This window comes from Chaetodon auriga, chromosome 12, assembly GCF_051107435.1.
Source record: "Chaetodon auriga isolate fChaAug3 chromosome 12, fChaAug3.hap1, whole genome shotgun sequence".
Classification (NCBI taxonomy): domain Eukaryota; kingdom Metazoa; phylum Chordata; class Actinopteri; order Chaetodontiformes; family Chaetodontidae; genus Chaetodon; species Chaetodon auriga.
Window position 1 is genome coordinate 14,005,742 of NC_135085.1, and position 288,358 is coordinate 14,294,099.

Below are 288,358 nucleotides of genomic sequence, written 5' to 3' on the forward strand. Positions count from 1 at the left end.
TTTGTACTTGTTTTAAAGAATCTTTCAACGTGATAAAATTAAATTCAAGGAAACTTAATTAATCATTGTGGTCTTTGTTCTCTTGGCATAGTATAATTGAAACTGTCCTAGTTTCATAGCTCTCCGATAATGGAAATTAGAAGGGTGGGCAGAAAGCTCAGCTGCAGGACCCAATCCGAGGCTGAATATCACATGCGGTGATGTTCCGAGGTTCCAAGTGTAAACTCTCTGTAATGACTGTGTCATTATGGAGCGTCCGGTGATTCATTCATCTCCATCCATAGTCCGAGGAGAAGGCCGCAGAAAGACAGATATTATCTTATGATGAGTTATGTTGCCTCTCTGTGCCAACAATATAACCCTTGCTCTTTGTGCTTTCTCTTAAAGCTGGCAAGTGATAATCCATTCATGACGCTCCCATCAGCACCACTGCATTCTTAATACACACAATAGTGTACATTATGACGACACCTTAAAGCAGCTCTAATAAATATTTTCATATTAACAAAGCATTAAATGACAATGCGTAATGTGAAAGGTGTTGTTCCTAGTGACGAATGCTCTGAAAATTTTCATCCAACTGTGCAGTTTCTCTCAGATCCTGGGGGTGTTTTTTAGCTCATTGTTTTGGTTTTACCACCCGCAATTTGTTTTGATTCAGTCTGATGGCTCTCATGCATATTGTTTCCAGATGCAGCAGGAGGATTTTTCTCAGCAAAAATGCTCTGATTAGCTCATGCTACTCTCTCAAACATTAAGCAGCAGACAGACAAGGAGCTAGTCATATAGTGTAGCATTTAGCTGCTACAAGACATGGAGACAGCAAAACAGAGCAAAGAGGGTGAAGATTGGACTTAAACAAAACTCAAATGAATGTTAATGTTGCCAACAAATTAGCCATATCAACTTCATGAAGTGAAACTATGTCAATATTGTGATTACAGCTTGTTACACTGCCCCCAGTGGTCAAATTGATCAATGCAGGTTTAAATGATTATGACTGGGGACTGCCATTAGAAAAGATCTATCTATCAACACAGGTAAACAACAATGTTTTCCAAAATGTCCAAGTTTTTTATATCCAGCCTTTCAGCTGCTATACAGATTCAGTGCTCCATCTTAGTTTTCATGATAGACCGTCCTTGGTTTCCATATCACTTACTGCCCTCCTCTGTGCTAAGTGCTATGGTATGGCGCTCAGCATCCTATAGATATTGAGGAATAAGAGTGATGGACCACAAATGTATACTTGTCCAACATGTCAAAGAGTACAGTTAAAGTTCAAGTAACATTTGTTCTGTGCAAACAACCACACATGCCCCTCAGCTTCAGCTCCAGTTTCACTTGAACAGATCCCACCATCCAGAAACTCGAAACCTAACTAATATATTTAGCGGCAAAGAGCCGCTGTCAGCGTAACGTATTGCCAACCTTGACACCTGGGGTCCTGGGTAATGGTCATGGTGGTAGACACCGATGTGTGTGTTCTGTCCCTGTTTGTATGCACACAAAACAGAGCATTCATTCTTTGCATGCTTTAAAGTGGTCATAAGGCAGTCTGAGGGGGTGAGTTCTCAATTGTGAAGCTTGTGTTTTTTTTCCTGTCGGCTTGAAGGAGTTAGCTTGCAATGTGTCTTCACAGCATGCTCAGTGGTGGCCTGGTCTCACACAAATAACCCCTGAGGCATTTTAGAGAGAATAGTGCGTAAATGTGAAATCAGAACAAGACTTTCTGGCGTTTCACTGTCAATCATCCAACGAACAGTAAATGTTCAAATTGACTCTTGAGATTGTTATCAGCATTTTCAAGAACACATGCCCCCAGAATGTTTTAATCCAAGTCTTCTTGTGAACAGTTTAGACTTCTAAAAGATGTATTTTGTCAAATATAACCTCTCAAGGAACCCAGTGGTTCCTTCTATCTTAAGCTGACTCGAAGTTTTTCTTGGCTTCGATCTCACTCCATTGAATCCAACCTTTATCCACTTACGCTGGTGTTTAAGGCCCTAGTCTCTCTGCTAAAGAGATTAATTTCAACCTCCTCTGCTACTGTAACCAAACACATATAGGGGAAAAAGAAACAGTAATAAAAAAAAAAGTGTTGAGATGAGGAAGAAGCAAGGTAAGAGGCATGTTAAGGTAGAGAGTGATTCGCCCAGGGGGAAAAAGTAGTAAATGCTGCTCATTATCTCTCTCCTCCTTCTCCCTCTTCCTTTTTGTTCAATCACTTGAGGAGAGGAGGAGAGGAGACACTCCCAAACTAACTGCCCATTGGCCCATAGGCATTTTGGGAGAGATTTTCACAATTGAAGTGGGAGGGAGAGAGCAAAAGTCAGTGGCAGCGTAGAGGTCTTTGAATCTTTGGCCCGGGCCCGTCAACAGGTGGCACAGGGAGAAGCTTGGTGACGTTCAGTCCTTCAGAGAAAAGAGAGCAAGAAGAGAGTGGAGGAGGAGAAAGTTAAAGAAAACCCTCAAGGGTAAGACAACTCTTCAATTTTGTCTTTTTCCTCAGTGATTTAGACAGGGAACTTTGTATTTGTGCCATGCTCAATATGTCTTTTTTTAATTTGAAGGATTTAGTTTAATGGCCATCATTAGTCCAATTAGCCGGAGGCGTGTGGCAATTTCAGAAGTTTTATTGGTGAGTTTTGTTCAGCTTAGTCTGGGTAATTTATTTCATGACATTTCTAAACAGGTAGGAGACAAAATGGAAGTAATATTTGCCGACTATAAAGAGGGAAAAATAAGTTGAGGACAGTTATTTAAGGTGTTAATTCCGTTGCACTCAGAGAGCTCTTTTGTTTACTTCTACAAGATCCCATGGGGACCAATTACATGGTTTGTCTCTTGGTCCATCCATCTTTTTCACATGACAAACTCTATCTCGGCTCTTTCTCAGTTTGCCTTTCTCTCCAGACTCTCTTTCTTTCTCTCCATCCATCTAAACTTCCCTCAGTTTAACTTGACACCTGGAATTTATCAAGTGTCCCAGGACTGAAGCTGTGCTTATGTTCGTTTGGGTTTGCATGGCAGCAGGTCGTCTGAAAGACAGTGGTGGAGATGTTGGTCAGTGATAAGTATTGAGATGTAATGAGGTTAAACACACTGAATGAAGTTATATGAACGTTCTTACTCTTACTTCGTATATTTACTCAAGTATTAAGTATAAATTTTAGGTACTTATTTTTACTCTGAGTATTTCTATTGTATGCTACTTTATACTTCTGTTCTACTTGTCAGCAGCAAATATTGTCCTATTTCACTTCACTATATGAATTAAACAGGTATAGTTAGTTACCTGTTACTTTACAGATTGAGATTTTACCAGCAATTTTATAAAGTTTGATGCATTCTTATAAACTACCAACAGTGTTAAGCAGTTTAAATTGGCTCCACCTTGACCTCCTTTAATCATTCAATGAATCAGTTAATAATATAATAATATAACTCTGATGGGGACCATTCTGCATTCCTGAACATTTTGAATGCACAGCTTTTACATTTAATTGCATATTTTTAGAGTGTGATATTGCTACTTTTACCTATGATCCGAATACTGCACCAATAATATTATTTTTGTAATTTAATTAGAAAAACACAATTTTTTTTAAAGGTTTTCATTTCAGATTTGCATCACTTTAAAGCTAATCTGACAATACTGCATAAATCAACACACTTATTTTCCTTCTAGAGCAGCTGCGACAGCCTTTAATTTCTTCCAAAATGTATTTGAGGTATTATTTACAATTTGTATATCAGTTACTATCCACATTGTATTGTAGATAATGTAATATTGTCTGTCGACAAAGCTGCCAACACTAATTTTCCCTCATGATAACTACATAAATATTTCTAATAACTATGTGCTGGCGTGATAGATATTCTCACAGGGCTGTCGATCCAGTAGATTTACCTTTAATGCTACCGTGCTGGCTCACGCAATACACAGAAGTCCTCGCGAAATGAGCTACAGATGTGGGCCCTCAGCCATACAAAAAGAGAGAGAGAGAGAGGGAGACAGAAAGAGGGAGACAGAGAGAGAGAACCCAGATTGGGTGGCTTATAAAATGTGTTCAGATTGCATAATGTGAGTCCTTTCATGGAGACCTTACAACTCCAGTTGAGTTTTTTCATTTACTTTCACTGATTGAAAATGACCCCTGAGCACAGGAAAGCAACTCCAAACACATTTTATTATTTCAAAAACCTATCTCTGTCTACAACTTAGGCTGTTTTAATAATGCTCGGGTTGTGTTCTTTTCAGTTGGTTAGGTTTTCATCTGACAACTCCACTAAGGGAACGGAGGCTTTATGGCTCCGATGAAGCAAGCTCCTTATCGAGGTCTACTTGTGGTCTGTATGGCAGCAGGAGGCAGACAGAATCATGAAGATATGAGCTCTGCTTACAGACGATAATTGCTTTCAGCTTTGTTTTATTCATTTTAGTCACCCTGTTCTGTCTGCAAGCTGCTGCAAAGGAAGGAAAAGAGGAAGTGAAAAGACCATGCATGAGTTTACAGCCGCACATAAAGGCACAATATTCATGCTCCTGTTTTCAAAAACTCCCTTCTTGTCATCCTCAGGCTTGTAGATTTGGCCCAATGAGATTTGTCTCAGGCTAAAACTTGACGAAACAGACGGCCTTTTGCCTGAGTCTTAATGGTCCTCTAGAGAGGAAAGGGCAACTGTGCACAGACTGACCAAGTCTCTTTCTTCTGCCTATCTCTCTGTGTCCAGTGCAAGTTTTTTTTCAGCTGTTCCGTCTTTGTTTCACTGGTGGTCTCCCCCTCCCTCTCTGGGTTAATCCAAGTGTTTAGTGCATCCGCTGTTTCCAAAGCTCTGGGAGCATACAGAGATTTTCAGAATCACACACAAACACACAAGCATCCCTACAGCTTGTCAAGAAGCTTTCAGTGAAAGGTAACTGTGGATCCAGGCAGCATTGTCTCTAGCTGATTAAATGCTGCTGTTTCCTTTGGAGGGAATCCCCCTCGTCTCTGTGAGCTCTAAATGACAAGTTTCACACGCATACTGTACTCGCATGGGTAGATTCCCATGCGCTTCTTTCTCCCATACAAAAGGTGAACACACATCACCAAGTAGTCCACAAACATTTTACAAGCCCATTGACATAGCTCTGCTTTGACTTGGAGAAGTTACTGTCAGGAAGGAATTTTTAACTGTGTTTATGGACATGTTGAATTTTACTTGAGAGGGTCTGAAAGCCAGGCTGAAATGCTATCTGGACGGGGCATGTGCTGAGTGAGAGGATCCACAGGGCTGAAACCATTCAGTTTCCTGCCTCATCCTGAAGTCTTACGCATTTTGACTAATGACAGTCAACTGCCTTTAGATTATGAATGTGCTGGACAGGGAGGCCAAACCAGTTATGTTACTGGTCCACTAGAGAACGTCCAGGAAATCCCTTCTGCTTTCTCAAAAATCTAGCAAATACTGTCTGTGCTGCTTTTCATCATGATGACCGTTAAATGCTGCATACATCCAGTATTTCATTCAGAGGTACCAAATCTTTCCTGTCATCATCCAACCAACATCTGCTCCATTCATCTTTTAACTATTGCAATATATCAAAGAAATCTATATAATGCATATCATACTAGAGGATATAAGTCATTCTATCTATCTATCTATCTATCTATCTATCTATCTATCTATCTGTCAGCCATTAATCTATTAACACATTCATCTATCCTTCCTCTAATCCATCCATCCATCCATCCATCCATCCAATAATTAAGTCCAAAATGTTGCTGCCCCACTTCCCTCTCTATTCCACATTTCCTCTTTCCATTAATCCCTCCATCTGTCTTTCTTTCCCTCACTGGGACATTCTTTGCAGTCAGTAGTGGCTCTCTGCTATGCTTGGAAGGTCACAGTGCTATCACCTCCGAATGAAATAAGAAAAGGGCCTGAAAACTGAGAGCATCAAATAAAACCTTGACAAGGAGCTATAAACATGCTTGTTAAGCATTTCTGCGCACCAGTGCTCAGAGCCATTACGCACGGCTATAGTATACTGTCTGTAATGTGGCTAACTGCTAGGCTGTCACTGATTCAAACACACTCCCTCCATCATTCCCTCTATCACCTATTCACTCTTTTTCACTCACTTAATCTCTCTTCAGTTTTTTCATCTCTTTTTCCCTCACTTTCCAGTCTCTCTCCATCTCCTTCTCTAAACGTCTCTTTAACCCCATCTCTGGTCTTGGCCACTGATAAAACACCAATGAAGGATTTGACCACCACATAGGGTCAAAAAAGCAATTTCCCAGTGATGTCATAGCTTGAATTTCTTGCACTCGACGATTCTCCAACCTCAAGCTTTTGACCAGCAGCAATCAAAGAGACAGCTAAAATAACCAAACAAGGTCAGCCGTATTGAGTTTGGACTAGTTAGAAACAGGTCATGGTAATTACACGCCTATTCCTTTTGGACAGCAGAACTTTAAGTCACAGAACTGCTTCAGTTACATCCTGTATAAATCATCAGTGGGAAGATTCATAAACCAAAGTTTATTTTACTGAAAACAAGTAAAGCTACTTTCCACCATAGCTACTGCTAATATAAAACCTTTACACAGCACTCAAGAGGTCAGGAATTCTCCCCGCTCCGAGTCTCTGTTAATCTGATAATGGTATCATGATGGTGGTGGACGGAGGATTGGCAGGTTTTACGTCCACTTGTTGACATTTTAATGTTCTGGCCAATACTCGCACAGTGTCCAGTGGGATTTGTAAGATCTGCTTTTCTCTCTGCACATTTTCTTCTTTTCCATCTGTTTTTAGTCATCGATGCTCAACGAGCAAATGTTCATCAAAATAAATTCACAAAATCACAAAAATACGAGTATTTACTCATTTTCTATAGTTACCACTGAAACATTCTTTGCCCAAAATAAGAAAAGTCTCAATATGCTGCTCATAAAGTCTGTGATAACACCTTCCTGCCTCTCTCTCCTGTTCCTGTCTTCTACGGTTACCTTGTTTGCAGTATTGTAACAGCTCGGGGGTTTTGCAGTGCATGCATATTCCATTGAATAACCCTGTATCATTTCAAATAAGTCCAACAGATTTATTTAAGCATGTATGCTACTGTGTCTATACTGCCATGCAGTTTTCCAGTTGTCAAGCATCACAGCGGGGCCCACAGCACATTATTACAGAGCTTTAAGCCACTCTATTAGAGGGTTTGTGTTTCCATAGACCACACAAGCTCAGCGCTGTTAGATCAGACGTTCCTTCTGCCGCAATTCAAACTTTTACACCAGAAGTTAAATTCAGACCAAAGTCCAAAAAAAGACCAACTGAAGGTTAAAACAGGCCTCCTATTTTCAAAGCATGTAATTTGGCTACCCGGGGAAGCCGCTGCGAGGTTTTAAGTTCACATGACATCACTGTCATTAGGCACAATGACATCATCACCGAGGACAAGTTTCTGCGCTCTCTGAAGCTCTGAAACGCCTGACTGAGCACAATTTATGGTTTAGAGCAAAAAGATGTCTGGCAAAGTGATGACTGCTCACTTTCTGCTGCTATAGGCTACTGAGAAATGAGAGCCTAGCACACACACACACACACACACACACACACACACACACACACACACACACACACACACACACCACAGTGACATAATGGTTCAGGTTTCCTGAGATTAAATATACAGCAGCGTGCCCCACTGAATGTAATGTAACTTACACACTGTCCGGAGAGTGTTTCTGTCCTCAGTTCCCTGTGAACCACTGAAAGTACGAACGTGACCCCTTCGACCTGGAGACTCAGGTCCAGTCAGCCGTGACAACAAACATCTACAGTTTCAGTAGTCTGTCACACATAGTTCATGCCAAAGATGCAATCTCTACAAAGTGTTGTAACTCCCACTAAAATAACAGATGGAATATAGATTTCATCTCCACATGAAGCATTGTGTCAGCCACTGTGAGATGCTTGGAAGTGAATTTGAAGTGGCCAACAGTCAGCAGTGAGGAGTCTTGCTCTTATTGATGTTTCTGTTGTGTAAGGTAAAAACAACTTTCTTCAAATGAATAATCATACCTTTTGGGAAACCTTTTATTGTTGTTGCTGAGCTTAGCTTACCTTCTACCACACTGTTTTTCTCTCCTGAAGATAAATTATTACTTTAGAGGGGAAATCATCCTGAGAGTGAGACAAGAGGAGGATTAGCTGATCTTAGCATTAAGACTGTAAACAAGGGGAAACAGCTTATCAGGCTTTCTCAAAAGTTAAAACATACACCGATTAGTCTCTTCAAAGCTCAATAATTAACATGTTGTATCTCATTTTTTAAATCTGCACTCACTCTTTGCAGAGACTTTACATGCTGTAACTATTTCATGGCAAACAGGGACAATGATGACAGGAAACGCTGCTGCATCCTGTCTTTATGCTAAGCTAAGCTAATTGCCTCTTCTCTTCCTACTCTCGGAGAGCTAATGAACAAGTGCTTTAATTAAAATGTTGAACTATTCTTTTAATGATACTCCATAGCACGCTGGCACTGCAATGGGTATAATAACAGTAACTACTTTTGTGTGTTTGTTTTCCTTCCTGGAACAATAACTGCTGTTCAAACCACAAATTAACCTTCCTTTCTTTTTACTATTTAATGGAAACAATTCATTCAAGGTTTTTAGTTTAGTTTTTAGTCCCTACTTTATTTTAATTATCATTGTTTTAAAAGGATCACCTTCCAGTCACTGCATGCTCATGGATGCTGTTCAAATTAAAAACACTCAAGAAAAACTAGCTTATTACATTCTGATGAATGCCCAAATCAGCTTAACATCAGCAATCAACATTTTGTGTGTTCTGTGCGAGCTTGATGTCTGTCTTGTTTCAGAAAAATATTCAGGTTCAGAAAAATTAACAATGATCTGCTCTTATCTTGTCCTCTAGCCATGACCACCAGACTCCTGTGGAGGGCCCTGTGTCTGCAGGCCCTGCTCTGCACCATGTCACCTTTCAGCTCCGCCGACAACCGCCCAGACCCCTCAGCCCCAGAGCAGGGAGTCACCTTCAGCCACGTCTATAAAATCGACATCCCGGGGAGCTCCAGTTGTAAACTCGAGCGCCTGCCAACCCAGGACAAAACAGGTCATAAACAAAATATGAGTGAGAGAGAATGCAACTGAGAATAATAACAGACAAGAGAAGGGGAATGATGTGTGCGCTCAGGAAATTGGATAAAAATCTGTAAATAACAAAACTGAAAGAAACTGTTTCTGTAAGACAAAAGAATGAGATTTCTTTCACATGTTCAACACAAAGACATAATTATATTGCATGTGTGTCACTGTGAAGGTTATGATGTAGTTTGGTAATGAATATTCTTGCACTGTTACATATTTTACCTCACATGAGCTGCATGTGCACATTACTGTGAAGGCTACGGTTCATCCCTTCTTGGTATCTGTTCGGCCTCTTCATTTTATTTAGATTTTTCACCAGAGAATGCATATTTTACTACACTGTGTCATCGAGTGTGAGCAGTGTGACCCATTACAGTACATGTAGAAAATAAGAAGTTGAGTTTTTGTCATATTTTATAGGTCTGCAGACAGAGACCACTACAGAAGGAGAGAATGACATCACCTTCAGACACAACATCAAGCTGCAGACACCCAAGTGTGACTGCGAGGAGTCGGAAAGCTTCAAGTCCCTCTTGTACAGAGTCAATGGGCTGGAGGAAGAAGTCAACTACCTAAAGACTCAGTGTACTCAGGGATGCTGTGGAAGAGGTGGTGCTGCAGGTAAGCTGGCTCACAACTGAATAGGGAGGCTGAGTCAACTCTTGACGCACAATAGGGAAAAACAAGTGGAAAAAAGAGATTGCTATAGGGAGGAAGCTGCAAACAATTCTATTTTACATCCTGGAAATTGCATATAGGGTATTATACAGTATGCATATGTAAAAGGAATATAATCAATAAAGAATAAGTGAAGGGGTTTGCAGGTAATAATCCTGGAAACTGCAGTTCTATCCTGTACCTGAGTGATTTACCTAACAACAATACAGTAACTCCTTTTCAACCTCCTTTCTCAAGGAGTGGACACAAGCTGTAGTGGCCATGGTACCTACCAACACGACACCTGCAGCTGCCTCTGTAACCCAGGATGGGAAGGCCCAGATTGTTCAGTGTCCTCCTGCCCTGACGAGTGCAATGACAACGGCCGTTGTGTGGATGGAAAGTGTGTGTGCCATCAGGGCTACACGGGACACGACTGCAGCCAGCTGACGTGTCCAGACAACTGCAATGACAAGGGACACTGCGTGGATGGAAAATGCGTGTGTTTCCCGCACTTCACCGGCGAGGATTGCAGCATCCAGAAGTGTCCCAATGACTGCATTGGTAACGGCCGGTGTGTGGATGGCAAGTGTATCTGTGATGAAGGCTTCTATGGAGAAGACTGTTCATTAGGTAAGCTTATAACACAAACTCCAGTCCAGTACACCAGTACATCTCCTGTCTGTTAACAGTTATCTTAATTTTCTCTGTGCTGTTTATTGACCACAGGTATTTCGTTGTCATCATTGTACATAATTTCATTGAATAAATACTTATTAAAGTGAGAAATATAAGCTTGGCGCTTGCTAACTGATTATTTATTTCAGTTTGCAAGCTTGTCAGCTCGGTTGCTAATGAGATGTACTCAGAAACTTAGCTACCTGGCTAAAAGTAGCAGTACAACAGTGTAGAAATACTCCTCCTGTCCTGCAATCAAAATCTTACTGAAGTAAAAGTACTATGTATTAAAGTATTAGCATCGATATATACCTAAAGTACTAAAAGTAAAAGTGTCCATTAGCAGGATGACCCATTTCAGAGTAATATTGAATTATGGATGCCTGAATGTCTAACATTACATGGCTGCACTGTTGCAGCTGGTAATAATGGAGCTAATTTTAATTACTTTGTCTACTGGTGGGTAGCTGAATTAACAAGAATGCATCACAATTTATCTTAATTATATTTTGTGTTGATCAGAATCTGCAAAGCAACTAGTGATTAAAGCTGCCAGATAAATGTAGCTGAGTAAAAAGTACATTAGCCACCAAATGTAGTGGAAGAGAATTATAAAATAGTGGAAATACCCAGTTAAAGTACAAGCACAGCAGTAAGTAATTTTACTCAGTTACAGTCCACCAGTGAAAAGTTCACACTGTTTATTTAAAAGCATTTCATGTTGACTCCTGTCTCATAATTGTCAGTAAAGCTCTTATGGAACAGTTTGGAGGGTTAAATAGAAATGAACGCAACACAATGTATAAGCTACAGCAGCGTCCTCCATTTGGGACACTTAGTCAGACACCCTGTTATTGGTTGCTATTCTGTTGGTGCTATTGGGGCATATTTACAGGTCCAAACTCACCAGTGTTAAACAGAAAATTTTCATGCTGATTCACTTCGTCCCTGCGTGTGAATCAAACTGCAGCAAATGCCATTGATATAAATGGATTTGACCATGAAATGTTTGCAGTTTTATATGTTGGTGTGACTGGGTTTAGTAACATAACAATTTTGGTGAGAAATTCATAAAGAAAATTGTTAACCAGCATTTTTTCCAGTCTATTTGATCCTTGTTTTGTTGCTGTGGGCAGTTCTCATCCTAGCTACAAGCAACAACATCTATCATGTACAGATTAATGGTGTCTGAGTAAGCGTATTCCATCATGATCTTTTTATGGACACATCTGGGGTACAGCATAATAACTCTTTATGACCCGGTCTTGCATGTAGTCCGATCTGTGTTTCTCGTGAGAATTAACATTCACATTTCACCTTTTTATTTAGTCACCTCTGGCTCTGCTGACATTAAGCTGTGTATATTAACTGCTATCTCATGGAAAACACAGATGCTACAAGGAGCTCTGGGACCATTAGAATATAACACGTATCCCTAAAGCCCCAGTCACCTTCATACAAATTTCCTTCCTATATCATTTAGTAAACAAAATTACGAAGTACCTGAATGAATTCTTTGGACTTGCAGCAGTCCATTCTTGCTTCTACCAGTTTACATGTTATGATCTGTTTGATTTACGATTCAGCATCCTTGGCTCATGGACTTATTATCAAATGCCCTTTTTCAAAGCAGATGTTTGATAGTAGGAAAAACACAAATGTTACTAATAATACATCAAGCATGGCTCCACTGTGTGCCCCAGTAAACAATGACACGGTGACATATCAAAATCGAAAGATGAAAGACAGGTGGATCGAATCCAGTAATAAATTTTCATTCTTTCAAATCCCTTTTGAAATTCAACTAGGTTTAACTTTCAGCATTTGCAAGTAACTGAAGTTAAGAATAACTACAACACCAAGAGCTGCAGAAACACTTCAGTTCTGAATAGTTGTATTAACGCTGACAGCCTGTACACAGAGCTCGAAAAGGAGAAAACGACATGAGATATTAAATGCTGATTAAATCCTTCTGACACATTGAATTGCAGACTGTAGCCTACTTATTTTTATGCCTTGTTTTTAATTAGCTAGTTTGCTCATTAAGAACTTCTGGTTGAGCTCAGACACCTGGTTATAGAGCGCAGTCAACAGTCAGAAGTTAGCCAGCAGGAATTAACGGTAATTAGCAACAGCTGATATAAACATGCCACTGATTTTTAAACTGTGAAAGTTACGGTTACTGCTGGCAAAAATCAGGCCTGCTGCACTATCCAGCTTAAACGTTTTTTTACTTTGCACAAGAACAAGGAGCATCCAAGCTTAGAGGGTATTTTGGTTTTTGAAACCAGCTATTGGAACCGTACTGCACCAATAACACAGCTGCTGCTTTCTCCGCCATGCCAACAAACTTATTTTTGGAGCCTTTTGATGCTGTTGAATTTTCTCAGAGAAGTACAACCCCCTCAAAGAGCTGTCTTTTCTGCCAAATCTAAATCCTAGTTATTAGCAATAAATGGTCAGTTCATTGATGTGTCTCTGACTGAGCCTAAAGTTAAGGCAGTTATCATGATGGCCATAGTGACCCACTATTATGGAATTCAAAGCATCCCTCCAACAGTTATTTCAGATGTAGCAGCTGATGGGGCCCTTTCAGTGGACTGACCCCATGACCACCAGCAGCTATGCCCTGTAGACAGGATCAGGTCACATACTGTAATACCACAGGAATATAAGAACACCCATCAGTCTTCTGGTGCTCCATCTAGCTTTAACCCCCTGGGAGAATCATCACCTTCCCTGCTAAATGCACTGCTCACCAAACCACTACTACCGTATTGCCTCAGGTGCAGAGTACAAAATTGCATGTTATGGCAGTTTAAGGTCTGGCAAGGAGAAAGGTGAGCAGCAGCAGCAGCCAGGCATGGACAGTTTAATTCACTGGGTTCACACTGTGACAGTCATTTCCAAGGAGATTTTGAAGATTTTGCCGCAGGTGACGGCCACAAAATGTGGCTTTGTCAACGTGCTCGTCTCTTGGACGTGGTCATCTGTTCTGCAGAAGAAACTTGTTCTATATATGGCAACAACAATCTTTACTTGTCTGCAGTGTTTCATCCCGTAGAGAGAACATACTTTAACACAGGGGATTTTAACATTTATGACGAGTGGATCCACCAAAAGAAGCCCCACAATCACTTTAAGATCCTGACCCACAGTTTTAGAAACAGGAATAAGAGCACGAAATGCTTCAGTCTTCACAGCAGCAGGTCAATGCTGTCAAGGCTTTGACGGCGATTTAGCTTCTTCAAACTGCGTCTTGCTCTGCAGAGAAGGCAGAGAATAGCTAGAGACAAGATCTGCGGCTTCGTGTGTAGGTGCTGTTGAATGGATTCCAACATCAATAATGGCACCATGTCAGAGGAAAAGTCAGGGAGGAAGGGAAAGTGGGAGGTAAGAAGAAAAAATACATTGTGTTGATTTTAAGTGTTAGTAATGGTAGTGGTAATAAGCACCGGGAGAGGAAGAGCACAGAAGCAAAACAGTGGAGACCGTCCTTTGCTTTATGTGGCTACTTGCCATTTCAGCACCTGGTTGATGGATGTCAATCTGCTCAGTGGGTGATGATGGGAACATGACTGTTGAAGTATGGCTGTAGATGTACTGTACATCCACTATAGTACAGTTATATTGATGTTGCCATGCGGTTTAGAGAATCAGTGGTGCTTTCACAACGAAAATATTTTTATAGCCTGAACTCTTGTCGATCCTTCAGATTATAGCAAAAAAGTTTAGCAGCCACATCTAACAGGGTGATCTCAATATAATGCGAGTGAGATATTAAAAGTGAACACAGTGACTTCTTTATAGCTGTATCAACACGATGCAGACGGTTTGGATTTACTGTTCTTATCGTGGCTTCTTTCAGTGTCTCAAGGAAAGTTTTCTTTCATTTATAGGCGCATTTAAAGATATTATGTTCGACATAATGTAACTTTGAATTCTGTCCTCAACTCAAAACCACATTTGGCTGCTTTTTTTGAAAGTGAAAGTGAATTTGACTGAGAGACTTCATTCATATGTCTAATTCTGAAATATTTATAAACAGATGGGAAACTTACGAAACATAATCGGACACAGAGGAACAACAGCAAAATAAGCTGATTGAATTCCCATCTCACTTGTCCTGAACAACATTGACACTGATACTTCCTTGCCGCTCACCCGCTGCAGATTTATAGTCTTTTAAAGAAGCCCAAACATGTTCGTATTTCAGTCATATTTTCCTTCTCCAAATTGCATTTCAGTCGTTTCCAAACAGAGAAGAAACAAATCACTATTAGTTTCCACTTTTTCCAATCTTAATATGTTAATGTATTCACCCCAGCTGTTCTGAATATTATTCGAGGGTAAAGATTGTTGACAGTCGTGCTTAGAGTAGCAACAGGGGGATATTAACTGCTCCTGGATGGAAAAGGATTGCTACGTTTGAGAAAAAAAAAAAAACATTAAGCTTCCTGACTGTGCCTTGTGGAACAGTGTCTGAACCTGATGTGAATTCCTTCCTTGCCAAAGTTATGGCCGACTCCTTCGCCACTCTAACTCCTCCACTTTTTCCTCCTGAAATATGCTTACTTTTGCGTGTGCTGTGCTTCTCTAAACGTACCACCAGCTTCCATTTATTTCCCTCTATCGTGCCCACAGAACGTTCTTATTTGTGGAAAGCCTCACTCCCCAACACTGCTGACTTGCTGTCTTCTGTCTTTTGGCTGCTGTTTTGTTATTGTACTCCCCCATAGTCATACCTTTTTATTTGCCCCTGCCATATTTTTCCATCATCTCCATTGAAGCCCTTGTATAACCACTGAAAAGCAATATTTTTTTTCCCCCCCAATTTCCCTCTCAGGTCTAGGAAGAAACCTCAGTGTTCAAAAGTTATGCCTTGCTTTTGCCTGGCTCATGATCCTCTCACACGATGTAATAGAGACGGACAGGTAGGAGAGAAGAAAGGGCAATAAAAGCAGGAACAGGTTATTAAACAATAACATCATAACAGTACAGTGCTGGTGTATGTTTTTCTCACCTTCCAGGCAGCCGTGGGTTTCTGTCTGTTTATCTAGTACACTGTAAAGTTCAGAGACTTGAAACCTGCATGAGTTAAGGAATCCGTCACAGTGAACGCCAAGTCTGTTTTTATTGTTTTTGAGTTTAATTTATTTGGAAAAAGAGAGTTTTGAAAGTATGCGTGCTGGACTACGTTAAGCAGCAGCATATGTATTTATATTTGTTGTTAAGGGCTTTTAGTAAATGTACTAAGTGGGGATAAAAGACATGAAGACTGACAGGGAGAAAATGACTGAAATGAGGGTTTAAATTAGTCATGGAAGCAATTAAAGTCATAGAATATTGTATTAAATTTAAGCCTCGATTAAACGTTGTCTCTCTGTCTCTTTCTTTCCCAGTTTACGGCCCTCAGGGTCTGCGGTTGGTCCAGGTCACCGACGTCTCTCTCCTGGTTGACTGGGAGTCCGTTCGCGGGGCAGAGTACTACATTTTGACATATCATCCCAGAGATGATGAGAGCATGATGCAGCAAGTAGGCTTGTTGTTTTTTTTTTTTTCTTTTTGGTCATATTAGCAGGTATGTCAAATAAAGGAGGAACATATTTTTAAAACACCTTTGTTTCCACTCACTGTATCCTAGGTTCGGGTTCGCAACACGGAGAATTCCTACCTCATCACAGGACTTTCTCCTGGGGTCACCTACATTGTGCAGGTGTATGCCGTCATCAGAAAAATCCAAAGTGAGGCAGACAAGATCGAAGCTACCACAGGTGAGTACAGACCACTGTGATCACGACTGAGGCCTTTTAATATGTGCTTCTTTTGACTAAATGAACATGACGCAGCATAAGATCCATTACTGGTAAAGCGGAATGGGGCCTGGATGCAGCCTGTTGCCTTTAAATGTGTCGGTTGTTTAGGGCAAAGGCAGATGTGACCTATTAAAGACTCATGTGGTCGGAAGACCAGGTATAGCCTGCAGGTCTGAGGGATTTAGTTAGATTTTCTGAGGATTAAATGGTCAAATTTGAGGTCAAATGAAAGTACATGTGTGATGAGGCATGAAAACACTAATACCAAGCTCTTAAATGTGTACAGGAAGGAGACGTTAGATATTAAGAGCCCAGATTTTACCACCAGAGGATAGTCGAGTTTGAGGCGATGGGTTCCCGCTACGTTTCAGATATTGCAGATTTAAGACTTTTCCATTACGTCTTACTATGTGGGAGTCACATGTTTATTGTATATATCCATGCATGACTGAACAGTCTGTTCTACTTATGCTAAATTACTTGCTGTTACTTGTTTAAGATGAGTTTTTCCTGTACTTAAATTGACTTTATATGTCTTTTATGCATATGCTATGCTAAAAAGCAATGAACAAGCTGAGGTCTGTGATTACTAAGTGTTTCATATGCCCTGGTTTGTTAACCATTAAATTTAAAGGCAATTGCAAGGAAATGGCTCCACGGATGTGTTTAATGGAAATCGGACTTGCTCACAGATGTGGTACAGACAGATGTGAAGAGAAAGAGATTACTAGACAGGATCGGTGGGCGTGAGTGAGACAGACAGAGATTGAGTTCGATTCTAATGTGTGGTTAGCCTGGCTGGCCACGGAAAACCTCACAGAGCATGGCATTCCCATATGGGCATGAGAAAACACGCCATCATCTGGCTTATGGTTGTGTGAGGAGTACACAGCATCAGGCAGACATTTCACTGGTTACATAGTTTTCAACTTCAAAAGATGATCTACTTCAAAAGAGGGATTAAGTGAATGTTTTTCTTTTTCCCATAGAAAAACACAGTAACTGGCATAAAAAAATGCTAACCCTTTTCATTTGGTACCATTTGTTTTGTTTGATGGTTTTGTTCTGTCTTTTTCCAGCATATGCTGCAAGTCTTGACATCCCTCAGATGGTACCTATCTGTACATGCAGATAGGTACATATATTTCATTTGTTTATGAGGTGTTATATGTGTGAAAAAGCTTTGAATCCCTCTAATCTTTGCCAATTACCCGTGTATACTAGTACCTTTGACTCACGGTATCATAGTAATAGGTTAAGCCAGAGGTAATGTGTGTTATGACAATTAATCTTAAAATATGTGCATATTTTTGACGCCTGTAGTGCCATAAGACAAAAACACTGAAGAAAAACAGTAATCTAAGTGCATTTTCTACTCTGTGTATGCTGTTATCTTGCAGTTTTGTTCAAGACTTTTATTACATCAGAGTGTTTTTTAATGAATATAATACTTGCAACCTGTGCTGGCATGTATTTACACAGTTATAATGATACTAAAGATGGCTGCTGTAGCACAAGAAGATAAGAACGACATAATACAGCACTATTTAAAGTTTGCTAACATAAGACACTACAAGTTGCTGGTCGTACCAGAAGTTTGCATCGAATGTATGGAATTGAGCGAGGGCGCGTTTTATTACTTATGAATCGAACTTTTCATTGTGAGACAAAGAATGAGTTCTTTCTTTTCTCAAAAGTTACATAAGGAGATTTCAGTGAAGATTTTATCTACACTGTGCGCGAGGACAAGGAGTAACTTGTTGATGTTTTGATATTTTTTCAATGGCCAAAAGGGAAATTCCTGTATGGCCCACTTCCCGGGAAGGTCGCGTTTCAGGGTGGAAGGGATTCATCGTCTAGCCCAAGGACAGCGGAGCAGAACACGGCAGATGCTTGTGATTAAAGGGGCTTTAAAGCAGGGTTTCCAGTTTAAGGGTCATGTCTGTACGCCCAGTTCCACCTTGTCGTCCAACACTTGTCTCCCTCCCAGATGTCTCAGCCATTGATGATATCCGAGTTCTTGGCCAGACAGAAGTCACTATCCAGGTGGACTGGCAGAACCCACCAGCTGAGGTGGATCACTTCAGGCTCACACACACTGACCCGTCAGGACTGGAGGGAGAGCAGAACGTACAGATGAGCCAGGAGGCGCGCACCAAACACACGATTGTGGGTAAGTGTTGTAACAGGCAGAACACAAATACAGATGATAGAAGATAACATTTCGTGTAATAGTGCAGAGAAATGTCTGCTTGAGACGCATCACTGTAAGTTATGGTCCCAGTGTGGACAGTTATGATCAGGTTAACCAAAAAGTGAATTTCCTCCTCAGATTGCTACATTTAGATCTGACAAGATGAAAGTATCCAATAATTTGCAAGGAAGAAAAGCCAGAAAAAATAATCATGTGGTATAATGATGAGTTATACAGTTCATCACATCTGTCCCATTATAGAGTTTTAAAAATGTGTCTTTCTGCAGGTCTGTTTCCAGGAACAGAGTACCAGATCTCAGTGCAGGCCGTCAAAGGAACCACTGAGGGAAAATCTTCCTTTGTCACTGGTGTCACAGGTCAGTGTCAACGCATCAGCATCCACCATCCGTGTTAGATCATGTGTTACTCAGTGACCAGTGCTTTAGGAAATTCTCTATATTATCACTAACCACAAAATGGGCCCAGTTTTTCTCAAATGAACTACTACTGGATGGAAATCTCGTGTTTGTGCTGCCACTGACTGTGTCTGAATTGGGTAACACTTAAAATGATAGATAGGCCACTTGTGGAAGTGAAACACATTGAAGAAACAGCAAAGGAATCCATATTCCACTTTGTTTTGAATTGGGTGCGGCATCAAAGACAGCTCTTAGCTCTTGACAGTCCACCCATAATTCACCAGTGGTCAGAGTCTAATAGGAAAAACACATAATCTGTCATACACAATACTGATGAGCTGTGTGATACAACCTGGTATTACAATCCACACACAGCCAATGGTAATAGCATAATGAATACAGCCAGCAAGGAGCACAATTATGGGTTAATGATGGAGGTCTGGAATTTACAGCCTAATAATCTGGACTGGCCCTAATGGCTGTGGTGAGCTTGGTCACCAAAGGGGAAACACGATATGAACGGTGTAACGACCACAAGATGCTCCCTGATGGTTGGGGTGATTTGCAGAGTCCATCTGGTAATGTCAGATTTTAGCAGTGTGGCACTGAGTTCGACACATTTGGTCTCGCTGTGTTCTGGACTGGTTTTAGGACGTGAGGAGGAATTCATTTTGCAGTTTCACTTTCACAGCTGGCCCTGACATTGAGCTTCTTTGAAGTTATTATTTAAGTGACTGACAAATAGCCCACAATGGCTCGACAGGTCTTCAGTTACAGCCATTATTCTGCTCATTTGTGCTTTGTTATTTTCTACTTTTCTGTCTTTCTTCGTTTCCCTTCCTTTCTTTCCTCCTTCACCTTTGCTCTTATCCCCCCTAAGAGCGTATTTGGTTCAAAAGCAGTCTCCAGGTTGATGGCTCTTCGGTTTTTAGACCCTGAGGCAGCCAATTTAATGGTTTTTACTCATCGGTGTTAGCTCGGTACTTTCAAGACTCACCTCTCTTCTTTTGCAGCTAGTCAGGTGCTCAAGGGCCCTGTCACTGCTAATCTTTTTTTCTGTGTGTGAGTGTGCCACATACTTATGTAGTGCATGTGTGTGTGCCCGTGTGTGCATGTGTGTGTGAATGTGCTAATCTACACCAGGCAGACAGTGGCTTGTCTCCACTCCAGCAGCTACAATCCTTCATTTTAGGTGTTTCACAGAAAAGGCTTAGAGGTGATTGAGGAGGATAGTCCTCAGCTCTGCTTGCCAGCAAGACTGTGCTGGTTTCATGAAGGCTGGCATTCAGCAACATAGAGCACACTCACCTATTATCTCACCAAACATGCGGTTTGCACTGGGGCCAGCAGTGGTTATACGCAGTGAGAGATAAAAGGAACATAAAGAGGAAATGTAGAAAATACACAACAAAAGAGCAACAGCAATAAAGAAAAAGAAGACAGTAAGTTCTGTGGTTACAGTAAGAAATGAAGGTTAAAAAAAAAAATGAGCAGGAATAATAGGAGGATATGAAGATATTTCAAGGGATATCAAGGCCAAGAATAAGCAGAATTTTAAAGTAATGGGTCACAAAGAGGCAATTTCAGTGACATTATGTAGCAGTACTTAATGCATTACTGTGTAGCTGCTGTTATGGTATGAAACTGAGCTTTTGCCCAGAGAGGCTGTAGCTGACTGTCTCCATCATAGAAGCGGTTATATTTCCTCCTCATTTATAACCATCTGTCTTCCTTTCTCTTTCTCACTTTTCTCTTTCTCAAGTTCACAACATGTATTTTTTAATCAGATTTTGCTGTGGTGCCTCACTCTCTTTCAGTCTTTCTTCACTGGCCATCACTAAAAAAAAAAAAAAATGCAGAATGAATGAATTAATGAGCCATTGTGGGAATTTGTTTATGTATCTACAAGATGAAAGAAGTAGGGAAAACATGTTTTTTAAAAAGCTTTTAAAAAAAAAAGATTTCTGTGAATTTTGCTGAAATGTGAGGACAAAATGCTGGATTTATTTATTGAATGACACTGTGCTTAATATTTATGACTGGACCTCCACATGTGCATCCACAGGGGCTGTATAAATCATCCTCTCTCAGCCTGTGGTATGTGTTGCAGCACATAACAATCTATATGTGTGTGTGTGTGTGTGTGTGTGTGTGTGTGTGTGTGTGTGTGTTTGCGTGCCTGCACGTGTGATTCTGCGGGTGGCTGGATGGCGTGCTTTAACAGCCAATCCGTTCCAGAGGGAAATGATTCAAATGAAATGAAATGATGACAGCTAACATTTAGGAAAACACCAGAACCAAAGTGATCTCGACTCGGAGCAGACGTTTCATAGTCACTAACCTGCCAAAAGATTATAAGGCGTATAAGCATAGCACACCACGGCTGCTGCTGCTGCTGAATCAGATTCAATAAAGTCGCCACCAAGGCCTGTATAACCAAAAGCAGATGGACTTGGCTTTGGTGGAGGAGCTGAATGTTTAGTCTTTATGTTATCTGGACACACTATAGCACCTCATGAGGCCCTCTGGGAGCACCCTGTCTGCACAGACTTGTCCATCAGTGTTTCCTGAACCAGCTCAGTACAGTAGATGCCAAAAAAAATGACAAGTGAAAATATGCAAAGGGATATTTTATATAGATAATGGTAAGTATTGTAACCCCTCCTTGTTTTTTCATTATACTGGTGTGGTGAGAGACCACACTGGTCTGTTCGTGTCTGTGTGAACATAAATGTAAACGCATGTGTCTGCAGCAAGGCTAAGAAACTGCCTGCACCTTCCAGTGGTTTTGGAATTTAGAGGAAGATCTGCCATTTGAGCCCATAGTTATGGATACATACTGTAATACAGCACCGCCTCCTCACGAGTCATCAGTTACAGTTTACGATAGGCCGTACTGAGGACAGGCTTTTCTTTGTGTATGTATAACATCTAACTGTGTACATGTTAGGTCTGGATCACACAACAGGAAATTGGATTGAAACTTGATTTAAAATGTTTAAAATCAATTCTAACATTTACTGGAAGCCAGTGTAATGACCTCAGGTGACAGGTGTTATATGGTCATATTTCAGTCATTTCAGTCGATTGAGATGCTTTTTGTATATTCCAGTGAGCAGTGTGTAAATATAGTCACGCCGAATGGAGTTTTTCAGCACCTTCTTCGGATATTAAGCTCCTTACCTTTGCAATATTTCTCAAATGGTAAAATCCATTTTTAACTATGCTGTTAATGTGGCTCTGGAAAGTGAAAAAATCTAATGGTGTGTCTGTCAAAACTGTGAGATTTGTACGCCTGCTAGTGCAGTGACAGAAATGATAATGAGAGGATGATTAACGATGGCAAAAGGGGCCTTTCGTATCATCCACACTGTATGTTACGTCTACTTCTAGATGTAGCAAAATAATCAGTTCTGTCATAAAGAATTATGAGCTCCTTACAGTACAGATAGATCGTTGGACAAACATGAAAAAAAAACCTGTCGTACCCAGGGGACTCTACAACAAAACACATGTCACACCTGACATTCTGTAGTCTCTGAAACAATGGCACGTATTGACACATATTTTCCCCCTGCTCCATCTGCAGACGCGCTGCATGGCTTCCGCTGCAGCAAGGCTGTGAAGCTGTGAGGCTGTAAATGATGAAAGACGGCCTGTTACTGTGCGTCTTGTGGTCGATGCCTCTGCTGAACATGCCACCCATAATGGATAAGCTGTTTTCCAAATGGCCAGAGCCACAGCTCGTGTTCTGCAGCCCGGTAGCCACTGTTGCTATGCAGCTAGTGGGGTAGAACGTCTGGAGAAGCTCAATCCATCATGGGCTGTAACTTCAGAGCAAACGCAAGGCACAGTCAGAAAGTAGTAGTACTTGGGAAAAAAAAGATCTAATAACATCTAGAATATGTCAGACAGCCAAGACAGCGGAGGATAAGAGTAAAAAAGAACTGCAGAGGGTAACAAAATAGCACCAAAGAGAAGAAAACCTTGGCTTTGAAGGAGAACAAGCTTTATTTACGTAATTACAACCAAATAACAATTTAAGATAATTCCTAGTGAGGGATGAAAAGCAGCAGTGGCCTCCACTTCAAACTGTCAAATGGTTTTAACTTTTAATGTCTGGGCTGCCTGACTGTAGTAAATCAATTCAAAACCCATTAATCATCTGACTGTTTAAAGTGTGTGATGTTTGATTTAAAAAAGCAGCGTGCCTTCCAAACGTTTAGATGGCTACGGACATGCTGAGTCATTTGTGAGGATGCATATTCTTGTTAATGTGTGTTTTCCTACATAATCAGTGGATGTACACTGTGCTCCTTTAATAGAAATCACTTCAGGTACTTAGACTACTCAATGACCCCTCGCTTTCAGGCCTTGGAGGAAACACTCAATCCTAATAAAATGGAGCTATTATAAATTCCTACTGTGGTTTAGCTCCTGACAGACTGTCAAGCAGCGCAGCCACAAGGACGGACAAGTGACAACAGGAGGAAGAGAAGGGAGACAAAGAGGGCTTATGGAGTTAGACAGTTGCATGGCTCCTTTTTTCTCCTGGACGCATCATCAATCAGTTTTCATGATGCAGACTGTGCACTGACACAAGTCTGACCTCGGCTGAGCCGCTGCCACAGAGGAATAATCCTAAATGATGATTGCTTTTACATTTCCCTTCACTTCCTCTGTGTCTCTCTTACTATGCCTCGGTGACTCTTACTTTCTGTCTCCCTCTCTCTCTTTGCCGCTCTCTCTCTCTCTCTCCTCGCTTTCATCAAGATTCCCTCGACAGAGACTAACACCCGTCCACACACATGCACCACCAACTGCTCCGCCTGCGTCTTCCATATGTCTCCTCTGATTCCTCACAGGCCGGCTGACTTTACAAACAGAGGCTCTGTGTTCTGCCGTGTCTTCCTCCCACTGCAGCTCATCCTGTGGCGCTCAGTCAACGGGGCCGCGGGTTACGTTATGTGCTGTGACTTTCTTTTGAAGCTCCTCCCTTGAGTACAGATTCTCCTTTGGTGCATAATGTCATCTTCAGGGGCCATACAGAACCAAATACGGATAACAAGCGCGTGTACATTTATTTTGGAAAAGTTTTGGATGCCACATACGCTCTCTGTCAGCTGACGGAGAAAGAAAAATAATAAGTGACATTTCTTCAAGGTGCTCTTTTCTGCAGCAGACTACAGCTCCTGCCTCCTGCTGCTGCTGCTTCTGCTGCTTTTTACTCACCTCGCTGACCCACCCGCTGTATCTATGTTCACCCTTTCTGGTGCAGTTTAAGTAGAACGCATCCCTGTTTTGTTGAGGCGATCTTCCCAAAAACAACAACAGCATCAGTCATTTCAGCAAAAACACCAAAGTGACATATGTTTGCACTCAAGTGACAGGGAGCAAAGGAGCAAGTCAGGTCATGTTATTATGAAGCAAAGTCCACAGAGGGAGGAGGTCAGCAGTCCCTGAACTCAACCGCTAACTTGTTTCACTTTTTCATATTATTTACTCATTTATCATATCTTGCTTTTTTGCTCGGGCTTCTTACTATTGCACTATTCCCTTTGCTGCTGTAACAGCAAATTTCCCTGCTGTGGGATTAATAAAGGATTATTTTATCTCTTATCGTAACAAAGCGTCTGATAGATCGGTTAGTAGACTGCTGTTCATTTCCTGTTAACGACTAACGGTCAATATTGTTTTGGTTTTTGTTTTAAAGCATCGCCACGATCATCAATCTTAACCAACATGTTTATTATTGTTACCATGAGGACGAAAGTTTCCTAACCTTAACAAAGTAGACATTTTAACCCAAGCCATGTGGTTCGCCAACCTTAACTAAGTACTTTTTTAACCCAAACCATTTTCTTTCCCTCAAACTTGCCAAGTCCTTTTTATGCCTAAACCAAACCTGAACCATAGCGCCGTCACATCACAAAACTGATGTAACTTTCCACAGTGATTTGTAATGACTTTGAAGAGCACAGACGAAGGAGGTCGTCCTGCCGATAGGGACGCGTCACCAGATAAATTTACATGAGCGGTTCTACAGAGCACAGGCAAATGATCAATTTAGTTGTTGTAGTTGCTGTAATTTGGAGGTCTTGTTTGTTTTGTTATGGGGTTTGATTGAAACCTCTCTCAATCTGTTACATGTGGATGTGATGTTAAGGACAGGTTTGGGGGGAGGTCTAGTGATTGACACGGGAGACAGCAGTTCACATATTGTCTCCTGTCAACAGTCAAGATTTGTGCTTTTAACCGTTACAATGATAACTTCCCACACTTAACCTGGTAGAGTTTCCTAAACTTATCCAAACCTTAAGAGAGGCTGGATCATTTTTGTCACACTGGCCGTTATGGAAGGCACTGATGGACAACCTTTGTCATTTATGAGGATTTGTTGGATCTTTAGTAAGTTGCCATTTCATCCCTCTCCTTCCTCCCAGCCTGTGCTACTTTCTCCCACTTTACCTGTCAGTCCTGCTGCTGACAGGTACAGTTGGCAGTTGTATGGATTTTTCCATTTATTACCCAAGCCTCCCCCTGTTCTATGTTGTTTTTCAGTGTGCAGTTAGATTATGCTTCTTGCTCAACTGAGTTTCTACAGCCAGTGTGGATGGACCAGAAGGAGCAGTGAACCAGAGGAGAACAAGCACTCCTCATTTTTTTATTTGTTTCCTTTTTTTTACCTCTTCCTCTTCAGACATTGACGCTCCGGGTAACCTGATCACTACTGAAGTAACAGAGGACACTGCAACAGTTTCATGGGATCGAGTCCAGGCGGAAATAGACGGCTACATGTTGAGCTACACCTCCGCCGAGGGCTCCAGCGCCGAGATCCCCGTAGGACGTGACATCTCCTCATACAGGCTGGTTGGCTTGAGGCCTGGAGTTATCTACACTGTCTACATCTGGGCGTTCAAGGGGGACAGAGTCAGCAGGAAGAGCTCAACTGAAGCTGAAACAGGTAAACTTTGAACTCTGGTTCATTATAGGGGTGATTGATGTATTTGATCTTTTGTGTGTTCGAGCTTCACAGATGACCTTTATATAAATGCTGGAAATATAAGTAGATGCAATGTGAAAACAAACGTTTTTATCCTTTTTGTGGGCCGAGCATCCACACAGTAACCTGTGATTCTCAGGTATCTCAAGTGCTCTGGGGCACTGTGCTTCTTTCCTTTCTTTCTTCTTTATAGTTTGTGAACAGAGGGAAAGATATTTGAAGTGTCTCTTTTCTTAAGCTGCTTTGTGAAAGACGCTCTTACCTCAAATAGCCCTTATGTACAACGCACCAATCATTTCCTTTTGATCTTCTGTGTGCTGGGTTTTCTGCACAATTTCCTTGTCTTTTTTGTAGTGGCAAGAAGTAAAAAGCATCACAGTAGACATTTTGCACTTAGCACACTAACCCCTCTTTACCTAACTGCCAAGAGGGAAACTTGAACTCTCACTGAAAAAGGCTATTTAACATAATTGGGCTGGACACCTCATTTAAAGGTAGTTTAGTTTAGCCCCGGGCTGAGTGTCTGAAAGAAGTTTGAGAAGAGACAATTTTGCTTAGTCAATAAAGCCAGCTATTTTGTTTCTCCTCTGTTCTCCTGTCTCTTAATCTTTGCCGTTATGAAGTTTAGCAGCTGTGGCTGTCCGCTTGCTTTTATGTCTCTGAAGAAAGGCAGCAGAAGAACGCTTTCGAGTGCTGCCTGGCATATATCCAAATCTCTCTAAGAAATTCAGCTGAGTACGGGGACCAAAAACATTTAGGACTCTTAAGCCCTCCGCAGTAAAAGAAAAGACAGTTCACACATTCGTATTGTTGCGACTGTTCAGTGCCAGCAGTGTAAATGTTTGATGTGGTCAGAAATACAGTATGAGAGCAGCAAATGGAAATCCACACAACCCCATTCACACTGTTATTAGTTTATTATGAATAATTTGTTGAATTTATCATTTTCAACTATGCAGGTCTGCAGGTGTATGATATATTGTGACATGTGTGTGCGTGTGTGTGTGTGTGTGTGTGTGTGTGTGTGTGTGTGTGTAAGCAGAAAGACCTTTGTTTTGCTTTTAGTCAGATGACTAAAAACTGTTTTGAGTTGCTCAATATACCTGATTTTTCCATTTTTTTTCTGTTTTTATACATATTTTTTGTTTTCATTCAGGCTCAGCTTTCAGATTTTTCCTGGTGCCTTTTGATGAGGGAAGCAGACATGTTAGCTCCGTTAACTTCACTCATACATCAACCAGCGGGAGTGCACAGTGATGCAAATATCTGAAGTGGCTTGAAACTCACTTTGCTAACTGGTGATGTTAGCAATTGCGATCTCAGTTAATTATCACATAAACAAGATGGGGAAGCAATTACTATTACTTTGTCATGGTGAAGGAGAGATGAGAGTGTATACATATTGAATGGTTTCATCTCAGTGCTAAAATCAAAACCTTTTTGTGTTTTTTTACTTGTTTTTGGAGAATGGAAACATTCAGAGTGATGTAGAACAGCAAAGAGACAAGATATATATGGGATTCATGCAGAACCCAAACCAGTGATACTGCATCACACCACATCGGTGGTTCAGATTTCTCTTAACAATAACAGTATTCTGTCTCCATCTGTTGTTTGCTATGGTAGTTTGCATGTTCTTTAATTAACATAGCTCATAATATGCTCAAAGTACAAAACAGTGTGATATGATGTCAAACTTGGATTGAAAACCTAACCCAAAACTGAATAAGATGTGGCACAGCATTCTTCTGGGTAATAATTAAATCATCAATCTACAGTTATTCATCATTTCTAAAGAGTTTAAAAGCACCAAAACAAAAAAAAACAATAATCAAATCTCTCCAAACTTGATCCAAGTTTGACATTTCTATCCTCTTACACAGTGAAAGAGGTTATGTGTAAGAGGTAACTATATTATACTGATTTGGGTGAGCTGTGTGTAGTTGTTGTGTTTGCACTGGATGTAGTCATGTCTTTCAGTAGTCTGTACTAACCTGAACTCCCCATGCAGAGCTGGATGCTCCTACTAATATCTTGGCCCGAGATGAAACAGAGTCCAGCTTCAGGGTGTCCTGGGATCGCACCCGGGCAGACATTGATGGCTACATCCTAACCTACAGCTCCTCTGAGGGCTCGAGTGAGGAAATCCCAATTGGGTCTGACACTTCTTCATACGTGCTGACTGGCCTGAGGCCTGGGGTCGTCTACACTGTCTACATCTGGGCCATCAAGGGGAGCAAAGCGAGCAGGAAGATCTCAACACAAGCTGAGACAGGTCTCAAATCTACAACTTTCTCTTCCAAGCCAAAGTTCTTAATTATCTTACCAGCTACTGAGAGATTTTAATGTTAAATGCTCATCTACATGCACACATGTAACCAGTCTATGAAAAAAACACAATTCTATACATAGATCCTACTGAGTTCTTGGCCAAAGGTGAAACGTAGTGAAAGGTGAAAGGTTTGGTTCAGTGTGTCATAAGGCCAGTTCTTTGGATAAGTTGGATGTACTGTCGTTTGTAGTTTGCATCAGTAGTGTATTAATATCCTCTACTAACGTCTCCCTCTAGAACTGGATGCTCCTGCTAACCTCTCAGCTCGAGATGTGACAGAGTCCAGCTTCAGTGTGTCGTGGGATCCAGCTCAGGCCGAAATAGATGGTTACACCCTAACCTACAGCTCCTCTGAGGGCTCTAGTGGGGAGATCCCAGTGGGGCCTTACAGCACCTCTTACATGCTGACTAGTCTAAGGCCTGGGGTCCTCTACACTGTCTACATCTGGGCCATGAAAGGAAGCAAAGCCAGCAAGAAGATTTCAACACAAGCTGAGACAGGTCTCAAATTCACCATTTTCTGTCAAACCCGTTTACCTGACCAATTAAAGACAATGCCTCAATTGAAAAAAAACTCACCTCACATAATCTTTTGTGGGGCCATGTTCATGTTTAATACATCCTATCTTCATCTTAGTTATTTTGACAGAAACACTCCATTGCAAAACCCAAAAGAAAAATGTGCTTCTCACATGGTAGACTAATCAGAGTCTGCTTGTTTATTTAGGGAGTTTTCCAATGTGTTCATCCATCAGTTCATCCATGTACTTGCCAACTTCTTATGCGGGTCACGGTGCGCAAAGCAGCCCAGACATCTTTTTCCCTTATAACTTGCTCCAGCTCTTCCTGAGCAATCCCATGCCAGCTCAGAGGTGCAGTCTGTCCAGTATGTCCTGTGATTACCCTGCAGTTTCCCCTCACTCAGTCATATATGGAGCATAAGGAATCAGTCAGGCCCATTCTTTCCAAGTGACCAAAACACCTCTACCTGCTACTCTGGAAAAGCGGCAGTGCTATTCATAGTTCCTCTCAGATCAATAGAGTTGTTCACTCTGTCATGCAGACTGAGGTCAGACAACGTGTTGGGGGACCTCATCTCAGCTTCTTGTATCCAACAATGTGATCATTTCAGTCACATGCACTGCACTACCCAGTGTTTGTGACCACAGATAAATGGACTGAAGATTGAGACTCAGGAAAGTCATTTCTTTTGGCTCAGCTGCCTCTTCTCTAGCATGGTCTGATATAATGTCTGCCTCGCTACACCCAATCCCCTTAATGTTTTGTCATTCTCCTTCGCTGTAACTCATGTGTAAAATCCCAATTTACCCTGATCCTTGGAGCAGCTGCCTACTTACCTGAATAGGACAAGACACCTTTTACCACAAGAGGACAATGGAAGGTCTTGAAGGACTCCTTTCTCAGTTTGACAGCCTTCTTCACTCCTGCTGCCTACTACCGGTTTCTTGAGGTGTCCCAATCACAAGCACTCTTCACCCTCTAACCACAGGCCCTTGCAGCTGCTTCCGTGATTGACATTTTGAACAGTCCATTGTGTGCAGTACCTATGAATGGATACCAGGCATTTCCACCAAGCCCAGAAGGCCAAATGCTATGACCAGTCTTTTCCTCCCTGCAACATGCAGGTCCACAAGGCTCCAGGGAAAAGAGACTGAATGAGTTAGATAATTAGATGAAGTATTAGATTAGGCTCTGTCTCTCCCAAAGTGATGCACATTCAACGAGACACTTTTTGTTGGTCTGTGTCACACTCCCAAAGTGTGCTCAATCCATATCATTTGCTTACGAGATTCACCCAGCTGCAGACCTGCCTCCTGGAGTGGGCTCTCATGTCCTTATTCCAGGCGAAGTTCTCTCAGTTGTTGCTTGAACTATGACTCCATATGCATAACTGGGTGCTCCGAATAATCTCTTGGCCGATCTTCAGTGTGTTGTGAGACACACATCTAAAATCAGTGGACATACATTTAGCTAAAGCTCTGATGAAGAGTCGATGAAGTACAGAGACACCTCTGGGATCCCATGCTGTCTCTTCCAAGCTTATTTCCTTGGTCCTTGTGTTATTATATCATCTATTTTTGAGCAGTGACCGACGACAAACTAGCAGGAAGATTTAAACTTATATCACATCTCAAATATAGAGTTGGTGTCTTTTTTTCATGATGCAATGTTTGAATATTTTTTTCCTTTTTGCAGCATATTACTAATAGTTTGAGTAAATGCATGCCGAAAGAATTCATTTGTTCACCTTCGGGTGAAAAATGAAACAAAAAATCTTGTAGATTGCACCAGTAGTTCTTGAAGTTTGCATCAGTAGTATATTAACCACAACCACTAACATCTCCCTCTAGAACTGGATGCTCCTGCTAACCTCTTAGCCCGAGATGAAACAGAGTCCAGCTTCAGCGTGTCCTGGGATCCAGTCCAGGCAGACATTGATGGCTACATCCTAACCTACAGCTCTTCTGAGGGCTCAAGTGAGGAAATCCCAGTTGGGTCTGACAGCACATCTTACATGCTGACTGGCCTGAGGCCTGGGGTCCTCTACACTGTCTACATCTGGGCCATCAGAGGGTACAAAGCCACCAGGAAGATTTCAACAACAGCTGAGACAGGTTAATACGCTACAAATGGGCAGGGTTTACCAAAAAAGCTCGCCTTTCTCTTGAAATGGCAATTCGTTGTTTAACATCTAAGAACGGACATATTTTCAGTCTAGATTTCTCTTTTCACAGATATTGATACACACAAGCAAAGCAGCAGCTCACATATGGTAACATTCACCGATCGTTAATTCAATTTTTAAATCCACATTAGGCTTAAATACACTAAAACAAAAATGGATGAAATCTAGAAATCAGGATTTTTTTCTGTAGCAGACCTGGAAATTGGATGAGGACCACCAATATGGACTGCATATCAAACAAAAGGAAGAAAGACAGATTCTAGATTTTTTTTTATATTCTTGTGATCTGTGATCACAGCACAAAGCTGTCTTTCATTTCCAGGTTCTTCGCATATACAAATTCAAACAGGTAACTGCTCTGTTACTGTTAAAAACAAAGGTCTTAGTCTGAGATTGCTGATTGGAATTTCCACTCAGTCAGGGTCTGCTACATGTGGCCCTAGTTTGGGGGGAATATTGGTTCTACAGAAGCAGTAACTTGAAGCAATATTTCCATGTATATAGAGGCAGGGAAGTTGCTGCCAATAACTACAGTAACTTCATTCCTGTAGAGTTGAAATGTCATGATTTTGATTTATGCAGAAAAGCAGCTCTGAATTGCGTTGTGGATTCCTGCAGTTATGGGTGTATTTTACTCCTTAATGATGTTTTATGTGATAATGCTGGATACGCTGGTAATCACAGGGATCAAAGGTTAAGTCTGAGAATTCAGGGAATACATCTGGGTTGTTTCTTTGGGAATCTGTGGTGCTTGCATCATATGTGAGACCCTTCAGACTGTAATTGTGCCTTTTTAATATATCGGTATAACCTTTAAAACTGCTGATAGTCTCAAAAACAGAAGCAATAATCTACCACATTTTGTGAACTAGGAAATTGCTTTATTTATTCATTTACTAATAATGATACTTTTGATTTATGCACACACAAAACAGCAATCCATCAACTCTTATGCCATATGACCTTTGATTTATTAAACTTTAAATTTAGTGCAAAGTCTAAATTTGTTCACTCTGAACTTCAAAACTACCAGCAAGCACCAAAATTTGTGCTCTGGCAGGAAATGTCTCCCACAGGCCAGGCCAGGTCACCGGGTATGTCTCTTAACGGGGTAAAAATAGCAGCAGCAGCACATGGCGAACGGGTTACAACAGGGGTATCTTTGTGTGAGCCAGATGATCTGTAAAATCACCACGAACCTCAAAGTGAAAGCTGGACCTTTTTCAATTAGGCAGCAAATGGCCGAGTTTTGGATTATAAACTTGTCTTGTCGTAACTCATTAGAAGCCATCAGTGGCTGCAGACCACTGCGGTGCTGCGTCCAGATAAGAAAGCCATTGTGTCAGAAGATATCATCTGGGATACATAAAAGCTTGTGTTATTACATTTGTGACTTTATTGAACCTAGTAACAAGCACCATTAATGTCAGTTTAAACTGTCTCCAGTCAGCATCACTGCATTTCACAGACTAATCATACCAATTGTGCTACTAAATTTGTCCTACTGTTTTTCCCATTACAATTTAATTACCAGGAGAGCAGAGGTTTTTTTTTTCAGTGATAGTAAAACTGACAATTAAATGATTCTTGAATATAAACAGAAGGCGTAGTTTTCATAAGTACCAAGCTGAAAGTATGTCTCTTGACTTGAATAAATAATAGATTGTTTGGGCTGATTTTGTACGTCATGGTGACATGCGCTTCCTCTAATTTCTTGAGCCACGGGAGGTTAAGGCTCCTACTGTTACAGCAGGCGTCTTCGTGTCAGACAAATTCTTTCAGCGCCTGCTTCAGGTCAAAGCTCCAAAGCATTTAAATAAGGCGGAGGATAAGTGCCGGTTTATCTGCAGAGGCAATTTGTAACTCTGCAGGTGGATGGTAGTCATCTCTGGTGTTGTGCTTCAGGTGGAGAGAGGCTGCAGTGTCTGATACATTAATGCTGCACTTGTCATTGAGGGAGATAGAGGGAAGAAAGGAAGAAAATTGTGTGTTTGGCGAACACTTAATTCACATGCGAGCATGAGAAAGGGTTTGCACTGTAAAAACTGAAGGATAAAATGTACAGACATTAAAGAGAAAATTAAAATGATCATTTACTAAAAACATTATACCATCTGTGTAATCAAAGACAACCTCATCTTCTTTTGAAGTCACTCACAGGTGATTATCTCCCCCAGTTTTAGTGAATTTACTCAAGTGAAAGCAGCACTAAAATCTCTGCTGACCCAAGACCTGAGTTTATAAAATGTGTTAATGCACTTACAGTAGACACCCCCTTGTTCTTGCGCTGTAATCCCCTCTGATATACACTCGCATCTGCAGACATTGATGGCCCTACGGACCTGAAGGCGACAGATGTGACGCTGGACTCTGCTGTTTTGTCCTGGATTCCTCCTCTCGCTGACATTGAGGGGTACATCCTCACCTACAGAGATGAGGACGGCAACGTGGAGGTACTAAGCCATGGCAACGTGATGGCCCAAAAATCTCCAGTAACACTTGCTTTGTCCAGGCAGTTTTCCTACAATGCTGTATAATAATACCACAACTGAGGTATTAAAATCTTTGTCTCACAGTTTGTAAATACAGATATAAGCACATTAGGGTATATTTACGTTTCTTTCGTATACAACTGTTGCATTAAATTTCAAAGAACAAACCATCAAAAGGAAAACTGAGTCAGAGAGTGTTAGAGGACGCAAAAGCCTTTTATTCTGCAGAGGGTGAAAGCAGAGCTGCAGTTATTTTGAGCATCCTGTGACCAAATGTTGAACTATGCAATGCTGTATTTTAAGTCCTATTATTGTCTTTACAAGCAGGCAAATGCTATATGGAAAACAGTTTCCTTACTGTTTGAACACACTTACTGTGGCTGGGGCCGCAGTAAGTGTGTGTTTAATTGAAGCTTTGTAGAACACTGACCTCTTGTGGTCAAAAATAAAACAAATCCACTAAAAGCAATTTTAAGTGCATGGATGCAGTGACTCATCTTTTCCTTGAGACCTTTTTAAGATTTCAGAAGAATTGAAGAGCCCGTTTAATGCCTGTCTCTTATTGATGCTCAAGATAGTCCCATTACTCACACAGTGAAACTGATCTGAAGACCACATTATATACATAACACTTTATGGGACGGCTACACTACTTTCTAATTGTAATGTTCAGTGAGATTAACTGTAATTGCTGTTTATTGTGGTCAGACAGTTGAAAAGCAGCTTGGAGCCGGCGAGAGTCGTTTCTCTGTATCCAGTTTGGAGATGGGGAAGAGATACATCGTCACCATCATTGCTTACAGGGGGAACAAGAGGAGCAAGGTGGTGCAGACCGTCTTCAAAACAGGTCTGTCTGCTGAGTCGCTTCTGTCCTCTGCAGGTCCACAGATGAAGCATATGATGCCATTTCTTCATATGGTCTTTTCTTTGCGACGTATCACATCATGAGTGTGAAATAACCATTAATAATATCATCACATCCTCTAGTTGGTCTGCTGTACCCCTTCCCAATGGACTGTCTTCAGATCATGAAGAATGGCAATAAGAAGAGCGGCATCTACACCATCTACATCAACAACAACCGCTCCAAACCAATCGAGGTTTACTGCGACATGGACACTGACGGAGGCGGCTGGCTGGTATGAATTATTGATACCTTTCAGATCAAAATATGGATCTTTCGATAAGGTTTCAGGATATTGATGATAATTTATATTTTTGTTTACAGTAATGTTTATTATGTGGACAAAATTTTAAAAAGTAAACATTAAAGGAACCCCACATGCTGTTGAGTTGCCTTATGGGTAATGCAGGACCCAAATCAAGATATCTTGGCTCCAGATACTTCTATTTTGGCCAGCCTTTTTTAAAATTTCCTTCATGGAAATGCTGTAATAATTTGCCCCTTTAATGATAGCAGTTGACAGTTTTATTGCTGCTGGAATGTCAGTGCTGGGAATGACAACCAACAACCCAAAGCAAACTGTTTGAAACATTTGCATAACAGCTGTCAGTGAAACTCCTGCGCTCGCTGCTTCCAGGTGCTCCAGCGACGTAACATCGGCAAGCTGGACTTTATGAAACGTTGGAGACAGTACATAGCAGGTTTTGGCGACATGACAGACGAATTCTGGATCGGTGAGCACGCCAATGTTCTGTCTGTTTTCTGCAGACATTGATGCATGCACGTTTGAACAGTAATGAGTATTTCTTCTTGCTTTCACGTTCTCTCCCTCAGGTCTGGATAAGATATACGAGCTCACCAACACTCCGACTCAGTATGAGCTGAGGTTTGATTTGGGCCTTGGCTCGGACAGAGTCTACGCTGTGTATGACAACTTTAAGATCGGCTCGGTCAAGCAGAAGTTCAAACTCACTATTGGCAAATACAGCGGGACAGCAGGTGGGCCTTTTGCTTCTAAACTCTTCTCCAAACTAAAAGCAATATAAAGATCTGACACTGAGAAGACAACATGAGCAGCTTTCAGAGCTTGCATTTTCTCTCTGACACTTGGCTCAAATAGAAGGAGTTGTAGAGACGGGGAGAGGGCACTGAGACAGACAGGGGTGGGAATACAGGGGTTTCAAGCAATAGGCACCCCGACCCATCATTCTGTGGGGTGCTGAGAAAGCAAATACACACCAACAGTAGGTGGGATATTTGTTTGAGAAACTTCTGTTCAGTGAGTTATAGACAGACGCTGTGTAGGGAAGACTGTATCTGACGAAGGCAGGGTTTTAGTGGGCTTTGAAGCCAGACAGATACACAGCAAGTGGGACACTGTGTCTACACAGACTGCAGTGTGCCGAAACAACATATACTGTATCGCTCTATATTTGGCATTTTATTAAATTTCTTCCATCGGGGAGCACATGAAAGAGAAAGGAGTGAGCAGCATAAAGTCTGTGTGGATATATTATGGATAGAGGAAGGTTGGACTGTATACAGCTTGTCCTTATTTTTACAAATTTTTTTTTGCAGTTTCTAAATTTTTAATTGATTAGTCAATAAGCCACTTTTATTGATACAGCCCATTACAATATGCCTCAGGGGGTTTTACAATCTATACAGCATACAGCACCCTCTGTCTTTACACCCCTGAAAAGGAAAAACTCCCCCAAAAAGCCTTTTAACAGGGAGAAAAAGGAAAGAACCTCGGCAGAGGAGGGATCCCTCCCCCAGGAAGGACAGACATATGAATGATGGCATGTTACAGATCAGCAAACAATCTCAACATACATGACAAAAACACATATTGGTCATTATTGTTGATGATCCCCAGGTGATGCTATGACCTACCACCAAGGCCGGCCCTGGACTACTGTTGACTCAGACAATGACATCGCCCTCAGTAACTGTGCCCTGACCCACCGCGGCGCCTGGTGGTACAAAAACTGTCACCTGGCCAACCTCAACGGAAACTGGGGAGACAGCAGGCACAGTATGGTGAGTGGGCGGGAGGCGGTTCTGCACTGGATCATATATACAAAATGTTCTGGGATTATTCTGAATCTGCCAATGTGGGTTTAAAAATGTCTTTAAAAGAACAGAAAGTTAAAAAATCTGCATAATTCTGCATACATGCACAAAACTGATTACAAACCTATGTGTTTTAAAGCATGCTGTTCATTAAACTCCAATCAAACATTAAGGGTTTTGAGGGTTTAGCATCAAGGACAAAGCACTGAAGTCTTGTGCTGCAATGTGCCTTCACACCAACAGGTGGCACTGACAGTACTATGTGATGGCAGACGTACCCTGACCTAAGAAGTAACTTTAAAATGAGGCTGTCAAACATCTTGCCCTCACTTCATCCTTCACAGTAAATGATTTTATTCTCCAACTTTGTGTGAAGTTCTAGCATTCAGATCTGCTAAATGAAGTTAGACTACACTTTCTGTCCAAATATTGATCTTTCATACCCTACGTGATCCCAAACCCTCTTTTATTTTCTGTGTTTGCCATCTTGAATCTTCAGCTCAAAATGTCAGTGTTGTTCTTCATTAAGTCAGCGGTTATTGGAGGATTCAACGCTCAGCTTCAGTTACAAAGTTCGGAAGAGTGTTGCTGTGTTTTCACTTTTCTTTTTAGAACAATTACAGTCTGTAGCTTCGCGATGACCGCTCACAACAAAACCCGCTTCTCCTATCACGATTTGACCATGCACAAAAAAAAAAAAAAAAAAAAAAGGTGCTGACCAGGAGGCTGTTCCCTGGTCAGCAATCAAAGACAGCTTCACTCCAGCCCACTTCAAGTTGTTTTGTTTTGGATTGTTGAGGTGAAGCAGAAATGGCCTGAATCCATCAGCAGTGATAAGAAAACACATTTCTCACACCAGCTATAAACCATAAGTGTTTTTTTTTTTTTTACCAGGCTGAGAGAGTAACAACAACAGTTATTATGTCTAAGGGAGACTGATACTGAAGGAAATGCCAGGGGAGATCTCTGCTCTTGTCAAGATTTCACCCATAATTTTGCTGCTGCAGATGTCTCCCGCAATGTTTGTTGGCGAGATGCAATAACAGTCAAAACAAGTTTGTGCTCACATGAAATGAAGCTGGAGGCTGGTATTTATTAGTGTTTGTCATTCTGCCTGTCTGTCATGCCCGAAGACTCCATCCCTCTCCTCTCTGTCTCTCACCCCTTGTCTTGCCCTCTCCCGTCTCCCTCATCACTCCCATCATCTCCTTCTAACCGTATGTTGCGTTTTCCCCTTTTCTCTTTTCTCCCCTTCTTAATCTTAATTTTTCTGGCTCAATCTGCTGTCCTGCTGTCAGGGAGTGAACTGGAAACCGTGGAAGGGCCACCTGACGTCCCTCGACTTCACTGAGATGAAGATCCGGCCCGTGGGAATCATGTCCATGAGGAAGAGGCGATCGTTGACGGCCAGGCAGAAGAGCAGAACCACAAACCTCCAGCAGAAGTAATGGAGCAGCTCCAACTGAAACCCCAACAGCCGTCAGTCCCATTTACCTGCCATCACACTAGATTGCATATGTACATACATGTGTCTCTGTGCTTTGACCACGCGAGGCTTCCCACTGGTCTACATGCTTGTACGTGTCTCAGCTTTTGGACAATATGTACACTTTTGGGGCAAAGCTCATATGCAATAGTAACTTATTATCTGTTTGTGCACAGTGGGATTCATCAGAAATTGGGAGTTTTGGTGTGATAGTGGGGGAGCGGTGAATAGAAAACTGTGTTGGAGTTGTTTTGAAGTGAACTGAAGTTTACTCTATCAGTTATAATGCAATTGTAATTTTAACAACACATGTTTCACTGATTCTGGTAACCTCAATTATAAATCAGGAAACAGTAGATGTAAATTGGGAACCAAGAAATCCAATTTTTCTCCTATTACTGCATTCATTTTAACTTTTTTTTTCAAACCTCAGGGCAGCAGCCGAGGTTATTTGTATTATATTTGTTTATTTTATGTCCTATGAAGAATTTGAGTAGCAGCCTTTTTGTGTATAGTAGTACTGTCATACTAACATAAATGTTAAAAAAGGAGCTTGTGTCTTGTGTCTTTTGTTTTCAGTTCAAGTGTAGACAATTTGTTAGCGCCCTGAGTTTATTGACTATGAAGCTGAAGCTGTGTCACATTAAGTTGCCGCTGTGCTGCCAACTCTGTCACATCACATTAGTTTGTGTAGGACAAGCCAGAGAATAACGACATATTGCTCCTGCTTTACATTCACACAATACAGACAGCGCATATCAATCAATGTGATGCGCCCATATCAAACGCCGATCAGAATGAGGTTTGTTTGCCTCATCCTCACGAACTTGATGACCAAACTCTTGTTTTCAATCTCAAAAGCTGACAAAGGTTATTAATACTGCTTTGACTTTGACTTTATTACATAGTTACATTTTTTTATTACAAACTCTGTTACTTTATGTGACAAGGACAGAGCACATCAATCAACCTTCCTGCTAATCTGCCAGAATTGATTTGCAGCCCCTGCTCCTCATAAATTTTGCATTCACTGAAAAGTCTTTTTAAGCCTTCATGGCCCATAAGGTTTTATATTCCAACAGGGCCTCAATCAGGGTTTTCAAGGTCAGAAATGAGAGAATTAAAATCCTGTGTATGGCTATTTTTTAACTAATTGTATCATGCATGTGTCAAAACAGTATTAGCTTCTCATTCATATTCATGCAGTACATTCACTCAATGAATAAATAAAAGCAGTTTACAATGGGAATACCAGCGGAGGTTTTATATATTTTAACTACAACCAAGATGCTATGACTGCATCACCGTATTGATCCTTCGAGAATTAACACATGCCCAGCTATACTAGCAGCTTTCTAGCACACTTTCAATGTGACTGTAGACTGAGGGAGCCACACATGAGCTTCAGCTGAGCTTTAGAGACAGGAGGAACAACTACAGCCACCAATAGCTGTTTCAATGGACACATCGGCCTGTCAGTGTTCTTCTAAGATAGGTTCAAATACGCAAATGCTATGATTACAGATGACTATATCTTGGACTTATTAGCTGAAAAATACAATGGGGCCACAGCATAAAGTGCTGCCCCAGTCCAAGTTCAATGAAAACTGCTAATAATATCACAAAAAACTGACAATTTTCTCTAATGGTCTCAAAGGCATCCTCCAAAAAATGCAATTTACTATATATTTATCAACATAACTATCTATGTTTATATTAATGAAATCTAAATTTTGGCCATATATAGTCCTATTTAAGGTATATATACCTATACTTTGACTATATATATTTATATTGAGGCCATTTACTATATCTATGACTTCAAACTGTGTGTAGTATTGCTTTTATCACTGAAGTCCTTGACTGTTTGATTTGAGATGCCGGAGCAGTAAATATCTCCATGAAGCGGCAAGTGGAAGACGAGCACTTTGCCTGCTGTTTGAAAGGAGAAAACATCTTTCTGAGGATTATTGTCATGTGTTAGTCTTTTTTTTTTTTTTATAGGACAAGCATAAAAAAATGTAACCACCATTGACCAATTATCACTGTAATGATAGGAATTATTAATAAACCTGACCAACAGAGGGCAGCAACAGTGACTGTTCTTACCTGTAAGGCACACTTGTATTGTCTTGGATAGACTGTGATTTCCTCCTCATCTTTGAAGTTATCCCAACTCCCAAAACGACGCGTCACGTCAACTGCTCTTCACACATACGAAGGGCTAGGTGTGAGGCTTAAGATGTAACTTCAGCTGGTGCAACCCTTCAAATGTTAGCAGCACATAAACTCCATCATAAGTTAGAAATTATGTTCCAACTAGGCCACTTTTGAAGCTACACATAGCTGGTGCAACCCAGTGTTGAATGCTTTTTCCACCACTGGCTGACAGTCTTAAAGAGATTTTTTTCTGTCTGGAGCTGCAGTGTTCCCACAGTACAACACTTTCATCATACTGAATTGAGCAACTATACTTGCAGGGACTGATGACTTCCGTCTGATCTCGTACGAGTTTCCCAATTCTGTATCTCATAATCTGTAGATGGCAACAGCTCACTGGCTGTCGGGGCAGGAACCATTTTTACACGGCTGCTGAAAGCAGGCAGGCATGGAGGGGACATAAACAGCACATTGCACCATTTAAACACAAAATGCAGATATTAGATATGATCTATTCAAACAACAGTGCACCCCTTCAGGAATGGCATTCCTTCTTCAAAGGCTAAATGAAGAAATGAAAAGAAAATGCTGTTGAGCGTTTATTCATCAAAATCCAAAAAAAAAAGAGCTGCTGCCTCAAATTTGGCAGCAAATACTTCTAGCATAGCATTCGTTTTTCAACTTCGAAATGAAATGTCTAACAAAAGCTCATTGATGCGAAAGGCCTTTTCAGCCACAGTGATTGCAAATTACTTTAAGGAGATTGGTTCCTGCCATTGCTCTGAGAGGCAAGTGGTTTGCTCAGTGCCAGGATAAACAGAGGCTTGCCCCCTCTCTCTCTGTTCCTCTCTGTCTCTCCTGTGTGTGGTTGTACACAGTACAGTATATAAGCTTGCAGACATACACATTTGTCTGCCTGTGCCACTCGGGCTGACTCTCACGCCTTGGGCTCAGTGTGATGTATTTTTTCCATGAAGGAACTCGGTAATGTTGTAACAAGGGAGTGTTTGTTTTAAGGGAAGGAGGGCGAACAGTTCTTGGAAAGAGAGAAGTATTGACCAGACAGAAGAGAAGAGAAGAGAAGAGAAGAGAAGAGAAGAGAAGAGAAGAGAAGAGAGATTTGCAGAAGAAGACCACCACTGACTCGCTCTGAGATCGTGATGCAAATTCAGGCTTTTTAGTGTACATTAAGAAGTGTGTGCTCACTGAAACACTGTGCCTAGTGGTCTGTGTGGGTATTGCAGGAAGTCTGTGGATGATTTTTGAAATAAATATGTGTAAATATTGACCTTTATTTGATAGTAGACAGGAAATGACAGGGGATAGAGAGGGGCTATGACAAGCAGGAAAGGTCCCCAGCTGCAATCAAACTGGGGAAATTGCAGTTAACCATTCAGCTACCAGTCCTGTGCATATATATGTGTATATATACAGTATATATATATACTTTTAAAGAGTAGTTTACATGATACTAAATAACATCTGTTAACACAAAGTCAAGAACTACAGCTGGCTGGCCTACTTTATGTTTCATACATATGCGACAGGCTAAGTGACTTGAATCATGTCGAGGTTTCCCTCAGGGGAGGGGCGCCTGGAGCCATGTCTCAGTCCAAGGATCCGAGGACTCGGTGATTTTTGTTTGCAATTCATCACACCTTGGTTAAGCACACCGGTGATAAAAAAAAACGATTTGTCAGAGAGTTGGATACACCTCTTGATCGAATGTAACACCTTTTTTCCACATTCACAAGTCACGGTGAAAAGGCGACAAGCTGTGAAAGATCATTCTCAAAGACACCTCGGGCTTTAACGAATGAAATAAACAAACATGTTTACATACCGAGATTTAAGTTATGCTAATACTTTGACAACACCAAACATATCGGGCAGGTTGAGAATCAGCAGACAGAAAGTGCATGTCTGAGCCTTAATATTGTCAAAGATGAATTGCTCCTCAAGCCAAACTGATTACTTGGATCAAAGATTTCTCCGCTACGGCCATCAAACCGATGATGAAAATTACATCTTCATAAGGATCACTGGAGGCAGAAGTGCTCATTAATTGCATTGGTTCAACAGCCTTCAGTTTTATTTATTTACACCATAAGAAACCTTCCTCCATTTCCCTTTTTATCTTCTTATTTCCCCTCCTCATTCCAGTGAAAGTGGATGTTAGTGTACATGGAAATGTTATAGTTTGGAAGCTGGCATTGCAGACATGATGCCGCACATGAATGCACCACAAACAGATGCAGCTCTTTGTTTTTCTTTTTCCCTCATATTTCATTGTCGCAGTTCCTGTGGTCTCAGCAATCATAGTGTGTGAACAGTCTGCAAGAGTGACACACAGCTTTATTCCCATTGGGGTGGATGTATTCTCAAATGCACTGGCTGTATAAATATTGAATTATTGTGAGGATACTGTCTGAGTCTTTGTCGCCACGTTGAAGAGCCCTGTGCAATATGTGACATGTTCGCACATAAAGATAATGACTTAATGTTAAAACGAAAAGGCCCCGTTAACTTCAGTTTACATTAGAAATGGAAAGATGAGAGTTGACAAAATGAAAAAAAAAAAAAAGCTTTATTTCTCTCCCTGTCATCTTCCACATCATACTGTCCTTTATCATTGTATCTCTATAGGCCTACTGTATGTCAGGATAAATTATGCATGCAGCACTAACAACAAAGCCCAGCCAGGCATATAATTAAAAAAAAAAAAAAACCCTCACCTCAGCGTTTTTTCAACTGTGGAACAACAAAAATGCATCTTAAATAAACAGGGCCATGCATAATTGAATGGGATCAAAATGAGGTGCTATCATATAGAAAACTATCCCGGATGGCAGATTTGCTCTTCAAACAGATGACATATCCCCCAAAGACAGTTCCCTCTGATCACAGTCGAAGGGAAAACGGAAAACATGTATTTTTCATTACATACTTTTTGACGCCTGCAACTGATTCACAAAATGAAATACAGCGATCCGTTCAAAGTGAGGGGTCAGCATCACAAATTCTACCAAACAGGTGTCAAGAGGGAAAGAGTTGAAGGCGTGAATGTGTGAACAGAAAACAAAGTGATCTCATTAATGCAACTAGCCCATCAGCATCATATATATTTATAGCACAGGGATGTAAAAACACCCACAATACTCCATGATGGATCGGAAAACTCATGGTCAGGTGGTGACTGAATGAAGCTGGGAGGCAACAGATATGTAATGAATTAAAAAATGATTTGCAGTTGTGTCTGACTGACTGAACGTGTTTAGTAGAAATTGAAAACCGTCATTTTCCCGCCTGTCTTCATTTGTTCTTGTAATTAAATATGAATCAGTTGACAGAGGACACTGAAATTCTGAAAGACAAAGAGTTTCCACTTTGCTCTGAAATCAGTAATCACATGATGTGTTATTTTCAACCATCCCACAGCACCAAAGGTCAATGATCAGTCTGCCTTTAAATGTTTCCACCTGCTGTGACTCCCCACCTCCACATCTCAAATTAGAAAAGTCAAATTAATCTTGCAATTCTCTTCTCAAAACTCAAGTTAGATGAGAAGATGCCACTGTCTCTACAGTAAATATGCAGCTTGAGACAGAAGCTAGTGAGCTTTGGTTAGCACAAAGACTGGAAACAAGGGGTGCACAGCTGGCCTGGCTTTGTCTGAGGGTAACAAATCATGTGTCAGACGACTTCCTGGAGTCTATGTGAAGAAATAACATAAAAGCCCAGTAACATGACAATTTTCCATTTTTTAAACTTTTTTTGTACTGATTAAAATGGCCGCGGAAGATACTCAGATCTGTACATAAGTAAAAGTAGCAATACCAGAATGTAGAAATACTTTAAAAGTCCTGCACTCAAAATCTTACTTAACTAAAAGTAAAAGTAAAGCACTGGCACCAAAATGCTGTATTAGAAGTGCCAGGAGTAGAAGTACTCACAATGGGGAATGTATATTATCACTTTCACTATTCTCATCTCTATTTTTATGCTGCTAAGAAAGCCTGTCAGTCTGTAATATGAACAGACTGAGAGTCTCTCTCACACAAATATAAACCACAACGACATGTTCAACCAACCTCAGTGATGTTACTTCTTGGTCAGCAGCTCTTAAAGTGATCTTTCATTGCTACCGAGGCTTTTATTTTGAAGGGGAAGCTTTAAAATTAAGCCCAACAAGTACAATTTCGCTCTTTGAACATGAAGCAGAGGAGACAAACCCCAGTTTCCACCTGGGAATGTATCTGTCTGAGCAGTAATGAAATGAGTGGGGCCTGTTTTCCCAGCAGCACTTGAGCAAGAAGATCAACTTAGCGCCAGTGCGGGCTGATGCATAAAGATGATGATACTGCTGAGACACTTCTGTTTAATTGGGCTTTGAGATGTCATACGCTTAAAAAAAAAGAAAAAGAAAAAGAAAAAAAAAGGCTTCAGGCACTTGAAGCCAAAATCATTTGCTTATTTTGGGGTATATGTTTAAGAAATATGTTGAGTTGAATCAAGTTCAAAACTTTAAACCAAATGGTTTCGATTGCATAACTTTGTAACTGTAAATGAATGTAGAAGCTTATGTATTAGCAAAATTATTGTTGGAAACAAGCGCGGCAATGTGTTAATTAAACCTTTAAGAATTATCCTTATAATGAGAGGGAAGACTAAACTCCTACTCACTGTAAAAATAACCTTTATGAGCAGCTTTTAACTGATCACATGATTAAATACGAGTACATTCAGAGCTGGAATAATCAATCAAAGAGAAGGATCAGTCACACTTTGTCGTTCTTTGCTTTGAACATCTATACGTTTTACTCAGTGATTATGTTTTTCTGCAAAAGTGATTTGGATTTCTGTTAATATCTCCAGAAACAATTAACATGTGAAACAACTCAACAACAGTCTTATCTGTTATAATATATTGGGATCAGACAACAGGAAATTGACTGAAATGGAAACAGAAAGTAAATCAAACTGGAGCAAGAAAGAAATGCACAAGGATGATGGAAAGTGACTGCAAACATAATCAGTGTCAGCTTAATTTGTGTTGTTTGCACATCTGATAAGTGCATAAAAAAGTAGCTAGTCAAATGGAAATAGTAGGTTAAAACTATCCCACTCTGAATTACACACATCTCTTCAGCTGGTGTGCTCATTTTGATAGATTTCATTATGTATAATCACTCAAAAACATGTCTCAGAAGGTGTGAGCCCAACATCACTGACTTCAATATGGCTGTTGTCTAGTGTCAATTAAAAGATCTGCCAATCAGTTTGGGAAGATTACAATTTCATTTTTTTCAGGTTTTCTTACATTTGGAGTATAGTTTTGACCTTTGGTCCACTTGACCTGAACGCTGCGACACTCTCAAGAACCAAACCTGGGAGACGTGCCTCTCCTGTGGCCTGCACTGCATCATATTAAACAAACAAAGTAAGAGCAGGAGAGAAGTCAAAGTGAAAGAAGTCCTAGTGTTCTTTCTGCATCCTGTGAGTTCAACTTTCTGGATGTCAGTGGCTCCCCAATTTAGAAAGTGAGAGTCAATCACCAGCCTCGATTGCAGGCTGAATGTGAAGAGCAGGCAGCATCGCAGCCGTCTGAACGCTGGGCAGACCTTAAATTGGCTCTCTCTCCCAAATACAGACGCAATGAATTTCACATGGGAGCTCGAAGAACAAAGTGCTCTCAATAACACTGTACTTTTCTCTCTCTCTCTCTCTCTCACACACACACACACACACACGCACACACACACTCAAACACACACACACACTCTTACCCACTCACACAAACACATTTTGCAGATATGTGCTGTATATGCCTCTGTCTGGCATATTTCTTCCTTTATGTACCACGCACTAAAAAGCTCATACAAAACGCTGTAAACATCGTCCACATACAAAGAAAATGACAAGAATCTGTACACTGCTTACATGTTTCAATCAAATATGTGCCCATTACAATGTGAATTCCTTCCAACAATGTCTCAGTCTCCTTTGAGTCCAAGCCGGTTTGAGTTTTACACTTGAGACGCTTCATCAGCTCCACTGCACCAACTGACCCGGGATCAGCAATCTCAAACTAAAAATGGCCTCCTACACCATGGCCAGGGCGACCCTGTCGGGTGTCATCGGCCCCGTCTTGACGGAGATCCACAGGTCTTCGGTGTTGTTGGCCGAGTTCTTCTTCTTCTTTGTTTCTGACCTTGCCGTTGCCATGGCGTCTCTGCCGCAGCAGCAACAGCAGCTGTTGGCATGGCGACAGCAGCAGCAGTGGCAACACACCACCAAAGTGGTGAGGAGCACCAGCAAGGGAAGAGTCAGGAGGACCACCAGGCAGACCGTGTTGTAGACCCCCTGGTTGTGTTTGTCTGTGGCGAAGCTCCAAAGCTGGTTGAAAAAATCCTGGATGCTGACTGCTTTCCCGTCCATGGCGTTCAGAGACGGAGCTCCTTTAAACGAGTCTGTGTGGCAGTTGTAAAGATTTAATAAATCCTTCAGAGGCCTCTGAAGTGTGTAAGTTAGTAAATGTGCATTTTGGGGTGCGGGGAAATAATGGTGTTAATATAACATAAAAGTCCTCTTGTGTAATCTGGTCCCAGCTTTAAAGTGGTAAAACATGAAGTTTTACTCTTAATGTTCAGCAAAACATCAAACATCCACCAATCCCACAGCTGTCAGGTCAGATGTTTCTACTTTCAGTGATCAGCTTGGACAGCTGCCATGAAACACAGCAACTATCTATGAGGCTCGAGCACGAGCTCAGGCTGTGATGTTTATGGCAAATGGAAACACTGGAAACATGGAGGTCGACTTCATCTATGCCTCCTTCCTTTACAGTGCCCTGTGAGGCGGTCACAAAGCCAAAGCATTCCTTAAACACATCCGACAGACCGACAGCTCATTTGTTTACAGCAAAGTCGTCTTTGAAATCGCCCACTTGTGATGATTCTGATCTTGGAGGAAGAAGCCAAAATTCGCACTTCACCCAAGTTGGTTTAAGCTGCTTGGCATTCCAGCAGCTGTTTTCTTGCTCTTTGTCTTCTCTTGTCCTCTTGAACTTTCAGTTTAGTTTAATCCAGTTGTGGAGAGGTGGTTCAATCTGGGTGTGTCTGTGGAAAAAAAAAAAAAGGGAGAAGGTGAACACAGAGAGAAATTTTGTTTTCAGCCGACAGCTCGTCCTCCTCCTCCCCTTCTTCCCTCCTCTGCCTCCAATCCATCTTTCTGTCTCTGTCTTTTACGTCTCTACTCCTGCTCCCCCCACCCCACCCCACCCCACCCCATCCTGTCAGTGTCAGCTTCAGATTTTCAGCTTTCCCCTCATTAATACTGCAGAAGAGTCATTCAGGATTCAGGGCAGATCCATCGAAGAGTCCCACTGAGGAAGAAAGGGGCAAAGAGAGAGAGAAGGAAAGAAAGGACCAAATGGAGGGAGACTGTGTCTGAGGGAAGGCCAGGCAGAGACAGGGGTAACCAATCTTTGTAAGAGTCCCACTGAGAGAGAGGGTGAGACAGAGCATCGGGGAAAAAAGAGAGAGACAGAGAAAGGAGGCTAGAGAGAGACCTGCTGCAGGAGATTCATCTGAATGTACCCGGCTAATCGTTCCCATTGGAGAGGAAGACGCAAGCTGAGGTGCTTCAACTGGTGACGCAGGTCCGCTAAAGAAAGTCTCAGATATAAAAAGTCATATTGTTCACGTTTTCTCTGAGAATATACAGCAGACTGTTTTATTAAGTCTGAGGCCTTGAGGCACCGTCTTTATCTAGATGGTGTTAAACAACTACAGTTTTTCAAGTGTAGTTTGACTCAAGTACGTCCCTTAGATTCTCTATTAGCTCACGGCTACAGAGCTTCTTTGTATTCGATATGCAGGTGGGAGAAAAGATTTTCATCTCAAATTTGGCTGCTTCTTAGGCAAAGAGAGAGAGAGAGAGAGAGAGAGAGAGAGAGAGAGAGAGAGACAGAGAGAGAGAGAGAGAGAGAGAGAGAGAGAGGAAGATGCACCTGCAAATGGAGAGCAAATAGATTTTGCGTGGCTGTCGCTGTGCGCTGTGTCTCATGTGTGAAATTGGTTTACCAGCAGACAGCCTGCTAACTTCCCTCCTGTTCATTTGCTCAACAGGAAGCCGAGCACTTAAAGCCAAGTAGCCTGAGTCACCTGAAACGTCAAAGTTTGAGTTCAGAAATGACAGTCTCGTCTGTGAAAACACAACACATCTAAACTAGATCACCACATTTGAGGCTCTTTCACTTATTTTTAGATTCAAATGAAAAACAAGGGCACATGTGCATTGCTGGCCTTATTTTATTGCCTTATGTTTGTGTTTGGATTGTAGGTGAAATCAAGGTCAATTCAATCTTTTTTAATCTGTACGTCATATGCAAAATTCTGTTCATTTTTTTTTTCCCTATTTTTGACCTTTGTCCCTTTTTCAGTCCTCAGTTGAAGAAGAACAAGAAAAGATCGTTGTGTCCCGATTCCTTACCGGATGTTCACTGTATATATGTATCGTTAGGTCTATAGTATACTGTTAGTTCACAAGAAACTGACATACTTCATTGTTTTATGCTTTAACAGGAAATGATGCAATGCGTGCACCGTGCAAAGGCAATGAAACTGCAACTTTAGAATGACAGTGCCAGTTAGACTAATATACAGACAAAATGTTTTAATAAAAATCCACCAGTGGTTTTTGGTTTTTGATGTGTGAGCTGTTTCACCACCATCCACATTCAAACTTTTTGTATCTGTGAGAAACTCCTCCATTTGCTTTGTTTGTTTGCATTGTTGGAGAGCAGTCAACAGCTGTACTTTATGTCCTGACTGCTTTGAGTGTGAACACAATTAGTATGTAAGTATGGATCTGGATTCACAACTACTCTTTGGTTGAACGGCTCACAACCATTTGACATGGTGATCAGTGACCGTAAAGATCTCTTCATTTTAAGGCAAAAAGGTTAAGAACCACTGATGTAAAATACATAAATACATACATTCCCACCAGCATTTATTCCGCATTTTCTATGTGTGTATCGATAAAGTCTAAACGTGACAATCTCCGAATGGACACAGACTTAATGAATAAATCATGACGTCCATAAAGCGTGTGATTTTAACTTCACTTTAGCTTCAGCTGCACTGAAGAGACAAAAAAAAATGGCGAAAGAGAAGATGAAAACATCAGATATGTGTGGAGCATTCGCTTGTCACACCCTCTTCTTCTACAATGGCCTAATCGCACCCTAATGGAAGAATTAGTGCCACAGACTGTTTATCTTGATGCACCCAAATCCTTATGGGCGCATGTCAGCAGTGGATGGAAACGTTCATTCATTCACATTTTCTTTTCCATTAAAATTTATGCCATATTTTGATGGAAACTACAAAAACTATCAACTACAGTGAAGACAGTGCGCGCTGCCGGGAGCCACGAACCACTGCTACATTATTCTTGATTATTTTCTTTGCTGTTGGTACATGTTGTTGTGATGAGCTTGGCTGAGCAGCTGCACCTCTGTGTACACTCTGATCTCCCTCACATTATGAAAACACTGTCAACACGACAAGCCAGAGTCACTGAACAATAAGTCTGCAGCAGAGACACAAAGGCCAGGAGCAGCACAGAGGTGTGATGTAGCTATATAAAAGAGATGACTAACAATGTGTCAGTGGTAAAGTCATTAAGTGGAATGTGTAAGTCATGATTATTATGGTTTCTGGCCATGAAGCGTAAAATCACTGTCTAAACATGGGTGCAAATGTAGAAAAGGATCTTTAATCATAGCTGTTACACCCTTATTTTGTCAAGCTGAAATTATTATTTATTATACGAGAATATTCTCCAGCTCAGGTAGTTTCACAGCTGGTTGTTAACTGAGGGTATTCACACTGTAAATACTGAGGACGCATGTCTGGGCTGAGGTTACTTCATGACTTATCAAAAGTACAGAAGAGAAGAGGTCATTTATAAAGAAAAAACAGCCATGTTTACATAAAAGAAGGAAATATTTGCCTGGTTCATATCATCTCATTCTAAAAGCCTGACCGCCTCACTTTCTCATGACATCGTGCTCTCCTGGAGCCATTCATATCCAGGAAAAGGCCATTTCTCTGGCACACAAAGCCAGGAAGGGGCTGAGAAAAATGTTATGATTGCACTCAGTTAGCCCCTGCTGCTTTTTAAGGAACATGTGCGACCTAAAAGACAAAGTTGTGACAGAAGGCAAGGCAGGAATCTTTAATGACTCGCCCCGAGCACACCATCAGAGCAGATCCCTCATCAGTCAGTATTAATACACAGCTCTTGGACACTTAAGTCAACCACCAACAAATGATTAAAGCCATACTCCTTTGCTTTTTCTGCAGAAATCATGAGCGTGCAGCTGTTTCACATGGTTAGCTACAGGCCTGTTGGTGGTCAGACGTACAGTTCTCCACAGAGAGCAGGAGCAAGTGCACAAGCCCAGACAGTTCAGACTTGTGTCAACGCAGTCCTGACAAGGTGGAGAGCATTCTTACAGTAAGAGCAGGAGGAGGAAAGTCGTCATGATGAAGCTTAAACCATTACCACAGAGCAACAGAGTCATCTATACCTGTGGCTCACACAGCAAATGAAGAGATGATACAAAAGTTTGTTTTTTCCTTTCAAAGGATTTACCTTAAAAAGTCAAGAAATTAACTACAGGAGCATGTTACAGTGCCGCTCAAAGGCAGAAGGAAACTTAACCGCCTGTCATTGTAACTTGCCAGACATCCTGTCAAATCAAACCGCAGCCAAAACATTTCTCTAAAAGCCGTTTTTACAGCGGCACGACAAAAAGCCCCAACACCTTGTATAAACCACTCAGAACACTTTCAAAGTATTTCAAGTTGCTGGCACTCAAGATCTGTTTGAAAGCGGCACCTTACCCCGCAGGCACTTGTGAAGCGGCAGGTCAGCTCTCCCCTCCTGTCTAATCCAGTCAGCTGCTCAAACTTCTGTTGATTCTGTTTTGGCATCTGGCTTCTGCTCTGCTCTGGTCCCCCTCACCCAGACATCTTGACAAGTCTTCACTTTCTGTTCCTGTTTCCCTCGCTGCCCTTGTTTCCCTTCCTCCTCCCCCTCCTCCTCCTCCTCCATCGCCTCCTCCCCTCTCTCTCTGAGTGTGTGTTTTGGTCACAGCGTCACTGCACCCTGCCCACTCTGTGTAAGAATGGGCCCTCTGTCTGTGCTTGTGTGTTTCCTGCATGGTGAACTGGATTCTTGTGGTTGCTTTACTTTACTCACAGAAGGACTGAATGATGTCAGGCAGAGAGGTGAAGTTAAGTAAACTGAGTTTGAAATCATAAGGAGCCTTTATTAAATGTGTCTGGGGAAAAATATTAAAAGAAAGGCTGCCCCGCATGCGCTGATCTGCAAACCTTGCAACACCAGCCTTAAGGTGCAGGCGAGGTTGCAGCCTTTTGCATAATAACACTGAATTACAAACAAACAAGCTCCACACATCTCACAGTCCTAAAACAGCAATAAAAAGAGGAAATGAAAAGTATGTGTGTTGTCAGAAGCACCAGGTGAGAGAGTCAGATGTGAAGTCAGATCGAAAAGAGTGAGGTCATGTGAAGTGCGCACACACACGCACACACAATGCCTGTGGCGCTGTGGTCAATGCCCTTTCAGTTCAGTCATGCAAAAGAGGATTTTTATTCAAGTAAGAAAAAAAAGCCTCTCCACTCCTCAAAGGGGGAATTTATGACCTGATGTGCATTGACTCGTATATTGCATATGTACTCGCAAACAATGTGATGTGAATGTACAGTGAATGCATAATGCATGAACTCCAGTTGTTAATGTGGACCTGCATTGTCAGGTCACATGACCACGATGAATTTTCTTTAAAAAAAAAATGTTTTAGTGAAACTCTTTCACTTTTGTCAGTCTCCAAATTCAGCTATTCAAGAATTTAGAAAAAAATGAACAAGGAATTTCACTTTCGACACCCTCTGAAGTAGCCAGTGGCAGGGAAATCATCAAAAAGTCAAATAAGAACATCGAGTCCTGCATCTGAAATATGATGAGACTACCACTTATATTACAGTGATGTGCTGCAGCTACTATAGATGGAAGGATGAACATGCAGTGTGCTCCTCTGTAGCTACGGGGCATGGTTACATGAAAATTGATGAGACAAGCCTCACCATGTCTGCAGGTGTGTCTGAGCCATCTTAGACAAATAGCAACCAACCGCCCACTCTCACACACACACACACACACACACACACGGCCAACACAGAGGGTGCTGTCTGACTGGCAGGGCGTGCAGCGCTGCACACTGCAGCTATATCCCAGCTGCTGTTGAGGCACTACAGTGTCCAGTCACCTCGAGCGAGTGTTGATTAATGACCTGAGTGTAGCAGCACTTTCCTTGATGGAAATCCTTCTTTACAGTAGTTTATATGAAAATGATTTCACTATATATTCCACTTGCTGTTGTTGATTGCTGCTGCAGATGTACCTGCGTGTAAAAGCCTTCTTTCCGGCGCATAAATCTGCAGTATGTTGGATCTTGTGCAACAACGTGCCTTCTAGGGTCTTCTGTAATTCAAAAACACGAGGCTGCAGAGGCTGCCTCAGCGCATATGAGCAGTACGTTGCTGGATAAATGCATGCTGAGGGAAACTGTGTTACTTTTTGTTCCATGATGGAGACTTTATTTTGTTCCTATATTACAAGGAACCTATTGTACCTTTCCTTTCCACTGAGGATACCTTATGTTACACTTACACTGCAGTGACCCTCGCATACGTCCCATTTCCTCCTTGGAAACCTTACTCCCAATTTATACTTCATTGACCCTGCACTATAATGGCTGTAGCTCCCATCTGGTTTATAGAAAGCTTATTCTCAGCCAAGCTCACCTATAAGGGAAAGCCCGAACAATATATCCCTTTATGCAACTGAGGTCGGTAGCTTAAGAAATTGCAGGAAAGACCACTGATCTCACACTGGATCACTGATCGTACAGTCGTGATAGCAAAGAAGTGACTCTGATATTAGCAGTAGCTTTAAGGAAAGCCTCGTGGAATCACTTGACTGTGCAAAAAGGGTATTACAAATCACTACGACCTACTGATTCTGCCAACGCACAGTGAAATATGAGTGAGCATGAACCCAACACTGTGCACTCTGTGAGTTCTTGAATGTGAGCGCTAATGAAAAGTGACTAAAGGGTTGCTGTAGTGGAATCTGACAAGTGTCCAGAAATAGTCTGCTAATAAAACCAGTCCCCCCCCCCCCCCCCCCCCCCCAGAGGCAAGCCTTAGCTGTGATTCAGTGCTGTAAAATGTTTGAGCCCAGAAAACAGGCACAGAGCAAGACAGAGAAAGACATGATTAGTCTATATAAGGCATTGCCTCTTGCTCCCAGGAAAAGCCATTATTGAAGAGCTATTGGTTGGCATGTAAACCAAAAGCTTTTACTGGGGTACCTAATTGCACATTCCAGCTATGAGATCAGTCTGCGCTATTTTAACACTTAATTACGTAATAATTTCAGCATAGTTATCATATGACGCAGGCTGTCTTCTGGGACGCGCTGTTAAACATTTCTGTCTTGGCTTGTGAGAGCAGAGTCTATTCTGCTGCATAAATAAATAAAGGCTGACACTGTCCGCTTGCAGTAAGGGAAGTATTTTCCAAAGTGCTGAATTTAATCAGCGGGGACTTTCTAAGTTCCTCTTTGCGCCAAAATATATTAAGATATGACATCATGGGAATAAAAAGTCACTCAAGTGAGCCAGCGCTTCGGGAAGCCATAGTATTGGAGGTTAAACATTGTGACATTTTGGCAAATACGCCTCTTGGTTTCTTGCCAAAAGTCAAGTGAGAAGAGTGACATGTGACTGGAGCAAAGTCCCGCCCCACCCCGCTAGCGTGGCCGACACAACACAACGATGGAAAATTTACTTAAAAATATACGTTTGATAAAAGATGAAGTATGTGGAACCACGCAGCAGTGACCGAGGCGATCCACAGAACGGTCTGCCTTGGTTAATCAACGCTTTTGTGGAATCGCGGTGACTGAATTTCCAGCTAAGCTAAGCTATTTTAGCCTGGCAGTCGGTGTGTGACGGCTGACATGGTTCTGTCAAGAGTGCGTGTGTTGTTTACCCCTTGCTCATGTGTCACCTGTTCGATTTCACGTGCCAAACAAGAAATCATAATGTTTACAGCCAACTTGTCGGGAACCTGGCTAGCTTTGCCACGGCCTGACATTTAAGTATGAGAGTGGTATCAATTTTTCATCTGACTCTCAGCAAGAAAGCAAATAAGCATATTTGCTAAAATGTCAAACTTCTGCTTTAAGAGAAATAGATAAATAGTCAGTGTCAGTGCCAACAGGATATGAACAGTTGAGTGTGAAGGCAGATTAATGCTACTTTATAATTGGTGTGTCATTATCTCTTACAGTCAGACGTTGACTGGTGTTTTCCTGCAAACTGAAAAAAAAAAAAGTCAGTGGTATGACCAATAAGCACAAAAAATGAACTTCCCTGTTTTTGTTGTGTTTAAAATGACAAGACTTGCATGCAGTGTCACAGCCACTTAAGTAAAACTGATAGCAGAAATGATTCAGACTGACGCAGAGTCTTAACCTCTAATTTGTAGCTAAAGGAACATGTTGACACAGCAAATGAGTTCAATTAGAAGTTTTCACCCTGCAGTGGGGGGAAAAAATGAAAGAACTTTTCTTTTAAAACCCCGTTCAGCCTCAATTTATATCAGCATGACAGTAACTGAGTCTTTTGCTTGCATTAATCGCCTCACTGTGTCACATTTTCTCATCTCATTATTATCTCAATATCCAGTCCGCCTCCCAGGTAATCTCTGTTAATAAATGTCACCTGTTAACAAGACAGACGGGAGCCGAAACCTGACTAAGAGAAATGTGTTTTTACTCACTGCGTCGAGCAGAAACAGTGAAACAAACGTGATGATTTTCTGCTTGTGTTTACGTGGCTGCTTTTTAAATGTTTTCTGACAGCTCTGAAAAGGCTTTCTCAGCCCTGAGGAAGAAACTCCTCAGCCCAAACTCTGACTTTAACTTGAATGCGACACCTGTGATTATGCACACGTGTGTGTAACCACGACTTTCTTTCAGAGCTGCAGTTTGTGTAATGATGAGATAAACCTTTTCTTTTCTTTCAGTTGAGGGGGTTTCCAGTCGGTTACTGGTCCTTAACTACAAACACAAATCAAGTTGACAGTTACTCGCATGCCATTACGGCTCGATTTCCTTTCAGTTCAACCTAATTCAAACTGTGCCTGTGTGTGTGTGCATTGAATTGAGTACACTGAAGCAAATGCAATCTTACTTTCTCACAAACACACACACAGCCCTTGCATTGTGCCAAAAAAAAATCCTGATCGAGAGTCTTGGTGAGTCTTGTAACGTCCTGTAGGTGATGTGATAAAGTACAGAACAAACTCTTTGCTGAGCTCACCCCTCAGGTCGCTGCAGCCCTGAGGGACACTTTCATATGTGTGTCAGCTCTCATATCTGAGTGGCTGCTGAGCACTCCTGTGTAGTTCAACTGATGCAAGCGGGGGGCATTAAGAGCGCTGCTGGCACACTGCAAAAATCAAACTCGATTTTCAATTTGGCCTTGAATCATGAATAGAAAATGGAAAAGCAGGACAAACAGACTGGAGAGAAACTCTGACAACAAAGTGCAGAAAGTGAGCACAGTCAAAGCATGACTAAACACAGATGATGGCTGTAAAAAGAGGAGAGCCAGGGGTACTTGTACCCCACAGGGTAGTTATATCCCAGAGGCAGCTTCTGCAGTAAACAGGGAGTATGAAGATAGAGCGTACTCACATGGTGGCCATTTTTCTCCGAGGTTGCAAATCATATAAATGTAATGAATCTGGCAAACTGTTATGTTTTCACTGCTTCCCGATAGTGAAAATCTGGACACAGGGTGATGTTTCAATGTAAAAAAATGTCTTTGATAACTCATCTGCCACCGTTAGACAACAGCTAATGCCAAACCTCTTCTCAGCAAACATTAGTGTTTGATAGTGTTAGCTGGGATGTAGCGAAGCAGCCGTGTCTTGCCAGCCTCTAGCCTTGTCAAGCTAAAACATTTATGAGGTCATGTGAAGAGACAGCAGGACAATCAACGTTACATTTCAAGTTTGATTACATCCAGTGTGTTTTACCTCCAGGCTTCAATAGATGTGTCCAAGATATGAGCTGACATTTCAGAATGAATTCACGCCTTTCACGTCTTATCGTGTAACACTATCTGATGGTACTGTTAGCAAGGAAGTGATTGAAAGGTAATGTTAGCAGCTGTCTAACGGTAGCTCATGACTTATCAGACACATTGTTTTACCTTGATATTTGGCCCGATGTCCCTCCAAATTTCCACTATCCATCGTCTTTTCAGTTGCTGATCAATCTCCCAATTGATCGCCAGCAGTGAAACGATAACAGTTCATCAGATTCATTCACATAAGCCTGTTGATAACAGCATCTGAGCTTCCCACCATGCGACATCAGAGGAAATTGGCTGCCATGTGAATGTGGTCTACTGTCTCAGCTGATTTGATAATATATAACCATATATCTTTGCTTCGGAGTAGAATGAGCACACAAATAGGATTACAGATGTGTTATTGTCACAATAACTTACCAACGATTGGTAGTGCTGACTGCACACAACACACCTCAGTTCTCCTCCAACCTGAGTCAGCTGCAAGTCGATTAAAGCAGCATGAAGTTAGAAGTTTGAACAAAGACAACAATAAGCTAAGGTACTGTGCAAAAACAGTTTAATACAGCAGCCCCCAAAAATCTAAGAGTGTTTGATAGAGAGTGGGGGTATGCTGGACAAGGGAGGTTTGGAGCCACTGTTGTAAATCATATATCAAATTTAGCAAGACACCTGATGTAAGGAGAGGAGAGGATGTTAACAGTGTTTAACAGAATGAATAAAACCGTCTCCAGAACAAAAGATGAGCGGTTAAGCTCATTAAGAACCAGAACTCTTCCTCTCTTCATCATCATTTGGCCTCGGCTCACTCTTGGTTAACTCGTCCCCTGGAGTCCAGCTGTCAGTCTGTCTGGTTTTCTACCTGCGACCGCACCGTCTCACACATGCCAACTCACATCTACATTTACAGGACGGCCCATTTAAGAGGCAGAAGCACGAGGACGATGCATTTCCTGGCTGTGTTATCGGTTGGCTTTGAGGGCGGATAAAACCTGAGCAGCTGCAGGAAAACTTAATTAGAGAGGAATTAAAGCTAAAATATATCTGAGCGTAGGACATAATCGGTCAGTCAGTATTAGTCAAAATAATTAAAAAAAACAGTCTCATTTAGCAGTATTAAGGCTTCAGAGCCTCCATTCATGTAATTCTTCATTAAGTACCAGAGCTCAAGAGTGCTGAAAGCCTCAACGAATGGTGAGATAGATCATTCCAATAATAGACATTTTCCTCATTTTCAGTGGCGATCATTTAATTACAACAAACAAAAACACAGCTTAGCTTAGTTTAGTGAGTATATCAAGTCTTACCTCACATTCAACTCCGCTGAGGTTGTCAACAGTCAAGTGTTCATGCCTCTGTGATCTATGAGGCCCTCTTACAGGCTCCCCCCACCCCAATTCATGGAGCTTTGAGCATCAGTTAATGGCTGATGAAAATCAAGCTGTTCACCGCCCGGTTTCCCAATTAGGCCCCGGTGTTTACAGCGCTATCACAGAGAGACTCTAACTGGGAGATCTGGGTTGCGCCTCCCTCTTATTCAGATGCCTGCCAGGGCCTGTTAACTTTCTGGGTTCAGTGAGATGTAAAGAGACTCTACGAGCGCATGGGAGACTGGGGATGGCTCACAACGCCGCTTTTCATCAGCTTCACGCCGTCACCAGCTCTGTGCTCAATCCTGCAGAGAGACGGTGGAGGCATGACCGGATGGATGGGGTGAGGAGAGGAGGAGAAAGAGTTGACGGAGAGCAGGAAAAGAGGAGGCAGAGGAGGAGGAGAAATTGATGCCTCAGGTTCCCTTGACCATGCAATATTCAATATTCATGCTGTTCAGCTGTGTTTTGCTGCACAAAAATCACATTTTATGACATTTGTGCAGCATTTTCGATCTTTTCATTACTGTGTAAGCAGAGGGGAAACATGAATAATGAAATAAGATCTACGAATGTTGCATTTATAGCCGCTGGAGTTGTCTGGGCTCTTATTGAGCCTTTGAGCCATCAAATGGAAATGGATAAACTAATATTTTTCATGAGTTTATAGTTATGAGTGTACCTTGGTCACAATAGGAAAATGGAGGACTGTTTTGTGCCTAATTTGCTCATAACAAATGCTGCAATTAGGGATATTCCATGTGTAAATTTTGCAGCTTTGCAGACTCACTTGAAGTCCTCCTGAAAGTTCACATCAGAGCCCTCGAGCACTTGTGCAGAGGCAATTCTGCTGATTTTGCAGAGAAACCATAAGCCCTCGTGGACTTAACTCGAATGCACCAAAAAAATCCATGAAGCACTCAAAGGAGACACTGGGATTTAGCAGAGTTACAGAGCTGGCTTACTGGAGTCAACACATCATCTTATGTTTGGGACACTGACGGGATGGACAGCCATCGTATCCTCAGTCTGCTCTGGAGTCATTAGAGAGGCTCTAACACTTTTTACCTGACAAACAGTACTCGGTCACAGCCATTGCTCTTGCTCTTGTTTGGATAATTTAATGTCTAATTTTCATGCGTTCTTATAAAAAGTGACTACATTGCTGCTGTGGTACAATAGTCAGAGGTGAGCCTGCAGGCTGATATACTGCAGGCAGTCCAGTGTCTGTATATTAAACACGACTGAATCTCAGTCTAACCTCAGCTTAAATAAACTTCAACACCTTCCTCAAACTTAAGCCAAGACTTTCACACGGTGCACAGAAAACTCAGTGTCATGCTGTTGCAACTGTTCTTGATCTTGCACTTCAGTCACTGTCAGCTGTGGTTAATTGGCAGACGACAGTTCCCCTTTGAATAATCATTTAAACACTTGTAGAAATAAGGAAGTAACATAATGTATTTTGTAACAGCCTAAAGTTAGTTTAAAAATACACTGAAATGCAAATTGTGACTCAAATGAACACAAACTCAGCTCTAAATTCTCCATTTCACAACCTGCACGTCTGTTTACTTCCTGTCAACTCGACAGTGGCGTTACCTTTGCCTTTGGCCTCAGTGATCATCTCAGTGATGCGCTTTGTCGTCCCTGAGTTTCAGGTTTAATTTGCATTCTTTAATTATTGTGTATGAGCCACATAGTGTGGGCCTAAACTGGTTCTTTATGTTAAATGGGCACTTTATGTTTTGGTTAATTTCAAACTATCAGGGGAAAATACGACCTGTAAATCCAAACTAAACTGTCACTAAACTATCACCGCTTTTATTTATAGCGTTGACTGGGGTCAGTTATTTAAAGAAAAGCTATAGTGATAAATGAATAAGCCTGAATTGAAGTCAAGCAGTTCTCTGTCAGCAGGTTGTTGCAGTTTTACTTTCATTAGATAAGTCTTTGTTGCAGCTGTCTTAAATTAAGAAGCCCCAGTCACAAGACACAGCATCAGGCGGCGTGCCATAACTCTACTACTCGAGTAACTCTGCAAGGAACAAACAAACAAACAAACAATGATGCATAATACACACAACAATGTACCATACAAATGAATGACATAAAATAAATGCATAAACTAATATAACCTAATTAATGAAAATCCATGTGTCAGTGGTTTGTGGTATGACATGTTGTTGTTAAAGCCAAATCAGCTTCTCCTAATTTGTTTCGAGATGAGATGACACGACTTACCCTGGAAAGCTGAAGGCATTTTTTCTTCAGGCGGGTTCAGCTGACTGTGTGGTCTGTGGGTTTGTTTGGAAATTGCGTTCTTCCGGCTGTCTCAGATCTAACTACTGGCAGCTGTACGGTGGAGTATCACTGCAGCCGGCTGCATGCTCAGTCACCACAGATACGCATAAAATACACAACGGTCTGAACAGAAATAATCTAAACTGTTGCGGCTTCGACACAGTCTGCTGCATCAACATCATGTTGTTTGAGTTCAGGATGGAGGAGGATTTCAATTTACTCCATCTGCTGGTTGCAATAAAAGACAATCTTACCAAACAGCACTCCATCTAATACAGATGAGGTTGAACGGCACTTTTTACCCACAGGCCAAATTCTGAGATATATTTAATGTCAGAAGTACAAACATGGCCTCTGATGCACCGTATCAACCCAGCTGACTGCGACAGGGCCATCAACACAGCGGGGTCTGTAGTCTGTTTAATTAATCATACTTTATAATCACGTTGCATCTTTTCATTGTGAAAGACGTCCTCATCAATTTGACCAGTTTTGAATTCAAACCGCTGCTCCCTATGGAGCTCTGTCATTGATTAAAGGACACTGTGCACTTGTGGCAGAACGTGGAGTAAATAATTAAAAAGTTTGATAAAATTACAGGAGAAGAGAGACGAAAACCCATCGTCCTCTGATGATTCTGGGAAAGCAGGGACAAGCTGCTGTAAGACGGGTCGCTTGAGATACAGTAGTTTCGAGTCAATAACTGCTCAAACTCTACATAACCCACAAGAGCCGAAGTAGAAATAGTGCAAACAGAACTTCCACATGACTGACTGTCAAACTGTGAGCATTGTTTTCATGACACAGCAGCTCAGGTGGAAGGTTTTGTTCAGATAAAGGCTGAACATGAGCTTATCTCCCTGACCTTTACTTCACTGTTAATCCTGTGTTGCTCATTTATTTGTGTCTGACTTTAATATATTCACAAACTTCATGCAGGCTCATTATTTACCAAGTTGTTTCTGCTGACCAGACAGTTGAATGGATAATTAATGGATAATTAGAACATGCAGTAATTAAACAATGAATCTTAAAAGTGCTGAAGTGAGAGTTTGCGAGTATCTGTTATTACGATAAAATCGTTACCTGCTACAGTGTGTGTGTGTGTGTGTGTGTGTAGACGTGCATGCATATTTTTTTTGTGTGAGTAAAGATGCTCAAACTAGAAGTTCACAACAGTAAAGCAAAGCCTTCAATGTTATGTTTTTCTGTTTTTAATGAGATCAGACACGGAGTTTTGAAGTGGTTTTGAAAAAGATGCCTCTACGCAAGCAACAAGACCATCTGCGAGAAGATCAGCTGCTTCTGTACAGTTATTCTTTGTGCACGTCCCCGGGTTGGATTCCCCTGAAAAATCAGACAAAATGATTTACGGCATGCGGACAGAAAGAGCCTTTGTTTACATTTTCCCAGGCAAAGTTTTGCAGGATGTTAGCCAGTTAAAACGAAGCAGGAGGGGATTTTTATTTGGAGAATTTTATTTTTGGCATTATATTTTGTGGTCTTGGCTGATACAGGGGCAGGATCAGCGAAGAGAAAAAGAATTTGCTAAAAAGCTAAAAGAGACAGCGATAGAACACGGGTGAAAACACAGGTCGACTGCGGTCAGTCATTCAACAGATGGAGGGAATTGTGGGATTTGAAAGGATTCAGAATCGATCCTGAATTGGCCCTCGTCTTCTCCTCCAAGACAGATATGTAACATGGGAGCTGAACTTTAGCTCCCTCAGCAAAATTACTATTACAGAGCAACCGAATCTGTTAGTTGGCTTTCAAACATCCTTGGTGCTGTTTGCTGCTGTTGCAGTACCGCGTTTATCCACAGGGGCCGCCAGAATCAACAAAAAGAAGAAAGTTCTTTGTAGTTGCAGAGGCTGTAAACAGGCAGCGTGGCTCTGCCCTGAAGAAACAAACTGATTCTCACCGTTAACACGTGTTACCTTGCAGACAGGTGCAGCAGCCACAAGGTGTTTTTACACTTTGCTTTCTGTGAAATGGGATGCTGTAACATGATAGGGTGGTTTACAGGTGCTGGTAGGTGGATTTAGCAACCTTTCGACAGAAACAGGCTAGCTGTTCCTCCCTTTTTCCAGTCCTTGTGCTCGGCTACGCTAAACGGCTGCAGGCGGTAGCTTCACATTTCACAGACAGACGGGGCGTAATGATCTTTCTCAGTAAGAAAGTAAATAAGAGTAAATGTGAGAATACTTCTTTAAATAGAAACAAAGTCAGTTGATGTTATTTTCATGAACTTCTGCCTGTTCTGAATTATCTAACTAATTGACTTCTGGACAATCACCCTTTTGAAGATGATAAATTATTTATATAGACTGAATTTTTCGGCAGTGTGTTGTACTGCATGTCTCGGGTGTGTATGGCGTCCATGCAGGTCTGCTACGTCTCTGCGTGAGAGCATAAATTAGAGGTCCTGAAGCCAAACCACAGTGGCAGACCTTTATGACGGCACCTTTCACTGTTCACTTGTAACTGCTGCTGGCCTCACTTCGCTTTTTAATGGCCTCCAATTAGAGGTGAAGACACTTTGAAAAGTTTATGACATGGAGTCAGTCGGCCTGCGGTACTTCATTATTTTATAGGAGTAAAAGGCGGGGTAGTTACAGCACCCACGGCTCGACTTTTTACACAAAACTCGACTCCAAAAATGAGCAAACTGAACTAAAGGTTTGTTCATGCAAAGCTGTGCACGGAGGTGAACTACCTTTTACTTCACGTGAAACAGCATGTAATCAACACACACAGCAAACGCAAAGAAAATACAGCAAATCAGACTATTTGAATGTTTTATTAATATGTAGAAAATGTATTAAAAAAGGAACTATATAGTACATGTTTAAGTCAAACTAGAGCTAAATTTGACAGTAATATCCAAGGTTATCCAACAATAAATCCTTAGTTTCAGCATATATGAGCTTTTCAAACAGTCAAGATCACATTTTGTCAACATTTCCATTTCCATGGTAAGACTTCAAATCAATGCAGTTAGAGTATCTGGCTTATATAACAAATACCACCAGACATGGTGGCTGTATCCGCTTGAAAATAAACCAATGAAATAAAGCATTTTGTTGTCGGTACCGTAGAGGACCTTGTGTCATTGTTAACTGTAATTCTTTACAGAGTAAATGGAAAATAAATAGCAGTGAAATAAATAAGGGGGAGAAACAAACGGTGATGCAGCGCGAGTGAATTCCAGTGACTGAGACTGAGCTTTCAGCTAAATAATGGAGGAGATGCTCTTTTCAAACCTGATGTTATGCAGTAGATTGAAGAGTCGACATTTTACATGCTGAAAAACATACAGTACAAAGAAAATGTCAATTTAATAACCCCCCTCTCCCCCAAGGATAAAAAAGTACTTGATCAGTTGTCTTGCGACGAGGAAAACAGACTTGTTGATGGTACTTGATGTTGGAGGGAGTGACGTCAAATTATTCAGAATATCAAGAAAATAACATCTCTTTGTAATTTCAGTCGATCGACCAATTTCAAATGATCTGTTTTCCTCAAAGTGCTCGATGAAGAATAATATTACTTAGCATTTAATTACACTAATGGATGTAAAGTTTGTTCAAAGCAGTAGATTCACTTCTTAAACAAATGGAAAAAAAAAATGTAACAGACAGCTTTTGTACAGCAGGACAACTCGACAATTTACTTTTTTATGTTTTTCTTACTGATTTTTTCTCAGGAAAAAAAAAAAAAACTTGACAAAGGATGGATGGAAAAATAGTTAAAATATGAAAAATGAGCTTAAATATATACCAGTTTTCACCTTGAAAGATTTAAGAGCACCTCATCGTTTGCCATGAGAGGAGTCAATCCCCCACGGGACAAATAACATTCTGTTCCTTTTCTGCAAAGCTTCGTGACCTTTGTTCCTTGTACAAAAATGCACTGAGGCTAACTTCATCTAAGTAGTTAATGAAATAAGTACACAGAGAATTCCCTATTCTACTATAAGTCACTGTGGGAGGATGGACTGCATGAGAGGCTCTGACACTGGAACATAAATCAGAGCTGGGAAAGGTCACGTGTTGAAACGGTTTGTTATAAACTACCTCTCAGGTTATGTTGGTTTCATCTGTTTCCACAGAGGCCTGATGATGTTCAGTCACAAACATCTTCGACCACACAAACCATTTCAAGAGCTCCTCTTACCCAGATCAGCAAAAAACGCGTGTCACTACGAAATCAAATGAAAACACATTCTTATGACATTTGTTATTTACTATCAGGCTCTTGATCGCAATTCAGTCGACATGCAGTAGGTTCCATCTGTCCCGTAACACAACAGTGGTTAAAAATACAGTGGATAAAGGAGAAATGCTTCCCAGGGCTTTCTGAATTAGTTTGCATCTAAAGGGGGAACACATCAAAAGTCACATTATCTTCAACTCTATATCTACATGAGTATAGTATTAGTAGTTTATAGAGGGGAGAGTCACCATTGTTTTCAAGACTAAAAAGGACAAAAAATACACATGAAAAATATACACAGTCACATGACACAAGCCAGATGTGCTGGCTTGCTAAGTTGAAGAAACTGACAGAAGCAGATTACAATGAGATTTCCAGCTGTTAATATTTGGATTATTGAAAACAAACGAGACCAAATGTTGCTTGCAGCGATGGTGACAAGGATTGTATTGGACGATAAATTTCGTTTTTATTGATAGTACGAAGCCAGGGAGGAGATTTAGCCAGTTGTGTGTGGTTTTGCCTTCAAACACAGCAGAGATAATGTTCCTGCAACAGAGGAGGCAGGAACCTAAAACAAAACCGTTCCCGGAAAACTGCAGTCAACTAAACGCGTTGGCACCGAGCGCGTTGTGCAACAGTGTGAACACTGAATAGAACAAAATGCTCGGTGGGCACGCTGCAGATTACGCCCGCCCTACTAAAACAATACATTCTCTGCCATGTTTGCTGATTTTGTTGTTTCATGGGGGAGCTTAAATAGCAAAGCAAGTAAAAGAAGGGCACAGAAGAAAGACTTGGCTCCACTCCACATTGTGTTCTGCTTTCTCTGTAAAGTTCATTTCAGCTAGCAGTGGTGGAGAGGCCAGGCTAAAATCTGCAGCATGCCCACCCTGACTTCCTTTTGCATAGAATTTAGCGTTCACATTGCATAAAATAATGCCAGGGGACACGATTAGCATAAAAGTCCCTGAAAAGTGAGAATCTATTAATGTAGGAAAAAGCTGCTTCAGTGACTTTGGTGACAGACCTGACTGGCATCTTTCCAAACAGCAGGCCGAGTCTTTATTTATGCAGATCTTTGGTTAAATGTTACATCTAGCAGCACCATCTCTGCAAGCAATTGCAGCATCTACAACAGGGGGTGAGACAGATATTAAGAGTTTGCTTGAAAATAAAGTCCAGGAAAATTTATCTTAAATGCCCATGAGCTAAAAAAAAATTTAAAAAAAAACAATCTGAATGGATGAAACAATAGCTTTGCTGTGTTCCCACTCGTAGTGCAAAAACTGTCTCAGTGTGACGACCGATAATCAGAAAGTTTTAAGGTTGGTGATTTTCAGTTTGCTTTAATTCGAAGGATACTGTAATTAACAGTAACACAATGAGAGAGAAATAAAATAAGCAAACCAGGTGGCGATGAAGCTGCTGCTGGTGCACTGCTTTGTAAAGGATGACTCTGGATGTTCAGTTTCTGATGTTCACTTTGTCTCCAGAGTTCGTCATCGTGTTTTATGATTAAACCAAGGCATCAAATCATATTAAATAGATGGACTTTTGTCATAGTATCAGTTATAAAAATATATATATCTTACAGTTAAGGGGTTTAAGGGCATATACAGTATATTTTTCGTTAAAAGTGTTATTATTTCGGAACGGTTAAAAGAACGCTAGCTCTCACGCTCTGGAGGGCATTTCTGAGCACATTTCCTCGCATCCCAGGGAAAGGCAAATCACACACTTAAAGAAAAAAGAAGCTTCTCCGTTTGCCTTTCCGCTTTTTTTTTTTTGTTTTTTTTTTTACAGCAAATAGAACCATTGTCATTCAAAGTACTTAATAAATTACATACAGTGTCCTCTATCGTCTGGGTAGAAGTACAGCAGGGAGAGACAGCTAAAGCTGGGCAGGAGCAGAGATAAACAGAGTTTGGACGTTGTTTCAGCCTCTCTGCTATTTCTTGATCTCAACCACGGTCGTAACAGTTTCTGACTGTAGGTAGTATATTAATAATAATGTGTTTTATTATTTTACAACTGAATATTAATAAAATATTAGTAGCTTGTTGACATATCCCCCCTTTTTTTTTTCTTTGCAGCCTCAAAAAAAAGGCATTAAAGAGCACATCAGTGAGGCACACAGACAGCAGAAACTCACCGCTAAACATCATCTGAACTCCATTTATCCATGACTCTGGGCAGGGTGGAGGCGGTTTGTTTATACAGGGGCAGACCGCCTCCTCTTGCTGCTGATGCTACGGAAGTTGAACGGCCTCATCTTCATCTCCACGAAAGGGATGGAGAACTCGTGGCCTTTCCAGTGGTACCAGTTAATACCCTGCGAGAGTGAAAGCATTATCTCAGAGGCTGCTTGAATCAGCGGGGCTTTTTAGGCAAGACAGTTTGAGAAAATGACAGAAAATGGAAAAGGAGAGGCTGAAGAGGGAAGTGTTGTGTTTTGAGTAAAGTGCATTCAAAGCAGGAGGGCAAAAATCCTGATTTAAGAGCGAGCACAATTATGAATTTAGTGCAATTACAGTCTCACTCTAGCCCTGCTAATCCCCGCCACCGCCAAAACCCTCCCATTTGCAGCTTTACTCTGAACGGCAATTTCTCTCTGCGTGCCTTTATGCTCGTCCATCTCCGCTCCCACCGGGTCTCATTTCATGTCATCAAGCAACAAAGAGAAAGGTACAGAGCTCATCGAGAGAAGCAGCGACACTCCGAAGCCTAATCACAGCTTCACTCAACACCTCGCTCTCCTTCTTGAGCCATTTCAGCATCCAGCTGAGGGAGAGGAGGGAGCACATCACGCGCTCGTCACAAGTCCTCAGTGCTCACATGTAGGCAGAAAAACCAACACGTGCACGCTTGCTTCATGTTATGAATAAACTCTGGCCTCCTCCCTCCATGTATTGCTGTAAATTGAAGCGTTTGGATAAATTAAAATTTAAGAGTCTCATTCCCCGCAGCTGATACAACCACTTTTGACCAATCAATATTAAGATGCATCATCTCTCCAAGTTTCATTAAAATTCAACAAGTGGTGCAGCAGCCCCTTTTTTTTTTTTTGACCTTTCATTACAGCTCCTCCATCAAGCCAATCAGTGTAATAAGTATGGAGATGAATGTCTGCAGCAAGTTTCATGTAATTTATAAATTACAAGCTTTCCAAAAAATGAGAAATTGTAACCTTTAATCACATGATTAGGACAGTTTATGGGATTTTTGTGAATGCCAAAACGCGCCGCACTGAGATAAAGGGTCAGCGCACCAAATCCCCTCAAAAAATCTCAGTTTTGAGTCGACCCCTGAGTTTCCTGCTGGCACCCGGATACTGTGGAGGTTAACTGCAATGTTTATTTCAGGAAACTCTCTGGATAATTCACAGAAATTGGTGTCAGCAATTTTCATTGGCACTACTTTCCACCTATGAAGTAGTTCCACTGAAAGACACTTTACATGTATTTTTTGGATCATGTGAACACCACAGACGACCGCCACTGTGTCAGGATGGAGGTTGAAATCTCAATTTCTCAATTATCTCACAACCTGCACAAATTAAACCAAACATAAACTCTCCTGTTCCTCCCACTCTCTGTGCATTGCTTGCAGGGTTTCTGTGCTGAAACACTTCCTGTTTTCAGATTTCCCGTGCGGTAATGTGATTAAGAACACATTAATTAAGGAGCAACTAAGAAATAAAGTTCTTAAAGACAGACTTTGACCCGGAGATCTTCTCTGAGAACAGACCACAAGTTTAGGTAATAAAACTCTCCCAGCTTCAGGCCCTTATCATGTCTGTTGATATCATGCTTTAGTGCTGCTGTGCATTCCCCAACAAATTCTAATTTAATTAGCACAAATGATTTGACACACAGGAAGTCTGGAGCATTTGGGCCCCCTTGAGTTCTGGGGTCCTGGGGCTGTTGTCTTTCTGTTAATCCATCCTTGTCTTGTATCCTTCCCAGAAACAGCACCACAATAAGTCTTCTTTTGTGACTGAAGCAACCATTAATTTCTTCCTAACTTACACAAAAGATGTTTGGCTTTACGGTAAGTCGATGATCTATTCTGTTTGTCACGTTCACTCTCTGATCAAGCCAGCATATCTACTTGATGACTCACCTGACTGTGTCTGGACTCGCCATATTTGCCGTTCAGGTTGGCCCTGTGGCAGTTCTTGTACCACCAGGCTCCTTTGTAAGACAAGGCACAGTTAGTGACAGCGATGTCATTGTCTCTGTCTTTTGTAGAGAAGGGCCGGCCCTGGTGGTAGCTCAGAGAGTCACCTGGGATCAGAGAGAGAGAGAGAGAGAGAGAGAGAGAGAGAGAGAGAGAGAGAGAGAGAGAGAGATGAAGAACCTTAAATAATCAGCGCATGCCGGGTGATGTTAGCATATGGCTGCAGTGAATAACGGCGTGATGAGGGCCCATAAACGACCAGGCAGTCAGAAGGGAGATGGAGAGACATGACAGGGAGGGAGAGGAAAGAAGTCCTGCTGCAGGCTCTCTGAATTTATTTAGGCAGAGAGAATTATAATTATAAACATGAGGGGATGATGGGTAATTCTGGCATATGGTCATGTTGACAGACTGAGAGATGCATGGAGAGCGAGGACAGGAGTGGAAATGTGGAGGAGTGCTGAGGCGGGCTTCAGACATTAGGGAGAAGAAAAGATGGAGGGGAAAAGAGGCAGGAGGAAAAATGGCAGATGGCACAGCACACGCTCATATTACAGGAGAAGAAGATTCATGTAGCAAAAAGCTTTCAATGATGATGTCCTCACTGACCATTTCTATTCAGCATGAGGCTGGCATCCACAGAACCATGTCAAATGTTAAAGTAGTGTGTTCAATTAAAAAAATAGCAACATTTTATACTAAGGTGAACATATTCAACATTAACTAGTTGCTTATTAGCATGCATATTAGCAGCATATTGGCTCTTTATTAGTCATTATAAAGCATGACCATATTCTACAACTATTAGGCCATTAACTCAGAGTTCTCCCTCAATAACCTCCTTATTACTGCTTATTGATAGGAACTAACTTTATATAAAGTGCTACCAAAAATATATTCCTAAAGCATTCAGCCACGTACCAGCGGTGCCATTGTACTCTCCTATCCTGAGCTTGTAGAGGTTTCTCGCATCTCCAATGGAGAATTTGTCATAATTGGCGTAGACCGACTCCTGTCCGTCTTTCATGTCGATTCTCAGCTCGTAACGGCCCTGAGCGGCGATCCTCTGGATGTTGTCTAGACCTGTGGAGAAACAACACTGTACTGGCCGTACTGCAGAGTGTGTTTGAGACAAACCAAATCTCAACAGCTACTCCTGCTGTTTGAAAACAGCTTTCATCTGCCAAGTCCACCAGCTCTCACCCATTTAATAACCAATGAAAGATCTGGTTTGTTATACTGGCGTTAGAGCCGCAAAACCAGATTTAGAAGTAATCCCGCTCACATTGATATGGAGGTAATTACACTCATACTGATAATGGACGTCATTACACTCATATTGTGATTGGATTTCTATGGAGCCTCAATGCAATCCAGTAACAATGGACTTCAAAGAAATGCCAAAACATAAAGAGTGTGTCAGATTTAAAGGGATGTATTAGCAGAATATGGCAGAAATTGAACAGAATATTCATAAGTATGTTCTTTTTTTCCACCACCGCAGAATGAAACCTTTATATAGACAGAGGGAGTGGGTCCTCTTCCACAGAGTCCACCATGTTTCTACTGCAGCCCAGAATGGACAAACCAAACACTGGCTCTGGAGAGCTCCTTTTGCATTTTTTGGTGAGTTTTTCAGCCTGTGTAGGTTCTCCTTCATGCAAGGGGAAGGGAGAGGATGATGGGTATTCAGTTGGTTGAGAAAAACTGAATTCAAATAGAACTTTTGTTTTGAAGAAAACTCCACAGCGCTCCACGTTTCAAACCCCAAACTACAAAAATCACAAATGTTCCTCAAAGGGTTTTACAACATACAAAACCATCTGTCCTTAAAGCCTTGATTCTAATGAGGAAAAAACTCTCTGCATCTTTGCGACTCCTGCATCTTTGTAGGTGAAAGGAAAAGAGTGAAGAACAAAAGGTCTTTGTCAGCTGGTCATATGGATGCGGATGATTGACGCTGTCGAGAGCAGTAGACACTGTCGCCAACGGCCCTCCCGCAAATGCCACCTGTCGCAACTTTCTGAGATAGGTGGCTTTGCTCTCTATCTCCAAGGTAGCAGATACAAGGCTCGTTTGAAACCAGACAGGCGATAAGGCCCCACACCGACCTGAGAGATTGGAACTGCCTTCGCTATCAGATTACAACAAGCAGAGAGTCCCCTTCCCTGCTTAACCTCCAACGGAAGCATCACATGCACACTTTTTTTTTTTTTGAACCTGGAGAAATTTTGAAAAAAAAGAAAAAAAAAAGAAAAAAAAAAGAAAAAAATCCTCAAGCCTGCGCTGATAAGGAGGAGGAAGTAGAAACCCGGGAGAGCGTGGAAACTAAGTCTGCTGTAATACATCAATGGAAAGCAGATACAATCTATGTTACAACCCAAAGGCACTTAGGTTGACAGGGGAAAAGCAATTGTTGTAATAAAATTGTATTTAACACTCAGTCATCTCTAATTTCCATTGTATAATATCAGTGTTTTATCAGCAATTAATCTTGCACCCATAATTTTTTGCAGTTTTTTCCTCCAACAGTTTTATGGGATCAGACTGCTCTATTCCAAACTGGAGCGATTAAAAATGCATTTTGACACACTATTGCACTCTTGTCCTATTAAACTACCAATATTACCATCTCGTCACATTTTATTACCAGCCCTTCTCTCACACTTACACAGAAACAAGGGGGGGTGGGATTAAAAAAAGAGAGGGAATGGGATAATGATCACATATCGCACGCAGACACCCTGGTTTCTCTCTGTTAGTACATCATCAAACTGACACTGTGTTCGGCATGAAAACGGGCTGAGGTCAGTGAGTAGGGGGAATAGATTGCTCCAGAGAAGCAATAAAAATGGCCGTTTTCAAACTGTAACATAATAATGAAAGCTTAATTTCCATATTCTTTACTGCTGGCCAGTTAAGTGGCTCTTCTTTTCAGTCTGAGTGGATTTAATATCGATGTCTATGGTTCCATAGTGTTCAATATATTGCTGTTCTGTGTGTAGAGGCGATGATTAGCTAAATGGTCGCTATAATGACTCTCCAAGGCTATGATAGCAACCTAATGTGTAGAAAGAAGAGTGAAGGTCAAATGGTCTGTATGACAATACCATTGACATAGAATTTCTGCAGAACCAACCTACAAGGACAGCAACCTGACGGCACAGAGGATCTAAACAATCAGCACAGCTTCAAGGCGTCACACATTCAGTGTCTGACCAAATGTGAAATATGGTCACAGTCTCCTCTTCTGTTCCTCAGCGATGGTGTTGAATAATGGCCAGAGAGGTGTTTTTGCTGAATGTTATGATGTCACAGTGAATTTGACCTTAATGTCATCACTTTATCGTTTTATCCTGAAAGACATTTGTGTGAAATTAGAATGAATTCTGGAGTTACAGCCAAAAATGTCTTCTGTGAAGTCAGAGTGACCTTTGACCACCAAAATCTAATCAGTTCACCCTTGAGATTGAAATTTGACAAAATTCCTGAGATGTCGCGTTCATGAGAATGGAGTGTATGTATGATTATCATCCCGAAAACATAAAGAATAAAAACAACAGCATTTAAAACATCAGAGATTTGGAGCAAAATCTGTTAATTTCAATGGAATCAAGCTGATCAGTGGATGGAAAAGCAAATCCACACTGTGCTTTATGCACAGTTCCACTTCGGCTTACTCTGACATGCCAGTTTTCACCCTTTATCACATTACAAAAGAACCAGGATTATCGACCATAAGAAGCACTATGCATCGTAGTTACTGCAGTCGGGCCGCTCATCTGGCTTCTTATCAACACAGTCAGCAGTTTCGGGTTTCTGGTATTCTTCATGCTGGCTCACTGTCACACTGTCCTGACTAACTGGGGCACTTGAAAAGAACAGAACCATTGTTGATGTTATTAGTAACACCTGTGCTTTCCCTACTTTTTGTAAAAAAGCCTGTAGTCCCCCGCTCAAAACCACAAGATCAACGGAGAAGTCGGTATCATACGGGAGGTTTGATATTTCGTGCCAGCTACTGTGCTCCCTGCTGGCATGTTATCTGTAATCTGGCATCACCGGGAGAGGCTTTCACCGGAGCAAAGAGCAGCTCTTGATGCCTCACACCCTGAGGTTACATTAAGCTGCTTTTATGCACTGAGAGGACAGAGTACAGTACAGGATAGAAGAAAGACGAGGGGGAAAGTGCATCCGAGGAAGCACTAAAAAAGTACAGCAAGGCCCAGGAGATGGAGGTGCCCTGGACTGGTATACATCTAGCAGTGGTGAGAGGGCAGATTATTGCTGATTCAGCTCAAGTGGAAACGGGTCAGATGAAATGTTGCACTCACTGAACCAGATACGCTTTGCCGTCTTTGGCTGATATTGTGCGGATAGAGCCGTAATAGATCTGCCAGATAAGAGGCAGGATGCTGCTGTATGATGCCTTCAGGTCTCTGTCAGAAACAGCTAAAACACTCCTGTCACTTTACAGCTCACTATCTATACTTCATACTGTGTAGAGAGCACACAGGATGGATTCGGCTGCGGTATAGTGCGTGCAGTGTCATCTTACGGAGATATATCTGTCCTGTGCTTCAGTGGGTAATTTTCTCCTCTGCTGTTGAAATAGAAAACCCGATAAATTGCTAATTTATACCAGCAGACGGCAATCCAACTTTTTCTGTTGTGATTAGATGTTAAAAGCCACCTTTGAACACCCTCCCGCTGGTGCTGCACAAAAGCAACAGGAGCAGCTGACATTATTATTCAATTCAACTCCAAAACACCACAAACCACAGCTTTAAAAATAATCGGTGAAGCAACAGATCTGATCGTCTCAACAAGAATCGCAGGCTTTTATACCACATTCCATTATATTGTCAGCTCTCGTTTACGAGGGTTTTGATCTACAGTCGCTTTATGCTTTCACCTATTACGGTGTGCTTAGTCACTAATGGACTACAGCGTGCCACAGCTATCTTGTATTATGATCCAATATGTGTCAGCTGCAAAGTAACAGCCCTCCCTCTGTTATAATGTGGCGATAATGCTGTGCCATAAAATTTCCCCCCAGTGTTACTTAATTTCTCTAATCAAAAAGTTCAAAAACATTTTTCTCAAGGTCCTGATTCACTTAATGAAATATTCATGTAATATTTTCCTTTAATCATCTGCACCAAAACAATAACAGAAAAACTGGCCCATGAAGAAACATGAATCATTTGCACATTTTCTAATGAATATAATTATTGCTTCATAATGAGATTTTTTTTTTCTCGTTTTTTTTTTTGTGGGGGGGGGGGGGATATTCAGCAGTCCATCAAAACAGTGAGGATGTTCTGTTGTTTTGTCTTTGAATCAGAGCGACGCTAAAAACAATTACAGAGTCATTTCAGGGAGAGATGATCTTTCAGAGAATGCAGTAATGAATCGGATAGACTTTGTGATGTCAAGTGCTGAAAGATGAGATGAGCAGGGAAAAAAAAATCTTCATGCAGAGTGAAAAATCTTACAAGGAAGGCTGCACTGCCTGCACAAGATACTGGAAACGCCCCCCCCCCCCCCCTCCATAGAACAGATGGATCAATTGAAACCAAGTGAAAGCTATGACCCTTTATTGAGTCTACCTATTAAATCCACTTGACTCATGGAGACGGCGTGTTAATAAAGTGGATAATGCAGCCTTCAAAAAACTGGAACACAGATTAAAAAACGTATGTGGCAGGTTGTGGTTGATATGAGCCAATAAAATGCAGCTGAAATATGGCAGGGTGACATGAGGATGAAATAAGCTAAACCTAACCTTACCTCTAATGCAACCACTGGTCAATCAGCGTCATTTTCGGTTTATCAAGAGCTAAAATTTAAATGTAGAATGACTTTGGCCCAGGTGGTTCAGTTTTTTTCTTATCCTGTATGCTTCAAATAGAGAAGCCGCTGTTACGCCAGCCATCAAAAACTGGACACTGTGCTTCTCTGTCTGCCATGTAACAAAGAGAAAGTGGTGGACTTGGGTAAATCCTTGGACTTGAAACTACACTTCACACATTTCTCTCTAGATTAAGTATCTCAGAGTCTTACCAAGCCAGAATTCATCCTCCAGGTTTCCAAAGCCGACCCGATAGTCACTCCATTTCCTGGAGAAGTCTGTCAGGCCGTTCTGACGACGCTGAAATACCTGAACACCGAGACAAGATCAGAAACATAGTTAGCTAACAAAAAAAAGTTAGCTGTTCAGACTAAAACAGTGGACAAACTCTGTGTTGTGATCAGGAGGAGTTTCTAATAAAATCCAGTTTCCACTCCTGTAAATTGACACAGTTTCTTACATTTGCACATTTGACAAATGTGCGACAAAAAGAAGGTGTTATCTTCGCAGTAACTCACAATCCAGCCTCCTTCATCAGTGGTCATGTCACAGTACACCTGCACACCCTGGCTGGGGTCTCTGTTGATGTAAATGGTGTAGACGCCGCTCAGCGTCTCTCCATTCAGCAGGTGTTGGGCACAATTCTGAGGTGTTGCAAACAGACGACTCCCTGGAGAGAAGCAGGAGGCATGAGGAGGAAGTCGCTTATTTTTGTCCATCTTCTGACTCAAATTATACGGCATTTGGCAACATTCAGGATTTTCATCCAAAGATGCAGTCTTTGATAGTCAGCTCTACGAAGAGTTTTAGCCCTTCTTCTTTTTTTTCACGCTCGACAGCTTTGCTGTTTTGATTCATTCTCACTGTGTTTATCAGCCTTGTTTTCAGTCACTGCCGGCAGCTGTTTTAAGTGACAAAATTTGGTAAAGCGACTGCACCAAACAGCTGACAGGGTGTTAGCTGGTGACCAAAGTGGAGCATTTAAGTGTTAATCAGCAGATGTTTCTGTCAAGGGCAGGTGGAGACCAAAACAGAGCTAAGCGTAGAGTGGGTATTGACCTTACACTCATCAACTGGCCAGAAACATGAATGCTAATGAGTGCTAATGCTGCTCCATGTCTGTTGGATGTGTTGCTTTATCGGCTTTATAAGTGACACTATTCTAATGGTGTTTGCACAGCTTGTTCTGCTGCCCCCAAGCGGCCAAAATATCACTTAAATGAAGGTAATGACAACCTTGTTTAAGTGACATATCCGGCAACCAATTACACACTGAGCACATTAAAGATTAGAGAGCACTGTTCAGCTGTAGGACTGCAGACAGCCACCCTGCTGGTGCAGCCTAATGGGAAGTCTCCTTCACTATGCTACAGGGAAGAGAGATAAAAATTGTGCCTGACTTTGGGGACCCATTATTGTGCACCTTTAGTTATGGTGACTGTAATGTGAAATGCAGTGCTAAAGGGAAAAAAAAAAAAAAAACATCTGTGGGGCCAAGAAAACTCACCCTGTTAGAATCTCTTGCAAAGCTTAAATTGGAGAACAGAAATAAATTGCGTGTGTGTGTGTGTGTGCCCATGTATTACTCACGTTGTGGGGACAAAAATCTGTTTACACAGTCACATGTGGGGACTCACCTTACTTATGGGGACAAAATACAGGTCCCCACAAATTAGGTCTGTGTAATGTCCCCACAAGTGATGAAAACACCATATGTGTGTGTGTGTGTGTGTGTGTGTGTGTGCGTGTGTATGTGTGTGTGTGTGTGTGTGCGTGTGAACTGTACCTGTAGTGAAGGTAGTGGAGACTACAGCACTGGTGTCAAGTCCTCTTGCAGCCTGGAGCTTGACAGTGTACTCTGTGGTCTCAGCCAGTCCCTCCAGTCGAATCCACGTGTCCTCTGAATCAAGGATCAGCTCCTAGTAGACAAACAAGCACACACACACACACACACACACACACACACACACACACACACACAGCCAAATTCATTCACATACAATTAAAAGATATTAGATGAAGAAATTGCCTTCTATAAAAGTAATCATTTGATCTCTATTCAGTATAAACCTCAGGGTAAAAATAAATTCTATTAGAATCCCAATAAGTCACTGATAAAATACTGAATTGAGCTTGTGAGTTTTACAAAGACCTACAGTACGGCAACAAAGAAACCTTCGAGCTATTTCTGTTCAGGAAACACACGACAGCTTGCTTTGTGTTCCAGGAGCAGAATATTCTCAATCTGGCAATGCAAATATGTGTGGTTAATTTAGAAGGAATGAAATAAAGATATTAGATTGATTTAAATGCTGTATTAGCCAAGTATAAATTGGCTGTTCACATGTGATGCATTTAAATCAGCCAGTTAAGTAGGAAAAGAACAGTTCATTTGGATTTCTTTCCACATCAATCTGTTATTGGAAAGCATAAAGACAAACTGTTGTAACTGATGTTCTTTTTACGCTCTTTTCTACAACAATGGTGTCTTGTAATCCCATGTGGGATGGGCTAGATGCTCAGCATGACACAGAAATAAAAATGAACTAAGCAGTAAAAGTTACTCTTCCACTGACTTCAGGACAGCTCCGGCTGCCTGTGTTTTCACATGTGAAAAGTGACGCTGAAAAGAGAAAATGGAAAAATGAAAAGCAAGAAAAGAGGAGGGCGGACGGCTGGGGGGAGAAGGGGGGCAAGTAGACAGAGAACGAGATAAAAGACTTATCGGACAGCCAAGCTGAGGAGCCGCTAAGCAATCAGGAAACAAACATTTCTATTTTTGGTGAAGAAGTCATGATGGCACAGTACAGTAACTTCCCTTTGTTTCTGATAAATCCTCTTCCACTGAGCTCATCTTAAGGATCCAAGACTTTGAGAAAATACTTTCTATGACAGCCGCTTCTCAGATGAGAAATGATCTGGGCTCAGCTGATGTACAAAAACGTCAACTCGTCTATGCATGTATTTGTGTGTGTGTCTGTGTGAGTTTGCGAGTTACAGTGTGCCCTGGATACACATTAAATATGAACAAGCAAAAATGAAATATTCAGCCAGTTTGGGAAAAAAATCAGAAATTTCCAGGCAATGTGTCCGTGTGAATTATGCAGGAAAGCAGCTGGTAAATGGTGCCTCTGTCTCTGAGGATCTGACATTTTCCCACCAGGTTTTCAGGGTCAAGATAAGATTTTTATTGTAAGCGATAACAGCCCCGTCTTATCAAGGATAATAAATACCTTCATACACTCGCTATCGATCGTGTGGTTCAGTGGTCGAATGTATGCGTATTTGCCCTCGTCTGTGCGTGTGCATGGGGAGATCTTTGTCGCTCCAGGCACAAATATAATCAACAGTGATGCATTCATTTATGAACTGTTAAGTAAATGTTAATCAGATAGGAAATTAATCTCATGACAGCATTGTGTGAATTACAAAAATCCATTATCTCGGTAAGAAGGGGAGCAGGCTGAACAGCTGTACGTCTCTTCAACATGTGGTTAGATTACAGCCGAGGTAACGCTGCGGCATGTTTTCAGTCGAGCCAGACTTGAAGTGGAGAGAGTTGGAAGAAAATTTCACAAGGACCACTTCAGTTTTCTGCTGCAGTGATCGTTTTTTGCTCTGAGCTCGAGTGGAATGACTCATTTGTTGTTGGACGATATGAATTCAAAATGATGCACTTGTGGAGGAAGCTCACCGTGATGAACAAGGATTTGAATAAAATCTAAAAGAACACGATCAAAGGTGGTGAGAGGAACAAGAAATGAAAGGGATTTTCAAATCTTCCAGCTGGGTTCGCGAGATCTTCCAGCTTTTTTCTTTTCTTTCAAAGACAACTGCTGTTGAACGCATCAATTTAATAGGAAATTACTGTATGCAACTAACAACAAAGAACCTATAAGCTGTGAACTGAAATCAAAGTCACTGTGGAGTCCAAAAAATCCTGAAACTAATTGTTAGAAGGATACTTTGTAAAAATTCGAAATACGTTCCTTTTCCTCTCAGCCCCTGCAGGAGCGTGTCAGCGTTCAGTTCAGCTTACCAGCTGTGGGACGACTATGTCTGCACTATTTAAGGTGCAGCAGCTGAGCAGGTAATTCACTAACTAGCCTGCAAAGTGACGTCAGTAGTGCACATTTACCTGCTGGACGTTTGTTTGTGTGGTGGCTCATTGAGCAACTCACAGCACATCTCAAGACATGTGTCCTTGTTTCTAAGTTTATTTCTAAGTGTGGGTGAGCGTTCATAGTCTGTGGCTCTTGTGTTGTGTGGAAGCTTGCTGTGCAGTCAGTATGACCATCTGTGACAGAACAGTAAAGAACAATGTGATTGGTTGTATGAAAACAAACTCTCCATCAGCGGCATTCTGATTAAAACTGGGAGCGCCATAATGAAGCCAAACAGTATTAAATATGAATTTCTCCCTTTTGGGTACTGATTTGTATGCTGTATGTTTATGTATTAGGCAGATATGTACGCTGTAGGAGAAAAAAGCTTTAATTTCAGTTTGACTTAACGTGCAAATTTATGCAGTCTTGGAAATGGCATACAGAATGTTAATTTAATATCATTCATATGTAAAAGCCATAATATTTCAGTAAAAACAATGTTTCTTTAGAGACAAACCGTTGTTTTGGAGTGAGGATGGAAAGGCAGAGCGTGGGATAAACAGTATCTCCAATCATTCCAAGAATAATGTTGATAGAAGTCTGTTTGCATTGAAACAAGTGGAATCTCCAAAGGAGGATAATGTGGATTGTTAGTGTTGCATTCTTTGTGCATGAGTGACACCTGATGGTCAACCACACAGCAGTACCCCACATTCAAGGTCAGTGTGTGTGTGTGTGTGTGTGAGCGAGAGAGAGGATCATTATTTCATCAGTATGGATGTGTGTGTTTTGACTGTTTATGAGATCAGGCCACTACGGTCGGCATTTGAAGGGGACAGCCCGCGTGCATCTGGTCGCATGTGTGTGTTTGTGTGTAAGACACCTAATTGCCAATAAAAGGGAGTCTTTTACAGAGCATCCTGGGGAATGGTTCTAGTCAATTCGTTAACAGGCGTGGTGCGTTCCACACAGCTCCGACTAATGTGCTTTATTACCGTTACTCGGCCACATCAAAAAGTTTAATCAAAATAAACAATGTCTCTACTGAGACACATTAAAGTAATATCTCTATTAGACAGGCAATTTCACTGCGTACTTCCCTTGTGGACGTATCAGTCTGCGAGTGTGTGCGTGTGTGCCCCCAAATGCTCGCACGCACCACATCGAGGGACTACGTGATTGAAAGATAAAAATTTGAATTTTGAAGTGCTTGCCATGAAATTGTGACTGTGCATTAATTATTTTCTCCTGAACATTGTTCAATTCTGGTGTGATAAGTTGATTCAATTGGGAACATCCTCTACTCTCTAAATCCAAGAAGCAGTTTCACTGTGTTCTACAGTATCTGCAGAATTACGTTTCTATTTTCAGGCGTGTGGATTCACAAAAATCTACCCGTATATGCTTACAGCTGGAGCATGGATTTCCAGACCCACTCGATGTGGAAGCATATTTTAGCTGCAGATAAAATGTCAACATACACATAACTGCAGTATGCAGTATATCAACAGTGTGTGTGTGTGTGTGTGTGTGTGTGTGTGTGTGAGAGGCAGAGCTGAGGCACGAGAGATCAGCTATGTGCGCTACACACTTTTCGGCTGCCGTCGGTTGACTTGTAGGTGAGCATGTAGTTGTCAATTTCTGCGATTGGCGGTTGCCAGGAGATGAGAGCGCTGCGGTGATTCACTTCACTGGCTGTCAGGTTCAGGGGCGCGTCCATGGCTGCCAGAAAGAAGGAAGAGATTTTTTACTCAAGTCAGTGCAAAACGAGGAGCGTAAACACAAATAATGACTGAGGTGTTGATTTATCCCCCTGCTTTCGCAAAACAGGGTCATTTTCATTTTCGCTCATTGTGTTTCATCCTTTCACAGGCGGAGCGAGGGCACACCTGGTGTTGAAAGTAAGAAAATTGCTGAAGGATTACCATTAGCAGCTCAGTGAGTTATTCTACATGTGAATATGTCACGTATCACTGCTTTGCTTGAGCGACTTGCACAGAACAGCCCGGTGTTCCTCTGAACACTGCAAAAAATCTCACATAATAACACAAAAAATTCTGTTTGCATTATAGCACTTTAAAGGGTGAAGATAGATTATACAGATAGTGTTTTGTTAATATGCTTTCACAGTGTATGCAGACGATTTCACAGTATCAAGTCCCAGTGGCTGAATTTATAGCTAATAGCTATCAGGAATTGCAGAAATTGTGAAAGTGCACAATCAGAACGCAGTCCACAGAGTAATTTATGTTTCTGCATCGCTCACATTCGGTCATATCAGTTAAAGCAGCTGTGTGGAATGCAGGGCTTCATGGTCCTGACCTGTGGAAACAGGCCAAGTGCACTCTGTGCTGCTCTGCTGAGACTATACTGGCTGTATAAAGGCAAAACACCTACTGATGCTTAACAAAATGTGCTGTAATGTCTTCTTTGAGAAAAGCTTAATATATCACCAAGGACACAAGCTCACGAATTATTCTCATTCCTGCCATCTGGAAAGCACTAAGCCAGTTTAGTACATACATACCATAACAATGATTTGGATGCATTATGCACAACACATTTAGAAAATGTGTACGTTCACGAAATGTATAAGTTGTATTAATAATTTATATTGTTTCTACTTTTTATTCATTTTTTAAGTCCATTGTTGTATTTTATTGTTTTATTTATTGTCTCCAAGCTAAAAACTTCAAGGACACAAGTATTTTATGGAAAAAATGATTAAAAAAACTGCAGGCATCCTGCAGACGTCTGATCATCTTACAGTTAATGAAGACAAAGTGTGACTCACTCACTATCATGAGAAAAGAACCAGGCAATAACATTAGCAGCAGCAAAACAATCAGAGCTTGAAAATAGAAATGAACAACCTGGAAGTTAGACCCAAAATTGATCCACATATAATCTGCAGGGTGGTTAATTTATTAGTCTGTCTTTGCAAACTCACAGAATCAACACACACCTGAATGGAGCTGACTGGCTGGACTTCAGCACAGCATTTGACCAGCCTGCTCTGCTGCCGTGGCCTGATTTTCTCTCTCTGGACAAATCCAGCAAAGCAGCAACGACCCAACCCCTTAACAAAACCTAAAAATCAGTTCAAGTCTATGACAAAGAGGGACGAGCTTTACTTGGGTTTGGCTACACAGACAATGTGTATTGGCAGTCTTGTCCTTTAATTTGTGAGAAGCAGTGACATGCTGGATAATCTGGTCCTCAATAAAGCGAATCAAAGCAATCAAAAGAAAAGACAGGAAAGACAAAACACAGGTCGATCGTAAATCATGAAAACATAACTGCAGATTAACCTCATTCTTGTACGTATACTGTAAATGTATTCCACGAGGTGGGTAAAATCTTCAAGTCAGTAATCCTAAATCCCCACAGGACTGAGTGAGACACTTTTCCATGTTTAGTCACACTGTATCACAGCCCGAAAAGCATTCAAGCCCTTGATCGGTGAGCCCACCCAAGTTTTACTGCACATTACATCACACCATCCAAGTATATTCTTGGTCCCTGCACAGCTTTAAACAAGGACTGATTATAGTGCCTTTGTTGATACTTAAAGCACATCACAAGGAGACTCACCTCAATTTCCCCACCTTACATCACCCTTTTTGAGTCAATATCTGATCTTCCGACATGCTAGCAGAAGCATTGACACGCTGTAACCTCATTTTACTGTGTGATAGAAAATAGATGACCTTCTATTCGGGAAAACTCTGTTTCCTGGCGTTACATCATGACTCTGGGGCACGTCGTCAGCCAGTCTCCCCAACAAGGGAGGCAGGGGTGATGCGCTTTGTGTGCTGTGCAATCCGACGTCACTGCTGTGAATATGAGACAAAGATATCTATGATATCACATGACTGTCTCTTTTCTGTGATTCCCTTTGTTTGACTCCAGCTGGCCTTTTTCCTTCCATTCTTCCCTCTATAGTAAAACAAACACGGGCTTCTATAAACAGCCTGAACTTTTAACTTCTCCCAAGGCTAAACATGTAAACCAAAAGTGAACCCAGGCCTTCATGGAACTGTGTACACACAAGGAGAACCTGCAGCATCAACTCGACACACTCTCTTCCCGTCTAAATCCTGGTGCGTGTGTGTGCATACATGGAAAGATCAATGACAGCTCTGTAATTAACAGCATAAGCCCGCCTTGATAACCTCCTGGAAGACGCCTTCTCTCTGAGACAGTGATAGGCAGATTCACATTGTGTGACATGGGGACTGAGAGAGAGACAGAGAGGGGAAAAGAGGGAACAAAGAATGGTTCAGAGGGAGAGGCTGAGTAGTGCGGTTTGAGATAAACACAGCACATTGCAGATTGTGCCAAAGTCCGTGCTGACGTGCCAATCTCCTCCTCTCCCGCACCTTCTTGTCTTTATTGACTTCTTCATCTCATTTCTGCTTTTCCTCCTGCTCCTTTGTCGGTTTCCTCCTATTCCCACATCAACCTGGGGTCCTCCTCTCCTTCAGTCTCCTTCTTATCTCCATTTGAGCTTCTGTTTCTCTCTCATGCTTCCCATCCTTTGTCCACCACCTCCTTTCCTCCTTATCTGACAGGCTGCCATTCTAACTCAGTGTGCCAGAGAGTGATCAGAATTTATCTTTTGTTCTTGTCCTCCCCTCGGCTTGATGAACACTGCAGCTGCATCATGTGCGTGTGGGGGATAGATGAGAGAAGGAAGAGGCTGGATGGGAGTTTTCAATTCATAGAAATGGAGGGCCGGCAACCACCCTCATTTTGTTGGTCTTTATTCATTCTTTCTCTTCATTTCTCTAATTAAATCCATCTCCTTATCCTTTTTTTTCCCTCTCTCACTGTCTCCCTCCAATTAAACCTTCGCATGGAGCGTGTCCATGCAGGTGAGCAGGTGCCACCGGAGTTCCTGGCAGCTCTGAAGCTCTATCTTCAGACGCGGAGGCTTGCACAATGGGATTGAGATGAATAGGTTTGGCTACATCTAATGTCTCATTAACACACGGTGTAAACAATGCAAGAGGAAAGAAACAAACACACACACTGAGAAGCAGATGGGAAGGGCAGCATGGGCAGCACTAATTTGTTGTCGGAAGACAAGAGGGAGGTAGTTATTCTTTTGGAGTGGATACCACATCTCTGTGCCGATTTGCAAGTGAATGACTGAGCCTGGATAACGTATAGGTAATTCTTCTGTTTTCATGAATTCAAATTCAAATCCAAAGTAATGCTTCTCGGATAGATCTCGCAGATGGAATTATGAAGCAAACACCTGTTATTACAATCTACGTCGAGGTGAAATTCAAATAGCGAGAAGCTTCTAATTCATATTTTCTGGTTTCATGGTGGCGCACGCTACTTTTGCATTAATTCAACAGGATACCGAGCGTTTGAACAAGAACCTGCACTAGCTTTCCTGCTGAAGTCTCCTTCTTATCAAACATGAACACATGTCTCATGCTGCACCTTAGTTTGTTGAATGAGCAACCAAACAAACATTCACCCTGGAAGAGTTTGCAAGCTGAAGAGCTAATTATCTGTTCAGCTGCAGCACATTAAACAGCATGTAAACTGCAACCTGCAGACGTCACCTCAGCAGGGTTAGATGTTTGTGTGGTCCTTACTCTTCAATACAACTAACAGCACGCTGTCTGTTCATGATACGTAGGCTGCAGCGCAAGTTAGTTTACTTTGTCTCTCATTCCCTACGGTTTAACGCCGGCACTCTGGCAGCCTGCCAGCTGCTGTCAATCAAACCCTTCCAGCTGGGTGAGAGGAAAAGGAGCATTTCCGATATTTCCCCAGAGACCCTTTTTGACGATGAAATTGTTTGTGACTAGACAAAAGGATGACTGGATGTAATTTCAGTTGGACTTTAAGAATGCCCAAGAGCCTTTAGAGCAAAAGGAATCAGACAAACCATCATCAGTGCTGCTTACAAAGCTCCAAAGTTCTGCATCTGAATTTGCATTGGAGGGCATTTCATCCCACCATGGATCTGCTTCAGACAGCACAGTTTGTTGAAGTTTTCCTGCTGAGTATGGGCCTAATTTCTGTCTAGGGAGCTTTTAGATGACAAGACCTCTTCAACCACTTTCTAGCTGTGGCCCCCTGTTGTTAGACTGTAAGTTAGGCTCAAGAACAATGGCCATGCCTCTTCATCATCCAATTTCCTGCGCCGACCCCCATACACCTTCCTCTCCTGCCTCAGTTCTAACATTTTTACACCCCACCCCTTTTTCTGTTTCCACTCCTCCTTTTTTCGTATTACAGGATCCACAGGGGGGACAATGAAGGTACGACCTTCACTCCAGACATTGCCCCTACCCACTCGCTGAGGTTGCTCTCATGAAACCTTCCAGTCAACACCCATCATCGCTATCATTCAACCCAAGTCATCTCAAGTTGTTTTCAAAGTTGTAAAAGTCTATCCTAAACTTCTTTCTAAAGGTTAAATTCATTATTTGTTCCAAAGGTTACAGCCCAGCCTAATTTCCTTTTTAAATAAATAAATAAAAACAGCATACAAAGCGTATAAAATATATTCAGTATCCGAGAATTAATATTTTGGAGTTGCAGGATTTCTAAACATCCTACCATAAAATAATTAACAGCACACATTTTATGAGGACACAAGTCCTTAAAAATACATTAAAGTGTCAAAGATGCCTCAATTGCCTGAAGAATGAAGATTATGTTTCTGTAATAGCAGCACTCCCAGCACTTGGTGAACAACCATCAGCCAGAGCTCAGTGAAGCTGCCCGCAGCAAGGATCTCTGCTGCTTCAAAAACTTGCCAAGCACTTCTCAGCAACTGGGTTCAGACACATCTGAGGGAAAAAAGTCCCGGTGCTGCAGCCTACAGGCTTACAGAGACACCCACAGCAAAATCCCTTATTTTCCACCCCTATAGCTTAAATATCAGCCTTTGGGGAGCTGTCTTACTCTGTGTTGAACTTTTGAGGCATGGAGGCCAGACAACAAAACAACTCTCAGCTGTGGTTAAGAGGCTTGGGAATCAACAAAGAAACTCCACCCCCCGAAAAAAAAAAAAAAAAATCGGAATGGCTGAGGCAGTCTTGGCCACATTTTGATATGAGCCAGACTCATCCCCCTTTTCTCCTCTCCTGTCTGTGCTGTGTTCAGCATGCATGTGCACAAACCATCATTCCTAAACAGGAGTAAAATTCAAACCCTGACAGCAGGAACCTTCACTGACCCTTCACCTCTTGTACAACACCTGGAGCACAAAAACTGGCAACAACTCCTTTCCAGATGTCATCTGTTAGAACCCACTACAAAAAAAAAAAAAAAAGAATAAAATAAAGCAACAATAAATAAAAAATGCTGTAACACAAATGCAGAGATAGAAAATTGCACACAAATACAAATGGAGACATTTTCCAGTGATAACACTCAATTATCATGACACGGGTGGAAAACTTGGCTTACTGCCTTAGAAGAAAGTTGTGCTGGAGACAAGCAGGGTGGGTAAGATTGGCTATCTTGTTCAATGTTTTGTTGATTTAGGCTCACTTGCGCTCCAGAGCATCAGCCAGTTATTTCCAACCTCAATCTCAACAACACCAGGCTACTGGGAGAGCTGAAAAGCTCATTCAGCACTCTTAACATTCAGATGGCATATTCCATGTTCAAACCACAGACGTTAAATGGAATTACACAAGCGTATGATCGTTTTGTGCAACGCTGTGTTTTCCACTATAAGACACAGCATGCCACTTTTAAATCTGTCTTAAAACCCATCTTTTTCACAAGTCCCCTTAATTATTGATATGACTATATGACTGCCTTAATTTGGTCTGTTGGTCTGTATCTTTTCATTTTAAATATTATATCGCATTTGAAATTTCTCTGCAAGGCATTTTATTCAATACTTGTTGTTTAGAACTGAGCTTTATAAATACTGTAAATACTGTGCATGAATGTATCCATGAGCACTAACTAAGTAGACTGACAGAGGAGAAAACTGAGACTTAAAACAGTGAGAGGCTGACAGCGGCAGACAGAAACAGAGCAGCAGACGTGTGGACACTCATTGCCAGAGCAGCTGACCGAATCAATCAATGGTCTCATCCTCACTCACAGCTCGTTTACAATGTGACATTTTCCAGTAGAGCAGAACAGCCCGAGAAAACAAGCCGTGTGAGCGGAGCCGAAGCAGGCTTTAAGATTTCAATTAGGAAGTTTAATTAACAACACGAGATGATCCCTCTGAAGTTTGGGTTGACGGAGGCGCCCCCCGGTCTGACATGTCATCATTAGTCCTGCGGGGGTGAAGTGAAGACTTTATTGGTGTGACTCTCTTTGTGCACGTGTACGTACACGGGCACACATAATAAACAGCTGTGTGGATACTGCCTACGTGTATATGTACATATGGGAGACCAGCACTTTTGAAATACAAATTACTGTCCAAAAAGTCCAAATCAAATAAATTTGATCATTGAAGGTGTTCTATAATGAAATTAGGTAAAGCTTTAAAGGGCAATGCCACAGCATTCAACTATAAAATATGAACGTTATCCTTTTAAAAGGCCCTTTAAATACATGGTAGAGCACATGAGATCTCAGTGCTGATCAATAGCTGCATCACAGGTTCAGCTCTGTTAATATGTGTACAACACTTGTTCATGTTTGTTCTGCAATTGCAGGACAGATATTCCAATGATATAACTGTAGACGTACCTGCAGAGGAGGAATTTGATCATTGCAACATTAAATTTAGTCTATTCCACTCAGATGAAGAGAGCAACAAAGACAAGCACCCAACTGCTTGATTCAATAAGACATGCTATTCAAAACAAAGTGCTTTTCCTCTCTGCTCTCTCCATGATGTGCCTTCATCACAGCAATTTCCCAAATTCTTTCTTTTATATCAGAGAGTCTAACCAGGGTAGATTTTTTTCTTTCCTCTGGAGAAGCTGAGGTACATGGCGTACTAGGCAGAGCATCTGTTTCCAAATTAGAATCACCTTAAACTGCCAAGAACATTTGTTTATGTCTGAGTTACTATGCATGTACTGCGCTGACATGGTTGTAGGTGCACCTAATTTTCCTGAGCCCCATTTACGTTTTGAAGTCTCTGCAGCCCAGAGTTTGTTTCTGTTCTGAGCAGTTCGTCTCTGCTGCAGTGCAGGACAGGTAGCTCTGGTTCTCCTTGGGGGATTATGAACTCCTCTGCTGACTGAAAAGTTTTTTTGTTTTTTTTCCCTCTGCAAGAACTCCAGAAAAAAAAAAAACAAAGTTTACAGAGCTGCAACTCAGCTAAACTGGAACAATTCCTTCACCCCTAACTTTCCTCTCAACGTAGCAGACGAAGGTGAATATAATCAGAGAGGTGGGTCATCTTGAGGTGAAGCAAGCAAAAGCTTAACAGAGAGTTCACAAGTTTAAGTCTCATGACAGCTTGTGTCTTTGACCATATCAAAGTCTCCCCAAAGATATTGACCCCTGTGACATATGTGACTGCATAATGAGTGTGACACAGAGAGAAAGGATCATGATGGGTACAACCACAAGACCAGAAATTAGACCCGCCCAATGGAACAAGCAGTAAGGCCCTCAGACAAACTAACAAGTACTACTAATCCAAAGCTAAAGGACAATGGCAGGAGAATTCCTAATTAACACAAATATATACACATATATATATATATATGTTTTTGGTGTGGTGGTGTGAATGAAACTGAACACCAGGGGGAAACCCCCCTGCTGTGGGGGGGCCAGTGCTTCCCACTGAGTCACCATGTATCGACACCAGCAGAATAAAATGAACACGTACGTGTTTGGAGGTTGGTGATGACGGTGCCGCTGGTGAGGGGTCCTTTGGTGGCGTAGAGGGCTACAGAGTAGCTGGTGCTTGGTTTAAGGTTGGACAGCTGATGCTCCTGCTTGTTGCCTTCCACAAGGAAAGTATCAGCTGTCACTGGAAAACAGAAGTAAAACACACACATATTTACTGTTTACTGACATCTACAGCATGTCGTACTTTTTTGTTTGTAATTTTGTCTAAACAGAATGCATTACATTGTATCTCTTAAAAGGATTTCTCCCCTAATGGTGCTTTTGGGCACAACTCTGAAAAAAATGAGCCACATTACAAATGTCTTTTGCTCTAAAATATGACTGAGTACTCCGTAATATACCTGAAATACAAGGCTGAGAGAACATTCTTCAACACTGATCTTATCCAAATGCATATTCCGAGAGTCATTAGAAGGTATTTTCATGAGTAATACATCTGTCTAACCAATTTAAACAGGGAGAATTCGAATAAATTACAATTCAATTATCAATCTGCACATTCAGTCATAAGAAACTGCCTCTGAATGGACTGTGAAAAATTACTGATGAAAAAAAGAATAGCGTAACATGAGCACAAGACTTCAAATTGACTAGAAAAGACATTTAACATCACTGCTGTAGTGTCAAAGACTCACTGATCTTGCTGGGGTAGAGTTTTAATTTACTGTAATAATGATGAAAGCTGCATCATATGTTAACTTATCAGTGAGTGATGCTAGTGAGGATACAGACACACCATATATTTCCCATGTTACACTATTAATCTATTTTATACATCGTTTGACTGACTGACACCACGATGGATTGGATTTTATATGAGTATGTGTGGTTGCCAATAAAAATCTATTCTGTAATGCAGGACAATCCTCAAATAAATATATTAAACATATTTATTGACCTTGATTTAATACACTGACACTCAAGGGAATTTGTCCACAACGTACATTGCACTGCTCTAAACCCTGGCGAGGGCTGGTTTCCAAATATGTGTCCGGAATGAGATGCCGTCTCTGTAACCGAGATGATCTGGCTGCCGTCCAGTCAGTCAGGGTGTAATTTACACATTGACTCCAAGAGCTGAGTAATACAGATTCCTCTGGATAACTCAAGGCATGGCTTAGTCAGTGAGGTCATGTGCAAATGAGAGAAATATGCTTCCCATGACATTTTTTCCAGCCAGTTTATAAAAACCAGGGGAGAAAATAATGGTTGAGATCAAGTGTTAAACATTTGACTGGTGAATTTAAAATATGTGCTATGCAGAGGCTAATGACTGCCGACACTTGGTGATGTTTGTTTGTTTGAAAAATATGATGCCTCTGAAACTTCTCAGACTTTCATATTCCATCACTCTAGCTGTGTATGTCGAGTAGCTTTCTATCCGTGGCTGGTCCACTGACTGTAACTTGGCCGTCATCCACTTGGTTCAGGGAGCAAGTTATAAATTGTCTCTCAGAGGAGCAATATGGTTATCTTTTACCTATCTGGATATGGCTTGTCAGACAGCAAAGCAGTGGGCTGCGGTAGAAACATATGCTGTGAAAAAACTGCAGTGTTTGTGGCTGCACTGTTTCAAGGCTTACTGGTTCAACCAAGCATAATGAACTGCTCTGAAAGCAAGACAAATGGATCCATATTGCCTCGAAGGATCACAATGAAAGCCTGTCACAACTCCGCACGCTGCACCTGAATGGCCTCAAACAAATCTACTCATTATGCTTACACTCCACAGTCGGATCTTGCTTGAGTCAGCACTATGATGTAAAGATTTCAATCATTTCATTATGCAGAGTGGTTAAGAGGTTTTGTCAATAACACAGTGATAAGTAACCATTCACTTGAAGAGTGGCTTTTATAACCAAGGTTACATGAAACATAAACATGACACATACAGATAAAACCACTGATAAAAAGATGATGCCTGATGCTCAGGGTATTGTCAAATTAATTGGCAGCCAATGTAAGGAGGACACTATAGTGGCGGTGGTGTGTGAGGGACAGGGTATAACCTGACTTCTCATGCTTGCAGGAGTCATCTGACATTCCAGAAAAAGAAGCATCGCAGACAAAAGGGCATTGAGGATTTTATTCAAATGGCTTAATTAGTCTAACTCTTGTCCTTTGGCAGTAGCTAATTGATCCATCCATTCGTTGTTTGATAAACAGAAAATTAACGACACCCTGTAGATGACAATTTCAACAGCTCACCTTGGTTGTGTGTGAGAGTCAGCACGTAGTTGTCGACGCTGGAGAGAGGAGGATTCCACCTCAGCAGGGCTCCTTGTGGAGTGATGTTGAGAGCTGTCAACTCAGCCGGCATGTCCATTGCTAGGATTACAACAACAGAAATGTAAGCCCAAAGTATTGACGACAGCAACAACAATAACAGGCTCATTTCAAGAGATCTGTTTCCAGGACAGCGACATCTAGCTAATAACAATAACAATAATAATAATACTTTATTTTCATAAGACTTTTCTTAACGATGTTACAAAGTGCTTTAAAAAATAAAACCAGATAAGGCAGATAAAATGGTGAAAAGGTCAAGGAGATGAATGCAGGGAAATAAAGACATTAAAATGGGAAAAAAAAAAAAAGTAAATAAGATCAAATAAATAGGATTTAAAAACAGCATAAATAAAAATATATCAAACGTTTCCAAAAGCTTTCACAAAAAGAAAAGGTTCAAGGTCAGATTTAAAAGAGTGTATGAGTTCAGAAGGCAGAGAGTTCCATAATGTGGCGGCTCTGATAGCAAAGGCCCGGTCATCCCCTGTCACAAACCGTGACCTGGGAGTAACCAGCATGTCTCCATCCACAGATCTTAATGGTTAAGAGTGCACATACCAGGTCGGCAGTTCAGAGATGTTTTTAGGAGCAACTCCATTTAAGGCCTTTACAAGTAAGCAATACATTTTTAAAATCAATTTGAAATCTAACAGGGAACCAATGTAGGGAGGCAGGCACAGGGGAAATGTGACCAGGCCTCTTTGTTCCAGTAATCAGTCGAGCAGCAGCGTTCTGTATCAAGAGGGGACGGTGGAGGAAGCCCTGGCTGATACCTGAGTAAAGTGCACTGCAGCAAGCTAGCGGAGAACAGTAATTGATAAAAAATGACCAAATTTGATAGATTAACTTGAGCTGGAAGAAACACGACTGAACAGCACTTGATCATCAAAACAGCTTAGCATTAAATGTAACCACTAGATTCCAAGCAGCCTGCGTAATATCATTTGAGAAACCACCAAGATTAGCAGCAAAGGAGCTGATGGAATATGACTCAACATGTTGGCGAAATGAGCACCAATATATTAGCATAAATGTCAGTTTTGTCAAAGACTATCAAAGGTTTAGTTTGTCTTTTGCTCAATTTACAATGATAAAACAGGGAAAAGCAGCAATTCCTAACAATTATCAAAACAGCTGGCAGTTTTTGTGTTGATGGATGAATTGACTGATAGACTAATTGTTTCAGGTGTGCTAATAAAAACTGTGAAGGTTCACCGCATAACAAAGTTCTTAACTTGCCCTTAGCTGCTGGCTGCTCCAGGGTTTCTCATTCAATTAGTTCCCAGCAGAAGGAAAACATTAAAAAAAAAACAAAAAAACAGTTTCGGGAAAACACAATGTGTCCAAACAGCTTTTTCTCTCATTTCCCATGTATTTTGAAAATTACACGAATTTTTTACACAAACTAGGGAGCTGTGCGATAGTTGCTTTCCCATGCAGAGAGCTTGTCATATTGTACGCAGTGAATTGTGGTACAATCACAAAGAGACGTAAACTATCAATTACGCTAAACAATTTTGAATGGAGAGCTGTTAGATGGAAAACCATTATTCAACCCAGAACTGAGTCACAAATTGTAGAAACGCAGACACAGGAGGGCTTTGCATTCATGCTGATGAATAATGCCACTCTTTGCCATTTTGATCACTGTTTCTTCAATTCTAACACACATCAAAGAGAAATTATGCAGTAAAAAAAAGGCTGCAGAAAGTCTCAGATATTCTCCTGAGCCTACTGTTTCCCCACCCTCTTCCTAATTTCATTCTCAGACTGCTGGACATGCCAAAATTGAGTTTGAATTTAATTATACCTTTAACCTCAGTGTTTCAACCCCAATTTCTCCTCAGGCGTGTTATTTTGGCACAGCAGAGAGTGTGGCAGGAGAACACAGAACGCCGCATGTGCTCCAATGCTCTGCCCAGATGAGGTAATTAATATTGCCCTGCCCTCATCAGAATAAAAAAAGAATTGAGCTCATTAGCACACCGAAGTGAGTTTGAGTCTTTCTTATCGCTACGAGAGATGAACAAACCTGATTAAAATCGTTACTTTAATTGCAATAATGTTTAAGTGAATTTAATGGAGGCTTGCCAAGTCAATTAGATTGGCAATGGAGATGGAGTAGAGGTGGCCAAAAAAGAAAAAAATAAACAGGTCATCCTTCCTTCATCGGGCCCAGCGATAATCCAATCAACACTCTCCATCTCCTGATTGCACCGGTGAATCACGGGCTTGAGCCAACTACGTCATGCTCGCACTTGGATCTTTATCTGAAAGTCAAGCTCCAGTGCTTAAGATCATGTTTGGATTCAGGACAAGAGAACAGGTTTGAGGGAAAAAAGGGACAAAGGCTGCTCTGGGACTTTAGTACGGGGCTGTGGTGCAGGCACAACGCATGGCATAATTAATCCTTGAGTGTCAGCTTCATAAAAGCACTGCAGTCACATGCTATATCGCCAAAATCTACCCAGGAGTACAGGAAAGCCGGGACATTCAGATCATGATCATGTGCTTTTTTGGCCACCTCTTGCAGTAAAAACCTGCTTCCACTGAACAGTAACAGACTGCAACACTGAGTCAATAACACAACAGAGTATGTGCAAACACTGGTATGATCCTTCCACAATGTTATAAGAGCTGTAAGACAAGGAAGGAAAATGGATTCATAGCTCTGTAGCGCTTCTAAAGCTAATTACAGTGTTTACCAAGGCTGTCTTTGAGGAGTCAAATGGGCCAAGTGGTACTTCTCTATGGGTCACTGCCCAAGAAGGGCAATAGACAATATTGTGAAAACTGTACACCTGGTGAGCTCTACAAATACTCTAAAAATGATACAAAAATTGATATTAGACTAGAACTTTGTGTGCTTTTTAACTGCTCTAAACAGAAGAGATTTTTGGCTGATCATCAAACCATATGGATCAAAAATAGACCCCTTTGTAGCACCAGGGTTTAACTGTGCCACTGACAAAGACTTGAATCAGTATTTTGTTTGAAGTGAACTTCAAAGAACTTCATCTTTATCTAGAAAACAAGATCATTTACTGTAGCATTTAGAGATGGCTTCATTACTGCAGTACTTAAAATAACATTTATTCAAATGATTACATCAAAAGTGGAATAATATCTGGTAAGTCACGTCTGACAAATGAAGCTCAAGGTATCAGACATCACCTCACTGATCATGTTGAGAGCTCGGAGTCTCATCTTTGGTAGCTGAGCTAACATTAGCTAACGTGAGCTTCACAGACTGACAGAGCGGCTCAGCTTTGATAAGATCCTGATTATAAGATCCTGATAAAAGTGATTAAGATCGATGTGATCATCTTAAAAGTATAACTGAGTGATTCAGTGCAGAGCTGCTGGTGAGTACTGCACTGCGAACTCGCTAAAACATATTAAGCTGGATTTTGATAAGCACAGTCAGCTACCACAACATTGTTTATTGACTGACAGACTCCATATCAAAGAGACGAAAACGTTCTAACTTTTTAGAAATCAAAAAGATACAGAGTGGTTTTCCCTCTCCGGCAAAACATTTTTGGCCGAGTGAACAGGCACCGGTTTGAAATCTATGTTCACTGGGCAACATCCAGCAGTTTATTTTGCACAAAATAAATGTTGATACAGTTTATAAGCCTGGTAACAGCTTTGATTCTGCCCTTGATTTTATGGAAGAAAACTGGGCACAGGAGGGTTGCACCGACGGAATATTTTACGGTTTAAGGGGAACACACTTGCAAACCTGTCTGTACTTAAATAAGTTTTTTTTCAGGTCAATGTGTTTCATTTTATTGTTGTGCTATTAAATGTCTGAATCAGACGTCAGACAAATGTCAGGAAAAATGTTTCAAACTGACTATTTATGATTTGCTGAATACGGTATTTTTAGGGATACCCCAGCTGTGATGGTCGGCCATGAAGGCAATTTGCTTTGTGCTGTCTCTGTGGCCATTATGTAGACCAGACTGCAGCAGACACACAGGGCCACTTTATTCTCCTGTCTATTTCTGCATCCCCTCCCATTACAGTGGAAGCTGCAAAAACAACAGGTTGTGTGCGTGGTTTCAAATTTAACCCTATAATTACAGGAGCAGCGCTGAAGACATTTTACGTGCTGCATCAGGTGCTTTCATGCTGCATGCGAGCTGTGCTGCCATAAAGCTACAGGGATACTTGTCAATGCTAATTTGACATTGTGAATGTGTGAGATTAAAATCAGTTTCTCTGAGTGTGCACTCTGGAGCCACAACTGTTGAGGAACTACTTGTTAACTATCACATAATTGGCAGTTAGTGGCAGATTTGCCCTTTACCTGTTAGAAACCACTTTCTGTGCCGTTCCTTTGTACATGTTACTGAAAAATAATAGAGCACTTGGTTGAAATGATCAGTGATGCCCCTTTTATGGATCATAATGGAAGTGGTCTCTTGTAGCACTCACTGTGAGCAGACATGTCGCATCGAGACTCTCACTCGCGTAGAAGGGCCAAAACAGTGCTCTCCTGAAAACTGCAGGCTGCTGCACGACAAAGACAAGTAAGCCTAACAAACCTTGCTGTGTTTTGACAAGCAGAAAAAGCTTTTCGGAGACAAAAACCATGCACTCTCTTTCTTATTTTCATATCTGTATGTATTATATATCTGTTGACGCTTAAATTATTCTCCTCTCTTACTCTCAGTCTCTATTTTACGTCTATTCTTTTGCCAGCTCCTCTGCCTGTTATGCCCTTTACCCATATGTTCCTTTCTATTTTATACTTCCTCTGTGTTGGCTCCCCTCAAATAATCTTTTTGTAATTCAACTTAAATTGAAATTCTGTGAGGTATTTTAACAAAGCATACATTTAAAATAGAAATGTACCCTCCCTCATCTATCTTCTCTTGAGATAGCTGGTAGGAAAAAAAATAGACAAGTAAGGAGGGACTTTAATGGTCTGTCTCGTTACAGTTTTGGGAAGAGCGATACTTCACTCGGGGCCCTGACACTTTCCCAATGAGCGCCCTCCATTAAACAGGCCTTCACATAGTCCATTTAGTGTCGACCCTCCCGAATTCATCTTAGATTAGCACTACCTGCTGTGTAGGCAAAATTAAATATGGCTCCCTGCTTTTTCATCCCCTCTGACAATAATTGATTAGGGAAGTGAAGAAGTAGCAATTGCGGCGCTATTCAAGTCATTACATACTTGGCCAGGCAATGCTGGATTACTCTTTGAAATCCCCTGTTTATGTATCGTTGTTGAAAGCGGTATTAAAATGTCCCTGGTTGGGCATTGTGCGGTGAGGAAAACGTTATTTACCATTTCTAACAAGCTTGACTTTGGAGTTATGTTCTTTTCAGGCTATTACAGCCCCAGCAGCTCTACTCATTGTAAGTACGCTGGGACTGTTAAAAATGGGGCTGATAGTAAAGAATTGGAGGGGAAGAGCAAGACAGAGATGAGAAGGAGAGCGAAAATGAGAGAAAGAGACTCTTTTAGCTGCTTTTTTTTTCCTCACTGGATTCTTGAACCTGGCCTCTCCTTGTGAATCAGGTCTCATTGGCATGCAAACACACCTTCTGCTCTCCTCGTCTCTCTCCTATCCTGTGCTCTCTTTAGCTCTCTCGCTTTTTCCTCTCTCTCTCTCTCTCTCTCTCACACACACACACACACACACACACGCACATACACACACACACACACACAAACTGCAGATTATGCATACAGCACTGGGGGAGTGTGTTAATCTTAGGTTAGTGGAATTCTTTCACAGTGAAGAACAGTGTCCCATATTTACATATGTGTGTGTGTCTGTGAGTGTGTGTGCGAGTGAGGATTTTGCTCATGATTTAGTGCTAAGTTATGAGTCTGAAAGCACGAACTTGAGAGCTCCCACCTAAAATGATGAACCGGGAAGAAACGGGAGGAGAGAGACACCGAGAGAGGAGATTAAAGAAAGAAGGGATGAGGTAGAGAGGAAATAGAAGGAGGATAGAGGAGAGAAGGATACTGAGAGAGAAGGAATGGGAGGGGCAGGGAGAGGTGTAACAATACAGAAGGATAGAGGTGAAGCAAAGAGAGTGGGGGGAGCAGAAAGATAGAGGAGAGTAAGATGGAGTTGGGAGTAGGTTACCAATTACTGGGTCACAGAGTGGACAGCTTCATATGTTGCACCCGCAAAGATTGAACCTCCTGCAATGTCATCTGTACCCTTTCACTTCTGTGTGTGTGTGTGTGTGTGTGTGTGTGTGCGCGCGTGCAAGTCTGCCACTCTTCTTAGCACACGTCTCCCAGCGTGCAGCTGTTATTGTTGTGGTAACAATTGTTCTGAAATCTAGCGGAGAAAGCCGAGTCTTCGATCATTTCAAATGGTAAACATTTTGTGTCCCTGCCGCCCACGCACAGCGGGACGCTTATCAAAGAGTCGTAGTCAAAGGAGTGTGAGGAACGTGGCTCTAATGCGGTGCGATCTCCTGTTGTACAAGAGTAGAACATTAGAAAAGCGGATCCAAAGTGGATCACAGCATTAAGCCAAGGAACATACTCTCAGCTGCCAACAACAATACAACAGTTCTGTAAAAAATCCTACGTTCACGAGAGTATAATATTTTAATGAGGTGCTGATTCAATTTTATGATCACAAATCATTGAAGACTGTGGTTTGTGATGCTGTTGAATTGTGTTGCTTACTGTTTCTATTATTTCATCCAACACATTATTATGAATGAGGGTAGGCTACATAACAGAAAGAGCTCTCTGTATAATGCAATACACTGCACATACAATGGGTGCATTTGCCTTGAAGTGGACGTGGTTATAATAAGCGATTAAACCAAGAAAACCTAGAGGAGGCAGCTTCCCCGATCCAATGATCACAGCATGTTCTCCTCTAACCTGCTTCAGTCTGTGGCTGACAACGGTCCCAAGAAGAGATCTGAGACAGCATTTTGTTTTCTGTCTCTGCACCATGTCAACGTAGCCTGGGCCAGACCTCTAAAACTGTCCCCCACATCTATGATTTGTTTGGCAAGTCTTTCATTCACGATGAATAGCAACAGCAAACCCAGCATCATAAATGTTAACTGCTCGTAGAAGCGACGACTGAAGCTTCCACATTGACGTCAGTGGATGCACAGTCGCTTGGTACTGATTGGTTAGAGCAACACAAAATAAAATAATCACCCAGCTGATTATCAGGCGAGTGCAGGTGCAGTTTGTTTGGCTCTGCTCTCTTCTCTTCCATTGTACATGCTCCTAATAAAGTTCCCCTATCAGCTCCTACCTGTGAAGACGGAGGTGCTGACCACTTTGCTCTCCTGACTCCCTCTGACAGCGTTGAGGCTGATCTCGTATTCTGTAGCAGGAAACAAGCTGGACAAGGTGTAGTTGGTCACATCGCTGTCAATCACCACGCTGTCCACTCGACCTGCAGGAAGACATCAGACAGAAACCGACATCAGAACTGCTGCCGCCACTCTGATCTTACATTTCTCCATGTACATGGACCACTGCCTGGATAACTGGTGTGCATTTTGCATCACAGGGTAAATATTTAATCAATCCAGAATTTTTAATTAAAACTCCATTAAAATTTCACTGATAAAATGCTACAATTAATTAGGTAAAGTGGGGTATGTAACAAGGTTCCCTGCTAGAAAATATCTTACATCAGAGAGGCCTGCAACAAGAAATGCCATGTTCATTTAACTGTAACATGAAAATGCAGTGTGTTGGCACGTCTGCTAATATCAGAAATACCACGTTATTATAATGCAATAAATAATCTTAGAGTATGTAAAGAACATGCTACCTCTGGCTGACTGGTAAGACAGCTTATAGTATTCAAATGGAGCCAGCGGTCTGATCCAAGAGATAGTCACTGCGTCTTCAGTCACATCTGATACTGTCATCTCTTTTGGTGGGTCCATGCCTAGAAGGGAGATGATGGGTGGGGATCAAAGATGGTCCACAATGGAAAATATGGGAGACTTCAAACGACGTCAACAAGGACAGTCTTGCTTTCCAGAGTTTATTCTGATCCCAGCAGTGCAATAGGAGCACACTGTGATGTGTATTATGGAGCAAGTTCGTCAATCTAAATAAGAATCTAAAAAAATGAGTGTCCTTGAAAACCCAAGTGGTTCTGCAATCCTCGCTTTGTCCATTTTTAATCTCCTCTTCATTACATTAACATAAACAGAACTGTCCTTGCTCTCTGGAAGAACAAGCATTTTTAATGCAAATTTGTAAAATAAATAAACCACCGAAAGATATTCCAGGAGAAATCTAGCTCCATCCAGCTGAAAGACACAATGGCTGACATTAGTATTGAGACTGAGTAGAGCCTACTCAGAGGAGATCCCCCCCCCGTTTGACAATTTGTTTTGTGTCTCCTAAGACTATCGAGCTGTGGAAAAGGTTATGGCAAAAACAATGTGAGCACACAATTAAACTGATGACATGTCCTTAGCTGCTAGAGAAAGGAAAAAAAGGCTGAAGAAAGTTAGAGAGGGGGAAAGAAAAAGACAAAAAAGAGGAGGAGGAGATTAAGAGATCACTTCCATCTCTTGGTGAGGACAGGGGGCGAAATGGGCAGCGCTTGTAAACCAACTGCTCCCCTCCCGATTTCTTGCTTTGAAAAGAATAATGGCTACTAGTCATGAACAGAGGGGGGCAATTTATAACTCCTGGCCTTGAACTCATTTAAATTCCACTTGTATGACACACAGTAGCAGCATTTATATAAATTGTGACTATTCATGCATGCATATCCTACTAATTATATTTACTTTGGCAAAGGTGGCACGAGAAAATAATGGCTGAAAATTTGTATTTCCTCATGAAGTTCTTTGAGGGCCTGAACGGGAACAGTTGCAGAACGTTCATCACACATATCTACTGCTATTGACTTTATCCCTCTGGAAGATCACAATTCAATGGGCACTGTGTAAGCTAATAAATGAAAGTGGCCCTCAGGCTGAGCCACATTAAAGCTTGAACTGAGTATTAGTCGGACAAACCAAATCACCTTCTGTAATTGTGGTTACACAATTAACACACAGCCACAAATGAATCAACCAGTCAAGTTTATATTTTTGTCACATGTAGTCAGAAAAGGTGAAAATCACAGTGAAATGTAATTCCATTCAATGGAAAGGCAATAAATATATGTGTGTCATTTTGTTTGCTTTGTGTTTTTTTTTTTTTGGCGGGGGGGGGGCAGCCTTATGTAGTGAAGTCACTGAATGAAGCAAATGTTACTGTAACACCACATCTAACACAAGGAAAGCCAGAGAGTGCAGCCTCTCATCTGCGCTCATATTCAAACATGCAAGATCAAAGCGGGGCACTAAAAATTACCACAGTCTAAAGACAGCTGCACGAAACACTGTACGTCTGTCTCAGAATCCCCGTCCAATTTCACCCTGGAAATCTGCTTATCTGTGTGTGGGTGAATGTAAAGACAGAGAGAGAGAGAGAGAGAGAGAGAGAGAGAGAGAGAGAGAGAGAGAGAGAGAGAGAGAGAGAGAGAGAGAGAGAGAGGCTGCCAAGGTATTATATAAAACTGGCACAGTAATCAGATGACAGCATGCAGGTGTCTCTGGCACTGATGCAAAGTTAATATCTCTATTATTCAATGCTGACTTTCATCTTTTCTCCATTTGTCTTCATTCCTCTCATATTCCCTCTTCTGATGATTTTCCTTTTGTCCCATTTCTAGAAAAAAAATAAACAGAGATCCTCTTTTTCTGTCTCACCCATTGTCTCTTTGTCAGGCAGGTTATTAGACTTACCCTCTCCTCATTCACTCCCTCCCCGGATGTGAATAGCACACTCGTAATCAAAAGACATGTGTCTGAGAGCTCCTTTTCACAGTAAGCCAATTACTGAAAAATTACACAGTAATACTGTGTAACATATTAACAAAGAAGGAAAAGGTGTGAAGGATCATTGCGGCACGGCTCGAAGAAAAACATTTTGAATCAAAAGAAACGGAGGGAAATGATAAATGGTGGAGAAGCGAGAGGTGTTAAAGGCAGGGAAGCCTAAAAGGAAAAGAGTCACTTCAAAAGGACGCAGAAAACAGAGTACGAAGCACAGCGCAGACTGCTCCTCTCACGCAAAACGTTACAGTAACAGTTTGAGTGCATCTGTCCTCCCCCTTTCTCTCTTTTCTCCTCTCTGTCCTTGTCTTTATTAGAGAAGCATTTGTCAGAGTTTCTCAGATATCCCCAGTAAATATGAATAACTATGAAATAACACCGGATCATCGCACACACTGGCCACTGACTCACATTTCATCTGTGTGACAAACCTCAGCCACCTAACACCACAGAAGAAGAATAAAACCAGCTCATGTTTTTGATGCCCTGGCAAAAGTCTGGCCAAAAAAAGAAAGAAAGAATACACATTTTTAAATACACGTTCTGGTGGTTCTTTATGCAAATTAAATGACTACGATACTTTTCCTATTTTTTTCCTAAATGGAATTAAGGGACTTTGTGGGACCACCTGTTTGAATAAACCATAAAAAGAGCAGTGAAGCCCTTTGATTCATGTGTGATCAACATGATTATAGCTGAAACATTTAGTCAATTAACTGGTTAGTCGATCGACTGAAAAAGAGCTAGCAATCCTTTCCATAAACGCTTATTGACATTCTCTTAAAGGTAAAAAGTCTACCCAGTTGCAGTTCCTAATTATGAGGATTTGCTCTTTTTTGTCTTAATGTGGTACTAAATTTAACATTTGGTAAAACAAACCAAGCAATTTAAACATGTCACCTTGTGCATCAGGAAGCTGTGATGAACATTTTTCGACCAACCAGCAGATTAAACGACAATGTAAATCACCGCTAGTAAAGAAAAATCCCTGCATAGTGCTCATGCATAGACAAACAATAATATGCATCATGTTTATGTATCCTCTTCTGTGCCGTCCCTGAGATGTCGAGCAGCTCACCTGTCGTGAGTGATGCTGTAATGGGATCGGAGGTAACATCCCCCTGTATTGTGATTAGACTGATGGTGTACGGAGTGGACGGCAGCAGCCCCTGGACCAGAGACCTCGTCTTGGAGCCGTCCAGCGTCACCTTAGAGGTGTCCGTCCCGTCGGCAGAGCTGTAGCTCAGGATGAAGAGGTCAGCAGGTGGTGCTGGGGCGCTCCAGGCCACCGACACCGAGTCTGACGTCACCTCTGACAAGTAGAGGTGGGTTACGGGCCTGATTCCTGGAGGAACGGGGGTGTAAAGGTCACTGGAGAGGTTTCAAGGACTGGTAAAACGCCTGCCACGAGCAGGAAACAGCAATGGCAAAAAAAAAGAAAACCCAGCTGCCATTGTTATGGAGATGACAGACAAGCAATTCAGTGATGGATGGAAGCAGTCCTCGATGGTGTAACAGATCGTTTATAATACAGCTGAGAGAATTAGCCTTGGGTGTAATCTTAATGGGGAAGGTGAGAGTCAGAGCAGACCACAATCATGTGAAAGTAATGATTTAATTGGTCATAAAAAAGACAAACTAATGAGATTATCCGCCATAAAGATGAAGATGTGATGGGACTGTTCACAATAAGAAAACGGAGAAATGATGATGATGGCAGATGCTGCTGTCAAAATGTATGATCTGGACGGGAGGTGATGTAATGAATATGAACCGGTGTAGCAGCTGACGCAGCAACAAATGCAAGACGATTTGAATTCAATTAGCCATGTGGATGTAAAAACAGAGGCAGGGACACTGATGTCTCCTTTTCTGATCTATCCAGATTCAAGGCATCCTGTGGTGTATTCATTGTAATCAATCACCACTTGAAACCTGCATTGTTTACACTGCCCTGCATTTATGATCTTCTCCTCTTTTATTGGTGCACGGCTACCTTTTATTTTCCTTCACCAACTGTCAATATGCATCATGACTCCATGATGATGGGCTTATCTCGATTTGGGCTTGAGGCCTTCAGATCTAGAAGAGAGAGCTGCATTACAACCCAGGGACACAGAGTTTAAAGAGGCATTCATTAGGCAAGAGCATTCAATTGAAAATATGCTATTGGTTGTGTTATGGAAAATATAGGGCCCATTATTTTTGAGGCTCGCCTTATAGGGGTTGAAAGTAAGAATATCTAGTGTCTCCCAAAAGTGTAATCACTACATAATGTTAATGGATGGGATGTGACAAAGAAGCCCTAAACTGTTTACAAGTATATATAGATAATAAAAATAAAAAAAGTACATTTCCGCTTATGGAAGGACTTTTTTCACTCTTGCTGCTGTTAGCATTATATATCTTAAAAAACCTTGGAAAAGTGAATAAATGAATGACTGAATAAATGAATAAATAATGAGAGGTTTGCAGATTACCACTTACAGGAGGTGGTAGAGTTCATATTCAGTGATAAAGAGACAAGCTGAAGGACAGACAGCGGTGCTCTGAAAGCAGTCGGGGATTTGTATTGGAGTGCAGTTCAAGATCAAACTTTGGATTAGCCACTAGACTTTTTTTTTTTCTCCTTACGATGACTTCACCTGATCGCAGGCAGGCAGATGTTGCCAATATGGCCAAGTGAACAGCGCATGAGAAGATGACAGGTAATTAATTATATTTTCCTCTGATTCCTCTTCATCTGTCATCTCACCCTTCTCTCGTGTCTCCTTCCCAGATGGTTAGAGCGGTGCTACTGAAGGAGCCACACACAACAAAAGATGATGAATGTGATGACGATCGCGATGGTACCGCTGATGGTTGTGATGGTGAAAACAGACACGACGGTCACAGATGATGATGATGATGATGATGATGAGAGCGGTGAAGAAAAGACTGACAAATGGGACAGCAGGTAAGCACATGCCCATCATCGTGACAACTGAAAACCACATCAAGCTTTGTGTAAAAGTCACAAAGAACCGGCAGTGCTGCGTCGACTGACAGGAAATACGACAGATTGACAAAAGTCTGGAGAAAAGAAAACTCTGCTGTGATTGAAATGATGAAAAAAAAAAAAAAGAGGAAGAGGAGCGCAAGCAGACAGTGCCGAGTGTGACAGCCAGGCTCAGACAATGTGGCGTTGAAAAGGAAACGACAGAAAGGAAAAAACAGAAACACAAAAGCATTTAGATGCAAAACAGAGGAGCAATTAGGGAACATTTGTAACAAGCTCATTAGCTGACTTGAATAATTTACCTGCACTAATTGCTTCTTCAAAGTCTTTTAGGGTCCTCCATTTTCTTTGAGTGTGACTCACCTTACCTGCTGCCACACTTTAGTTCATTAAATTCAGCATTCAACTTCATTACACACCACTGTTGTTAAAACTATTCTCTCTCTTTCTGCAGTAATAGGCTGATCTTTTATGTTTTCATCTGAGCAGAGAAAACACTTGAGAAGGAATTTATCTTAGCTCCGTCTGATAATTGAATGAATTAAATGGATGCCGTGCCACAACCTTGATACTCTCGAAAAGTTTATATCGAGCTGTTGCAAAGAAAAAGACAAAGGAGGACGATTGGTATTTGGCTAAGAACAGCGCAGCACAAAAGTAACACTGTTGACCTGTGTGAGTGTCTACCTGTGAAGGCGTCTATGGTCGCTGCAGTGCTCTGCTGTCTTCCTCTTCTTGCTGCTACAGTGATGGTGTACTCAGTCCCAGGCTCAAGGTCAGTCAGAGTGGTGGTGGTTACATCTTTAGGCACCGTCAGCTGGAACAGGGAGTCACACAATATGCAGAAATTCAACAGAATTACAACAAAAGGTCAGAATCTTGTTATCCTTATAAGTGTTGGTGTATTTTTGTACAGTATACAAATGGATGGAAATGTACTGAATATGCGTTACGTTGCATCTACTATCAATTCCATGCTCGTCTGTCAGATTCTTTACCTCGGTAGTGATGCCAGAAGATGATGTGTAGGTGACCTTGTAATGGTCAATGGGGCCCTGAACCACGCCCCACACCAGAGTGATGGTGTTGTCTGTAGAGGCCGTCACAGTTAGATCCATGGGCACATCCAGACCTAACAGAAGGGAAGCAAGATTTCAGTAAAGCACAGAGCCTCTTAAATATCTCCGGAAAAACATTTAAAAAAGACCAACCAGCTTTAAAGCAGGCTACTGCACGAGCATACTGACACCGTTATGCAGGAGAATGCACTTGAGTGGGTGTACGCCAACGGGGTGAGTTACTAATGACAATTTAAGATATTAAATGACATTTCAGGGATGTTTCTTCTCATCCACGATAAATCCAATCACTGATTCAAGTGCAGATGCTGCACAGCACATTTCTTTTTCATATCACCTGTCAGTCAAGATACTTTAAAGTGTGTGAAAATAATTTATTCTTCAGCTGATCACAGTTAAGTTCTTTTCCATCCAAGTTTCTTCATGTGCATGTTTTCAAATCGTAAATTAAAAAACCTGAGTGGAAACAACAGATGTTTGGATAACAGCTGATTATTAAAAAGGTATTTTTGCACTTCAGATTATGATTATTTATGATTGTGGATAGCGCAAAAGCTTCACATTTTCCTGCGTCAACATTGTACAACATTTTAAACACAAAAGTAACTGTGTTCTTATCTGCTGTATGTTCTCCTCTTTGGTGCAGCACTGACATCAAAAGCAGGACCATTACTGATTAAAATTCATCAGTTAGCTTCCAGGAAGTTCATTTCCAAAAGGATATCTATATTAACATAATGATCCCACATTCTGTATTTTTTTTTTTCTATTTGCTGTGTTCTTATGTTTGTACTTTTGTTTCCTGCAGCAATAATCCAACTTGCCCACTGGATCATCAATGTTTAATTCTCATCTAATCCACTACTTCACTATTTGCCTGAACGCTCAATGTTTTTAGAGCTCCTTGTCAAATTTAGTTTTTTGGGTTTTTTTTGAGGGGGACAGATGAACTTAAAGCCAATGTTAATGGAAATTATGCTTTCAGCTTTCAGCAACTTACACTCCGTAACATGAGCAGTGCCGTGTGCCGGGCAGACAGGAGGTCTTGTCATATTATTTAAAGCTATTTGAAAAAGATGGGATACTGTAGCTGTAGTGCATTTTCAAAGAGAGTGCACAAAATAGTGGGTTAGAAAGAGCTTGTTCTTAACAAAAATGGAGGCATAATTTTGCAAAGTGCAAAATACCTTCAGCCATTAAAATAATTGCAACTGGAGGAAAGATGTGCTCTGCAGTCAACGTGATGGGAAAGATTAGCGAAGCACCCCCACGCACTAACATTTCAAACAGAATGTTAAACGGGTTCTTTTTTTCTTCATTCATCCAAAAAACTCAAAACACAATAAAAATTCATATAGCCGATCGAGTGCTGAGGTACAGAGAGGGCCATTAGCAAAATGGTATGCATTAATACAACTTTAAAATGCTGTAATTGGAACTTTGACCCAAGCTGATACTATGAAACAGGCACACGCCTCCCTTAAAAAAAAAAAAGAGTTTAATTTCTTTCAAATGGCTAAGAACAGCAGCACCAATCAACAGCATGAACTGGGAATTACATGATGATAACAAATGGGCCAACTGTCCTGCTGTAAAACGTAGATGTCCAGTACAACGCTGCTGTGATTCACTTACACCTCTTTCACACAAACATTAGTGTGTATATGCAGGTTTTTTTTTTTTAATATGGGTAAACCTGCTAAAAACAAGCAATCAGCTCCTTTCCCACTGCCAGTAGAAGAGTTTATCTTTCTGGTTTTTTTTTGTCTGCTGTGTCACCATTGACGTCACAAAGCGTCGGTAAACAGGGAAAGCAGCATGGAGGCCAGTAACAATGTTAATGGTGGTTAGTTTTTTATATCTTGTTGGAAATTATATTGATGAGATGGAAATGAGGCCAAAGAGCATTGCGCCAGAAAAAAATCAACACGCCCACCCAAGTGTCATGCTTCCACTACTGCCAATAGAAGATGGAGCCAATAAATACCTGTGACCACTGAGTCATTTGACCCAGGAATGAATGCCGATTGTACCCTTTCCCACTGAAAACAAAAGCCAGATGCTGTTTTTTTTTTAACCCCCCAGTGTGAAAGAGGTCACATGTATGAATTGGATCACCAATTTTTTTTTACAGTGGAGTATAAACAGTAATTGGACACTCACCCGTCCTGGCGTTCATTGTTGCCGGTGTGCTCTGGTTGCTACCTTTCATGGCAGAAATGCCAATGCCGTACTCTGTGCCCGGAAGCAGGTCTGAGGAAGAGACAGAGAGAGAACTGGTTGCTACTTTAACCCACCATGAAGCATGAGGAAACATCACACAGACTTGTTTCACACTCTCCTTCTCATGCAAGCACATGTCAGTTAGATGCACTTTTTTATAACAGCCCAATTAGCTGTACATAAGTGATGAGGTCAAGGCAAATTCACATGTACATCAGTATGATTTTGGAAGAAAATCGCTTTTTTTTGCCAACCGCATAATTAATCACTTTCAAACACATTCAGTACAACCACAGTGAGTTTCTCGAGCTAGAGAAATAAAGAGATGAGCAATGAAAATGAGAGAGACAGTGAGAGTGGGGGAGAGAGAAAATGAGAGTGACAGAGGAGGAATGAGAGTGGAGGAAGCATCGATTACAATGGCCCAACAGAATAACACAAGGACCTTTTGCTTTATTCTTATGCCAGCCATGGCCTTTCCAGCACTATGGCCTTTCAGGAAAAAAAACATCCCAGCTGACTCCTCCTTTCTGACAGCCTTTCAATATACCTGCAGGACCACAAGCATTTCTACAGATACAATCAGTGGCCCATCAACTAAGTGTTAACTCTGGAGATAATCCTGCCATGTAAAACACACAGGCACACCCCTGCTTCTGCGGTACACATCAGATGCATTGTGATAATACTGAAGGCACAAGGAAAAACATCATTCTGAGCAAAAGAATAAAATGAAAGGAAAACAAGTCATCGCCTCTCCTCACCTGTGAGAGTGGTCTTAGTGGTTGCTCCCTCATTGCGTGGTACAATGACTTTATCATACTGGTCTCCTGCTAAAGTGCTGTACACCACCTGGTAGCCCTCCACCTACATTTGAAAATATATATTTAAGCACTTACAGCCCCAAACTCAAGGTGACATTTGACAGGATTTTGAAGAAAAATGACGGCAATACAAGGCTATCATGAACAGCCTAAAGAGCTTTAAATGCTACTCTGCATTGCTGATGGTTCAGAGAATAAATGGTTTATTTTGAATTAGCCCAGTATGATACTTGGCTCTCTGTCAAACACTCTGCAGAAATATGAGGATGAATGAATTTGTATTGCAGAAAGGCATTAACACAGGACGGATTCATAAGTCTGGTTGAGTAGTTAGTGAGGCCTGGGAATATCACTGTGACTACTGGGTGAAACAACATGATTTATTATATTTTCATTCTGAGTAAAACATTCAGTGACCACTTGCACCCAGTAAATGTGCTTGCCACTTTCCCATTACTGGCATTTCCTGAGCTCACAAAATGTAGACCCATCTGTGTGTGATGATAAAGTGCTAAATACAAAAAAATCGGAGGAATAAAAGTCTGCGTTAGGGCGAGGATGCAGAGCAGGTCAAGGGAGAGTGGATAAGGTCAAGGGATTAAGGAAAAATTGGTTGTTATTTTTACAAAAAAAGGGCATAATTAACATATGCTCAGTGATATAATGGACACCTAAGGTTGTGCTGAGATTCTGTAGAAGCTATGAAGTATTTGAGGATAACCCACTTTACAAAAAATATACAAATATATAAAAGATAAAGGGCAGAGACGGGAAGTTTTCAAAAAAGGAGAATCTTCTATCAGGGGGTTTAGCATGAATAGCTTCCAGTGGTGGAAGGAGTATTCTTCTGTATATTAGACTATAAAAAAGTACATATAAGTAAAAGAACAGAGATATATTCAGCCAAATGTGCGGATAGCATGAAAAATAAGAAAACTTATTTTGAGCCCTTCCAGTGTATTTTATCTCTATAATCCAATATATATTATTATATATTATTATTATTACTGATTCATTAACATGTGAGCAGCATTTTGATGCTGCAGCTTGCTAATCCTGAGCTCATTTTAGCTAGTTAATATTCTGCTGACTAGTTTGATCTATTACATTGCATAATAAGGAAATTATGTTGAAGTATGATTCTGGTGAATAATTTCCAATGAGACGCATGCTGTCTTCACTTAGAGACTATTATTTACAGAGAACTGATAGAGAGCTTCATCACGTGGTGCAACGACAATCACCTGAAGCTCAATATCAGCAGAACCAACATCCAAGATTAGTGTCAGCAACTCAGTATCTGACCAAATGTTAAATATGGTCACAGTCTCCTCCTCTGTTCCTGAGTTATGAGACATTTATGAGAAATTAGCACGTGAATTCTCAAGTTATCATTTTTGTAACTTATTAAGGCAGCATGCTGAACTAGAGTTCAGGTAGTTTTACAAACAGTGAATCACAAAAGGACGTTGCATTGTCCGAAGATGCATACAGCTGATCACTCAAAATGGCTGATAAATCATGAAAATTAAATGCTAACACGCATAGTTACCTCAGCCTCACTGTTATCCCACTCAAGCTCCAGGGTGGTGGAGGTCTTAGACACGAGCCGTAGGTTCTTGGGGGCATCGATCTCTGAGAAGAACGATAAAGCTGACAATGTTGGGGACACTGAGACCAATTCTCAGGGATTGTGAACAAGCAAACACCAGCGTTTTAAACATCATCTGTTAACATCAGCCGTTAATTACTAAAGCCGATATAGTTTAATTGATATAATCAACATCAGTTGCTACACATGTCCTTTTGGAACAATTTCTATGCTGTTGGTAATAGTCTGCAGAATTCCCTTCATTTGAATAACCTTGAATTAGACATTCTGACAACAGAACATTTGCATGACATTTTACTTCTGATGCAGCTGAAAGAAATGTCAATTTGAAGTTCACTTGTTTGTACTCAAAACAAATTAAGACAACATTTCCACAAATAAAGTACTTGTGCACAAACAAGAGACAAAATTACCATGAACAGATGTCCACTACCATCTTCAATATAGATAAACACTATGGCATGCATTAGGCCATATGTCATCAAGTGTTCTATCCTCAGAGGCAGGCACAGAATCACACACACCACTATCAGCACATCTGCCTGCTGTCAGACCTCACCGGTAGTAAACTCAGTGGAAATAGATCCGCTCTCATTTCCTTTCCTCACTCCGCTCACTGACACCTCGTACCGTGAGCCAGGACGCAGAACCTGTGGAGCAAAAAAAAAAAAACATGGACAGTTAAGTCTGTTTAATCTCTTTGCATGGACGTTTTCGTTTGTTTTTGCTTTATCTCCAGACACAGAAGGCAGGCAGAATCTGAGATTAGATAATTTAACAATTTAAGCATGACAAGCAACAAGCGTGCGCGCACACACACGCACGCACACACGCACACACACACACACACACACACACACACACACACACACACACACTAGGAACACCATACTTGTGAGTTCAATGTAATAAACCAAAAGACGGTCAACCCAAACATAAATGCTTCAAGTTGTGAATCTGGTTTTACTGTCCCCAGATGGAAGGTGAGTCCACATAATGTGTCAGCACGATCAGATCTGTGACCCCACAACATGATGAATTGCGCACACACACACACACACACACACACACACACACACACCCCGCCACTCACCTGCAGGGAGTACTGGCTGAGTGTGGGCTGGAGGCGGAAGGTTGTCCGTGGACCTTCTCCTCCCACCAGGCCGTAACGCAACACAATCTGATCAATCTTTGCTTTTGGTGGTGTCCACTCCACAAATGCCACGGTGTCTGACACATCCCGCACAATCAGCTGTGTGGGGCCATCAATCACTGTAAAACAAAGAAAGGAAGACGCAGAATTATTGTTAGAAATGTTCTGTTCTGTTCTGTTACAAACAAAGCAGACCCAATCAGAGTGGTTAATTGTCAACCTATCGCAGCTCTCTTTTGGCTCTTGACCCCTTAGAATAAAGCAGTGTCTTCTTGTGACGCCTCCTCCCAGGTGTCAGCAGTCTACAAGTTACGACTTGTGACCTCTAATCTTCTGTGATATCTCATTTGAATACATTTTTGAGGCCCGAAGAGGTAAAACCATCTGACATTTCACAACAAATTATGAAAGATAAGAATTCTATTTTGTGCAGCACAACCATCCCGCTAAAAATCTTGTCAACCCAGATTAATGCTCTACAAAACTCTTCTAAAATAAACAGACTAAATGTTGTGTGTCACCACAAGCAGCTGTATAAGAACTTGACCTAAATAAAATACAGTCTTGGCCAAACTATGATTAAAATTAACAAAATCAAAGAATAAATAAACAAGGTTCCTAATCTGACCAGACATTTGTTGCCAACTTTTGCCTTGGACACATTTCAGTCAGTATTAAATGGAAAACTCAAAAAGACAGGATGAAAGTTCATATTAATACTTTAAGCTTTTGCAGTGGTAGATCTGAATTTGCTATCAGAAAAAGCTGGTCTGACAGCCAAGCATGTAAAACTTATCGGACCTGACACGCTGAGACAACAGGCTTTATCTGTGTAAGGTGTAAAACATAAGCCATGATTAAAGTCTTCCCATGCTGATTGCCGGAAAACAACAATTACTGACAGTGAAGAACTGAAAACACATCATGCATGATGAGGAAATGTTTGACACAAGAGGTCTGCGAGTCAGCACAGCGAGTCTCGGTCCCTGCCTTTGCCTGCCACCTGGCAATGCACCCAACCCCAATGTTATCCCTGCGGGAGGTGGGCTCATGTTGGGCCTGATGGGCCAATGCCGAGCCACCAGACCATTGCCGCTGCGCTCCCCTCTCAGATCTGGCTCAAGGAGGGGACACAAGTTCCCCTGCTGAGGTGCTGCAGCTCCTTCTTGACTAATTAATGTCAGGTCTGTGAAGCGCCCCTTGTCTTGGACAAATTTACCTTGGGAGTTTCTCCCATGTCACCAACTCCTCCATCACAATAAGGTGGAGGAGTGCTTGATCTAAACCAGAGTGGTGGCTTGCTGTTTAAACCTCTGTGCCAGTCATGGATTGGCCATAAAAAACCCCACTGTTAGAACAGAAGGTAATTGATCGGTGTCCTTGGAACCATAACACTTTCGGCCAAAGACTGAAGATGAAATTTGTTGTCGTATCATCAGATCTGTGACCGTATGTCACTCGGATGAATAGAGAAGCAGAGCTGTCAAGCGATCACTTCCTGCTGGCGAGCTGGATCAGACAGTGGGAGAGACTGCCAGACAGACCTGGTCAACTCAAACGTGCAGTGAGGGTGATTAGGGAGCTGAGGCACATGTCCATCTTTAACTACCACCTCTGCAAAAATTTCTCATGCATCCAAGGAGAGGTTAGGGACATGGGACTTGGGAACGCCTCAGGATCATGCAGGAGGTGTTGAAAAATACTGCTGAGGAGAGAGACGTCTGGACTGCTTTGCTCAGCCTCCTGCCACTGGGACCGGGCCCCAGATAAGTTGCAGAAAATGGATGGATGGATGGATGGATGACACAAGAGGGATTGACTACACATTTACTCTGCACATTCTCATCAGTGCCAATCTAATGATTTTTTTTTTTTTTTATTATCAAAAACAACCTGGGGAAGGCTCTGAGCCAAAATGGGGTTTTCTGTTGTGATGTGAGCCAAATTAATGTGAAATGTGACCATTTCATCCTCCTTCATTTCGAAACTTTAGATGTTGTACCTTTTTTATATTTTTCTGAATATGTTCACTGAATTTCAGGCAAGGTAATTGGGTTTTACAGAATATGATAATTAGCACTGTATTCCATTTATGTGTTAACTTCTTCTTTCCACAAAAGCTATGGTTTGACATTTGCTGCATTAACCAATGACAAGGAAAATGAAGGTTCTTTTGATCTCTAAATCAAAATTTTCTTGATTATTTCTACTGCAGTTAAATGGGGCTCTACAACTACAACCTACATGGCATTTACACACTTTTTCTGATGTTAAATTTCAATAACTGTCCAATTGAGTCTTACAAATGGTGACAAGCATCATTAATGTTGAGGAACCGACCAAAAAAGCACAAGGCAATGCTTAGTTTAACATACATGTTTTAAACTGAAAGCACCACACTGTGCTGTGATAGCATAATCATTCTTTACTGAAGGCCCCAGGGAGATCTTATGTAAAGTATGTGTTTCACCCACTGAGCAGCATAGATATATTCTCCTTTAAAGTCTTTCTTTAAGCTTTTGAGATCTAAATAAGTCCCAGACTTGACATACTGCAGGTCCACTCTGGTCCTTGATGTATTAGAAATTGGCCCCTTGGGTCTCCTCCTAGAAAACATCCTGAGCAAGACAGTTGCTGAGAACAAATTCTCACATCAGCTGTCCTCTCCCTCTGGTTTTCCTCTGACTCCTCACTGTGTTCCCTCCATCTCCGAGGAAGGATAAATCTTTGTTATGAATAATTGAGTGACTTCAAATTTGTCTTTTCCTCTTTCTTTATCCAATAAGGTGTCCTGCAGTGGGCTGCCGTGAAAAATTAATGAGTGGCATGAATTATTAATCAATACTTAATTACAACCCACGAAACGAACAAAGACTTGACAGGAAATTGATGGTGTTTTGACTGCAGACATCAGAGTTTGAATTGTTATGGACGAGGTTTGAATTGGATCTATTACAGCTGTCCAAGTAGTGTCAGCTGGGTGAGGTGTAGGGACAATACCTCAGCGAGGTTTACGTCAGGGACATAAACGGTGGCAGACCAACAAATGCGTCAAGATGACACCCACTACTCATTCCAGGGCATTTAGAAGTGTATGTGTATGTGTGTGTGTGTGTGTGTGTGTGTGTGTGTGTGTGTGTGTGTGTGTGTAAGACAGTCTTGAAAGTATAAGAAAAAATGCAATGATGTTACGTTATTTGGTACTGAAATGCTAAGTTGATTCATTGACTAATAATCGCTTAATCATTTAAGCCTTTAATCAAGCCAACGTGCCAAACATTTGCTTATTTCAGTTTCTCAAATAAGAATTATGTCACATGCTGTTTGTCTTTGTTATGTAAATGATTGTGAATTGAACATCTTCAGGTTTTGGTCTGTTGGCAGGACAAAATAAACAACTTTAAGATGTCATCTTGAGTTTACTTGACAGATTAATCTCATAAAATAATTGCTAGTTCCACAGCTAATCACATTCACTCTGAATATAAAATGACCCTTTTTTTGGTAGTACAGTGTATATAACTGACTGGCTGTGTGTGTCCTCCTCAGCCCTCCTCAAACTCATCTTATCTATTAAGATTTTAGCAGCTTTAAAACCATATCTGATGTGTTTCCTCAGGACTGCGTGGGTGTGTTGTATTTTGGCAATAACATATTAACAGTAATATAATGGACATTTCAGTTCTGTCTCTGCACACAGGCTTGCTTTTTACCCATGTGCGGAAATAGCCTACTGTGGAAAAACAGAGTTCAAGAATTCGAATTCAATAACGTCTTTTCATCTGACTGCAATTGGACAGAGGGGTGAAAACATGCTCAGCAATTTATTCTGGCCGTGTCAACAAACGTGCTAACCTTGTAGCCAGACACTCTGACGAAGGACACTAGACCAAAATTTTTGTATGTTGTCATCGTCAACTTTGTCCTGAAGATCTGTGTGTGTGTGCTCCCTTTTTACCTTGGGTATTCAACATTGTGAATATATTTTCATTTTATCAATTTATCCAACTAATGACATCACGTCCTAATGTCAAGGTTACCATTAATACATACATGTTGTGATGGTAGCAGTGACTGGCTGGCTTCGACCCTGGTCTCGCAGGGCCACCAGGTTAACAGTGTACTCCTCCCCTGGTCTCAAACCAGTCTGCACAAAGGAAGTGATGGTGCTAGGCAGCTGTGCAGTCATCCCTCCATCATTGTCCTGGGAAAAAAAAAAAACAGAGATAAAAGTGATGAGATGAAAAGAGACTTGAACTCATGTCTGTTGTTTTGCATATTTTGAGTAAATGTCATCTACTGTGTGGTTTAAACTGCTTCTCTCAGTGGAGATAAGGGATCTGGCAGATAAAAGCCTATCCTCAACAGTCAGATATAAACAGTGACTCATCCTGTTAAATTCTCCGCAGCAGATTTCCTGCGCTGTATAATTTGTAGGCACTTCTTTTGACTTATTTGTAAACTTCTGGATGACTTAACACATTAAATTCCCAAATGGTGTTGCTTGGCAGAAAGGAGTATATATGCAACACTGAAATTCCTTGGGCCATATTCTGCAGAGGCAGCACTCTGTACATTTCCAAAGGCCTGTCACTCATGCATATGGAGACCCTGCTATTCCCAGCTGTTCCCAGAGAGCCAGTGTTGCACACGCGCTTCCTGCCGACAGACAGATGTTACACCTACTGCTGCTCCAAGATCCCCAAAAGCCTGCGCTACGAAGGCTCATATTAAAACAGAACATATAACAGCTTGCTACTTTCCTGAATTAAAACTATAATTAGAGATGTAATCCATTTAATCACCTCAACTAAATTACCAGGGTGGGCAGTAACACACAACGGTAATGTTCCAATAACAACTGGCGTTCAATCTCAATAGTAATACAGTTAAGTGAAGGCAAAGCTAAATTATACAAATTAATCACCATAACAGTATATCCCACTCCCATCTCCTGTATCAGCTTGCTCATAATTAGTCATCATTCTTTCTGCAGACAAGGTTGGTTGAGGAATGACAAAAAGAGATTTTTTTTTTTTTTTTTTTTGTTCTTGTGGAGGTATTTATATCACTTTAATTTCATTAAGGTGACAAGAATGTAGGACTCTCTGATTGTGCTTCTTGGTTACTGATTAGGGTCATTTAGTTTTCCAGGTAAGACAGCATGTCTTTTTATATGTCTATCAAAAGAAATGGCAAGAGGTGGTTCTAATAATCCTCTTACTATTCATACAAAGCAATGTAAAATTAGATTTAAAATGTTACGCAGCGATGATTAATATCTTAATAACTTTACTGCAATAAAGCTGATGCCTCGGATTTTTCATTTCTTTATATCCAAAATAACTGTACATTTCAGGGTGATTTCATTTATATAGCACTTAATAATTATTAAGACAATACATCATTATAGGCACGTTGCCAAAAACAGAGAATGAGGAAGATGCTAGAGAGATGCTCACAGGCAAGTTTATGCAGACATTACGCGAACAAATACCTCATGTATAGAGAATGCTGCAGCCTCATCATGAGCTTTGACCACTGGATTTGATTTTTCAACATGAATCACAGCACTGAGCATTAGGGCGTGTGTGAATTTCAATCAAACAAAACGTTTTTTAAGATGGGGGCTCCAAGAAACTGAAACTGCTGACGTGTCCTTTTTAGACAAAGACATGTAAATGATATTATTCTATACTGAGAATATTTCTTGACAAATATTTCTAATGCTAGTGGGACTAATCCAAAATGACTAATACTGTACAATATTAGTACCGGCTGCAGTCCTGTTTGACTGATTGCTTTAAAGCTTCATTGATTTATTACGAAATGCCCAAAATATAACGTATTAGATGGTGTGGTAGGTATGTGCTATAAAACCACTGGCAGTATGGTACTTTACTGGAATGTCAGATATATACTGTGGCTGTTTCTAACAGTGTTAACGTCAGGTCTCAAAGCTCCTGCTCCCCTCCCCCTCTCTCTGTTTCCTTTTTACAGAGCGGTGTGTTCTGTGTTTGTTCGCATAGGCCGAAGCTTTCATGCCTACTTCCATTACGAGATTGTCAAAATTCACAATCCCCATTGCTGGATTAAATCCACAGGGGGCGGGACTGCCAACTCATAATATGATTTCCCCTGTGGCTGGAGTGAGGGAGAGAAAAGCGAGGTAAGATAGGGAGAAGAACATCGACAGAAAAGCAGGGTGAGGAAGAGAGAGGTGAAGGAGAAAGGAAGAAAGGGATGGAGGATACCTTTGGGGGTAGAGAGGAAAAGGTTAGAGATCTTGACCGAGAAGTGGTGGATGGAATGTAACAAGAGATTAGGAGGAAAGGATGGGGGGGGATGAGAAAGTGCTAGAGGAAGAGACACAGTGGAGAGACATGGAAGATTGGATAGAAAGAGAGAGAAGGGAGGGCTAAAAGCAATAAAATGAAATTAAGAAGCCCGCCGCTTTTCTCCGTTCAGAAACATTCTAGCCTTAACAGGGCTTGAAATAAACACAAAAAAGCATCTGAACATCAGATTTGAGGCTTGAAGCCGGGAGGGACCAAAGGATATCTCCCCATGGGAACACCTTAAATGAGAAAACCAATTACTGTGAGAGGGCACGGGATTAGAAGGCCAAGAGTACCTGAGTTTACAGCGGGAATTAGAAAGAGAAATGTTTTTGCTTTCTGGCTTTAAACCTGGCTCCGCTATGGTTTTACAGAGGGTTATTCTGGAAAAGGGTTTAATGGCTCATCCATCTAATAGCCAATAAGCTGAAGACAATCCGCTTGTCTAATTTGGTATGGGCTTCAAGTTGAGCAACCCCCTCCCAAAAAAATAAATCCATCACGTTATTTTCGTGCCTGTTTCCATACAGTAATTCAAAGTCATTTAGAGGTTGGCATTGGTGAGATTTGAGAATAATTCTTTTCAATCAGGAATATTTTGTTCGGTCAAAGAGCAAAATGAAAAAATAAATTAATTTAAAAACACCGCTGTGCGTGGGAGTAGAAAGCCAGTCTGTCCTTCTGTTCTCCTCACAAGCAGTGCACTTGTCTTTCAGCATGCTGTACAGCAGTCTTGCAGTGAGACTGACAGTGAACACGAACACACACACACACACACACACACACACACACACACACACACACACACACACTGAGTGTTCGCACATGTAGCTCTACCTTTGGGATGAAGCTGATCTCCCACCCGTCGAAGGAATAGTAGAACGGTTTCCACTGAACCTCCACTGACGTCTCTGTGATGGATTTGAAGACTAAACCATCTGGATTGGAGAGATCTGGAGAGGTAGCCAGAGAAGTATTATTGTTCTTCAGTGACCCGCACAGCCCATACATCACTATTCCATCTCATGCTGAAGGTGTCCGATGCTGAACCGTTCTTTTTACATTTGTTTTGCTGTTCCGTTGTCTCAGTCCCAACTCATTTTCTGTCTTTCCTTCGATCACGAGGAATGCTGCGCCGAGGCCATCGCCGTGATCGATTGTTCTTGATTTTTAGCGTTGTTACTCATCAAAAGATGTCATATTTGTTCAAGAGCTTTTAAAACATGAACACGAAAAGACCTTCTTTTTTCCAGATTTTTCAATTATTGCCACAGTGCTGTGGCAGCTGTATCCTCATAAATCTTTCCAGACAATCAAATATTACATTTCACAATTAAGTTTAGCAACGACAACCCAACAAATCATATGCTCGTTGAAAAATGGTTGCGTCAAGCTTAATTGCCCTAAATTGACTTTATTAGTCTGAATTCTGCAATCACTGAAATTAAATTCACCTCTGCAAACTGGAGGATAATTTTATCAGCTACCACTGAACTAATGGCAACATACCTTGATCTACTGATGTCGAGTGGATACAATATTCCATTTGCCATTGAAAGCAGTGGATACTTCTGATAAGCATAGAAGTATCTAGCATGTTTCTCTGACAAGTCCAGTGACTTGGCATTGACACTCAGAATCTGTTCTTATTTGTGCGTGTGTGTATTGGAGTGTGAGTGACACCAAGCAGGTGTTACAGATAGGAGTCACAACCAGTTGGCAGAGGACCAGGTGGTATTTTCACTCTATTGACACTGAGAAGCAACTTGGGGAGGATTTGGTAAAAAAAAAAAAAAAAAAAAAGTGAGAGACGGTGTGAGTGTGTGTGCATCTGCATGAATGGCTGTGTCCATGTGAGGAGGCATGCACAGCACTGGTTGAGACAGAGAACATTTTTTTTATGTGAGATACTAAACTGTGGTATACCATTTACATTCTGTTGGCCATGGACCAAACATGGCTTCAGTGGAATATCCTTTGAGCTCCCATGAGAACATTTTGTCATCACAACCCAGAGGACTGCACTTACAGGTCGAAACAGTGATGCTGGCAGGGACGCTGATACTGTTGTTAATGACAGCGAACACGTTGATGTTGTACTCTATGCCTGCCTCCAGGCCTGAGATAGTGCAGGTGGTGATATTGCCTGGGATCCTTATCTCTAATTGGACACCTGACAGAGAGACAGGTAAGAAGATACACTGATACATGGATGTTATGCTTTTTTTTTTGTTAACGTAGCTGTGTATTCTCATATTACAACTTTCCTCACTTAGAAAAGACCAGCACAGCTTACCTCCGGCGCTGCTTGGCGTGTAGGTCACCAAGAAATCTGTCAGCACAACTGAGCCCTCCCACTCCAGGTCAATAGTGCGATCGGTCACGCCTCGGACCTTCAGGTTCATGGCCGGTGCCACTGTTGAGACAAAAAAAGCACAAAATTTATTTAAACTATTGTTCTACTTAATTTGTTTTGGGATTTTGCTTAAGTGTGGTTTGTACCTGATCTTTTTTTTTTTTTTTTTTTTTTGGTCTTAAATTGATAATTAAGAATGTAACCTCACTAGCTGTGTTTCCATCAACAGATCTGACGTAAGCTTCCTCACATGCATACCTGAAATAAACAGAAATCTCATTTCCACAATGTTTTCTATCATGTTTTTCATTATTTGAAGTTCAACTGGTGCTCTTTTAATTATGTCATCTTGCTGAACCCTTTTCTTCTGCAGTGGTGTAATGGTTTTCCAACTGGAAAATCTGGTGCCACCTACTGCTTATCGTACTGATTGCATCACAGTAGTTTGGTTAAAATTTGTGATAGATTTGGATGGGAACCTAACTTATGTCACCTGTGGAGCAACTTGCTAGTATACTGCATGTGTCACAAGACTGATACTGTTAGCTTTACCCTACCTTGGTGGGAAAACTGCAAAATTGTACTTGCTCTAATTTGTATGGAAAGCTTTCAGTGTCTTTTACAGAGAGCAGTTACAAACCTGAGTGTCCTTCATGGACTAAATGTTCTGGTGTATGGATGGAGTAGAGTCTTCACATAAAGAATGCACATCCTTGCCAGGAAATAGTCAAATCATTTCACAAGAGAAACTCTAACTGATATGAGTTGTGGATGTAAGTACATGTTTGCTGGCAAAGCGCTGAATTTTAATTAATACCGCAAGATTTTTTAACTACATTAGTATTAATGTAGTATTGTTACCCCTTTAATCCACTGTGTGGTTGTGACATCCAGGGTCAATACACTAAACTACAGTGCGTAGGTGCAATATTCACCATTAACTAGTTGCTTATTAGCATGCATATTACCAGCATATTGGCTTTTTATTAGTCATTATAAAGAACTTCTTAATATCTTATGGGTTTGGGTTCTGAAGTGTTAGGGTTAGGTTATTAAAAATGTGAGTGATGTGAAACAACTTCCTTACTTACTATCAATAAGAAGTAATTAGGAGATTATTGAGAGAAAACTCTTAATGGCCTTGTAGTTAAAGGACATGGTCATGAAGAAGAAGGTATTATTAAGTGCTTTATACTGACAAATAAAGAACCAATATGCTAGTAATATGTATGCTGATAAGCAACTAGTTTCTGGTGAATATGTGCACCTCAATACAAAGTGTTCATGTGCATTCTAGCCGGTAAAAGAAGCTTGCGCTTGAGGCAATAAGAGGCTGAGTGTTAACATGAGACAGAGAAGCACTGTCATTCATTTGGGCTGAAGTGGAGATAGTCAAGCCATAAGCCTGAGACGGTGGTGTTGAATGTAAATGTCGAGACATAAACAAGAGTGTTTACAGCTCCCACTGCCAAAAACAACGAGGAGGAGGGGCGGCAGGTGAAGGGCGCAAAGGAGGAGAAGGAGGGACAAACAGTTTTTTGGGAGAAACAACAATAGACGGATAAACAGACAGACGACAGGAGGCCAGGAAAGAAAGCAAAGTAAATGACTAACACAGAAAGATTAAATAAGAGAATACGGATGAGACAGAGAAGGAGAGACAGAGAGAGGAGTAAAGGAGCAGTGAGTGTGATGGTGAGACAAACAACCTCTCACCCACCCATCATGTCTACATCTTGTGATACAGGACTTTACAGCACAGCACTGAGTCCTCCTCGGGGATCCTTTGGACACTCTAGTAGCCTTTCCAGCTCCTTCCTCACTCACTCGACAGATGGGCGCATGCTCTACAATAGTTTGCTCATTTCGAAATCGTGAACCTGCACTGGGGACAGCTCCTGCAGAATTCACTTAGCTAGATTTATTTCATCAATTAGACCCAGCTTCGTCACGTATGAAGGAAATAACAAATGAAACGAAGGAGCAATAATCCATGGGAGAGAAGAAGACTGATTGAATGAGGTCATGCAGGAGGCTGAACAGACGAGCTTGCTTGAAAGTTAACGCCTATAGAAAGTGAAGGGCAAACTCACAAGTGAGCTCTTTAGAAAATGATCTTCTGAAAAGTTAGTCAATGAGCTGAAATCTGCAACTTCTTACTAAAGACAGAGAAGCAGCGAGTATCGCATCTTGTTGTTACTGTGTGAAAGCTCATCAACAAGCAGCTAATTTGAATGCAAATACAGTGTTTCCTCTATTGAATTTCTCAACGTTTCTCAATTGCCGAGTATCAAGAGAGTCTCTGACCTTTGCGATTGGGCCAGTGTCCAACTTCAGCAGCAGTTTTCAGTTCCTAACTTCATCTCCTTGTGTTTTCCTTTCTCATTCTAATTTCAGTTCAAGCACATTTTGGGCTTTGGCAGACGACAAGGTTTTAGGATTTTAAGAGTGCCTTGTCTCTGGCCAGGTAGAGTACATGCAGCATAACATTAGAAACATTACCTCAAAACTAGTGGTGTTAAAATGCTCATCTACATGAAGGTGATGTTACAAATACACTGGTTGTATCACTAGCAGACTAATTCAAATGCTGAAGGTTTTTGTGTTCTCCAGTTACGGAAAACCATTTCTCAGGCATGTATCTTTCTCAAGGTTTGTTTCAAAAGGGCAACTTGCTGAAGGTTATTGCAGAATCTCGCCTGGAGTCTTTAAGTCTCATTAGGTCTAATCAGTATGCAATCATCGGCAGATACAGCAGTATCTACTGGACTAAAACCTTAAAAGTTAAAACTCCAGCTGACAACGGAGGTCAGTCCACCATCAGAGGACTAACTTACCCTCAGGCTACTTCATGTAATGGCATTTCTCTTGTTAATTTGCTTAAGTGACTTAACTGAAACTTTCTGTCTGAAGTACGATATTTTGCGGTTTGAAGGTAAAGGAAAACATCCCGAATAAATTTCTCTTTAAATGGGGGTCAAAGATTCACTGTGCTGATGTGGAACTAAAACCAACTGTGCTATGAGATTATTTTCCTTGCTATAATCTGCAGTTAAGTGTCTTACTGTGCTGCATTTTGTCTTTCGTTTGGGTTCATATAACCTAGTTACAAATCGACCATGAGCCTATATCACAAAGTAAGTTCAATACAGTGTACAGTGTACAGTTAATAGCCCCCAGAATAAGGCATTAACAAGCCATTTATGATGACTAATAAAGAGCCAATATGCTACTAATATGCATGCTAATAAAAACTATTTAATGATGCATATGTGTACCCTGATTACTTAATATTGTTTCTAGAGTGTCATACATGGTTGGATTCATTGAAAACCAAACCAACCACAGTTCGGGTTACAAAATGGCATTTTTTAGCTGCTCAAATTAAGCAAACTATTCATGTAAAGATTTATGGTATGGTGGGTATGACTGTGCCCTTAGCGCACATGTAGTGTAAATGTATATCCAAAAAGATGCCCAGTGCAGACCACCTGGTATTGCTACTGTTGTTTTATTATTGGGGAAGAGTAAATTAACTGATGTCATGCTGAAAAAGGCCTGTGGGGTTTCCAAAAATGCAAATTTGATTTCCAATACTACGCTCATATGAGCATCTAGAACAGGAGGAGCACACCAGAAGTTTGCTCTAAGATCAGAGCCGCATTCACGTCTCTTTTGGTCAAAAAGGTAGCTCCAAAAATACATACTGTCAAAGATGCTTTGTCATACAGGAGAAAAGAGAATCAATTTCTATTCAGTGCAGGAGAATGGTTTTGGTTATTGAAGGACTTTTTCCCAAGCTGCAACACCATTTCAGTCACAACCGTGATAACAGCGTGTGTCCTCCAGCTGCTGAGGCAGACTACGAATGGCACACAGGTTCAGGTTTGTGCTTGATTGTGTGATGAGGTGGATTGTCACATTCCTGTCAAAGCCCTTCAACATCACAGTTACTTCTGCCAAATAATGTAACCGATAAAAACAAAGCTACTTTACACAGTAGGCATCTAAATTGCTATGACTGACTTACCTGCTAAACTTGACTGATGCAGTATGGCAGAAAATGGGAATGAAACAAGGTAATAAAATCAGCATGAAGAAGGTACGGACCCTGTGTAAGAGCAGTGCTGAGATCCATAAATATGTGAAAAATATAAATGTCAGTTGTCACCACTGCCGCACTTGACACAGAGGATGTCAAGTATGCAAGAATGTCATCGCCACTTTTCCACTGTTGCATCAGGATTCATCGGAAATGATCGTGGAATTCCTCTGCTGTCAAGATTAAATGCCACTCTTCGGCACAAGCTGATCTCTGCTTTGTCGGTGGATATATATTTAATGTAAAGATATACTGTATCCTACCTCACGCCTGAAACATCGCATTTAAATTCAACAGCCTCCATTATTTCTGGTAGTGGGAAAATATAGGCCACCATAATTGAAGCAAAAATACATCCCGCTTTCTTCAGCTTTTGATAACATGAAGCACTTAAGCCTGTCACCCTACAGGTCTCTGATAATTGAACTGCTTCGTTTTGTATTCAGCAAACTATCCCCTACAAGCATTGGCTATTTTAGACTCTAATTGCACAGAAATAAGCTATTCGAACACCCTCACTTGGTATAGATATTAAATAGGAGGGCAGCAAGGAGGATTCAGCCTCAGTAATATGATTTCCCATCCCTGTCTCTGTGTTGCTCGCTCTTCTGTCTGTCCTCATCATTCACTTTGTTGACAGCTGCCTCAAATGGAAGAGGAGGATCTGATATTTTGGCGTGGAGAGCTGGGCTTCAACAAAGGCAAGCGTGACTCAGAAACTGTCTCAGCTGTAGCTAATGTGACACTTCTCCCCGGATGAATGTGACTTTTGACAAATGAATGCTGTTACACTTTCTGCTGTCCAGCAAGTCACACACCCGGCCACCTGCGTTGGAAGCACAGATGGGTTTGTTTTTCAGGGCTGCACGTATACTAAAAGTGATGGGGCTGGGATCTAATTGCTGTAGCAGGGAAAGTGAGAGAGCTTTGCATTTATAAATCTATGCAACAAATCAGATCTATCTATGTGCTCTGTAGGGTTCAGACAGGCAACCGTGCATCATCATGGAGCATCATGGGTTAGAAGCTCTACCTTCTATCTAAACACTACACTAGGTGGTTGAATTAATTACTTCCTTTATTCTTGCTAAAGGCATGCTGATAAATGAAATCCCCTGCTGTAGCCTTTATCTGTCTGCAAACTCTTTGCACTTCATGGCAGATGAATGCCAATACCTGCTGGGTCCTTCCATAAGCTTTAAGTTTCTGTTACATATTGCATTTAGTGTTGAAACATGCAGTTGCTTAATCATTTAATTAACCTTCAGAAACTTACATCATGCAAAAAAGGCCGAACGTTTGCAAGTTTTAGCCTCTAAAATCTGAGAAATTGCTGCTTTTCTCTGTTCTGTGCCACTGTGAGAGATATATTATATTTATCTGTTTGTCAGAAAAATAATGGACTAAGTTGTAGGCCCAATTATATATGTCTGACAGATGGTGCTTAGACAGATATATAACACTTCCCACCTCCATAAAAATCCCCTCCATACATCACTGTACTGAATGTCACATATTGATTACATCTAACAGTGCATTCAAAGCTTTATTTTCTAACTTAAAGACTAGCTTAAGGGGAAATATCTTTGTTTGTTGGTGATATTTATCACAAGGAACTTTTTTTTTACTTCTTTTCTTTTCCAGAATTACACACTGTAAGTACATGAGATAAAGAGACATCAAGATGCTTTTCCTAAAGACTGATCTCCAACATGAGGCATCCATTCAGTTTTTGCACCCGAATAAACCTCAGTGATGGTGCCAGCTATTGATGAACAGAAAATTTGTTTACATTCCAGCAGATCAGCACTCCAATTAACATTGAAACTCAAATTTGAAAAGAGACCTGTTTCTGCTCATGAGTCCAGACTGAGCTGTGTGAGGGTCAGAAAGTGTCATTCTGAAATCTGTTTAGGCTGTTATTTCGGTGCTCAGTTACTTGGCCCTGCTCACATTAACAGCAAGTGTTAAAGGAGGACAAATTTCTTGCCCAGAGTTTCTGGTTCTGGGAACTGAACCACAAATGTCAGACAAACTACTTTTTTCGTACTTGAACAGCTGAGAATAAAAAAATTGACGTAAAGGCTAAAAAGTAATAGCCTACCAGAGTTGCAGTCATCTCCAGCAAAGCCATCCTGACAGGAACAGAATCCATCCTTGCAGATGCCCTTCTTGCTGCAGTTGTTGGCACAGTAGACCAGCGAGCAGTCCTCTCCCACATACCCGGGCCGGCACTGGCACGTCCCATTGATGCACAGCCCCTGGTCTGAGCAGTCGTTGAGACACCTCCCGACCATGCAGTCCTCGCCGGTGAAGGACTCTTCGCACACACACTCCCCGTCGATGCACAACCCGCGACCCGAGCAGTCTGAAGGGCACCGCGGCTCTGAACAGTTGTCGCCTCCAAAGTCACGGTCACACACACACTCCCCTTCAACGCACACCCCCTGGCCGGAGCAGTCGTCCGGGCAGCGAGGCTCGGAGCAGTTTTTGCCGGTCCAACCTTCCTCACAGATGCAGCCACACAGGTCAAAGCTGAAGCTGCCGTGGCCACTGCAGCCTGGGACAAAGTCAAAACGACCTGGGAAAAAGGTAGAAATAATGCACATTATATAAAGTATTACATGACAAAACGGTGCATGACTCAAAGATGACAAGATTACCATAAAATCAAACCTAAAGGGACAGTTCAGTCATGGGGTAATATGACTTGAACAGTTCGGCACTCGATAGGTGGATACAACTAAATGACCAACAACAGCGCTTCCATTCCTCAAACCACTGGTAATACTGAGAATCTCAGGAAAATAGAGACACATTCTCAAGCATTAATAGTATTGAAATCACAGCAAAAACCTTCAAACCTTCAACCTTCAGCATACACTTGTTGGGAGAAACAGCAGTCAAGACACCAATGAAAACTTGTTTTTTGTGCACTTCCATCTCGCCACTGGCCTCCTTAGCTGAGCATTTCACCCTCATTCTGATTCACATCATGAGTACTGGAGATAATCATATTCTCACCGTAGAGATGGAGCGTTTTCAGAAAATATTTGAATGGTGTGATGGTGTCAATGGAGCAGATCCTTTAACCATAATATATCCTAAAACTCTATCCCTTTCGCTCCCCTCATATTATAATGGCAGCATCTCCTGAATAGTGAACACATTTTTTTTTTTTAACCAGTAGCAAAGGTTTCTCCACACCTTTTAGGCCGAGACTGTGCAGCAGGAAAAAGAAGTTGCCCTGCAGCATCAATATTCTGCTGCTGTCTGTCTCCTCTTCATTCATGGTATAAACAGTTTTTTCTGCCTGTTTTACCTATGGCACCTGTTTATGGCACATATGAGAGAGCCTGTTTTGAATGTTTTTGTCACAGTTCTTCAGATTTCTACAGGTAAAAAGGCTTATTTAAACTAAACTTCCAGCTTTATCTATATATTTTGCTGTCATTGTTAACTCACCCATGGCTGAGCTCTCCCCACAGCATCCAGACCCACACTGAGCTCTGAGCAGGGAAACTTCTCTCTCCAGCATCTCCACCCTGGTGGCAAGCTGCTGGATTGTGGTTGTTGCAGGACAACCACATGCAGCTTTTGGGATGTTGATGCGGTGAGTGAATGTTACCTGAAGAACAATTACAGTTTGATAAAGAAGTGCAAATTGGCACTTAAAGGCGTTGATTAAGCAATTTAGAGGAATGAATTCAACAGTTATGGGGCAAAGCACATTTGGTTAATTTTAAAGTGACACTTAACCCAAATCTTTCAAGTATGTAGTTTTGCCTGCCAGTGAGAGGCCATACTCAGTTCACACCACAAAAAACTCAAAAGATTGGGTACTTTTGTTTCGGTTTTAAGTGAAATATCACTTTAATTAATTACAATTACAAATTACAACATGTCACCATAAATATCAGTATGTAAATAGCTATGTGTGATGAAACAGGTGCTGTCCGTTGGAACAGTTTCTGTGCCGCGTGAGACAGTCCGCCTGCATCAGAACAAAAAGAAAATACTGTTAAAAACACCTACCTGGCTGTCAGCATCCAGCGTCTGCTCAGTGTATTCTGTTGGTCCAGTTGGATCCATTGGACCCTCTACAGAAGGGCCGGACCCCAACTCAGCACGAGAACCTTTGAATTAAAAAGAAGAGAGTCTTAAAAACCTCTAAACACAGCATGTTTGCGTGTCTCCATGACAACACCAGGTTCCTCTAGGACAGCAGATAAGATGGCAGTGAGTTTAAACCCAAACACTCCATCAATCAGAAGACCTCACCTGGGTCAGGTGGTGCGGAGGCGTCGAGGTCGACAGAGCACAGAGACTCCAAGGGTACATTGATGTTGTAGACGTGGTTAAAGACCACGGGTTGCTCCCGCAGGGTCTGGTTGGCTGAGGAAGCGGAGGGGGGCTGATTCCCCCCTGGGGTCTGTCTCCTCACTCTGGTGGTACGAACCAGCTTGTTGTCTCCTGATGGAGCAGCGTGAGTGGCGCCCTGCAGAGAGAGACAACGTGAAACAAAAAAACACTGCACGTGCTTTGGACTCAGGGGTTCCCAGCTGTTTTCGTCCTTTGTACTTTGTGTTTACAGAATGATGGAGTGAAGACGAAGGAAAGAGCCATGGGGACACGAAATGAGGTGACACTAATAAACTGTATATGAAGGATTTTCTTCACTGGCTGCAACACAAGCAAAACAGCTTTCACAGTGAGAAGTAAGGTCACCAGCAAAAAATGTGTTGACAGTTCAGCATTTTCAGATGGTACTTTCTTTATGTCTGGCAACAATGTGGAGAGAATTTCTAACATAAAAGCAAGTAACCCTTCAAAGGAAAACAATGATTATTAGAGGATATGCTCACAGGGATCGTGTGAGTACTGTATTTATGGCATCTTGTTCTTTGTAGATGTGTTAAATGTGAAGAGATGTACATGGAAATGTAGTAAGAACACCACTCTGCATTTTAAGAGTTTGGATGGTGTGTGTCATTTTTTTGACTTTCCAAATCCATAGCACAATAGTGAAAGTATAAGCAGTGGATTAGTAGCTTCGTACCTACAGTGAAAACCAAGCCCTGAACTAACTACATTAGCTTGTAAAGTTAAAAAAAAAAAAAAGAAAAAAAAAGCCATGCTCACAACTACATTCACTGTGTAATACTCCCTCCCCGTGTGGATGCTGGGTCTTGGTGTTATTAGAGTTTAGCAGCGTTAGCAGCTATGTCCTGCTCCTGTTCCACTCCAGCAACCACAGTCAATGTTACCCAATCCAGGGCTACATTTGCCAAACACAGTCCTCATCCTGTTCGCCCTTTCTCTTGGAACTTTAACAGTGAAACATGCTGTTCGGAAATGAGAACAAGTGTGTAAGCTAAGCAGCCAAATCACTTAATGTCGGACCCAAAATAAGTGAGTTTGATCCTACGTTTTAGGACTAACTAGCTCTACACTGTGAGCACCACTGCTTCTTTATTTCCATGTCTTCGTGGCTCATCAGCTGGTGAAGGCGGTGACTTTTTGACTAGAACATGCAGATTTAGCACAACATCATGTATGTAGCCATTAAGTGTACAATTAAGACCCTTTTACAAGAATCTCTTTAAAAGAAGACCACCGGAGACTTTAAAACAGCATTTCCAACCAACTCACGGAGCTACCGTTAGCTTAAAGGTATACTATGCAGGATTTTCCTAAAAAACAATGTATAGACTCATACAAAAGTAATTCCTCTTAATCATCACTTATCACCCACTAGCAGTGTGCGGCCAACATATGTTAATAGTCACTGTCTTGGAAATAAGAAGCCAGTCTGAGTTCTTCATGTACGTATGCAAGAATGGAAAGCTTGATGGATGTAGCAACAGTGACTCTGGGGGCCAGGCTGAGTGTGCTCCTACTTGGTGCCATAATATTTAAGAAGATCTACTTTGTAGGAGAAATATAGAAGAAGACAATCACATAAAATATTGAAAAGATGCAGAAAACAAGCAGGCTAGTCTAAATCATCTCGTCTCTTAGATACTCAAACTGGCCAGGACAGAATTTGAGCAGATTTGTGCCCAGAGTCAAGTGATTAACATGGCTGCCAAAAATAGTATATTGGAAATAAATAATGAATGTGGAAAAAAAAAAGCCCTGGGCAGCTCAACTCCGTAAGAGATGGCTGTTTTGTTGGAACAAATTTTACCTGTAGTGCTAGAAACAGAGCCAAAGCCAGGATCCAGCTTGTTGTGGGCACAGTGGCCCTGAGATGCTGCCGTGCCAGTGGCATGCTGGGAAGAAACCTCACCAGTGCTGTCCACTCACACCTGTGGAGGAGTGAGAAAAAGTAAAAAAAAGTGGGAGAAGAGAACAACAAAGAGATGTGAAGCATTGGTATATATAAGTTTCAGGGAAAAAAGCAGTCAGTGATGTTGCCTGTGTCGCTTAAAAATGTGTTTTCAAAGAACATACTGTAGCTGTTCCAGCGCAGCTACAGTGCCAACATGGAAACAAATCTGTTCATGTGTGTCTTCGGGGGTGTGTGTGTGTGTGTTTCTGTGCACTTGTGGGGAGTCCCTCTACTGTCAGCTTATCCTCTGTAAATGATAAATAAATGCTTTTGATCTGATGTAAAATAATTGGCTTTAGAAGGAAAAAAGAAACTCTACCCGGGATTGTGGAAGTGGCTAAGAACCTTTCAATGTATTTCACTGCGCAATACCAAATGTTTGATCTTTCCACTTGGGAGGAATACAGAAATATTGCTCAGGGAGAGAATTGATAGATGGATTTCAGTAGAGACATGGTTTGAGTGATGCCGCTGTAATCCTCTCTCCACTGAGTGGGGAAGAGAGAACGGGGACACGCTGAAATAAAAGCTGCACGGAGGAAAAACTGATGTGGATCCTACGAGCTGACAGTCACATATCAGCACAGGCGAGATAGATAGTGCAGAGCTGAAGTTTGCTTTAAATGCGGCTATTTGAATGTACTGAGTTTTGTCACTATCAGATGAATCAAACATCTCACTCAAACCGCAAAGATGCTTTATCGCGCAAAATATGGGAACAGCTGGTTATACAAGACTGGGAAAGCAATTTTATCGGCGGTATGTGTGTGTTCATGTGTCCTGGCAGCAATTTTGAGCACAACTCCCTCGAGTTTTAGCATGTTCATGTCCGTCCATGTGTGGGCAGAAGAGGAGTTGAAAGAAAACATCGCACAGATGAGCCTGTGTAGTCTGCATTCAAGAGGCGCTTTTATCCCAACAATGCATCTCATGTTGGTGAAGCAGGCTATTGCTCTCAGCTGGTGCCTTTTGCGGGAGCCAGATGGAAGTCTTCTTATCACACCTAACTAGCTTCTTTTTTTTATCATTTAAGGTGGAAATGTTGAAACATCAGCATATTTGCACATAAATGAGAAACAGAGAATCTCAGCGTGTGTGAGCCATGTATCCCTTTTTTCGGGGGGAAAAATGTGTTGTTGTTTTTAAATTGATGCATATGCAATGTCCCAGACTTCCCGCTCTTCACTTTCAAGATCTTTTCTGCTAACCTGAGTACATTTTCCATTTCAAGACAGTCAAACAATTTCTGCATACCTGTACATGCGTGCGAGTTTTTGTATGTGTGTGGAGAACAGAAATGCTCATATGAAGCACATTGACATACAGTATGTTATAAAGGACCCACAGGGGAAAGATATCTGGTCATATGTTACAATCTGCAGCATGCCTCGCTTCAGACAGTACCGCTAATGCTTTTAAAAATGGCTTTGGCCTTGCTGGAATCGACTCTCAATGCCACCCGCTCTACACCGAAGAGATGGAAAATGTTCTACTTTGAAACCTCCCCTCAAGCATGCAGCTGCTGTCTGACACGACACACGCCGTTTAACTGGTGAATTCGCCAAACAAATGAGAAGCGTGCAGATGATGAAGGAGCGAGAAAAGCCAACTGGAACCGTCTTGTTCACAGCCATTAGCTAAAGCAGTGTCCCCTCGGCTAGCTTCAGTAGATGGCTCACATGCATGCTTACAAGACGTGATGATGATAAATGGCACTACATGGATGTTTCATTCACTTCCTGTAACAAGGATGATAGAAAACAGCTCTCAAGATCAACCGTTGCCATAATAATGTGTTAATACTCGAGTCTGATTAATGAATATGTGAGGCTAATAAAATCCAATGACAGTATATCAGATATATGAGAAGTCTCCTTTAAATTTTTCAGAAATTACAAACCTGTAAAGCCATACCTCCTTGATTATCGGACAATACATACACTGATACTGATTTGTCAGGTGCTTCCTGTTTTAGCTTTCTTCTGTTCTGATTTTACATTTTGTGTTTTATTGATGTTTTAATGGCTAATCTAATGGCTGCTCTTGCTGTGGCACATCTGATGAAACTGAGCCTTTTTGCAAACACCAGCACATTAATACTAATACATAAGTCAGGCTCTATTCTATACAAGTTTCTTTAACTTCTCTTCTACAACAAAGAGACAGACATAGATGTATCATCAGGTACAAGTGTCATGCAGCTGTTTTATCTCACCACAGACAAGAGAGCTAAAGGTCTTGCGTCTGCATTCATGGTGTCTTCCTTTAAGGCATACTGCTTTTAAACATGGACCAAAAATAGACCCGTGCATTCATATAACTATACATAGTTTGCACTGGCAGCGATAAAAGTTTGAAAGAGGTTCAAAGTCACAGGATTATACTTTAGTCATTGGGTCATGGTTCAGGCTGATGCCCACAAGCATTTCCACGCACAACGAGAGGAGGTTTTTCATGGAGGCTCAATTAAGGACAGACCCACTCATTCAGAGTGAAGAGAATCAACATGCTTGAGGCACTAAAAACTGGCTTAATTTACTCACTTTATTTTCAGAAAAGAGAACACACGCACATGGCCGACACAAAACCAAGCCCACTGACACATATGCCTTCAAACCTACAGTCATCTTGCATACACAGTCATATCCACATGTATGCATAAGGAAACGCAGGCCAGCACATGCACACGAGCAGGAAAGCACACTGTGCCATGTATCAAGTGTTTCTATCGTTTCATTTTAATAACAGCAGACCTGCTTTGATTGTAAACACATCTGTCAGCAGGCAGCCTCTAAATCTTAAGGTGCTTTCTAAAGCTGTAAGTAGAAAAAAAAAACAAAAACAAAACTTTGTGAAGTAACCTAGCTGTGAATGTGCACGTGCGTGTGTGTTTGTGTGTGTGTTCACATTTCACAAGTTATTCACAGATAATTACATGCACATAGAAAAACATACATTGGATGACTGCGAAACAATGCTGTCACTTTATGGATTACCTGGTGATTTTCTTGAGAGAAACTGGATGAGTTCACCCCCTGTGGGGCTGGAATGAAACTGCCTGTTCCAATTATAATAAAAACCATCAGGGGCACTTTATGTAAAGGAAAAAAGGTAAAACATTCAGCTCACACAAAAGCGGCCACTCGGCAAAATGTCCTAACTGTAAAATGAATCACAAAAACCAGCACACTTAAAAGTTTGATGTTGAAAAAATTACTTTGATCTTGTCTGTCGAACTTTTTTCATCTTCGTTAGATTAAATTTCTCTCTGAGGTGAGCTTTTGATTTTTTTTCTTTGTCCTGATTCTTTGACAATATCTCTCTCTTTTATCCACAAAGGTTTATGGGCAGGCGAGTCGATATGAAAATAGAATTTACTTTAAAAACTCACAGTGTAATTACCCTGAGATACTAATCCAATCTTTGTCATGTGGATACCTCAAAAAGAGTCTTTTTATCACACATTGTAGATACAGATGTGGCGCTGGATATGGGAGAGCAAGCGCTAAATGACTAATAACTGTCTCCGCTTTATGTATACAGAAGGTGTAATAAAGCGAAACATATAAACAATATAAAAAATGACTTGATATACGTTCTGATGATATTTGCAGTCTCTAAATAAAAATGAGTTGCTATCCTTTATTTAAATGAGGAGCATGCTCAGCCTCTCTACATATCCTGGGTGAACAAAGCCAATGGCAGATATTGAAAGAAACATCTTGAAAGCTATTTGAAAAATAATAATAGTAAACTACTGAGCTTGCTTCCTTTTTCCGAATGCCCCCAGAGTCAAAAAACATTTACAGACTATTACCATTACGCTGGTGTCTCATCTTTCACAAATATGCCCCAAAGGCACAAATAAACACTCGTACGTGCATACAAACAATCACACACGCCGTGCCCCCGTGGTATGTATTTGATATATATGCACACAAACAAAAGGGAAAAATAGAGTGAAAAACCAAGCAGAGTTAAAAGTAAGCGGAAGGAAAAAATACATGTTTGATTTTTTTTTTTTTTTTAAATTTCTGGGACATTTATATGGGTGATATTGCCACATATGGCTTTCATAGTCAACAACAAAGAAAGGACATAACACAACACAAGTAAAATAAAAAATATGACACCACTTTTTCATCAAAATTAGCACGTATATGCAGGCTTTTTAAATGTGGGTAAACGCGCTAAACATACACAATTGACTCCTTTCTCAGTGCTAGCACACAAATTTGCCTTCCTTATTTTTTTTTTTCGGGTGTGTGACCTTCGACATCATGACATCTCTGATGAGATGATGATGAGATGGAAACAAGTTGACTATTCTGTCTGAGATCAAGCTATTTACACACCAACATCTGGACCTTCAATACACATCATCATCGCACCAGGAAAGGGGCGAAAATTAGTGTGTCCTGCCGATTGCTGAGCTGATAAATACTCATGACTGCTGCGGAGTCATTTCACCTGGGGAATCAACCCTTTCCCTCTGAAGACGGAAGCCAGATGTTAGTGGGGTTTTTGTCCAGTGTGAAAGAGGCTTCACTGATTTATGAACCAATTCTAGTCACTCATGTATGGCTGCCTAACTATCCTTTCCTCGCCTTGCTCCTAATCCTTTATTCCTGGACTTGTACTGCCAACCGAATCTGCTGCTAGCTAGCCTTGATTTGTTTTTAGCCAAACAGCTACCTTCTGGCACTCCAAGAGAGGTTTTCCCTGGGGTTCAATCCTTCCAAGACCCTGTGATACCAACTGTGTCAGTTGTAGTCTGCCACTTAACAGACTGACCTTTTAGATCTAACACAATGCCCTGTGAAAATTGGACCTCAAGGAGGATGTCTGTTCACTCTAAGATGAGCTAAGTAAGAAGGATATTGTCTTGCCCAGATTGGTGGACACAGCCTCTGCCCAGGCGTAAGCAGCGTAGCACAGTGCAGTGTGCTCTTTAGACTATAACTCATTGTGCAAAATCCAATGCCATAAATAGCCGTTTCTGTTATGAACCAGTGAAGCATCCCTTTTTTAAATGGACCTGTTTGGCATTTTGGTAACTCACCATGAACTCTTGCTGCACTGGAGTGCTGGGACGGCAGAGTAGGAAGGGTGTCAGAAACAATCAGGCAGTGTGATGCAAATTTCTCTTTCGGGATTACTGGGATTTGTGGTTGCAAACACCAGGTCAAAAGCTCACACTACAAAGGGTTTTATGCAGCTTTGTGGCTCTATCAAGCAATGCTGATGGCTAAGAACAGATCCCGATTTAAAGGCATGCTTATCCTTTTGTGTGGATTATATACTGGCCTATTTGACCTTAATACACACTCTGTAACACTTAATTAGGCATACCTAGTGTACGTGATCGTGGATAAGACCCCATGTTTTTCTCCAGAAAAAAAATAATTCTTTCAAAGCGCTGGGGATGCTCCTTAGGGATTTTGAGGATCAGCTATCTATATGATATTATCACTGATTCCAGCTTTTCAGCCACACTGTTTCACACTCAAAGAGCTCTTATTTCCTTCCATGTGTTTCTCTTTGCTTGATGTTTTTCCTCTGACCTCTCTTTTCACTGTAAAGTCCATAGATCGTATTGTGGCAATAACAGCAATTCCGCATGTCACACATCTTGCTGCATTTAATCTTCAGTCGAGCAGTGAGTGAACCTCTCGACCCTGTCTGCATGCTTCATATATTCACCTGTTGTCACATTATTCACTGTTTAGAGGAGCTGGCAGTTTGAGTTAACAAGCAAGTTTGCCTCGTAAAGTGGTCACTGCCTATGTGTCGCTCAAGCAGGAGCAAAAAGCTAATTTATTTGTTTGATTCTGACAATATACCAATGTGGTAGCATTATGACGGTCACTCGGTAAAATGTGGGGGATATGTTCTGGTTGCAAAGAAGGCTGCATCCTCTACAGGATGTCAAGGCTGGTATTGCAAAAGGTCACTTTATCTCACCTATGAAGCAGGTTTTTTATTGCTTTGTTGGTGACTATTTTCAGCCATGGATTAATAGACATGCAGTGCTGTAGTGCGTTACGGGGTGTGGGATCAACTCATAATGAACTGCAGTTCCCGTGTTTGTCTTAATGAAGGAGCATGATGTTATCCAGCACAGCAATGTGGCTCATTGGTGTGTTTTTCATAGGTTTTGGACAACGATGGAACTCTCTGACACAGAGGATTAAATTACACAAGGATTTGGCCCTAAATGTTTTAGTGTTTACTAAACATATTAAAAATTAGAGCCTGTCACAACACAGAGCACAGAAGAATAGATTCAGACATTACCACCACGGCCTGGCTTAGAAGTGATAGCATATAGCATATTAGCATGCAAAAGTCATGGCTTAGAGGCTCAAAGTTGAATCTGTTTTCTGTGAAAAATGTTGTGGTTAAGTTAATATTCACATTTAGTTTTGGGGGGGAAAGGGATTCACGGCACTGCACAGTTTGTTCTTAGTTTTCATTGTAGGTGTGAAGAGTTGTCTGTCATGATTCCTTCATAGGGAACAACAAAAAAGATGACAGCTTGTTATTACCACAACAGTATGCTGTGAGCGCTAGTCCCTCCCACATCCATAATGATTCCTTCACCATGGATGAGTGAAGGGAGCCATTACTTGTGGGAGTGTATTGTGCTTGCAGCTCTTCAGAAAAAGCCGAGCGGATGGCAAAATTCACAATGGGTCATGACGTTTCCACACCCGTGGGCTTTCTCTCAAAACATGCTGTATGGGCTGCATTTCCATCTTTGGAGGGGGTGCACAAACATGCTTGTTATCTGCATAAAATACACACACACACACACACACACACACACACACACACACACAGAGTTATCCAAATACAGACCACAGTCATTTCAAAGTGTAAATGACTTTGGGAAGTTAACCCTTTGAAAGATGTACAAGATGAAATAAAAGAAGAGTGCGAGTAAAATGATTATAGGGATTTAATAATGAACAAACCAGGCGCACTGACAAGAGGGTTCAAGAGACACAGAAAAGAAATCTGAAGAAGAAGAGGAAACAGCCAAACAAGCCTCTCTCATCCAACCGGCTGCATCATGAAACGAGAAGCTGCCACCGAATGCCTCCCTTCCCACACGCTGCTCATGATCACAGTCTCCCTCTGAATAAATGTGTGTGTGTAGGTGTGTGTATCAGTGTGTTTTAGCAGTTAGGGGACCCACAGGAGATTAACATCCCCGTTGGATTACAGAAGGGATATGCGCCGGAAAGCTTCATTAACTCTCACTGTGTGTGTGTGTGTGTGTGTGTGTGTCCTCTCTTTCCATGGCCACAGGGCATTTTAGACTGTTGCTTCCTCACTAACTGCTTGCTGTCTGCCCTGTAGACATCTCATTCTGTGTATGTGGTCTCTTTCGTCTCTGCAGCCTTCAGGGGGCTCAGTGAGAACAGATAAGTCAGCCTTGGGAGCCAAGAGTCGAGAGATGGACAGTGAAAACATTTATGAAGCAATCGCCTTCTGTAATCCAGCTGCGGTGGTAATCTCTAGTGCCTCCACAGCTGCTGAGACACAGAGACACACAGTCCCTCAGAGAGACACCGTGATCATGAGCAGCCAGTGCGAAGGAAGGCATCAAAAGTGCTGCTTCTGGTTTAAGATGCTGCAGGCTGCACACCGGTCTCAGTCCTGAACTGGTACCAGGAGGCAGGAAACATCCATCTGCTGAAATCTTGTCACACTGCTGTGTCATAACGTGGAGTCAGGAGAGAGGAGAGTGACCAGGTGGACACTTTTTCTGCCTTACTCACGCTTCCTCCTGCTCATGGTTTTATTCACCTCTTTCAGAAAATCACATTTGCTCGTCGCTGGTCCGTCTTCTTGTATTTGCCGCTCTCATTTTTCATTATCTCTAGTTGTCATTTCCATCATCTCCCTTTATCTCTCTGACAGGGTTTTCATTTTCTCTCTTTCTCTGAAGATTTTCTTCATCCCTGAAAGTCTTTTTTGTTCACTCTGCACGGCAAATCTGTTCTTCCAGAGACATGCAGTATAATGACGTATGTGTGGCTAATTCTCAGGCTGAAAGCCACATGCTGTAGAGATGGAGAGACTGAATTTACTCTCTGCTACGTTCATTGCTTGCTTGCTTTGTCTCTCTCACTTTCTCTGGCAGCAGCTCTGCTGTCCCCTCCTTGCTCGCCCTATGGAAGTAAAGCCATAACCTCCATTTGCACAGGTTAATGTGCAGCCACCTCAACATGAACACAAAACCAATACGAGGCTTTCCTGCGTGGGTGATCGCTCACTCTCTCACAGGCCCGTTTCTTGCCTTCCTTTATTCCTTCTCTGTCCCTGCCTCTTTCTCTCTCTCTCTCTCTCTCTCTCTCTCTCTCTCTCTCTCTCTCTCTCTCCACCTTGTAAATTGGACTCTGGCAACATTACGATGCTTTTCTCATTATTCCCATCACTCTGGCCAAATTGCCTTGTCTTTCAGGACCATTGGGCTCTGTTCATTGGCTGCCTGCACAACCAGAGGGCTACACAAGTCTTTTCCTCTGTCCCAGGGTTGTTTCATAGCAAAGATGGGACCAAGAAATGGATTCCATTCTACAGCAAGTAATACAACCTCAGGCCACTTGTACTGCCTGCCCCACACTGTACACTATGACCAATTTATCAAGGAAGATGTAAACAAATGTTCACAGCAGGCACTGGGATAACATGTAGTGAAGAAGTACTAAACAGTAGTCAATCGTCGGAAAGTGTTTCCAATTCCTAGTTAGGGTTAGGAATAAAAGTAAAGTAAAATAAAAATCCTCACATAAGGAGCAAAAACACATTGGTTACTGTGGGATTCTAATGTTACAATACTCTGTATGTACTACATATAGTGTATGTACAGTGGTTCAAGTCTATCACCAATATGTTCTCTGAGGCATTTTTCATTAGCTATTTCATGTAATTGTTTGCAAATATAAATAATAAAATCCTTTCAACAAGTGATTTTTATCTTTAAATGTAGGCAATGATGATGCATTAAATGCAGACATCAACATTACTGTTACTGCTACAAAGGATCTGCTGATTCACGTAAAACTGACATATACTTTCAATCAATAGCAAGTATGTGCAGAGGAGGACCGATAGAAAGCTTCATCACATGGTGCAACGATGGCATCACCTGAAGCTCAACATCAGCAGAAACAATGAGCTTGTGGTGGAGTATGAAGCTAAGTATTCAAAAGCATTATGACGTCACAGTGATTTGTGTAAAATCTGGTAATAATTCTATGATTCTTGATTATGGTCAAAAAAGCCTTTGACCATGAAAATTTAATCAGTTCAACTTTGAGTCCAAGTGAATGTTTGTGCCAAATTTTGAAGAAATTCCCTGAAGGCGTTCCTGAGATATCGCGTTCGTGAGGATGGGATGCACATGAACAGACGGACGGAAAAGAGCACAGGAAACAGATGGACGGACGACAGAGCGTGAGAGGACGGTTAAAAATCCAGACAGTGAAGGTAAATGCTTAAGTCCTTTTGAGTTCACCCAGCTATGAGTCAGGAGGACATGAATGGACTTTTTCTCTCTCACTGTATGCTCCAGCTGAATACCCACTGCCCCTCTATTCTGTCCTGACACAATACATGGCTTTTAGCAAACTCATTTTCCATTTCAGAGCTGCCCGCTAGCCATTTTAGAATGGACGGCAAAAATAAAATAAAAAATATGAATATAAAGGTGGAAAGCGCCGGTAAACTAAACTAAAAGTTGCTTTGCATTTCAGGCATGACATTCAAGCATTAACAGCATATGCAGAATGAAGAAAACAAAATCATTTCATTTGGCTTTTTGTCTGAATTCTACTCACAGCTGCATACTTTTTGTCATATTCTTTCGTAGTTGTTATCTTGTGTGCATTTGCTGCAAAACACATGAACAAGGTTTTTAGAGAGCAGTGCTATTTTCCAATTTGTCTCTCCACTATATGGTACTTGCATAAAACACATCAAACAGCCTGTCAGTGCCTGAGTTTGACATGCACTTGTAGTCCTCCGCCTCCCTTTCCCTTCCTTTCTCTCAATTCTCTTCATCTTCCCCTATCTTTTTGCTCAGGCATGACCTAAAACAAAAAAAAAAAAAAAAAAAATGGACAAAAAACTTCAAAAACCTCTCTGTCTGTCACCTCATGAGCTGTTGGTCTCCCTCCCTTTCAAACAAACCATTTCTCTCCTTTCATCTTCTCCTTTCAAAGGCTTCTGTTTCTTGTGGGACAGAAATGACAACGTATTCTCCTGTACCTTTCAGTAAATAGGTGGAGAAAAAGAAAAGTCAGCCTCTTCCCACCTGTGCTAGATGTCTGTCTCTTTCTTCTGTGATTTAAAGGTGGGTTGAAATGACACACAAATGCAGCAACAATCCAATACCATAAGCTGTGCAGGGACGATAAAGCAACTACGGAGGATCAAAAGGATTGACACGTTCTTCTGTTGCTGCTGTCTGTTCAATGCCACGACAGCGAGGGAAGAAGTGCTCCCGGCGCTCAGTTGGGATTGTATTCAATTACTGAATAAACAGCTCAATGGCAGTGAACCACAATAGGTGGTTATTTTAAAGCCTGTTTTATTGACAGGCATTATTATGGGTATCGGCTACACTGTCCCGCTTATGCGGAACCTCTGTCTAACTGTAGAGTTCTCTTTGGGTTGGAGAAACATAACAAATTGCAGTGATAAGTAACAATCACGTTTCACACATGCTGACACAGGCTTTTCATTGAATTTCAATGTTTTTGTGTTTTCTTTTTGGAAACTTCGTGAAAAACGCTAAAATTTTCCAATTGGCCACTTTAAGCTCAACATTCGGCAACTGTGTCTGTGTGTGTGCATGTGGTTTGTAAGCTATTTTATTGAGCTGCCGGTTCATAAAATGTTCTCAGTGAGTTTAACCTGCTTGTGGTAAGCAATTACGTTGAGTATATGTCTCAGGCTTTTATTGTGGAAGGTAGAAAAATGGAAAGTGACGGTGAATCTGTGATATGCTTGACAATCCCTGCTTCTACTTTGTTCTGCACAGAAACAAATAACCGACGGATAACTAATTTATAGATACGTACATAAAGCTTAAACAGAGTCTAAAGAGGACTAAGTTTCTGTAAGACCCCTCAGAGCACCAGGCTCGCTTGTACATGATTTGCTAGAATAGCTGTTTCAACCTTGTCTTTCCCCTTGAACTACCAAAATATTTCAACTTTTTTTAATACATAGTTTGTCCCAGAAGGGTCCGATTTGTTGGACCTTCAGCACTGGCAGAGATCAGGTTGAGTCACATTGGTAAAATGTTAATTATTGATTAAGTTATGAGCAGAAGACTTTTATTATTGATTAAGCTACAAACTGTCGGTGAGCCTTTCATTACTGATCCAAGCTGAAGACAGATTGGTCAGACTTTCATCATAAAAGGGATATGATGAGTTTCAGCCATGAATTGTAAGGCAAGCAATCTGATTGGTCAAGTCCCTTGACAATCATTTTATGAGCGTAGGCGGAAGACCACTATTGATCATCTTCATGTACACATCTGTGGGTAAGGTTTGGTTCTTGTTTAAAGAAGCTGCTGGATTTATTACATTTCCACTTACCAGTAAAAATATCAAGAACTCATCAATCTTTAAAGATGTATTTGACCCAATTTTGTTGAAAAGCTTGCATTTATAGAAGACTGGGTCTCACCTGACTTCATTGGCAACCAGTGCAAAGAAGGAATGATCTAGAAATCTTATTAATTACCTTTAAGACACGTCTTGGACTAGCGCCTAGCTGTATGTGAGCTTCTTAGCCCTTATGAGCCAGAGCACAGCTTGAGATCCTGAGGCAGCGCTGCTCTGGTCATTTCACAGTCTAGACAGACGACTACGGATTATCAAGCTTTCTACATCAGGGCCCCGGCAGACTCTTTGAACAACCTGTCTGATGAGATCAAGCCAACCTCTTTAAAAACTTACTTCAAGAAGTGCAATTTCTTGAACGGCAGAATGCTGTTCTACATCAGCTTTTTGTTGCTCTGACTTTCCTGTGCTTTAAAAATAGTGTGCTTTGTTTCAACTTGCTTTAATGTCCATTTCGGTTTTGCTTGAAAGGTACAATTGCATTTTCTCTGCAATAAGAATTGTACAACCTATACAGGGACACACTCTTGTAAATTGTGTAATGCCAGATGCCTGCTCTCATTTTGTTCAAACTGACTCTGAATATGAAGTTTGTTTTTTTTTTTTAGTTTTTTTTTTTTTAGATTCAGTCAGTTCAGTCAGTTTGTTTTGGATTTTAGGTACAATCGTACACCATACCCATATTTTACTAATTCTAATACAAGACACAAAGGAAAAAACTGCAAAAATACATAAATACATAAATAAACGAAGCAGAGTTTGTAAAGCTAAAGGTCATGTAGTTGCCTCTTTAGCACTGATGGACCTATTTGGCATTTTTATGTAAAAATACTACTTAAAAAAACTTAAAAAACACATACATTACATATATGAATAGACATTATTTATTGCACCGGAACACTATCACAGTCTAGAAAACCACTCAGACGTCATCGTCATATTTTAAAGGAAAGTTCAGGCTTTTACGGGGTGAGGTCAGACTGTTAAGACATCTAGTATTGATCGCGGTAACGCAGGGTCAAATTGGCAAAGCCTCCAGTACAGAGGGAGGTAAGGTCAGACTGAATGGGTTATCTTGGCTACATCTCTGTACCAGGACATCAGATTGTGATGCTATCAGTTCCAGGAATAGCCCAGTGAGGAGGAGATACAAAGGTCCAGTTCATTAGCTGAGAGCCTGTCACACTGACAGACTCTGACTGTTTTCAGCAGCATGGTCTTAACCGAGCAGAAATAGATCAAAATCTCACCAGTAAGAGAACAGCTATAAATATCAAAAGCATCATTTAAAGCATGGTGCTTGTGTCCAAGTATTAATTAGACATTTCTTTGGCACTAAAACGCGTTCAGGGAAAAAGTGGACGGCATAGTTCGGTTTCTCCAGGTTACTGTACTCAAAACCTCCTTAATGTTTGTACACTTGGGATAGTGGAATTACACTCTAGGTAGCGCTATGGTCTCAACTGCTCCAAAAATGTGCAGATACTAATATTAGATGTCACTGTTCAACCTAAATCTTCTCATGATCATATGTTTGGCAAAAGATGTTCTGAAGCCATCGCATGAAGCCTACAAAATCCAGCTGATATACAGTCACATGCATTGTTCTACATATTCTTTCATCCCTTATTTGAGATATTTTGTGGCTCAATACACTTTTTTGAAAGTCTCAATGTTACATATAGTAGATGTACATATGTATATAGCAATCTAGGATTACATACAGAGTATAAACATTTGTTCTTGTATCATCTTTTGCTGCTGTGCCACTGCGTTTCCCTGTAAGCAATATGCAACACGATGACCACAATTTCACAGTTTAGCATATTTAGCACATGATCTCATACACTGCAGTCATTTAAATGCCAGGGAACAAGATGTTCAATCATCTTTATATATTGTAAGTTTAAAATTCTTGAGGTATATATCTAATTACTGTGGCAACTAGCCTCACCCTACCAATCCAAACGAGGAAAAAAAAAAAAAAAAAGAATGAAAACTGTGTGTTCTGTGGTTTCCAATGTTGTGTGTAACGACAAAACAGGGGAAAAAAAACAGAGGACAAGATATCCATCATTTTCCAAAAGCTGTCTCCGGCAAACGTCACTGAAAATCCTGACATTTTAACTCCCCTGAAATACACGGTGAAATCCGTCTGCTGTCAGTGGAAGTTCAAAGAATTCGCATTCAAAGATTTTCAAGTAGTTCTCCAGGGTCCGTCTGTCCTTGCGCTGCAGTTGATAGTGTTATGTTTTATATGATTTCCTGTGTCATGTATTCAAAATGTTTTCTCCCCACAGTGAAGATGCACTTGTAGAAACGCTGGCATATGAGGCACAGAGTAGCACTTCGGTTGACAATGTATGACAGTAGTGTCTCTACAGACTACGTTTGGGTGTGGCAAAGATTTTCATACATTTGCAGGTTCAATGTCTGAGTCCTGTCGAACAGTTGAGACACCTGATCAGATGCCTCCAGACAGGGGTGTGCAGAACACCTCTCTTTAGAATAAGGGACTGTTTGTCTGCTACTCTTCTGGATGCACCACTGTCTCCTGGTGCTGTTGCCATAATCAGGACTGACACAGGCACACGGACCATAATCCCCATTGATTAGAAACCTGAGATCAAAGGCTTCCACTGCTGTCACTCTCACCTCCTGTCTCCACTCTGGTTAGGCTGCTTCTTTCTTTGCCCTGCCTTTCTTTGGCTTTCTTCACTTGTGAATGTCTCTGTGTTTGCATGTTTATCTTGTGTTTGAGGTTCACCTTCTTATGCTCATATTCCCATTATTTGTCTTTTCATCCCTTGCACCTGTTTCAACAGCTACTGTTGACACAGAGGCTTTCATTCTGCTAATAACCAGACGCTACGCTCAATCAGAATAAACTGGCTCATTCTGAGACAAATTTCCTTCTCAATGTTTGACCATATGATGGTAAGTAGCTGAGTGGATTTCAAATCATGGCTGGTTATGTGGGTGGCTCAATTCTCACATTTAATAACTGCAGGAGGAATAAAACAGGTTAGTTAGTGGAAAGGTTAGCTTTAACACAATATCAGTGCAGTCACAACCTCATGTTCTCTTTCTGTTTTGTTTCCTGTCCTTCTCAGTTTTACTCCCTTAACTCTCCCTGCTGCAATCGACACTGTCCTCATGCTCCATTAAGACGATGAAGATGTTTCATATCCGCAAAACACCTTCATTCAAATTCTAAACTCTTCTGTTGAAAACAAATCTATGAATATACTTGCAGACGCACCACGGTGCACCACACATTAGGATGCGCTCTTTGGTGTTAACCTCAGATATTTAAGATCAAACCACTGACGTAATAAATCTCTGCGCCTCCAGCAAAACCGAGCTGCGCGCGTACACGCAGCATTAGAATGTTATGCAGTCAAGCCAGCTCAAACCTCCAGGTATTAGGCTCTTGTCTGATGATTCAATACATTCTATGGTCGATGTGTTGGCTACAATGGCACCATTCATATAAAACACGGCATCAGATCACAACTGTACAAAAAGAGAGTTCCACGTACTTCAGAACAACCAACTGTGAGAAAAGCAGCGAGCCTAATTAGACCTTTGTCTTCTAAACTCTGTACTGCAGCGATGTGTATAACCATAAAATGTGTTTTTTTTTAATTATTGCCTGCTTTTATACTCAGGTTAAGTGAAAGGTTGCACTAAATTATGTCAAGGTAATTAATTGCACATAATAGTGCCACGATGGCAAAAACTGCATGAAAAACAGTGGTCATGGGGCATAAACCTGAGAGCTGCTCATCATACTCCTGTTTATACAATTTAAAGCTTTATTTTCATTATCCAGAGAGAACGGTGTTACGAGTTCTGGAGCCTGGGACGTATCCTGAGGACGACACTCCTGATAATCACTGTTCAAAATTGAAATCTGCGTGGAACATCTCACCAGTCCTGTGTGTAAATAAGCGCAGGAGGTCATGTACCTATTTTGTCAGATCTCAGAGCTGAAAATTTAATTAAGTGATGAACATACCCTTGCTGTTTAACCCATGCGTAATTAGGCGAAGGAGTGTATTCCCAAATCAGAGAATGCTGATTAAAAGTACGTATCACTGCTGAGGCTGCAATGCCTTCTACAAGAAGCATCAGCCATTAATCTAACCAAGTACAGGCATTGTCTTAATTGCATGGAGAGGTGTTTCTGTTTGCACTACAGTACAATTCATGTATACGGTATGAAAATGTAAATCAAAGGGAAGGAGGCCAGCGGTTTGAGTGATTTTGAAAGCTCTGTTTGTGCGCTTCTGCCAACTCAAACTAAGACTACTGCTCTTGCAATTCTGATAAGAGGTGTTCTGAGCAGCTGGAGGCGTCTTAATTTAGTGCTAAAGCGACAACTAAAACATAAACCCAATTTCAGCTGTGCCAACCACAGTGGCTCGACAGGGTTGGTTTGGAAACACACAATTTCCAAAATGAGGGAAACACACGCAATTAAAGACTTGCAACAAATGAAAACGATATTAACGTACCACTACCATCTACCATCTAGGCCCTTGGTCTGGCTTGGCTGTACATTTGCTATCTGTGATAATTTAAGGTATTATCCTTTTGATCTTTAAGTTCTATGGCAATACTGCACAAAAATGGCAACTGTGAGTAGTAATCATTATCCTGATTATTATCCTGCACAAGCCAGAGGTGAAATCAACTGATCTTCAAGTAGAAAAATATGAACAGCTGGTTGCATGAAAGCAGTGAGTGATTCAAGTCCACACTTCTGGATTTAACTGTACAGAATCAGCTGGTCTACAGTTAGCTACTCATACCTGCAGCTGTATTTGGGTTGATGCTTCACTTTACTCTGTCCAGACAGACAGAAGGACAGATAGAGGTGTGTGTCTACCATGTGAAAAGGAGTGACAATGCATTCGCGTTCCTGTTTAACAGCCAGTAGTGGTGATGAATACATACATGGAAATTAGCCCAAGATGAGGGCTAATTGTCTGATTAGATGTGCTTCAGGTTGATAGATGCACAATAAGCCCATGCACATAAAGTAGTCATTAAGGAACATTAGACCATTAAATTGAACATTACACTATAGCCAGAGGGAAAAATATGGATGTTCATTAATGTGTCTAAACACGTAGTAGTGTGTCTGTGTTTATGTGTGTGTGTGCGTGCACAGTACCTTTTCTGCGAGTACTTTGTTCTCTTGTTGCCAGTCTCTCTGTGACGCTGCACCTGTCCAGGAGAGGGGAGAGATTAAATTAGCATTACAGCAATTACATGTTTGAACTGCTTTTTCCCTGATTTAAGAATACAGCGTTCCCTGCAAAGAATTTGAAATGCAAATTGCTTGGTGGCAAATGCACACGTAACATGGTTAAAGTGTTTATTACTCCCACACACAACATAACACGAACTGAGATGTGTGCAAACCACAGGTAGACACACACACTTAAGCTTAGCTTGGTACTGTTTACAAGCTAAAGCATCAAGATGGTATTAACAATTAGCAAAGCAAGTCAGCATTTATATTCAAAGAGCAAACACAGTCTAATGCCTCTCTTATAATCGGAGCAACAGTGGGGCACTGCAGGAAAACTTACAACACACACACACACACACACACACACACACACACACACACACACACACACACACACACACACAGCCATACAGACATAAACAAAAGCACACACATACAAGCAAGAATGCACACAATAGCTCACAGAGACAGAAGTACGTACACTTTGCCCTGCTGAGAAAGAACAGGAACATATCGAGGCTCTTCTATCAACACAGAAAAAGGAAAAAGTACTCATTTGCTTTCCTCTTCGGGTGTGCTGCTGGGGGCTTTTTGTTGCAGCACACCTCCCGAGGCACGCTCACTCAAACACACGCACGCACGCCCACGCAAACACAAAACCAAGCCCTGTTTGCTCTTGAGGGTGTCTCACTCACCCTCTGAGAGATAAAATGACATGCTTTGCTGGCCGGGTTGTTTTCAGCTCAGAGGAATTGCAAATTCTCTGAAAATGGTGTCATTTTCACTTGGGTTTCCTCCAGCAAAGACGGCTGATTAAATAAACAAAGGAACTTGGCTCCACTGTTAGTTCTTCAAACACAGCAAGAGGGAAAGATATTCATCTCTGTTTGTCCTCTTCATGAGGGAAATCAACATGCAAATTCAGACTGTTTACATGTGTGAGGATCATTTTCAGAAAATGTATATGACAGTGTATTTATTATGTATTTGATACTTTATATGTTACGTGAAGCTTATTTGACTTCAGCTCTAACTGTGTTAGACAACAAGCCCTCCAAACTAACCAACAAATACAATGTTTGGTTTTGGTGCCATCCCAAAAAGTCACATTTGACTGTCACACAAAGGATAAATACTGTATGGATGTTGTCTTATCTACCATGGCAGCTGAAGGAGCTATAAACCCAAGGCTGGCATATTGCCACCTCATTAAACTGATGTTATCAATAAGTTGCTTATGTACACATCCAATGTACAGCAATCAATGTTAACATTCAATTGGTGTTGTGGCCACCAATACTCATTCTCCTATTAGCTCTGTTTTTGGTCTTCACCAACCACTGAGAAAATTGTCAGGCTGCTAAATGTTCCACTATGTTCACTAGCCAGTCCTTATCTTTGTCTGCCTGCTGTTTGGCGCTGGGTAGGTAGTGTACAGTGGGGAAAACAGCAGATTTTTGTTGCTAGAGAAGACGACGATGAGAGCGGCGATCCAAAACAATAAAACAGTGTGCTGAAAGATGCTAAAATGTTCTGTAGTGGTGAGCGCAACAGTTGAATTGGGTGATAAGTACCTGTGGGGTCTTCACTATGAGTGACACCCTACACCCACGTTCACACTACACATACACATAGTGATCTGAGCTGTGGTTAATGTAAAAATAATGATTATAGGAGCTTTAAAGTTAGAAAACAATGATGGTCATATTTAAAAGAAACTTAATAAGAAACTGCTTTAAGCCCCTTCACAAGATTAGTGGCATCAACTTCCCCACGGCACACACAAGAGTATTTTGGAAGTTTCAAGAAATCTTAAAGGGCCATGTGGTGTTTCGTCTGTACACACAGAGTTTTGCAAAGCTTTTGGGTACATGCATTCAAAAATACTTACAGTAGATCGCACAATATGGAGATGCAGAGACATGGATCCCCAAACCCATATTCGACAGTAATTCACTCACAAACATCACAGCAGACATCTGAAAGTGATTTGCATTACGCTGCACACAAACATATATGCGCAGGCTTTATGTGTAACTTCTGTACGCTGTCCCACTGAGAGAAGAGAAAGTTACAGATGGTCCCGTTTCCCTCCTCAGACAGCTTTGTAGTTGTGAAAGCAACACTGAGGAATGCCTCTGAATGTAAATCATATCTGTGTTCCTGCGGTTTTACGCTCTGGCCCAGCAGCCACTGGAAACTGCTGCTATCGCAAAAAACCTGAGCAAAAAAAAAAAAAAAAAAAAAAGGAAGACAACAGAAACGAATGTGTATAATAAAAAATTTGCATTCCTCTATCTCGGTTTGAGTCGATCCAAACAACAGCGGAAAGTTTTAAAAAGAAAGTTGGGGGGAACGGATTACTGATGGAAGTGTAATGTTCTTATAAAACAAGAATGAGGATGGAAATCAGATTTTTGCCATGTTGATCTTGTGAAGCCTTTGAATTCTTACAATTCACACAGTGTAGTTTGAAGCAGCAGAGTGAAGGGATTTAGAGGCCTCTGCTTGCTGACTTGTTTCTCAGCTCTCATCTGCTGTTGTTTTATGTTCAGTTCGTGTAAGCAATGGGCTTAACACAATTAAAGATTGAATAAAGTTGCCAATAAAAGAACTCAGTATAGAGTGACATACACCACAGTATGGCGAGCTTGTACTAAATTCAGTTTTGAATTTAATTTGAATAGCAGTGGCAAGGAACTGAATGTGATTGTTATTGACTCTAACTTTATCACTTCAAATTCATTTATTTGTTCAATTCAAGCATTTTTATTTGACTCCGAGTGAGCAACGGAAACACGTTGGGTTTTGTTTCTGAATGAAGGCTTGAAGGCAGCAGCATGCTCCCAAGATGACAACAGAGTCCTCACATTGCTTTCTGTATAGCACAAAACCTAAATTGTTTTGTTAATGATTATGGTTATGCATGGCAGAGCTTGGTTAAGGATAGGGTAAGACCATAGTTCAATTTTTAAAAAAGTCTGCTGTCTAACTTGTTTCTGTTGCCTAATCCTCACAGCAGATGGGACTCAGGATGCAAACCTTGGTTTCTGGAGGCCATTAAAAGACAGACTTGTGGAGCATGCGACTCACACAAAAAAAAATCCAAATTACCTAATTATCTGCTAATGGCCATTCATTAAAATCAAGCAGGACACAGGAGCCCCTCTTCTTAGAAAGCAGTTGCCCTTGAAGTCATACATAACCATACAAGAAGTGGTGACAGACTGAAAAACTCCTCCAATGAGAAACATTTTGGATTGTCACACTAAAGGCCACTGAGACTCCAGGATGAATGATGAAGTAGACTTTCTGCCATTTCTCTAATATCCTATGACTCTCACATTATCCCCAGAAGCGGCTGTGAAAACATTTGCTTATTTCATATATCATGTAGTTCTCTACTCTTCTTTAACCCAATTTTGATATAAAAGAGTCTCCAGTAACTTCCTTTTCTTGTATGTATTTATTTCTTCATTGAAACTCATTGTTAATATGTGAAGTTGGTTTGTACACGTTGGGGCATGAGCATACAGCTTGTATATATAATATATATAATTTCCTTTCAAATTTCTTTCATTTTTTTTGAACATTATTGGTTATCAGTAGTTGTCAGGTGTTTTCAGGATTTGATATATGTTCGCTTAATGTAAATTAATTTTTGTTACTGTAGACTTACACGTTTCTGGCATGTATTTTTGTTTTAGAGGTGCCCTCTATCCGTTGTTGTGTACAAGGGCCCATATTTTGGGTAGGCACCTACAGCTGGTATATTATTCGGACTGACTCTGTGTTTGTCCGGCTCTGATGAAGACCTTGAGTCAATACGTGTTGGTGGCTTTGTTTGCCTATATGTTCTAAGAATAAATAATACTATTTTCATCATTTTTACCAATATGCTGAAGTTTTACATCCTTAAGTTGCATTGTGGACCATGATCATGCTTGTACATAGTTACCTTAAACTCAGATTTAAGATGAGCACAGAGAAACATTCCCTCTCGAGCAGACGAAAGTGAAAACAGCATTTTTTTCTACACACACAATAAGTAAAAACAAGCAAACCAAATCTTTCAGTTGAGGGGTTAAAGCTTGCCAGTTTCTGGAATGCTAGCATCGTGACAGTCGCAGAGCTGCTTCTGTAAACAACTGCATATTATCTGACTGAACCTCCCAAACTTAACAACTTCAAGCATATTCAGTAAAAACCTAATTGTGGTTCCAAACTGTCTGCAGATTTTTTTCTTAATTATTTTATTGCGAACTTAAATCTAAAACACAAATAACTTATATCACTGTCTATACTCCTAAACTTCAACATAATTCTATACCAAAGCTGCCTGGGCCACTACATAAATCACATTGGCTTATTGAATTGAAAAAGTATGAAATATCTCAGATGATAGATAGCTGGTATTTAGTCAGGATGGCTCACAGCCACTAGTGAATTCTATTGTGTGTATTTGTGTGTGTGTGTGTGTGTGTGTGTGTGTGAGAGAGAGAGAGAGAAATTGAAAGACATTGTCTCTTTTTTTTACACACACACACAGACACACACACACATACTCCATTGTACTCTACAGTGAGTTTGGGTCTGGTGAATTAGGCTTGTCTCTCAGTGTGCAATTTTTTATCAGTGGACGATCCCATTTCCGTTGTGTTGATGCAGCAGATGGATTCCCTCCCACTAACCATTCATCACTTGCCACACCGAAACCTGCCTTTGCCCCCTTTACGCCAATGAAAAATGGGTTTTTGACCATCTTTTTCCCCAAGAAAATAAAAGTCGTTTACTGTGTCATCAAACAGGTTTTCGTTTTATTTGCCGTCCCGCAGCACAAAGTCAGAGGGGAGGGATGCCAAAGGTCAACGGGGGAAACTTTGAATTGCTATGATGATCAGCAGACAGTGAAGAAACACAAAGAAGAACGGAGAGAGAACTTAATCAATCCATTCAATCCAAGTCATTGATATAAGAATAACTTTTTACTTATGCATTGGTAACACTGTAGAAGGATTAGCTGCGATCAAATAAGTATCATGTTTAGCCTGGAATATTTCATTAAATGTAATATTGATTCATCAACATTCACCAGTGTAACCATACAAAAGGTTTTTCCTTAAAGAATCATTAGGAAAAATATACAATCCATGTGGTTTTGGAATCACTGAAGACACTAAAGGTGAACAGGCTATCTGTATAAAGTTTTTTTTATTATGCACAAATTTAAACCCTTGCTGACCTTTAAATTCTGACATGAAACCATGATAAAAGTAGTCACTTCTTGCTTTGTGTGAAAATGTGACATCTTTTCACTGAACTGGCTTCAATGGTGAGAATGCCTCATGTTTTTAATTACTCCATGTATAATTATTTACATGATAAAGAGGGATTCAATTTAGGGAAACAACGTTCACAACTCATGGCAACAGTGATGAGGGCAAAGGGATGTTTTTCTTTTTCTAGCGAGGTAATTAGTCAATAGCTGAATTTACGTCGAAGTGTTTCAAATGTCAGCATTAATTTAGAAATTGTGTCAGTAAAAATAATGAACCCAACGCTGTTAGTGACACTGTTGGTGCAATGAGCTCATTTATGGGATTGAGGGCAACTGAAAATGAGACGTTTGTTATCTTTGCAGAGCGGGAAATGAAATTCTAAGTTAACTTCTGCTGTTGCTTAATGCCTGTGTGAATTGAAACTATGGGGGATGTATGCCTTTAAAAACTTTGATTTATAGTTCAACTATTCAAGACACAATCACTCATTAATTTTTACCTGTTCTGTTAAGTTTAGGGTTTCCCAGTCTATTACACAGGTGGCACAACACCTCGCCTGCAACAGCACTTCTGCCATCGACCTTTTTGAAGCACTTGAATGAAACATTTGCATTAAGCTTCAGGCACAAGGAACCGAGGTGCTACATCACACAGCGAAGGCATATATTTAATGAACGGACTGAGTGTTTAGACCATCGTCGCATTATTAAATTGATGAGGATCTATGTGACGGAGCTCAAGAGGTGACGATGATCGATCAATCACATTGTACGTGAGCTTAATTAATTAATAAGAGCAGCTTGTCTGAACAGTCAGCCACACCACAAACCTCACTGTGGAGGAGAGTCTGACTCTGAGGTGAGCTTCTAATTCTTCATGGACAGTAATGTGTTTGCTATAAGTGTGACTATTAAATTTCTTCTCACACAAATCTTACTTTGTACTGGGTGTGGGCGATATGCTGCTTTGTTCACCATCACCCAGTGTCATGTTGTGCCACGACATGGATTTTGCAAAACTGCAACCGTGATAAATGTTTTAGCATTTTAAAAATAATCTGCTTATTTTACATGCAGGTAGAAGGCTATACAAGTGCTCACAGAACTGGAGCTACATCCACTAGCTACTCTTTACTTAGCTATAATACAAACTCAGGTAACACATAGATGTGAAAGTAACATTATGAGCTATGCATGCCAGCTGGCTGCAAGAACCAACACAAAAGTCTTCACTGACTCTCACCATCTGAGGAAGTGGAGACCCAGTGGATTATCAAGATGAAAATGTCGGCACAGCAACAACTGGAAAACTGTGGAAAATCACTTCACTGCGAATTTACCCCTGCCTGTTTGATGCTTCCTCACGGGAAGATCATGACCGAGTCCAAAAAAAAGACAAATGTTGGAGAGAAATAGCGGAAGCACTTCATCAGCCAGGCGAGTGGCTGGCTCTGCTGTCCTATCATTATCCCCGGTCCTAATTGCGGGAATATGCTTATCATTCCTCCAGCAGCATATGGTAAGCTAGCTTCTAATTCCAGATCTAACACTAAAGTAGCCTGTTTGATGCAGCCAGCACAGCCACACCTGCTCCCTGTACAACAAATAACCAGGGAAATAAAATTATTACATGTGAAACTTGACAGATTCCGGCAACAGCCAGACCTAAACTTATCTCCACACTTCACACGGCAACGCAAGCTCTTGCAGATGCATGCTGCGTTGGCCTGTGTGTCTGTTGCTGCCATATGTAAATATACTTGATAAATATGCCCCACGGCACACTGACTATGATATACTTTGGGTTTTATGCCAAATAAATGCTGTTAAGATACCCAATCCTACCCCTTGTCTGACTCTGAGGATGAATTACATTACATTTACTAATTATCCGACATAAGGGGCAGGCTACTCCTTCCAAAACACATTTAGACTTATACCTCATTTCCTTTCCTATTTGGAACTAATAAACCCAACCATTTTTTTTTTGTATAATTTCATCTTTCTTAAGATATGTTCCCCTCTATTGCTTGTAGAGTGAAAAGAGGTAGAATCGTGTTTTGAGTAGAGCATCTCTTTTATTCTTGTAATACCGTTACATACAAGTCAATACGCTCAATGTTGCTGCAGGGATGTTTACATACAATTTTGGGTATTGCTTAACTAAATTAATTTAATGAGGGTGCTACATTTGCACACACGCACACATACACAGCAGATAAGCAGACACGAGCTGAACAGAACACACTGAAACACATAAAACCACTGGCAGACATACAAGGTCTCAGGCACAATAAACCCTCTGAATCACTGGGCCTTCATGTTAGACTTTTAACGATGACAGTAATCGATCCCACAGAGACAAACAGACAGACAAGCTGAGAAACAGAAACAAGGTGACAGGCAGCCTGAGAGAGTTAACAGGAGACTATGCAGACCAAGTCAGTGATTTGAAGAGTAGATCCACGGGCTATCTGATGAGTCAGCATGTCATATAACAAATTAAAAGCCTATAAATCAATCTTTTAGTACTGCAGGTTAGAACATAATAGCCTTCGAGTGGAGTACACAGGTACTGACGTAATGGCAGATCCATATTAATCCTAGAAGTAACAGCCTCCATAATTTACATATAATAGTTTAACAATTTCAAAATTGAGATTTAATGTATTCATTGTTTCGTTAGTTTTAAACAAGGTAACAAATAGATGTCACTTATCCGAAGTGCTGTAATACATTTCTCATGAATCCCTCACTGTGATTCGTGTTGAAGATATCAACTTGACACTTCAACAACAGCCAAGCCAAGATCCTTCATGCTGACATTATAGGAACCATTCGTTAGCTTCACTGACGCTCCTCAGCACTGCAGGACAAATGTCTCTGAACACTAAGTACCAGTAAATTAAGCACATATAAGTGAAATCAGTGACTTAATACTGTATACTCTTTCTTAAAACCACTACATTTAGCAACAAAGGTTTTCACAGAAGACCAAAACGTATTCAACCTTCAACCTGTTCTCACTCCCAGAGCGTTAAATACCAATGCTTTGTCACGCCCCACACACAAGGTACCTTTTAGTGTCTGTATAACATGCACCACGCTGTATACTCCAATGTAAAGCCCTTCATGGCAATATCAGACACCCAGAGCAGTTGCTCTGGGTGTCCAACACGTTCTCATGCCAACAACAGACAAAGCCTTCCTGCCTGAAAGCCTTTCTAACACGTGGTAAATATGTCACAGTTTGATTAGGTTAAGCCATGAAAAACTACCTGGTTAGGTTGGTTGGCTATGGGAAAAGACTGTCCACTTGTGAATTCACTTTTGGTTTCTCATGGGACGCGAAACTCGTCTCCTGGGTGAAAGTCTTGTGTATGACCCACCACTGTACCCTGACCTCTGCCCCTCTAAGGATTTTTTTCGCTATGCACACTACGTCACCTTGCTCTGAGCGTCTAATATAACCATGGATGGGTTTGTGGTGGAGTTAGTTGAAAGTCCAGTGCGTCTCATACAGTCATAGGTTATCTTGTGCATCTGTATCAAGGGGGGCGAGACAAGACTTATATAAAAATTAAAAAAACAATAACCCACAGGCCAGCAGATTGTTAAATTTGCACAGTAACAAAGAAGTGAGACATTTTGCAGCACTGAGAGGACTCTACACCATAGAATGAACACTGACTCTAAGCTTTTTTTCCTTCCCAGGCTCCTAAGTCTCAGCTCTCTAAAGTGCTTTTTATATTGTGAGAGTCAGGCAGAAGTCAATATACCAGTTATTTAAGTTGTCACCAACTTAAGATACCTTGAGAGCAGGTAAACACTTAAGACGAAAAGCCACCTTTACCTTTCAGAGCCATGACATCATAAAAAATGTAAGATTTCACATGGGGCATTTAGTAGCTTTTGGTTTCTCAGGGCTGTTAGGTTGAGAAATACGAGTTTACATTTAAAGCTGCAAGCTGTATTTCTTGCTGCTGCTTTAGATGAGCTGAACTGCAACAGCCAATGGGGTATGCAGAAGAATTAACAGCTGAAATAATCTGCTAGATATCAAGAATTCACTCCCCACCAAAGAAACAGAGAATAACAAGCAGTCTGCACAATGCAAATGTTTTCATTTGTATATTGTTTGGTTGCTATTTTACTACACTGCTTACAGGAAACAAGACCTACTCACAACTTACCAGCCTAAATCATATAGAATACAGTACGAAAAATGCTCTTATAAATCAACACCATCAATTATGACCCTGTGAAATGTGATGAACAACTTCTTCAACAGAAACTGATGCATGTTTCTTGGCATCTTCTTTCTAGGTGATGTTGAATTTCTGTGGCAGGCTTTCACGAGAGTTTTCTTGAATTTAGTCAAGAGTAGCCGTTCTTCTCACTTGACATTTTCTCCAAACAATAAATGTGCTTCATCACTTCAATTATCAGTAGGACACATGAGCTTGATAAAATGTTACAATCATAATCATCATTGAATAGAATATCTTACTATGAAGTGTCGATCAAGCTCCGCGGCACACTTTCAAAAGTTTTATCACTCCTGTCAATCAAATCAATTACTTTGGTTGCTGAGAAGGACACAGATATATCATTATTAGTACATGTAAACTGTAGCCTGACAGTGTTACAATCAATCTTTTCCCAACTGTACCAACATACAGTGAGTGCTTATGTGGTAATGAAATGTGTGATGACAGTCTGGTGACACAGTTTTGTCAAAAAAAGGATGCTTATATCGCATAGTTTTTTGTGCAGCTTCAATTTGCACATTAAAAACATGAGAAATTCAAAGAAATTTGAAAATAAAAGTCAAAATACGGCCAAAAAGTTTTTAGGTGTAAAATCGGTAGGTGTATCAATAAAAACAAAACGCAACTAAACATAAACTCCACATTTCCATCATATTTACCACAGTTTTCCATCGTTTGAGATTTGACTGGTGGTCTTTTAATTACTGTACGACAGCTTGCTTCCTCTTCTGAAATGGTTTCATGGCACCTGATCAGAGAATTAGCGCCACCAGCTGTTTATCTCGATGCAGCTCCTCCTTATATTCAAATAAAAGTAGTGAAGGGAAACGGACAATCGTTTGCATTTTCTTCAGCTAGTTTTCTGGAAATTTGATTAAAATCGTGCTACATATGGATGAAACCGTGACCGCTAACGCTGACCAACCACCTCAGAAATAACAGAAAGAGCGAAACATACAGAATATCTTATATTAATATGTATGTCAAAGTAGGTTGAGGAATGATGTGCATCCTCCCACCTTTGTAAAATACTTTAAAAGGCATTACACAAAAGGTTCGCAGAGAAAAAAAATGAGGTGTCACTTGGCCGCACTAGCACAGCGACACACACCGTCTCCTCCACTCGCCCACATACACTGCATATTGCACACCTTATATTACACACAGACTTCCCACCTGCTCTCAGTCAGCCTCTCTACATCTATCTCTCTTGTGCACGCACACATTTATCAGCCTTTAAAGACAGCACAGTTCCGGTCAGAGCAGTGCACAGAGGTTAGAGCTGCAGGTCTGGTCGCGGATATCCTGGAGGATGACTGGGATTGTGAAGAGAGCGTGAGAGAGAGGTAGAGAGCACCACTCAATCAATTTTCTATTGAATCTCACTCCAGTGGGAACATGATAAGCAATGCAGACCTAAGGGATATAACAAGCCTGTGCATTTTTCTGTAGGCCTGTTTAAAAGAAAACAGCCAACTGGGCTCAGAATAAATAGTGAAATTGCTTTTCAGTACTCTAACAGTTGGAGCCTTTGATTAAATAAAGGATTTAGAAAGCAGAGAGATTTGTTTATTAGCTAATGACAATAATTTGATTCATTTCAACCCCTGAAATTATACTCAGCTGTATCTTTGTTATGCCCTTGACATACAGATTAGCGGTCGACCAATTATGTGTTTTTCAACGGCCGATGCTGATGTTGATATTCAGAGAGCAGGCGGCTGATGGCCAATATACAACGCCGATATCAGAGTGAGAAAGTGCGACATTTATGTTGCACGTGCCATGAAAAACATCGGCTGGTGTGATGAGTGAAACCTAATCACATTCACACGGATGACATTGTTTAGAGTTTTGGAAATGAAGGAAGACTTAACTAAATGAATAATAAATAATGACTTCACAGTAATGTTTTTAATTCCACTGATAATGAAATATTCACATTTTGCTCATTTCCATTTTAAGTCGTAGGCTATGAACAACCTCGAATTACCGCCTCGCAGTTGTCACACTCTGCCAACCAGTCAAGTTGCATTTACATTGTGTAGTGAAGACTTTGAAGGCATTTAATAATAGATATCACTATATTGACATGCATGAATTCAGAGAATAATTTCCAGTGAGAAAGATGCTGTCTTTACATAGAGACTCTTTTTACAGAGGAGTAAGGAGGACTGATAGAGACATTCATCACATGGCGCAACAACAATCACCTAAAGCTCAACATCAGCAGAACCGATGACCCTGTGATGAACTACAACGTTTCAAATGTATATGTTATGTTATATGTTGCTGCAGAGAAGCTCACTTTTATTTACGGAGACATTTGTGTGAAAGGTGTCATAATTTGACTACTGCTGGAAAAATGCGTTGCGTGTGGTCACAGTGACCTTTGACCGCGCGAATCTTTTCAGTTCATCATTGAGTCAAGTGGACGTTTGTACAAGATGTAATGAAATTCCCTCCAGGCCTGAGATATCGTGTTCACAAGAATGGAACAGACAGATATATGTACAGATGAACTGATGGACAACCTGAAAGCATCATGCCTCCGGCCATGGCGATCGCCAGTGTGGAGGCATAGAAATAGATCTCTAGTTTATCAACCAGGTTGTACAGAGTTACAGTAAAAATGGTTACACATTCTGATCAACTAAAGAGAGTTTGGTTCATATAAGACAACACAAAGGTAGCTCTCATCTATCCAAGTATTAAAAGACTGATGATGATTAATAGATACAACTTTCAGCATCTAACTTTATACAAATGTTCACCGCTTTTTTTCTTTATCTGGCTTAAGTTCACTTGAGTTCAGGACTATCAGGGCAGTCATAGGATCACTCATGATAAGAAATGTATGAAACACTGCCAGGTGGAAATAAAGGTGAAATGAGAGGGAAATTTTAGCGGTATAATAAATAAAGAAAATGTTTGTGTGAAAACATTCGGATGGTGTCCTGTATGCAACATTAATGTCCTTTGCTCTGTCACATGCCTGTTTAAGAGGTGAACTGCTCTACTTGTTATTTTTAGAGATGGTAACAGACGTTTTGTACTCGTGCTACAATTGTGTGGCCTGTGTAACACCAATGTATAAGACAGAAAAGGCTTGGACAATAAAAAATGTGAATTGTCTCTGACATGTTTGCAGACATTTTGTGTTTAATTGGCCTTGTGTGTGCAGGCATCGACCGATGGCAATTATCTCAAAATGCCACATATCAGCCTGATTAATTGGCTGACTGATTAATCAGTCTACCGCTAATATTGTGTAAAACATTGCCCCGTTAGAACAGTCAGAAAGACGTAAACCTGAGGTGAATCAGGAATTAGAGGCTCTGGGGTAGCAAATTACAGAGAAAACATTACTTGGGTGCAAAGACAGGTTAGTTGTATGTAGCTCTAATGGCAGTGTGGAATTACAATACTAAGAAGTTCGGTCTTTAAGTGGTAATTGGTCATTGTTTAAGCACATTCAAAAGACGGGCATTTTGGAAAAGGAAATTCAGGCTGAAATGAATAATGACTTCTACAGCTGTGACCGGCTTATACATTTACTACTGAGGATGTGGAGAAAGTGTCAAATACCAGAAGGCTGAGTCTGATTTTTGGGTTATCCACGCTGATATCAGATCAGATCAAATCTGGACTGCACATACACAAAATACAACCCAGCTACTGCAAATTAAATTTACAATGCATTCATAGGCGGGCCGAAATTCAATTTGTGGTCGGCCAGGTGTGACTCCATCATGAAACGTAGCTGCATTTACACCAGCTGCCTCCATCGCTGATGTCTGATTTGATGGACAAACGGATAGACACATTCTCCATCTTGCTTGTGTTGATTTTCTGGCAGGATTTTGACAAATCATGCACATTCAACACACTGTAGTTACTGGATATTTAAATCAACTTAATAAGACATTTATGTCGCATACAACTGGCACTGATCGAGAAGGGTTGCTTGTTTGGGAAGGAGGGTGGATTTCAGTGAATGAATAATCAATCAGTCCAAAGGCTTGAAGACAACTATTTTGATAATCATTTCAGTCGTTCTTCAAGCGGAAATGTTCAAACATTTGCTGGTTCCAGCTACTCAGACGTCATAATGTCATGCTATTCTTTGTCTTTTATGATCTATATATCTTTTGGGGTTTGGGTTGACATCTGGAGACGTCACCTTGGCCTCTATAAAGCTGTGATGAGCTTTTTTCATTATTTTCTCTATCTAACAGACAAAGTGATTAATCAATTCATTGAGAAAGTCAAACGATTAATCTAAAAATGAAAGTAATCAGCCCTGGTCCTGATTCCTAATATCTTTCAATACCTTTCAGATTGAGAACATAAAGTGAAGAATTTGATGGTTAAAACCTTATCAAAAGCCCTTCATGTTGAATTCCTCACTCATTCACAGAAATCATTTTGGTTTGAAATTCAGTGCTAATGTGTGCTGTTTATACTGAGTTTTAGTTAATGTTGGCTTAAATGTTTATTCATAACAGCAATGTTATGAAGTGACAGTGGGGGATCTGAGGCCTTATGAGATGCAATGATCTACAAATGAAAAGTTTGAACTAAATTCCACCACATAAACAACTCGTGTGTTGTACTTACTGACAGTTTATCATTTATATTTTGTGCTTTCAAGCTTGCTTTGAATGTGGAATAAGTGCTGCATCACTGCTAAAAACTGCCATAAAGCCAGTCCCTAAATTGACTGTGAGGTTCTACAGAAGGACAGATGCATGTTCGACTTTACGAGCACTGCATATGAACTACATCCTTTTCTTGTGAATAACAGACCTTCCAATAATCTCAGGAGATGGCTGTGCTTGCCGATGAGCAAAACTGCCTTTGGAAAGTAAGGGGGCGCTTTGATAAAAGTTTTTCTATTACCTCAGTTATTCAAGCAAAACCAGTGAATCAACTCTGCATGTTTCAGTGATTCCCAGGAACCTTTTCATACGTCATACATAACTGTCATCTGCTTGAATACGAATTCATATTTTCAGCCAGTGAGCCAATATGGGTTGAGGTGATGTGAGGTAAGGGTGTGTGCTCCCTCCAGCTCCATCTTCAGTATGTATGGGTCATACTATAACACTATATGCTTTGTATATAGGGAATGTAGTCATGTGGTGAATCGTAATACAATACAAACTTTAATCTTGGTTGTCTCTTAATAAAAATAGCACATGCACACATATATTAATGTTTAAGGAAGCACATCAAACATGCTTCCTTTTTAAATATAGTCAAGGTGGAACTAATTGAAACAGTCCTCCTAATGCACACGATTCATTTTGTATTATTCTATCTATTTTGTATTTTCAATGCCATAGCATAAGAGATGCTTTTCAGTTTTATAGCCTGTTGTGAACTATTGCCTTTTGGGAAAGCGTTTGATCAGAAATATCTGAAATGTTCCTTATTTTTAGAGTGAAAATACTACAGCACATTTGCCATTGGGCAAAATGCAACCTCAGTCCCCAGCAAGAGGATTTTGTCTGTCTTTGACATTACTGCCTGTTCAAAATAAATGAAAAGAAATTTTCATTTATTTGTTGTTGTTTTTCTGCTGTGCTGAACTCTCACCGAACCATGACTCCTAAACTGGGTATGAACCGAAAAATGAGTTCCCCGTACCGCTACATCCCAAGTAAGTACACTTAATAATAAGGTTGTACAGAGCAAAATATGAACCGATGTTGACCTGATACTTAAATGATGCATGAATACATTACAATTTGTGGACCACAACAGTGCTAATGCCGTTTTAAGTGCTGCCTGTTCATGACCACCTTGTGTCTATTCTGAGTTGAGCCATCGGTTAAAGAATAGCACACTTTGTGGCACAGCCCATGCAGTGTGACTCATGAGCTTGCAACTATCTTGAGATGGTTCTCTTGTCAGGATGGGATGTCAGGCAGCCTGGCCCAGTTACACAGACACATCTCTGCTCATGAAATTGACCTTAACGATTCAGCAATTAACTCAGATTCAAAATACCCAAATGTTATCTTCTGAAAAACAGCTGTAAAATGTGGACTTTTTTTATCTCTCCCTGCTGAGTTGCCAATTCCTGTGCTGTCATCTTGCTTCAGTGATATTTGTTACACTGAGAGCAGAGATCAAGAGTGCTTCTGCATTGATTCTTTTGCTTTGTTATGACACTAAATTCTGCTTCAGTGCTCTCTGTTAAATGAACAAGCCACACGTGTGCTCACGCGGCGCGCACACACGCGTACCCTGACACACTATGACGGATAGCTATGAGCACATAACTTGATACAAGATAATTTGTTATTCTGAGACTATTGATTTGTGAGTTACGCAATGAAACAAGTCTCTTTCAGAAGCATCCCTGCAGCAATCAATTCTACCACGCTCTCCCATTCATTGCATTCTAATGATGTGATCAATACATCTTCTGAGATGCTGACGACACAGAAATACAGTATCATTATCCAGAGGAGAATATGAAAACACAAAAATGCTGCTGTGTGATGACACAGTTTTAAATGTGAGGTTCCTGAGACTGGAGGCACACAGCTCCCCTGAATATCATCCATCATCTAAACATCGAGAAAAAACATGAATACATTTTATTTTTTGGGGAGGTATTTCTAAATCGTGGGGTCACCCTATATGCCTCCATTATCTTCTAACAAAAAAGGATCCGGTTGATACGTAAGGCAGAGAATTATCCCATCAGCAGGGAACATCATTCACAGATGGGGTCACAAGTAATGGAAAGTCATTTTCACCAGGGGCTTTTTTCCATGTAGGATCTCTACAGCGCTGCCAGCTCAACTAGGACAAATGTCTGCCTCTTGCTCAAATCACTACGGTAACCTAGACTAAGTAGCTAAGCAGCCCCAGCTGAGATCTCTGGATGCCTAACTGTTTCCCTTGGCCATAGCCACAGCGGTGTCGAAACAACTTGCGGTGTGAATTACACTGCAAGCAGGCTGTGAAAATGAGGTTTCATCAAGTCCTGCATTTTCATGAATTCATTGCTTGAATTTAAGCCTGTTTTTCAGTCAGGAGGTTTAAGATTTTATAGATTAAGTGTTCACCAGATATGGATTATGTCCAATAAATGAAGAACCCCTCAGTCTGAAAAATATAACCCACAGATTCTTGATGCTGGTAATGGTGGCAAGAGTGGGAAGGATAGACATTCATGCATCAGTGTCAGGAGCTGGAACAGTGAGCAGGGGTTCAGGCCAAAAACAGTCCTTCAGATCCTCGAGTTTGAAGGCTTCTCAGAGGGCAAAAGATTCCACAGTCTCTGACATGGGATTTTACTACTCTGGAAAGTTTTTCCGGAAACAATTGTACCATTAATGTGTGTTTGCTTGTATTTACAGTTGCTGCTGGGTGGCTAATGAGTGACTCGCTCCAACATGGGAGAGAGAGAAGGGGTGGAAAGCTGAACCCTGACTTCAAGATCATGCAAAGTTGTCTTTTGCAATAGGAAACTGAGCAAATAATGGGAAACCAGGAAATTTGTACTGTAGCTTAACATTTAAGTTAGGAGTATTGAATGAAAGAACTGAAACATTCAGGAATAATAGAGCAGTCTTTCTGATTAACCATGTTTTGTTCTGCTTGTCCTGGTGCCGTTCCAGATGTATGCTGCTTAACCTGGAGTCATTCACTGTAATGTGCTGAGGCTAATCTAGGTTTGGGTGTAATAAGCAAGAGTGACGACCTGACTTGCTCGCGTTGGCATTTTAGACACAATGTAAAAACATTACACAGCAATATCTATTTCATTACTGTGATTCATTTAATTTCATTCCTCACGCCTGCAGGAGAGTCCCAAATGGAAGCGGTCGTGTAGGAAATAAAGAAAGTAAAAAATCTGTGTCAACACCAGTGAGACCTGCAAGAGTCCCGCAGTTACACAGACCTATAACTGGGCCTTTAAAGTAAACTTTGAAGTCCAGCTCCTGTCCCAACTTGCTTTAAACATATTAGCTAGCATCAAATTCAGGAAAGTCCATATATATACAAAGAGAGGTAAAACATTCAACATATTGCCTTTTCACTGTTTTTTAGTTTTTCTGGAATCATGGCTTGTACACTTAACAAATGCATAACTTGGTTTTGTGAACTTTAAATGTAAAAAACAAAACTCAAGCTTTGTCATTAGCAAACAATATAACTGTGATTAAAGACAGATTAACAGTAGTTTCAGTAATAGAGTAAGTTTGGGGACTGATGCAAGTGTAATGAGTTTTCTTGTACCTCACAAATGATGATGACAGTGGTGACTGGTGATGCATTACCACCGTACAGGGCATCTTAATTAAAAACAATAATTAAATGGCATAAGTTAATTTTTTAGACCTTGGCAGACAGGGTGTGGATGTTACAGACAAAAAGCTGCACAAAGTTAATTTTGTCTTTGGGATAACTTCCCTGTAATTGCCAAACATGTCATTTCTATTCATTGCAATTTACTATGTTATTCTGTGTATTAGGGGCTATCACATTTAACAGTTTCAGTCTCAATCAAACCTGCAAATACCATATTAGCTGAGCAGCTGCAAAGAGAAAATGGGGCAAACAGCACCAGCAATGTTTATACAGACTCTTTGCACAAATATCAAAAACACCAAGCCTGTCTTTCAGTGGCTCTTATCCACAGAAGAGGAATAAAACTGCATGCAGTTTGACAGTAAATAAAGCAAACTAAAGCTTCCTTGAATTAAAATTGTGAATGGTTTTAACTAGATAATGAGAGCCTCTTAACAGTTAAGCAGTAAAGCAAGTAATTGCTTTTTCATGGACTTAAGATTCTGAATTTCTATCATGTGGTGGGACTAACAAAATCCAATCACATGGATAGCAATTAAACTCTTCAGTGAACTTCTGACATGGTTCAGTTCCAAGGTAATCACATAACTTAGTGTGATCCATACTTAATTTCCTCCCAGGATGTCGATGATGTTTTCTGTATGTAACGTAGCTAAAGTTTTGTTAAAGTCATGTACTGCTGGCCTGCGCAGCACCGCCAGCAAATCAGAGTTTTTTTTATAATTCAGCGGTAGCTCTTTCCAGTAGGGCTCTCGGCAGTGGAAGATGAATGCAGTGGCAACTTCATTCGACAACTCTTCACTCCAAAGCTAAAATAAAGTGATGCATTCTCTGCGTGAGCTGAACATTACAGGTTAGAGTCGAGAACATGGCATTAGCAGCGATAATCGAAAATATGTCTGTATACTGTGATGTGATACGATTTCATTCGGTCGCTCTTCAACTCAGCTTTATACTGAGTGTTGTTTATTTAGCTGAAATCTCATTATGTAGCACCGCACAGAAATGATCGCACTGCATATTGTCAGAATTCTCACACTGTCAAACACTTCATGCTCTCATTCCTGATCTCTCAAATATTGACAACATTTCATTCTCTTTGAGTTGAAAAGCTTCATAACTGTTAGGATAGAACAGAAGATATTGTGTGTTTCTTCATGACCTTTTACTGTCATGGCAGGCTAAAGTTGCATTGTTTTTTTGTTTTTGTTTTTGTTTTTTTTTATATTTAGGGTACTTCAATATCTCCCTACAAGGTTAAATTGACTTCCAGGTTGGAATTAACCTTAACGTCTGCATTTGTTCATTTGGTATGATTTTTTTTTATAGTTGTTGTCATTCAGTAGATTCATTGGTGGAAATAAGTGAAATAAGTCTGTTTTAGACCACATTATATAATGATTTATGATTTGTCCGTTTGTGCTAAGCAGTGTGATGTATTGTTGTAAAGTCCAACCACAGAGGTCCTGCAGAGGACGTGCTATTTTAGTGTTTTAGGGCCTACGAAATAATAGGTTTGTGCTCATTCTGTGATAGCAAATACAACAGGGAACCAAGCAATCCTTTTGATTTCCAGCTGTTTCCATTTTTGATTCCGTACGAGTCACCCTGTGACCGCTTCCATATGGCGGCCTGTCCGACAGCAAGAGCAAATTGCATTATTGGACTGGTCACAGCGAATGGTTGCTGCTAACAAGTTGCTGCTCCTCTCTGACCCCTTTTTGAGAGTGTGTGCTGCTGTGTTTGCCTCCGTGTCTATGTGGTTGTGTTTTTGTCTATCTGTGTGAGTGCATGTTTGTGTGCGTGACCCAGAGTGACTTTTTCCAATAAGGAAATGAAATCCATTGTGGGATTTTTTTGCCCCCCTAGCGAACCATTTTCTTTTATTACTTCACCTGCACTTCCTTGAGCCACTGGGTGTGCTCCCACGCTGCAACCAACTCCCAGACAAGCATCGGCAGCATCTATCTTGTGGACAGAAGTGCTGAGTGGCTATTACTTCTCAGCAGACCACATAAAAACCACAGCAATTAAACGCTATTGGGCCATTCGACTTTGTCTTCTTAAAGGAAAAAAGGGGAGTGAGTGAGCAAGAGAAGAAAGGCAGAGAAGAAAGTGGGGGTGAAAGCAAGAAAAGAGAGACCTCAACGGATGCTTTTTAAACAGAGAGAAAGATCTTTATGTCAGTAGTTTGAATTGGAGGAGGAATTAAAGAGTGTGAAAGTAGCTGTGAAATTAGAGCTGATGAAATACAGAACCTGTCCTCAAAGGGACATGAGAGAGCTCTTTAACTAAGGTATAATGGAAAGTATAAGCAGACTGCAGCATGGGAGTTACAGTAAGGTCTCCACTTTTAACTAGATTTATAGTAGAAGTGATTCTACCAGAGCTGCATTGTTGTTCTGCCCTCCAGAAGGAAGCTTAAATCATATTCTGTTCTCTTCAGACTGCTCAGCAGAGAAACACTCTTAGAGTTATGACTTTTTAAATCTATTTTGCAAAAACGAAGAAAATGGCTAAGACAGGCCAGTGCCAATGCCGCTGCAGGATGTGCAGTAAATTTCTGGTCATGACGTGCATTTCCCAATCGAAAGCGGACACAAAGACGGGAATATATCCGACGTCAGCATGGATTAAAAGTGATGTTAGCCACCTACTCGTGAGGCTCCTGTGGGGACGTTCAGATTCATTCAGTGTGGCTGAGAACATTTCCTTTACCAGCGAACCAAGTTCAAACAAGCAGCAGCCCCATACCGAAAGCTCAGGGTTCAAAATGTGCTCTATTGAACTTTCAATAATTTATCTACAAGACACCAGGATATTGTCAGTACACTGTTCTGACCCCAATCTCTGTCTGTGTCCCACTGACCACACTGTCAACTCTCTATGTCCTACAAAACACAGCTTCACTGTCAACCCGACAAATTTCAACTAAGTGAAACCTGTTGGAAAACTGTGATTAGCTAATAAATTGCTGGATTCTCTTAAACATTAACTAATTATTGCAGATTACACACAAAGATCACAAATTGTAAAGCTCTTGAGGCACATTACTGACATATTGGGCTAAAAATTGACTTGGGATTTTCTTAATATCTTTCTTCACATTTTTTGGGCTATTTACTGCATGAGACTCATAGGAAGGTGGTGTAGGTGGATGATGGGCGTACAAAGCACAGGACTTTGACACCAGAGTCCGAGGTTTCCATCCTGTGTACAGGGCGTAGTTTGGTTTGTAGTTTTGGTTACATGTTCAAGAGTAAAACCGATGAAACAAATAATCAGTGAGCATCTAGCAGATACGTTCAGTACCGACATTGTGTGACTTGACAATATTTCTTTCTAATGTTGACAAAAATGTACTGCAGGTGGCATTGTTTCTGTTTTTATCAGAGCATAATTGCTGCTGGAAATTAGCAGAATATACAGTACAATGTGATTTATTGGAGACAGGGTTTAAACCTGACAGCAAACATAACACATCACTTGATTTTCTTACATTTTCAAACTATATAGACCATATAAACTTACTTACCATTACCGTATAAACTTACTTACCATTCCATCAATTATGTCCTTCATAACCACAACCGTGAAAAAAAAAAGGAAACTAACCTACAGAACAAATCTCTACAAAAATCTATCTCAATTTACACTGAATGGAACTGCATCTCAATTAGCTTTTGTAATTGAGTCAAAAAGTAAACCCTGGCTAAAGATTCATCAAACCAGCAGACAACTGAAGCAATAGATCTCCCTTCCAAATACTTGTACTTTCACTAAAAATGTCATTAGGCAGACTAGAGTGCCTGTTTTTGAACATGGAAGATTAATTAAAGCCTCTCGCATAAAGACCACCATCTGCAAGAAGCCTATTTGATTCTGGCAAAAGCTTAAAGGTCCAGTGTGTAAGATTTAGGCAGATCTTTGCGCAGATTATGGCAGAAATGGGATATAACATTCGAGAGTGTGTCTTCATTACCTTGGAATGAGCTCTGTATCTCTACAGAGAGAGCAGGTCCTCTTCCACGGAGTCCGCCATGTTGCACCACCATGTTTCTACAGTAGCCCAGCATGGACAAACCAAACACTGACTATAGAGAGCGCCTGTCACGTTGCAATCTGCAACCTCACCACTAGATACCACTAAATCCTACACACGAGGCTTTACGCTTCAGATTTTACAATAAAAACATCTTCAAATTTGAAAGAACTTTGTTAATCTCGAGCTCCTATTTCAGACATGTTGTCTGTCTGTCATCATTTTGCTAGCTTGGTCTACCACAAGTAAACTCAGCAGATCTCCACTAAACTTTAAGCAAACAAAGCCCTGGTTTTCTCAGTGTGATGTAGTGACAGCATCATTGCCAACGCTACAGTCAGTCCCACTACTGTTGTTGCTGCCACAATGGAAGACCATCCCCATTCATCACAGCCTGTCTATGTACGTTCCCAACAACTAAAAATAAACGTCTCCAACCTCTCAGTAGTCAGGTTGGGGATGTGAGTACACAGCGAGGAAAAAAGCATGACAAGCAGTGAACTAACAATGAAAATTACAAATGGCTGCCTGTCTCATTACCCAAGCAAATCACATTAGATATCCTTCGAAAGCCTAATATAGATGCTGCACTGCATGGCCCTCTCTGTTACCATCAGTCTTTATATCCATCGTTCTCTCCGTCTATTGATATGTCCCTTTCTTTCTTTGTGTGCCTTCTCTCAGTATCTTTTCTCTCTTCTTGCCCCTCTTTCACTTTTTGTCCCTTTGCCTTTCTGTACTTCTGTCTCTGAATAAGTCGCTCCGTCTTTGTCACTTTCTCTCTCTGCTGACCAGACAGATACTGTATATTCAAATGGAAGTGAAGGACAGAGTGTTGCATTATTCAAACCCCTCACAAGAATGAGAGTTGGGAGCAATGACAGGCAAATTCTCATTAAAGAGGGCCATTTGCTGAGACAACAAATCCAAAGACCACAGTAAAGCAGGCTAGAGGCAGCAACACATTCACACATAAGAAAGAGTCATTTTTGTCACAGAACCATCTGTCGTATTCTTTTAACTGGAAGACTTTAAGTGCAATTCCTTATCGTGCAACTGGCATAGAAGCAGTTTTTCCAGGGGGAACTGGCACCTATAAACATCACTGCAGCTTCCTGTGTGCGTCAAATGACCTAGCCTGACACCTCTGAGTTTGTAACACTCACCACACAGTTAGTGTAGGCTAACGTGCTGTGAGATCAGGGGACAAAGCTGAGGAGCCCGTTAGCTGGCTGGGCCTGTTGTGAACCTCAGTGGAAATACCTGTCACATCACAAATTTAATGTGGAAAATCAAGTGACTGGAACCAATATCCTGGATACTGACAAGCTGGCTTACACCATGCTCGGTCAGAGCCCTCAGGGTGGGAACATAACAAACATTGTGATTCACAGAGTCAGGATCCTGATCATTGTTCTGCGAAATATCATATCATACATGGTAGGGCAGGGCAATTAATCGAAGTTTATTTTCAATTACAAACTATTATTAAAACAAGATAATCAAGATAAATCGATTATTGTGCCGTACTCTGTTTTGCAATGATGCTCTCGTTTTGCCTTATTATCTTGTTTTTGTCTCCCTAAAAGCCAAAACTCCCTCTCTGCTGTGGCACGTTTAGTTCAGCTCACTGCGGTCAGGTGAGCCGTGGTTTGTGAGGACTCAGTCAAGACAGCCACCGCTTTGATTTTGATGTTACATTTCAGCGATCCTCTTTTAAAAAAAAAACTTTATAATAAACATCATATATCAAATAAGTCTTCCTGATAATACAGTTTTGTTTTTTGTTTTTTTTTGATAAATGCATATGCTTGACGTTTGCAAAGTCAATGAGAAATGATGTAGGTATTGATGATTTCCAGAGCAGAATCAACTGTCAAACAATGAGCATTTTTTCACAGTGCCTACGTCCAATGAACAGAAAAAAAACTATGCTGCTATATTTTGCTGTTACTCTCTCACACACACACACACACACACACACAGCCCTATGGTAAATGTTACTCATGATCTCAATATTGACCAAATTAATTGTGTCATGATTTTGATTTAAAAAAAAAAAACTGAAGCACTGAGAGAGTATTTGATCATTTCAGTGATTAGTTTGTGTGTTAAAGGAACGTTTGTGTGCAGAGTAGGAAAGGGCTTGCTGATTATTCTGTACTTTCAGTGAGACTTTTTTTCAAACCCTTCAGAAAATGAATTCTACGACTCTTTACGTTGACCTAACAAGCAAATTGTCTCTGCTTCTTTTGCATTCTCCCGCACTTACTTGACATATTGTCATCTCAACATGTGCAATGTAGGCATAATTCATGAACAAATAATTAAGGTCTGTATTGAACGGTGGCATCACCTAACATTTTGTTACCAAAACTATTGAGGGAGACAAGCTGATTAATTGTGGCACTCTTTCTGACCTTCTGACATAGTGATCTGTTTAGACCACAGGGAGGGAAGTCTTGTGATTTTATCCAATGAGAACAAACAGTTTGCCAATAGCTTTTGGCTATCTCGATGTGCAAGTAAGCACACTGTTGCCCCCGGCCAGATCGATGTTTCTCGATTAGGCTGCCTGGGCCAAACAGAATGCAGAAACTTTCCTATTCGTCAGCCAACCAGACCTATTCTCATTTAACACATCCACACATAAATATGCAGAAGCTCAATTGCATGCGCACACACGCACACGTTTAAACACAAAAAGACATACTGATGTCACAGACATCACAGACACACAGACGTCATTCGTCCGTGGCATTTAGCACAAACGTCAAATAGTGTAGAGCCCTGCTAAAAATCAATGGGCATTTGCAACAATCAATGGCTCGGTTCCTATGAGAACTAATTACAAAGGCAAACATGCAGCGCCACCTCCTTCCTCCTCTCTGCCTACCACTGTGAGTTCCCGACTAAGTGCCCCTCAACCGTACAGTCAAAACAGAATTTCATACAGCAGTGATATTTGTAATATCAAAGAAATTGATAAATGTATTTGTAGCACATTTTGCTGATTTAATATAAAATGGATAGAAACATGGGTGTGGATTTAAGAAAGGCAACGTTGTGTTTTTGTTCTGAAGACACAAAGGCGTTTTTATTACCATAATGACTATTTATAGCTGGATCCTGACGTGCCATTCAATCCATTATTATTAAAAGGTCTGTGATCCCAGAGTGCAGACTGAAAGCTTCTACAAATCTTAGCTAGAGATCGATGGAGCTCCTCCAACACTTTTGCATCCTGTGTGCAGGTTTTGAATGATTTGGTGTCCTCGTCTGAATAATTAGATACTGCAGATCACTGAGAAATATTAATAATGAGTAATCTCATTTTCCATTTTAGACCCTGCAGTGTGAATCAGGCAGTTGTTTCCATTATTATCAGTGTGAAGGACGTGGATTGGTGGATAATGGCTCAAAAGTTTCTTCTGAAAATGTCTTGGATGAGACAAAACTGTCTTTTTTCATTTGTCTACATATCTCCTATACCTTCTGATCAAAAAATCTATATTCTATCTAACTACAAACAATCTACATCCCATTCTACCAATCTATCTCTCTGAGTGTACTGCTGTACAGTAGACAGTACAGAGGCACACAGATTGACACACTTAAATCAGACGAAAGGAAAATTACGCTGCAAGGCAAATCAAGCAGTGCGGAGTCCTCACTTTACACTTGGTTTGTTAATTCTTGACAACTCTGAGAAGGCTTGTCTGCCTGGGGCCATCTCTGCAGCTAAAGATCAGGCTGTAAATGCTGCGTCTGTTTGAGGAGCAGAAAAAAGGTGTTTGTCAGATATTGTACTTGGATCAACGTGGGCCAAAATCAGCCTAGTGAAAACTGGGAGGCAGCGGTGACGAGCAAGCAGGATACAGAACATACTGTACAGAGAGAGTATGAAAGGATCAACTTGTTTTCTAAAAACAAATTGGCTGAATGCTGAAGGGAAAGCAGTGACACACAAATTAAATACCGATTATTTTCATACTGCTGCAGAAGTGGAAAGCTAATACATTACCTCACTGGAGTCAGCTCCACGGTAAACCCACTGCAAGAAGAGTAATAGTCTGTCTACAACACTGACATATGTTGCACACAGTGATTAGAACAATGCTCCAATGCTAATGTGGCTAAGCAGGGTTTCAAGGACACAGACAGACAGCAAATGGGACTTGTGTCATCTTAAATTAGAATTACTGCCTAAAGGTTGTGTGCCTTCACCAATCAGTCAAGTTGCAGTTTCCATCCATGTCGGTCCAGACTCATGTAATATATGTAGTGAGTGATTTCATCACGTGATGCAACGGCAATCACCTGAAAGCCAATATCAGGTGAACCAATGAGCCTGTGTTGGACTACGATGCTTCAAATGCGAATGATGCTGCAAACAAGCTACAAATTGTAAAACGTGGATGCATCACACACATCTTCAACCCAGCAGCATGAATAATGACCAGAAAAGTGTTTTTTCTGAACATTATGATGTCACAGTGAATTTGACCTTTGACCTTTTGGATAATAAAATGTCATCACTTCGTCATTATCATATGAGGCATTTGTGTTAAATTTTGCCCTAATTAACATAAGAATTTTTGAGTTATGGCCAAAAACTTGTTTTGTGAGGTCAGTGACCTTTGACACCAAAATCCAATGTGTTCATTCTTGAGTCCACGGGAACATTTGGGTCAAATTTAAAGAAACTCCCACAAGCATTCCTGAAATATGAGATTCAGGGGAATGGGACGGACGGATAACCTAAAATCATACTGCCTCCGGCCATTGCTGTCGCCAGCACAGAGGCAAAAAAAAAATGTCTAGCCGGGCTTCACACAGAAAACCCAAGCTGTGATTCTACGAGAGGGTATCAGAGCACGGAGCAACAGAAAGACGGTATGCAAAAGCCTCAATCAAAGGATCATTAATATGTACACTGAAAAGTAAACAGAATGAGTTTTTTCATGTCCTTTAGTCTTTCCAGGAGTCCTGCTGAGCTGTTTTTCACTGCTGTGTGAATACATTTTTGCACACATTGCCTGCATACACTCATACATAAGAAAAAGAAGACTGCATATTATTGAGGAAACACTGCACTGCACACAATCACACACACGCACGCACGCACACACACACACACACACACACACACATATACACATACTATATAAATGGCTAAAGGTAATGCTGTATCCTACACCTGGAAATGCAACTCACTCTGAGAGCACCTGAGTTGATCCTCGGTCTTCGTGTTGGTCTTCTGAGTCACAGCTGTCAACAGAGAGGAGAGAGGTTTAGATGTTATAAATATGTCAGATCTCTTCAGCCCCGCTTTGGTATTTCTTTAATTTCATCAGATAAACCTGGAGGTAACACTAAATACAGCAATCACACTTTAGTTTCTGCCAAAAAAAAACACAAGACAATTAGACGAGAGTAAACATCAGAGACAAAAGATTAGATACAAAAACTGTGAATCATCTCTGGGTGCTACAGCACGTGCTATAATTGCTCCCTCCCAGACTCATCCCCCACGCTCATCTGCACTCGCCAAAAGGACGCAAATGTAAACAAAAACACTTAAAACATATTCAGGAGAAGCTGATGTACACATGGCAAAGATTTTAGAAGCTGCAGTGTTGACAGCAGCAGGAACAATGGTTTGATTCAGCCTTGCGGTCTTGATCTTGCATTTCAAGACTGAGGCCCTGTGACACAGCTCAAGCTGTGTGTTATACTTACATCTGTTCAAAGTCTTTTTTCTATCCAGACATCCTGTAACAGTAATAATGAAGAACACTAAACTTGTTTTCACAAATGAGACACTCTTTGCTGCACTCTCATTCCAAAGTAACACTGTTGTGTATCACAATGCTACAAGCACATACTGTACACAAATATGCGTCATTAGCATTTATAATGGTTTTGAAGGACACTAAAAATGACTCTCATTTTACACTTGAGATATCAGCCAGCACTTGATACAGATTCTTGATAGAAGCCGTGGGTGCAGGTATGTGTGTGCGTGTGTATGTGGGTGTGAGAGAGAGCTTGCGTTGCAGGACATGACCTTTCCTGTTGCATAAGGCACTTGTCTTATGAGCTCCTCATCATCCTAATTAGACTGCCACATTGTTCCAGCACTCACACTTACAGTCAGTGTTTTATCGAGTTCAAGTGTTTATTAAACATATGCTTAGAATGCCTATCTCACACACTCTATCTACACATGTACATTAGCACACACACAGACGCACGCACAGCTGGAGCTGTTATCAATCCCCCTGAGTGGTTCCACCTGAGCCTGGGGTCACACTGTTCAATACTCAGCTTCACTCTGCGTCTCGTCCAGCATGTAACATGAAAAGTGATGATTTTACTTGTTCATAAATTCATGGCTTCGTCTCCACGTATTTACAAGGTCAGTCTAGAGTCTGAATCAAAGATTTGTTTATCCCTTGTAAAACTGTAAAAACACAGCTCTAGAAACAAACACACACCAATAAACAAGCTGCAAGTATACTGAATATTCACAAGGACAGACAGAGAGAGACAGACTCTGCGGTGCTTTGGGGAAGTGTGATTTCATATTAAGGCAAGAATAAACAAATAATTCACATCTAGGTCAGCAAGATGGGACGTATTTAAGCTTCATGTTGCCCCAACATGCAGAGGTTTTTTTTGAGAAATGAATACAAGTGTGCTACACGTGCAAATAACAGGCTCTAAATTAGAATACAAAGAAAGTCAACGTAGCACAGAAGTCACACATGGAGGCTTCTGATTTCCTCAACAGTAGATGGGTAGGCAAACATGTCCACAAAAGAAAAACGAACAATACTGAAAAGAGCCGAAGTTGAGGAGACAGACAGTGATTGGTTAGGAAATGACATACAGGTTTTGAGAGTTCTTGCTGCACTAAGGTGTCCCATCGAGTGACAGCTCACATTTTAAGAGCTGACAAAGTTAACTCGTTACTTGTGAAAACTACCAAGGCTAACTCAATGAGTGGGATTGAACCACAGAACCAACCTGAAGCAAGGAAGATAAATGATAAAGATGTAGATTTAAAGGATTCTATACAACTAACAGCATTGGTTCTATGGTAGCTGCTTGCTCTGTTCTTGCACTTGCATATGTGTGTACATCTATTTCATACACACAATTATCAAGTTGATAAGTTGTTGTCTTCTTTGTTGGATTTATCAGACTAAGTGCCATCTATTGTTATGTTGCATTCAGGATGGCACTGTGCCCATCTGTTAGTGAATGTCCCCATCATTTGGTTACAAAAGATAAAGAAGAGCCTCTAAAATGTCTCAGGGAGATAAAGAAATAACTAAGGGAATTTACAGATGGTGATTATAAATTATAAATTCCATTATGCACAGAATGAGAGGGAATATGTGACAGAGCTGACGTACACCCAGTCACATCTGCTGTCGCAGCAGACAGTACCTTACATGAGAGAGACTGGTGTGTGTGCGTGTGGATTACTATTTTCACAGCTTCCAATTTATCAGTCATTCATTTCTGGGGACATCCAACAGCTTGGAGGAAAGAGTGACTGAACAAGGCAGAAAGATGAGAGATGCACACGAGCGTGGGAGGTGAGACAAAGACAGAAATCAAAGATAAAAAGAAGGGAACATGACTGATGATGGATGAGTTTCACACCATCCAAATCCCTGAAAACAGACCAACACTGTGACCTGCCTGCACCCAGAATCACACGCCGGCCTTCCTTTGGCTCCTTACCATCATTAAAATCTGGCACTGGAAGACGTCAGCAGTTGCTGCATGTGCTAAACTTTACACATGTACTCGGTGAGTGTGATAGCTGCCAAAATTGCGGCAAAGTATGGTCTTGCACACCCACACAAACATACAGTTCAAGTCGCACATCGTCTATACTTGTCGCTACAGTATGTGAACAGAAGATGGGGCAGGAAGCGAATTAGTGATCACACACACGCATACACACACAAAAATCCATTATTAATGTACAGGCATCAAATTGACACAAGTCTGCAGCAAACTGTGAATACAAAAGTTCTGATCCGTCACTACCATAAAATTTATTGAGAAAATGGTTCATTTGTTTTGATAACAGGAGCACAACTGTTATTTCATAAAAAGGGAAGGCTTGTCTTTTACATTCAGTATAAGATCCCTAAAAACTTTGACAAAAAATACAGTACTGCAGAACTTTTTCGAGACAGACACAGTTGAAATCAGCTAAATATCCAATTTGCATTTGATTATGTAAGAGCTATGTTCAATTCATTTGATCACAATTAGTCATCATCCTCTCAGCGAAGACGTGGGCTCGCACTGGACGAGCATGAATGGGAAATGTTGGAAAAGTTTGCTTTTCTCTGGATGGGTTCATTACTGCTCATCATTCAGACACAAGTGCACCGGCACAGGGACGTGATTGCCAATTCTGAAAGGGAACTGACTGTAAATGATACAACTTCTGAATCACACGGCAGGTAATGAGTATCTTATTACTTTTTTATCAGAAATAAGACTGATTGATTGTGTGAGGCTAAGGAGTGCACCTCATACGGCAAGATGTCACAGCTTATTGTCTAATACGGTGAGAAGGATGATGAGCTGCTGATTATTTTGCAGATCGACCACTTAAAAAGAGAAACAGAAGTTTGCACTTAAAGCTTTGCAGCAGAGTTTTAAATTGCAGATTACCCACTTGATTTTCATCTGTTTTAGCATTTATTCTCATATTTTCTAAATTTTAATGACAAGAACTAAATCACAAGACCAACAGCATGCCATCACTCAGTATTTCAGTTGCTTTCATTTCTATTTTTTCATCTTTCTGGTTGTTAACGCATCCCCTCTCTCTCACATATTGCAGCTAAAATGTCACAAGAGCTGAAAATATTGCACTGTGCATATTTCTCTGGCCAGCTCCAGACCTTCTGTCACACGACAAACTTCTCAGCTATTTGTCCTCATTACAGAGCAGCCTCTGACTGCCCACCTTAATTCCCCCGCCCGTTCCTCAGGGGGCTCTTTTCCACCCTCTACCTGGTATGAGTCATTTTTACGACCGCCACTTTGGCCCCCATCGGCCTGGGCCTCCTATGCTTTAAGCTCAGCTAGGCGAGTAAATCTGCCAGCTTTAATTAAAATAGCTTCTTTTGTAGCGCTTTCTCTCCCTCTGTCCTCTTGTCCCTGATGACATAATGGTGCTGGGAACTTCCCTCTGCAGCGCTGACTCAAAAGGACTGACCCTTGGAAAAATGGAGGTGTGTAGCACTATTTTATGATGACTTCGCAAGAAATAAGCCGCAACTCATCCTATCTCCTCATCTTCTTGCTTTGTCCTGGTTTTTCTGAGTGAAAAGATAATGATGAAGGTCACTGGTAGAGGCTCCCTTGATAAGAAGTGTCTAGGTTAAAATAATTTTAAAACATGCAACAGAAATCAATGAGCAAAAAAACCTCTACCACGCTTTAATTTTCACTGGGGCACTTTAAAATTAGAATAAGTTTCTTAGTGCGCAGATTGCCACACACACAGCAAAACAAGGACGACCTTGCCGTCTTTCAAGGTCAGCCTTTCTTAGAGAAATAACGATTTGTTAAGCTGAATCAATGAGGCTCATTCAAGCCGTTTTCCTACAATATTGTTCAGGGACTAACTTTGGTGCCATTGATTAGCTGATTTATAGTTTGCATCTGTTCTGGGCTCACAGTGAATCTAGAGCTGCTCATTACAGGAGGACGACGGAGGAGAGGAGAAAAGAAAAGGAGAGAAGAGAAGAGAAGAGAAGAGAAGAGAAGAGAAGAGAAGAGAAGAGAAGAGAAGAGAAGAGAAGAGAAGACAGTATGCCTTTAAAATCTTAGATGCATTTCATCATGTATCCAATGCACCAAAAATACTAGAAAAGCTTCCCACAGCAATTTTAGTTTTTACTCTATGCAGACACATCACACATGAAGAATGACATTTGAAGGACCAGCGCTGGCTTATGAGGCTATTTTGATGCAGTGACCACAGCTGGAAATGCAGGTCGCATGACAGATGAAATGACTCTGTATTATCAGAGGTTGATCCATTAGGTCCAATAAAATATGAGGCCTCAAAGGGCCATATCAGTAAATTACTCTCATGCCATTCATGCAAGCAGTGAGCCAGTGTGCTTATGTTTAATGGGCCCAAAAATACTGAAGCCAGAGGAAGAATGAAAACTTTTTTTGCCACATGTGCCCAGCAACAAACTGCATTGTAAGGAATGAGGCGCCAACACTGCACACAGTCGTTTTCACCCACCCATGTCTTAAACTGGCAACGAAAAAGAATCATGAAAATAAGACCATTTTTAAATAATCTGGACTATTAATATTAAACTGTATCTCGAGCACTGACTGAACAACCACATCCACCATCCTCCATTCTCTTCATTTCTTTTCCTGCACTTATCCCCCCTCTGCTTCTTTCCTATTTTCTCTCCTCTTCCTTCTTCCACACAAAAAACAGACACTAGCTGCACTAATACACCACCCTCCCTCTTCCGTCTTTCTTTTCTTCTCCTCTCTTATTTCCTCTCCTTTCTTATCTGCAGCCCTGAAGGGGTTGTCTGTCTCCTAACCAGCTGAAGCAAGGCTTCCGCTGGTCTGCGCCTGGCCCCTATTATCAGAGCATGACAAGGAGCTGCAGTGTCAACTTGTCAGACTAATAAACATCCTTTATGGCACCCGCCTGGGTGTGTTTGCAGGGGAGTCAGCCAGCCACCAAGCAGTGGACCATTGATTTCAGGGATGGCGCACAGTGCTTACACTTCCACCCGTCTATTATGCAGTGGACAGGCTGCAATTGTTTTGCCATGCACAGCCATACTTATGACACTCATACTCCTGGAGGCTTTCCATTTAGTTTGAGACATGGTCGCACAGAGAAAGGCAGAAAGGGAAAAGAATTAAAGAAGTCTCCGACATGGGTCAAGCATGGCAGCACCTGGGGCAGCAGCACATTTATTCACAGGGCGCCTTTTCAGACCTTTACAGAGGACTTTTTGAAACCTTTGTTTTGCAGGTCAAAGTCAATAAGACCTTCATATTTTCTTTTTCTCCCCAATCTAATTCCTTCTTGTTTTTAGAGCAGGAAAGGTCAGGGGTCAGGCAGCACTTGAACAAGCCACTCAGTCTCTTTTACAATAGTAATCACACTCTTTTTTCACCTCTCCTGCTCTTTAGCCATCCTGATGTGCGAATAGCATTAAGTGCTCCAGGACCAAAGTGAAAGGGACAAGAGGATGAGAAGGAAGAGAGAAACATGGGGAGAGGGAGTGAGAGAGAATCCACCACCTTGAGAATGACTGATCGCTACTTCAGCACCATGGACAGCGACATTTCTTGATGTCCAAAAAGAGTCGAATTGGAGCCTGAAAGCCAAAATCTAACAGTGTCTTTTTAACTGTTGTCCACTAGCATGCTATAAATATTCATAACAGGTGGGCAAGCAGATAGGTCATCTCAGCAAGCAAGCAGCAAAGGCTCAGACTGAAAGTTCATTAATATCAAACACAGGTGTGGAAAATTTTTAAATATTTATCTAATACTTCAGACAGCACAAACCAGACAGGTGCTGCTTTGTTTCTGTCAGTGGACGTTTCCATCGTTTATAATAGATGTGAAATCCTTTTGTAAAGCCTTTGGTCTTCTGACTGTTATTGCTTTTGACAGTTAAAAAAATAATAATAATAAAAAATCTCTCTGCTGCAAGGCCACGGTCTGAAAGTCTAGAATATTCACAAGCTTGTTTATTGATCTGTGATCATCTCAGCTATAACAACCAGAATAACAAAAGCAATGTTATATCACAGATATCTCCAACTTAGTTTGATAAATGAGCACTGTGGAGAAAGGCTGTTAGGAGCAGAGTTAGCTACGTGGTATTATCAACAACCTATCAGGATCAAGCGAGCTGAGGTCACATTCGGTGTAACGCAGCTTTGATTGTATTTGTTGTCTTCTGAACTGGCTGTCAGTCAGGATACAATGCGATCAGCAACGTTGGAAAAAAGCATTGCAGGCTTTGTGAGGCAACGGCAGTAAGGCAGGCAAACCTGCTAACCCGTAAAACTGTCAGAGCGACCTTCAGTTACCCTCAGTATTGATGGTCCAATCATATAGAGAATATGAATTAGTACCTTCAGGGATTTCTTAAAATGGGGCATAATTCTTTGATATGTCTAACGAAAGAGGAATAAATCATGTTGTGACATTATGGCATCGCCCAGAGAGCTGGAGAAGATGAATTTCAAAAACATATTTTCCTCAGTCCTCCGACTGTACAAGATGTTGTGGTCAGAATAGTGATCAGAACATCGACTACAAACACTGAACACATAAAAGGTGAATATGTTTTGTCTGTATGTGGATAGAACATTTCAGAATATAAATTTTGATGTTGGCTTGCTGGTCAGCATCTCCAACATTCATCTTGTATATCCAGAGCTCTGCTAAAAATCGGGGCACCCCCGCCCTCCCCCGAGGCAACGTGTTCAAGCCTCATCAAGTCTTGCCACAAAAGGTAAATGCTCCATGCTTAACATGTACTTTACTGGTAAAGTATTTAACTTAAATGACTGACCACAATGTGACATGTTTCCAGTCATTTGCTTTCGGGGGTTTTTTTTGCCGTATTTTCAATTTGTGCACCAAATGCGACTGTCAAAAGTAAACAGGTTTATGGGATAAATCATGGTACACAGTAAGTGATGCAACATCGAATCTCATCATCACTGGACAGACAAAAAATGTCATCATACGAAAATCACGTCTGTGTGGACCAGTGAGACTGCAATGTCCCTCAAATGAACACATGGAACAAACATAAATGCACTATTCACATCCTGTTCCGCCATCTTCTTTTGCAGTGGTTTAATTGCACATGAATGCACCCAACTACAAATATTTACGTAACCGACATGCATTTGGTTTAAATTTGCACAAAACTTGTATCAAAAGTAAAATCTGAGAACTTTTTCACGACCGAGTCATTTTGCATTAGATTATCCATCCTACACTGTATGAAAGCTTTATAAAAACACTGCCGGTGGCTCTGCTCTCTCTCCCTCTTTGTTCAGCTTTCTATTCACCGTCTTTAGCTGTTCCCACTATAAATAGATGTCAGTGTCCATTACTGTTTCCAGACTCCTAAAAGACCCTGTTGTACTGTCCACGCTCTCTGTGCCCATCAGTATCTGTGCTTTCAGACACTCAGTGTACCCTGGAAACTACAATATTTTATCATTACATTATTTTGAGTTTTCTATGTCGAGTCATCAGAAGTGAATCCAACTTTCTTTGGAAACTGGTGGGCAGTAATGTACAGTAAGCAATTTGTATTTAATGAGATAAAACATGCAAAGCCACCAGTGAGCATGAAAAATAAATGGCTCTCTCTTTGTTGGCAAAAATTACTGCGAGGATGCTACATCCATTAGTTGAATTATCAGTTCATCACAAATACCACAAGAAAGGTTTTATCTCAACATTTCCAACTAAGAAAATGGAATCAATGCATTTTTGATATCACAACCATCACATTTGCATTATTTAATCATTATCTAATTCCCAAAGTCTAATCTGATCAAACCTCTTCTTTAGATAAGACCTTGTCTTTCACCAATACATCTTATATATTGAAGGCTGAATGTGCTGTGCTGTGATACTGTGTATATGAATGAACCAGGGGATAGTTTAAGACTGAGAGATGTATTTGGGAACATTTACTGCAGCTTTATTGCATTTAGAGTACTTTCTAGTGAAAGTGGAAAAAGATCTAAAAAGTCAACAGGGATTTGGAGCATTTATCTGTTTTCATTTTATATATTTATCTTTTTTTGGAAGGGAAGGGTGACTGACTTCCCTGCTATTCATTACAGCGCTGTAAAGGCACAGTGCGACTCGAAACCATTTGATTCATCTCCTGCACAAACAGGTATCTCTTATGACTGAAGAAATGAGCTTTGATGCCCTAAAAGAAAACATCAGGCCATGACAACATTGGACTTGCTTAATAGTGTTTCAGGGGAAAAGAAAAAAGGAGGATCGGCTGAAATGGAAAATCTGAAAGGCTTTTGTAGGCAGCCATGGATATTCCTCCTGTAATTGAAAGATTCTGAATATGCTTATGCATTATCAATGATTATAAGGCACATGGGCTGAATATGAATAGGTAAATAAAACTAGGTACATGCTTTACTTGTCACGACACAAATGTGACAGCAGTGAGAAAACTGTACACACACGCACACAAATAGTCATCATGTAAATGTTTGGTGTACCGTAAATCTGGATTTTGACAGTGTTGTCAGACACAGCATTTGAGTGTGACAGTGTGGTAATCACGGTGACAGGGGAAGGATATTGGATATAACTGAAATGCATATTAAATGACATATTCATCTATCCAGTGCACTAGCAACACCTCTCATGCCTTCAACGCACTGTGTAACACACACTAGCATGCACACGCAGACATGCCACAGAGGCCGCCGTGAGTGCAGAGGTGCTTGCTCGCTCATCAACTCAGAGCCGAAACACTGAGTTGCTGTCAGCAAAGAAGCAACTGAAGAGTTCGTTTATGATTAATCAAAACAAAAAAACCCTTTTTATTCTTTTGTTTTGTTTTGTTTTGTTTTGTTTGTTTTTTAACCTCTGTCTGCCATGCAGGAGTGCTGCACTGCCTGCACTGATCCTCCGCGGCAACATCTCCCATCACAGCCCACGATCTGTGCAGGGGTCTTCTGACAGAGTGGCCCTCAGGCTTTTGGTCTCATTCCTGATCCTGATCCAGGTGTAAACATTTGAAGGAAAATGCCCACTTTGACTGTCAAGGCTACGGTGCGTCAACACAGTTATTACCTAAAAATGTTCATTAATCCATTTAGAATTGAGAATTTGAAGCATAAACAGCAGAGGAAAAGAGAAGGATGCACACTTTGAGTCCCTGTGACTCAGAAGTAGAAAGTTAGAAAATTTTGACTACAATTAAAGTGACACTGACAGTGACTAATTCTCTTAAGTGACTTACATATTTTCACTGGCAGGCAATTTGTCTGGCATATGTTTAGAGCTTTTGGTGTTCCTGTCCATAAAGTCACCGCTGACCAGCAATCTGTCATCCAGTCAGCTGTTTGAAAAAGGGTCCCAGATGCATATCGGCTTTAAATGAACAAAAGCTTGATGAATGGCTCTTTTGACATTGTTAAACTAGAGTTTCATTGATCTGAACTGATGATTTATTGATTGACAGGATGATTAATGAGCACATGGGTTTAAATTTCGGCCCTTGTTGAAGACACTGTCCCGTATCTTACAAGATATTCGGTCATTTATGAGCACAAATTTGCTTCTGTGTGCACATAATATCACAACTATCAACAGTTGTTTTTACATTGGATGCCTGGTGCCTCTTTGTGCAAGATGCTGAGGGCTGGATATTTCATTTGGAGCCATGTGATTCATATCCTGTTCTCTCTGAAGGCCAAAATTAGTTGACCAAATTCTGAAGCTGTTCCACTGACAGCGATTAAGAAAATCTGTGCTGACACACTGACAGCAGGTCAATTTTATGTGTCAACAAAATGCTGTTGGTCTTGAAGTCACTGTCAAAGCTTCTGGGCTTTTATTTGTTTTATTATGTCTGGCTTCTTGGCACAAGGACATTCCGTTTTAGACTCAATTCATCCATTACAAACACAACGCATATCATGTGATTCACACAACATTACCTCAAAAGCCCCATTAAATAACCCCCATGTATCTGGCTCAAACTTCCCACCAAAAAGACGAGAGGAAACACTGCAGGGCAACACGGACTCTGGCCACACGTGGATCCTTTGAGAGCAACACAAGATCAATGAGAGTGCTTTTTTTAAAAAAAGAAAAAAAAGAAACAGGGTTGTCCTCCAGCCAGAAGAAGAAATGATCTATGTAGATCTCATTAGCCCCCTATGATGACAGACGTACGACCAAATGATTAATGGCCAGCTGGAGAAACAGGAGAATTATTGACGTGACCTTTGGGGACGCTTCTGTGCAGGAGCGAACGGACCGACATGTCTTCCACTGAAATGATCTACTTTGACATTTCCATCTTTTTCTCTTTTGCCTCCCCCTCCCTCTCTCTCGCTCTGTCTTGAAAGCAGTCCAGGAAACCTATAACGCTTTATTATCTGCCTTGGTCATTTTTTGTATTTTAGAAGAATATGTGGAGAAATTGCTGAGAGAGTTCTGACATTCTGTGCAAGAATTGATCTTCTTCTGTCCATATTACTGTCCATATTATTTTGTATTCATAATGTCTATAAAAGTGTTAAATTCACCTTTTATGAAAGTGCAGCTGAATAGTCATCTGCCAGTTGGGTTTTATGGACACATCCTTTGTGTGAGTGTGGGTTGGGGGGGGGGGGTGAAAGTCAATAACAGTAGACAGTGTCATCTCAGATGATGAGGTTTTAATGATGGGGAGCCATCCAGTCACCTTTCCACAACCCCCAGAGATAAAGGACCACCGATGGTGAACAGGAGCATTGAAGGTATTAATTCAACATTTTGCATATGTGTGTGTGCGTGTGTGTGTGCGTGTGTGTGTGTGTGTGTTTGAGAGTGCAGCGGAAGCAGCGAAGTGCAGACAAGTGATGCAGATAAGAAAGCAAAAAGAAAAGAAAGGATAAGACGTGTGTGAGGAGGAAGCAAAGGGAAAAGGGAGGACTCAAGAAGACAATCTGTGAGCTATCTTTTCAGTGTTTTTCCATTATGCACAAGAAGAAATGGGTGTTACATCCCAGGCACGGTGCATTGAGGAAGGGACAATGAAAGAGACAAGAGGTGGAGACGGTATGGATAAGTTGAGGGAGGGAAGGTGGGAGGTGGAGGGGAAGGGATGAAAATAGAAAGATGTCAGAAAATGGCATGCATGGAGGAGAGGAAAGAGACAGATGGCAGACAGAGGGGCCAAAAGACCGGCAAAGATGAAGATGAGGAAATGGCAAGTAGCATTAATGAAGGAGGAGTGGAGGGTGGGAAAGCTCACCGATCGGAGCCGTTACAAGCCCTCGCAATTAATTGGTTTGAACGAACACAGATGTTTGCATTCTGCCTTGGGCCCATGCTTACCTCCCCACTTTCTTTGCCTCCTCTGGCAGCCCAGATCATAATCGATCGGGGGAGCTGCTGCCCGATTCATCTAGCTCACTCTGAACATCCTGACCTGCCAGCCTCAAGTGGACTCGAGAGCACCAGGGTCATTGATTTGACTTTCTCGTAGGAGGCGCATAAAGTATTTTTAACAAGTCAATGTGCAGAACACACACACACACACACACACGCACACACACACACACACACACACATATCAATAAAGAAGAAGAAAGATTTGATATTTTTTGTGGCTGTAAAAACATACATCTTCTGCTGAATTCTAAATATTTTTTCCACATCCCATATACAGTGTTTATGTAGATTTGTGTGCAAATAACACGATCAATCTGAGGCTATATTAAAATTGCAGTGTTACAGGTGTGCACTTAAATCCATCTTCTTATCTTAATGTTATGATGCTGCTGATTTTAAAAGGCTGTTTTAGCATCTTACTTTAACAGGTTTGAAAGCTTTGTCTTCATTAATATTTAGCCATATCTGCTTACCACAGCTCTCATGCAAAGCCTTTGATCACACAGCACCACTTAACAAGTGAGGAAATGTCAAGGTCACAGGGAAAAGGTCTTGGACGAGCAGATTATTGGAGCAGCATATCAAGGGTTTGGATCAACTTTTGCTCCACCTTTTGCCATGATCAGTTAAAAAATTAATAAAAAAGTAAAAGAAAGGATAGCATGAAATAAAGAAGAGTCTCCGCTGCTCAGCAGGAACACTGTCCAGAATCTACACCAGCCAGAGAATAATAACAAAAAACTGAAACTGTGAAAGACTGTTAAGTATGCTGCATGTTAAGAACAGGCCTTTGCTCAGACCAGCTCAGTATATGTGACTTTTAAAGACTGTCTTATTTTAAATGCAGACTTAAAGGAGGAAAGTCGTGATGAGACTGTGGATGTACTGATTCTGCAATTATACAATGTATTATTTAACCAACGACATGGACTATGATAATACAGCAAGTTGAAATCACTCTTCTAAAATTCAATGCACAGTGAGCAAGCGAGATCATCTGTCTATCCCTAAAGGAACCAAAGCTGAGAAGCCCTCCAAAGATGAAGTTTGGAGATTGATTCCCAAACCTTCCAGGCTGCTAATGGCTTTATTGTATTTCACTATGTTCTATAAAACCAGTGTAAAGTTACATTTTTCTGTCCTGTGACTGCCAATAAGGATTAAGTTCAAAATTTCTCCTTGGAGATGCATTAAATCTGCAAAAATACAGCTTTCAGAAAGCACTGCATTAACAATGGGTTTGCTGAAAACTCAAATCCAAGGAATTCATTGAAAGGATTCTGTGAATTTGTTTTGTTTTTGCATTAAAAGATGATTCTCACTTAATTGGCTTATTGGGCTTTAACATGCAAAGCTCCAGGAAATGTAAAAAGATGCTAAATTACATTTTGGAAAGCTGAAGTTCATATTATGCATTTGAACGCATAAAGGCTAAATAAGAAACAGCTTCACATGTAGGATGCTTTTCTGTGAATAATGCATCAAAATGCTCAAGGCAGTCTTTCAAAGTAACTGATATTAACGCTTACAAAGACGGACATTTATCTTGCAGTGTTTTTCCAGGAGTTGCTGTGATTTATTATCAGGCTGTACTAACTTTGTCTGAAGTGTGTCTTTATTAAGCTATTCTCATGTCCACTCTCCCAGCGGCCATTGTCTTTATTGACAAGCAATAGAGGAGTGATACGTCTCACCCTTCAATATAATGGGAGGCCTGGGGCCCACTGGTGTGCTCTGCCGGCTCGGACACGCATCATAATATTTCTGGTGTCGTGAAATTGACTGTAGGTCCCAGCTGTGTCGTATCAAGCTCTCGGTCTTTCCATCCATCTTTTCTCTCTCTCCTCCTCTCTCTCATTTACCATTAAATAGAAATGCCACTGTAGCAGTACTACAACAAAGCATGCAGGGCTTGGTTTCATCTGCACGGGCCCGAAGAGTACAGCTTGATGCAGCTAGGGCTTTCTTTTTGGAAATGGCTCCAAGAGCAAGTGTTACTGTAGATATGCTGTCAGGCCTTTGAAAAGACCTGAGATAAAACTCAGTCGTGCTGGTTAGTTTGGTGCTCCCAGTAGTCTTTAATCAGATCTTCACTATATGTCAATACTTCTTTGAGATGGTTATTCATTTTTTTATATGTGTTTTATCTTTTTGTTTACATTTGTTATGACTCACTGGCAGCGCAGTGCCTCTGGAGGTTAAGGGCTTTATGAGTGAATATTCCAATCTTTTGCCGATGACAGGCACCGACGAGAAATAAAGTCACATAAGGTGGGAAGTGCAACATAAAGATCCCTCCTCCGCAAAATTCAATACCTGGCAAAAGAAATGCAAAACAAACTATAAAAACAGGCCGGCTCAGTCGATACCTACAGATAAACAAGCATCCACTAAAGACAACTCATCTAAACATGTCCATCAAAGAATTTCATGGTAAGTGAGATCCATCAGGCTACAGCATGTTCTGGTTGTGCTAAAACAATAAAATACTGTATCAGGCTTTTGTGTAAACTGAAAAATACTTCCTCTCATGAGTACTGTCGCTTTAAACAATGGAAGGATAGTGTATCCCATGTGTTAACTATTGATATGTGCACGAATGATTGCACACTTTCCAAATGTTAATCTCATCTTCTCATCTCTGTTAATTCTCATCTTGCAAGATTTAAAACTCCATTGACAAAAAGCGGAAAAAAAGTCAGTATTTTGTTGTTGAGACCAATTTTATGGGAACACTACCACTGCTAACAATGTATGATTAACCTCTGTGACAAATCCACTGCAGTTCCTGTAGCTGCTTCACAATAAAAGCTACGCTCTTGATTAAAAGGCTGTCACTGGTTAAATGCTGTTAATGGGAAGTGGCAGCATCACAAAATGTTCCGTTTGCATTAGTACTCAAAGCAGCTCTGATATGGCTGTAGAAGAGCTTTTAGTAAACAGAGAGGCTTCTAACAATGAGATGAAGCTGACATACAAGCATGCATCGTTTCCTGTGAGTGTGTAGGTGATCTGAACCCCACGGGGGAATGGCGGTCTCTGCCAGTAACAATAAAAACAACTATATAAAGAGACAAAAACAGAATGCTAATGCCTTGAGTGGGAACTGCTGAAAAAATGTTGGCATTAAATAGCATCAAAAATGTGGTCTGATACAATGAAAATTGAAGGGATTAGAAAAATAAATGAGGTCACTTTCTTGATAATCAGTGTCACAATTGAACTAAGTCTCATTATGTAAATAAATATAATCATTCATGTCCATTCATTGATTACTTGCTATGACAAACACCTGATAAAGAAGTGGCCAGTGGGTCGAATGAGCTGATAAATGAGTTATCTTGCTCTCCTGAAAGGTCAGAGCTCTTATTATTTACAACATTGGACCTCTGTCATGGATCGGTGACACTGACCTTGCAAGGGCCCCATGTCCCTCTGTCAGTCTATACCTGTGAGTGTATGGGTCTTCATTTTTCTTTATACACTCTCATAGTGCAGCTTGACAATACACAAAATGTGGTCATCTATGCCTGCACACATGTACAAACACACAGTAAAAACACTTCTCAGGCCACTGGAGTGACCTTGGTCTAGATTAACAATGGTCCTCCTGGAGGAACAGACCTCATTTATAAATCCTCAGAGATCCACAGTGTATTTTTGTTATTCTACATGAGCATATTCTAGTATAATACACTGAAAGGAGTGCGTTGCCTGGGAATAAGTGAATGTTAACAATTGTTGAGCTGCATGTCAGTGTAATGGGACACATACACATTTTAAATACCTCCGGCAGCTTTGAAAAAGATCGTATGTTTTCAGTGATATTATCCGCAAAGGAAGTGTATCCCTTAATTGTGAACAAATGAGTGTGTGCTTGCTGTGCCGTTATTAGACGGGGATCAACTCTTGCTCTCAAAACACCACACAAGCATTATAACTGATTATTGGTTTTGAAGAGAATGCTCCCACGAGATTAAATGGGTAGCATTTTCTTTTTCTTTTAAAAAAGCAACACACACGTTTAGTTATATTTTCCATGTGTCGTGCTATTGTGTGTATTGAGTGAAAGCTCAGTGTAAGAGATTGAGTACAATAAAAGATAGTTTTCGTTCTAAAACACCTTGTGTTCAGATAAAGGTTTGCCATGTATTTTGTGCCAACAGTACCAAGTTAGGAGGTCACATAGAGGATAAAGAAAATAGTGTGTATATTGAATATTAACAGGATGTTGGCAACGTCATGAACAAGAATGTGGAACATGTTATTTTCCAGTGGAACAACATCTCATAAAGGACTAAGAGACTTGTAAGTGGTTTGAGACAAAAGACAGCATCTTAAGAACAATGCTCGGTGAAGTTAAACACCACAGATGCTTGCCTTTCCATCAGCTCACAATTACATTTTCCTGATTAAGTCTAATTCAGGACCAATAACAGCAGTAATATGGGCCTTGGCCAGATTACTTTGGCTAGTTTATGAACACAATATCAATCATTCACGCTGTCCCCATTTTATCTACAGCCACTGACTAATGCTGATGATTCATGATAATTTTGGGATTTGTCTAACGATACTGCTGAGACAAGCAATCTCAGCAGACTGATGCTGCACCCTGTCATTATCTACAAGGCCGGCACAGTTCAGATCGGCTGAATCCTCAATGTCAAAGCTCTAGGTGCTGTTTTGATTTGGGGACAAAACATGTCCTCAATGAGTTATGCCCTGCAGAGCCCCCCTTTGGATTTATGGGTCCCGTCCAGCTGCCTGCAACACTGAAAAATGGCAAATCAGCATATAAATGACTGCGTTATTGAGAGTGCAAAGAAAAACATCAACCCCCAAGTCCATTATATTAATTGGAATCGCCCTGGCCATGGCAGCCATCGGCTCCAGTCGGACTAGGGTCGAGTGGTGATAAATGAAAGGCTGGAGTATGAATATAGCCTTGGCCAATGATATAGCAGAACATGTGAACAACTGCTCCCTTTTGTTTATACTGACCTCATAATTAATCAGAGGAAGCAAGGATGGAGGAAAATATATAGGAGTCAGGCGGGAGGGGGAGAAGGAGGGTGAAGTGGTGGGGAAGGATTTAAGCCCCCTAAGAACAGACTACACAGGGAAATCCTGAGTAAACACTAACGTAGTCCACAGTGCTTCTGAAATGATGCTGATAAAGAGATGAAATATCACAGGGATCAAGGGTTTATCGCTTTAAAGCCGGGATGCTAAGAGACAAGGGAATCTAGCTTGTGTTTGTTTGTTCCCACAGATGAGCAACTGTGTTTCTCAAGCTTAGTGTTTCTCAGAAGACAGAGGTTTCAGGCTCCAGGATGATTCTGAGCATGAGCTGAAACACTTAAGCTTTTCGATTAAAAAATATATATATATATATATACATATATATATATATAGACCAACATGCGTAAAATATTCTCTGTAGTGAACCAATTAACAGTTAATTAATGGGTATAAACGTCGAAATCTGTAACACATTAAACATCTAACAGAAATTCAATTATATTTCAACTTGCTGGATGTTTTGGACAAAGTTTGGAATTTTCAGATGAGTTTGGTGAACTGGTTGGGAAGAAAAAGAACGGTCACGGTAAGGTTGATAAAATTAAGGAGGAAGTGCGGCGGGTATGTTGTCTTCTGTATGTGTGAAATGTGAAAATACCAAGCAGGAATTATTTAATTTCATTCATGTAGGCTGCTTAATCAAGTACTTTACTTCAAGTATTCCATTATACAGAACGAGTGGTAGTAAAGGTAAGACAGTAAAGTGTGGGCAAAGAGGCGAGAGGAGAGAAAAGAAAGTGTCAGAGTACAAGTACAAGACCAACCACCGGACACAGGCTGACTGGGTGTGTCTTGAGGGATTTTATTAAATATAATTTGAGATCTACAAAAATGTACAAATACGTGTTTAACGCCCTTCACGCTAAATATCTTCGGGCAGCACAAAATAAAACTACTTCAGCACCACTTCTGGAAAAAAAATCCGAGGTGAACACTGGTATAGAATGATTTAAGATGTTTCTGAATGGGCCACAATGGCTGACTCCTACAAGGAAGTACATAGTCTTCATGGGACTTCATCAGAAATGGAGCTGTGGAAAACATACCAAAACTCGACTTGCAGAAATATGTTTTTTAAAAAAGATATTCTATCCAAAATGGACCCGAGGACAGTAATCAAGGAGAACCCAATTCAAAACACGGTCCATCAGAACAGACTGGGATAAAGGGAACAACAGCACTGACAGGCAGCATGATGCAACACCAATTAATAAGCAGAAAGGGTTGAAAAGAGCAACAATACAAGTAATTTATTTGCTGCACTTGATGCTTAACAACCTCTGTCTTGCATAACAATAAAAGGTGATTATCAGGCACCACATGATCAGAGCTGATAGTAAGTTCACTCAGATCCACTTAGGTGTGAGACATACTGACACAGAAACCGAAGACCCTCTGCGTTAAAGCTGGACCTGACCCACTTAGACAGACCCAGCCCAATTCAGGTCCTGGGCAGGGTGCTGGTTAGTGGGCTTAACGGACCTGTGATACATCAGCAAAGCATGTTCACTGATATTTGTATTAACAGCACAGGATGAGATTTCTTTGTTTCTAATTGAACTGACATTATACACGCTAAAGCAGCCTGACATCATTCAAATGTTTCCTTTATTGTATCTTTAAAAGAACAGTTCTTCGAGGCTACCGCATGCATTTTCATCAGCTTGTACTTCCCAGACCTCTGCACCTGCTCCTAAAATACATGAAGAGAGAGTCTTCTGTTCTCTAATTAAATGCTTTCAGTCTGCCCACTATCTCAAAATACTATGAGGAATCTCCAGTACAGAGTCACCTTGAGAAAATCCAGCTCATGATGTAACACTCCCAATAAGACTTATTTATGTGACCCAGAAACATATAGATTTATACTGCATTTAGTAGTAGTAGTATTTTACTGTACGCCTAAATATTCAGCATTTTGAATTGAAATAAACAGAAAATTAAACTCATGATGCATGCAACACAAACCCCAAGGCTTGTTTATTTTGAATCTCCCATCAAGAAATTCATTAACAAACAAGATTAAACATTAAAAAGTAGCTGTTGATCATTTGCATATGAAATAATTTGATTTACTTTTGCAATTATCAAAATTAATGGGATGTTATATGGTGACCTCCAGAATCACAATAGGCCTGAGAAAACAAACACATGGAAAATAAAAGAATTTAAAATACAAACCAACTTATCACCTCTGCTTTTTTTTTTTTTTTTATGCCTACCAGTTTTATAGCTGCTCTTAACCGATAGCACCCATTACTCATTAAGGGGGCACTGTACAGAGGGAGAGATACGGGTTTATTTAGCAAACACAAGAGATTTATTTCAGCTCCACAAAAAGCTGAAATATGGCACAGCTTTATAACAGAGCCATAATTTAGCATGAGAAAATACATTCATACACAATCTGATGCATTACAGGAATTTATAATCAGTTGTGCACTGGCCATTGATAAATATGTGGCTCTCTGAGTGCTACGGTGTGTATTTCAGCACAGAGATTTGACAGTATAATGGTCATGAAGTTGAGTTTTTGCACTAGGCAGTAATGGCAGAACGTCAACAGCTGATTAACTTCGCAAAGTGCATTTGATAAAGAAAACCCTCCCATCGATCTGACACACAGAAGCATTTCCTCACACAGCAAATTTTCACACATTTCCCTTATTCTCTCCTCCATTCTTCAACGCATTTAGACAGTACATTCCTCTCTGCCATGCAGAATTCACAAGGTTCTCAAAGGAACTACTGCATTTGTATATGTCGTTCATTTTCAGTGTCTTAATTTTATAGTAGACTGATCAGATTTCCACCCTAATGTATATAAAAATCTCGCAAAACAATTAAGAAACTACATGTAATCGAATACACTAAATCTAAAAGTACCGCTGTAAACCAGTCTATTTCTCTAGACTTAATTAAAGCTACTACTTCTTAAATCCTAGTAACTATAATTTGAAAAATAAATACAACAACCTTTATTTGCAGAGTATATCACCTTCCAAAAGGGCATTACAAGGGGTTTTATAATTCGACAGTAAAAAGCAAATGTTTATTTTCTAGACAGTTTTTATGAAACAAACCACAATAATAAGAAAACAAGCTTGCCCTGAGGGTCAAAAGTTTTCTAATATGGTGAACTGCTTACAATAAAAACTTCATATATTGACAAACTGTCAAGGAACCGCCGTTGCCAGGCAATTTACAATTCGCCGGCTCAGTGAGATGTCCTACAGTCCATGGTTCACAGTCCGTCGAAATTAGGCTAAACTGTGGTGCTGAGTTTGTTTCAGTTACTTTCAAAGCTTTTCCTGGCAAAGAAAATCTTGGATTACATTCTTGCAATTTAATGAGTGCATACTTTTTATTTAGCATGAGGTCCCTCCTGAGTTTCAAACCCCAAACCACCTGAATGTGCTTTTGCAGGTATTCACATTAATTAAAATACCGCTTTCCTTGAATAAGCACAGTCGATCCTGAGAGATGGTTTAAAAACGTGTGCATGTGTCTATTCTTATTCTGTCTGTCTAAGTTTATGCACCTATGCTAGTCTAGGCGGACGTGTGTGTGTGTGTGTGTGTGTGTGTGTGTGTGTGTGTGTGTGTGTGTGTGTATGTGTGTGTGTGTGTGTGTGATGTCCATTCCAACCAGCCAGAGTAATGGAGCAGTCCCATCTGGACCTAACACATGGGCCAGACTGTTCGACCTGTCAGGGGATGAATGTGGTCCTGAGACGTTGTGTGTGTGTGTGTGTGTGTGTGTGTGTGTGTGTGTGTGTGTGTGTGTGTGTGAACTAGAGACAGAGGCCCTGAGTGGTCAGCCAGGATAAGAGGCTGAAAACCTGCACCTGTTACTGCTTCCAAGACAGTCCAGAGAGAGAGAGAGAGAGAGAGAGAGAGAGAGAGAGAGAGAGAGAGAGAGAGAGATACAGTAGAGAGATACAACAGAGAGCAAAGAGGTGGTGGGAGAGATAAACAGGTGGAGACAGTGACAAAATGAAGAGATGGAGAGAAAGAAGAGGAGAACGGTTGTGTTAGCAGGGTTTGTTTGCCCGCCTGTGTACTTGCCTCTATCTGTTGTGTGCTTTGTGGATCACAACAACATGATCAAGGCCTAACTTTATTATGGTGGCAGCTTTTGGCTACAGTTTAAAAGACTGATCAATTTGGCTTCTCCTGTCGACGTAGCCCTGCCATGCCGCCCATGACTGCGCAAAACATTCAGCTGCTTGGCAGCACAGAAAGGGCTGGCGGACACCAAAAGAAACGAATTGTAGCTTTGCAAAATGAGGACTCCAGCCCAATGAATGAGCTCATTTTCTGCCCCCTTGCACCATCTCATCTGCATCGGCACAATGCGGCGCTGTGATGTATACTCCAACACAGAGATATTCAACATTTCAGCAAAAATTATTACCAATTTCTCTTTGTAATATTCATAAATTCATAGAATAGAGTCTGTAAAACAGGAGGAGGACTAAATAATCCCGACTGCTCCGATTATGATTTAAATGTAAATGTCTTTCCACAGCATAAGTTATCTCTGCATTTTTGGGAAGGGAGGGCTCATTTGAGGATGCAGAGCTCATAAAACTTGGATGGATAGAGAATATCCAGCTCATTTTTCATATCAGGAGTACAGCAGCTGACAAAAATAGCCAGGTGGCACCACCAGTTTAATAGACTTTACAGCCATTAAAATAGAGCTTCTTGTTAAATGTTGCTTGCACATAAGAGTGATTTACTCTGCCTTTCCAAAGGGGCTTTCCAAAGCCAAACACACACAGTATATCACCTACAACAAACTCCAACTAAACTCAGTGTCACAAAGCTCCCGGATCCAAGATTTGCTCTCCTTTCCCTATGCAAAAAGGTAATGAAACTTGCACAATCGCCTCCTCACAAACACTCACGACTGCACACTTAAAGACACACACATACTGCAACAAGCACACAGATGCGTCTTCTTTTTTTTTTTTTTTTGGCTCCCTTCCTCGCATCCAACGCCCCCCTTCAGGCAGAGCTGCTCAGGTGGAATGATTTACCTGTTGAACAGGAGGATACCGTTTTGAGAGCCACCATTTTTCATTGAGGGTTGACACCATCTCCCAAAAAGTCATAAAGAGACAGCACACCATCCAGATAGCAAGCATAGTTCATTTCTATGACTGCATCCAGCCATAGCTTACAATGTTTTTGCCAGCTGAACACTGTCAAAAGACAGGTGGGGATACAAAACACTTAATACTTATATTAAACACCATGTTTAATGAGCTTTTCTCTAATGTCAGGCGTCTTGGTTTGCTGAACCTTCCTTTGGTCCAGTAACACTCTGAGAAAGGCTCACCGACAGGCCATAACCATTATGTTCTTTGTCACGTTAGAAGCCAAGACACAGACTCAGCCTCTCGCCTCAAATTATTACAGACCTGAGGCCCATTTCATCACTTTTGAAACATGCAAGCTGCAATTTGGAGCATGAGCTCATTTCCTCCTGCTCATTTTGACACGATTCACTAAACAAGCGTCATACTTGCAACCAGTCAAAGACATCTGAGGGGCAAGGGCGGAAAAAAAACAAAAAAGGTGCCGCCTGCATACGGTGGGACACCAGCAGAAAGCTGCATACATTTGAAACCGTTCCAAACCCTGGTTACAATTAAAACTGTTTTATTATTTGACTCTGCATATAACATTATATATTAATATTTCACCTCTGGAATAAAAGCACACAGGGAACTATAAACTATTTACCCATTTAGATACAAAGAGAGGCCATCTAACTTTGTAATTTCTTTTGAAGGGCACCTTAACCCCAGAAGGCACTAAATCACATTTTCTCCACTGGCTGGGCACCATAGAGGGAACTTTATTATGTTTTATATGAAGTACCATAGGGGCTATATACTGTACCATAGGGGCATCAAAGTGGGATCTTTTACAGCATTTTTTTTTTTTTTTTTTTTTTGTGACAATAGGGCACCATCTTGGAGGTTTCTTTGAAAGAACTTTGCAATTTGGTATTAATTACAGTGAAAATAAAGACAGTTCAACTTGCATGGAGAGCTAAGTTTCTAAGAATAAATCAGTAACATATTAATGTTTACCTTGGTTAGTTAGAAACCTCAACACAACTAACTACACTTAAATAACTGCCTCTGAACTCAATTTCCTGATAAGCATCAAATTATGAAGTTCTTTCAAGGAAATTATTTCCAAATTACGGACCTGTGAAATAAATCATAACCCAAAATGCTTTTCGTGAAACAATTTCCAGTTTGATACATGGTTTGGGGGTTGGGTATGTTTTCAGAGGAGCTGGGAAAACAAGTTTAAATTTCTATTCATTTATACTGAGGTATTAACATTAAACAGTTGCTAATGGACTTAATTCCAACTGAAGAAATTAAGGCATTCAAACATTTACATATGGTTAGTATTTAATCTCAAAGACAACAAAAGGCAATAAGTCATGCTCCAATTAAATTACAAAACTACACACACAAGAAGAAATTATAGTGAGCCTCAAGCAGTTTGAGCACATTATGCTTAAATGCCGTATTCTTTGGTACAGAGTATGCAGATGAGTATCCGCAGCGATACACATTTCACAAATTTGGTAGCTTTTATTGAGGTCATCCCATTAACACTAAAGCCAAGTTGTCTGAGATTATATTGAAACCTTTAAGTGCAATTTTGTGTCTAAGGTTTTCATTTTCCTGTAACTTGACTTGACTTTGTGCATCAGCATCAGGCTTATTTCTAACAGCGGTCTTGGCCACTGAACTGTATTCGACTCTCCTGTCTCTCACTGGGCTTCAACCTCTCCACTTAACCCTCCTCCTGTGCTCTGGTTTATGACCACCGGGTGGACTAAATTGTCTCTCCTTCGACCCTGCAGTAATAGCACCAGTAGGTGGTGGAGTCCTTTCCCAGCTCCAGTTCCAGCCTGAGAAAAGACAGAAAGACAGACACAGGAAGAGAGAGACAGACAGAGACAGAGAACGACTGACAGAGACAGATGGACAGACACAGAGAGAGACAGAGAGAGAGAGAGAGAGAGAGAGAGAGAAAGAGAGAGAGAGAGAGGCAGAGACAGGCAGAGACAGACAGAGACAGACAGACAGAGACAGAGAGAGAGACACAGAGAGAGAGATCTGGGCACGCTGCTGGTGTCACGGAGCTGAGCTTTAGGAAAGGGCCAGTTGGACTAGCTGAGATGAGTTGGCAGTGTCTGATTTGTTACATGATTTGGCGGCCATGGCTGCAACAGAACCTCATTTAAATTCATGTGTTTTTTTTAATCCTCTTCTCCGCCTGGAGTCGACTTCAGAGAGCGCTTTTTAGTAAGTTCATGGATACTTCTGGGGATGAGCCGACTAGTCATTTTCTTGATACAATTGCCATCAGTTACTATGGACAAATGTTGTCTGTAAATATATAGAACACTTTTAGAGGCAAACATGGTGTAATGGAGCAGCACGTTGCCTTGCTTTTTAACGTTACCAGTGTTTTGCATATCAAACTCCATTTTGATATTGGCTTTGAAAAGTTGGTTTAGTTCATTATTATTCTATTCATCAGCTGCAGACACCTCTGACATCTGATTGATTATTTTTTAATGCAAGATGAGACTTAATTCACGCTTTACTTTTCAGGAACAATAAAATTTGCTTTTTAACACCATAGCTGGTGAACATAATGCTGTTCAGCAGAGGATCTGTGATGTCGGTGCTTCCCATTAGCTCATAAATATTACACAGTGTCAGCCACAACGACATAGACCAGGTTGCATTCTCTTTCATTTCCCTTCCCCTGCCTTTGATACAGTCACAAGTACTGTGCACCAGACCCTGATTATGACATACTCCTCTCATGTCCACGAATACAAAAATAAACTGATCGATTTATTTAAATATGTGTATATTTTTTGTCATTAAAGAGCCTACCCAGTGTGAGTCATTTTTGATAAGTGGCCCCACTCTAAATTAAACTTCCAACTATGGAAGAGCTACAATAATTTTAGTTGGTGCTCTAAAGGTGCATTCAGACAGACTGTGAAAGCAAAGACGTGCTACGATTGCAGTCAATAGAAAGACACAGGTAAGTGCAAAAAGACACGAACTCGCCTAGAGCAGGGACACATCCGCACAAGTTGAAAATGTGTCAGCTTGAGTGAAAGATTTGTGCTTATCCTGAGGCTTTGAGATCTACTTCATAAACAGACAAAGATAAGAGAGAAAAAGGAAAAAGCCCCCCCCCCCCTCACACACACGCATACAGACACTGGTGGTACTATCTATCTATCTATCTATCAATAAACACAAACTACACAAACAGTCCAAGTGGTCAAATCTGCATGAATAATGCAAGCCCCCCCACCCCCCACCCCCGCAAAAAATAAAAATCATTTCATACACATCACAGTATCTTCAACTTTCTTTAACTTTGCTGTAATGTTTTGCTTAAGGGTACAACGGCAGAAAGGAACAAATCCCCTCTGATCTCTCATAAGTGGCAGTGGCTTGTGTGCTTGTGAGTTCTGAGCACCACAGATGACGAATGACCTGAGTGATGGGCGTTCCAGTCACTCACACTCTCTCTCTCACACACACACACACACACACACAAAATTTTCAACCTCCAGCGCCCTTCATCTTGGCGCTGACACCTGTTCCCATGGCAACACTATCAATGGGGGACCGACCAGGGTCAGCAAGTCGTTCTCTCCCTCCGCTTCTCTGTCCTCTTTGCACAGGTCCTGACATTTGGAGCTCTGTCTCGCTGTGTACCTGTTCATCCCTCAACAATTTTTGCTGGTTGTACGTTTTCTCATTCTATTGATTTCTCTTGCAAGACACACACACACCCAAAACAACACACACACACACACATACACACTCTAAAAGCACATAGTGTATGTAAGTATGAGCACATCAACTTATACTGGACTTATTGTCATCCTGTTGACCCAGAGCTCTGTATGAAAGGAAAAGGGTTAACCATAAAAGAAGTTAAGCTTACAAATACGTGTATACAACAAGTGAATTCTCAAGCATGTGCTGTGCATATTGTTGCACTGTGCACAAAAACTCAACCTTATTGTTCAAAACTGCTCTTTATCACCACAATCACCATAAATTAGAATTAGCAATTTCATAATAGTATTAATCTATACGCATATACCATGAATTCAGTAAATGTCAACTAAGCCGTGAGTAATGAATGATGGGAAACATTCAGGGATTTATTCAACTCGAACTCGACTTATTGAAATGAGTTAGTGGATTAGTGGAGATGGGCGTAATTATGAAATGAATGCAACCGCATAATGGGCTTTGGCATTTTGGACAATACATGGCTCCTCGACTATAACCCTTTAATTAAAAAAAAAAAAAGTATGAGACAAGAATTGGATGCACTGCTCCTTTTTCTCTGTGATTGTGTTGTTACTTTTCCATTGAAAATTTTCAATTAATATTATAATTACAAGATGCATATTTTTAGAGCACATTCAGTTTTCTAAACAGCTGTGTCTGGTACAAACTGATGAGGAGTCCCAGCAGTTTCAGTGTTTGGAAGAAAGGATTAAATTGACTTTCATTTCATGGAAAAATGCAGATGGATGAAACTGCTGGGGCAGTTTGCCACGACAACAGCACAGTAAGTCATTCCCCATCCACCAATGACAATCAGGACAGGAGAGCCAGCTCCATCTCATGCAATATGCAAAGTGCGTGCTACAAATCTGGAGACGGTTAGGGATGTGTCAATAATAGTGTCACTTTTTCTCAACAAGGAACTGGTGTTCTGGCCTCAGCTAACCCGGTTTAATCCCACTCCCAGTGGTATACCGCAGTGTTGATCTGAGTCACACTCTTTGTTAGAGAGAATGCCAATGGCTGTCAGACAGCCACCTGCCCCAATGTCTCTGCCTGGGGAAGGGCTGCCAGGCCAAAACCTAATGATTAGGTTATTTCTGAATCTGATTTTCTCTCCACTTCCACAAGGTATCACTTTTTAAAGAAGAAGAAGAGAAGAAGACAGTTTTGGTACATGGAGGGAGCAATAGAGAAAATCTCAAATCACTCCTCTCTTTGTGTTGTGTTGATTCACGTACACTAAGCCTACTAAAAAGGTCAATATGAAAACAGTTTATTTATCTGTTGTTGAATGGCAACCAGAGACAACATACATCACACACATAGACACAGTTGTTTGAAATGTCAATGCTGGAAATGCTTTTTATCAATGTCACCACAAATTACTTTTTTTGACAACAGTGAGAAATTGCTCTCTGTAAGTAATCCCTGGTACAAGGCTTTGTATTTAATTGGATATTATTCAATGACAAAAGAAAAAACAGAAAAATATCCATATCTGGTTGCCAAATAATTTCAAACCCTTGGTTTGTAGGATTTTGTAGTGTGGAATAATCTAATTTATTCTAATTAAGGAAAGAGGGCAGTTTGTCTCTTTTCAGATCTGTGTTTGTCTTTTTGTGTTTCAGACCTGCTATATAAAATATCACAGGTACATTTAGACCAAGTTCATGCTGAAATAATCAGTAAATTAGTCAAGCCACATAAAATCTGAAAATAATTTAAGCCATTTATCAAGTAAAAACTGACTAACATATAGTCCCAGCTTCTCAAATTTGAGAAGTTGCTGCGTTTCTGTTTTACAATGATTCCGCTTTCCTTTGGGTTTTAGCCTGCTCTTTCTTGTTCACTGTGCATCACCCTACGTCAGCTGTGTCCAATGCATGGTCGTCAGTGAGCAATGTGATAATTTCACTGTCACTTGCTTCAAAAATATTTTTTAAGTTTACATTTAGTTTAAGTTACTCTGTCTAGATCTTTAGGCTCCAATGTCACAAATATTGTCCAAAAACATATAGCGTACATTATAAGAGCAATTTTAACAATTAATCACATTCTTCAGTAACCAAATAACCATTTTAAATAGTGCAGAAATGTGTGGTGCACTGTGCTGTGCATCAGGTTGGTGCTGGTCTGAGAGTCCTGGAAGATTTCAATGTATCCGTCAAATATAACCTGTGTTTAAGGGCCCTATTTTTTCCATATTTTCATGTGTAAGAGACTAACACGCACACCAATTTTCAAAATTGATCCATCATTGAATGCGAGTGCTGCAGCTGGCAGCCGCAAAACAAGCTGCAAAGCAATCCCTATGTGCATTTGCATACCGTCAACGGACGTCAACTAATAGTGATTGATTTTGACAGTGACAATGACAATAGCTCAGATTGTCATTGAAAGTGTCTCATAACATCATGGAAAGGATTCCTTCTTGTTAAAAAATAAGATTCTTTTTGTTTAACCAGAAACAGCCACTGTTCCCTTCAGTGCCGCGAACACAATACGTGCAAAGAGGAGATATATGGAAACATGGCTACAATTTTTCTGTGAAATGTAGTTTCAGTAGTAGAGGAAGAAAGTAACAGAAAATGCAAATATATTTTAAGTTGCACAAGAAAAAAAAGTTTTCTGGCTCTTACTTCTCCTATGTGATTATTTGCCACTTTTCTTTGTCTGATGTGATAGTAAACTGAATATCATTGGGTTTTGGGCTGTTGGTCATCTGATGACATCACCTGGGGCTTCAGGAAACTTTTTCACAATTTTCTGACATTTTACAGATAAAACAGTCACAAAATCAAGAAAATGATGAGCAGATTGGTCAGTGACAAAAAGTATTGCTAGCTGCAGCCCGAAGGGATTCGGAGAAACCTGATAGGATCTGACAGCTTGGCTCAGCCTAAATGCTCCTATGTGTAAGCTTGGGTTGGTCTGACTGAAAAATTCTCAAATTGAGAAGTAATCATCAGTGCCAACGAGAGACATTGTGGGGGCTTAAAAAAGCTCTAAACAAAAGAGGTGTGCTAATTACTGACGCATCATGCCTTGGAGGCTCTCATTGGTAACAGCTAAGAAAACTGTCAGCTCACTTCAGAAGGCTGCCATGTAATGTCATGCTATCTATCCAGGACTGCAGTACGTTTTGATTATCTATCAGTGTGAAGACTCAGTTGTTCCAATGACATGACTGCCCCGCTCCCTGATGTCTGCCAAATGAAAACAGAACAGTGCCATCCCCAGAGGAGCTTAATGATCCACAAACACACACATCCGTGCATGCAAACACAGCAAGGCACACACACAAGCACACACAGAGACTCACACAGAGACAGCTGCTTATTGATCACTGTCAGATCTGTCTATAGACTGGAAACAAGCCTCTAAGCAACACAAAAATTAGGACACTGATGATTTGTTAGTTAACACAGTCAGGGCTGACACCCACCCACACACATGCATTCACAACACTGTCCCTCAATTTGGCACACTTACACACATTGAGAGAGAATCGCCAATACCCCCAAACACACACATTTTCACACACAAATGCAGACACAGTAATTGACTGATATGGAACAGTGAACAAGGAGTTTTTGTCTGTTTTTGAATTATGTCTGGCGCTGGACAATTCTGGATGAGTCTCTGGCAGAAAAGACAGTGTGGGTGTCTGAGAGAGAAAGACAGAGAACAAGGGAAAGACAGAATCAAGCATGGCAACTAGAAAACATTCAGGCGGAGAGGAGCGAACCGTGTGAACCTTACAACTCCCGCAGGTCTCCATTGTGCTGCACAAGAGCCACATTGGTCAGACAAAGCCATAAAATATGAACACACAAGCAGTAAATGAAGCGATTGGTCTCAGCCAAAGTGGAACCAAACAACTTCAGTTGTCTGGACGAGGCATCTCGAGTTTTTGGATGGGAGTTGGATGAGCCCGCCTGCCTGTCTGGGCAAAGAACTAACTGTGACACTCAGTGTGAAAGAAGGCGCCAGTGAAGTGGAGAGAGAGGCGGGGAGGCAAGGAGTTAAAGATTCAATGAGAAAAAGAGGGTGTGAGAGAAAGAATGAGGACAGATGCTGTCACTGTGAATAAAACCAGTTGTAACTAGCAGCCAAATGTCACAAAAGAACAAGGGAATTAGTGCACATAGTCACTAGCATGAACAGGTTGTTTCAGATCTGTGTATGAACAGAGTGTGATTAAAATAAGACATGAAGCAATTACCTAAATTGGTCTGACAGGACTGAGCTGCAAATTATTCTACTTTTTCAAGGTATTGGCAGTATTATAATTTTGTTTTGTTGTCTTGGAGCACTCTGTTATCTTTGTGGTGTTTTCAAGTCTGTGCTTTTGCAGTTTGCAGTAATCTTTTTCCACTGTATTTCAATTACTTGAGACTTTTTTCACAAAGAGTTATTTATGCTCAACTCTTTAACACAAATTATTTAACTTTAATTGCAAAAAGAACACATTTTCATGTCAGTTTTTATACAACTGAGGACTTTATTCTGCAAGATACGCACTGTAGGTCACACAATCAATACAAATATCAGTCAAATGCTAAAAACAATGGACAGAAATCCTTCCCAACCACTAACCTTTAATGCACCCCCACAGCCCTGTCAGATGAGTTCAAGAACAACACCCACCATGTGTTCTTTTGAATATATTCTCAACTGGATGTTATTTAACACTATTAACAGTATGAAAGTGTGCATATGTACTGTTACCACTAGGAGTGGCAAAAGCAGAAATAAAAAAAAAGAAGCATTGTGATTTTGTGGCTTGTTTGCTTGCTTGCTAGTTTTCACACACTATCTCAGTCATAGCATGTGGTATTCATGTGTTACAACTAATTCAGGTTGGTGGGAGGTGTGTCCTGTGCAATCACCCTGGGTGGAAATCTTTGCAATGTACATTGTGATGCGTAAGTCTCCAGATTTTTTACACATTTAAACTCTAAAATCGTTTTTTAAAATAATGGAATTTAAAAGCAAAATTTTCGTGGTTACATTGTGCCAGTATGTGTATGTGTAACGTCACCTTGGCAGATTTCAAAGGTGATCCTAGGAGGGAAGAAAAGGGAGATGTGTTGGGATTGTGGGGAGTGAGGAGTGAAACATATCAAGATAAAAAGATGGCCCTAGAGGTGTGAATCATAGCTTTGAAGACAGAGGATGGGGAGGGAGCACAAACATGTGAGCTACAAAAAGATATGGAACAGAAAATCACCTCTTTACCCTGGGCTGTTTTACCGTACCTCCAGATACTCTTAGATGAACTAGAGAAAAAAAGAAGAGGAACCAACCTCTACATAAGGAGACAGTGACAAAAAACAAACCACAAAACATAACACTTGCACCATTGCTTTCAACTGAACAGAAATGCATGACAAGTGAATGGAACCATTTTTTCTCCATCCTCTTTCTGACCTCTTGCTGAATGTGAAATTAAAGTCTAAATTGTCAATCCAAACACCAGAGGTTCAAGTCATTCTCAAGATCACGAGGAATATTTGAATGGATGATCTCTTTTCAAGTGCCCCACTTGGCTCTGTTGCATCAGCCAGAGCAAATCAAATGCACCTAAAGTGTCTCTTAAGAGGAAGTCAAACACAATATCCCCTGACAGGTGATTTGCAGGAGAGAGGTTATGCAATCCTGACAACACATAGGGTACACATACACACTCACTTACACACTCTTGCCTCCAAGACTTCATTTCATTGTCCTCATAAAGCCATGGCCTCTACACTCCAGTAAGTTTCAAATACTCCCTGATTGCACCTTTGTGTGGGTTATATTGAAAATTACAATCAGTTTGGGCAAAATCAGTGACCTTTGAATTAGTTTAGCGTGAAGTAGAGTGGAGGGTGGTAGAAGCTGCACATGCCTGCGCATGCACTGGCATGTTCTTGCTTATTTTATTTGCATGCATGTGTAAACAATCTGCACATTTTATGCATGCTCTAAATCCACTAAAAATAGGTCTTATATACAAAGAAGTACATGGGAGACAATGGCAGGAGCTCCAGAGGTAACAAAAGGTGAAAGCCGAATCTCCCATGTTCTGTTAATGTGTGATTTCACTCAATTTCAAGCATGGCTGCCTCAATAAGATTCATGCATCCCATTTAAACGTTCCTCCAGAAATAACATTTATCCAATTTGTTTCATGGCTTCCTGCTTCCATGGTCTCATCTCACACATGCCTGTGGCAGCCAACTGGAGTGGTTCGGATTGTCAAAAGTAAAGCCAGGCTGTGCAGAAAGGGAATTCTTGGTCCACTTTGGGAAACACATTTGTGGAGTAATCCAGCATGACATGGGTGGATAATATTGGAAGTGTGATATTTGTGGAATGTAAAGACTTGAAATTAAATGTTCTACTAACAATATGTCATACTCCTTTGTTTGTATCTTACAGCAGTGCAACACAGAGAAGGTTTGCTGCAGGTGATACCTTAAGATTTCAGGTGTTCATTTAACCCCACTGCATCAAGCAGGCAATGGCCACACTCATGCTCTCAGTCCTCTTTGAGCTGCTGTTAATCACTCCCTAAGAATAGCACCTGACTGCGCCAAACACCTATTTATTCAACATTTTTTTCTGGCATTTCCTCCCTCTGAGTGACCACGGTTGGTGCTGCTGGATGTAAAACCACCACTGTTTCTAGGCACAGGGCCTATCTCAGCTGCAACACACGGCAAAACACAAAATCCATCCAGCTAACAACAGCAACTCTGCCTATTCCGCTACATTCCCTGCACTGCTCATGTTGCTAATTAGAAATGAACTGGGTAATTAACCACCTTGTTTCATTGTTTCGAGATGGAATATTTCTTTCTCCCCCCATGCAATGCTTTTGCTGTCAACTTACAATAACAGCATTTTTTTTGCTTTTGTTTTTGCGTGGATCCGTCACTCCAATTTGAATTACCAACAAGTCAAAAGAGTCTATATTCAAAAGAGACGCAAAGTTAGGATGGACAGAAATGAAGCAGAAAGGAGGAAAGAAATGGTAAAGCTTGTTATCTGCGATGGTTCTCTGCCTTATCGCAAAACACAGCTCTCTCTTTTGACGTCACAACTTATCTCTGGTTGCTGCAGCATTTTCACTTATAGCATGAGGAAATTCAACGTATTCTGGTGCAGGCAAGACAAATCCGTGTTCTCCACTGACAAGTGCATTTAGCATTTGATTTAGGGTTAAATATACACTATTATTTAGTGACACCCAGCCATTACCTGACAAACTGCCTTAAGATGACAGGTTAAACTTAATGTTAAGACTTTTCATGTAAAATACTTGCTACAAAGATTGGATCTGATGCATTTTTACAAGTGTTGTGTTAGTAGATGCTCAACAGTGCCATTGAAACACTTCTCTCTGCAGCAAGGTCTGTCAGCACAGCAGCATTGTGAGCCAGTAAAGTTACACGATCGTGCAGTCTTCACTTTAAAGTATCAATAGTCATACTTCAGAGCAACAGAAAACATCAGAAATCAAAATTATCTTGTGGTTTACAGGAAAAAGAGAAAGTAACAGTGATATCCTTTAAGAAAAATGATATCTAATAAATGATGCCATCTTCTAACATCAACTTGTAAAATGTTCTGTGTTGTGTAAGTTATTTTTTGACATAGCTTGCTACTTTTCATTTCACCTACAGGAGATCAAGGCCAAATGTTTTTACTGAAAGACTGGCAAAGCAGGAGGGGAGAAAAAAGGTTTTATCTCATGGAAAGTAATGAACACAGTATGTTGCCTGCATTTAAGGTTAGAGATAAAGCCTGCAGTGATAATAAGGATAGTTTTAATGAGGAATGTCTCTGATTTTCAGTTGAGAAAGATCAGCTTTGAATTACTGTTTCTTTTAAGCCTGAGGATAGTTTGGTCTCACTTCAAACTCTAAAAGACTTTGACACAATCAGTGACAGGCGGTTTGGAAGAAGTGAGGAAAGTGGCTGTAACAGCACCATGGAAGATTTTACAGTGAAAAGAGAAGCACAGCATTTTAAGATTATGAATCTGCTACTATCAAGAAATATAATTTAGACTCAAAACTTTTCATAGTTTTCGATAAAAAGCTCATCCAGAGAGCCAGCCACCTTGACAGTGCGGAGCAGTGTTAGGTGGTACACTGACCAGGCAGACAGAACATCTTTGGTTTTCAGACAGTCATAACTACAAAAATTACAACACTGAACATCATCAGATTTAAATACTCAAAATGCTTAAAAACAACTTCTGGTATCAATGAAAATAATGAATCTTTTCTCTGAGAAGCAGCATAATAATGTTGGAGCTCCACAAAAGCTTGTCTGGATGGTTAAGCATCTGATTTCAACACTAGAAGCTGCTTTTCACATGAAAAACACTATCAACCAAATGTTTGGTTTCTCTTAAACATGACACTCTTCTCCGAACCATAGAATGCTTTTTTTCACAGCTCTAGGCCTTTTTTTTTGTAAGGCTGTGACAATTTACCCTCTTTGCCCTCTAGCAGCACTGTAGATTACTAGAGATTACATTGTAAATGACACATTTTTTAGACCTTATGGATACAAACAATGCATTTTGGTGGGTAAGACCAGTGTAAACAAACAGAAGCGATATTTAGAAGAAAACTCCCCTCTAAGGTTAGAGGTCTTATTGTTGGTTTGTGGTTTCTAGCCTTGGCTCATTTTTGCATATATATTGGAGACCAGGTTGAAATAATAACATAGCAAATTGTTGAACTGTGATTAATAAAAATACCCAGACACAATACGGTTCAAGATGAAGTCTATAATTAAAAAAAAAGCACTGCTTTTCATTCAGATTCCAACAAGCCAGTGAAAGATTTTTCAATGAGCTGTTCTGATCTGTGTCCAACAAACCTGATTAGAACAACGCTCTTTGCCAATTCTGGCCAGCAGAATGAAAGCCTTGAAAAGTGACTGTAAAGTGTGACAAAGAAAGAGAAAGAGGGAAAAAATGGGAGGAAATGTGAGGGACAAACGGACGGACAGAGAGAATGAGAAAAGAATAGTTCATTGTGTGTGCTCTCTCTGGGTGGACAGTCTTGTGTAATGAGAAATACTAACATTGCCAGACTCTTTTGGTCTTGTTAAAAAAAAAAAATCATCACACTCACACAAAAGAATGCCCCTAAAATCCACCCAACCAATGAATGGGCAATACAAGAAAGCAGTGCACAGGGAGACTTTGTTACGTACACTTCAGTTAATCCTACTGAAAGCAAATTTTATCATTTTACCTGAAACATACATTAGTAGAACAAAATATCATTCCCTGATAGGTGGGTGTGTCGTTTCAAAGCAAGAAAAGGAATGGTACAGACAAAGGCTGACTACTTTCTATGATATTGGGTAGATTAGTCTAAGAAATATATTGCATTTTATCACCTGATCAGATGTTTTACAGATAAAACCTTTTAAAAACAACAGTTACTTTAGCTGTCAGATAAATGTAGTGGAGTAAATGTGCAATATTTCCCTCTGAAGTGTAATTTCAAGTACTTATTATTAACAATCATAACCTTAAGAACAGTACTAGAATACATCTACTTTCCACCACTACAAATTTGTAAATCTTCTGTAAGTCTTCTTAATGACTTACACTAAAAACATGCAAGAATATCACCACCTGACCAATGGTGACGCCGAAGATGGGTCCCCGGGCGCCGGTCTGGCTGCCCACCGCTCCTGGTCTGCCACGGAGGAGGGACGACCAGGATGGGTTAAAGGCGGAAGTCAAATTTCGTGTGCAGTGTCCAGCATGTGCATGTGTGTGACAAATAAAGGGGAATGTCTCCCCCCGATTCTAAAATTCTAGAGTGAATCTAACATTATTATACATCGGGACTCTGCACCTCCTGTAATATTTGTTTTTAGTCTCTTTGAAGCGTTTCCTGAACCGACAACAACTTCTTTTTCTCTGTATGCCACCACATGTATAAACTGTTTGTGTACATTTTTCTTGCCATCAAAATATTATTGCATTATTCATCAACCTCCTACCACATGGCAGGTTAGTAACTGGAATTTGTTGTCTGTCTGGTGAATGGTAAACAGAAACCACACAAACAGTTTTGTTTTTAGTGAGGCTGACATTTGCACCCCAAAAGCTCAAACAAAGAAACCTCACTGTATCCCAGGTTACATTAAATGTATATTATGTGTCTAAATGCATCTGTAACACCATCCAGGTCAGATGATGGTAACGTCACCCTGCTCAGGACAGAACACATTTCAGGACCACAGTGTAGAAGCTGCTGTATTTGAACGAATGGTTTTCCATTTAAATGCAGAAGAAACTCTCTCATTCTAATGAATGAGGGTATGAATGTATTGTAACTGCAATGTTTAAATGTTATTTTCACAGTGAAAGTAAAAGGATGTAAAAACCTAATAATGTTGAAAAGCTGAGCATGGCTTGATAAAGGTCAAGGCTAACTACTGTTTCAATCTCTGTTGTTTGCTATCACAAGAGATGCTATTCAGACAGCTGCATGTCACAGTGAAATTATTTTAGGTCTTGCCAAGATTGTGAAAGCCTTGTTTGGGAAGGTCTTTTTTATTTGATGGGTATCTAGATGGATGTGACATTCGACAAGACGAGAATGACAGTCGTAACCCTCAAGGTTGACACTCCAGCAGCATTACAAACACTTTGCTCAGCAATGAGCCGAAGAACTGCACAAAATCGAACATGAGCTGTGTGCGATACCAGATAGTCATTGTTGACACTCACAGGCCCCATGCATCAGAAAAAAAGATTTTCCAACCCTCAATCTCTTAATGACAGAAAGCTCATTTCCACCCAGCTTTAGATGCCCTTTCAAGCAGAGACTAAATATCAAAAAAGCATCTACAAGAAAGGATACAGTATATTTTCAGTACAAAAACCAAACCATTTGAAATATGTCAAATACAACATTGACCATTAAACATGAAAACCATGTTTTGTTTTTAATGCAGTCAGGACAGCGCTTTCTACTCAATGGAGGGGGAGAGAGTAGAAGAATCTCAGCAAGATGATTAACTCCTAATCTTCAACAATGAAGAAAAGTTACGCTAAGTCAATTAGATCAGTTAACAGTCACAGCTGCAAAGCACTTATATGAGAACACTATCATAAAAGCATTATACAACTGAAAAAATAATACAAAGACCTCTGAGGAAAACTGGATGGCTACCTGTCACATCCAGTTGCTTCATAAGAACGTCTGCTGTCAGCTACTTAACCTTGAATTAGTCTACAGTTTAAAAGACGTTATTTCCCATTTTTAAACCACAGAAGCTTTAACATCAGCTGTGACATCTGATGATAATTAATCATTTAACACTGACATAAGGCACTTTACACGGTTCAACTTAGTCAACAGAAAGTGTTCATAATAGAACAATCATCCATGATAGTGGCTAAAGGTCTAATAGCAGTTTTCACAGCAATACTCATGTTAAATTGCTCAAGTTTCGATGGTGGTCCTCTGCAGGTATAATGTGCTATGGCTGCCTGATGGGACATTTCACCTACAGTTTTAGATTAGCATTTGCAGAGGCCAAGATCAGGGTATTGTGAGCAATGCATTGATCTTAAAAAAAATGTCTTAACTGGAGCCAAAAAGTATGAATTCCCATTTCAGAGCTTTCATTTAATGATATCCTCAATGAAGCATGGGAACTAGAACTTTATGTGATCACCATCAGTTTTCATCATTCCAAACTTTATTTCTAAGAAATTATGTATGGTGGATGGTTGTAAATACTTCAGTGAGCCTCAGCTGTTATTGCCAGTCAGAGGAGCAAATGAGAGCTGCAGCAAATTCAAAAGCAACGCAATCATGAACAAAACACTGCATCATTTGCCAAATTCATCCAAAATTTAGCAGGTAAGTGGACTGAATGAAACTGCTGGATATTTCATCAGGTTGCTGGTGTGATGTTTAACTTCGGCTCGCTGCTAGTGGTCTATGTAACAGAACCTTAAACTCAGTAATTTGATTTCTTACCAAAATACATCTTAGATGACTTGTATCCATACATGTTTAAATCCTGCACCTTTGACTTTTATTGAAGAACCAGAATTTTTTTTTTGTACTGACAATTTAAAGCAGAGGAGTGTCATCCACATGCCAGTCAGTACACATTGCCTATACAATAAAGGGAAAGGGACTTTTACCTCTGTCACCCTGGACACCTGGAATTACCCCTTCCACTTCACAACACTGTGGACAGTTCAAGGACCAACATGACATTAGACTTTAAGCTACAACTGGGGCAAACCGCCATATATATTAATTTCCCTGCTATTGATATTACAATGGATCTCCCCCACATATGGGAACTTACTGTGGTAACACATTTGCAGGCTGTGCTAGCTCTGGTAGCCAGCTATGGTAGCATAACTACAGTGCCTAAAATACATGCACTGGCATCAAAAGTAGAACAGCTTATGATGCTTTTTGATGTGTGTGTCTGTAATGGATGTGAGACAAACAACACTGCAGAAACGGACAGGCACCCACAAACACTCTTATTCATATGGACTTATGATTGAGTCTTACAGATACTGTGAAACGAATAAGCTCTTCTTTTAAAGGACACATACACAAGTATCCTAAATTGTTCAAGAAGTATGTGATTGTTTAGTTTGAAACTCTTACACACCACATTACACTCACACAGACACAATCATAATCTAGGACACACATTCTCATTCCCTTCGATCGCTCTGTCAATTACACAGAGGAAATCAGGGAGGAAGGAAAATGAAGGGAGTCAACAATGCATGGAACATCGATGTGTCCAACCACCACTGTCTGTTTAAGTGGAATTGACTTCTGCTCATTTCCCAAATTACGCATATCTGACTGGCCCACCGCTGCAGGGGCTACAGGAAGCACGGGGACAGAGGGGGAGTCTCTCACACACACTCTCTCTCCATTTCTCCATTTCTCTGCAGGGAATCAATGATGTCTGCTTAATTATTGGGTGAATTTAATCAGCGGCACAGCAGTACTTACTGCCTTGTGACCCAGTAGCTGTCAGGAAGTCATTTGGTTTCCAACAGTTAGTGTTCGAATACCACCGCAATAATTAAGAGTACAACAATTTAATTGTTACAGAGGTGTAGAGGTAACAGAAAAACTACCTCTGCATTGTAGTGGTTCTGCGCTGAGCTATTCAACTACAGGTATACGACTGCCACAGCACACATTAATTGTTTTTCTGAAAAACTGTGTTACAGTACAAATGCCAAAAATCCCTGTGACCGAGAGAGCAGTGTGCTGATTAATGGTGCATAATGTCTGGATTAATGTCAAAAACAGTTAATTAACATGTCTAACCTGCTGAACTGTGTTCTAATAAGTCACTGCAATATTATGAAGATAAACTGTTGAGTTTATTGGTGAGCTCTTGCTTAATTTCATGCATTTTATCTTTTCTTGGCAGCTTTTTTGCAGTTTTGAATGTATTTACCTTAACTTTTGCAAGTTTTATCTACGTAGTTCGAAGGGTTGTGCAGTGGTGAATAGTAATTCCTATGATATATTAAGAACTGCTCTTGTTGTGAAACCCCACAGATATTATTAGATGCCCTAGATGTTTTATATGAAATGGACAGAATTTAATGCATTTTATTTGTCTACACTATCACTGCATTTACCTCTGCCGTGTTTATGAATTTAAACTACATGCAGATATCTGTGGCTGAAATACACTGAAAAATAGCTACTTGTGATCAAGCTGAACAAGAAAAACTGATTCACCAAGATACAGTAGTCTCTTCATGACACTTCATCCACCTTCCAAAACACTCAGCGTACTCCAGTGGGATGCTTTGAGAATCTTGGCTCTGTTTTCAATGATGGTTTCATTTCTATTTTTTAGACACGAAAGTAAAAAGGAACACTCAGCCAAACCTGAAGAGACACCTCAACCCAAGAAAAACTCGCTGAGAGATCAGGCCGAGAGTCAAAGACCTACCCTACTTCAAACCAAGCTTTCTACCATTAGTCACATTTTTTAAAGCTTGAAGAAATAGTTCTACATTTTGAAAAATGCAAAATGTCTGTGCATTAAGTAAGCATATATAGCTAGGAGGTGTCTATCTTAATTAGCACAGAAGCAGGTTAAAACCAGCACCTCTAAAGCTCACAAATTAGCACACTGCATCTTGTTTATATTATCTGTATAACCATTAAAATGGTCCAAAACAAACAAGACTACAAAACAAGAAAGTGAGAGTTATTTTACTCTTTTTTCACTTAAACCACACACAAACAGAAATGTGAAAACAAGAATCTGTGGCTTTAAAGAGAGCTTGCAAAGTCAGAGCAAGAGACAGTTAAAGAATGGCTGTGCAGCCAAAAAATATCGAACTACTCCTTTAAACATGAAACTGTGGTTTTCTAGTTGTCAGTATTCTACTTGGTAATAAAATTTAAGCACCTAACAACTTTAATAACGGTAAAACAAAGCATATTTTGTTGGACTTGATGAACTACAGCCTCTTTGAGTGTTAGACATTTGTGCAAAATTAAAGTTCTCATGTATTTGTTTAATGCTAACAAATAAATCATCATCATGGCACATCATAGCGATTTCTCAGCTCACAAAATCTGATAATATCCTTGATGATTACCGTTTTATAGCCCTTCATTCATTTATAGACTGTAAGCACTGATGCAACAGAAGCATCTGTTGAGCTTTGCAAAGCTTCCCAGTAAGAATGTTTTTCAACCATGTTTTATGTCTGCATGTAGCTTCACTGTCACAAATCTGATGACAAAACATAGTTAAACAGTGTGCAAAGTAAATAATACTGCATCCAAATCATGTCTCATGCTGTAACTGTTCCATAGCCCCTAGAGCACCTTATTATTTCAGATGCTTGCTCTGTCCAATGAAAGTAGGTTGAAAAATGTTTCATCACTCTCCAAAGGGATAGATATTGATTGATAGAGATCAATGAAAAGTCTGTAGAATATGGTTAATATCATCTAGGTTTGGGCTGCAACAAAACAACAAACAGACTACAGAGCATGTTTTTGTGAAAGAACTGAGATACTGCATTGATTAATGTCATAGCATTGTAGATTTAACACTGCAGAATATGAAGCTCTCTGATCCAAAAATACAGTACGCTACTTCTAGAAGTCTCCATTGCAGCATTCAAAGCTGTATATTCACAGGCAGTCAACATTTTTCTATTGTCTAAAGTCCATTGAAAACACTGGCCATGACAGCACCTCATGTATGCAAAAAGTTGTATAACATAAAGTTATAAACAAACTGGCACAATACTACTGTACTATACATCCAGACCATTCATTTATACTGAAATCCATATAATAGTGTCAGGTTAAGTAACGAAAGTTAAGTAATGAAATGAGATCGATGAGCAGCAAAATGTATCAATACCTGCGTTAGCCCTAAACGTCACAGACATCCTCCATGTGTACCCAGCACATATCTTACAAGTCAACCTCCAACCAATCCTGCATCATTTGGCTGTTCTTTCTCTTATGTGGCCTTTACATGACATGACTTTAAGGTCCTTTTACTTGCATGAAGCAAGTTGGTTGGTTTTAAGGTCATTTCTGATGTTAACAGTGCAGATCCCCTTGAGATAGAACGTAACCTAATAATTACAGGTGTGGGCACGTGACCAGAGGACACTGCTACAACCTTTTCAAAAAGGTGAAATTTACATGTATTGAGTTCATATTGTTTTATTGCAACAATGCAGAAATACTGATTAAAATATATCTGTATCCATGCCGTATGCTATTACGCAAAAATCAGTATTGCTCAGTTGAGCCGATTATTACTAGGTATATCTTGTGCAAACCGACCCACAACAGCTCTGTTTTGCATATTAAGTGGAAAATCTAATCTATCAGAATGCATATTCTATGAAACTATGCAAATGGGACAACTGGAGCAGTTATAATTGCTCAGTGTGTGCTAGGAATGAGAATGGCTTTTTGTATGAGCTAAGGACAAATTAAGTTAATGACACCATTCTGGTAAATGGCAGACAGATGGAAGGTTCACAGAGACAAATAGCTGTCTTAGTTCTTAATCACATGTGCAATTAAGTGGTGTGTGAAGGTGCTGGTTTGATTGGTTTGTTGTAGCCATACTTCATTTAAAAACTGTTTCTGAGAGTCAAATTAGTGTGTATCCTGGAGCGAGAGCAAGGTACAGAGAGATACTGTATCTCTTTTATATGATCAAAATGAAACTGGAATACAGAACGGCAGTGCAATTGTGCTGTCAACAGGGGTGGAAATGGGCCAACATGCACTGTGACACTTAAGGGAGCAAAAGTCGAAACAGGACTGCATACCATTTAAGATTATGAAAATCTACAGAATGGATTTATTGGATAAAGCTGCCTGTGTACTGAAGCCTTTAATATTTATTGTATAGCATGTACCTGACTTGATGTTCCTTGTGCTTAGAGCAGAGAACCTGCAACACTGTCTGCACAGTATGCCAAAATCTCTCAGCATGCACATACCATTTATCACATTCAAGAATTCATGCATAATATAGCTTGCTATCTCATTTCCTCAAACCATATCTCATTCTGCCTATGCGTAGATGTAAACACTCAAAGATGAAGCAGAACGTTCAACTTTGTTCAGTCTCAATAAACACAGTGCAGTGGTCAGACTCAGCTAAGGTTATTTTCCTGGTACATAAAGCTCAGCCACAAGAAGAGCTCCTATGCTGTTTATACTTGAGAAATCACCTCTACTCAAGTGACAAAAAATGAAGAGGCGAGGCTAAACCTGGACTAGACTGCGGTGAGACTTAAAAGCAAAGATATTCAAGTCTCAATATCCCAGAAAATAAGTAAGACGGCTACAGGAAGGCTCCTGTAGTCCAACCTTGAATATTTTATTATGAGACTCATGCAATGAAAGGACCTGCTGATTATGTGAAAAAAAACACTATTTGACAAAGAGGTCTTGACTCAAGGCCCACTTACTGGAGCTTATCAGTGGACTTTGAGTTAGAAATGTGTTGTCAAATTATTTTTTCCAAGTTCAAGAGGGAGCTCTCACACTCAAGCATTAACACAGAGACGCCAAAGTTTTACAGTGACCAGTCATCCCAGGGACGGCAGACGATGGGAACGAGAAGAGATCTTCCCCAGGACGCCTCCAAGACAAATAAACAAAGTGGGTCTTCTCATGCAGATACTATAGTTACTATCACATAATATTGTGGTTGATTCTGTGATGATTTGGTTTGCAGTGATGCTGGGTTCACGTCCCGTCTTAAAATCCAAAAGGCTGCAGTGAACTCACTATGAATGGGGGACAACCCTGCTTCCCTGGTAATGCTACATTGTGAACAACAAATCCATGGTGAAATCGACGGAGAAGCTAGTTAGCTGTTAGTAGCCAGTGGGCAGCAGGGTCATGTGATGTGTTTGGCCAATTGAGCTAAGCGCTAATGAAGCTAACAGCTTATGGAGTTCATAAAGCTTACAGAGAACATAGCTAATAGAGCTCAGAACAAACACTGAACTGCAGTTTAATGTGACGACACAAGTTTACAGTAAATAAATGTACTTCAAAAAAGTGTAGCTGTTATTGATTACAAGGTGATTTACTTAAACTCATTCTTCATCCTCTTAGTTTTATCATTTTTTTGCAGATACTACTTTATCAGTTGAGTATCTTCAGTAAAAGCGTAAACTACATTTGTTCCAAAAAGCCCAAATGTCAAGTTTAAAGAGATTAACAAGCTATACAATTCAGGCAACATCCATTACTACTCTACTAAACCTCCTGTAAAAATGTAATTCTTTAACCTTTCCCCCATCAATGAGACTTTGCAATTACAAACTTTCCCAAAAATGCAAATTAGACACATTTTAAAAGAACATCGTGAGCCTGTACTTCATGCTAATTCATGTATTGAGGGCACATTTTGGAGGTCTTTTTTTTTTTTTGGCTCAGCGTACGGTGTCACTTTCCTTCCTAAATAAAGGTAACATAAAGACAGAACATTTAGAGAAGTATCAATATAATGCAGTGTAGCAGCCTGGACTGTACAGCTTCAGATAATCCCCAGTCAGAGGTATCAAACAACGTCTGCCTCTAACTGCTGCACAGTTGTTGTATAAACAGAGCCAGAGCATATTTACCCTTCAGCGAAAGGTGTCTCTTGAGCCGACATGTTTGTATATCTGAACATCCTTCACAGGCTGCCTGGAGGGGCCTCACGCCTGAACTTTAAGCTTTTTACTTCACAGTAGGGAAGAAAAAGCAACTAGTATCAGGGGTCATCTGGAACACTTCCTTTTCCCGCAGGACATGCGCGCAGCAATGTGCACATACATGATCACGCACACACTCATGCCTCCATTCAAACATACAGGTACACACCAGTACCCAGGGACCTGCACTGTGCAGTAAATATCTTGAAAAAGAAGAAGAAGTTGAAAGAGTTTGAAGACCTTTACAGACTATTTTCCAGTGCAGACACTCAGGTGGGGGAAGGAGGAGAGAGTGAGAGAGAAAAAGGGAGATGAGGAGCAGTTCAAGTGGAAGAATTCCAGTTTGGATTCAAGCTCCTTGGCTAATGAGGATCATTAACATGGCCCGCCCAGCTCTCTAAACGCTGGGGAGGACTGGACGATGTGGGATAAAAATAAAACCTCACCCATATCCCCACAAGATTTGTAAGGCGAGTGCTTGAATAAAAGATATAGAACGTGCTGACTGCGGAAGGTACTTGTTAATGCAACACCGCATGCCATGGATCCAGGAAACAGGGATACTTACCCAACAAGAACACTCAGTTGAACTCTGAACTCTTTGGATTCTGTTTGGAGCACAGCAGCAAAAAAAAAAAATTCCAATATAGATGCCTGTGATTTCCCGCACTGAAATAAAGACCAAGGTGAATATGTCTCAACTGTGCTCTATTATATGATATAAATCAGAGGCTTAGATCAGTTCGAGTAGGTCATCCCAAGTGGGAAATCGGCCTTAGATGTACCAGATGTAACAGCGAAGAAAACGGCTCAAATGACTGTAAAGCTCTCTGATCTTACACACATTTCCTCCATTATTTCAAGTGGGCAGTTCAAATTTCTCACCACATTTTATGATCCTTTGAGCTTTGTCATTTCCTCTCTCTCCACTTGGTGTTTAAGACAGTAAAACAAAGCTCCCAAGAGGCTTAGAAACCAATCCAAGCGCCCGTCCTGCTTCTATAAATCATTTGTGATATACAGTACACATCTTTTTTCAGCACTTCCGACCACTTTGCAGCACAGTCAATTGCATGGTTAAATCAGACTACATCAAAACGGTTTGAAAATCCAAATGTCCTTCGTCAGTGGTCCAGAATAGAGCAGAGACTTCCTTTCTTGGACATCCTGCCATTGATTCCTGTTTTTCCCCCTCTCAGCACTGTCACTCCACACCGTTGGGGGGCTGCGTATGTGAAATTTACTCCATCTCGTCAGATCAGGCAATCCCAGCCAGCAAATACTGCAAACTTGCTGTTCCATCAGCCCTTCTGTCACAGCACAACTGGTTTTCTTCATCTATTATTTTCTATTAGAGAGGGGAGAGATGCTCACACTGTGCACTGTGTGAGACCCAAGGCAGTCAGACAGACAAGTGTCTTGATAAGATCAGCATAATTGGCGCATTCATCCGTCTTCTGTTAATAAAGTCCTTTGTGGTCAAGAGATTAACATAGAAGAGCTGTGAGGCTCACTGTTGGTATTGTCTCCAGCACTAGGTTCAGTAAAAGAGCCTAAACTTAGTTAGTGGCCACTGCCACGTCTAAAAAGGCTTCAGCAGCCTTATGTCAGGGGCAGACTACAAAATATCAGGCCAATACTAGCCCGACTGACAGACACTGGGTGTCGGGAATGAAAATGGGCGTCAGGCCACAACAGCTGATCATTGTATCCTGTGTAGTGTATCATAGCGAACAACAATCAACCTTATATCTAGGGCACGTCATGACGTGCCAACAAAAAAAACTACCATATTGGTGCTGCAAGTTGGATCTGTGATAGGGGAAAGGTTACGGTCTCTTTTTTTATAGGCGTTTTCTGAACTCAACACAGCTAGTACCACACACACCACTTCAGACACCAATATTTGTTTATAGTCTCGTTCACTGAAGTTGGTCCCTAGCTACTCCTTCCCAATGACACAATCCCACAGGTCATCAAAGATGGGAAACTACAATTAGTCAGGGACAAACTATGTTCCTCTAATCTGACACAGTGACCATCTTAACAGACAAAAATATTGTTTAGTCTGAACCTGAAATTAAACAAATCTAACTCCAAATTTAAACCCAACAAATAAAATGCATGTGAAGATGAATATGCTGTTGGGAAAACTAGGGCGCAGAGTCTAGATTAATTTTAGAACGTCTTCGTTCTGATAGTAGTAAGAATCATCTTAATGTCGAAAAAACAAGGAACAAGCCGTCCTTCAATTGTTGATGTACAAGCCAATCAGCACAAGCCTATTTTAAGTCTATTTAAGTATATCTTATTTAATACATTTTGCAGTCCAACAAAGTTGCAGTACATGGTTCAATGTCCGGTGCTGAATAACATCCAAGGCAAACATCATGAAATTATTTCAGGAAAGTAAGTGTTTCAGGAAAGATTGCTAAATATTATGATGATGCAGTGATGACACCATAAAATTATTGCTCACAATAATTTGGTCCACATCCACATATTGCTATACCACATATCTAGACATCTGTGTAGCATTTAGCTAAAGAATAATCCAATGGGGAGAATGGTAGGAGAGGAAGAGAGGCCAGCAGAAATACAAAAAGGAAGACTGCATGAAAGAAAGAAAGAAAGAAAGAAAGAAAGAAAGAAAGAAAGAAAGAAAAGGAAAGGTAGCGGTTTACACAAATTATTCAGACAAATGCCCATGTCTGGCTCCTCTACCTTGAAAACATAAATCAGAGCAGTCTACTCAGGATTCATCACACAGACTGAGATGATAGCACAGGAGGCCGTTGAGGTATTTCTTGAAAAGATGAAGGACAGGAAAATGTTCTGTTCACTGATCTCTCTAAGGCTTTTAAATACTGTACTAAACATGTGTAATATAGAAATTGTACAAGTACAAATGAATAATGCACGCACTAAACAATTACGAGAATAGCTCTCAAGTTAATAGAACCATGCAATTCCACATGTCTGTATCTAAACCATAAGAACGCGCATCTAATAAGCAAACAAAGGACGAAAGTGTGGGTGATGAGTGTCTGAATTACAACTGAAAGAACAGTTAAACATTTCTGTCCTCTTACTGCAGTTTCTTTTCAGTTACTGTGTTTTCATCTGTGTAGTATCTGATGGACGATGCAGTCGCTAATGAGAGCTGAATATATCCGCATTTAACTGTCTCCCTAACGATAAGTAATGACGGTAGCTTAGCTAACACAATTAACACTGGTGCAGAGAAAAATAAAATTCCCACAGAAAGAAGTATTATGTAAATTATTAATTACTACACAGACGTTTGCAAGCTTGTTCAGCTGCCCATTGGCACTCAAATAAATCTGAATGATCTGGAAAAAGAGGACAGGAAAATAGTGAACATAATCCTGTCACACTGAGAATGTGAGAAAAATTCAACAAATACCACCTGCTGCAAAAGCAATTTATAGAAACAATTTGCATTTTGCAGTTTAACCACTAAACACAGGCTCTTACTCGGACTAAACCACGACAATTCCAAACAGGAAGCTACAAATAATGCATTTCTTCGAGTCATTAAGATGCTGCCACTATTATTTTTCCATAAATCTGTCGTATACAGTTAAATTGTAATGCATGTCCCCAAGAAATCTTACAAATTCTGACGCAATTGTCTAAAAAGGACAGGGTGTCTCACTTTACCATTTCAGATGGTAAAAATGTAATATTAGAGCCACAGTGCAGTAACCTGTATTTAATTTGAATTTCAATCACATGATTTCTGCACACTCTCACTCTATATTCAATGAGGGATGCATGTTTCATGAGCAGCAGTTTCCATAAATGTAGTTACACTTGTACGGATGTCTTTTGTGTGTGTTTCTGCATATGTACGTGTGTGACAGGGACGGACAGTGAGGAATGAAGAGATAAAGAGCCACCGAGAGGTAAAGACAAAGACAGAGAGACAGAGAGAGAGAGAGAGAGAGAGAGAGAGAGAGAGAGAGAGAGAGAGAGAGAGAGAGAGTCCGTTCAGGAAGAGAAAGAGAGAAGGAGGGAGAAAGTGATCTCTCAGATTCGGTGTCTCAGCTTAATGACACAGGACCCACATGGGAGAAAGGGAGAGCCAAGCTCTGAGCGAGGTATGATGAATCCAGAGACCGATAACCTCGAGCCTCCCCGCTCGCAGCCTAGACACACACATATACGCACACACACACAGTCAGAAAAATCTCAGAAATGTTCTCTCTGCGTGTTTCTTGTTCTCACTTCTTCTGCCTTTTTCTGTCACTCTGTCAGCGTCCAATATGGTGTCAATACTTAACACTGCATTTCCTCAACCTGCTCCTCTGCTGCGACCGTGGACAATACGTGTGCCTGACTTTGACAAATTAAACCAACTCGATATATGGCAATAACCTTCACAGCATGACATGGAGGGAAACAGGAAAGCAGGAGGGTGGAATTATGGGAAAAGGAGAGGAACAGAGACTGAAAGACAGACGGAGACACTTACAGATGGATGATGGGACATATCAAGCATGGCATGGTATTTCCAAACCAGGTACAGCATGCAAATACATGCAGAGATGGTGCACATAGACAGACTTTCTAAATGTCACTATAATTAATAAGAAGTCATTATAGCTGAAACACATTTAATTATCTGTGCAGAAAAGGCATTTGATGGGTCTTAAAAGCAATAGAGCTTTTTAACAACTGGCAGATGACTACTAATCTATAAGATGGGGACAACTTTGAGAACTATATTAACTATGTTTGCAGTTGACTGCACAAATTTGAAAACACAAGATATTTTTATCAAAGTGTACAAAATGACAACACTTAAGATTATTTGTACATGTACCAACCACACTCTATTCCTGTTAAATGAGTTGAATTGTTATTTGAAACCAATTCCCTAAATGTTCCTCCAAACTCACAGTGGCATGTCAATAAAAAGAAAATCCTCTAACTGACACAATAAGCTGTCTATCTAAAGAAAATACCAGTGGCTTGAGACCAATATCCTTCCCATGACAGTTGTGACAAACTGCCATATTATGGCATCGACTACTCCAATTAATTTCCTCAAAGCAAGCTTTTATAATGACTCTTTTAAATTGCCCAAGTGGCTGGAATTCACTTGTTACAACAGAAATCTTCTACAACACACACATGCACTTTAACTTAAAAAAAACACCCACACACACACATAAGCACACAAACCAACAAGAGAGGGTCGTTAAGCAGCTATTGTTGTGTTCCTCTCTGCTCAGCATGATAACGGGCTGATTGATACTAAGGTTCCCCAGATAATCACCTGGCTATGATTATAAATGCTCGCTGTCTTGCAAGTGATACACAAACTACAACAGGAAAAAAAAACAGCACTATCACAAAGGCAAATAAATACACAACTATGCATGAGTGGAAATGCAGGACTCACACGCATACACACTCTCCTCACAAGCAGAATGCACCTGCCGAACATCCATCCCCGTTCCACACAGGCACAAGTTAACTCACCTGCTCTGAGTGACCAGCAGAAAGCTTTCAAATTGGCCTTGGGTAATCTTCTTCCCTCTCGCTGTCTTCACTCTCTCTGTCCCTTTGGCTACTCTCTTGCTCTCTCTCTCACTCTCTCTGTGGCAGTACACGGACGTCCTACGGGCCGCTCACCCTTCCAGTGTGGCTTGGCGTAAGTGCATCGATCTCTCAGCCAAGTGGTACGTGGTCCTGCTGTTTCCACGGGACTCAGATGTGCTCTCTCTTCTCCGCCGCTCACTCTGCCTTGCACAGCTGCAGAGGAAAATATGAGGACGGGCAACGTGGTTGAGTGCTGCTCCACTCTCCCTCTCTCCCTCTCTCTCTCTCTGTAGTGAGCTGAGATGCTCTCTCTCCCTCTCAGGTTGTCAGCTGCTGTGATGCTCACTCCTATTATCTTTTCACTCTGTCACTCTCTCTTGCTGTACTATACTGCATGCTATCTCACCATCTCTTTTTTGCTGTTTCTTCATTGATTCCTCTGTCTTTCTCTCTCTCATTATTGATCTATGTATCTGTGTCCTTGCTAGTGCAGCCTCTAGTGGCTGCCTTCTCTCCATGCTGCTCATAGTCAGCATCAGATGTTACTCAGGGAACCCAAAGCAGTCTTGTGAATTTGCTCGAGGATTTGTGCTGGCACCAACATTAGCTAAAAAAAAAAAAAAGGAAAAAAAAGAAAAAAGAAACATTAAAACACAATATTTATACAGCAACACAACTGGCAAGGGTTGCATCTAATAATCATTTCCAGAATGGACTGATCTCCCAATCATGTTTTAATTAATGTTTAATTTATACACTGTCATATGAACTCATTATATTTTCCCAATGCTCAAGGTGACATCTTAAAATAGCTTGTTTAGTTGCACCAACAGTCAAAAGCCCAAAGGTTATCAATTTGCAACAAAACAGAAAATAGACAAAAGTCCTCCCACTGCAGAAGCTTGAAGCCTTAAAATGTTTGGTATAATTCCATTATCAAAATTGTTGTTTATTATAAATCCATTATTCAACTGCATTTCAGATGGAGCTGCAATGATTAGTCAATCAATATAAAATTAACTGATTAATAATTTGATAATCATTTAATAATTTTTGTCATTTTTCAAGAGAGAATCCTTGACATTTTCTGGTTGCAGCTTCTCAAATGTGAAGATCTGATGCTCTTTTTTGGTCATACTTTGTACACACTCATTTCAATATCTTTGAGTTTTGGAGTGATGTTTGGACAAACAAGACATCTGAGCATGTCAGCTTGGACATTTTTCAACATTTTCTGACATTTCATAGACAGAACAACTAACTGATCAATCAAGAAAATGGTGTGCAGATTAATCGATAATGAAAATAATCGTTCATTGCATCCCTGTAAGTGACACATGGTTAACATGTATGTGGGATGGTTAACAGACTTTGACTTCAATTGTCTGGATGTTTTGACCAAAGCACTTAAAGGGAAATACCAACTGTTTATGAAACTTTCCTCTGTGTACTGTGTTTATGAAGATATATTTCCTTTTTTTTTTTTTTTTTTCAGTTCTGCTTGAGAAGTAACTTTAACAATAAAATTATTTAATTTAAAGCAAATTTCTATACTACGTGACAAAGTTCTTGGACAATAACGAGTAAAATATGCTAAAACAATGATCAGTGCACAAGGCAAAGTGCACAATGTGGGCAACAAAACAGAAAACCCTTGAATCTGTCATGATGGTAGGTCATTTAAACTGATCAGTCATTGCCAGATAAAGGTCCTGCTGGTTTATTGAGGGAAAACATTTTTGGCTCATCAGTTTCAACTGTAGAATAATTAAATAGCTACCTAATACAATACTAAAGTATCTCACCTACCACCGAAAATGTTCTAATGAATCTAAGTTTGAGAAGACTTGCTTTATTTACAAATGTATCATATTTACAAATATTATCAGTCAACACAGATGAAGTCTTACATGGCAAGTGGACACATCTGTAACTGTTGATGCACGCAACTGAAAACATTTCAAGTCAAGGAAGCAAACAGCTAACTGGTATTTGTAATCATTGAAGTTACAATTGCTAACAAAAAATGTTCATAATAAGCTGATAATGATAACACGAAACAAACACAATGCATGTTCTGTGATAAGCTTTAAACTCAAGTTGGACTTGAACAAGCATCTGTGTGGGTATTATTAGCTACTGCTAATTATGCGCTTACTTTGGTAATGTTAACAGGTAGCTAGGTTAACTAGAAAAGCTATGGTTAGGTTATGGTAGCTAGGTCAAGGCTGTTTTAAGCCGAAGGAGACTTCACAAAGTTTGGTATGCTATTGTCTTAACAGTCGATAATCAAACAAACGATAATCCCATGATAGGATTAGAAACATACTGGTTATTTTAGGACGCTCGATTGGCAAGGCGTGTTTAAAGGTGGAAGTTACGTAACCTAACGGTAGCCCCCTGCTCCTACTAACAGGTAACGCTAGCTAACGTACTTGAATAACGTTCATGTTTTCAGCGCTAACACTCAACGGAGAATTTGGAAGAAACTCACCAGAGATAAAGTAAACATCTTAGTAGTCTTTTAAGTGAAAAAGTGAGGAAACACTCAACTTATTCCAGTAACGTGTGAGTGATGTTATTGCAGTCAATCAATCACATCGAACGCAAGGTGACGCTTTATTTTGAACAGCTACGCTTAGTGCTGCCACCGGTGGCTGGAAGCTGTACTGCACCAATAAGGATGTCACGGTTATTTGGGGGGTGGGGGGGTCGTCACGCTCTGTACATCAGACCTCCCAAAAGAGTATAATGTTTGAAGGGACTCATGTAATCATGTGGTACCCATCAAGTACAGAAAAATATCACTAGGCTACAATAGTAACAGTTACATCGTACTTTAGGTTTGTTCTACACGCTCTGTAAACATATGTTAAATCAAATCTGCACACTTACTTTTATCATCCTACCAGGCATAAACTTCCACTAGAGGTTTAAGAGGTTTAGACAGAAGATTTCTAATGTAAGTGGTAATGAGGACTTTACACTTATATAATCCTCGTCTGTTTAATTAATGCTATTGTTTGTTAGTTTGAGTGTATTATCATTTGTTTAGTATTCAGATTTTATGTTTAGTCAGCACATAAGAAATACCAGCTGCCAAGACTGCTGTATTAATTCATGTAAGTCTATAATAATAATGACTTGATTTCCTTTACTAATTTGGTCATTTTCTTACTATCAGTATTCTGCTTTGTACTGTTTCACTGATGTTTTCCTGTTCATGTACAGATGCAATCATCAGTCCCTGGTTCAGAGAGAGAAACAGACATGCTTTTTTCAACACATGCTTATGTTAATACACTAAACTACTATATGTCTTGTATCCCTTTGAGTTTTCCCGCATGAAACACTTCTCTGCAACTGAAAGATCAGACTTTTTTCTGAGCCTTACTTTTCCTCGCCTTCCTTGCAATGACAAAGCCTTTTGTGCTAACCCTGACTGAGGAGTGCATTTCCTCATCGGTGAAGTGGTTTTTGATGGTTTTGATTTGAAGAGGGAGACAGCATCTTCAGTAACACAGCAGTGGAGGTGTAGAGGATGAATGCATCAGCATCTCATCAACTAATGATCAACTTCTGGACAACAGAAGAAAAACTATTTTGTGTGGAAACTAAAATAGCCCTGAGCTATGCTTTGCATTAGTGAAGGCAAATATCAGCAGGAAATGATAGTTATAGAAGGAATAATCTCAAACAGAACAGCGGAAGTGGAGAAAAATGTGTTTTTTAATGTTGCTGATTTCTTTGTTGATGTGTTTGTCAGGTTATGATAAAGAAAGGACCCAGGAGAACTGCTGATGTTTTATTCTTAGTAAGTCACACGTGTGCACGCATGCACACACCTCAACTTGTGCTTACAATCATCAAAACAAGGAAGGAGTCAAAGCATATTCACACCACAGGAGATGAACCAAAAATACCTCAGGCTTTCCAACAAACAGGATAGATAATAATTGTGAATTTGTGTGGGAAAGAATAATGTGTGGGCAGAGTGGCAAGACGCTGGCCTAGATAGGGATCCATAGGGTGCCATTAGCCAGGTATGGAAGGCGAACCTGATGCTGTCACAGCTGATAAAGAGACTTGGAGGAGATCACTTTCTGGCTTATGCAGGAATCATCACGGTGAGCTAATTAGAAATGCTTGACAAGAAACCCCGGGAAAAGATGAACCCAGTTATAAAATAATTCCTCCAGAAGTGTGAGAAAAGTCAAAAAGGTGTTTTCACCTCTCGTTACAACACTCACACATATTTTTCATGTCCACTGCTCCAGTGTTTGAATTATAGAAGGGGATCTTTATAAATGTGCAATTTAAAAATAAGCTCACCAGTTTGAGTAAATCTGGGTAAATATAATGGCAGCCATGTGTAAAGGTGCTTCTAGCCCTCCTGAAGATTACAAACTCTCTATTTTAAAAAACAAAGACAAGAAAAAAACATATCAATAACCATGATGACAAAGTTTAATATATGTGTATATTTCAAAATGCCCATGCAAGGAATGTTCAGGGTAACAATAAATCTTCTAAAACCTCCTATGCAAGTTTACAGCAACGGGCTCTCTACACATGGACTCTGCATGTTTCTGTCTCTGGTGGGTAGAAATATTGCTTACACCTCAGAAACAGGTAATCAAATAAATGCCTACGTGTTTTTCTCCTGGGATCAAATAATCTGTACATATGCTTGTTTTATATAGGGGAGCTCTAATCTACATGAAATTATGTTCATTTTGCAGGCGCCTTTGTCCAGTCTGAAATAGACTCTTTCCCAATAGCTACACATAAATATAAGTGTAATGTAGGTGTCTTGGTACATTTCAGCCTGTTTATAGGAGGAGCCAGGGATGAAACCATCAGTGATTTGTAATGTAGCTGCAGTTTGTGATAAACATTACAGAATACAATTCACATGCAGAATTTTTTTTGAGAGGTGTTGAACTTGTAGATCTGCTGACAATCTTTTGTTGCATTTAAGCAGATCAACAGAGCTCTGGTAGACTAGATTTTTCAGAATATTGTGTAGATGTGAAAGACAAAGACAGCAGCAAACATGACGCAATGATGCTGTTCACATTATAATGTGATGAAAGGGTGAAAATCAGGTGATGAGCCGACAAACATTTCAAATGAATAAATGCAGCTGGTAAGCCTTTCACATTCGCAACAAGCGTGTCACAACAAGGAAATGTTGTGTGTGATAGAAAAAGAATTAACAAGAAAGTAATCATAGAAAAAAACAGAACTGAACCCTGCTATCACTACTAAATTGATTGTCTTTTAATAACAATAGGACTCATTAAAATTCAATTCTGTTCAGGCTTGTTTGCATTGCTAAACATTGTAGGCCTTTATTTTCAGTCTTGATTGCACAAAATGTTTAATTATATGTGTGAATACACCTCTTACTGGGGAGAAAAAACTCTCTTTTCTGGGGGGTTATTTGGTGTGGCATTCAAATTCAGCCCCCAATTACAGATCACATTAATATTGTATATCTTATCCCAATTAAATTTTTTGAAGCTGTACACCGACAGACACTCATCAATAAAAAGATTCACCCAGCCTGAGAAACCTGATCAGAAGCTGAGGCTTGCTGTTGTGCTGTAAAATGTACTGACATCGTAATATATTGTTTCTTCTCGCCGGGCTGCAAATGACGGCCATGATTTCCAAACGGCAACAGCAATGTTGATTATTTTAAACAGCCATTTCCATGCAAAATGCAATAACACAAGCTGTACTGTGCAGAGCTCAGCACTCACTGCTGCTCCAGTGCGTTTCCGATTTATTTACCTCTTGCGAGAAACATTCATGGACAAATAAATGCAATGCCAATGGCGTTTCCCCATATTGTAGGGCCATTCATTGCATCATTGTCATTTACGGTCCTGAGAAAGTGGACTATTCCATGAAAATTTGATGGTAAGAAATGATTTCAGCCACATGTAGATAACCTCAGCCTGCTTCTGCTGTGACCTCGGCTGCTCCCAATATTCTTCTTCCTACTATGTCGTCAAACAAGGCTAAACAGGTCTTATTCAATTTTTATGACACTGCATATCGTCTCGAGCAAAGCCCCAGGCAAGGTGGTCTGTATTTACTTGAGATTGGATGTGATGCTGAACTAAAGAAGGCTTTTAATCTCTTTTTTATCAACAACTTGGTTATCCTTAGCACTGTAAGCCCTGTTTCGGTTTGCGGTGGAAAAGAAGCTGTTGAGTAAAAGTCACCACGCAGCCTATGTGGTCAATGAATAATAACACAAAGCTATAGTCTGGGAGGCCAATTCCATTTCAGAGCCACAATAGGATTCAAGATGTTCAAGTCATTCTTCCTGGGACACACAGCAAAAAGCAGTAAGCCTGGGCTGAATAAAGACCCCGCTTTATCATAAAGCAGAGACCAGGGCATCACAAAAGAAATGGTGCTCAGTACCGTCCTGAGTTTGGCCTACTTACTTACTGTGTAGGTGTGTTTCTTCAGGAGGATCAGGAGTGCTGACTGGTGATAAAACCTCCCACACTTTAATCAATGAGGCTTTCCCATTGTTTAACATTAGTACTTGATTCTGCCAATAGTGCAATTAAAGTACATATGTCTGGTTTGCACAGATCCTAATGGTGAAAAAGGGGAATCCGACAGCGAGTGAACACGTAGGGAGTTTGGCTGGTATAAAATAAATTACATGGCTGGTTGGTTTGCTTTGGTTTGGTTTTATTCTTATCATTTATCATTATTATATATGAACAATTTACACATAACATTCATGTCCAAATATCTATAGAGGAGAGAAATAAACAAAACAAAAGACCTAAATTCAAACCAATAAAACTTATGTGGGACATGGACATGCAAAAGCACAAAACACAAATGAAACAAATGAAAAGAAAGTAACAAATAACACAAACAAGATGTCATTAGAACTGAAAGACACGGTTTTTAGATAAGAGTCTGCAGCTATGCTAGCTGCACTGTGAGGATGGATTTAGGCACAGTCTCCAACATGAGCAAATGAACCTGCTTTCAATGACAGTGCGACATTTCCAAAATTTAAATGCCAAATTTCAATCCATCCAATAGTTGTCGAGACATTTTAGTGAAAACAAAAATGTCACGTCATAGTGGTGCGAGAAGAAAAGTCATGGTGTTTGAACTTTTATAATGATTTGAAATGTTGTACACTTCAATAGCTTATTTTATCCTAATCAAAGACGTAATATATTGTCAGGACTGGGTGAATGCAGAGCCACTGAGGTGATGAATTGGCTTAAGCAGGGGAGTCAGGACTGATCCACAAAGTTAGTACAACCTCCAGGTGCAGGACAGACAAACAGTCAGCAGAGGCAGATGGGTGGGCGTCACTTTAAGACAGAAGATTTGTGCTGAGGATTTGAACATGTTCAGGAGAAATATCTAGAAATGGGAACAGGGTCTGAACATCTGTCACAGGAGTTTAATTTCCAAGGGAAAACATCCAGCCTCTGAATGAAAGAGGAAGCATTCATTTCTTTACTTAATTAAACATGAAAACGTTCTTTCTTTCTTCTAATTAAAGATCTACTGAGCTGGCCACTGAAGTAATCTCAGGTGTCTCTACACTTCATTTCACTTCTTTTTAAGTGCCACACCAGCACCAGGAGAGGGGTCTGTCACTGACTATTTGTCAGCAGAAAACAAAGGTGTGGGGGGGGGGACTAAACCAAGACACTTTGATGTTCAGCCTGTATATTTTTAGTTAAGAAAACGAACACAGAATGGTGCAAAAACTGATCGCAGATTGCCAGGGATGGAGAGATAACAGCAAATGTTGCACGAATGCTAACTGGAGCAAGCTAGATGGAGCAAGGCCAATATTATGTATAATATTAGTATAATATGTGTAAGTATAATACTACAATATGAGGTGTCCATAAATGGTACAGAAAAAAAGGGAATAAAATCTCAAAAATGTCCTTCCATCTGCTTACCACTACACTATGGCATGCTGCAAACATTTAATTAAGTGTCCATACTGCTTATACTTGCTATATGTGGGGCTGAAAGTGATAAACAGAGAAAAATCACAAATTTTCTTAATGTCGGGGACCTAAGCTACTCGGTGTGATCAGAATATGAGTGAATACTGTAGATGGAGCAGATCATGGGAGATAAAGATTTAAATGTAGTGAGACTAATCATGTGAATGTAATTCAAATACCACAGTGGCATGATGATGAAACTAATTTGCATGTGAAATGAATAAAGTGAATGCAACCTCAGGAACAGTGATGCTACATTAAAAACACATCCTGCCTCTGCTGCTGACTGTCTTGCATCACGACTCTCCTTCTCACACACGTCCACACTCACACACATGATCCATAACTATAAGCAATAATAAATAATTTGAAACATGGAATCAGCAGGCGGAACCTGGATGGGAAGGACTCTTTAGAGAGTAATTTGCTGCATGTCATAGTAAACAATTTACTCTATATTTACTATTTTTTGTTTGATTTACTGTTTATGTATTTGATTGTCAAGCAAGCCTCAGTGTGATAGCTGCATCAGTAGAAGTACAAGTGTTTCGGTTATGTCTAAACATATATAATTCCTCGTGCAAATGAAAGCAATATGTGAGATTGACACGTCTACATTAACAGAGGCAGACAGAAAGGGTGAAAAATGAACTGATACTCATTTTTCCCATGAAGACGTGTTTCTGCTGGTTAAGAATACATATATGTTTTATCAAAATGAAACCTAAAATCTGTTCCTTGGAGTCACATTTATCAAAGAGGAATGAGAGCCTCAGATTGACACTGAAAGTATGAATGTTATGCCCGATGAGTGAGAGCTGGCATCTCAGTGCTTGTTAGTAGTCTTGGCTCAAAACACCCTTCTCGTCAGCTCTTCAAGAGAAGACCTTCATGGCAATTGCACACATCTATTTTTAACTAAGAACTAGACTGTTCTGTTCTCTGCACCAGCGTGACAGCAAGTGATTTCTGGTAGACTTAAATGATTATATTATCCTAAAATAACAAATAACTATATGGCTTTACATATAAGGTGTAAACAAAAAAAAAGAACAATACTCTGACAAATCCTACCATAAAGACAAAATATACAAACTCATTGAAGCAGTGCAGTTCACTCTTTAAAGTGATATCACTGACATGATATTCCTTCTGTTTCTTTGATCAGCGCTGAGAAAACTCCATCCACCAATGAAGACCATGACTCTACCCAGAGATGCTTCCGATAGAGAAATCATCAAAAGGATGAAAACAAGTTCCAAGGCTTTTGCGGAGGTGGGAGGGTGGGTTGAGGTGTGGAGGGTGTTGATTTTGAAGGGACTGTTATGTTTTTGGCAGGATTTGGACTCAATAGCAGACACACAGGCAGGGGGCAAGGGTAAAATAGGAATTTATTTGAATGGATTATGAAAGGAGACTCCAGCTATGCAGGAATATAGTAGCTGGGAAGTTCTGGGAATAGCAGGTGAGGCACGAGGTGCTGAGTTGGAGAGCAGTTCAGAGAAACGCTGGATCGCACAGAGCTCAGGTGGTGTGAGTACTTGCGTAGAGGGCATGTGGTGGTGGAGGCACAGGTGAAACTAAGTGGTGATGGTTCTGGACTTGAGGCTTGAGGTACGCGTAGATCAGTGCAGGAGAAGTCAGTGAGCAAAAAGGAAAAAGACGCAGGAGATCAAGCACAGGTAATTCACACGAGAGACAAAGCTAAATATACACTTAAACTCGCAGGTACTACTAGCAAATGGCCAGCAAAACCACTAAGCAGCGGAAACAATCTGCCAACAAGTCCACCGTCTTTATGCTGTGCTTTAATGTGATGAGTCCCAGCTGTGTTGGAGCCAACTCCCAATCCACCTGGAGAACCACACCCAGCCTCTGCCAAAAAAAAATAAAAAATAAAGGACACACAGGAACCAAAGTCCCACACCTCTCCACAGTACACAAGGAAATAACTGAATTTCCCACAGGGACAACACGAGGAGGCAGCCAATGGGCTGCTGGCAGCTTTTACTCATACATCATTATAGTTGAAAGGATCAATCATATTACAATACATAAACATTCCCATATGCAGTTCAGTTAAAAGTATACTGTTTTTGTCCCAAATCTCTTAATTGAAGAATACCTGGAATATCGTCCTAAATTAAGAAATAGTCAAACACACATCTTCCAATCACAATATACACAAGACATTATATTAAAAAATGAAAACAATGCAATCTTAACAACAGACAATGCAGATAAAGAGCTGTACCTACTGCAGTTTAAAGTTCTGGTTTGAAGCGTGTAAGTGGACCTGGTGTTCAGATTAGAGTGTCAAACTACTATTTGTAGGATGGACAATGGAATTTCACTGACATTAACGTTAACATTAACAGACTGTGTTCCCAGAAAATAGCAAACAACAAAAAACAGACTTGTGTATATATATTTCAGTTGTTATATTTTATGCTCTTATTTTAGTAGATGTGTCATGCACCAATTTCACCAGAAAAAAAATCCTCGTATGTGTAAAAGCGTACTTGGCAATAAAGCTTTTTCTGATTCTGATTCTGATTCTGATTAATGGTTAAGCTAAGACAGATATTGTGACCATACCAAAAGTCTAGAAATAAACAGTCAAAATCCAGCAAAAAAGCCAAATTGTTCAAAGGGTTTGCTTTTGCCATCAGATATTTGAAAAAGCATCTCTGTCTATCTATTGTTCTTCCAGGTCTTCATCGCAGAGAGGAGGTCGCGTTGCCCAAGTTCTGTCCACGGTAACATAAGTATAAAATGCTAAAAAGAAACTACACTATATAGACTATGTTACATGATAATATATGTAATAACTGTAGAGATCCATGATGTAGCACACGCACTAAAGGAGACTAATTAATAGTGTGTTTGAGCTGGTGAGGCAGGCAGCGTTACGGACAGCAGGTGGAGGGCAGCGAAACCCACTGAGGACTCCTAATGGACAGGTGTGGAATAGCTGGATTTGAGTCGAGACTGGAGAACATGCCTGTATTGTACCACTCAGCATGTAGCTAAAAGGCTTTTTCTGCCATGCAACTAAGTCTTCACAGAGGTGCTGTTTTTAGCTTTTCTGTGTTAATTTAATTCTTCTTTGACAACAGGCCAAAGGGTTCATGTTCACACAGAGAAAAAAAAATATTACTATTAATTGTGCCTCCACACTTAGCTCTGTTTCATCACTTTTATTTTTTTCCACATTCACCCTCTGCAAGAGGAACAAAACACAGATTAGGTGAGCAAAACAATACAGTCAAGGTCTTTTCCACAGCAGACTCATTTCTGTTTAATTAAACACATTTCTATTGAACAAAACCTTGTTAGTGCAGCTAAAAGTAGCAAGTCCATCAGTCAGTGTACAGGGGAGAGTCGAGGGTTATGACTTGGATTTGAAATTACCCTCAGGTTATGGCCCCTGTGTGTAGAAATATTATGAGATTACAGCATCTTTGAGTCTGTTCTTGTGGCAAAGCTCTTCTTCTGTTGAGAAAATGAAACAATGTCGTTATTCGCCGTCAGTGTCACTTGTTCAGAAAATGTTGGGGATTTGTCTATTTTTAATATAACCATTAGGTGTCATCAACGCTATAATCTTTCATTCTCATATGAGCTTTAAAGTTAGGCTATTTTTGAGCAAAGTTAATCTCAACATCAGCAATATCAGCAACAAAATCATTAAGGGAAGGTTCTCACGAGCGTATAAGAGCAAAGAAAAGTGTGCGTGTCAGGAAAAACAATGATTAACAATATTAAAAGCTCAGGAGAAACACCTCCAGGAGATGGGCTTTGTGTGGGTGTTTACATGTGCTTACAATGCTTTTTTCTGCTGTGAATTAGTTTGCGCTGTTCAGGCTGTCAGAGCCGTGCATGTGGAGTTTCCTTTTGTATGTCAGGGAGAATGATGGACGTCAAATCTGCATCAACCAGCTGATAAACTGATGCATCCAGTTATGAAGTATTACAGTATACAGATTAATATGATATGATCATATATCCAAACTGTTTTTGTACCAGGCTGTAAACATGTTTATTTCTGCTATAGAGTTAAACATTTTAATATGGGGGTCTGTGGGTTTTGACTTGCTTTTGGAGCCAGCCTCAATTGGCCATTTGAGGAACTGCAGGTTTGCTGCTCTGGAGGTTGCTGCTTGGTTATGTTCCAATATTATCAGACAAGAAAGCAACATATACTCTCTTGTCTGCCTATAAACACTGAATTAAGATCAAAAGTGAAGCTCAAATGTTAAGCAAGTCTGAGTTTTTCATAATGCCAGCACTACTGTGGACATCAATACACAGAATGATCAGCAGGATTTTTAAATATGTAATCGTGAAATGATCTTCAATGGGGTCTAAAGATCAGCAGATCGAAGATTTCCCTTGTTTTGCGTTTGCCTCCTTTTTTGTTCACATCCTTTTGATCATCTCTTCTCAGTCAGTACTACCAATAAAATCCGTCATCTCCATTATTCAAAGCAAGTGTGAGTCCTTGACATTTTTCTCATGTCTACTCAGTCTGAGTACACACACTGAGATACACACTCATTTCTGTTTTTGATCATCTTACTGCGCCTGCTTTCACAGAAATTACAAGCTGCCTTGTTATGTTCCAAAGAAAATTACTTTTTACCATTTATATCCATAAAGGAGCAAATGACATGACACACCACAGTGTGTCACTGGTAGCAGTGTGTTAGAGTTGTGAGCTTAAGAAGCAAACACACCGACTGCAGATCTGTCTGAGGAGCTTGAGCTGCTAAATCACCCATTGATTGAATATATATTGTTCTTTCTCTTTTTCGAGTTGCTCTTACATAATAGGCTTTTGTTCATTTTCTTTCTCTCTTATATGTTTTTCCTTTGATGGTCATTGCTTACATAGCTGTTTGTTCTTGTTAATATTATTTTTTACTGTATTCATTTCCTCCTCGGTAAATCACTTCATAACTGAAGAGAAATAAGATAAAAGATAAATATACGCAGTTGTTGAGAAGGCGAAGAGGGAACAAAATTGGATCAGACTGCTCAGCTTTTACTTGGAGTGAAGGACAGTACACCAGTTTTCAGCTCTTGCTCTTCTGAGCTTGCAGCGCGACTGTCACTGACTGTCAGACAGCACAGCCCACTCCTGAATGTTTTATCTGCCTGCTTGTGGCTTACTGTGTTATATCCGGAGGTATGTCATTTCTTTTTGTGGCCTGCAGATTTAATCCCCCTCTTGCGCAGAGATTGGCTCCCTCTGTCTTCTCTGCCCTCCGAGTATACCCTTAACTCTTCCATTTTTCCCCCCATCCATCATGTTGGAGTTTGCAATTAAACCAGGGTTACATGCACGTCATGTAAAAAAATGTAAATTCTCACACTGTGCATCTCTGACTGTATTTGTAATACGGTTTCCTTAAGTGAAAATATGTTTTTGACACCCCTTTGAGTTTATGCAACTGGAAGATCGTATTGCATTGGTTCAACATTGTTAAGTTTATTTACTGTGCGTACTCACTGTCTGACAAGAGAAAATCAAGTGTGCTGCTTCAAGTCTCAGACAATAGAAACCTTTGCAAAAGTTTGTATCAGTAAAAAAGCGCTGAAGGGAATATTTTGATCCTTAGCTCTGCTATAATCAGAAAACACGAGGATTAATCAGCTCAAATGAAGTGACAACATCCAGCCCGCATGTCTTGGTGTGTTTGCCTCAATGCTTGTGTGTAATTGTGTGTATGTGTGTACCTGTCTGCACAGGTTTCTATGCAAATTGAAAACCTCAGACTGTGTCCAATTAAAGTGCTTCCTCTCTGCGCTCCTGCTGTGTTTCCCTTGAAGTCCACAATGTTGACAGCAGCAGCAGAGACGGAGTGTTTCTCACACAATGACTTTCACAGTTGTTGACTTTTCAGGAAGGCACTTTTGAAGTTTCCTTTTTTGTCGACTTGGCAACTTCTCAGCACAGCCATACGGTAACCACAGATACACTCACGCAATTATTTGAGCAAACACACAAAACACAAATAGATACATGCTCACAGACACTTTTTCGGGTTGTATTTCAGTGTAGCGAGGAAAAGAAAGAGATCGACACGAATGGAGGAAAAAGTGGGAGCAAGACAAACTGGCGTGGAAGCGAGGAAGGAGGGTGAAATTACAGAGGTGCTGTCTCCTCTTCCCGGTCGTCACTCAGTCTGAGGCCACACAGGATTTGGTTTCACCAGACGGCTGTGTGACGAGCAGTGAACTGTGCTGAGCATGACTGGAGTGCTGATGGCAAACAGTCAGCAGGCAGCTCAGTGGGAAAGAGATGAAATCAGTGAACTCTGACCCCGGGGCTAAAAATCATGACGGCAATAACATGAGATGTGCTGCGTAAATCACATGTTGCTTCTACGTATCTTGAAGTTACACGTTTCCTTCACACAGGAGAAGTCTGAAAACAAGAGTAATCTGTTAAATTATGCAAATGCATGCATCCTGTCATGTTGACTTTATAGAACCTTAAAAACTGCCTCCTATATTTAATTGTGCTCGTTTTATAGCCCTGTTGGAACAGGATGTATGAGATTAGCCTGCTATGTAAAGCGGAAGTAGGACAAAGGTTATGCCTCACGTCTCTCAGGTAGCCTATATAACAGGCAACTCATGTGTGGCAAGTTATTTATTTATTTTTAGCTAATTAAAGTACAGCTATACTTTACATTACCTCACAAACCACACAGACAGAAGTGTAAAATGAATTAAGTACATGAAGATGACAGTAGAGACAGACAAGACATGTGGAGGGAGAGCAAGGGGGATGAGATGCAGCAAAGATTTCCAGCTGAAAATGAACTGGGGACTTTGCAATGGCTTGGTACAGTATGCACCTGAGACCACTATGCCACAGGGATGCCCAACCAACTACATTGGTTTTTGTACTGGTTTTGCCACTGTTTTTATATGGAATGATCATGAAGATCCTGAAGGGCACTCAATCTTTCAGTTTGTCCAAATAATAGCTTATTTAGCTTTTATAAATCACAAAATTTGGAGATACATGTTTTTCACGACACAGCAAAGACTGATTTGACCACCTGCAACATTAAAATACTGAACTTCTCACAGGTGAATGCATGCATAATGTCATGTGATGATAATATATATACACTGTGCTGTTGGTCGTTTTATACTGTTACATATGGAGAAATAAAGAGATTTCTACATTCAGCTTGGTAGTTTTCAGTTTTGGTTGTATAGGATTTCAGTGCCTCTCCTGTCCCTAGGCTACATATATTTTTCATATATTCCAACAACAAAATAACAGCCAACTAGTTTGCTCGAACAAAACTTCTTGAATAACAGTAACTTCTTCATGGCGAGATTTATTCCTTAACCAATATCAGGCTATGCTAATGCAATGTTAACCTGCTAGCAAGCCCAGGGCAAAATTGAGCCCCTGTTAAAATGCTGGATTTGGCTAACAAACATAAAAATATGCACCATGTAAATTTTGATGCAGGGCCCCTTTACAAGACAAAAGGTAACAGGGAATAATGCAAATTCTGCCTTGAGGCCCTTATCATTTCAGTTCATATCGTGCTTTTATAGCGCATATTCACAACTGATACACAGTGGATAGAGGGCCTTCAGTTCAGGCTTTGCCCAGCTGGCAACCAAACACCTCCCCCCCCCCCCCCCCCCCCCAAAAAAAAAAAAAAAACCAAAAAAACAAAACATTTAATTCCCTGTAGAATCTCTCCAGATCAATATCAGCCTTTACATTTCAGCATCAGGGCAGGTGTGCAGTGTGAATCCGGTGACCCGCTGACATGCAGCTGTTTGCTCCAAGCTGAAGCTGACATGCAGAGGAGGTGGAATTGTTGAAAATGTGGATTTTTGATGGGCCTGTTAGTGCATGTTGCTATAAAATATGAGAAACAGTGTTTCTCCTGACAAAATGGCAGTGCATTACAAAAAAAAAAAAAACAGAGAGGAAAAACACTGGGTTGCAGCTGTAATGTAGTTATGTTAGATTATGCAGAGTATGTTATGTAAACTGTCCTGTGTAGGCAGTGTGGTTAGCTCTGTTGGTTCCTTTCAGCTCTCAATACAAAGATATGAGTCAGTGAGTGGAAATGCAACAATGTTTTGGTTGACTGAAAGACAGTCTCCCATGTGTAACTAAACTGTATTAAACAGTGACGAGTGAGTAGTTACTGTGTGTAGGGGGAGGCTGTGTGCAGTTATTTAATGAAAGGCAGATATTATCTCTAAATACATGTATGAAAGTCCTCTTTCAGTTTATGCGGAGGTTTCTTGTCTTGGCATTTGTTGCAGCTACAGAAAACACAAATTCATTAATTTCCCCTTAACTAGTTGGGAGCTAAAAGTGGTGATTTATAAAATGATTTGCATGCATCTGCTATTAATCTGCCCATAATGGTATGCATTTCATCTGTGTTTATCCAAAAAAGCACAGCTATTTTATTTCATTCACTCACCACCAATGAAGCTTCAAATACATCCCTGTAAATTCTGAAGTGCGACTCCATAAAAGAGGAGAGAGGAGAGGAAGCAAGAAGACGAGAAAGGGAAATAATGGGAAGGGAGCAAGGAGGAGACGCCAAGAGGTGGCAGAAAGGGAGTGAGATGACAAAATATGAGAGGAGAGGAGGATTATACAGGAGCAGGCTGGGGAAGGAGGAGATAAGACAAAGAAGATGAGAGTTTAAAGGAGGAGATGATTATGATGAGGGATAATAAGAATGAGTGGACTAAGAAAAGGAGAGGCAAAGCCTGTCTAACAAGGTGAGTACATGTATACATGCACAGGCACAGGTTAGAATGTTTAAATGCGAGGACATCACATCAAAACTTCCAACAGTCAACCACTGAAACCGATCACGTTCGTCTTGATTTAATCGGTCAAGTCTATTGGACAAGCAGGGCTGTTGGACACATCCCCAGTGTCTGCAGATGTGTGCTGTCTGTGTGTGTGTGTGTGTGTGTGTGTGTGTGTGTGAGTGAGAGGGAGAGAGCGAATATCAGAAAACATATTGGAGAGGAAAAGACTCGAGAGCAACATGAATGCCTTTCTGAGCAGCTTAGTGATGTGCCAGAGGAGAGAGCTCACAGAAAGTAATTGGATTTCATTTGGTCCGCAGGAAAAAAAAAAAAAAAAAAAATCCTAAAAAACAGATGCATGCTGTCTCCTCGGAGCTCCTGCTACAGGTATCATAAAGGCCGAGAAATGTCTAAGACCCTCGAAGAATTCATATGGTACAACAAGCCCAGCAAGAGGAAAAGAAAATTCTTTCTTTTGATAAGAGAGGAAAACCCTCAGAGCTTCATTAAAAATGCCCTTTTGCTCTCTACATAGAAACAATGATACAGATGGGGTTTTTTTTATTTTTTTTATTTTTGGGATGATACAATGATCCTACATAGTTTATCTTTAAGGTTTCTTTCAGGTCAGATCCACAGATCCTCAGTTCTGGTAAATAAATTCATCCAATAAGCCGATATTTGCTCATCAACACCTGTTGTTTACTTTGAGAGCCGGCCGCGTGGCGATGCTGTGGATTAGTATGCGATGAGGAGTTCTGCATTAACCGACACGCCGTAACGATGCCTGTATGATGACAAGACAGAACTGCAACATCTGCACCAGGTAACAGTGCATTTCTAGTCTAAGTATCCATCTCTACTGGTGATTTATTTCATCCAACACACCACTCATACGCTTTATTTTTGCAATCTGTTGTTGAGATCGGTTTGTGAGAAGATGGAAAACTAGGGGAGATGTAAGTGAACATTATGTTCAATTAAACCTCTCAACAGAGATTTTCCTCGCTGGAAAAACAAGTGATGTTTATTCAAATGCCTGAAAGAAGCTATGTTTATGTTGGTCAGTGTCTACACTGGGCCAGCAATTTATAGCTGCTGCAGAAGCAAAATATGGCAGCAGAATGAAGCTGTTACACAGGTTTATGCCAGTTTTTGCAACCCTTCCCAGAGTACGCCACAGATTTCGCATTGCACTCTGGTAACAGTGGTTTACCACCGCTACTCATAGACAGTTGTCAAAAGACAAAAATTGATGCAACCAGAGATGTCTTCTTTTTTTTTTTTTACTCCTTATGTCTTTTGCATTGCCCACAATGCAATTTGAGTGGCAACAGTTTGTTATGCCACTAAATGCTAATGTAGCCTCCAGCTGCTAGCCTTGAGCAGAGCTGAGGAGGGAGCTACAGAGCTCATTTCTTTTAACTGCACACCTCCAGATTTTCAAACTTCAAAAGCTGACTCAAGTTACATCACTTTAGGCACTTCATCAGACTTGGTGCAGCTCCCTCTGAAGCCATAACGTTTTTCACATATTCAGTAGTGCTCCTCAAGACCTGTAAACAGACTTTGATGTGTAAAATGATCTTCCCCAGACCTTATCTGAGTAGTATTTTACCTCAAAGGAATGGGTCAAAATTTTGAGAAACAGACAGACGAATACACACAAGCAAACATCACATTGTCAGCGATATGTCACTTGTTTGAAAGCGTTTGCCCTGGTTGGATTTTTGCGCGTCATGCACCTACAGTCTGTTTTCATTGGTCAAAACAACGCTGATGACACTGACGTTTCCGTTTCCCCTCCAGTCAGCTCTCAACAGGGACAACAAGGTCATTTGCGAGGTTGAGACGTGGCACAGCTTGTATGATCCACAGCCTCTTCTTGGTGAGGATATTCTCATGTGGGTTGGAAGGAGGTCAGTGGACAGATCACAAAAATGAATCATTCTGGATGAGGAAATGATTAAAACTTAAGACATTTACACCAGTTCTAAATAAATAACTGAGACACTTACTCATTTGCAGAGGGAGGAGTCACAAGCAGCACCAAAAAAAGGCCTGATCCACTGGAGTTCACCAGCTCACCAGCTTAGGGGGAGCTGTTTTTCACGATTTTCCTGAGAATCAAACGAGAAGATTCTGTCTGTGTGTTAAGTGTGTGACTATAGTCAGTTGCCGGTTAGCTTAGCATAAAGACTGGAAACAGAGGGAAACAGCTAGCCTGGCTCCATCCAAAAAGGGACAAAAGCCACCACTGTTTCACCCTGTTTCCGGACTTTGTGCTAAGCTAAGCTAACCGGCTGCTTGCTTTAGCTTCATTTTGACCATGCAGACGTGAGAGCGGTTTTGATTTTCTTATCTAGTTTTTGGGAAAAACATATCATTCTGCAGATAGAAACACCACATCAGAAAAAGCTAAAATCAATGACAAACTGCCTGTTCTGTTGTTTGATTTGAAGGAATTGTCATCCTAGCAGAGCTCCACACACCAGCCATGCATGAATCATCACTTGTTGCTCTGTGAGCATTCATAAAATTATATATGACCAAAAGAGATTTCAGAGATTGAACTTGTCCTTTGCTTCTCCCTCAGAGTCCTGTGGTATTTGAATTTGTTTCACATCTCCATCTTCAGACAAGTCCACGTCTACCGTAGCTATAAATGGCATATCATAAATTTTAATGGAAAGGTCCAATAAACATTAATGGGTGAGTGAATAAATCCCACAGATGAAAATACTCGGTCTCTTCGAGAGACTATTTTTTCCAGTGCACAGCTGAAGAAAAATAGCTTGTTAGAGTTATAGGACATAAAGTAGCCATCTAGGGACACACACATTTTTACAGTCTATTAATCTATGAATAATTAAAGGCTCTCAGTAACCCCAGAGGAGATTACAGCACTTTGTCTTTCAATACGGCAACTTGTTTAGTGGTATAAGGCACAGTGCAGTCTCTATTTTCAGGTTTTGAGGACAAAAAATGAACACCAGCACTTTACAAGCAGAACAAAATAGGTCAAAAAGCAGCTGTTAAACTCCTGATACTGGTGCTGTTTAATTGGAAGCGAGCGTCCAAATTCTTCTCTCACTTGTTATTTTTATTCTTAAGTGACAAGAGATCACTTTCCCTTTCAGTTCCATTTACTGCAGAAGAGATTTTTCATCACATTACACAGGTGAGCATTAAAATCATTCGTCATTATTCTGCACGACCATAATGTGGCAGGAATGAAGACACAGATTTTTTTTTTTTTTTTTTTTTTTTTGCTCAGTTTTGTGAGCAGTGAAGAGACGTCCAAACAACAGCTGTTATTGCTGCTTTGCTTGCTTTGAGATTTCAAATGCTCACTCGCAGCGCTGGTGACAGTAAACAAGTGCTGCTGCGTGCAGATGATAAAAACAAATAGTTTCCAATCTCATCAAAGGCCAGGCGAACCGAGATGGATTCAGAGCCAAGCTGCTGCCAGCGTAAAGTGTCTCACAAATAAAAACATGGTGTATTTTCTCCACATTAATGGGTATTTTGTTGTTTGATATAGAGAAACTCCTCCACTGTCAAGCTGACTTACATTTGAATCTGCTGCTTCAAATATGGGTTATGGACGCTGACATAGGGGTGGTAACGATTGGGATAATGATTATGTTGGTGAAAACAAAAACAAATTACTTAAATAACAAAGCAGCAAAATAGTAAGGCAGCGTGAAGTAAAACTGACCTGATAAAATGAAAAGAATGAGGTGAATTTTAAGAAGTGACTGAAAGATGAGAGGCCTAACTCTGGTCTCACACTGGGTGGAGTTTAGTTTATAGCAAACCGACACTGCTAGCTAACATTACAGCTCAGCCGAGGAGGACGCCATTAAGGTTTGTGCATCATGAGCATGAGCAGTAGATCCACGCTTCCTTCTACGCAGTGATACGGTTGGTAGGTGTCATTCGGTAGAAAGGAAGTAGTTCCTACATGAACCTGCTCACAACAAGGTCTGAGGATTATCTTGAGTAACCGGGTCATGATTTCTGGAAAGATGCATTGAGGTTTTCAAAGCAGCTCAATCCCAGTGCCAACTAGTTTCATTATATTCTCGAGAAAGCAGACATCTCTGCAGCCGATCCCTAAAGAACTCAGCAACTCACACCAAGATGATCTAAAGGGATGGATAGCATGACAGGGAAGAGGAAAAAAATGTATGATTTTGGGGTAAACTGACACTTGAAAGTAGACTGAACATTCAGCATCTTAATGATAGAAGCAAAATGTGTAAAATCTCCAAAAAAAAAGGAGACAGTGAGGAATGAAGGCTGCGGGTGCAGTGAGTGTCTTGTCTCCTGTAATTAGATAAAAAGCCAAACAGCAGCTGGAGGCGGGTGATTGACTTGTGGATAGAGCCAGAATAAAAAAGGACTGTAAAGTTTAAAGGAGAAGATTGGTGATTGTAAAGACCAAAAAAAAAAAAAAAAAAACCCCTTGGCTGAGAAACATTGCGTGATTCTAATCATTTGGTGTTCAAACAAAATGTTGGAGTCAGACGTTACACCTCAGTCAGGCAGCATGACTGTGAGTGAGAACTGATCTCGGCTTTTTAAAGCAGATTAAATCAAACAGGGCTCTCTCAGACATGATTTAGAATAATCCTAGATTCAGTCCAAGATATGAGCCCAATCCATTCAGTGGGATTAGGTGATATGACAATGTCCTCATAGCGTCATATTTCCATCTTTATGGAGAAATTTACAGAAATTTTGCATCATTGTGAAGAACTGCGATGATTTTTCAGGTATGTCAGCCTGTGGATTATATCACAACATATATCACTGTCATAATAGAAAATGACATATGCAGTGATAGAGGAGGCTTCAGAAGACTAACGCTAATGGGACTGATGGCTGAGCTAAAGCTGGATTACTGACTGAGTGACTGTCCTGAGGCCTGAAAACTCAGAAGTGATACAGGCCTTGAGGTGCATACTGCACTTAAAGAGTATCTTTTGCACATTTAATGTGCAATTACATGATTAAAAAAAAACATGCAGGAGAGATTAGATGTCAGGGATTTTGGCATTCAACACATTGTGCAGAGATAAATACAAGACAAAAATGTAAGAAGCAATTAGAGGATAAAACAATAAACCAGAAAAAAACAAGCAGAGACCTTGTTCACAGCTGATATTTTGAATTATCAAAGCAGGAACAACAACAGGTGCAACTAATAACATTAGAGATGGCTGTTTTCCATTTACGAGTGCCAACAGCAGCGAGCCAGCATGAACAATACCGGAGCCCACTACTGGCACGCATAAATGGAACAGGGACATTACTACTGCTGTTGGTTTCAAGAGTAAGTTAAAATGTCAGCGAGAAAGGTTTGTAGTGGGCTGGTTTTTGTTTTCGAGCTCTCTAAAAACATGATCAGTGTTGGCATAAAGGGTGAAGATGCTCAGACTGCCAAGTAGAACAAAACTTACTTAGCTTAACTCTCTGGTCCTGGAGATCCCCGGCTCTATTAAACAGCTACTTGTCACTGGTTTATCACCTGGGTACTTTATTGGTTTTATGACGATTGCTTCTAAACATGATGACACGTATTGGAAATCCACCACAAGGGTCGCCTCGTCAAAACCTTTATAAATATGGGTTTTAATAAGATCAAAAGAAAAAAACATGTATTTGATAGCTTAATTTGCGAAATCTTGCAATGATTGTTATTTTTTACTGTGCAGGCGAGGCGGTCTGTGAGACTCCAAAAATGAGAAAATAAAGCCAATGTAAACAAAAAGCTGAACAGACATTCTGGAAGCTCTTGTGTACCAGAGAATAACGAAAACAACAAACAAGAAAAGTTAACTCTGTAGCTCATTAATGGTGAAAAGAATTAAGTTCTTCTTCCGCGCCGAGAAAGTTCCAGGAATCTTTGTTCCTCCAGACAAGGATTTTAAATGCACAAGTCAAATGCAAAGGGAATAAAATGAAACTGTGACACAGCAGTGCTAATTAGAATGAGTTTTCACATAGTTGAAGAGAGAAATAATGAGAAACTCAAAGTTATTTTATACCACTATCTAAGAGAGGGAAGGATAAAAAATCCTCTATAGCCACTGTACAGGCGTTTGCACTTCTTTTTATTACTGTCATTTTATTAAGAATGATATTTCAGTGTGACTGTCACCATGGCAGACATTCATTTTATCATCCTTCGGTAACAGACAGCAGTTAAACGAGTCTTCTTTTAATCACTTAAACACAAAAGCGTCAACTGCCTCTCAGTCACGAAGAGCAATAACTGGAACCATTCCAGAAATGTATTCAGGAAAAATGTGGAGGGAAACAGTGTCACAAAGTTTGTGCAGAGACTGTTTCTCTTTTTTTTTTTGGCATTATCAGGCAATTAGTTCCTTTCATTTATCACACACTGGGTTCAGTAGACAATCTTCCATACAAACACACACAGGCTCTCTGTCTCCCACACACATGCACGCAACTACACACACTCTCTCTAATGACAAGTATGCATGAAGTGGTGTCAGCATGGAGGCACACGCGCGCGCACACGCACACACCTCAGTTCCAACAGGATTAGCATATCATTTCACAGAACAAAATGGAGCTTCTGTGCAGGAACAGACAGGGAAGACGAAGCAGCAGGTTTCCAGAGATTAGACGCATATGCGTGAATACTTGACATCTCCTATAGAGCAGATAATTTGGCTGTAATGAATTCAGATGTTACAGTTTGTTAAGGTGTCTTTTTTAATAAAAATGTAACGAAAGATCAACACTTACGGTAAGTGAGACTCGTGTTTTACAAACTCTGAAGACGAGAGTTTCATCTTACAGATGAAGTTTGCTGATTATGGTTCCACCAAGAGATGTGCACAAGCTGGAACAGGCTTATGTGGGCTAGCTGCAGAGAGAGAGACGGGCTGTTTGAGAAAGTGTAGCTCACAGGGGAGCTAATGTTCACACCTCCAAAATCCCAGCAACCCATTTTGTGCATCTGCGATAATGGTTGGTCGAGCAGAGAAGGATATCCAGGAGCACCGAGGTCAGACCGGCACCCAACAATGAATTCGTAGGAGCACCAACGGCAAAAGCACACAGACACACTCTTTGATTTATTTTCCAGACAGGAGCTTTGTTTTTCTGGGAACTTCTTCATTTACTATGGAAATCGTGAGAGGCAAGTGAGAAAAAAAGGAGTCTAATCTAAATAATGTTTTCCTCCTGGTTATGACTTCACAATGGCAGAATGCTCTAAGTCCCTTATTATTTTTAAGGAACTCCTTTTTGACCTGTGAAAACAGGTGCAAACAAAGTTTTGGCGGGTTCATTTTTGAGTGTTTCTTGTAATACTCATTTCAGCCACAAGAGGCTGGAGTGTGCCTCCACCCCATGTTCTAAACAGGGCAAAGCATTCATATGTTCTTCCAGGTGAGTTTTAATATCTCCATAGATTCTAAACACAAGGTACATGTATTGCGTGTTAGCATGTTATATAACATTGCTGTCATCTGCATTTTACTTTGTGCTAATCTGCAATTGGCTGTAAACCCGCTAGCTACTGATATTGTTCCTGGTTAACAAACAGCTACAGCTGAGGTTAAGTTGACTGCATAGCTAATGTTAGCTTGCTGTAACATTAGTCATGGTGACAAATGAGTGTGTCGGTGTGTTTAGATGATTTGCTGCCTCATATAACATAAAAAATAACTACGTAATCAATCCTACAACATGAATCAGACATGCCCCAATTGTGCAGAGTATTTTAAGCATTAATGGAACAACAATGGTGGAAGAGACACAAGCAGGCAGAGATCCATGAAGTGCATGGCAAAACACTTTGTCAGATCCAGAAGGCAGAGAGCAGAAGATCAGGCGAAGTCAAAGGCAGGCAGGTCCGGTAACGAGAGATCAGTCCGATAGTGAACACTGGAGAGTCTTGCTTAATGTGGGGAACAATCTGGCAATTAGTGAGTGTGGGAGAGCATCTTAGATACTTGACTGATTGGGAACGAAACTCAGGTGATCATCAGAGAAATGAAAGGTTCCTCTTAAAGAACGCAAATGAAAACTGGTTTCCTGCAGGTCACCATGTAAATACAACACTGTAATTGAATTTTGTCTTTTCACAGCTGCGCTCGAAGCTGTTATCTGTTGACCTCAGGACTTGTTTTGCTCTCAGTAATAACTTCTGATCTTCCCGATAACAAATGTCGTGACGGCTGACTGCAGCCAGCCAGTGTGTTATTCCAACCTGAGATTTAATAAAGTACTTCCAAAGATTCCCACCGCAGCCATGCTGAATCTCGCACACATAATAAATCACCATCATCGCTGCTATTCTTGATACTCTTGACAAATCAGCAGCTATTCAATTATGTTAAACTGTGCAAGCGCATGGGGAGAAAAACAAAAACCCCAAACGTGGAGACGAAAAGAGCATTTCCCTGCTCAAATACACAACTTCACACATTTTTAATTGCCGTCTGTGGACAACTGAAGAAAACCTCCATCAAAACATTTTCAAAGGTCTAATAAACTGACGTACAACAACTGAAACAATCAAACCAAAAACAACAAAAGTCATTTGTTTTATCTGCAGACTAACAGTGTAGCTGGTGTCATGGAAAGCTTACTGTAATATGGTGTATGTCACGTCTACAAGCTATATGAGCACAGGGAAAGCTATTTTCTCTGAAACCACTTAATCACATTACCCTGTTAGTGCACTTCAGTATTAATTAGAGACCGTCTCAGGATGGGATTACACCGCAGCCATCCATTCATTCATTTTGATGTCAACTACACACCTGTAAAGTCTCATGACTGCATCGTGCATGGTTGTGATGCTATTGCATTGACAAAATCTGTCCACAGACAGACAGACAGACAGACAGACAGACAGACAGACAGACAGACATTTATTCATGGCAACAAGCACAAAAGAGTGCTTGGACATTTTACAGTGCAAAATTACAGTGTGAGGCTGAGGCATGGCCCACATTATCCTCATGTGGGATAGGCCTGTCATCTGTTTTAGTGTGCTTGCAATGTGTTTTAGAGATGTCTTGTTCATTTGTTCATTTAGAAAAGCTCATAAACATCTGTGTGTCATATATGGAAAATGCAGCGCTTTCTGTGCACTTTATAATGGTTACCGTGTAATCATCAGGTTGGTCACGCTGGTGTTTTTTGAGGCAGCAGGTCTAATGGGGATGTCCCCTGTCTGTACGATCAATGCATTTCTTAATGTGTTTTGTTATCAATCATTTTGCTAATATCTGTCAGGCTGAAGACGTCTCTCTGCTACTCCTTCTATCATCATGCTCACATTGTTTTAAAGCGAAGGCTAGTGTTTGTAAAATGTACATGCATAGTTTGTCAATCAGAAATAATTATTAGAATGAAAGATGATTAGAATAAAGCTCTTTGCACACCAGTTTGGCTTCACAGCTGGTGTGATCCACAAGATGGTTTCTTGTTTTACCTGATGTCTTAAGGTGTGTTCATACCAAAAGCAAAGCAATATGTTTTGAACGTCATCCTTACATACAGGTCAATTTGGGTCATTCATATTCACACAAGTTGAAAATATTAAACTTGAGTGAAACATTTGTGTGTATTGCAGAGTGTTGTTTAGGGAGGGCTGAGGGGAGCGGAGGGACAGAGCTGCTGTTCACAGACAGAAGGTTTCTGCACCAGGGAGCTCTGGAGGAGAGCTGCAGGCAGAGCCAGAGTGTCTGAATGCATAAAGATCCAGTCACACCAGAAAACAGAGCTAGGTTTTGACTGGATTTACAGGACCCAAAGTGCCGGGCTCGGACAAATGAGGCGGTAAAACAGTTTAGATATTTTAATGAATAAAAGGGGTAATGACAGAGTTCAAGCAAACATTACCAAGCAGCAAGGCAGACGATCCGATGAATACTGGTAGCAATCCGGGTGCTTATATTAAGAACAAGCAGGTGGTCTTCATTGGTGATTGCATGCAGGTGAGTTCAGGAGGCCGGTCCCAACCTGCAGTGACACAGACACAGACTAGACAGACAGGGGAGAGACAAACAGGAGACACCAGGAGGGGGAAACACCGGAGCACAGAGGGGAAAAAGGGGGGGAGACTGCAGACATTCACAGACATTCAGTTCACCAGATAGTTTCATTTGTCTGTATAGTCACAGATCAAACTAGCAGCAATCCTCGGCACTCCACTATGAAGTTTATTTTTATGTTTTATTACTGACTCATCCATTTATGTATTTTTGTCTTGTGAGCAGCATAAACAGACGGAGAAACAGAATGTGCTCTAAACTGTTCTGATAACTTCACTTCACATTTCTTGAGGATCAATGAGCACTGAAATCAATATAATTTGCTTTTAATACATAGGCAAAAAAGTATAATCATGTTCCACTAATAATAAACTAGCTCTGGGCTAACAATAAATCACCTGCAGTCATGTGGTGCTTTTATGTATATACACACAAAGAGACCAGCAGGAATATGATAACATGCCTCCAAATCAATTAACAGTAACATTAATATAATTCACCACATACCATAGTCTATAAATACAAACAAAGCTGATGTGCTAATGGACTGTTGAGAGAGGTGTGACAAATGCTCATGTCTTGGTGTTTAAACGCAACCATTTCTACCTGTCACCCTCCTGCTTTTATTAAAGATCTGCATTATCATATTCCAGAGTGCTGCTGTCTTCTTTTGTTTTGACAGTGCTTTTACTTACACTCCAAGCACATAGCAAGTTCTGCCTGTTCCCTCATCATCCTGAGCCACAACCACACTCATGTAGGACTATTTGGCAACAATAAAGAGCGGCTCATTTTGGAGCTGTCAGCTGTCTCTCAAGAGAGTCTCTCAATTATACGATCAACCAACACGTACATAAGACAAACAAATTTACATGTACATGCACAAATGATGTGACGGTTTGGAACAGCTGAACGATTAGTCACAGTTACTCATTAATTTAATCTTGGACAGCTGTCAATCAGTTTTGGAGCAAAGTTATGTTTGTATGTGTGCCACAACTTACTGTTTTTTTTTAAATGGAGGATGGTGGAGGTCCAGTGTGGGGATGGGCTGCAGCAGGAGAATACTCAGCTAACCCGCTCAGCATTAGCTAACATGAAAAAAATGAACCACGAACATGAAAAGGATGCTCGGCTACATGATGTACAGTCATGTTGCACCCTCTACCGAGTATGACTATAAAATAAGCACACAGGGCAACTGACACTCATTGGTAGGCATGTAACGTTAATGTTATCGTGGACAGATTGAATTTCTGATCCAACTCTTGACAAGAAAGGAAATAAATAAATTTCCCAAAATGTTACTCTATTCATTTCAGCCTGACACAGAGGAAATAAAAAGCAGCATCTTTAATCATCACGCCCAATTATCAGTAATGAGCTTTTGATGGAGGAGAAATATTTTGTAAGAGGTATCCATTTCTGAGTGACACCCCTTTGATCACTGCAAAATCACAACACTCCGTTCATAGTGTGCAAATAATGGAGAAATCAGTATACTCCTCACAGCAGAATTGAGCCAACTTGACATGATTTGCATTTCTGCTGAAGTGCTGACTGAAGATTCATCTCCTGAGAATGCAGCAATTTGTCTGCATCTGTAATTAGTAAAGAAACACACAAGGATGTGCATATCTGATAGGAAACCTGGTTTTATTGCTTGTTACGGAAATCAGATAAGTAAGCAGGAATCAAAGTGAGGAGGGGGGGGTCTGTATTTTAATGAAGCAGATGGTGAGAGGTAACATAAACCTTTGCACATGTGAATGAACATCTAACCTGGCTACAGTATACTGGGGTGCATATCACGAACAAAAACATTTATACAAAAATATTTTAATTACATGTTAAGTGTTTCTTAATTTCTGAAATATAACAGAAGTAAAAATAGATAACTCCATATTTGAAATTATAGTGTTTTGAAAGGTGTTGCGAGAGGTGTTGCCCGCACATTTCAGCAAATATTGGTTGTGAATATTGTTGTTACTCAGTAGTTATTATGCTCAGAGCGCCCTGAACTGAAACTGAGATCTAACAGCCACTCAGATTCCAGTGGTGTTGTGTTGCCTCTTAGTGTTGAAGTGAGCAGCAGGGATTTCTGCTGCCATCGTGTATCGCCAGAGGGCTTTTTCCACTCAGCGGTGGCTGACCGTGCGGATGTGTTTGGCCTCATGTACCCTTCTCAAAGCAACAGAATTTACAGGACAAACACTCCTGACTGGACAAGGTCAGCTGGATTATCTTTCACAAGTCTGAAATTCTAACAAGAGCCACATTTGAGAGAGTGAAGGGTCGTAAACACATAAAAGCTTTGCCCTGCTCACAATGCTTTATTTTCAGCTGTTAATTTTTTTTAACAACATGGAAAACAATTTCCAGACGTACTTAAACAAGTACAGTGAACCTTAAAGGAGTAGGTTGTGTGCTGGACTCTAGTTCCACCAGAGCATCCTGGAGTCTCCTCTGGCTGCCTGGTAACTGGCCGAAATGTCAAATATTCCTTTAAATACAAACCACAATGGATAATGACAGCCTAATTGCTATGCAGCCTGAGGTGAAAAGCATAAAAATTCATTGCATATCTTCAGAAAATGGACCACACATATTTTGAATTTTGTCTAATTAAAAAAATGTAATCATGTCCTTCACATAGATTTTTTATTTTCTATTTTTAACTGCATTTGGTGACTTAAAGCAAGACTCTGCAACTTCTGCTGAACAGTGCCATCTGTGGCTACAAGGGGACATTACAGGACCTTTGAATTTCCATTAATTTCTGGCGAGCTGTGGTGTATTTACTTCTTGTTTGTTTGTGACTAAAATGTCAAACAGTAAAACAAGAGTCAGCTTTCCAGCAAACGATCTCAGTATTGCCAGGTCCACAGCTAGCTTAAAGTTAGCTGGTATTAGCCACTATAAGTGAGTGGTCACCAGTAGCAGCAAAAACACTTGAGTGTATTGAATACAAGCTGCATTTTACTGCTAACAAATTCAACTTTTCATTTGTAAGACAAATACTTATTTCCAAGGCTTCCCTCTATTATTTTCAATGCCTAAAGTAGCTTGAGTTTCATGCGACAGTGACATCCATTATCCTCACATAAAGCCAGCTTTAAGTTCAAGACCTGCAGCTTATTGGCAGGAAAATAGAAGCTAGTAATGATAACAGTAAGAATAAGTCTTTTTATAGCTGCTGCCTACAGAATCTGTCACTGTGAGAAGAAGAGAGAAGACGAGTAGAGATGAGGTGATGATCAAGAAATCATTCTTTTTCTTCACTTCCACGAAATTACCAGATCGAGAGAGTGCACTCTTGGCAACATACTACTGTAAAAAACACACATGCAGCTTTTAAATGGACTCAAGTAAATAAAGGTAAATTAAGAAACACCATTAGCGTCTTCCTGTGCATGCGCCATACAAATGAGTGGCTATCCACATTATGAACTCCGAAAGGTGTCTCTGCTTTATGTATGGTCGCAGGCTAAAACATGGAAGATTCAAACTCTTAAGAACTGTTTTTTGTCATAGGAGCCGAGGAGAAGTGGTGATTAAAACTGTGTTTAACACTCTTAGTCTGGAAGAGAAGTGTTAGCCAGGAGAGGAACCGAGGAGAGGAAGAGTTGAGTGGAGGGGAGGAGCAGCAGTCAAGGCCTGTGCCAGACTCTGTTCTCACGTGGGATGGCTATAATTAATTTGGACACTTGGCTGCTGGGTGGCATCAGCAATAGTGTGAGTGTGTGTGTGTGTGTGTGTGTGTGTGTGTGTGTGTGTGTGTGTGTGCGTGCGTGCACAGGCCTTTTATCAGTGATGACATATCCCCGCCCTCCTACTGTATGTTGCCCTTGAGGTGGCTATTTGCATTAGTGTCAGAGCAGGGCACATAAGCTAGCTGACACGCAGACTCACACACTCAGTCATACACACATGCATGCATACACCCACACAACTGCATACACACAGAAACACACACACAGTAGAATTTGAAGTAGGCAGCGTACAGTAAGTTTTATTCATTTAAGACAATTTCAAATATGATATTTCAGCATAAACAAGATATTACTCAGCAGGAATAGTTCTGAATCAGGATATTTTCGCAATTTGTTTTTAAGTCTGCGGAAGTTGTCATTGATCTTCTACCTCTGCAGTTTGAATTTAAAATGCGGTTATTAAAAATTCATTCATGTCTTCTGTTCAGGGCCATAGGTGGCTGTAGGGCTGCAGCGGGATACAGTGAGGAGAAAGCAAAAAAACATCCTGTATAGCTCACCAGTGTATCACAGAGCTAACATAAATAGACAATCGCTCAGACTCTTAACTATGAATGAATTGGACAAGAGGTTCACCTGACCTGCCTCCAGAGAAAAAAAGAGTAGGCATGTAAAACCTCAGAATCCTCCATGGAAGAGTATCATGGGTCTCTCTTTTCATAGCCTTTTCCTTACTGCCCACCTCAAACAAGTATAAAATATTACAGAGAGAGCCGAGCACTTCTGTAGCCACCAAACATTTCAAGATCCACCTGATATGCTAGAGCAGGTGCATCAACCATGTAGCAGATAGTCATCAAAGCATCATTTATCAATTTTTTTGGACACTTGGCAACAAACCGTTAACACAATACTGACATGTTATGGCCATTTAAAGTCATTATGCTAAACATGTTAGCAAAAAGCTGCTTAGCTGATGGATGTTCCAGTATTCACACTCCTTTTAGTTCTGCTTTGGTCTCCACCAAGCCCCCTGAGGGAGCTCATGAATGCATATGAAATGTCATATAATTTTGATTACCATCAGTACACGGATTTAAATATCATGAAAAAGCCAATGAGTGCAGGCAGGTGTTGCAGCAGTGTTAGCCAACAGCGTCCTCGCACTTTAGACACAATTACAATATAGCAAGCTGTCATATAAACCTGAGCTTTTAGTTCAATGTTTCTCTAATATTTGGCTGAATATGAAGTGCAACGTCGCTGACAAACATGAAAGTTTAGCAGAAGAAATAGCCTTGGAGCAAATGCAAAACCTTTGTATGGATTTTCTCAAACTTTCATTTATCCAGGGAAACACTTGCTTCTTTCCGGTGACTGTTTCCTACTGTTGGTGACTGAGATGGATGTTTCAGCGGCGAGGATACACTCGCCACCAGCCCTGCAACTGCAAATAAGAATTTCACACTTTTTGCACTCAGTTAGTTTGAGTCTGAAGTTACTTTCATGCAGGCCATCAAAGAGCAGGAAAGTCATGCGGAACGTCTCACCTCTGCCCCTCCAGGGAATACAGCCAGCAAAAGTATGATGTTGAATAAGTATTACGCAAGTGCCATTGATGATTTCCACACACTGGTGTCAGAGGCTGCCACCAGGTGTCCACTGTGGCAATCTGGAGGTCCATTGGGAAATGTCTAAGCTCTGCTGCTGGGATCTTTCTTCCATGTGTCACATATGAACTGCAACAAAAGTTTAAAGCAGGTCCAGAGCATCTTTTTACTGCAGCTACTGTATGATGATCAGATACTGTGTCGTATATATCCAAGGTGAAGAAATACAGCTCTTATCGTGAAATTTTTGTTGCTAATTGTTAATATGAATGTGAGGGACTACCCACTGCGGAACAGGAAATGTCACTGTATGTGTGTTTGCTGCAGAGCATTTGTTTTGATGCAGTTGTGTAGTATTTGCCCATCTGCTGTGGTTCAGAGAGTCTCTCCAATGACAAATTGGCCTGTCACAGTGAGGTGGGCAAGAGTTCAGGTTTGTCTGGGTTTAATTCATGGGAATACAGTTAAAAGGATTGTGGGATTGACCACCAAATGGGTTCAGCCACTGGATAAATACAGACATTGTATTGTGCATCATCATTTTCAATTTCCTGGTCTTTTTCTGTCGTCTGTGGTCACATATTTTAGGTAATAAATGACGTTCAAACACTGGCAAATTAAGCAAAACAAGGCAATTCCTCAGTGTGCCTGGGCTCATTCTTGGCAGTGGTAAAGGCCCAATGTCAAGCCACTAAGTATGGCTGACTGAGATATGCAGACCCCATCTGGGCAGCCCAGTATCCTTAGGAATTCGTGTTCATCCATATTGGATGATTCATGACTTACGCCAGTGCTGAAGTTTAGTGCCAATGTGGGATGTAATGTGCCTTAAATGTAGCGTGGTGGACAGTCTGGAGGTTGTAGCAAGATTTCCAGACTTTAGTCCCTGAACAGCTCTTAAATGCCAACATATTTCAAAACGTACACCCTAAGTTTGTAACACAAGATTCCTGTTAAGAATTTTATGTCTCAAGTTAAAGTCAAGATAATGGTGAACATTTGGCCGGCTGGCCCGTGGTACGTCCAAATATTTCATGTTTCTTTTTCTTCACATCTATTGCCACAAATGCTACGTTCACGATCATACTCATACTATACACCATTAGAAAGTTTTGATTCCTGTGAATCGATTGACACAAACCATTTCAAAATACAATCACAACAGGAATCACAATAAATGGCAACATCAGACAAACAATCATTTTTAAAATTGACGCAAAATGTAGCTCACTGATTATGTCTCTCAGTGATCCACAGATCCATAATACTGTCGGTCTGGAATAATACTGAATAATACAGCCTGGAAACATCAACAAAGATCCATACAATCCACTAAAGTTAAGATATTTAGTTCAAAACAAGACAGAAAAATGTTTTCAAATTAGCAGGCAATATGGTCCTCTTCACCAATCACAGTCAATTTTGAAGACTGACACTTTGAATAGCCAATGAAATTCTGAACACGCTGATATGCCACTTCACTGGGTTATTTACAACTCTGGCACCCAAGTCAAGAATTTCAGTGATTATAGCGATATTACGCACAATTTCAATTTTAATCACACTGTTGCCAAGCACAGATATTGCAGAAATCAGAATTAGCAGAATTATCCGATATTGTTCTCTTTGGTTTGGGAACATTTGGAAGAATGGAAGTTATTGAAGGAAGATACCGGTGACTGTTTTTTCACACTGACACCTTTACTCGAATGGAGGAAGAAGTGGCCATTTTTCCTCTTTGAATGATGACTCAGAGACAACTCACTTAGTCCCAGTTTGAAAGGATGCCTCTAAATGCATGTTTACATGTTTCGTAACGTAACTACTAAAGGATATTTAAACCATCAGCCTTTTTGCCATCGCTTGAAAATAACTGAAAATGAGTGCAATGAGGAAAATGTGAGCGCACGTTCAATCCATTAGACTTGTCCACTTACCGCAGAGGGACATTAGCATGACTCACACTGATGTAAAATAATGTTCTATGAATTCAAAATCTACCCTTAAAGTACCAAATACCAGATAACAAGTCTGGCTTTATTATGGATATTCAGAGTGCCCCCTAATGGTTCAGAGGGGATCATGACAAGCTGTAATCAAGAGTGAGTGCTGTCATTAAACAGTATATTGTGAAAAAATAGAATATCTGCAGCAAAAGTGTAAAAAGGGAGAAACGCAGGGACAGAAGAGAGATATAAAAATGAAGATAAATGAGGAAATTTAAAGCAGAGGGGAAGCGAGAGGAAAAGGGGAAATGTGCATGTGTCACAGTCCTAATTAGTCAACCTTGGGCTGTCTGATGAAGGACAAACCATTGACAGAGGCAACGCTCTGCCTGCAGGCAGCCAGAAAGGGGAACACACACTGACACAAAAATACACACTGTCTCTCATTCTCCCTCACACACTCGGCTTTAATTAAATTTACAGATGTCAAAGCTCTGATCACGAAAGCAAACGCCCCTCCTCCCTCCTGTCATTCATCCGTCCGTCTCTCCTTGCATCCGTCCCTTTTTCCCACCCAACCCGAGCCACGAGGACAGCTTTGAGTGGTGTGACAGTTAACGCTGTGTCATTCAAACTGATAGCCTCTCTTTCTCTCTCACTCTCTCGCTCTCTCTCTCTCTCTCTCTCTCACACACACACACACACACACACACACACACACACACACACAAGCACTTTCGCCTACATACACTCTGTCATGCACACATGCTCAGACAGAGAGGGTGAAAGCATTTCCAGACAGCTATTGATCTGTTATGTAGCTGATAGGACAGTAATGAACTTCCTGTAGAACAAACGGCAGCCTGTAGAAAGAAATCTGCTCCAAGTGTCCCCGGCACATCAAAGTTTTCAGAGTTTTTTTAAGAGTCTGCAGTGACTTTTTCACTTTTTGAGAGCTTGTGTTTTTGCAGCACATACCAGTACAGCAGTGTTTTGAAGCTATAAGTGACAATTAACTGCTATACTATGAATTGGAATGATTCCAAATGAGGGGTACTAGTATCCCAGGGGGTACTCAGGCAGGTAGCAGGCGGTATGTAGAAAGAATGTGGAGTAACTGAAATTAATACCTAATAATTAATATCTAAAGTACCAACTCACTGTCTGTCATTATTAGACTGACACAAAGTAGGTAAAATCTATAAGCTGCAGCACACTGAGCACACAAACTCTGCCTATATGAGGATAAAGCCCCCTGTGAGTGTCATGTTTACTCCACAAACAACTTGTCAGGCCCTTACGAGGATGGCCTGAACTGCTGATAAGCTCCATCACCCTCTCTAAAGGAAACCGAGTGATCATGAAATAACATGGTAAGGACTGACCTTGCGTCTCCTCTCTGCACTGTGAAAAGAACCACTGCTCTTTGTCTCACTCGTCACCGCCTCCCTATTCTCCTCTGTCCTTAGAGCTGTATCACCATTAAGGTAATGGAGCAAAGTCTGAGTGTGCATGTGACAGAGATACAGAGAGAGTAGGTGCTGTATGCCCTAAACGCCCCCGGCGCCTCGTCTGAATTTAGAAAGGAGCTCATCAATCTTAGCGTCCAGCTGCCTGTCCAGCAATGACGCGACAGTACGATATCTGTATTTGTGGGTGTAATTGAATGTGTGCGTGTGTCCTGAAGGGACTGCCTGCTAAAGGGAAGATAATGGGATGTAATGGAGATGAGGCTTACACTCCTTTCCTCCCTTTTTCTATCCTCATCCCTCCTCTCTTACACTCCCTTCAGTCTCTCCCACAGATGAACCTGTAACGTTTCACTCTCTGACTGACGGATAGCATGCTATTCAGTTAATACTTCGCCCTGGGCAGCAAGGGAAGGTAAATCTTAGATATTCCTGCAGGATGCGCTGCAGCCAAAGACAGGGCTTAAAAGTGAGAGCGCGGGAGCAGACTTTATTTTCCAACCTGACTTTACGGGAAAACTGAATCCAAGCAGAATTTTAAAATATATCACGCCTGTTTGCTCTCTCCTCCTTGACGATAACAAGCTCTTAATCCACTTAGAGTTTTTCTTTTTCTTTTTTTTTTTTTTTTGTCAGTGAAAAAGCCCCACCACTAGTTTTCAACTTGTCAGGGATCATTCACTCCACCCCCAACAACATGCTGAATCTAAAATAAAATAATAATAAAAAAAATATGCCTCTCATCAAAAATGTCTCCCCTCTAGTGAGAGCGTGGAGAAAATAAACTATGAAAACAGGCTCAGATAATTTACAATTCACAGCCACACAGATGCATCATAAACATGCACATGTATAAATGCAATGTACACACACAAGCAGCTCCACACACATACACACACACACACACACACACACACACACACACAGGGTTTCATGGTGAGCTTCAGAGGCTGGTTTAATAGACAGGGATTTACATTTAGGATTTACCATAAGAGCCCTGTAATAAGACAGACAGAAAGAGAGTAACAAATAGCAAACTGTGAGCAGCTCTGAGCTCCAGGCGAGAAGCGATGTGTGGAGAGAACTAAATTATAATTTCAAACATTGCTTCCATTTATCCGCCCTCCTACCTCCTCCCTCTGAGTTGTTCTCAAACATCATCCCTCCCCTCCTCTACTCTCACCTCTCCAGCCCGAAGTCAAATTCATACTTCTGAGTCTGCGTGCTGCGAAGGATGAGGCTGGAGGATTTGACGTAACACTCACACGCCAAATGGGACATCCATTTTGACGCAATGCTTATGACAGGACTGTAACCGTGCGTGTAACAGCTTGGTTTTGTCTCTTCAGTTTGTGATGTGTCTCCACTTAAAAAAAATGACACAACTGAAAATTAGATGTGAAATATTTTGCATATTGTCCCTTAAAGCTGTAGTGCCAGATGTGTAATGTCCATTAGATCCACACTTGCATAACAAACTGCTCTTTTTTGAAAACCACATTGTGAGTGATTGAATATGTAAGTTCATTTCAAAGACTCCGGGTGTTGCAGTGCGTTACATCACTCATCAGTCTATCCTAGCCATCGATCATTAATGCTTTAAGCCGGCATACTGTTAAATTATAAACCCATAGAAGTTATTGTTAATTAAAATTCAAGCACATTTATAATGACTATGATCTTTGGTATTGAGGGTGTGGAGAATTTGTGCTCTGACAGGCAAAAGTCAGTCCCACCTTGCTCACCCTTTTTACAACAAACAAGAATAACAGTCTGGTGGCACTAGAGGGAAAGTCTCGGAGCGCCGTCGAAGCAAAACTTTCATCCATCCAGTCGATATTGTCGTAAGCGAAGACTTAGCTGCTAGCGTGGCTAAAAAGCCATGACACCGTCTTATGCCAGGCTCAGACTACAGGATATCTTTGTCCGTTAAGATGGTCATTGTGTCAGATTGGGCCGTTATAATTCTTGCTGTGACTTGGCCAAGACACATCAGATCGTGCTCCTATTGTGCAATGTCACTGAACACAACGATGTGGAATTTGTTGTGTAAGGCCATCATGAGGCGTCCCAGATAGGGGGTCGGTTGTCGTCCACTAATATGCGCTACACAGGATTTTGTTCCTGAAGCCCTACATTTGTCAGCCGAGCTGTTATCAGGCTGATGTTGTGTAGTCTGAATCGGACATAAAGGTGTTCTGTGGACATCATTCAAAAATACAAGTATAATATCACATGCTGCTAAATGTTGCAGGTGTGCAATGACTAATTAGCTTCCACACCAAGTGTCTATAGTTATTAAAAAATAAATAAATACACTTTATTGAGCCTTAAAGTTTGTTGTTGTCCTTGAAAATCTGAACTCCAGGTCCACTGCTGTCTTTCAAACACATCTCCGGGTCTTAAAAGTGAGTGAGTGGCTGGAACTTTATCGTTCACATCTTGACTTAACTCGTTCTTTTACACTTGAGCAGATGTGGTTTTCAGCACATTTTACTCCACTGGGAGCTGTGTGCTGTTTATGCAACACACTCAAGCAAAATATCGCCTCCAACAGTGAGGAAGAACTGGGAGAATGAAACAGGGATTATTGCGATATGAAACCCACACAGTTCATACAGTATGTATAGCATAAGATGCATTTACTTCGTGACCTCTGAACTTGTTGTCACTTGGGCAGCAGTGGATCATAAATAATTTTTAACTCAACTTTCCAAGTTTATTCTTACTATCAAACTAAAACGCAGGCTTACAGTGCAAGTTCATCTGAGTGCAGTGCGTTGGCAAACCAGTGTTGTGCCAACAAGGTCAGGCAGGGCCAATGATAATCATTTTAGAGTGCTTATCAAACACCATTACACACACCATATATCCTTTAATATGATCTGTGAATGGACTTCACTGACGAGGATGTCCATTTTGTCCTTGGTTTCATGGCAGCGTAAGCTGATAGAGTCACTGCTACAGACACCATAATGTGCCTGATGTATCATATCCCTCTGTCTCATTCTCCCTGCAGTCAAGCAGCAGTATGTATGCTGTAAGGCCATCACCGAGACTTCACATGGGTGTTCGCTGTGGAGAAACGACCCATGGACCTTGAAGAGGTGTCATTTGAGAGTAAATAAAATTTAAGCTCTTTGTATCACTCATGACTTCTACAAACCTTCAGGACATGATTTACAGGCGACGTTCGGAGGCAATTTTGACAAGTTATTACCGACAGGATTTTCACCATACGTGTCTGTTCTGCAAGACCAATAATATCATTCACAGTGGTACTGGCTGGGAGAGTCCTCATTCTTACCTCTCCAACAGGCAATACATCTGAAAGTTGTTTGTTTGGAGTGGTCACATCCTCTCATGTCCAACTACTGTTGACTTCCATTATGAGAATAAGACTGAGATAGTAATACTGGTAGCAGAATGGAAGCAGCAACAGAAGAATTTTTATTACATTTGTGGAGGTTAGCATGCACAGCGTGTATTCGAAGCAACTGTATTGAGATGGAAAGATAACCCCGCCACTTTCTTCACTGTTATCTGTACTCAGCGGTGGTATTTAGCCTGACAACCCCTTCTTTGAAAGCGAATGATATTTTATACATATTCATGATTCCTGTGGTGTATCCCACTCATGACCTTGGCATCACTAACTCATCTGCAGCGAGTATGGTCTCTCTCTCTCTCTCTCTCTCTCACACACACACACATACACACACACACACATACATAAAGCCTTGATCTAAATAACGTGCTGCCTCAGAGCACTGGAGCCACCAATGTCTATTTTTTCAATCAAATCCAATTACTTCTTGCGTGGCCTGTAAAGCAGTGGTATGGAAAGAAGGACGGTGAGCAGAGATGCGTGAGATGGGGAATGATGGATAGATAAAAAGGTAGAGGTATATCCAGAGAGGGAAAATTACAGAATGGATGTGGAAAAGCAGGCATGCATAAAAAAAAATGGGTAAATGAAAGAACAAAGACAACAAGGAGCGGCGTAGGAAAGGAATAAATCTAGAAAGACTGCGAGGAACTCCTAGCTGAGAGAGGACAGAGGTAACACAGAGAGAGATGGAGGTGAGGTGAGGAACAATAAAAGCGTATACAGTTTCAGTGCTGTAAAGCTGGATCAAAGCACCACTCAAATTGCATTTTGTAATGTAGCATAAAAAAGATGGCAGGAGAAGGGAATTGATGAAGATATTAGGGAGGGAATTGGGGTTGGCAGAGATATAGATTATAGCCAAGGCTATAAAAGAGATGACAGCACTTCTGTGGATTGTAGATTGTTGTGTTGGCTGCCTGTTTTTGATCATCTGAGGTCAGGGAAAACTAGGGATTGCGGGCGCACCAGTCATGCGGTGCGGAGAGCCAAGAAAGCTGCTGTGACTGAATATCTTACACTTCCACACAATAAGAGGGAATGGGTGACTCAAGCAAGGAGCTGCTCACCATAAAAAGGATTGAATCTCTAAAAGACAGTATAGTATTCATGTGTTTTAGAGTAGAAGCGCTTCAGTTCACTGTACAGAAACAAGAATAATTATAGATTCACTGAGCTTTTCTGGAATTTAACTTATCTTTCTGTACGGCGTTTTAACCACTGCACAGTTACAGCATGCAGACATGTTTCCATCAGATTAGCAAAAACATATTCCTCCATTTACACACAAAAGTCAAATTTCACACCGAGCTGATAAAAAGTAGTTTTTAAGTCTGACAAGCAACTTAAAATTACAAGAATGTCACTTTGGGCTGGATTCAAATCACCAGAAGACCAGCAAGTTTGCAGTAACTGTGGCTGTAATTATTACTGGGGTGGTGGTGAAACATTACCCACATGCACACTCTGGATGGGATTAAAATCACTGACCAGAGCAGGTTATTTTGAAGTCACCTCACTGAATGGGGCTCAAGAATCCAGCCACGCCTGCAGCTCTGTGAGACTGTATTTAGGCACAATGGTGCCTTAAGCTAAATGCTAATGTCTGCTTGTTTACATGCTCACAATGACAATAACATGGTGACATTTATCTAATATAATGTTTACCATCTTAGTTTAGCATGTTAGCATGCTAACATTTACTATTTTGTACTATACACAAAAACTGCGCTAAAAACACCTTCATGTTGCTGCTCGATGGACAATCAGGGGATCCACAAAGTCAGCAGGATTCATCCTGTGGGGAACATGAATGTCTGTAAAAATAACAATCCATCCAACAGCTGTTGAGATACTTCAGTCTACACCAAACTGATGGACTGATCTACTATCAGACTGACATCCTGCTAGCACAGCTAAACACACAAACACAAAAGCGACGGTATGCTGTTTCATCTGTGTGACTGATGCACCGTATTTGCAGTGTGACATATGTATATTGGTACCTGAATTGTCTCCAGTTTATTAATATTTTAAAACAAAGTTGCAACCAGACAAACCACAGTGTCTGTGTGTATATGGATCCTGGAGGGACATATTAATCTGCTGTGAGGCAGTGAGTGGAAATGTAATATGCCTGTGTCGATTTGGAGGAACACGGCAGTCTTGTACAGATAACTGTCTCTGTCTCGGGCTGGCAGTGTCACCGCCACTGGGGGGTTTCTGTCACCTCCGATTTTCCACATACCGCCATTCTGTATGCATGTACTTGTGAGCAACAGAGTGATTAACATTTAAGGGGTTGATTAAAATTTTTGATTCAAATGACTGTATCTCAGCAATGGGAGGGGAACAGGAAGCAGATGTCAGATCTTACAAACATGAACCTCTCTCTCTCTCTCTCTCTCTCTCTCTCTCATCTCACATCAAGACAAGTCTCCCTCCAGTGAGGGTGAAGTTAAAGTGAGAGAGGGTCAGAGACGATCAAAGACATTTTATTACTTGAATTTTAGCTGTTTTGCTCCCAATTTTCCACATTTTGTGGTAATAAAACTGTGCAAAAAAAGGAGGAGGGGCATTTGTTTCACATTAAACCAAGTGAGGAAACTGTAAAATTATGAATGAACGTGAGCAAGTCAACACGCTTTTAAGAAACTGACACACTTGAAATAATATGACAATGAAAATATGGTCCTCTGCAGTCCTGCCATCATTATTCACCTCAGTACAGCGTATTATACATGAGTCATAACTCAAACAAGGTCTTTTTTGCTGTCTTTCCCTGTTTCCCTCGTAGTCAGAGTGCATTAGTATGCAAGCCACTGAGAGCTAAATGTTTTTATATTATGAATATGTCACAAAATGATTCTAACGCAGCATGCTTTCTCTTTCGGTGGATTTCCTTATCTGCTGGAGTCTGAGGGTTTTATTCCTGCCAGGGAGAGCAACAGGCAGAGGGATGCTGAACGAATTCAATATACTGGAGATCCTGTATGTTGATATTATCTGTCAGGTATTATTCCTTTAACACGGGAAACCCATGTGAACTCCAAATAAGCAGCTCATTGCCTTGAAACATAAAACTTATAACAGCACCTGTCTGATTAAATCTCTCAATTTTGGTTACAAGCCTTAAAATTTCAGTGGCATGAGTAGATTAGATAAGGCATGAAATCTGCAGTCGGCAGCAACAAACACTGCAGACTGCTGCCAATCGATTCGTGTTGCTATGTTGTTCGTGTTTGGACGATGTGCTCAGTTCTAAAAATACTTCAATGCATATTTCATGGTTGCCATTACTGCAAATAAAATCTCTAACTCCTAGTTTATCAAAGGGGCTCATTCAATTAACAACAGAGCTGAATGCATGCATATACATTAGCGTGCGTGTCTCTGCTGTAAATAATACAGCTGACAGTTTGATACTCACACAGATGCTATGAAAGGTTTCAGAGTGTGGCTTTCACATGTGAATTTAAATTTGAAACTGACAAGAGTATGGATTTTCTGGCCCCTCTCCCATCAAATTTATGCTCATCTCTGACTAAGATCTAAGACATCTCCCAGCTCACGGAGAAGACTTGCTGACATCCCTGACATACTACGCGGTCCCTGCTGTTTCGGATTGACGGTGGCGCACTGTGACGGAGGGTGCAAACTAATACTTGCCAGTCAGCCAGGCTGGATAGCAGGTGACAAGTGATTGCACGGTTGATGGAGGTAATTTTGCACAGATAGGGGGTGGACGGAGGGGGGTTATGGTAAATAACAGAACACAAATGCTTTGGGATTGATAAACACTGTATGGCAGTGCTCCATTATCCCTGTGAAAGGCAGCAGAAGAAGAGGCCACTTTGAATCAATGAATGAAAATGAAAACTACTGCAGTGAAGCTTCACAGAGGAAGACATGTACAGGAATATCTTTGCAAAAAACCTTTAAAGATAGATTGTTTTCATATTATGGGATCAAACAGTTCAGGTGGATAATCTTCCCATTAAAAGAACAGTCTAACACTTTGATTTTTGTGTTGAAAGTTTGATTAGAAGATGCATACCTCAGCCAGCAGCTGTTTAGCTTAGCTTAGCACAAAGACTGCAAACAACTGGACACAGCTAGCCTGGCTCTGTCCAATGGCAACAAAACCTGCCTACAAGCACCTCTGATTCCAGCCTTTATTCTGCTGGCTCCAACTAGACTAAATATTGAAAAGACAGATACCAAACTTCTCATTTCACTTTTGACAAGAAAGCAAATATTTTCCAAAATAACCCCTTTAATGGGAAGTTCATACACCAATGGTACGTAAAATAATGCTCTGCTGTCTGTAGACGTTTTTGCAAAGATACTTCTAGAAGGACACAATATCCACCAGACTTAAAAACCTGTGAAACATCTTCTTTCTACTTCCTTTTTCTGCACCTTAAACTAACACCTCTTGTAAATTAGTGAGCTTTTAGAGGTACTGGTAGGCAGCGTTTATTGTTTGAACAAAGCCAGGCTAGCTGTTTGCCGTCAATATGCTAAGCTAAGCTAACCACCTGCTGGTATCAATCTTCTCATCTCAAGTCTTACCAAGAAAGTGAATAAAGGTCAAACTATTCCTTTAGAAGGCAACACTAAGTGTAATCATTCCCTCTCACAGGGTGTTTTAGCTTTAAATATGGATTGAAGGGGTCGAACAGTTTATGGCTCCTGAAAACAAATCATGGGTATTAAAACACAGAGCAGAAGACAGAAAAGGAGAAAGGCCAAGTGCATTTCAATAAACATCTGAGTAGTGTTTCCTGGGAATGGTAAGCGAGAAAATGTCATTTGGCCCTGGTGGATTCCTGTTTGGCTTCTGACATTTTGGTAGGCATTTGAGTTCCCGTGTGGGGGAGCCATTTTCAAATCTGATTTCTGAAGCAAATACAAAAGACAGTTATTATAGTTCTGGATTTTTCCATTAGTTTTTATTTGTATTGCATTGAAATTTTTTGTTTTCTATTCATTTTTGGTTTCATTCAGTTCATTTTTTATGTATTTGTCAGGGTCAAGACTGATGAAGTTCAGAACAGGTATTACAATACAATCTGTGGAAGAAATGAAGAGAAATACTACACTGTAGCTCACTGAGTGAATTTAGACAATCATCCTCGCACTGATGGAGCTAGCTCATGCCAAAGCACTTATTATCTCCAAGCTGCACTCTTCATCTCAAGTCTCAAAGCATCAATCTAGTCCTCTGCCAACTGAGAGCATCTCCGATTATTTAACTGACATCTCAAAAAGACCGCCTTCAAATCATCAGACCCGAGAGAGGGAGGCAGAGAGTCACACCAGCAGAGCGACGGCCTCAGGATGGAAGGAGAGAAAACAAGGGAGGAAAATAATATGTAAACGGTCGTGAAAGAATGACAGGAACATGGAGAGAAAATAGCTGTACGATGATGTCCTTGTGACATTAATAAATGACAGAATTTTTTTTCCAAGCCTCAGCGGCTGACTCTGTCGCCTCCTATTTAATGCCTGTTCACTGAGGAGGTGGCTTTAGAATATGTCAGTCCTGGAGGTCACCTATAGAGCCTGTATGAGTGGAGTGGGAGAGATACTGCACTAAAAACCAGAGGCCTCATTTATAAAGCGGCCAATTTTGATCTTAAGGAGATAAGCAGAAAACCACGTGGAAGAAGATATTTATGTAGTATGAAGTATGAAGTAGTATAAGTATGAAGTGGAAATGACCTTACCTGTAAGGAAAGGCCAGACTTGTTAAGGGTGATTTCTCTGCTGGTTGTAAGGTAGTACAGTAGTCCTGTTGCCTTAATGCTGCATTAATGTGTGAATATTCCTTTTTCCTTTTGTACTTTAAGGTCAGACCATTTCTTTTCAGCCCCACCTCGTCCACTACAAACCACTGTTTAGTCCACTGAATGATGCCATGGCTAGTCCTCATTTGTGCTCGCGCTATGTGAGGAGAAATCACAAGACAGGTGCTGTCAATTTAAGTTGATTTGAGATCTATAGATCACAGGTGTGCGAGTTACAAATGGGATTCTTAGCACCTGTTTATGTTTTATGTTTAGCATCTTTCATAAATCAAACAGAAGCACACCATTGGAAATGATCTCAAGACTGAGTACAAGCATAAATCTAAGAGCATTTTTAGAAATGAGGCCCCTGCTGAAGAGGACAGGAAGTGAGAAAGAGAGATAAGTGGAAGGAGGAAGCACATCGACTCGTTCAACAGGCCGGCTCAGGTACTGCAGCAAAGATAACAGTTACCATAGTAATTGTGCTGGAGAGATGGCTGGGGTCTGGCTCAGGGTTTTGCAGAATGAGTCAGCATTTGTGGCACGAGGAAGACATCTTGTGGTCATCTTGAAACTTGCAGGACTCTCTTCACCCTGTTGATGGGAGCCTGGACCAGTGGTGGAGGGTATTTACTCAAGTACTGTACTTGGGTACAAATTTGAGGTACTACTGTTTTTTACTTCACATCCGTTTATCTGACAGCTTGAGTTACTTTACAAATCAAGATTTTTGCACACACAAAGAGCTTAAAATATATGCTGTGTTATAAATTAACCGACCCAACAGTATATACAAGGACAGCTGAAACATTAGTTGATTGACAGAATATTCATTATCAATTGTTTTGTTTTGTTTAGTCATTTTTCTTGCAAAAACATTTCATGGCTTCTCAAATGTCATGACTTGCTGCCTTTCTTTTTAATTATTCAGATTGATTTTAAATATATAATTTTGAGGATGAAGCGTTGGTTGAAGAAAAACAAGCTTTGTGAAAATGTCATTTTGGGTTCTTTGTAATTGTGAAGACTTCTCTCACTATTTTCAGGATTTTTACAAACCAAACAATCGATCCATGGAGAAAATAATCATATCTTAAATCTACTAATATAAAACATAGAAGTATAAACATTTTCAGCATTACTTTAAATACTTTGATTATACTTACACACATTTACTTAAGTTCCATTTTGAAGGCAGCTGGTTAAGTAAGAGGCTTTAAGAAGACTCTTTAACCTCTTATGCAAAAGACAACTTCCTCACTTGCTGCTCTGAAATGTATCAGTATCACCTCAAAGCACTGAGGTTTGCAGCTCATTAAAAGTCAAGAGAAATTCCTTTTATTTCACTTCTCCAAACATTAGTCCACATTTAGATCTGCAAACCATCCGCATGTCTAATCCACTCAGCAGCCTTGAGCTTAACCAGACAACCAGCTGAGTCTTTCCCAGAGAGCAAAGCTGAATAAGTTTCTCCAACACTCAAAAAAACTTGACAGGCCTTGAAGCAAGCTCAATGACTGGCACGCACATGAGAGGGAAAGAGGATAAACATGTGAGCAGGGGGGGATTCATTCAGGGTTTCTGATCAAAGTGGGAACTCTGGGCCGAGACACACTCGTACATTTACATTCAAGGACTGAAAGGTAGGGGAAACAGTCAATTCCTTAGGAAAGATAATAAACCCACAGCAGCTCCACTGGAGCTGGCCAAGGACCAGTTTGTCTGGTTTTCGTGTTTGTCAAGCAGAAATGTGAATAACTGTTAATACTCTATTAAACAAGGTAAGATGGCAGTTGGGCGCATTTATTTTTTTTAGATTTGACATGTAAAAACCTGCAATCCCTTAAAGGTCCACACTGTGTATTTTGCATGTTTATACCATTTTCTACAAATTGAGTAAACGATATAAAACCGCTGGTATGGTCCTTTAAAATGTTGACACTGACTGTCACTGAAGCTGAACAGAGAGCTGACAGTTTCTATTAACAGTCCAAAGCTTAAAATCAGGTGGAAACACCAAACTACTGTTTGTTTCTATAGATTTAAAGGCATTAATTGACATTGACTAAGTCTGATTTATGGCAAATTTGTGTAATATTATATCAGATTTCCTTACAGACTGATACTGAAGTTACAAAATTGCACAGCTTTACAGTCAATAAGAAGAGATAGAAACTGATTCAACCAGTGTCCTGACTTAAGAGAATAACGGTAGTTTTATATAAATAGACTGGCCCTCCTTTACTGCATGTCTATCCATTATTAATGATATCAAATAATCAGAGAGGCTTGGTCTCATTGGTGAAAGCTGGAAGACCATTTATCAAGCTTAAGAGCTCCTTGATTTTGAACCAACACACTTGTATTTCTTGCAAAGGAACTGAGACTTGACATTAGCCCCGGCTAATCCACTTTCCCAAATTGAATTATAAGGGCTACACATCAGTCAGCAGGATTTAAAGTATCTGAAAACCAAAGCAACATGATGTCTTAAGAGTGAAAGATGATTTAATTCAGACGCTGACCTACGTGGATGTTTCTCATATTTCAAATTGTTTTTAATGAGAGATATCAAGAGGTATCAGTCCAATCCTCTACGGCCTTCCAGTCTTAGTGGCTTCTTTCTTTTCACAGTCGCTCACACATAAATTAATCCTTCAGCTCGGTGTGTGTGAAGACTTTCTCAGACCTCTGGATTTTTCTTTGGTCTCCTCCTGCGTTTCCCTGAGCTCTCGCCACTGCTCTGGCTGCTGCACCTCTTTTTCTTTATTTCTTCTTCTGGGACAAAATCAGCGTTGCTGTCGTGTTTTGGTCTTCTTCTTGCTCTCCCTGTGCTCTTCCTTGCCTCCTCCTTCTCCTCTTCCTCTTCCTCCGAGTGAATGGATGCATCACTTCCTGATTGCTCGTCCTCACTTTCCTCATTGCTGAAACCTGTTCTCTTTAACTTCTGTGCCTTTGATTTCGCAGTCTTCGTGTTTGATCGCTGGCCTTTTCCCACCCTTGCCAGAACCAAACCGCCTGCTGCCTTCCTCTTCGGCCTTCCTATCGGTCGACCTGTGCTCCTCTTTTTACTTTTTGCCGTATCTGTTCTCTCCTTCATCACCTCCACCTCTGTGTCCTCTACATTGTTAAACTCAGAGTCTGTGCTCTTCTTATTCCCATTGCTCTTGGCATCAGCGGCGGCGCTCGCCCTTTCCTTTCTCTTCCCTTTCTTCCGTTCCCGTCCAGCGCTCGATGTGTGGTAACGGTGGACGTGACTCTTCAAGCTCACGTTGTGATTGAAGCTGCGGTCACAATGCTGGCACTTATAAGGCCTCTCCCCCGTGTGCAGACGCATGTGGGACTTCAGGTGGCTCCCCTGGTTGAAGCCACGTTGACACACTGAGCACTTGTACGGTTTCAATCCCGTGTGCACGACAGAGTGTCTCCGAAGATGATGCACGTCCTTAAATTCGATCCCACAGACTCCACATTTGAACTCCTTCGGGGCTCTGTGATTTGCCAGGTGAATGCTGCGTTCTTTACTGGTTGCAAATGTCTCTGGACAGTCGGGGCACTTGTAGGGGTCTCTGCTGTCTTGATGGGCCTGCTCGTGTTTGCGTTTGTCCACCCTCGTTTTGAAGGTAACGTGGCAGTATTTGCAAGGGTGCTCATAGGTTTCATCGTGGATTTTACTGTGCATTTTTAGAGACATCTCGGTGACACACCTTTTCCCGCAAATGTTGCAGAAATAGGGCTTGATTTTGTGCTCGCACGTGTGAGGCTTCAGAATATCGAAAAAACGTCCACACTCCGTGCAGAGCTCATTAATTTTGAGGCCACCCGGCAAGTCAAAATCTTCCTCCTCTTCGTCTTCATCTTCCGTCTCCTCTTCAGACTCCTTTGTGAGCTCTTCAGATAGCAAAAAATCCTCAGTCGGATGCCATTCTCCATCTGAACTCACGCCACCGTCATCACCTTCCTCGCCTTCATCTGAAGGATCACTGTCTTCATCACTGAATGTAACAATCTCAGAGAAAACTCTGCTGCTGGGGTCGTCGTCTGTGGGCACTTCCTGTTAACAATACAATGACAATAGCATGAACAGAGCTTTCCATCTTGACACAGCACAGAATATTTTGGCCAAATAACCAAAAATAAGGAGTCAGCAGAAGAAACATTTAATATTCTAATTAAACTGAGTTACTTATGAGCACTGCAGTATAAAGTGGGTTCCATGGTAGTTATATGTGGGGCAGACGGTTCAAGTCCTACCTGTTGGGTCTTTGAAGTTCCTCCTGAGTTTTGGAACTCATCTGTTGGGATGCTGGCATTGACCTGGCTTTTCCACTCGTACCTGTACTCACACTGAAGGCACCGCTGGTTGAAGAAGATGAGCGCCCCATACGTGACCTTCTCCACCTGAAGTTTACAGCCGCATGACGGGCACTTGCGGCGGAACAACTGGAGGAGGCAGCTTTCATTCACAACAAACTTTCCTCTCATCCGTAGAAGTGCAGCTCTACAAATCGATTAAAGAGAAGATTTAAACTTTATGTTAAATGCAAAGAAAGTACACAGACATGTTGCGGACACCTGACTCACTTTTCCTTGTTCAAACCAGTCATGACGTTTTGTGGCGCCCGGTCAGATCCAGAGGCAACATTTGAAACATCAGGCGAATATGACACTGAGACCCCACTTGACTCAGGACTTGCTTGGGAACCTACAAAATAAAGCTCAGTATTCACATGCAAGGAAACAGTTAAATAGATATTCCCCCCTTTATTTTCAATACAAAGTTTCTTACCTGTTGATCTTTCAGACGAGGATGTTGGACTATTACATGTGTTCAGGTCATCACACTGATAAGCAATATGTGTGATCTGCACTGGCTCCTGCACAAATGACAGAAGCTTGTAATTAAACAAAAGCTACACACAGTACACTAAAACTGTATAAGCACAGTTATGACTCTTAAGGGGTCTTAACTGTGTGCCTCTGACGAAATTAAGTGAACTATATGGAACAAATATATATCTACAGCTTTAACATCTTAAACACTTGTTTAGCAAGACTTTTATGGTGGAAAGCAAAAACTCACAAGTGCTTTAATTTGATAAACACCTAATCAATGAAAAAGGGGGTTCTGATCCTGACCTGGTGTCTTATCATCGATCATTGATATATTTATCTACGAAGATTAACAACCACTGAGAGCAACTTTAGTAAATAAAGTGTGCTGCTTGGAATAAAGCGTGATTTGTTTGACATTAAGGATGGACTGTCCGGATGAACACAGTAACAGCTGTTAATGTGTCACAGCTGTCAAAGCGGACTCACCACACACTGTGGGCTGTCCAGAGGCTGCTCCGGCTCTGACTTGATGCACACTGAAGGGACCACAGTGGGCTTCAGCTGGACCACGCCTGTCACGTCTGAGAAACAGTCGTCGGTGAAGTGTTCGCTGCAGATGGTGATATCAGTCCAGGACGATTCTTTGAGCCGTTGGCTGTTGACTTCGAACAGAAACTGGACCCACTCCAGCCTCCTCTCCGGATCCTCTGGTAACTTGAACCGGTGCGCACTGCGACGCCACGAATCACATACGAGGACGGAGCACATCCTGAATTTAAGTCGAGTCCTTCCAGCTTTAACAGCGTCCTGACGGCGTTAAAGTTTAATGTTCGGGAAACCTCCTGGGTCGACTGCTTTCCAGTGCCAGCTGCGAGCAGCTAACGGTTAGCCATGTTTGCTAGTGGCTGTTGTGATAACGGAATGGGCGGGGTTCTACGGCCGGGTTCGCGTGGTTTACAATCAGGCGTGTCCCGGCTTTAGGTTCAGTGTATGAAATCACTCTTTTAGGGTCATTACTCACTTAGAAATTGAACACAAAGGTAGCCGACGTCCAGGGACGCCATTTCCTACAGACAGCACTGGTAATCTGAAGTACTTTCAACTGAAACAAACTCAAAACTTGTCAGGTAACAAAAAACCCGGAACAATAACGTTACCTAGCAGCATTGTGCACGTGGTGGAGGTACCTCACTAATATGTAGTCAGATGTGTACTAATACTGATATGTAGTCCTGCGAAGGTTTAATAATACAATTTAATAATAATAAATCAGCTTGTGCGTAATACTGACGATCAATGACATTGCAGGTCCAAGAGCTCACCGGTAGATGGTGCTGTTGAGCCTAGCAAGTAAGTACACTAAAGCACGAATTATACATGTATAGAAAATAAACACTTCTAGGTATTTACCCATGCAGATAGTTTTGTTTTTAACTGTCCAGGTTTTGAGAAATCCATCTCAGACTTTTCTGCCTCCACCTCACTGGAGATTAATGTAACTTGAGCTACATGTTGATCCTGGCTGACTTTCATTTAGTTGCCTCAATGTCAGGGTCCTGGTATTGTGCATGCTGGCCATCCATCACACTGTCATGTCTTACCGGGACACTTGAACAGAGCCATTATTAATGCAACACCTGTGCTTTTCCTACTGCAACATCCTTCAGTCGAGTGTTTGAAATGTTACACCCTATCTTAACAGCTTATTAGCTACTTTATGTTTCACGCTGTGGGATTTGGAACAAAGTGTGCGCATACAAAAGCAATTAGTTAATGAGATGACCTGACTGTAGACACACAGTAGAAGTGACTTAACGGCACTAAGAGATGTGGCTCCTTTCACCACGTACCACATCTAATGTCTATACACAGTAGATAACAGAATTATGGAATTACTGAACGTTTACAACGCAAAGGAAAACAGGGACTACGCAGTTTAATTCTACCCAGTTTGATCCCATGGTGGTCACATCGGTTAGCAGGAGGCTAGAAATCAAAGGGACATTATGTCTTAACAACAAAAAGCTAAGAAATCGGAAAACACTCCAGCCTAACTGTGCATGTGCAATATCAAATATATCATGGAAATCAGTCCAATTCTGTATGACGCTCTTAAATGCATTTCTCTTAATTAAAGGATTTTTAAGTGTCTTCCACGACTTGATTCTTTCCTGGTCCTCCCAGGCGCTTCCCTGAGCCCTTCCCACCGCTCTGGCTGCTGCACCTCTTTTTCTTTGAGTTTTCTTGAGAGTCACGCTCAGACTTCTTTGCCCTTCTTCTTGATCTGCTTGCACTCGATGTCACTTCCTCACTCCCTTCCTGTTCCCCCTCTGCAGAGTCAAAGGATATGTCACTTTCTGGCGGCTCGTCCTCGCTCTGTTCATCGCTGCGACGTGTTCTCTTTAACTTCCGCCCCTTCGCTCTGGCTGTCTTAGTGTTTGAACGCTGGCCCTGCATTCCCCCTCCCCCAGCCAAGCTGTCTATTGCATTTCTCTTCGGCCTTCCTATGGGTCTACCTGTGCTCCTCCTTTTACTTTTTGGCATATTTGTCCTCTCCTTCTGCGCCTTCTCTCCTTTATCATGTTCTTCCACACTGCCAAGCCTTGAGCCTTTCTTGTTCCCATTCTCCACAGCGTCAACCCTGTCGCTTGCAGTTTTGTTTTTCTTACCCTGCTTCTGTTCGCAGCCAGAAACCGCTGTGTGGTAACGCTGGACGTGACTCTTCAAGCTCACGTTGTGATTGAAGCATTTATCACAATGCTGACACTTATAAGGCCTCTCCCCCGTGTGCAGACGCATGTGGGACTTCAGGTGGCTCGCCTGGTTGAAGCCACGTTCGCACACTGAACACTTAAATGGCTTCGCCCCTGTGTGCACAGCCAAGTGTCTCTGGAGAGAAAGGGGACGGTAAAATTCAATCCCACAGATGTCACACTTTAGCTGTCGGGGGCCTCTGTGGTCCTCCAGGTGGACGCTGCGGTCCTTATTTGTGGCAAACGTCTCTGAACAGTCGGGACATTTGTAGGGCTTTCCTTCAGTGAGGTGGGTCTGCTCATGTGTGCGTTTGTCCACCTTTGTTTTGAACGTAACGTGGCAGTATTTGCACCGATGCTCGTAGTTCTCATCGTGGACTCTGCTGTGACAATTTAGGGCGACCTCGCTAACACATCGCTTGCCACAAATGTTGCAAGAATAGGGTTTAACTTTGTGCTCACACGTGTGAGACCTCAGTCCATTGAAGAACTTTCCACACTCTGTGCAGAGCTGACTGTGTTTGAAGGCGAGCGGAGGGTAATCGTAGCTTTCATTCTCACTTTCGCTTTCACTTTCACTTTCCTCATCAGATTCATCATTCAGAAGCTCGTGCTCCAGCGAAGCGTCGCTCTTCGGATTCCAGTCCTCGTCTGAATCCGTGCCGCCTTCGTTGCCTGATTCCTCGGTTTCGTCTGTGGCATCACTCTCCTCATTGATGAGAGCAGGTGTTGACACAGTCTGTGAAAGATAAAATGGTAAGAACGTATGATTCCATTAAAAGGGGGATAAACTATGAAGCTAGCAGTGGATCTGTCGTGGTGTGTCTGACTACCTGTTTGATCTCTGGAGTTACATCTGAGCCTTCATCTGATGGGACACTGGCATTGACTTGGCTTTTCCACTGGTGTCTGTACTCACACTGAAGGCACCGTTGGTTCAAGATGATCAGCACCCCGTAAGTGACCTTCTCCACCTTCACCTTAGAACCACATAGCGGACACTTGCTGTTAAACAACTGGAGGAGTTGATTTTCATTCACGACATACTTCCCTTTCATCTGTAGAAGTGCAGCTCTAAAAAAAAAATGTAAACAGAAAATTGTGAGATACAGGTTTAAAAAGCTGGCCTTGTGTGGTAAAAGCGCTGATACCAAAGATGACCTTACTTTTCTCTGATCACATCGATGTTCACGATTTTTTGAAGCATCTGAGCATAATCACACACGAAAGCATCTGAAGTGTCACTCTGCTCTGGGCTTTCTTGGGCAGCTGCAAAAGAAATTTTAAGTTCCCACGAAGAGAAAACATTTGCATTACTACCCACTCCATTTTAACAAACCCGTAACGATGTGATGTTTCTTACCCGGTGAAGTTAGTCCTGATTCTTCAGAACAGGAGGATGGACTATCATTTGGTCCAAATTGATCACACGGAGAAGAAACTTCTGTGATTTCAAAGGTCTCCTACACAAAGAAACATTAAAGAACAAAAGCTCGGATGGCTCAATAGGCCTGTAAATGTGAGCAGTGGGTCATCACATTCCTCCAGTTATGTTATTATCGCTTCACCAAAGATGTGGAAAATGCTCATTGTACAGTATCAACAGTACCACAGCGCTGGGTCAATAAAGACATACCTGACACCTGTCAGCACAAGCAACTTTTCAGCGGTCGCAATAAAAATCTTTCGATGTGAATCACTTTTATATATTGTACTCTTCATCTTGCACATAGCACTCCTGTTATGACTCTTAATGCGTGTTTCTGATGATGTAAATGATTTTCTAGTTGTTACAGGTGTTAAAATCGTTCATATTCAATTCTTATTTAAGAGATCAATGCTGTGGAGGGGGAAAGACTTGAGAAATCATGATGATCATGATGGTTTAACTCTGATTTTGTCTTAATACCAAACCTATTAAGACAAAAAATGTGTCTCCCTATAATTAAATAAATACTTCTGGACACATTTGCTGCACTTGACAATTCTATTTGTACTATGGCTCTGGCCTATTTTTAATGATTTGCTTAATGTAAATTCAATAAAAATTGTGGTAGACTTCCGTCCACTCAACCCGGTTAGTGTGGCAAAACAAACCAACCCTGACGAAAACATGGTGTCCACAGTACCGTGTAGCGTTCGCCTCATATGCAGTGTTGGTGGGACGGGGTTGTGTCTTTCTAGAACCGGAGAATTAAGCTGTCGAAGCAAAATAACCACGTTTTCTGGCCTCACCTGGTCTGGCTCAGGTTTGTCTGGCTCAGGTTCGTCGGGCTCAGGGTCGTCTGTCTCTGATTTGAGACACAGTGATGGGACAGCGCTGGACGTCAGCTGGACCGTGCCGGTCCGAGTCACGTCTACAAAGCAACTATGGGTGAAGTGTTCGCTGCAAATGGTGATATCAGTCCAGGACGACTCCTTCAGTCTTTGAACATTGACTTCGAGCAGGAACTGGACCCACTCCAGCCTCCTCTCCGGATCCTCCGGTAACTTGAACCGCTGCGCAGTGCGACGCCACGAATCACATCCGACGACGGAGCACATCCTGGATTAAGTCTGGTCCACTTTTGCAAGTGGGAGGACAGACTTGTAGTTAATGTGTACAGAAACAGGAGGACAGACAGTCTTAGTGTCCCAAACACACGGGGTAACAGCTAACGACTAGCTTATTCTAGAACGGCAGTGGCGGGCAGCCGAATGGGCGTGGTTTCATGCTAAGGTCCGCGTGGTTTGGTATCAGGCGTGTCCCGGCTGTTTACACGACGACTATAAAGGCCCATAAAACGCGATTTATCTAATAATAGACCTCTGAGTCAGCTGCTAAACGACTTCTATGTGGGACAGTCTCAGTACAACTCCTAAGATAATATGGCAACTGTTCATAATGAGGTATGTGAAGAGGAAAAATATATTACTGTTTAATTCTAAAACGTAATCTAGCTACATGCAATCCTGTGAACACTGCAAACCAAATTCAATTAGGAGTAGGAGTGGGAGCCCAGTAGTAGTAGTAGTAGTAGTAGTAGTAGTAGTAATAATAATAATATGTCAAGAGGCCTTTCCCAAACGTCCCTGTAATGCTGTTCTCTGAACAGTCTACAGTGACGTCCCTGTGGCCCCGTGTTGTGGGTTCAATGAGGACCTTCAGAGGATGTGCTGGGGACATGTTTTTGCTTGTTTGTTTATTTGTTTGTTGGGTACAGAGTGAGATAATGTGCTTGGAAAAAGCAAACTAACCGTTTTAAGGTTTTTACAATATAAAGCCACCTGTCTACCCCCACAGCTTCATTCTTCAACGTTACCTGGTTTTCATTGAACTCCAGAAGCAGATGAAACGTTTTTCAACCCTGTTGCCACAAAAATGTTAAATTACACACACACACCATCCCAAAAGATGACCTGACCTGTTAGATGTAAAGAACAAGTAAATAAACCTCCTTTCTCAGCAGAATGTGTGATTAACGTTCAAGCAGTTTACAGATAAATCATCATTACATACTGCATTATTATTAGCAATAAAGTATTGGACAATACTTAATATCAGCTGTGTTTAATATGCTTTTATCCAGTTTGATCCTATAGTATACACATCAGGTACAAGATCCAAAAGTATGAAATAAAGCAACAGCTTCTCTTGACAGTAAAAGGCAGCAACATCTGACCGTGGTCCTGGCCGAGGTGCAAACGTTTTATCTGTGCTATTATGCAGTTTTCTAGGAACTAAGTCCACTTCTGTATGAACGTCCACTGTATATGGCTCCTTCCTTTTCACAATCATTCAAACCAAAAAACTTCTTTAGCTCTTATATTAGGAATCTTCACACCACTAGATTTTTCCTCGGTTTTCCTTTGCGCTTCCCGAAACTCTTGCCACTGTTCTGGCTGCTGCACCTCTTTTTCTTTCTTTCTTCTGGGTCAAAATCAGAGTCACTGTCCGAAACCTTTCCCCTTCCTCTTGATCTGCTTGCGCTCGATGTCACCTCCTCGCTCCTCTCCTCTTCCTCCCCTGCTGAATCGAAGGACGTGTCGCTGTCACTCAGCTCACTGCATTGTGCTCTCTTCAGCTTCTGCCTTAACAGTTTTTTTCCAGTCTCGGTCTTTGAACACTGGCCTTCCACTTGAACCGCCAGAACCAAATTCCCGGGTTCATTTCTCTTCGGCCTTCCTATTGGTCGACCTGTGCTCCTCTTTTTATTTTTTGGCATGCCTGCTGTCTCCTTCTGCACCTCCTCTTCTGTGTCTTGTTCTTCTTCTCCATTGTCCAAGTCAGAGTTTGTGCTTTTCTTGCTCTCATTCCCCTCAGCATCACCAGTGTCACTTTCCCTTTTGTTTATCTTTTCTTTTTTCTGTTCGCAGCCAGAAACCGATGTGTGGTAACGCTGGACGTGACTCTTCAAGCTCACGTTGTGATTGAAGCATTTGTCACAATGCTGGCACTTATAAGGCCTCTCCCCCGTGTGCAGACGCATGTGGGACTTCAGGTGGCTCGCCTGGTTGAAGCCACGTTCGCACACCGAACACTTAAACGGCCTCACTCCTGTGTGCACAGCCAAGTGTCTCTGGAGAGAAAGTGGCGTGACGAACTGAATCCCACAGATGTCGCACTTTAACTTCCGGGGGCCTCTGTGGTCCTCCAGGTGGACGCTGCGGTCCTTATTTGTGGCAAACGTCTCTGAACAGTCGGGACATTTGTAGGGCTTTCCTTCAGTGAGGTGGGTCTGCTCGTGGCTGTGTTTGTCCACCTTTGTTTTGAACGTAACGTGGCAGTATTTGCACCGATGCTCGTAGTTCTCATTGTGAACTCTGCTGTGACAATTTAGGGCGACCTCGCTGACACATCGCTTGCCACAAATGTTGCAAGAATAGGGTTTAACTTTGTGCTCACACGTGTGAGACCTCTGTTTACTGAAAAACATCCCACACTCTGTGCAGAGCTGACTGTGTTTGGGGGCAAGCGAAGGATAATCGTATCTTTCTTCCTCTTCATTTTTGGTTGTGTCATCTGTTTCCTTTTCAAGCCCTCTAGCCAGCAAAAAATGCTTCGCTGGCTTCCAGTCCTCGTCTGAGTCCATGTCACCCTGATCACCTGATTCCTCTGTTTCATCCATGGTATCACTTTCGTCATCAATAACGGCGACTATTTCAGGGACCCCTGTGGTACTGCCATGGGTGTCATCTGTTGTCGATGCCTGTAATACAGTGAAAAGATATGGATAAAATCAAAAAGATGTTTGAATCTGTACAGCAGACTTTTAAATTGTACAACTAAAAAAACAAAACTAAAAAGAAGGTGCAAGCAGAGGACATATAATTTATGATTCTGAATAAGCAGGTGATAAAACCCCCAACTGAATGCAAAAAGTATTCATTGCAAGTATTAAAAAAAAAAAGTATAGCAAGGGAATGCAAAACTCCCACCTGCTGCATCTCTGGCGTCACATCTGAGCCTCCTGTCAGGTGTTGATCTTCATCTGATGGGACACTGGCATTGACTTGGCTTTTCCACTGGTTTCTGTACTCACACTGAAGGCACTGTTGATTCAAGATAATCAGCAACCCATCGGTGACCTTCTCCACCGTGACCTTAGAACCACACAACGGACACTTGCAGCTAAACAACTGGAGGAGGCGTTTTTCGTTCACAACATACTTCCCCTTCATCTGTAGAAGTGCAGCTCTAAAAAACAATTTCAACATGAAGACACCAACCTGATGTAAAGAGTAGATAAGGAAGCCCAAATGTGAAGCAAAGAGTTAAGAAGAAAACGTACTTTTCTCGGATCAGATCAATGTTCACATTCCTTGGATGCATCTGGCCGTATACTGACATGAACACATCTGGAGCATCAGTCGAGACTCCTCTTGGGACTGGGCTTCCACAGGCTGCGATGAATTAGGTTTAAGGTATATGAGAGAAAATTCTTCACTTCACATCATTTATAATAACAGGTAAACTTCTGTACCTGTTGAAGAAAGTGTTGATTCTTCAGAGAGAGAGAGTTCACCCTGATAAGTAGCTTCTGTGGTTTCCATCGGCTCCTACACGAAGTAACAAAGAAGAAAAAGCTTGTAGTTAGCCAAAAGCAACATACCATACATTAAAAAAAACTGCTTGGACTATGTCAAAGTCCCCATTATGTTTAGATTTTATATGAAAACGTAGAGAAGCTTTGTGTGAGTGCGCTGACTGGTCAATGTGTACGCTTCACACTCATTAGTATGTAAATGTGGACAGCGGGACATCGCAGTATTCCTGTGGGACTACTGTCAATAAATCAATAAATTCATATAAACAGCTGTCAGTAAATGCAACATCTAAGAGGAGGGTACGACGTTTGTCTCTGTTCGTGTCTGCGCACACTCACCACACACTGTGGCCTCTCCAGATGTGGCTCAGGCTCGTCTGCCTCTGACTGGACGCACAGTGATGGGACGGCGCTGGGCTTTAACGTTAGCTGGACCTTGCCAGTCACGCCTGAGTGGCTCGGCGTCAGGTTTTCAAAACAGTCATCTTTAAAGTGTTCGCTGCAGATTGTGATGTCCGTCCAGGACGACTCTTTGAAACGCTGCTTATTGGCTGCAGCGAGAAACTGGACCCACTCCAGCCTCCTCTCCGGGTCCTCCGGTAACTTGAACCGTTGCGCAGTGCGACGCCGCGAATAACATCCGACGACTGAGCACATCCTGGACTTAACTTCAGTCCCTCCACCTCCTAAACTGGTGGGACCGCGTTTCTGGTTCTCATGAAGAGTAGAAAACGGACGGGTTTAACTCATTTCCACCTAAACAACAGCATTAAGCTAATACAGCTAGAATACTGCCAGATGTTGCTGCGGCTCTTCTTCTATTCATGTTATTGCGACAGACTAGACGCAGGAAAGGCATGTTGCTGCCCCCACAGGTTATTTGTGGAACTCCATAGAATGAGTTGGATCCTGTACTTACAGAGTGCAGCGCGGTGGAGAAAATTACAGCTGTTGTTGGTTCACGTCGTTCCGCCATCAGTATTGATTTAAATGAATCATCTCTAACTTCTGACAGCTCTGCTTGCATGAGTTCTCTCTCTGCGGTTTTCTATCCGGGTGCTTATCAACTAGTGCCATCCCATGTTTCAATGCACAGTGATCCAGCCGAGTTCAGTGTTGGCTAGACAGGTGCAACAACTCAGATTGCAAACAGGTACTGTAGACATCCTCTACACCCCTGTCAGTCCATGCACCAAACCCTGTAACTCCCTCACCTGTTTGTGGTCTGTTTGCACTGTTCCTCCACTGCCTGTATGCTTTATTTAAAGCACATATAGCAAAGTTTCACACACAATGCCACATTGTCTATGCATGATTTTCCTGACCAGCTGACTTGGGACCATGTTGGCCTGCCATCATTTCATACCACAGTCTGTTTTTCTTTAAAATCCTCCCTCACAGCTCCATCTCTATCTTGTGTTCTGCTTCCCCAAACTGCACTATGTGCATTATAATCTTCAGCCCATGTTAGTAACTCAACTTTCTCCATTACACCTTCCAGCTTCTCTTCCTCCAGTCGTAGTCTGGAGTTGGTTAACTGCAGAGATATTTCCCTGCTCTGACTACACTTAAACAACCACACATTCAAACTTGGTGTTAATCTCTTCTTTTTTCTATATTGCAAACCTTTGTTAAGAAATGTGGCACACCCTCCCCCAGCTCTGTTTGCTCTGTCTGCCCTTAAGCATTCATACCATGGAATTACAGAGTCTAACCGTGGCCTAAGCCAAGTCTCCTGTACACATATCAAATCCGGTTTCTCAACAAATGCGTCAACAGACGTTTTCAATTGTGGCTACTAGAGTCCTAGCACAAACTAAAACATACTCCCCATCTGATTCGACCTTGCTCTGGCTGCTGGCTACCTCTTGACTTCCAGCTATTCTTGGATACATATACAGTGCTTCTGCAATTACCTCCTGTATAACATCTGAATCATTCTTCGTCAATTCCTGTAATTCTCTGAATGGCCTCAGAAAAAATGCAGGAAATGTCTTCTTTTGATCAGGAATGAGTCATTTGGTGCTGCTGAATGCAAGGATTGCTGTCTCTCAGGCCCTCCTACCTGGCCATTGTTGCTTACTTCTTCAATTCTTTTCAGTTCATCTGCATATGAAAGCAAACTCTCATTCCTGACCTTCTGTGCTACTTCAGCCAGTATGGCATCCTAGAAATGCTGCCACATGGTTTCCCCTACAATTGCAATATTTAAATACCCATTACACTCTTTAATAGCATGATCTTTACCACATTTCCTACATCCTTTATGTACTTCTGTTATGTGGCCGAATCCCTGACCTTAATAGCATCTTAAGGGTGGTCTTTCATACTGCTTTATTCAGAAACACACACTTTGTGTTTTGGGATGTGTGTTCGACCAGATGCAGTGTGAGTCAGCACTTTTTTCTTTTTTTTTTGTTAGCTCTGTGGGTTCAAAGTCTCTAGTTGCTCTAATGTCATCGAGTCTAATAGCAGTTTGTTGACTCCATCGACACACTTGAAAACACATCAATTCTGTGGCTGTTACTGACAAGAAAATATGAGAAACAAACCAGCATTTAGTTCCATCAAAGTTTCAAAATAGACTGAAAATGGCCATGCAGATGTGTGCAGGTATGGAAAGTTTCCAGCAGGTGGCACTGTTTCATTTCAGAAGTTTTCTATCATGACTGCTGTGAGTTGACAGTGCTAACTGAAAACCACATTTCAGTCTGGATGTTAAACACTGACGGGTAGGATTTCTTTTGTCTGCTTTTGTTAATTTTCATATTACCCCCAAACTGTGGAATCTGGAAGCATATACATATGTGAAAGCCTTAGTCAGGGAATTCCCACTGAGGTCTCATTTGTAAGAGAGACCTGAGCGCCTGGCAAATAATGGAAAATACTGAAGAACAATAGTATCAATTAAAATATAAAACATAATCTGAAAGACAGCATGGAGTGAAAAAGTAATAAATAACAAAATGAGTAAAACATTGAGATTTAAAACTGCATTGGCCATAAATTGTTCTATATTGTAGCTATTAAAGTACTATATCAGGATAGTGTGGGGGTAAAGTTTCCCAGTCTTCACACTGCGTTGGCTTTGACTTACCACCTAACACCAGAAGCAGTTGTAGCCTACATTTTCCTGCTCTGTTGTCAAGTTCCTCACTCATACATTCCCAAAACATGACCTGTGTGTGTGTGTGTGTGTGCATGCATGCGTGCGTGCGTGCATGCGTGCGTGCATGTGTGCGTGCATGTGTGTGTGTGTGTGTGTGTGTGCGTGCGTGTGTGTGTGCGTGTGTGTGTGTGTGTGTGTGTGTGTGTGTGTGTGTGTGTGTGCGCGTGTGCGTGTGTGTGTGTGTGTGTGTGTGTGTGTTAACAGATCTAATCCCCAAGTCAAAGAACACATGTTTTCCAGGGGGTGGAGCACATACTGTAGCTACAGTGCATGCCTCATGTTTTGCGTCTCAGAGGATCTGTAAGTGTAAATAATCCTCACTGAAATCTGTCTGTTAACTATTTAATGCCTGTGAGGCCATTTGTCAGGAATGAAAGACATGCCCGTATACTGACACATTATGCATCTGTCCAGTGATAACATGTTTAAATATTTTGGTGCAGATGATTTTCAACAGATTAACAACTTGTTAAGAATCCCAAAATGCATAATTAGCATATGAGAGTGCCAAGAGAAGGAAAATCACATGGCCTCATTTCAAAGTCCCCTTAATTTAAAAAAAAAAGAAGCATTTTTGTGTACACCTCCTGGAATCAGTATCACCCCTCCTTTGTTTGGAAAATCACTAGACATCCAGGCCATATGGAAGCCTGTATAACATCTTATAATACAGACTTTTCACTTAAGTCCGCAGCAGTGACGTGTGGCAGAAATATGGGCCCGGGGTCATCCCTGTGGCTTTTAACGTACGGCCCCTGAGCGAACAGGAATGCCATTCACAACGGCAGCCTTTGCAGCAGGTGGTGAGAAGTTACTCTCCAGTGTCCCTCTGGCCATAACACATGCATTACCAATGTCCAGAAACATGCTAGGCTTCGATGACAAGAGGAAGACATGATGGAGAGCTTTGTGGATTTACTTACTTTCCCGCTGGGTGTTTTGCTGGTTATCTGACAAGTTATTCCATGTGTCCATTCATCAGTGCTGCATATATCTTCCCCCGAGGAGGTCAGTCAGTCAGTCTCTCACCACACTCAACATTCATTTGTGTTTGTTTGTATGTGTGCAGATGCTTGTGACATGTACACAGCAGCTATTACTTGTGCACGTTGTTTTGACAGAAATCTAAATTATAGTTTTTCTTTCCTAATGAGTGCTTTAGCAGCATAAAGGCCGTATATCATATCATCATGGGTCGAAGGCAATCCACATTCCAACAACCTCTTTACTCTCTGGCTTTGATAATCATCATCCACCATCAGCATATTTGCTGAATGTGCTGAAACTTCAAAAGCTGATGCTTTGTAGGAATGTGCTGTTAAACAGTAAACATTAGGATGGGCCAATAAACCTGGCAGTGCACACAAACACACAGTGTGAGAAGATAATTTCCACGGTTTACACAGCAACAAACCCATTCCTTTCATGGTGATTGCGGTCGATACGAAGTTCCCATGTGACTGAACCCGATAGAAGAGAGAAAATTGCTCCAAAAAGTGTAGAAAATGTAATTTTCTTGGATGTTTCAGCACAATGGAATTCGACCCCTGACTCCCATTTACATTCTCCTTCATCGTGTCAATTCTGGGAAAGAGAGAGAGTCGCAGTCGAAACATGTCAGCTGCCTCTCACATTCGCGGAGGAATGTTGGCGAGTCCTCACAATGTTGTCAGTCAGTGCGCCAGATAAGAGCTCTCAGTTCATAAATAAGATTGATGGCATCGCATACCACCAGTTCCTGCTCTGTGTTTTCCCATACATGCTTCTCTGTCAAAAGCATCCGCACTATGTCACCAGCTCATATCCTCCCTGCCCAAGTCCAGGCATGCTGAGGTGTTTTAACATATTCCCCATCCAGTTATCAAACCACGCTACAGCAGGATATGTTCTGTGGTACCTTTGCTTGCTCAGATGGGAATAATAATGGGCAAATGATTCAAAGCTGGCAGACATAATCGACCATAAATAATTTGTTGAGGGTAAAGGTTGATGGATAACTTTCAAAGATTGTGTATTGGCCCCACAAAGCCACTTAATTACATTAAATCGGAAGCCTTTAGAATATGTTGGAAATGTAAAAAAACAAAAAAAAAAAAGAAAGAAAGAAAGAAACTTTCGCTTGACAGAGGGACCAGAAAACACCTCATAAAGTACACTGTCAGACATTGCGTACACCAACATCTACAGACCATAACATTGCTAATAAAGTGAATATGAATGTGCAGAAGTGTGCGAGATTTTCTCCTTTTCTTCTCTCTACTTTCATATATTTGATATGTTTTATTATGTGAATACAGTAGAAAAGCACCCTCATACTTGGACCAGTGACACTTCAACCCAACGCAGGTCCTTTTGTCTGAGGGTGAGTTGGTTTGACACACCTCCAATAAAAGTCTAAAGAGCTCAAATTCCAGTGTGCAGGTACTCTTCAGGTGGTTACGTGGTTCTAGCCCATCTTTAATTATGTCTCAACAGTAATAATAACAAAATTGTGATGTAGCGTCTGCAGAGATGCTCGCTGTTTGGTTTCCTCACTCCACAGAGATTCAGAGCCGAATCAAATCAGCACCCCTGGAGCAGGTGAGATTCAGTGTCTTGCTCAAGGACAGCATTAAGTTTTAGCCTTAACTTTGCTCAGTAAAGTCCAGGATATGATTGTTGTACCACTGACAAAGCATGATATGTTGTATTGTACCTCTTCCAAGAAGGTAACCTTTATGATGGGTTTATAGGTTGTAATTAATTACATAGTAAATGATTAATAAACCATGCACTAATCCTTTATCAATTATTAGCATTGAGAATACCAAATTTGTGGTTGCCACATTGTGAAAAACACCTTGTTTTCTGTTTAGTAGTAATGCTGTTGTTCACGTTGATAATTAATTGATCAATTATCATGTTAATAATGTTAAAAAGTTATTAATAGAGGAGTTTAATATCAAGAATTCACTTGTTTGTCTACAGAGATAGTAAATAAATGCATTTTGGAGCAGATCATTTGGGGTCAGTTGAGTTTCACTACCTGGCAACCCAAACTTTGTTGCTGTTCATACCTCCTAAGTGTATCTATGAAGAATTAGTAAATTGTTTAACCTACAGCAGATCATTGCAAATTACAGCCCCTTTATAAAGGATCCCTTATTAGAAAGTATTTATTGTATAAATATATTCAATGCCATCAATTAACCAAAACAACCAGGATGGTTGGAAACATTTGGTGAATAATAAAGTGAATGACGTTTATTGTGACATGGTTTTATTTCAACAAACCAAACCTAATGTTTAACCCAGCTCCCGTCTCTTTGTTTTACATTCCACACACATGTTGCACTGCAGGATGACTGGTGAATCATGTGAGTGGACACTGATGACACCATAACGCTCATTGTCCTTCTGCATTGTGATGTCTCATTGTCAGTGCTTCTCAACCGCCCCAAACTGGTACAAGTCGATATCTGTGGCTCTGTTGTGTGTGTGTGTGGCATGTGTGTTCATGCCAGTGTGTGTGTGTGTGTGTGTGTGAGA

General features: G+C 40.9%; 6 protein-coding genes across 9 annotated transcripts; 1 reads left to right on the plus strand and 5 right to left on the minus strand.

The window, feature by feature from the left end:
• Window positions 1-2,378: 2,378 nt before the first annotated feature.
• Window positions 2,379-38,428, plus strand: tnn (tenascin N). The gene is made up of 19 exons (XM_076745238.1): window positions 2,379-2,477; window positions 8,938-9,135; window positions 9,591-9,791; window positions 10,086-10,460; window positions 15,908-16,041; window positions 16,150-16,279; window positions 18,312-18,494; window positions 18,803-18,892; window positions 25,635-25,898; window positions 27,949-28,212; window positions 28,507-28,770; window positions 30,642-30,905; window positions 33,299-33,429; window positions 34,177-34,315; window positions 34,456-34,607; window positions 35,010-35,106; window positions 35,207-35,371; window positions 36,252-36,415; window positions 37,747-38,428. Exons 2-19 carry the CDS (start codon window positions 8,940-8,942, stop codon window positions 37,894-37,896), a joined length of 3,363 nt encoding a protein of 1,120 aa, XP_076601353.1. The 5' UTR covers window positions 2,379-2,477; window positions 8,938-8,939; the 3' UTR covers window positions 37,897-38,428.
• A 7,616-nt stretch (window positions 38,429-46,044) lies between these two features.
• Window positions 46,045-46,655, minus strand: kiaa0040 (KIAA0040 ortholog). The gene has a single exon (XM_076746036.1). It carries the CDS (start codon window positions 46,530-46,532, stop codon window positions 46,197-46,199), a length of 336 nt encoding a protein of 111 aa, XP_076602151.1. The 5' UTR covers window positions 46,533-46,655; the 3' UTR covers window positions 46,045-46,196.
• A 19,396-nt stretch (window positions 46,656-66,051) lies between these two features.
• Window positions 66,052-223,447, minus strand: tnr (tenascin R (restrictin, janusin)). Of its 4 annotated transcripts, none has more exons than XM_076744810.1 (31): window positions 223,167-223,447; window positions 173,437-173,490; window positions 146,214-146,266; window positions 129,240-129,360; window positions 127,331-127,547; window positions 127,085-127,185; window positions 126,515-126,677; window positions 125,154-125,630; window positions 118,888-119,007; window positions 118,621-118,764; window positions 117,429-117,544; window positions 114,307-114,457; window positions 110,194-110,372; window positions 109,660-109,750; window positions 109,041-109,123; window positions 107,429-107,531; window positions 106,605-106,694; window positions 104,361-104,494; window positions 104,050-104,179; window positions 101,443-101,709; window positions 98,291-98,410; window positions 97,763-97,906; window positions 90,417-90,536; window positions 88,186-88,329; window positions 79,984-80,114; window positions 76,073-76,205; window positions 74,805-74,956; window positions 74,499-74,595; window positions 69,354-69,515; window positions 68,376-68,539; window positions 66,052-66,585 (listed from the first exon to the last, which is right to left on the minus strand). In XM_076744810.1, the coding sequence occupies exons 4-31, from the start codon at window positions 129,321-129,323 to the stop codon at window positions 66,466-66,468; spliced, it is 4,137 nt and encodes a 1,378-aa protein (XP_076600925.1). In that variant the 5' UTR covers window positions 129,324-129,360; window positions 146,214-146,266; window positions 173,437-173,490; window positions 223,167-223,447; the 3' UTR covers window positions 66,052-66,465. The 4 variants fall into 4 exon arrangements, with proteins under 4 accessions (XP_076600925.1, XP_076600924.1, XP_076600927.1 ...); XM_076744809.1 differs by having other exon boundaries at window positions 109,041-109,141; XM_076744812.1 differs by lacking the exon at window positions 101,443-101,709.
• A 45,914-nt stretch (window positions 223,448-269,361) lies between these two features.
• On the minus strand, window positions 269,362-274,519 carry LOC143329160 (uncharacterized). The gene is made up of 5 exons (XM_076744928.1): window positions 273,369-274,519; window positions 272,836-272,923; window positions 272,631-272,751; window positions 272,301-272,547; window positions 269,362-272,100 (listed from the first exon to the last, which is right to left on the minus strand). Exons 1-5 carry the CDS (start codon window positions 273,648-273,650, stop codon window positions 270,730-270,732), a joined length of 2,109 nt encoding a protein of 702 aa, XP_076601043.1. The 5' UTR covers window positions 273,651-274,519; the 3' UTR covers window positions 269,362-270,729.
• A 284-nt stretch (window positions 274,520-274,803) lies between these two features.
• Window positions 274,804-278,330, minus strand: LOC143329161 (uncharacterized). The gene is made up of 5 exons (XM_076744930.1): window positions 277,871-278,330; window positions 276,999-277,098; window positions 276,802-276,904; window positions 276,469-276,709; window positions 274,804-276,374 (listed from the first exon to the last, which is right to left on the minus strand). Exons 1-5 carry the CDS (start codon window positions 278,177-278,179, stop codon window positions 275,025-275,027), a joined length of 2,103 nt encoding a protein of 700 aa, XP_076601045.1. The 5' UTR covers window positions 278,180-278,330; the 3' UTR covers window positions 274,804-275,024.
• A 1,030-nt stretch (window positions 278,331-279,360) lies between these two features.
• On the minus strand, window positions 279,361-282,493 carry LOC143329159 (uncharacterized). The gene is made up of 5 exons (XM_076744927.1): window positions 282,001-282,493; window positions 281,599-281,674; window positions 281,407-281,518; window positions 281,054-281,312; window positions 279,361-280,824 (listed from the first exon to the last, which is right to left on the minus strand). The coding sequence occupies exons 1-5, from the start codon at window positions 282,316-282,318 to the stop codon at window positions 279,454-279,456; spliced, it is 2,136 nt and encodes a 711-aa protein (XP_076601042.1). The 5' UTR covers window positions 282,319-282,493; the 3' UTR covers window positions 279,361-279,453.
• Window positions 282,494-288,358: the final 5,865 nt, after the last annotated feature.

Excerpts from the sequence above, each read along its gene's own strand:
- kiaa0040 (XM_076746036.1), bottom strand. The coding sequence starts at position 46,532 with ATGGACGGGAAAGCAGTCAGCATCCAGGATTTTTTCAACCAGCTTTGG.
- LOC143329159 (XM_076744927.1), bottom strand. The coding sequence starts at position 282,318 with ATGTGCTCAGTCGTCGGATGTTATTCGCGGCGTCGCACTGCGCAACGG. Across the intron at positions 281,675-282,000 it reads TGGAGAGGCCACAGTGTGTG|GAGCCGATGGAAACCACAGA; the intron begins GTGAGTGTGCGC and ends TACTTCGTGTAG. Across the intron at positions 281,519-281,598 it reads ATCAACACTTTCTTCAACAG|CCTGTGGAAGCCCAGTCCCA; the intron begins GTACAGAAGTTT and ends AATTCATCGCAG.
- LOC143329161 (XM_076744930.1), bottom strand. The coding sequence starts at position 278,179 with ATGTGCTCCGTCGTCGGATGTGATTCGTGGCGTCGCACTGCGCAGCGG. Across the intron at positions 277,099-277,870 it reads ACAAACCTGAGCCAGACCAG|GAGACCTTTGAAATCACAGA; the intron begins GTGAGGCCAGAA and ends TTCTTTGTGTAG. Across the intron at positions 276,905-276,998 it reads ATCAGGACTAACTTCACCGG|CTGCCCAAGAAAGCCCAGAG; the intron begins GTAAGAAACATC and ends TTTCTTTTGCAG.
- LOC143329160 (XM_076744928.1), bottom strand. The coding sequence starts at position 273,650 with ATGTGCTCCGTCCTCGTATGTGATTCGTGGCGTCGCAGTGCGCACCGG. Across the intron at positions 272,924-273,368 it reads TGGACAGCCCACAGTGTGTG|GAGCCAGTGCAGATCACACA; the intron begins GTGAGTCCGCTT and ends TCATTTGTGCAG. Across the intron at positions 272,101-272,300 it reads GAACTTCAAAGACCCAACAG|GAAGTGCCCACAGACGACGA; the intron begins GTAGGACTTGAA and ends TATTGTTAACAG.
- tnn (XM_076745238.1), top strand. The coding sequence starts at position 8,940 with ATGACCACCAGACTCCTGTGGAGGGCCCTGTGTCTGCAGGCCCTGCTC. Across the intron at positions 18,893-25,634 it reads CTTTGTCACTGGTGTCACAG|ACATTGACGCTCCGGGTAAC; the intron begins GTCAGTGTCAAC and ends CTTCCTCTTCAG. Across the intron at positions 28,213-28,506 it reads CTCAACACAAGCTGAGACAG|AACTGGATGCTCCTGCTAAC; the intron begins GTCTCAAATCTA and ends GTCTCCCTCTAG.
- tnr (XM_076744809.1), bottom strand. The coding sequence starts at position 129,323 with ATGCCACTGGCACGGCAGCATCTCAGGGCCACTGTGCCCACAACAAGC. Across the intron at positions 118,765-118,887 it reads CACGCCAAGCAGCGCCGGAG|GTGTCCAATTAGAGATAAGG; the intron begins GTAAGCTGTGCT and ends TCTCTCTGTCAG. Across the intron at positions 97,907-98,290 it reads GTCTTACCAGTCAGCCAGAG|GTCGAGTGGACAGCGTGGTG; the intron begins GTAGCATGTTCT and ends GTCTTCCTGCAG.